This window comes from Perca flavescens, chromosome 20, assembly GCF_004354835.1.
Source record: "Perca flavescens isolate YP-PL-M2 chromosome 20, PFLA_1.0, whole genome shotgun sequence".
Taxonomy (NCBI): domain Eukaryota; kingdom Metazoa; phylum Chordata; class Actinopteri; order Perciformes; family Percidae; genus Perca; species Perca flavescens.
This window is the reverse complement of record NC_041350.1, coordinates 24,127,933-24,407,413: the sequence shown is the minus strand read 5'-3', so window position 1 is coordinate 24,407,413 and position 279,481 is coordinate 24,127,933. Positions and strand designations below refer to the sequence as shown.

General features: G+C 39.5%; 24 protein-coding genes and 1 non-coding gene across 52 annotated transcripts in view; 12 read left to right on the top strand and 13 right to left on the bottom strand.

Moving 5' to 3' along the window:
• The first annotated feature begins 5,416 nt into the window (after positions 1 to 5,416).
• Positions 5,417 to 35,405, top strand: frmd6 (FERM domain containing 6). 2 transcript variants are annotated; one of them, XM_028566697.1, is made up of 14 exons: positions 5,417 to 5,584; positions 17,563 to 17,876; positions 18,722 to 18,812; positions 20,690 to 20,769; positions 21,806 to 21,882; positions 22,028 to 22,214; positions 23,609 to 23,764; positions 24,054 to 24,119; positions 24,784 to 24,852; positions 28,324 to 28,498; positions 29,384 to 29,692; positions 30,696 to 30,827; positions 31,089 to 31,180; positions 32,241 to 35,405. In XM_028566697.1, exons 2-14 carry the CDS (start codon positions 17,778 to 17,780, stop codon positions 32,541 to 32,543), a joined length of 1,836 nt encoding a protein of 611 aa, XP_028422498.1. In that variant the 5' UTR covers positions 5,417 to 5,584; positions 17,563 to 17,777; the 3' UTR covers positions 32,544 to 35,405. The 2 variants fall into 2 exon arrangements, with proteins under 2 accessions (XP_028422498.1, XP_028422499.1); XM_028566698.1 differs by lacking the exon at positions 5,417 to 5,584 and having other exon boundaries at positions 17,826 to 17,876; positions 18,722 to 18,754.
• Positions 35,406 to 36,191: 786 nt separating this feature from the next.
• Positions 36,192 to 61,993, top strand: gng2 (guanine nucleotide binding protein (G protein), gamma 2). 2 transcript variants are annotated; one of them, XM_028565630.1, is made up of 6 exons: positions 36,192 to 36,519; positions 37,362 to 37,456; positions 41,952 to 42,034; positions 56,376 to 56,456; positions 59,984 to 60,105; positions 60,944 to 61,993. In XM_028565630.1, exons 5-6 carry the CDS (start codon positions 60,019 to 60,021, stop codon positions 61,070 to 61,072), a joined length of 216 nt encoding a protein of 71 aa, XP_028421431.1. In that variant the 5' UTR covers positions 36,192 to 36,519; positions 37,362 to 37,456; positions 41,952 to 42,034; positions 56,376 to 56,456; positions 59,984 to 60,018; the 3' UTR covers positions 61,073 to 61,993. The 2 variants fall into 2 exon arrangements, with proteins under 2 accessions (XP_028421431.1, XP_028421430.1); XM_028565629.1 differs by lacking the exons at positions 36,192 to 36,519; positions 37,362 to 37,456 and having other exon boundaries at positions 41,874 to 42,034.
• Positions 61,994 to 64,220: 2,227 nt separating this feature from the next.
• Positions 64,221 to 69,471, top strand: dusp23b (dual specificity phosphatase 23b). Of its 4 annotated transcripts, XM_028565526.1 has the most exons (4): positions 64,273 to 64,352; positions 65,636 to 65,715; positions 66,806 to 67,085; positions 68,620 to 69,471. In XM_028565526.1, exons 3-4 carry the CDS (start codon positions 66,816 to 66,818, stop codon positions 68,803 to 68,805), a joined length of 456 nt encoding a protein of 151 aa, XP_028421327.1. In that variant the 5' UTR covers positions 64,273 to 64,352; positions 65,636 to 65,715; positions 66,806 to 66,815; the 3' UTR covers positions 68,806 to 69,471. The 4 variants fall into 4 exon arrangements, with proteins under 4 accessions (XP_028421324.1, XP_028421327.1, XP_028421325.1 ...); XM_028565523.1 differs by lacking the exon at positions 65,636 to 65,715 and having other exon boundaries at positions 64,221 to 64,352; XM_028565524.1 differs by lacking the exons at positions 64,273 to 64,352; positions 65,636 to 65,715 and adding an exon at positions 65,722 to 65,892.
• Positions 65,361 to 65,443, bottom strand: trnal-cag (transfer RNA leucine (anticodon CAG)). Its single transcript has one exon. It is a non-coding gene; the product is annotated as a tRNA-Leu (tRNA).
• On the bottom strand, positions 68,724 to 82,892 carry afdnb (afadin, adherens junction formation factor b). The gene is made up of 23 exons (XM_028566398.1): positions 82,797 to 82,892; positions 81,110 to 81,302; positions 80,613 to 80,719; positions 80,385 to 80,512; positions 80,175 to 80,278; positions 79,591 to 79,796; positions 78,637 to 78,782; positions 77,593 to 77,687; positions 77,220 to 77,491; positions 76,816 to 76,959; positions 74,404 to 74,602; positions 74,210 to 74,301; positions 74,017 to 74,103; positions 73,851 to 73,916; positions 73,659 to 73,732; positions 72,936 to 73,054; positions 72,690 to 72,848; positions 72,499 to 72,563; positions 72,197 to 72,337; positions 70,852 to 71,721; positions 70,345 to 70,444; positions 70,200 to 70,251; positions 68,724 to 69,304 (listed from the first exon to the last, which is right to left on the bottom strand). The coding sequence occupies exons 1-23, from the start codon at positions 82,890 to 82,892 to the stop codon at positions 69,211 to 69,213; spliced, it is 3,609 nt and encodes a 1,202-aa protein (XP_028422199.1). The 3' UTR covers positions 68,724 to 69,210.
• On the top strand, positions 75,547 to 123,075 carry LOC114546609 (putative deoxyribonuclease TATDN3). 7 transcript variants are annotated; one of them, XM_028565517.1, is made up of 18 exons: positions 75,547 to 75,808; positions 85,440 to 85,563; positions 85,694 to 85,803; positions 100,574 to 100,694; positions 108,937 to 109,002; positions 114,329 to 114,502; positions 116,601 to 116,750; positions 117,315 to 117,433; positions 118,041 to 119,237; positions 119,325 to 119,357; positions 119,432 to 119,505; positions 119,594 to 119,678; positions 120,483 to 120,545; positions 120,646 to 120,755; positions 121,046 to 121,101; positions 122,123 to 122,235; positions 122,534 to 122,614; positions 122,804 to 123,075. In XM_028565517.1, exons 9-18 carry the CDS (start codon positions 119,184 to 119,186, stop codon positions 122,945 to 122,947), a joined length of 813 nt encoding a protein of 270 aa, XP_028421318.1. In that variant the 5' UTR covers positions 75,547 to 75,808; positions 85,440 to 85,563; positions 85,694 to 85,803; positions 100,574 to 100,694; positions 108,937 to 109,002; positions 114,329 to 114,502; positions 116,601 to 116,750; positions 117,315 to 117,433; positions 118,041 to 119,183; the 3' UTR covers positions 122,948 to 123,075. The 7 variants fall into 7 exon arrangements, with proteins under 7 accessions (XP_028421318.1, XP_028421319.1, XP_028421317.1 ...); XM_028565518.1 differs by having other exon boundaries at positions 114,401 to 114,502; positions 117,315 to 119,237; XM_028565516.1 differs by having other exon boundaries at positions 117,315 to 119,237.
• txlnbb (taxilin beta b) lies at positions 88,156 to 95,060 on the bottom strand. Its single transcript, XM_028565513.1, has 10 exons — positions 94,853 to 95,060; positions 91,604 to 91,841; positions 91,146 to 91,237; positions 90,877 to 91,047; positions 89,959 to 90,153; positions 89,562 to 89,681; positions 89,375 to 89,449; positions 89,187 to 89,279; positions 88,865 to 88,960; positions 88,156 to 88,732 (listed from the first exon to the last, which is right to left on the bottom strand). The coding sequence occupies exons 2-10, from the start codon at positions 91,824 to 91,826 to the stop codon at positions 88,220 to 88,222; spliced, it is 1,578 nt and encodes a 525-aa protein (XP_028421314.1). The 5' UTR covers positions 91,827 to 91,841; positions 94,853 to 95,060; the 3' UTR covers positions 88,156 to 88,219.
• On the bottom strand, positions 95,723 to 113,006 carry hivep2b (HIVEP zinc finger 2b). 2 transcript variants are annotated; one of them, XM_028565512.1, is made up of 7 exons: positions 112,923 to 113,006; positions 101,372 to 105,343; positions 100,454 to 100,611; positions 100,111 to 100,286; positions 99,556 to 99,654; positions 98,689 to 99,467; positions 95,723 to 98,360 (listed from the first exon to the last, which is right to left on the bottom strand). In XM_028565512.1, exons 2-7 carry the CDS (start codon positions 105,242 to 105,244, stop codon positions 97,938 to 97,940), a joined length of 5,508 nt encoding a protein of 1,835 aa, XP_028421313.1. In that variant the 5' UTR covers positions 105,245 to 105,343; positions 112,923 to 113,006; the 3' UTR covers positions 95,723 to 97,937. The 2 variants fall into 2 exon arrangements, with proteins under 2 accessions (XP_028421313.1, XP_028421312.1); XM_028565511.1 differs by lacking the exon at positions 112,923 to 113,006 and adding an exon at positions 107,742 to 107,935.
• On the bottom strand, positions 113,569 to 119,041 carry fuca2 (alpha-L-fucosidase 2). Its single transcript, XM_028565514.1, has 7 exons — positions 118,653 to 119,041; positions 118,019 to 118,206; positions 117,511 to 117,850; positions 117,207 to 117,417; positions 116,547 to 116,737; positions 115,915 to 116,023; positions 113,569 to 114,844 (listed from the first exon to the last, which is right to left on the bottom strand). Exons 1-7 carry the CDS (start codon positions 118,838 to 118,840, stop codon positions 114,707 to 114,709), a joined length of 1,365 nt encoding a protein of 454 aa, XP_028421315.1. The 5' UTR covers positions 118,841 to 119,041; the 3' UTR covers positions 113,569 to 114,706.
• Positions 123,076 to 124,233: 1,158 nt separating the features above from the next.
• On the top strand, positions 124,234 to 141,013 carry coq8ab (coenzyme Q8A, genome duplicate b). 2 transcript variants are annotated; one of them, XM_028565712.1, is made up of 15 exons: positions 124,234 to 124,578; positions 124,972 to 125,123; positions 126,462 to 126,764; positions 126,900 to 126,966; positions 129,287 to 129,358; positions 130,279 to 130,404; positions 132,320 to 132,405; positions 132,489 to 132,629; positions 133,219 to 133,300; positions 133,452 to 133,545; positions 134,759 to 134,900; positions 135,152 to 135,259; positions 135,361 to 135,426; positions 135,853 to 135,939; positions 140,351 to 141,013. In XM_028565712.1, exons 2-15 carry the CDS (start codon positions 124,989 to 124,991, stop codon positions 140,642 to 140,644), a joined length of 1,803 nt encoding a protein of 600 aa, XP_028421513.1. In that variant the 5' UTR covers positions 124,234 to 124,578; positions 124,972 to 124,988; the 3' UTR covers positions 140,645 to 141,013. The 2 variants fall into 2 exon arrangements, with proteins under 2 accessions (XP_028421513.1, XP_028421512.1); XM_028565711.1 differs by having other exon boundaries at positions 124,924 to 125,123.
• A 285-nt stretch (positions 141,014 to 141,298) lies between these two features.
• On the bottom strand, positions 141,299 to 146,953 carry LOC114546717 (zinc transporter 2). Of its 3 annotated transcripts, none has more exons than XM_028565713.1 (7): positions 146,916 to 146,953; positions 145,450 to 145,596; positions 144,343 to 144,496; positions 143,705 to 143,891; positions 142,905 to 143,010; positions 142,675 to 142,809; positions 141,299 to 141,750 (listed from the first exon to the last, which is right to left on the bottom strand). In XM_028565713.1, exons 2-7 carry the CDS (start codon positions 145,565 to 145,567, stop codon positions 141,653 to 141,655), a joined length of 798 nt encoding a protein of 265 aa, XP_028421514.1. In that variant the 5' UTR covers positions 145,568 to 145,596; positions 146,916 to 146,953; the 3' UTR covers positions 141,299 to 141,652. The 3 variants fall into 3 exon arrangements, with proteins under 3 accessions (XP_028421514.1, XP_028421515.1, XP_028421516.1); XM_028565714.1 differs by lacking the exon at positions 146,916 to 146,953 and adding an exon at positions 145,788 to 145,874; XM_028565715.1 differs by lacking the exon at positions 141,299 to 141,750 and adding an exon at positions 142,290 to 142,402.
• Positions 146,954 to 151,788: 4,835 nt separating this feature from the next.
• Positions 151,789 to 156,604, bottom strand: dnajc5gb (DnaJ (Hsp40) homolog, subfamily C, member 5 gamma b). Of its 3 annotated transcripts, none has more exons than XM_028566664.1 (6): positions 156,401 to 156,604; positions 155,933 to 156,062; positions 155,107 to 155,320; positions 154,764 to 154,917; positions 153,743 to 153,808; positions 151,789 to 152,447 (listed from the first exon to the last, which is right to left on the bottom strand). In XM_028566664.1, exons 2-6 carry the CDS (start codon positions 156,043 to 156,045, stop codon positions 152,374 to 152,376), a joined length of 621 nt encoding a protein of 206 aa, XP_028422465.1. In that variant the 5' UTR covers positions 156,046 to 156,062; positions 156,401 to 156,604; the 3' UTR covers positions 151,789 to 152,373. The 3 variants fall into 3 exon arrangements, with proteins under 3 accessions (XP_028422465.1, XP_028422466.1, XP_028422467.1); XM_028566665.1 differs by having other exon boundaries at positions 153,743 to 153,805; XM_028566666.1 differs by lacking the exon at positions 153,743 to 153,808.
• A 746-nt stretch (positions 156,605 to 157,350) lies between these two features.
• tp53i3 (tumor protein p53 inducible protein 3) lies at positions 157,351 to 162,398 on the bottom strand. The gene is made up of 7 exons (XM_028565978.1): positions 162,013 to 162,398; positions 160,892 to 160,966; positions 160,569 to 160,742; positions 160,139 to 160,406; positions 159,067 to 159,279; positions 157,892 to 158,088; positions 157,351 to 157,801 (listed from the first exon to the last, which is right to left on the bottom strand). The coding sequence occupies exons 2-7, from the start codon at positions 160,943 to 160,945 to the stop codon at positions 157,604 to 157,606; spliced, it is 1,104 nt and encodes a 367-aa protein (XP_028421779.1). The 5' UTR covers positions 160,946 to 160,966; positions 162,013 to 162,398; the 3' UTR covers positions 157,351 to 157,603.
• Positions 162,399 to 168,793: 6,395 nt separating this feature from the next.
• LOC114546713 (factor of DNA methylation 3-like) lies at positions 168,794 to 170,369 on the top strand. The gene is made up of 2 exons (XM_028565707.1): positions 168,794 to 169,219; positions 169,300 to 170,369. Exon 2 carries the CDS (start codon positions 169,314 to 169,316, stop codon positions 169,911 to 169,913), a length of 600 nt encoding a protein of 199 aa, XP_028421508.1. The 5' UTR covers positions 168,794 to 169,219; positions 169,300 to 169,313; the 3' UTR covers positions 169,914 to 170,369.
• cenpo (centromere protein O) lies at positions 169,989 to 173,051 on the bottom strand. The gene is made up of 6 exons (XM_028565706.1): positions 172,893 to 173,051; positions 172,544 to 172,695; positions 172,180 to 172,336; positions 171,752 to 172,023; positions 170,616 to 170,775; positions 169,989 to 170,195 (listed from the first exon to the last, which is right to left on the bottom strand). Exons 1-6 carry the CDS (start codon positions 172,912 to 172,914, stop codon positions 170,086 to 170,088), a joined length of 873 nt encoding a protein of 290 aa, XP_028421507.1. The 5' UTR covers positions 172,915 to 173,051; the 3' UTR covers positions 169,989 to 170,085.
• slc5a6b (solute carrier family 5 member 6) lies at positions 172,953 to 187,382 on the top strand. Of its 5 annotated transcripts, XM_028565702.1 has the most exons (19): positions 172,953 to 173,098; positions 173,251 to 173,297; positions 174,212 to 174,263; positions 174,458 to 174,797; positions 174,880 to 174,904; positions 175,000 to 175,065; positions 178,147 to 178,198; positions 178,287 to 178,354; positions 178,696 to 178,850; positions 179,721 to 179,861; positions 180,263 to 180,392; positions 180,682 to 180,770; positions 181,636 to 181,748; positions 181,836 to 181,906; positions 181,989 to 182,075; positions 183,644 to 183,813; positions 183,889 to 183,995; positions 184,096 to 184,217; positions 185,558 to 187,382. In XM_028565702.1, exons 2-19 carry the CDS (start codon positions 173,259 to 173,261, stop codon positions 185,699 to 185,701), a joined length of 1,971 nt encoding a protein of 656 aa, XP_028421503.1. In that variant the 5' UTR covers positions 172,953 to 173,098; positions 173,251 to 173,258; the 3' UTR covers positions 185,702 to 187,382. The 5 variants fall into 5 exon arrangements, with proteins under 5 accessions (XP_028421503.1, XP_028421502.1, XP_028421504.1 ...); XM_028565701.1 differs by having other exon boundaries at positions 172,953 to 173,297; XM_028565705.1 differs by having other exon boundaries at positions 172,955 to 173,297; positions 174,212 to 174,259; positions 174,458 to 174,904.
• Positions 187,383 to 188,542: 1,160 nt separating this feature from the next.
• On the top strand, positions 188,543 to 196,579 carry LOC114547160 (uncharacterized). The gene is made up of 13 exons (XM_028566397.1): positions 188,543 to 188,614; positions 190,985 to 191,049; positions 193,297 to 193,351; positions 193,444 to 193,456; positions 193,582 to 193,707; positions 193,815 to 193,964; positions 194,077 to 194,183; positions 194,308 to 194,366; positions 194,454 to 194,499; positions 194,952 to 195,096; positions 195,761 to 195,912; positions 196,089 to 196,123; positions 196,522 to 196,579. The coding sequence occupies exons 1-13, from the start codon at positions 188,543 to 188,545 to the stop codon at positions 196,577 to 196,579; spliced, it is 1,083 nt and encodes a 360-aa protein (XP_028422198.1).
• A 2,911-nt stretch (positions 196,580 to 199,490) lies between these two features.
• Positions 199,491 to 201,832, top strand: adgrf3a (adhesion G protein-coupled receptor F3a). The gene is made up of 4 exons (XM_028566650.1): positions 199,491 to 200,552; positions 200,637 to 200,678; positions 201,443 to 201,478; positions 201,567 to 201,832. Exons 1-4 carry the CDS (start codon positions 199,551 to 199,553, stop codon positions 201,621 to 201,623), a joined length of 1,137 nt encoding a protein of 378 aa, XP_028422451.1. The 5' UTR covers positions 199,491 to 199,550; the 3' UTR covers positions 201,624 to 201,832.
• An 825-nt stretch (positions 201,833 to 202,657) lies between these two features.
• On the bottom strand, positions 202,658 to 206,816 carry ankrd66 (ankyrin repeat domain 66). The gene is made up of 3 exons (XM_028566571.1): positions 206,665 to 206,816; positions 203,085 to 203,313; positions 202,658 to 202,896 (listed from the first exon to the last, which is right to left on the bottom strand). Exons 1-3 carry the CDS (start codon positions 206,801 to 206,803, stop codon positions 202,761 to 202,763), a joined length of 504 nt encoding a protein of 167 aa, XP_028422372.1. The 5' UTR covers positions 206,804 to 206,816; the 3' UTR covers positions 202,658 to 202,760.
• A 784-nt stretch (positions 206,817 to 207,600) lies between these two features.
• Positions 207,601 to 215,938, bottom strand: tdrd6b (tudor domain containing 6b). The gene is made up of 3 exons (XM_028566705.1): positions 215,733 to 215,938; positions 208,069 to 212,754; positions 207,601 to 207,776 (listed from the first exon to the last, which is right to left on the bottom strand). The coding sequence occupies exons 2-3, from the start codon at positions 212,726 to 212,728 to the stop codon at positions 207,733 to 207,735; spliced, it is 4,704 nt and encodes a 1,567-aa protein (XP_028422506.1). The 5' UTR covers positions 212,729 to 212,754; positions 215,733 to 215,938; the 3' UTR covers positions 207,601 to 207,732.
• A 156-nt stretch (positions 215,939 to 216,094) lies between these two features.
• On the top strand, positions 216,095 to 234,448 carry smc6 (structural maintenance of chromosomes 6). 3 transcript variants are annotated; one of them, XM_028565944.1, is made up of 27 exons: positions 216,095 to 216,182; positions 219,958 to 220,116; positions 220,214 to 220,325; positions 221,404 to 221,509; positions 221,637 to 221,773; positions 223,317 to 223,378; positions 223,727 to 223,807; positions 223,929 to 224,030; positions 225,510 to 225,629; positions 225,804 to 225,899; positions 226,652 to 226,798; positions 226,882 to 226,970; positions 227,062 to 227,232; positions 227,344 to 227,522; positions 228,680 to 228,881; positions 228,982 to 229,096; positions 229,189 to 229,349; positions 229,575 to 229,710; positions 230,305 to 230,385; positions 230,475 to 230,645; positions 230,876 to 231,013; positions 231,232 to 231,377; positions 232,489 to 232,614; positions 232,722 to 232,827; positions 233,333 to 233,485; positions 233,589 to 233,686; positions 234,301 to 234,448. In XM_028565944.1, exons 2-27 carry the CDS (start codon positions 219,976 to 219,978, stop codon positions 234,386 to 234,388), a joined length of 3,264 nt encoding a protein of 1,087 aa, XP_028421745.1. In that variant the 5' UTR covers positions 216,095 to 216,182; positions 219,958 to 219,975; the 3' UTR covers positions 234,389 to 234,448. The 3 variants fall into 3 exon arrangements, 2 of the variants coding, with proteins under 2 accessions (XP_028421745.1, XP_028421746.1); XR_003691087.1 differs by lacking the exons at positions 233,589 to 233,686; positions 234,301 to 234,448 and having other exon boundaries at positions 232,489 to 232,610; positions 233,333 to 233,419; XM_028565945.1 differs by lacking the exons at positions 216,095 to 216,182; positions 219,958 to 220,116; positions 220,214 to 220,325; ... (1 more) ...; positions 221,637 to 221,773; positions 223,317 to 223,378 and having other exon boundaries at positions 223,729 to 223,763.
• A 3,564-nt stretch (positions 234,449 to 238,012) lies between these two features.
• Positions 238,013 to 242,053, bottom strand: vsnl1b (visinin-like 1b). 3 transcript variants are annotated; one of them, XM_028565946.1, is made up of 4 exons: positions 241,755 to 242,053; positions 239,431 to 239,597; positions 239,093 to 239,308; positions 238,013 to 238,210 (listed from the first exon to the last, which is right to left on the bottom strand). In XM_028565946.1, the coding sequence occupies exons 2-4, from the start codon at positions 239,590 to 239,592 to the stop codon at positions 238,013 to 238,015; spliced, it is 576 nt and encodes a 191-aa protein (XP_028421747.1). In that variant the 5' UTR covers positions 239,593 to 239,597; positions 241,755 to 242,053. The 3 variants fall into 3 exon arrangements, with proteins under 3 accessions (XP_028421747.1, XP_028421748.1, XP_028421750.1); XM_028565947.1 differs by lacking the exon at positions 241,755 to 242,053 and adding an exon at positions 241,402 to 241,540; XM_028565949.1 differs by lacking the exon at positions 241,755 to 242,053 and adding an exon at positions 240,585 to 240,641.
• A 3,577-nt stretch (positions 242,054 to 245,630) lies between these two features.
• Positions 245,631 to 248,477, bottom strand: LOC114547266 (sex comb on midleg-like protein 4). Of its 2 annotated transcripts, XM_028566534.1 has the most exons (8): positions 248,313 to 248,477; positions 247,717 to 247,953; positions 247,170 to 247,299; positions 246,805 to 247,005; positions 246,474 to 246,635; positions 246,163 to 246,387; positions 245,916 to 246,064; positions 245,631 to 245,778 (listed from the first exon to the last, which is right to left on the bottom strand). In XM_028566534.1, the coding sequence occupies exons 2-8, from the start codon at positions 247,945 to 247,947 to the stop codon at positions 245,653 to 245,655; spliced, it is 1,224 nt and encodes a 407-aa protein (XP_028422335.1). In that variant the 5' UTR covers positions 247,948 to 247,953; positions 248,313 to 248,477; the 3' UTR covers positions 245,631 to 245,652. The 2 variants fall into 2 exon arrangements, with proteins under 2 accessions (XP_028422335.1, XP_028422336.1); XM_028566535.1 differs by lacking the exon at positions 248,313 to 248,477 and having other exon boundaries at positions 247,717 to 248,156.
• Positions 248,478 to 251,000: 2,523 nt separating this feature from the next.
• On the top strand, positions 251,001 to 270,091 carry afg1la (AFG1 like ATPase a). Its single transcript, XM_028565558.1, has 14 exons — positions 251,001 to 251,138; positions 251,701 to 251,906; positions 253,069 to 253,120; positions 253,227 to 253,328; positions 254,796 to 254,926; positions 255,034 to 255,133; positions 255,659 to 255,717; positions 255,888 to 255,970; positions 256,066 to 256,136; positions 256,237 to 256,337; positions 257,314 to 257,454; positions 257,553 to 257,663; positions 258,576 to 258,707; positions 267,953 to 270,091. The coding sequence occupies exons 1-14, from the start codon at positions 251,012 to 251,014 to the stop codon at positions 269,261 to 269,263; spliced, it is 2,727 nt and encodes a 908-aa protein (XP_028421359.1). The 5' UTR covers positions 251,001 to 251,011; the 3' UTR covers positions 269,264 to 270,091.
• A 3,548-nt stretch (positions 270,092 to 273,639) lies between these two features.
• si:ch73-242m19.1 (uncharacterized) overlaps positions 273,640 to 279,481 on the top strand; it is a 36,596-nt gene continuing 30,754 nt past the window's right edge. Inside the window, exons 1-7 of one of the 2 annotated variants that reach the window (XM_028566252.1) lie at positions 273,640 to 273,743; positions 273,901 to 274,011; positions 274,128 to 274,241; positions 276,853 to 277,047; positions 277,133 to 277,226; positions 277,800 to 277,951; positions 278,878 to 279,030. In XM_028566252.1, the coding sequence (XP_028422053.1) occupies positions 273,940 to 274,011; positions 274,128 to 274,241; positions 276,853 to 277,047; positions 277,133 to 277,226; positions 277,800 to 277,951; positions 278,878 to 279,030 (780 nt within the window). In that variant the 5' untranslated portion in view covers positions 273,640 to 273,743; positions 273,901 to 273,939. Of the gene's footprint in view, positions 273,744 to 273,900; positions 274,012 to 274,127; positions 274,242 to 274,911; positions 274,936 to 276,852; positions 277,048 to 277,132; positions 277,227 to 277,799; positions 277,952 to 278,877; positions 279,031 to 279,481 lie in introns of those variants that run through there. The other variant, XM_028566253.1, reaches the window with a different exon arrangement.

The following is a 279,481-nucleotide window of genomic DNA, read 5'->3' as shown; positions in this document are numbered from 1 at the left end:
ATTCATACGTTAGACCTCAAGGACACACACAATTGTCTCTGGGAAATGTGGTGTAAGAACACCACTGCAATTAGTACTTGTCAGTAAAGATATCTCCAGAATTGATTATGGTTTTCTCTAATTGAAAAGCAGGTATAACACTGGTAGTGATCTTCTGGACCTGGCTATTTATGATGAATGCAGTGTCCACAGCAGAGCTGACAAAGTGCCATGTGGCTGTGTGAATGCACAGGGACAAGGCCAGGTATGACAGCTGGCGCTTCGATCTGGCCCGTATTGACTCACAGCTCCTAGCATGACCCCGTGTTGCTACATTAGCCATGTGGATGCCATATCAAAACAAAACAACACGCTTCTGCACTCAGAACACACACATAAAACATACTGTATACTGTAACCTGCTCATATTTCTTCAGGGTACAACGCACATATTGAGATGAAACATCCAGATGATTCTCAGTGATGACAGTCTGCAAAATAGAAGAGTAACATATGACGCTATGAGTACGAGGCATGAAAGAGTACTTCAAAATGACACTGTGTTTCCGTGGGTTGGACGCTAACAAACTAATGGTTGTTTTATCCTGATGTGTTAAGATTTGAGATGATGCCCTTTGAGCTCAGAATATGGACAGAAAACCTCAGTATCATGTTTCAGCATTTTATAAAGAACAATGAAAGAACCCATTAAGAAAATACTCACTGTGTTGCAGATGCTAATGGGACCGTTCTGCCCAATACCAGTTATGATGCACTTTTTTTTTTTTTTTTTTTTCAGCCAACAAATATTTATGGAAATGGGTGACACAAATGGCAAACTCAAGAAGGTTTCTTACTGTATGTGATTACTTATGTGATTATGTGACTGTTTAATTTATTAGTAGAAGGGCACTAGAAAGACTTCCTTTAAGGCATGCCCTTTCTCACAATGTTGATGCAGTGTGAAATTTCTCACTCGGAACTTATTTTTCCGATTATTCCGACACCACGTGAATGCAACACAATCTCGCAATGTTAACGAAAGTGAAAAATAATTTGTGTATCCTCCCTGGGATTTGGATCTGCTCCAAAATGAAATGGGTTCTTCTTTTGCTCATGCTACACCCTTCCACCAAGTTTCATGAAAATCGGACCAGTAGTTTGTCCATAATCATACTGACAGACAAATGGACAAACAAACAGAAAAACTGAACTAATGTAACTATGTAACTAATGTACAGGTAACTCTGATATGGTAAGTCTTTGTTAAAAACAGGTGCAAAACACTTGGACTAGAGACCTGCCTAGCTAAAGATAACTCAAGAATAATTCTTTTTGGATATTTATTGGATAAGATTTTTTTTTATGTTTAGCCATTGAGTTTCTTGCCCCAACAGACTTTATTTTAGCGTTGTTTTAACAGATCTTACTGTGGCGAGTGAAATACTATCATGATGACAAATAGAAATGGTGGCATAAGCAACAAACGCAAATTGTAATAAACTAAAACTATCCTTTTCATTTTTGACCTCCCAAATTGACCTCCAATACTGAAGGTAAAAACTGTACCTGTGTATCTATGAATAAAATACTGTATATTTTGTATGTAACAATATTAAAGGGATGTTTTTTCAGATGACGTCCCAAGCCTATGATGCAAACGTAATGCTACATTCTGCATCTGAGCTGCATATATATTGCGGTAGGCTTACATAAGCACTGTGAATGAAGCCAGTGTAGTGTTACTATTGTGTATTCTTTTCACTGTACCATCTGGTGACTTGCAGTCCCCCCCCCCGCCCCGTCCATTACTTTCTCACTTTGTGCCTTTGTTTATATATTTTCCTCTCTCTCTCTCTCTCTCTCTCTCTCGCTGCCTGTGCATTGAGAAACGAGCTAGTGACTGTGCAGATGTGAGTATGACTTGAATGTTTTAGCGGCAAATGCTTGGCTCTTTTGTGTCAGCAAATACAGCAGCAATTGTTTCGGCTAAACAATGGGAAAAAAAACCACAAGTGTTGTTGGTGAATCACATTTTATCAACAACGAGCACAAACAATGTTAAAATGGGGGAAATTCTTTGGCCATTACTGGCATTTGCAATCAAAAGCTGCACCACAAGTTTTGTGTGTTTAATAGTTAGACAATATAACAAGCTGTCCAATCTCTGCTGCAGTATTCCATTAACGGTGCCACAACTAATGGATTCTCAGACAGAATCTGAAGAGGGCTGTGGTACAATAATTTAGATCAATGCCCTCATCTATCTGCTTGCCTGCTGGGATCTTCTGCAGTACTGTTCTAGAGCTAACTTTATAGCGCATCAGGGCTTCAGAATTACAGCTGCACTTTCCTTAGAATATTGCCAGATGACGAAGTTCCTTCTCAAAACTTTTAAGTGCTCTGTTTCAATATTGCTCTCCAATAGAATTACTGCACTCGGGAGTACACCTTGTAGCCTTCCTTTCACCATAACACTTTGTAATTTATCTTCCAAGTAGATACCCCTCCCCTATTTCCCTGATATTTCCCTGAGGGGTGAGAATATTAAATCAAGGATATCATGCAACTGACCAGCCATCTGCCTTATTGCCTCAGAATGGATCTACATTCAAACTAAAATAAACATGACCGGGAATCATACAGATACTGTAGTACTGTTTGATCTGGCACACAAATGCATTACTTCTAACAACACCACAACACCTTCTAAATGCAATAACTGTGACTACACTACAATTAAGTTTGAACTAAAGAGATGGCAGCGTAACTGTTTCAACAACAACACTCCTGTGGCTGAATAAGAGCAGCAGTAACGTTCCAAAATCATGTGGAAAAATTAAAACCAGAACGGTGGAGGCTGTTGTAGCCTTTGGATTTGCAATGAAATGTTCAAAAACATGGGTGTAATGATTGGGTGTCCACATACTTTTGGCCATATAGTTTTAGTATTAGTCACCTGGTCCAGGTGACTAAAACTATATACACTGGATGAACCCTTATGTGCTTGATCATCTAAGTTTCTTTGAATAATACGTACAACATTCTTGCTGTTGTGTACCATAACATTTTCTCTCTGGTTGTTTCAGTTTCTGTTAATGGTTAAAAATGGTTTCTGTGATTTAGGTTAAGTGTTACAGTGCAGCAAAACAGAAAAAAGGTTATTTTTTTTTACATTCCTTTGGGAGTTGGAGTAGCTGCATGTGTCACATTAAGTCAAGGACAAGGGCTGATGGCAAGGACTCTCCATGATGACTGAAGTCTGGTGAGGGGAGGGGGCTACTCATCTTCCCCTGGGGAGACAGAAACACAAGAGGGAGTTGTTTCAATTAGTCAGATACTGCCGCCACCAAAAGCCCAACCTGCTCCCCGCTGCACCTCCACCACCTGCCAGAGACAGCTAATCAAATCAAGACACGGGCCATGCAGACAAAGACTGGAAGCACTCTGCAGTTTTAGAGGAAGGAAGAGGGTAGGATATAAACCATAAAACATGTCAGATATGTCATATTTGGAGTGGCAGTGGTTTTGGATTGCATTTCAATAACTTTTTTTGTTTGTGTTTAAGAAGACAAAGGATCTTTATATGAGCAGTCCACAAGGAACTGATGGATAGAGTGAGAGAAAGCAGAGAAAACTGCTCGGGGAACCCTAATTATGAATTAAAGTGTTTTGAATGTTGCATAATTGAAGAGGTACTGCCAGCGATAACAGGTATCACATGATCCTGTATGCCACTCCTAATCATACACCAAATGACAATAAGATTTACATTTTGACTCTTTTCACAGCTTCAAACATGACAGTAACCTGATCAGTTTGGTGTCTAAACCAGGGATTGCGGATTTGTGGCCTGCAGTTTTATTTTTTTTGAAGATAATGGTCTCTGGGTATAGCTTTGTTGCTCACAGGTCCCTTTCTGATGTCACTTCAAAGCTGTGTGCAATCTGGGCTAGAGGGGGTTTAGCCTGGCTTGACCAGGCACACTTCCGCACCCCTTTTTATGTTTGGCACTCCATTTCTCTCACTGACAAGCCGTTTTTGAGCAGAGTCTGGGCCTCCGTGCACTAATTACAGGTCACCATGTCAACTAAGAGGGTCGCTCCCCACTTTCAAACCAGTGGCTGACATTATGAAGGGGGAGGACAGGGCTTTAGGAGAAACATAAGGGTCCAGTATACAAGGAATTTATCTTAATAAACATGGAGATTTATTATCATGGCACAGCTGGTGTCCACTCAGAGCCTTTCATTTTTCCTACTTATGTAAGGTTGGCGGCGCTTTAATGTCATAGCATCCTCTTGGCTTCCCACATTCCTAGTTCCCCTGGCTTAAGTTAGAAAGCATCATAACACAACAGTGCAAAAGAAATCTTCTTTAATGCTTGTTTATTCTAGGCCATCAATGATTCAATAGCCTTGATGTTGTAATATGCTACATAACTGTGAACTTTTGCACATTCCAGTCTTTTTTCAAATACTGCACAACTCTTATCATTTTAGAAACAAATATATTTTACATATCTTTGATGTGTTTTTGTAAATTTTTCAGTTTCCTATTCATGATTTTTGACTTGTATAGTATTTGCTTGATATGCACCAAGATACAAAGGCAAATTCCTTGTATATGAAAGCCTACTTGGCAATGAACCTGATTGTGAAATAAGCCAATCAAGAATAGTAAAGATGGAGTGCATATTAATTGATACTGATTAATATCAGGCTATTTCATTTTAATGACTTTTGATTTAAAGTTAATTTGACCCTGTTACAATATTTATATACGGCATAGGCAGTTAAAAATGGACTTCTCATTTAGTTCAAAATTCATCTTATGATGCATTATGATAATTGTATGTCGTATGATATCATATAATTGGGTATTTTATAATGGGGTATCCTTTTGAAAATATTTATTACAGGGGTTAGGCTACTACATTTTTCATAATGGTCCTGATCAGATGGGCATATAAAAAAAACTGCATTGTTGGTGATCCGGACGTAAAAATAAACCGCCCTAAATCACAAAACTTTTTTGAGCGCGCTTTTAATACATACGGGCGACGCCGTTACTATTCTCCCCGCCGACTTCCAAAATGAATGCGGCAGAGTTCCAGTCCAGCACACACAGTCGACAGGGAGGAATGGAATGAGAGGCAGCCGTGGGCGATACCAAATGTGGATTCCATTAGGGTGGTGCAAGGCAATTCTCGAGATTAAAGGGCATAAACACACACACATTAATAAGGTTAAGTATATTACTGCGTCCATTTTGTATGAAATAAAATTACCCATTTTCCGGTGACAATTTGTCTGTGCGTCGTTGATCCAAAATCTTAATTTTAATTTTATCTCGCCCCCCCCCTTTCCCGCTTCCACCAACCGCACATGTATTCCTATCTGCTTGTTAGAGCTCCAGCAGGGACAGAAAATGTGGCTCCAGACGAAAGCGGCAAGAATTACGACTCCTCTCCGAAACTTATTCAAGTCTTTACAAACTGTGGATTTCTTTTCCTTCTATTTTTTCTTTTTTTTGTAAGAACGCCAAACTAACCCGTTCGGATTAACACTTTTTAAAAGGAATAACTTGTTTTCTCATTAAAAAGGTGAGTCTTGCTTTACTATCGAGATGCTTTTATCCCGTTTTTAAATCCTCCACACTGGGAATCTTAACGAGTTTTGCTAGCTAGCAGTAATTGTGACTTTTCAGCAATTCCAAAAAATGAAGTCGCTTTATGTCATTTTGTTTATGTATCATTTTGTAGCAGTATTTTTAAGTCTTTAAAGCCGTCACCGAGCAAAGTTGGGACAGAAGTTGCTTCACCAATGGTGATGCTGCCAGGATATTTTACAGGGAATGTTGCCGTGAAATATGAGAAACGTTAACGTTAACTAAGTTGAGTTGTTACTGTTAGTTGAGACATTCTGCCTTTACTTGATTTGACACAAACACATTCAAATGGTAAAGTAGGATAGTTGATTAATGGGGATTTATAACTTTTTTGTTTGCCCAGTTTTTTAAAAATAATATTATATTATTACTACTATATTACATTGCACATATATACACTACCGGTAAGGTGTGCAATGTAATAGTAGTAATAATATAATATACTGTCTTACTACATCTATAACGTTACTATATTATATTTCTGGTGTAGCCTACGTTGTTTACATAACTCATTCTAGGCTCGCTGCTATAAATCATATCATACCATGTCACTTTACCTCGTAACTGTCACTCTAACTTGTCTTCAGTTGCTCTTGTATAGTTCATTTACTCTTACTCTTTTAGTAGTTGTAACTAGGCCTTTATATTATAATTATTATATTTCATTTTGTACTTATCTATCTACTCATTGCTTTCTTGTGCTGCTGTAACACCTGAATTTCCCCTCAGGGGACCAACAAAAACAGGTTATCTTATCTTATATTATCTTATATTACCGTATAACGTTAACGTTACTTCCTCACGTAACGTTACCCTTCTCGTAGGCTACTGACTTCGCCCGAAAACCAACCAGGTGCCCTTATGGAAGAGCGAAGATGTCGTGTAAAGATAGCATCATGTTAATAGTAAAGTAACGAATTCTTTGGGGAACATAGTACAAATTCCTCCCTTGTTATTGTTGTGGCATTACCATGCCAGCAATGCCCCCACACATCCGCACTTCACCTTTAACAGTACTGCAAAGTAGATATCTTAAATGGCACAAAATGACTGTGTAACCCATGCTAACCAATCCTGTCTGGAGTTGCAAATTCCCCTTTTTCTTTTTTTTTTTCAGAACAAACTGCAAAGTTGTTTTCTTAGTACTCAGGAATGTCAACAATTTCCCCTCTGTTTAATATTAGACCAGAGAGCAATCAGGAAAAAAGAAATGGAAATCCTCACGTTTTCCTACACACCTTTAACTTAAAAACGTTTCTATAGGTTGGGTGACCCATGCTGTGCATTATCATAATAATTTCACTCTGTTTCCAGAGATGTTAGAGGTCAGCTGTTCGGCACTCCCTGGAGCTATTAGGGACCTAATAAAGGCACTATAGCAAAGAGGATGCTTTGCTATGTTTAGTTGTGTCCTGTGGGTGCTTGTTTTAACTAACTTGTAACTCATACGCCCTTAGCCATGTCTTAAAGAGGTTGTTAGTGTAATATAAAACACGTTGCACAATGATGTTTGTAGGCAATTTACAAATGAAATCAAAAGTAATGGCCAACACAGTCCATCAGGGTATCCCCTGTAAGGATTGCTAACACTTGAAACTCATCCAGTACACATGGTAGCCTAATCATCTACCTTGTGTGGCCCATTCCCCAGCATACATTGTGTGTGAAAGACCAGCCAAGTCCCTGCTCTAGCTGTGGGAGGAAACTGAAGAAAAACAACTCATGTTTTTGTGATCGCGATGCTGTCCTGGCTCGGTATTGAAACAAAGTGAATGGGAGAGAGAGGGTGCAGGTGTTGTCTGGGCAGGAAGAGCGCTGCCTAAGTAGGGAACAAAAAGGAAACGTGTTAACAAAGATGGTTGGTGTGTGTGTGTGTGTCAGTGACTCATTCAGAGGAATCTGTTGGAATGTGTGATGGGATGGGATAGCCCATAATTGCACAAGGCAATTCCCCCCCCCTCCCACTTATAACTTTATATGAGTAACGGATATGTTGTGCTATCTCGTTCTGGAGCTTTTAACCTTCATTTTAGTGTAGTTTTACTAATAAAACAACATATGACATTACTTGTTACATACACGCTTCAGTAAGTGTTTTTGTGAATTTATCCTCCGTATTAAACTCAACATCAAAAGCTCAACTAAATCCTTAGCCCCGGGGCTCGCTTTCTCTGATGCTAAAACTATGCATTGAATACAAAAAAACTGTAAGACACAGTACCAGAGCTGAAGAAGAAGGCATCTGTGGTGCAATACGTAGGTTATTGGAGAGAACCTGTACGCTTTTACATCATACAATCGTCTCCTCACTATGTAAATTATTCCAGGAAACCCTGATTCACGCTAGGAGGGGATTTTTATACAGTTTTCAGAGGCTTGTTTATAAAATGCTCTCTCCTGAGTTTATCGCTCAATCTGCCTTTGGCTTTGTTGCTAGAAGATAAGGTGTAAGAGGAACCATATTTTGAAACGGAACAACGTAACCTAGGAATGGGGGTGGACAAAATTACTGTTATTGCCATAAAGAAGATGAAGAAACTCTATCTCCACTGTGTCTAAGTTATACAGGTGCCCTGGGCTCTCCATTTATATCACTCTACACTATCTAGTCCATGGAGCTGCTTTTGGATGCAAACCTTGATTTTCAGGAAAGTCATCTTTTAAAGAGTTGACAAAAACAGACCGGAGAAGTGGCCATGTGTTTTTAAAGTTTTAGCTAGCATTTTGTTTAAGATAACTTTTTAGGCCTTTATTTCCACAGGACAGATGAAGACATGAAAGGGGAGAGAGAGAGAGGGGGGGAATGACATGCAGCAAAGGGCCGCAGGTCAGAGTCGAACCCACGGCCGCTGCGTAGAGGAGTAAACCTCTATGTATATGTGCGCCTGCTCTACCAACTGAGCTAACCCGGCCACTTACTTAGCTTTTTTTTAACGTGTGAAATTATATCCGTTTGAGTCCTGAAATTGCTCTACAGAAAACCCCTAACATCAGTGTTGCATGCCTTTTCTGCAACTGCAGGGATGTTGCATGACTCCTCAAATCCATGTCTCAAGTGCACCAAAGGGGACAGAAGAAAGAAAATGGGTCAGTTCTTCTTCCTGCATTTGTCTCCCTTTCTCCCCTTTCCTAGGATTGTGTTTTATTTTCCTTTGCTTACTTGGCCTTCTTAGTGAAGCTTGAGTCCTTTCAAGGAAGTGGACCAGAGAGATTTAACCTGCCAGCCCGCCCCCCACCCCCCCGAGGATATTATCTGCTTATCTCACATGCTTCTTACTTCAGCTCCGTGTTTCCTGTAGGATATTTTGTTGATTTTGGTAGGATTGGGTGTAGATATTGTGTTACTGAGACCCAGGTTCAGTCATGGGTCAGTAACAACAGATACTAGAGTTTAGGAATAGCTCCTTGCAGCATATTTATACTTCAGTATCACAGTTGTAATTCGAAAATTCTTGTTTAGGTTTTGGCGTCGGGTGAACAATCAGGCCAAATTATGGATTACATGATCTTTACTTTGTCTTTCCATTGAGGTCATTTTTTAGGCTGTGGCTAAAGGAAATGGTGGCACAATACCACACTTGGTATTGTGGGAGAGGTTAATTCATGTAGCTGTGTGTTGTTGACCAAACAGTGGCAAGTTTAAAATATATCCTATATCATGAAATGCTGCTGTTAACTTCCTGCACAGTTGAGACATTTTCCTGTTTGAGTCTCTCAGTCTTTGGATTCTCCTCAGGTGTGACACTGCAAACAATAGCAGACAATCCTGTTTCAAAAGCTGCACACAGGAAACAGATCAGCAGATCACCTGCAACATCCCTTTTATTCTGACAAAACAACAGGGTTTGGTTGGGGTTTGATATAATTGCAGCTCATTGTTTAACCCTCTCCTTTAAGGCTGCCCGCTCTATTTCGAGCATACGTAATGGTCGGGTTGATGTCTCAGCGGTGTGTTGCACTGCGATTGCTAGTTTGTGGGGTTAGTCATGCTCGGTCCAAGCCTGAATGATGGGCGGGGAGGGAAGGGATCGACTGCTGACTCTGTTCTGACATGTCTGGCAGTGGCAGTGATTTAAGATGTGTGCGTGTGTGTGCGTGCGTGCGTGCGTGCGTGTGTGCGCGTGTAAGCTTAAGTTGTTCACTGTGTTCGGGTTTTGCTGTTTGAGCTCTCTGTTACTTTTTAAAAACATATTTCCCCCGATCATTCCTTACATATTAAAGGATGGGTCACTTAAAAAAAGGGGTGAGGAAAAGGTTGATTTACATAAAAATCTGGATTCTTATCTTTTGCGATTCTTTATTGACAAAAAATGATTTTTGTTAATATTTTTATCTTGACAGAGTAAAAAAAACACAATAGTCATTCAGTGGTTCTTCTTCAACAACAAGCCATGCGTTTGGAAACAATTTGGATTAATAACCTAATAATATTTAATTTGTGAAGTATTTTTTAGAATGCTTCATGCAGACAATAGTGGTGATCAGTATTGACTGTAACTGGCTTCCAAATGATTGCAGCTAACTTTATTTTTGTAAAAAATAAAAATACTCCTGCTATTTTTCATTTTATTCTGTTTTTAAGACAGTGATCTCATCAATACCAGTTATCATAACTGCCTTGTTATGTTTCAAATTGCACTTCATCGGAGTTATTGGTTTTGCACTGGAGTAAAAGCAGAAAAATAGTGCACCCTTTTTTACTTATTTTTACTTATGGAGTTGATTTATTTGTCCAGAATCCATTATGAATTGAATCTTGTCACCAAGAATCCGAATCGGATTGTGAGATTCCAAGGATTCCCACCCCTAATCTTTACCTTTATCTGTCTAGGCCTTTGCCAAGAATGAGCCGTGATATGTCCTTCCCTATCACATCTCTTTGCACTGAACGCTGGTGCCACGAGTCTTAAAGGTCTTATGACATGCTGCTTTTGGGATGCTTTTATACAGGCCTTAGTGGTCCCCTAATACTGTATCTGAAGTCTCAGCCTTGGTGCAGAATTACAGCCATTAGAGCCAGTCCCACAATGAGCTTTACTTAGGATGTGCCATTTCTGTGTATGTAGCTTTAAATGCTATTGAGGAGGAGAGAGGGGGGTTAAGGTGGAGAGTGGGGGTGTGGCCTTGACCAGCTTGCGGCCACGGTTGTAGCTCTATTTCCTCATGGGTGGGCCAAATTCTCTGGGCAGCTGTGGGCGGTGGGCAAAGCAGAGAAAGGGGAGGTAACCTTTCCCCTTATGATGTCATAACGGGAAGATTCCAGATCGGCCCATCTGAGCTTTTCTCAAATTTCTCAAAGGCAGTGCAGGATATCCATTGCTCGGTTTACACCTATCTGCATTTCTAGCCACTGGGGGACCATAGGCAGGCTGGGGGAACTCATATTAATGTTAAAAAAAATATATAAAGTGACATTTTCATGCCATGGGAGCTTTAACCAAACTGCTCAACTAGAACAGTTGGCTGAGAAGCTGCTGGTGTTTGTCGGCATTTCGAAGCTTGTTACTGAAGGCAGCTGTTGAGTAAGAATTTTGCTGTCACTTTTTATAACTATATCTCCATTAAGAAGGAGAATGACTCATTAAGCAGGAAGGCGTTCCAGCTTCTTAATCCGGAGTAATTCCTGGACAAAGCATGATTGAAAGTCAAAAGCTAAATGATCTGAAAAGTCTTTAAAATCCCTTTCCAGTGAGGTAACCCCTTCTGTGAATTCAGATAATGTGTAAGTTGTGTTTTAGCCTGAGGCCACCCACCATCCAATTCCTCGACTTTTCTTTGTGAATTATATAACAGCATTACAGTGCCATGCTGTGTACAGGCCTGACCTTCAACGGTTAATGAGCGAGGCATTTGATGGAGGAGGAGATGCAGGCAGTTACAACTTAGATATTGGATTTGTATGAGCAAACATATAGATTATACTCAACGTGAAATAAATATTACATTTACTGGGTCTGTGTTGTGGGTAATTACCATTCAGATCCTACACTTCATCAACTTGAGATAAGTTGTTAAAATTTGCTTTAGGTTATCAGACTTTTAGTTTAACTATGAGCCAGAAATGTATTGTTTATCCTCCCTGCTAGCTCAGTGTAAATAGACAAATATCTGTCTTATGGGAATCAAGGTCTTAAATAGTGCAGCGTGTTTTCCCTCTGCCTCTCAGATTAAAGGCTAAAACACACACACACACACACACACACACACAGCATCCAGGTATTTATGGGGGAGCAGCTAAACATGCCTCCAGGCTCTATTTATATCAGCAAGTGTCACAGTTATTTGTTTATACCGTCTGTAGTCTGTTGACAGCAGGGGAAGTCAAATACAAGACAACATTATTGGAGTCAGAACAGCTTTATTTTCCAAGTATAATACACATATAAGCATGTTTCCTGTACATAACGGCAGCCACTTCCTGACATCATGACAAGCCAGCCAGAATCCAAAATAGATGTTTAGACGATCCAGAATATATTGGTTTTGGTGGTCGAGCATGTCGCCTTACTAGCGTGCCTTTTCCTGTTTATTTTTGAACACTTAGCTCCTCCTTTTAGTGTATCAGTAGGTTAAGCAGAGAAGAGGAGGGAAGTCTCCCTGTGAAGGCTAATGCCATCTTGTGACCAATGTGATTTAGAGCCACTTGTCAGCTCAGCAACATTTCTCATCAGCTGAATAAACAGATCTCTTGGCAGCGAATTGAGGGAGAAAAAAAATTCCCTTTCAGATCCAGTCATTGGCACTATTTATAAAAGTTGTGCCCTTTGAAAGGAAGCCCTTTAAATATTTCAGCAGGGCAGTTTATGTCAGCATCTGCAGCCCATGAACCAGGCTTCCTGGCCACCATATGGTTGGTTGCATAAAATTAGGATTTGCTTTGTCTTTTTGCTGCATACACCCAGCCCATTGTAAAGTCTGTTTTTGGCTCCTGCATGAGCATTCATTCTGTAATTAAAGAACCATAACTTGGTTTTATTTTGTGGTATTCTTTACGTCTGAAGATGGAAGTTTTAAATGCTGGTGTTGTTTAGTTGGCATTAGGTATCTCTGCAGAGACAAACCGTTTTTGCAGTTACCTATACTGTATTTGATTGATCGGTTAGTTTTTTTTGTTAACTCAACGATATTTTTTCTTCTTCAATTAATTATTGATTAATCAATTCATCGATTTGTCTGAAAATGTCAAAAAGCACAATTTCCCAGTGCCAAAGTGACAAATTCAAAACCCAAAGTTATTCAGGTTACTGTCACATGGGATCAAAAAGCAGCAAATCCTCCCACTTGAGAAGCTGGAACCAGTTTGCCATTTTTACTTGATAAACTGATTAATTAAAGATTCATTTTCTGTTGATGAACTAATTGTTTACAACTAATTGTAAACAAGTGATCGAAAGTGCTTTACAGTGAAGAGAGAAATAGAACTAAAGAATGAGCCATTTGGTCTATAAAATGTGATAGTAAAAAGTGCCCCTTACAATTTCTTTAAGATCCAATATGACGCCTTCAGATGTCTTGTTTTTTCTGACTAACAGTCCGGTACCCAAAGATATTCAGTTTACTGTCACATAAGACGAAGACTCACTATAGAGAAGCTTGGAATTTTTGCTTGCAAAATGGCTTAAACAACTATTCACTGTCTATCTATCTACACTATCTGAATGGTCCGTGTAGTTCTCAAAGCAGGTGAAGCCAAACAAAACAAACACTGCTCAGGGGATAACAGATAATGTGTGCTGTTCCATATTTTAGGATGCTGTTAGAGGATGCAGTTTGTGGGCACATGGAGACGGTGGCGGTGCTGCTTGTTGTGTACATCAGGAATCAAAGGCCGCCATTGTTGGAATGAGAAGCAGATGTTAGTGAGGAATTCTCCTGACTGCAGCATTTTTTTCTTTTTTCATGCCTAAGCTTCGAGCGCTGCCTCTCTCCATCTCCCTCCCTCCTGCTCTCTCTCTCTGCTGTATATATCCACCCTGTACTCTCTTCTTTTTCTCTCTTAGCTTTGACACATGCTGTACTTGAGGCTATTCTTAAATCAGCGTGGTGACAGTCTCCCTAAGTTCCTTCGTCTTCAAGCTGAGGAAGTTTTTTCTTTGGCTCCACCATCCAACAGTTGGACATAGAGACTCTCCACCCTTCTGATGTCAATGGAGGAGGGAAAGAATGAGAAAGAGAGAGGTGTAGTTGTGACAAGAGGCCCTTTCTCTGTATCCCAGTGTGGGATTTGGTGACTCTGAGGTTTGCCACGTTGACAGAACCACTGTTTGAGGACTGAAAGGCAGGAGGAAGCTCCGTTGGCTGCGCTTTGTGCGTGTGCTGCTTTAGATGGACTTTAGTGTTGCATCACACTTTGCACGTCAGCGAAAGGGGGGATGGAAAGCAGCAGTAATTTCATTATCCAGCACTCTCTTCCCTTGCACAGTGTGTAAGAGAATCCACCCTTTAATTTCCTAGTGGACATTCCCTGATGTCTCATGTTTAGACCAGACATGACACAATAGACCTTTAAACCCATCAGTAATGACTATACTCAGTTATGTCTGACTTACCCCTGTCTCTACAAGAGACCAACATGGGCATCAGCTTTCACCATTAGCATTCAACAATGTAATAAACAAGACTTAAGTAGGACATGTTTGTGGAAGTCCGGAATCATATTTCTGGCTGAAAATGCAATATGATATGACTTCAAGGGCCATTAACTTTTCTTCAGGGCGAATTAACTGGATGTGTGAATATGTCCACCTTGTTTACACACAGATTTCAAATCCTTGCAAAAAAAATCTTAAAATGCTAAGAAAACGACTAAATCTATCTCAAACAACAAAATTGTGTAGCATAGCCATCATCTGGTAAAAAGTAAGACTCAGTTTTGTTAGTTTGCTGAGTCGCAGTTGGTTAAACTTCTGTTATTGCTGCTCTCTATCATCACCCACACAGGCATTAATATAGAAGAAAACATGAAGCAAGTTTAAAGGAATAGTTTAAAGGGAAATACACCTATTCGCTTTCTTGTCAAGAGTTAGATGAGAAGATTGATACCAGTCTTATGTCTGTACGGTAACTATGAAGCCAGATCTAGCAGCTTTGCACAAACACTGGAAACTTGAGGAAGCAGACAGCCTGGCTCTGTCCAAAGTATAAAAAAAAAAAAGTACAGATGTCTAGTGTTGCAGTGGGGTTATCGGCAGGTGAAATCTAACGCTGATCTAAACTATGCTCTAAATAAAAACGTAAGGCCATTTTACAGTTGTGCGGAGGCTCCACGCAGAGCTCTCGCCGTAGCCTACGTAAGCGGCCTGATGTTTATACTTTTGCGCTGGTGTGTGCGTCGAGCCGGCATGTGTTTGTGTGGGAGGACTGTGTTGTAGAGCGAGGGAGAAGTGAGAAAGTGACGACGATTAGCTTTGGAGCAAGTACCGACTCTAGAGTCATAGTGAGAGAAACAAAGTGTCTCCCCTGTGTTTTCTGACCGCGGTGGGAAATCTTTAGCAGGAAAAGTTCACGTTGTTTACAGAGAAGGAGAACAAGGAAATGAGCCGGGGGGGAATGCAACGATACCACGCCACGGCCGAGCGGCGTGCGTCGCTGCGACGTGTAGTTACATCTTTCGAGAGGTGCGCGTCAGGCTACGGCGTAGGGTCCTGCGTAGACGCAGAGGGGTCTGTGGGGTTACGCCGTCGATTTTACGCACGACTATAAAATGGCCTTTACACCTTGAGCATCTACGGTAGGATTGCAGTTAACCTCTTGCATCAAGTCCAAATTCAGCTTTAGTTGGACATGGTCTAATTTTTCTCATATTTTTCACAGTTTTTCTGTGTCTGACACCATCAAAACAATTCTAAACTAGATGTATTCTGCAAATATTATATCCCTCCTCGCTTACTGGCATCACTCTCAATCTCTGGGAGGGAAGCGAGTGATGGAGGGAAGTGATCCAATTAGGTGGATCTCACTTCTAATTAACCCTGCTGCCATTACGCAGCTGTTCTGTAGTAGCACCTGACATATGGTCGTGGCAAGAGATTGGGAACATATCCATTGTGTGTGTGTGTGTGTGTGTGTGTGTGTGTGTGTGTGTGTGTGTGTGCGTGCGTGCACATCTGATGTACATGTGTCTCTATTTTTGTCTACATATGTGTCCATGTTTGTATGCGTGTGCAGTAGTGATGTGTTTTTAAGGTCAGCAGCAGCGCCTGCAGCCGTCCCAGTCTTGGCTCATCAGCAGACTTTGCTGAGTGGCTGGTTGCCCGCCACACTGCACATCCAATGGCCAGTGTTAATGAGAACTGATGCTGTATGTCAACATGTGTATTTATGTCTGCTCTGCCCACAATGCTGCCTGCCTGTCAGTGTTATATGTGGACAACAGCCGTATTGAATAGGTACTTAGTCCAAAAAGCATTTTCTGACTTTGCAGCAGAGGTCCCAGCCTTCAGTTAAAGCTGTTGTTTATTGGCATCAGTCAGGTAAATACGTTTGGTGTTGTTTCCGCCGCTGCTTGCTTTGTAAAAGTAACAATTTACTGGTTTGAATGCAGGTTTTTCACTTTTCTGTTCATTGTCCCAGTTTATAAAGGCAGAACAAACTGTGTGTGATTTAAGTCTACACTTTGAATAGCTAGAGGAAGCCTGAGACTGCAATGAAACTGCAAATGATGGTTTGCAAAAGCTGACTTGAACTCCTCAACTTTTCTGTGCTGTGAATAAGCCTTCAATTCTCTGATTGCATCTTTTTTAAATGGTAATTGTTTTTCACTCTGTAATGTGATCTGTTTTTAATGACAACATGGCTTCAAGGTGAGTGACTTTTAACAGGAAGAAGAGATAATCTGGATTGATTGTTCTTTTACATTCTTTTGTCTGGTCTGAGACTTTTCACACCCTCTGAAGGGTTCACACATCCTGAGGCTCAGTTCATGCTGTGAGCCTCTTGCTGCTCAATGCTTACAGGACAACTGTTAATGTTGGAGCTGTGTGTGTACTCTCTACTGTGTGCTGTGTGTGTGTGTGTGTGAGAGAGAGAGAGAGAGAGAGAGAGAGAGAGGTAAATAGTTGGTAGGACAATGGAACACATTGCTGTCAAAAAATAGAAGTAGAGGTGTGGATATTTAACCTGGCCTGGGCTCAGGTGCAGGATAAAGTCAATTCCCAAACACATTGTCAAAATATTTCACACAACTTTCACATTCTGTAACACTTTGTCATTGCCCTTTGATAATAAGTAAGCATTTCTTTCAAAACAATACCACTGGAATTTGTTTAGGGACATTTTATATACTTGTATTTCCCAAAGACAAAGCTGCTGTGTGACTCTTGCCAGCAGACAGTGAAGAATTCAAGTCAAACAGCCAAGAGCATGTTAGCAGTACTGAATGAGTTGACAAAAACGATGCCAGGAGGAAAATGTGGAGCTGTTTGGCCTCCAGAGCCCAGAAAGTTAAACAGAGTTGATATCTTAACTCCTGTGCAGTAGTATATTAGTGTCAAGCATACATTGCTATTTTGTTTTTTTGCAGTGTTGTATTTCTGGTTTGTTGAAGTGGCCTAAAGTTAACGTTCAGAACTGCTTTTGATGTGAAAAAGTGCTAGAAATCAGTTCCATTGTTACATTTCATCAGTTCCTCTCCAGACAGATGTTCACATGTTCCTCTGGAGTCACTGACATTCCCCTGTTATGATGTCACATATTAATGGACATAAACAGGATTTTTTTTGTCTGTCTGTCTTGTATTTATCCTATCTTGTCAGATTCTTTTAGTGGGAACATATTCCTCAGCAGATTTGCAATTTCTTAATGCTAATTTAGATCCTCAAACACATTTTCATGTCAACCACACAGCCATTGCCTTTGTCTCATTCTGCAGAGCACATCTACATACTCTTTGTCTTCTCTGATGTGTCTCCACAGTGGCCGACTGCAGCTCGGGTCCCCATGTTCTGCCTTGTGAGTGCTGCTTGGCCTGCTGAGCCCATAGGTGCTGGTGTGTCTGTACTGGGCTGCAGCTGAAGCAGGGATACTGACTGGTGGTGGTGTGGGTGCCTGCGGTGGTGGAGGCGGGTCGTCCGAGGGCCCAGAGCCCCGGTAGCAGGCGGAGTGGCCTGTCCTGTCCGAGCCACACGAAGATGAACAAACTGAACTTCCACAACAACAAAGCCATGCAGGACCGCCGATGTGTCTGTGTCTTTTTGCCCAATGATGACACGCTCAATGTCATAGTCAATGTGAGTACAAATGTAAACAATATTTTTCTAGTTAAACTTTATTCCCAGATATGAAAAAAGAAGCACCTTTCCTTAGATTGAATAGTTACAGGAATAGTTGGGACATTGACTTATTTGCTTTTGTGCTGAGAGTTAGAGCAGTCCTGTTTCCAGTCTTTATGCTATGCTAACTAACTAACTAACTGGCTGCTAGCTGTAGCTTCATATGTAGCATACACATTGTGGTCTGTTTGTGGTGCAGTAACCTCAGGAATTGATTTAATCTCTGTCAATTAACAGCTGTTTGATTTATTTCCATTCTGTAACAATCGATTAGTAGTGAACTTAAATTAAATTAATTAATCGTCAACTATTTTGTAATCAGTTAATTGGTTTAAGAAAAAAGTCAACGTTCTCTGATTCCAGCTTCTTACATGTGAATATTTTTTAGTTTCTTCTCTCCTCTGTGACAGTAAACTGAATATCTTTTAATTGTGGACAAAACGAGACATTTGAGGCTTTGGGAAACACTGATCACTGATCACCATTTTCTGACATTGTATAGACCAAACAACTAATCAATTAATCGAGAAAATGTTCGACAGACTTTGAAAATAATCGTTAGTTGCAGCCCTAATAACAACTATTCTATATAGAATTTTTCATCGTTGGTGGCCAAAAACGAGGATCCTACTTGAATTGAAATACATTTGGTGGTTTGTTACATCATGAGCTATAGATACCAGACGTTAGCGGTGGGGTATCTTATGGTATATGTGAGTATTTATGTTTGTGTTATTAGTATAATGGCAGTCGATCTTACAAATCTAAAAGTGAGCCTCTCCCTCCTCTTCTCTTCTCGTCAGGTGAAGACCTTGTGCCAGGAACTGTTGATCCAGGTGTGTGACCTCCTCAGGCTGAAGGACTGTCACCTGTTTGGGCTCAGTGTTATTCAGAGTAAGACTTCTCATTTCAGGGATTCATTTGGGGGAAACAAACAAATCCTTTTGTTTGTGCCTTTCCGTTTGTTGTTTGTGGTATGCTGTACACAGTTCTCAATCAATCTATTTTATGACTTATTGAATCATCGGCTGAACACAACAGCCTTTGTTTTCTTCCACTTCTCATCTCCATTTTGAAACTAGTGGAGACTGACCATTCAGTTGTGTGGACAAAGCCTCAACTTTAGTTTAAAGTATTTAAATTGCATGGTTACATCATGCAAATTGTGAAGTGAATGCAGTCACAAAGAGTGCGAGCCTCATAAAAACCGTGTATCCAGGCGGTTACTTTCCATAGCCTAATAACTTGGCTGAGAAACAGGAATCTGCCTTAAACGTAGCATCTCTCACCTACATGTCATGGCGGTCTCCCAGGAACCAGAGCCTCCTCGTCCTGACTGGCTCCCATTGTGGAGCGACGCTAAAGTTTTTTTTATGGTGAGGGTCTTACATGTGGAATGAGTCACTGTGTCTGCACTATGGCGAGGCAGACAGCGGGTGACAGTTGTAGACAACTGCAAAGGGAGAGTAAGTTGCAAAGGCAGTGTTTTCAGACAGCTGGCCTCCAGATGAGCCAATGACAGCCCCGCAGGTCAGTTGAGCAGGAGCCAGTGGGTCTGATTGTGGGACATTCCTAAAGTGCTTGTCTGAACAGCGTGAAATCCCCAAGGCAAACATCGGCCACCCACTCACTGTGTGTCACCCGCTGTCCCCCAGACCAGAGTGTCCACAGCCGGGCTGACACACCAAACATGGGTCCAAATATGTCTTTCTTTGCTTGTTGTTTGGAGGATTTACCTTACAATATATTGATGAATGCAAAAAAGTGTGAAGTGTATTTTTCTGTGACAGTTTAAGTGGCTTAAAAGATAATCAATTAGTCAGTCGACAGAAAATAAATGTAAAAATGTTTTGAAAAACAATTAATCGTTAAAGTCATTTTTTAGTCAAATCTGCAACATTTCACTGGTTCCAGCTACTCAAATGTTACAATTTCAAGGAAGTTGAAGGTAAAGTTCAAGGATCGGTCTACTTACTTTTTTGGTAAAGCACAATCACACAGTTCTCAATGAAAACTTTTCACAGTGAGGTCTGTAAAAAAGCCTGAGCAGCCGGATATTGTTTCTGGAAACAGACATTGCTGTTGAGTTTCTCAAATGTAATATTTGGATTCTTTAAGCACCACAAAAAAAAATATCATTGACCTCAATTGTGTCGGGATGGCGGCAGAAGTCTCTGCGGTGGAGATCTCAAATCGTCCCCCGAAAAATTAGAAAAACCACCTTCATGGGAAGAAATGAACACGTCGAAAACAAGGCTTTAGCATGGATCAGAATATTCAGGAGATCATAGTCACATTCATAATCTAAATTTAAGCTTGAGTCATAATTCTCATCCTCTAGTCTTTATGTCAGCTACAAATTTGTTAAGAAATAAGCATTCTGGCAGAGAGGCTCTGCTCCTGCTCAACATTTTCTTTGCCTTTTCAACTTGTCAGAGTTGTCACATCAGCAGACCTGCAGCTCATGAAAGGCGTCACTTCAGGAGCAGATTAACGCTTGACAGAGTGAGGTGAAGACTAAAAAAAGAGAAGCAACACCAAGAGTACAAAGCAAAGTGCAGAGGCTGTCTGATGTGATGGCTCTGAGGCTCGAGTCTTTGAACAGGGCGCATTTAGGGGGGATTTCTCTGTGCATATACACCTAGACATCCACATGCACACACACACACACACACACACACACACACACACACACGCACGCACACACACAAACAAACAAACAAACAGAGTTTCAGTGCTAAACCTCTGCCTCTTCTCTTCTTCTCTGACAGATAATGAACACATCTATATGGAGCTGGATCAGAAGCTATCCAAGTACTGCCCCAAAGAATGGAAGAGAGAAGCCAGCAAGGTGAGAAATGATGTGCTGGAAAAGTTTAACAGTGAGCAGAGGATGTTAACTCTCCATTTTAAAGCTGCACTAGGCAAGATTGAGTATGTAAAATTTCACATAACTTAGCAGCCCAAGTTACGAATCTGGATTTAATAGATCCCCCTAAACTGTTCTCTACTTTGACCATCAATTGCAGGTGTTTTTATGTAGCTGCAGAATATGATTTATTTTTTTTTTGTTAAGAAAAAAGAAAAGAAGAAATAGTTATTACACTTATTCACAAGAGATGCAACAGTTTATAGATCTCAATTTATAGCTGTTGTTCACAAATAAATAGTTATGGTCCGTTGTTGTACATTTTTGTTTGTATATGGGTTCAGTCAGCTTAAAGGTGCTGTGAGGCATATTTCTGAGAGGTTTACGAGCTATTTTCTAAACTGGCCAAACTAGCTGTTTCCATCTTCTTCCAGTCTTTATGCTAAGCTAGGCTAATTGCCTCATGGGCTCCAGCTCCATATTTAACGCATAGACATTAAATTTGTATCAATCTTCTTTTCCAACTCAAGCATAATATGTTTTACCATTAACCCATTATAGAAATTATTGGCCTGTTTTATTGTGTTTATAAACATTACTGATGTAAACAAACCTTAAACAGCAACAGAAAACACAAAGATAGATGTTAACATAGATGTTGTCTTGTATTATTCCGAGTAGCGAAAGAGAAGTCATTTGTGTTTATGTGGTGATACTGCCTTCTTGTTTGCATTTTGATCACAGATTGTTACCTTTAACAGCTGAAGAAAGTCAAAGAAACTGAACACACCAACTTGAGATATTTTTTGCTTCTTTTAACTTTGGTATCCTTGGATATAAATGGATGCCAAGTGTGTTGTGTTTGCTTATATCACAATACGTTATATCTGAGAAATTAAACTGTTTGCTCTTTCCAGCTTGAGACACAGCCATACAAAGTGTCCTAGCTGCTGATATACATGTTAAAATCAGCTTGTTTTAAAGAAAAAACAAAGATTTTGACTTGTTTCTTTTCCAGGGCATCGACCAGTTTGGGCCTCCCATGATCATTCACTTCAGAGCTCAGTATTATGTTGAGAACGGGAGATTGATCAGGCAAGTAAAGCCCCTCAGCTGACAGTGTACAATTTATAGTCACAAGTGACATTAAATACCTGTACAACCGGCTCTAACGTTACTCAGTTTATCAGCATTTGAGCTATAATCTGGTTAATTTTTATTCATTTTTTCTGCCCTGAAGTGACCGGGCAGCCAGATACTACTACTACTGGCACTTGAGGAAACAGGTGCTGCTCTCACAGTGTATCCAAAGGGAGGAGGCCTACTTCCTCCTGGCAGCCTTCGCGCTGCAGGCTGACCTGGGCAACTTCAAACGTAACAAGCACTTTGGGAAGTACTTTGACCCTGAAGCCTACTTTCCCCCATGGGTGAGTATGTCCAACAAGTGCCGTATGAGCCTTCAAATGTCAAATTTATCAGAGAAGAAGAGATGATTTATGATGATTGACCATCACCCTGCAACCTTTACCTTTCTGTTCACATCAAACCACATCCGGCTCTTCCCTGTCCTTCTGCACCTGCACTTGATCACATCTTGTATTAATATCACAAACAAAACTTGACAGAGGATGCAACTAACAATTATTCTTTAATTCATCTATAGATTATTTCTTAATGAATTACTGTTAGATAATAAGGAAATTGTGCGTCGCAGTTCCCCAGAGTCCAAGTCTTTAAATATCTTGTTTTGTCACACCAACAGTCCAAAACAAAAGGTATTTAATTTATAATGTTATGCAACAAAGCAAACACAGCTAATCCTCACTTCAGAGAAGCTGGACCAAGATAACTTGGCATTTTTGGCAGGAAACCAAAGAGAGGGATGTGAAATGCAACAAAGGTCCTCGTTTATGTGGCTGTTGTACTATATTTTAATTGCTTTCTGGTAGCGCATACACAATATGCTTTATGTTAGGTGTGAGTAATAAAGTAAACACGTTGCTTTAATAGACTGGTAACTCCTTCTGTGGTAAGTCTGTCTGATATTCCAGTCAGCCACAGTCAGTGTCCTTGTAAAACATTAGTGGCTTAAATAGGTCTCAGCTGAAAAAAATCTAAAATAAACTGCTGTATCACTGACTGAGAAGCTGAAATATACAATTAAGGTGTGTTTTAGGAAGTTGGGCTGTGTTACGTGCCCCGGCCTGCAGTGTGTACAGTATGTGGGTCTGTAGCCATCTTCTATTAATCACGCTGACCAAACCCTTAGCGACAGCTCCACATCTGAGCATGAGGGATAATGAAAACTGGGACACTAAGTTTATTTTTGTCCCTGGAAGTGGCACACACACTGTTGTTTAGTTTTTTTGTAATCTTGAGAAATGCTCCTGCTGACGTGGCTATTCTGGCCACACTGGTACCCTCCCCCCACCACCCCCACCAATACCATCCTCCACCTCCCTGGCTATGACTGCCACACCCATCTGATTGCCCTTCACTTCCTGTAATTAGCCTCCTGCCTCCTTATCGCCACTTAAAACCAGCGGTGACAGGAAATTGTTTGATGATGAGCGCTACCCAACAGTTAATCTCCCACAGATTTAGGTACTTAAAAAGCTTTCTTACCAAATTCTTCAAAAGCCACATGCAAAGCTTAGCGAGTGTGTTTCCGGTTGGTGCCTCTGGCTCTCGCTCGGTCTCCAGGTTGACATCTGTTTGCGATGCAGCAGGAAGTGTCTTCAGCCTTATTGGCAACGTGTGCTGCCAATCTGCTGTACCGAGTCTGCAAGCTTGATGCCTCCCTCTTCCTCTCCCCGCTCAGGTGATAGCCAAGCGCGGCCGTGAGTACATCCTGAGGCATATCCCCAACATGCACAAAGACCAGTTTGCCCTCACGGCTTCAGAGGCGCACCTCAAATACATTAAGGAGTGTGCCCAGCTTGACGACGTCACTGTCCACTACTACAGACTCTACAAGGTAAGAGATTGAGTACAGGATCAGATGTAAATTAGCTACAGTGGCTATCTCCTGTGTTGTCTTTTCCAACACAATGACATTATTGTGTCTATCCAAGACGATTAATCTTGACATGCAGATATCAATACTGCCTCACAGATTGTGTTGCTTTGCTAGTTTTATATTTAGCTAAGGGAGCATTTAATGCATTTACATCTCATTAGATTTCAGGTTATTCTAATATATCAGATTTGACTTCATCTTCGCCTTATATATATATATATATATATTTGATTTGATCTCTCAACAGGACAAGAAGGAAGTAGAGGCATCTCTTACATTGGGACTGACTTTACGTGGTATCCAAATATTTCAGGTATTTCATGTTTCTTTACAATCAAGCTTGTGTGTAATGTGGTTTTTAAGATTTTTTTGATTCCTGAGAGATTACTGATACCGTTTCCTGCTTTATGCATTCCTGCTTTCTGAAATAGCATCACTGTAAACATCTTCTATCTTATCAAGTCATTTTTATCCATTGCATTGAGTGCTTAAAGTTGTATTTTCTTGAAATCTGCCATTGTACTCGGATTATTTCAACCCTTTTTAAAGAATTTTCTAGAAGTATCTACCTGTTTTTGTCCATTTTATATTGTAAACATTCTTAATAAACATTACACTGAATATCTTCATGTATCTAAAATTAGCATTTTGAGGATGTCTACATCACTCTGGGCTATTTTGCACTATTTTCTAACATATTACAGCCTAAACCATGATTTAGCAAAAGCTCTATCGTTAATTACAGCCAGAAGAAAGAATAAGACCTATTGCTACACTCTTTCTTCATTCTTTACTTGTTTTATACAACAAAACAAGACTTTCAGAGCTGAATAACAGACAAATGTTAATCTAAAGAGGGAGATTTTTGCAGTGTGATGCAGTAGTGTTATTGCATCTTATTTGAATTTTTAATCAGCTGAAAAGTATGACCGCACCTCTAATTATTGACTTCATGTATCTGTTCGTTTGCGTTGCAGAACGTCGGGTCTGTGAGGCAACTGTTGTACGACTTCCCCTGGACCAACGTGGGAAAACTGGTATTTGTGGTGAGTCAGATGCACCATCACAACCATTTCCAACACAGTTTTCTTAGGTAAAGTCTTTTTTAGTCATTCCAGCAATGACGAAATCCAAGCATCCCCCTGGCTCATGGCGATTAAAAAAAATAAATAAAAAAGCCTAGATCCTGCTCAGGGTCGTGGAAATTTTTACGCAAGGCTTCTTTTCTCCACACTGCTGTTTTATCTTAGCCCTGCAAGACCTCTGGAACTAATCAGGGATTTAGGAAGACTTTCCTTGCATGTGCGCACACACACACACACACACACACACACACACACATATACATATTTTTATGCAGCAGTATTTTCTCCCATATGATATACGTGTCTCTTGATTTATTCACTTTATCAATTATCACTGGTGTCTCTGTGCCCTTTAAAGGAAATCTGTTAAATCTTCTCATCTGTGCTCTGACTCAGCCTGTTGTTAAGCTGAGTATGCACAGCAGTCGGTTAATTTGCTTCCATAGGGTTTCTGTTATCACAGTAAGGCAGAACGGCTTACTATATATCTGTTTCACTTTTACTGCCAGTCGGCTATTCATCACAACCCAGAGTGGTCATTATTGCTTATCACTGCTGTTGAACAAAAGCGAGCCCTTGTGACTCTAATTTTGGCTACTTGTTTATTTTCATACAATTGAACTTTGGACTTTATAAGCGGGTTTCATGACTGTACGGCCCCCGGGAAACATGCTTTGTTGTCCCAGAAGGTTTTGTGGTTAGTTTTGCTTCGGACTAATTTTGGTGCAAACAACCGTCGCATCTGCCACACAGTTCACCGGTAAAGACATCCTGTTTTTTTCCTCACCCTTGTTTTTTGGGTGGTTTCCTTGCGTCTTCTGTCTGCAGCGTCGTGAGAGTGAACCGCTGTGGTTTCGCTGTGGACGTGAAGGGCCTCTCGTGGCCCTGTCCCACCCTTCTCCTGAATAACAGGCTTTCTCCTCCACCCCACCCACGAGTCACGTCATCCAACACCGCTGCCACCGCGGCTGCAGCTACGGCCGAACGAGCCAGAGCGCGGAGCAGGGCGGAGGGACGTGTGGGTCAATAAACACCAGATGTTGCAATGGTTTCAGGGGGGATTTTTTTTAATTCAGGATATTTGGCCGCAATGACTTTAGCTCGTTTTTGTATTAAGGTTTAAATCAAGGAGGGGTTAGAAAAGGTGTGTCAGTGTTTTTGATGCAATAAAAGAAAACAAAGTTGCATATATGCTTCTCTTGAGCCTGTGATAGTGTGATCTACTCCCGCCTGAAAGCTGAAATGAAGTAATACCCTCGTGAGTTGTGATTTTGGATCTAAAACTTTGCCTCAACCTTGCTAGTGGCCTCTCTGGTTGATGCTGGGCTTGTTGAGGGATTGTTGGATGAAAACGGGCGCGTGGGTGATGCGAGGAGTCTTCGCTGTGTGTGGCCTGTTAGGGAGCTCGTGTTGGAAGGAGGAGAAGGTTGTCCAGCTGTCCTAAGCAGAGATTTTAGATGGAATGACCATGTGTACTGCATGAAACAAGAAACTTTTCTAAGTGGCGTCTGAATACCTTTTAATAACCTGCCACTTGACACCAGTCTGTTGCTGAGTGTATTTGACCTGGAATAGAGTTACCACCAGTAGGGAAGCCATTAATACAGTGTGTGTGGATTTTGAATTATCTTTAACTATTTTAACCCCAAGAGCCTGATAAATGCAGTTTGCATTAAAAAATCCAAAATCAGTCAATCCAGAACGCACAAACATCCAACAGATTCATAGTTACAGTGCAAACAGGGACTTCTAGTAGCTAGCACCTTATGACTTTCCATGGTGCAGATTTGGCAAAAAAGAAGAAGAGAGATTTAGGTGTCTGTCCGATTCATGACTCGTGGGATGGATAGGAAAGATTCCCATGTTTACAACCCTAGAACATTTACATCATCAGACAACTTAAGACAGTTGTATGAGGTGTGAGGGTTACAATTACTGTGCTTTGACAAAATAGCACTTTATCTATACAATTTGAGTTTAATTCCCTTTCATTATGGAATGAGGCTGATTTTCAGGTTTCCAGGCAGGTCCATATCGTTTGATACACTATTACAGAGCTTTCAGTTTCTTTGTGATAATTATGACTTGGATGTTATGATTTACAAGACAGAAACTGATGATCACAGTAATTGTGATATGACATGAAGGCAGCAGAAAGCCACAGTTAACTGACTGACTTTCTCAAAGCCTGATGGGAAGATTTGATCCCATATAGGAATAAGAAAAAGTGGTATTAATATCCTCATTTTAAATTTACACCATCAATCACCATATATCTCGGATATATATAGATGTAATGTGTCCAAAACAGTCGAAACAATTTAAAAATGCGTCTCCTAAAACATGTGGCGTGCCACTCACAGGCAATTGTGGCATTTCTGAGAAGTGTTAACTTATCCTGAAAATAACAGCAACATTTACAGCAGGCGTGGCTAAGACATGTAGTAAGTAAAAGGAGTAAAAACCAAGCAAAACCAGCCGATTGTACTAAGAGTTAAAATGACCTGGGAGAATAGAGTTTTAATGCCGCCGTAACCTGCTTTGTCTTACTCAGTTTGCCTCATTCACACTTAGTTGCTGCCCAGTATGATTTCAGTGTGTTACTGGTGACCACTAGGAGCTGCAGAGGGGCAGTTTGAGGTTAAAGACAAATACTCGACTTCATTTTCCCAACCAGAGTTTTCCTGCAGCTCCGGGGATTTGAACAGGAAGTCTTTCAGCCTCAAGGATACCTCTGCCCAGAGAAAATGTTCTTTTTATAGGAAAGCCGCTGTCAATGAGCAAATGTTAGACAGGTTTTTATAAACTCATTTTCCGATCCAAATCTGAACACCTATAATGTGCTTCCCTACCTATGCACAGGCTTTAAACATACTTGGATTAAGCAGTTTTTTTTGTTTTTAAACGCTTGGCTGAAAAAGTGAAAGCTTGTGGTCAGAAATGTGCAGCTCTTTGCATTTTCCAGGGCTTTAAACCCAGCCTCTGCCTTTTGAAAGTCCAAACCCTCGCAGAAATGTTTATAGGCCTGTATTGAAAACAACCCCGCTGACACCAAAGACAGCTGTTATTGGATCAAGCCTTTGCCAAAAAGCGCGGGAGAAAGCACAAAACCGCCATTTTAGTTTTTCCGTGTATTCAGCCAACATGTCGTCTCCCTGGAAAATCATCAAAACTGCTCAACAATGCTCACTTTCACTGTCTGATGGAAGAAATGAAGAACAGATACGTGGGCTGATGGTTGCAGTGTGTTTGGCTACAGAATAGTTTTCAAGAACCGACTTTGGTTCTCCTCTGAGGTCTGCCCTCGGGCCTTTCTGGCACTCAATCTTAATTTGAAATCCACATTCCTATTTCAGAATCTTTTATTATTAACTGCTATAAATCACAGACTCCTGTAATCAACATGCTTTTTTTCTCCTCTCACTCTCTCAGGGGAAGAAGTTTGAAATCCTTCCTGACGGTCTGCCCTCGGCTCGTAAACTCATCTACTACACAGGTTGTCCCTTGCGCTCTCGCCACCTCCTGCAGCTGCTCAGCAACAGCCACCGGCTCTACATGAACCTGCAGCCTGTTCTCAAACAAGTCCGCCGGTTGGAGGAAAACGAAGGTATTTATTTATTTTTTTTACTGCAAGTTTATCTTATCATGTCTTACATTGTGTGTCAAGACACAATTACATAGTTAAATGTTATAAACTTCCAGATTTTAGTTTAATACAACATCTCCTAAAGCAGCTACTTTGTCAGAAATACAACAGAGGAGGGACCCGTAACTTCTTGGAGTCTCTGTTGGTCACCTGGTAGCTCATTCCCAAGAAATAGTCCGGCAAATAACCATGTAAAATCAAATTTTCGTCTTTACACGTTTGTTTTTGTACAGATTAAACAAAAGAGACATAATGTGTGAATTAGTGAGTTTTAGTGGTGCTGGTAGGTGGATTCTGTTACACTCTGATAGAGCCAGGCTAGCTGTTTCTCCTTGCTTCTAGTCTTTATGCTAAACTAAGCTCCAGGCTATACCTTTATATTTCATAGACCGATATATGAGAGTGGTATCGATCTTCTCGTCTAACTATCTGCCAAAAAACAAGTAATCTGCGGGCAGTGGTGGCACAGACCGACAGGATAAAATCTGGGTGGGGAAAGTGAAAGAGCAGCGCTTGTCCCTCCCTTATTACCACCACCGAGGTGCCTATGAGCAAGGCCCTTAACCCCAACCGCTCAGTGGCCAGCAGATCAGACTGTGGTTGTACTGGGGAGCTTCCAGGTATGAATGTGGAACTGTGTGAATGTAACGTCGTTGTAAGTGAGAAATTGTTCTCAATCGACTTACCTGGATAAATAAAGGTTAAAAAATCTCCCAAAATGTTGAACTCTTGCTTTAGGGGTTATAATTAAAGACAGTATTTCCCACGTTTTTGTACATGGACGTTTTTGAACTATATCCACTCTGTTATAAATACTAAAATGTGTCTATGTTTGGCTGATTTCAGAGAAGAAGCAGTACAGGGAGTCGTACATCAGCGATGCTCTGGAACTGGACATGGACCATCTGGACAAACGTTCCCGGGCCAGCGGCAGCAGTGCAGGGAGCATGTCTCATCACAAACGCCTGTCCCGCCACTCCACGACCAGCCACGGCAGCTCACACACCTCGGGCATCGAGACGGACAGCTTCAGGGCCCCGAGTCAGGCCCCGCACAGGCCCCTACGAACCTGCAGCTCGTCCACAACCAGCCACGGGAGCTCCCACACCTCCGGCATCGAGAGCAGCGGCAAGGAGCGCATACTCGATGATGATGGTACGAGTGGGGAGTCGATGTTGAGTTAGTCTCGCATTGCCAGACCTTCCTCCACAGCGCCGCGGAGGAAGGTCTGGCTAGTCCACACAGCATTCAGGGATGGGAGAAAAACGTGTTCTGGTTTATTGGCATTTCTATAAACCAATTACAATCGTCTTGGGTGGAGCTAAGCCACGGACGGAGCAATAGTACCTCTGCAAAATAGCCTCGGGCCTTTTGGTGGAACGTGTGTACGTTCAGAAGTTGTTTTAGTCGTGCAACAGAAAACTCAGATTGGACAGATAGCCTAGCTAGGTGTCTGGATTTACCCTGCAGAGATCTGAGGAGCAGTTAACCATAGTCCTCACAAATCCACCAGAGTTTAGAACGCCAACACAAAGAAAGAGGAAGATGACAGACAACTGGCGGAACCTCCAGCGGCGCCTGACCAATCCTGGAAATGAAACGTTGTCGATAGTCTAAACGTAGACTAATGTTGAGTTAATCTTTCGTCCCGAAATTATATACATACACAGTGAGAAAAAAAGTTTAACATATAACCGCATCAGTGTTTTAACTGATTGGCATTTCTCATGAGTTGAAGTGTAGTTATGGTGGTAATCTCATGTTCTCAATGCGTTGTTTTTAGTGTTGAAGTAACTAAATTTTCCACAACAACAATGATACAAGCTTGCTTCTGTTTCATGGAATATTTGCTTTTCTAAAGAAGAATTCACATAAAGTGAAGTATTTGACATTTGTGTCAGCAGCTTTAGCAGTTTGCTCAAAATTAACACAATGTGAACTGGATGATTAGCATCTGTAACAATAACCACTATAGCTAATCAAAGAAAAGTATACCTATAGAAACTAAAAAGGTCCTCACTGGACACACTGATGGCTGGCCAACTCATCCACAATGAATACCTTGCACTAACAGTGCTGCAAAAAGGAGGACAAGACAATAGAAACATGCAGATTACCGGTTGAAAGTAGTAATTCAGAGGGGTTTTTGTTCCTTCAGAGATTGAGATGCTTGTGGATGACCCCAAAGACTACGAGGAGCTTCATGAGATGGCCCTGGACCAAGAGCTGTGTATCCACATCACTGAGGACATGTTGACCATGTCTCCTGATCAGACCAACGGATACTCAGGTACAGATGCAGTCTCGCACGCTTTCTGCTCTACTTTTACCAATTTACATTTGGAACTTTGAGTTAAGACTCCTTCAGGGTGAGCTGTAGCGTGCGCAAAAGGTAATTTGTGTTAAAACTTTCCAGCATTATGAGCGAAAAGTATTTGGTAGTAATTATTTTTAATGGCAGCCGTCCAAGCAAATCCATACACTGAGCCACGGAAGGCTGATGAAGAGTTGTGTCATTCTGTAGCTGAATGTTCTCATCTGTTCTCCCCAGGACTGATAGTAAAAGACGTCAGCTCCTCCACCTCCAGCTCCTCTGAGACCGTCGTCAAGATGAGAGGACAGAGCATTGAGTCTCTGCCGCAGGTAATTCACATTTAAGTGCATTAACGGCTTAGTTTTCTTAGTCATATTTGATAGCTGGTCAAACAGTAAATGACAGAATGTCACATAAGGATATTTAGCTGTTTGATCAGCTATTTCTATTTGTGTCTTCAGATTTAAAGAATCAAATTGCTAGTGATGTTCAACAATCATACAGGGAGCTGCTTCTCAGGAGATATGGACTATGAATGGCTTTTTTTTTTTAATTAACACTCGAAATGAAAAAGGCACTTATAATAATACAAAATGTATTAAACTGTATAAAATGTTTTGGAGGAAGATATTGGGTAGATAATAAAGAGAATAAATATCAAACTATATTCCAATCATACTCCAAACACTCCTCTAAACTAAACTAAAAATAAATCAAACCGTATTATTAAGCTTGTTTACTAGATATTTAGTCAATGCTGATCTATACACAAAATCATGAAGTGCGTGTTATATCTTTTACATTGAGTCAAAACTGGAAGTTCAAGAAAAACCTTCCACCCTGTCGTTACTGCTTTGCGTTAACAAAAGAACCGTTGTAGGAGTCACAAAGGAAAACAGGATTCATACTTGACACGAGGGGGGGTTAAGGTGACTCCCGCTACAAATATCTACCGCGTAGGTTTTTAAGTTATTGTTCAGCATCGTATCGACATCCCCACCACAACACTGTGTGATCCAGCTACACCACCTTGTAGTTTATATTCTCCACAGTAGCTGGGTCTATATTCTTTCATTCACTTTGCGATGTGATCAATATGTGGGACGGTCCGGCTTGTTTCATGACTGAATAGGAGACTATGTTGTTCAGTTGCGGTATTACATTGTAGCTGTCATAGTCACGACGTGTTGTTACATTTTGAATGGGACATACAGCTGCTATGCTGTAACCCCTTAATGCAGAACTATAAATCCAGCTTAAAGCAGAAGGTACAAAAGAGGAGGGAAAAGTTATTACAGTATGACTGCAAAGTAAAAAGTGTAAATGTTTTTTCATGGCTGACTTTTCCTTGAAGTCATTTATATTTAATTTGTTGTTTTCCGCCTGCAGACACCTGTGTGCAGGAAGCCTCAGTCGTCGACCGACCGACACAGCCAGTCTCTTGACGACGTGCGGCTCTACCAGAAGGACTGCCTGCAGTGGGCGGAGCTCTGCCAGGACACCGCCCACAGCTACACATTCGGCTGCGCCCAGGAGCTGAGCGACGGCGGCGGCGGCGGCGGCAGTGGCTATCAGGGCCTCGCCGATCAGCGCGCCGGCATGCTGGAGCAGCACCCGTTTCCCATCAAGAGAACCAACAAGTACTTCTCCCTGGACCTGACCAGCGACGAGGTCCCCGAGTTCGTGGTGTGACGGAGGCGGAAACAAGGCGACCCCTTAGGGTGAGCTCTTTGCTCCGATGTGGAGGTGTTTCAGCCCTCAGGGAACGAGACAAGAGAGAGAGTGTTGGGAGAGGTGGTTTCTCAGATGAGTAAACTGGCAAGTTGGCTGTCCCTTCACTCACCACTTCAAAAGAACAACACATAATAAACGAACAAACGTGGAGGACTCTGAAAAGGGAACTTAAAGAACAGACATTTGGTTCAAGAGAAACCTACATCTTTAAAACGTAACCTGAGCTGCTCCCCTGTGTGAAAGGAAACAAAAGGGATCATGTCATCTTAAGAAAAAACATTTTTATTCAAATCTGTCTACTCCAAACTGGTTTTCAAGAACACCACGTCGTGTTTGCCTGCTTTCTACTTAAACAGAGTGTATGTGTGCGTGCACATAGGCTTACAGCAGACACAGACTCGTGCACCGACATGAAGAGCATAGCAAAGATTTTCCCTGGAGGACACAAAGGACAAAATCACCCTGAGCTACGAACCAAAGACAAGAAATGGAAATAAACTGAAAATGTGCAACCATGATAAAAACAACAAAAAAAACATGTCAGTGTCGTGGTGGGAGGGAAGATGAACCCATAACCCTTTGAGAGGCAATAGCATTGGTGGTTTCTTCTTCTACGCCAATTCATTTGATCGGAACAGGAAGTGCAGTGTGCCAACTCTGAATCATGTGAACACCCACACCCACCCCCCAATGTGCCTTCATCACACTATGCAGGTGTCAAACCATGGCCTTGACAATCACACACACTCACCTTAGTCATTTCTAAAGATCAGAGCCATCAGAATTCTAAGCTCGACATTATTTTTTCAATGTCATACACACACATGCTTCAAGCCAGTTCTTCAGCATCTTAAATGTCAAAAAGACTTGATTTCAAACTGTTTCATGTCCTGTAAACTCTGACAGAGTTTCCCGGGAGGAATGAGGTTGAGTAAGTTCCTACGTGTCCTGACTTGTGTTGACTTAGCGGCCACAAAAGCTTCCCTGTAACATTGACTCAAAATGGAGTCTGGTTGGCTGTCGGCCAAATCAAACCGTACATTTTGATGCATACGTACATGTACGTCTTACTCTCTGCTCTGTTGTCTTTCACTCTTGTTGTCTTCCGTTTTGTTTCATTCATCATTTAAACTGGAATTTGTTACATTTTATTTTTTATTTTCCATCCTGTCGTTTTACCTGAAATCTCTTGACATGTTGTATTTTTGTATGAACTGTCCAGACTTGTGTACGTTGAACAGTTATTCTGCGTGCGGTTGATGTCATTCAGTATTACAGGCAAATGTATTTGACAGTATTAAGGACATGTGATGTTTGTGGCTCTGAACAAGACAGACTGGTTTTTTATCATTTTTAATGTCACAGTAATTCAAAAGAACTGGAGCCTGTTGTACAACTTGTTTGAATTAAGGACAGGAAGTTGTTGCAGGTTCAAAAACAAAGGTGTTTTTTTTTCACTCATAAATCATGCAGCTCAGATTCAAAGTGCCACTGTAACAGCTTTGTCTAATTTAAATCAATAATATTGTTCTTTTTTTAGATAGATACCACCATATTTTTAGCTTCTTCTCTTGTTTGAATTAGGAGGAAAATACTGCACCGTAACTTTGATCATGACCACAGAATTACTTGATACCACTCTCATGTCAGTACAGTAAATACATGGCTACAGCCACGAAGATAAAGCCGGAAGACAATTAGCTTAGCATAAAGACTGGAAACAGCTAGCCCAGCTTTATCCCAAGGTAACAAAATCTGAATCAATAGCTAAGCCGAGCGTATGTTGTGAAACTCGTACAAGAATTTACATTTTAGATCACTGTTGTTGTTTTTTCTGAGTCGTCCCAGTTCAGCTTTAAGTTACCCCATGTCTATTCAAACCCACAGTTTTCACAGACCCAATACAGCAGTAGTAGTTTCAAACTCAGTTTCACTAAGGGCCACATTGGAAAATAAGAATCATATCAAGGGCCAGACATTTAGAGTTTATTGACATGCTTTAATTTTGAAAAAGTCAAACATCTTTGACTATATTATTGCATGTCTTATAAAGTCTTCTCCCTTACAGTTTGTTCGACATAAAGCCCTAAAAAAGTCCGCAAAAACGTTCCTTAGCCATCATAGAAAAAAGGCAGAAAAAAGCAACAAAAACAACTTAAAAAACGGGGGAAGAGTGCCAAAAGCATCAGCAAAAGTGACAAAAACTAGGTGGGCCGAAATTTATTGTGAACCTAAATTGATATGCGGGCCGGATCAAAATTTCCGAGGGGCCGGATTTGGCACACGGGCCTTGAGTTTGACACATGTGCAATACAGCATCTGAACAAGGGTTTAAACATTTACATACATTTATCTAACACTAACAAATACATGCATTTGATACTGCTATGTAATTAAAAACAACATCTATATTTCTTACAGGGTTTTTTTTTCTTTCACTATTTAAACTTATAATTATTTCTATTCATTAATGGAAAATGTCAAGTCACATTTTGATGGACAATGATGTTTCTTATATTAAAACAATATGTGTTAAGGTACATAGCCATACAGTCATAACCCATGTCCTTAAAGTCTTCATAATTTCTTCTTAACTTCCTTTTCTGACTTCAATATATGGTCATACTTACACTAAGTAAGAGTCTGTATGTCTGTGTTCATAATCCTTTCTGTGAAAGGAGCATCCTTCAGGAAAAAAATGAAAAAAAAATGTTGTCACCCTGTAGTTGAAGAAATGATTTGTAATTATGAAGTCTGGTCTGTGCCTTCTTGGTACTAATGCCCTCAATATCCAATAAAAAGGTACATTTATTTGCCATAGTTCTGTACTGTTGTGGTGATTTTTAAAGTGGTACTAAGTTTTAATTTATTTATTTCTGCAAAGGTAATATGACAATGGAAACATATAGAGAAAAAAAAAAAAAAAAAAAAAAAAAGAAATACATTGATTTTATCATACATTCAGTTTTGTTGTGGCCTTTAATCTACCCAGGAAACATGTTTATCTCCAATAACAAATATACAATTCATATTCTGTATGTTCTGCCATGAAAATATAATAAATGTGGTTATCAGATGAGAATGTTATATAGTTTGGTCCCTAGTGGAGGTACTGTAACACAGCCCCAAAATGTTTAATTAGTGTGTGCTGCCCTCTGGTGTTAACCATAGACAGTATAAAACAGGTATTAACACACGTTCATGTAAGTATCAGTTTGGCCTGAAGGTGGCGGTATTGTCTGGCACATGAGACACCAGCAGTGCTGTTCCTGCCACCTGTCCACTTGGATGCAGCAGCTCAAACACACGCCTTGGTTCCCCCTCCTTTCTCGTCTGTTAAATGTAGCCTACCTCATATATCTAGGTGACACTATTGACCTGGCATTGACTCTAGAACAGCATGTGAAGCGTTCTATTTCCTGTTAGGTACCTGAGGGACAGTGTCAAACTCAGGCCCAATCTGTCTGAGATGGATCATGACTTGTGCTTTTATTTCATCCAGTTTTTTTTTTTTAGCTGCCATAGTCAGCTCATCAACAAGGGGACCTGGGACCCCCACTGACAGTCTCTGTCAGACTCTTAATCCCCACCCTCAGTCACTACACGTTACATTAGCGCACATCCTGGATCTGATCCAATATTTGTGCACACCCTCCACTTAACCGTACAGCCTTCCTTCTTTCCCTTTCTAAAACTAAAACAGTTATTGTACATCCTGTGTTTGTTGTCTTTTTACACACTTTTTATTGATAAATAGGCTATGTATTCTGTATGTTCTTGACTGTAGCAGCCTTTTTATGTATGTACCAAACCACACCAAAGCAAATGGAAAACTTAGCTAGCTACTTTGGTAAGGTAGCTAATAATTCTGATTCTGTTGGCGACTCCCTGCGAATCAAACCTTCAGCTAGCTACTTATGTCTGGAAGAAAATGGTAAGCAAACCTTTTGTTAATATTTACCTTTTTTTTAACCAAAAGAACGTATAATTATGGGTGCAATAACTAGCTATATATAAAAAAACAAAACGCTGTAACGTCAACTGCACTCTGACAGAGACAGTTAACTAACGTTACAGCTAAAACAAGAGCTAACGTTAGCTATGAGAGCTAAGATAAAACAAAATGTAGTTTTTGTTTTGCCCCTTGCAGTTATATGTCATTGAACAGTATCTATTTTGATAAACCAATTTGTCAGCTTGTTATTCAACATAAATAAATGAGGCAGTAGCAAAGTCCGATAGAGGGAAAACAGCTAACTTTAGCTAGCTAGCTAGCATAAAAAAAGTTTTAAAGCTAACTAGCTAGCTTAATGCTAGCAGACTAGCCCCGTCCATGAAAAGCACTAATTGCCATCTCAGCTTCTGACTGACTCAAGTGGAATTCATATGATTTGTGGTAAAGATACCTTTACATTTAATCAAAAAACATTAATCTGCAATTTAATACATTTCTTGTAGATTAATTGGTTATTAATTCCAGTATTAAAATGAACAGTAGATTGACAGAGACACACAGCTGTGCTGTAGCTAAATAATACAAACAAAATCTCTCACAAACAAACTAGTTTAAATTGACAAAATGCTATTGTTGGGAGATACAACATTTCTTCTCATATTCTGTGAAGATTATCCAAAAGGCTGAGTTTCTGCATTTTTTTAGGTATTGTGTTTGGTCTTCCAGCCTAAAAGTTATGAAATAAAGCCATTACAACCTTTGTATCTGTTACACAATTTGCTGGTCAGCCTAAAAACCTGCTAACTTCAGTGTTTCTGTAGGTTCTTTCTGCCTTTGAACTTCCCACTGCATTATTGAGTTACTCTATCTGCTGAGGAAGGCCATTTGATGTGGCTGAAAGCATTGCAAACCCCAAGTAAGTAGACCTTATGTTTTTATTGTTTTACTGTACTTTAAATACAGTAACATCTGGCCAGCTGTGGTGGAAGAAATATTCAGATAATTTACATAAGTAAAAGTAGAAATAGCATAGTCTAAACATACTTCATTACATGTAAAAGTCCTGCATTCAAAATGTTACTTGAGTAAAAGTACAAAAGTATTATCAGCAAAATGTACATACTAAAAGTATCAAAAGTGAAACTTTTATTATGCAGAAACATGCCTTCCTTTGTTAGTGTTATTATAGTTAATATTGAATATTATTACTTCATATTTTAATTTGTCAATATGTAACCAATTCTAGGTACCTAATTAACTAGTGGTCAGTTTAATAGTAAAGAACTGCTTCATATTTTATAAGCTACTTTTTTGCATTTAAAAAAATAATTTGAAAAGTTATTATGAGGGGCACTTTTAGATAAATGTAGTGGAGTAAAAAGAACAATAATTATCTCTGAAATGTAGTGGAGTAGAAGTATTAAGTGGCATAAAATGAACATACTCCTCAAAAGTACTTTAAAATTGTACTTAAGTACAGTACTTAAGGAAATTACTTTCCACCATTGCTTCTGGCTGCAGATTGTGTGGGCTTCTGACCTTCAAAGAAAACTCTAAATCAGTCAAAAAAACATCCAGGCAGAAAACACGAATAACCAGAGATAGACTGATGTACGGTTTAAGAGGAAACATGGATGCTTTCCTCAGTGAGCTCCACCTCCTTCCTCCGACACAGATAACGTGTGTGTCTCTCTCTCTCTCTCTCTCTCTCTCTCTCTCTCTCTCCCCTCCGAGCTCCACAGCTGTACAGGAAATCAGTCATCCACCATCTACTGCTGTCGCCATGGCAACACAGAGGGGGGAAATCCATTCTCTTTCTCTATCACCTCCCCCTTTCTCCCTTCTCTTTTCTTTTGTCTTGTTGAATTAGGTGTTCAGACCATGTTAATGTGTTGTTTTTAAATTTAAAGCAAGTGTGCTGATCTTAATGATGCCTCTAACAGCGATTTGACGATTTCTTTCTAGAGCTTTCTCTCATTAGCATCCTTCCTGATACATCAATACATCTTATCTCCTCTATGAGTGTGTGTGTGTGTGTGTGGGGGGGGTCGGTCTACAGCAGCAGTGGTGACCTCTCTGTAAATCCCATGGGGTATTGGGGCGGCTCTGCTCAGGCCAGCAGCTGCCTGGAGGAGCCAGATGGTTGCAAATCAGAAATGAAATCCAGCCCACACACCCCCCCCCCTGCACCGCCAGTCGTGATAACCCCACCCCTCGTGCACACAACACACACACATACACGCTGATATAAACACTGCTCATACAGGATCATTCGAGCATCCTTCATCCTCCTCTTCCTCACCAAAAATAAGCATTGTTGTGTGAAAACCTTGTCAAACGTGGTCATATTTTAACCTAAACTGAATGGTTGGACTCTGCCTTTTAGGTTAATATTAATAAAACAAAAATATCAAAACGTGGTCAATCTTAATCAAAAGCAGTCTCTCCTAATTCCTGAAACGCTAACATGTATTTAAGCTCCACCCTTATATACAAAACAGCACTATTTATCGCAGTGGAAATTTTCGTTGTATCAAGTCTGCAAGTCACCACATCTGCCCGTGTCCTCTTAGAGGTGGATTAACAGCACTTGATAAACCAGCCTATTAACCAAAACAGCTGCACTGACACCACACGGTTCAGAGATGATCCCCAGAGCTCATAATAAAACATAGTAATCAGATTTCAACTTAACAAATCTCTGGATTTATCTCTTCTCCAGTGATGGAGGGAGGGAGGGATCTCACTGTTACTTCCTATGCTTATGCTCAATGAGGCCATAACATAGTCTATGTAGCTCCCACTCAGGGGTAATTCTTCAGGTTATTTCTGCAGCTGCCAGGAGGTCTGTGAATAGGATAAACAGGTAGCTCAAATTAATGAATAAACAGTTAGCTAAAATTAATTAATAGACCCTTAAGATAGCTAAAAGTAATGGATAAATTGTTGAAATTGAATAGAAATTGTAGGCTAATGCATAAACAATTGAAACAGTTAGCTCAAAGTAGGCTAATGTATTAATGATTGAAAGGTTGAAGTAGTTATCTAAAAGTAATAGATAAACAGTGTAAGTAGTTAGCTTAATGTAGGCTAATAGATAAACAGTTGCAACAGTTAGGCTAATGGATAAAGGGTTGAAAGAGCTTATCGTAAGCTAATAGATAAATTGCTAAAATAGTTAGCTTAAAGTAATGAATAAACAGTTGAAATATTAAAAGTAATGGATACATGGTTGAAATATTACAACATCCAGCTTCTGCCACTGCAAGTAGTAAGAATGCCAACTTAAGCCAAAACAACCTAAACATTGATGATTCAATGTTTAGGTATGTTTCATTCACTGCGTATGTTAACCTATTTGCAAAAATAGCCACTTTTAAATAATGAATAGTGTTAAATAACATCCAATTTATAATTAATTCATAAGAACAAATTTGGAACGTGACAGATGTCAAGAGGTTGGAAACCACTGGCTTAGGGGACCCAGGAAGGGCTATCAGATCACTGTGATAGAGGCTTCCTGTGTTCGCCTTCACAGGAACCATGACTCACTAATTCTCCACATCCCTCCTCCTCTCTCCATCTTTCCTTGGATGTGTACTGTTACTGTAAGTTTCACAGAGAATAACATCTGCATGAATGAAGCTGAGGAAAATGTGATTCACAGAAAACGTGTTGTTCAGTTCAAACAGTAGGGCGATGATGAGTAACAGTAGCTGAGTTTACCTGCAGGCAAAGCTAGCACATGCATGAAAGCAGATGTACAGTATGCTCTTACAAAGATGAATATGTCATTTTATTTTATTTTTTTTCTGTGATAGCCCTGTCCCAGTGTCAGCCATAACTATAACAGATAACTTCTAAAATAAAATGTAATTTAAATACAATAAGGCCTATATATAGCAATTCCCTGCTACCTTTTACCTGGCTGGATACAAAAACAGAAGCTTGTCCGGAGTTACAAAGAAATCCGTGACCTCTCAGAATGTGTTACTGTAGAGCCGTTCTACCTGCCGTAAATCATTTTGTGACTTTGCGAGAAAAATAGTACCCGGGCAAAGGCATTAATAAATAAGCGTTCTTTTCGCTGTTAGTCTCGTTTGCCGTTACAGGTCATTTATGATCATTAGATGAAAAATTACACAGTTTCAGAAAAATTAAAAGTTATATAAAGTAACTTCAGTGTTCCAAATTTGGTGAAGATTGGATGAAATTTGGAGGATAATTAAAAGTCTACACTAGCGGCTCTGTGAACTTGTACTTAGGCATAGCAGGGGTTTGAGCTAAACACTAACTTTGGTATGCTAACATAGTCATGATAACAATGCTAACATGCTGATGAGAATGTCATTAGTATCTTGTCATAAACCAAACTATTGCCTTGGACAAATTAAAATGTTGACCTGATGGCGCTAGATGAAAGGTTAGAGTATAACCAAAGTTGCTACGATTCATCCTGAGGGGAACATGCATGTCTATACCAAATTTTCCTGACAATCCACCTAGTAGTTTTTGAGAAATTTCACCAAGAACAAGACCGATAAACATATACAAACATATGGGACCAAAAACATAACCTTCTTAGTAAAGGTAATATACACTATATACACACCAGCTGCATGTATACACTCACACACTTGATTTTGCTGATCTCGACTTAATTGAGTGTATCCTGAACGTGCAGAAAATCCAGTACGTAAACACACGTGAACGAGCTGTGCTGTTTGTTTATGCGTCTTGGTGCACAGTTGCACTCTTTTTTTAGTTTTAATCTTTGATGGTTTCACTGTAATATACAAGTGGTTTAAAGATTAAAAGCCTCAACTCTGGCAGGGCACATATCGTGTATGCAATGCAGGATGTTGTTGTTGTTGTTGAGGGTTGAATGATTTTTTTTTCTCACGCAATGCCTGTAAACATACACTGTATGTACTGTACTGCCTTCATTTGGTAGGCAAAACACTTATACGTGAGTTACAGTAATAGGAGGGGAAATGAGCAGCTGAAACATATGCAGTGACCGGTATGAATATTTATCAAGACGGAAATCCAGCTAGTCCAGATTGTCAGCTGTCCTGGTATGCATTTGTTTACTGTAGGTGCTTAGAGAGACAGTCAAGGCTTTTCCTGTGGACCTTTGGGAGCTGGAGGGAGTGTGTCCTGATAGCAGAAAAGAGAAGGAGGGAGGAGGAGGAAGAGCAGAAGGAGGAGGGTAATTTCTTGGCTGAAGGGTGGAGACTTAGCAGCAGCGAGGAGGGAGGCAGGGAGGATCTCAGCTGGAGCAGAGAGAGAGAGAGAGAGAGAGCGGCATACAGAGAGAGGAGTGTGTGTGGATGTACTCGCCTGCCGCGCTGACTGACTGACTGTGTGTGTGTCTGTGTGTGTGTGTGTGTGTGTGTTGTATGTGACAGAAATAGGGGAGGACGCGTGGATACTACTCCACAGGACTGAATGTGTTTGGTGTCACGGAGAGACCGTACATACATCAAAAAAGGTAGGATTTAAAACATTTTGTGGGGTGGGTATTGCTTATTTTTTCTGTTTTGGTGGCATCTGGGTTAATCACATCTAAAACAGGGTGTGTTCCAGGGGAGGAGGTTTTTTTCACTGACGTTTTGTCAGCACTCGAGAGGGCAAGATTGATGCCGCTGGCTGGTTTACATCATGGAATCCCCTCCTCCCTCTAAAATCTCTAAAAACCTCCTTACTGTCAGGTGAGCTGCTGCTTTTATTTCCCCTCATCTTGCACCTCATTTCATACATGTGTACATTTGAGGTGGAATAAGAGAATGGAATCCCTTCTCTTCTTCCTCCGTTCCTTCTTCTTCCCTCAGAATTGGAAAGATCTTATAATGTGGAGCCAGAGGAATTAAGGGCATCTGTTTCTGGGGAATATTAGAGGGAGAGAGAGCAGAGAGGATGAAAAAGAGACCGAAAGGGGAGGATGAAAAAGGGGAGATGTGGAAAAGGGGATGCGAAAGACAGAGGCAGCAGAGAAGCAGAGAGGAATCCCACAAGCCTCCTGTGAGGTTTTCCGTCCATTCTCAACTCTCTCGTCCTCCATACAGTGAGGAGAAAGCATTCGACCAAACACAAGCTCCATGTAGTGGTTGTATCAGGCAGATGGTCGGGAGAGGAGGAGGTGGAGGAAGAGGCGGAGGTGGAGGAGGATGAGGAGGGGGGGTTGGTGTTTTTATGTTGCTCATACAGATATAGTTGCCGACAGCGGCATGCGTTCACAGGAAAACCGAGAAAACAAACACAGGCGTGCTGTTTTTACCACTCTTAGCTCGTCACACAAAGGCATCGGCATGTACAACTCACATTAAATCATCCAATCATGTGTGTTACATATCCAGCCCTGTTACAAACGCACACAGTGAGCCAGAATTACGCAATAGCTCAACGTCCGGGCGTCTCATGTACTGTATCTCGAGTGCAGGCTGCTCCAAGGCCACAGATTGTTTCACACACAGCAATGTTGAGACTAGACGGTCAGCACACAAAATATCCAGCGATAAACAAGAAGCATCAAAAACCTTGAGAGCACAATGGAAAACGTTAAGTGTTACAGTTAGAAAGCAAAGAGGGAGTAAGGGAGGAATGATGGAAGAATGAGCAGCCTTCCACACCTTGTTGACCACTTTGACCTCTCCACTCCCATCACTGCGTTAAAAATCCAACCAACATTGGGCTGAGCCTCCTTAAAGCATCATTCTTGCTGAAGTTATCTATCTACAACTTGTTTCTCAGAGATGTACACGGCTTCGGAGGGAAGGCAACATGAAGTGGGAAGGATATTGTTGCACTGAAGGCTTCAACCTTTGTACCCGTTGCACTTGTTTGCTTCTCATAGTGTTGATTTTGGGTTTCAAGCTTATTCAACCGTGCTTCGGTCTGTCTGGAAAGAAGCATCCAGAGCTGTTTTTTGAGTCTTTTGGGGAAAGCCCAAGTCAAGTCTCAAATCTTATTCAGCCAAGTCTCAACTAAGGTCTCCAGTCCTTGAAGGCGAAGTCTTTAGGGAGTCAAGTCTCATGGCTGGCATATCAAAATTAAGTTCCAAGTCGAAATTTTTGTGTGATTGGAGTCCAAGGCTCCCGAGCAGTTTTTGATTCTTTTGAGGCAGGTCCAAGTCAAGTCTCAAATATTGCCCAATGAAGTCTTAAGTCAGGTATCAAGTCCCAGATGGGAAAACTGGATTTTTGAAAAAGAACAAGACTCAAGTAAGTTAAATCTTAAGTCTTAAGTCCAGTCTTACGACCTAATTTTTGTGACTTAGCTTTGACTCGAGCCTCAAGCCTACCAGAGCTGTTTTCAATTTTTTTAAGGCAAGTGCAAGTCAACCCTCAGGTCTTGCCCAACCACGTCTCAACTAAATTATCTAGTCTCTAAAGGCAAAACGAGACTTTTCAGATTCAAACCCCACAGCTGCCAGGTCATGAAGCTCAAAAGTCCTCAAAAACTCCTTTTTGTGTGATTTAAATGTGTCTTAAGTCCAAGTCTCCAGAGCTGTTTTCAGTTATTTTGAAGCATGTCTGAGACAAGTCTCAAGACTTGTCCAACCAAGAGCTAATATAAAAAAAATATCTTAAGGTTTGATGGCATACTATAGCTTACAGAAAAAAAGAAACCAGTGTAGGTAGTCAACAAGTGGGTAAGACAACTTTTCATTTTACACATAGCAGTGGTGAGGCTGACTGCAGCGCAATACTGCGTTGCTTCAGTATTACTACTAGATGAACTGTCTTCATCAGTCTGACACTGTGGGTGGATCTAGAAAGAGGAATATATCTTATAAGTCCTGACATCGTATGCTGTTTGTAAATTAATACAGCCATTATATAAATAAAAGAGGGGATAGGCTTGTTTTGGCCCAGAATCTTATTGGTAAGCAACTTACCTGTTTTAATTGAAAGAGCACGTTTGTTGTTGTCGAGTGGTAGGACATGAGCTGTTGACACAACTTGCATCTTACTTTTTTTGGATCATCTTTTACTATTTCAAAGTGCACCACACTTTTCTTTTCCCAGTCATTGTCAGTTAAAGATTTTAATCTCTGCCGCCAAGATGCTCCTCCATAGTTCACGGATCATGGAAAGTGAAAGTTAAATCTGTCATGGGGCGGTTGGATTTATTCACGCACTTTAAAAAGATTTATTAAAACCTCTTTCTTTCTATTTACAGCATTGTATGTTGAAATTTATATCACAATAGCGACTCTGACGTCACTCTAGAGCGACCATCGTCACAATTCGGAATTGAGCGTTAAGGCGTGCAATCTGAACGTAGCCTGCGACGTATGTCTGACTCGAGTCCAAGTCTTAAGTCTTCACCTCTGGAAGCATCAGCTACAAATGTTTCTGATAGTTTGGATGAAATCTATCACAAGCAGAATGCTCCCCAAAGCAGATACACTGTCATTACTATTCAGCCAAATGTACAGTTGGAGAAATGGTCTAAGCAGCAAACTCAAACTCAGCAGAATCTAAACAAGCCCGGATGTTTGTAATATTGTTAACAGCCCAGGAGTCTGGCCATGTTATTCTTGGCATGCTGATTGATTCCAGAGGAAAAGTATGTTTATGCCTCCTAACTCAAGGCAAATGCTAAGATCCTGCTGATTCCTCACTCTTGAAGGAGAAGAGAGTTTTAATGAACAAAAGTGGTTGGTAAAACTATTATTTTGACACATGACACAGGAATTAAACCTTTTAAATGTGGTGGCCTCTTCTAAATATGATTTCCAAGCAGCTCCACATGATCGACTGTTTCTTGCAAAGGGGCCAGGGGAATGAAAAACGGCCCTCTTACTCAGCCAAAATTCACCAGCATTATACGGCAGGTGACTGGTGTTAATTTTGTTAATGTTAGTTTTTTTGTATACTTCTAAGTCTGCGGCTGTTCCTGTGACATCAGTGTCAGGCATTGTTTCTACCCCACTAACCGCTCTGCTGTTACATAACACACATATCAAAGGTTTTAGATGCAAGTCTTTAAACGTTTAAGGAAAAGAAAACCACTTGGTCACTGCTTTAATCTAACAAAGAAGAAACATGCCGGGCCTTGATCGTTTAATTTAATAAACATAATAGACCACATTGTGCTCCCTGGAGGAATAAGCCTCCTCCATGCTGCCTCCCAGGGGATGCATCATTTCCTGGGCCACTGCCTTCACCCCTCCCCCTTCTGGGACCTAGATTAACCCCCCCAACATACACACACACACACACACACACACACACACAAATATATATATATATATATATATGCACACACACTACAATCTTTAAGATGGCAGGATGGGTAGGGCATGCTGGGGGTGGCACAGATGTCCGGGCTAATCGAATATTCACGGGTGGTGGTGGTCTGACCGAGAGGCAGGCACGAGGAAGGAGAGAGAAAGAGAGTTAGGGTTAATGTACGATTTAATAGAGACTAATAGATCGAGAATTAAACATTTCATGTCAAATGTCGAATCTACTTTAGGAAACAAAAAAGAAACAAACATATGAATGTGATATTAGCAACATGGTCCTACACAAACCAACTATTATATCAAAAAAGGATCAAACCATGCCAAACATAGAAAGATACTTTGTGATTCACATGAGAGATTTATGTATTTATGTTTTTTCCATGTTTTCCCCCATTCTCTTACTGGTTTAAAGTGGGCGGGCTCTGTCGGAAAAAGCAGCCTGAGAGTTGGACTGAATCGCCATTTCATTTCACGTCATTTATTCAGCCTGACATGTTCACGTCAGCCTATTTTTTGTTGGCAGACGGGGCTGTTTTGGTTTATTTTGTCCTGTGCAGTCAGTAGCGAGTGACAAATCGGTCTCTTAGAGCAGTTAAACGCTTTTCATGACAATCAAAGAAAATGCCGATTTGAAAGTTGTAATTTTTGTGAGTTGATTTAAAACAACATCCACACTTGATAACGTTTTTTTCGCAATTCTTTCAACACTTTTTTCCATGAGTAGGTCAATAAGTTTCCATGCTAGGTAGCCATGCAGCAAGATAATGGTCCAATTTCTCCTACCTGTGAAAAACATTGACGAGCACAACGCCAGATCTATTTGTGACGCTGCACCAAACTAGAAAAAAAAACATTGTACTTTATAACCAAAGATGTGTTTTTTTCTAATTTAAACTTTTATTGTTGCATATTAAGTATGCAATATTATAGATATAGACTTTGAGAATTTTATAGTGGCCACTGACTTCAATAACAGTATACAGTACATAGTGTTAGCATTTAAAAGAAAATCATGAATTAAACTAAACCACAAGCCTCCCTGTCACATACAGTATGGATCCAAACCACTGAGGTGCTATTATAGTAAAAAAAAAAAACTACTCCCAAGGTGGTAGATGAATCATAATTAGATAAGCATGCTGTAAATACAATATGCAAGGTGACGATAAGATTTCCTTTTGATACATACATACACACTGGTCAGTCAAGTTTACAAGTTTAGGTTTTCCATGGATAAGATGCTAAGGGATTTATCTTAAGAAAAAATACAAATTATTATAGTAGCAATTCAGTTTGACGAGAATTTTTGACATAGTAGAATACTGAGTTTAACACAGCATAAATTACAATAAATACATTCAATTAATTGTGGACAGACTTTAAGAACAGGCAAAAAGAGACGAAAGAAGTAAGAAGATGATGAAGAAACACATACTAGCATACTATTATTAATATACATTGTTTGTCACTTTCCAGTATGTTGTCCTGCATAAAACAAAAAAAAAACACAGATATCTGCTCTAGTGGTAGTTGTCGTAGAAGCAGCATTTTTTGTATTACTAAATACAGTGAAAAGTATACTTACAAATGCAAATATGTACATAGGGGTTTATTTTCATACTGTTTTAACTTAGTATCTAGTTTTTTAATGTGCTTATAGTGTTATTGTTCATATTTCACAATACGGTAAACCTTGGGACGAAACTGTTCGATATTCCTGTATAATGAGAGTCTGTTGTGATAAGAGCCTGAAGGTCGGCTCCAGGTCTCACACAGAAATAGTGATGGAGAAGGACGCTCAGCTGTCACACTCAGAGTCATCTCCCCAGACAATCATTGCCTGACAGCTCTGCTCTCTGTGTCCCATCTCTTTATGTCTGTGTGCAGAGGGAGGGGTGTCCTTTCTCCTATTCAAAGTCAGGGATCTGTGCTTTATTACATTCAATAGTCAATATCCATCTTGATCGTGTTCATTAATAACTCCAGTGGTCAGTTTTATGTTACTCCTCCTTTGCTGCAGTCTGGAAGAAGATACCGTCGCATCTCGGCCTCTTTTAGCTTCCTGATAAACTTTATTCCAATTTATTTATACTCACTCTGTGCAACCTTTCCTATCATTTCACGATTCTGTTTGCTGAATGTGCCCTTCACTGCGTCACACTTGTTTCCCGCTGACATCGCAGCCTGTACCTCATTGTCCTATGACACACTCACAATGGCACACTCAAGTCACACTGTGATGACTGAACTTTCTGCATGCGTGTGAGTGCTTTTGCATGCACATACATCACTGCTGTCTTGTTTTTTAAGAAATAATAAAAAACAGACTTTGCATTTTTGAAAATCCGCAGTGGGGTTTAGGTTTTGTAGTAAAACACACACATAAAGGAAATGACTCAGTCAGCACAGAAATGTATCGTGTCAGCTTTTACAGTAACACAACTGGAGTCAGGAGGTTTTTTCGTGTAATAAACAAAGTAGCATCCCAGTTTTTCCTTCAGCGGGGCAGGCATTTGTCTTATTTAAAGGGCCAGTTCACCCAAATAACAAGAAACTATCTTGTATCAGATGGTTTCTAGCCAGGCACTTTATTAGAAGAACTGCAATAAAGCCAAGGCTCTCAGTTCAAACTGCCTCCAATAATTGATTGTCAAAACATAATTCATTGTCCGCTAACCCCTCCCCCAAAACGGTAATTGTTCAATCATAGCCTAGCAACCGTAACTAGCTACAGCAGGTCTGTTAAGCTTTGCATTTTTCCACATGTTGACAAGGGGGTATGCTTCGCTTCAGAACTCTAACCTCCTATGGCGCCATTTTGATGCTACAAAGAGATTACCTCCCGTTAGCATTCCACTGACTAGCATTCATTTTGACGTCACTTTGACAGCGAATAACTTTACATCTGAAGCGTTTAAAGACTATTTGTCCATTGTTTATTTCTAAAGAAACACAACAATGTATAAAAAGCAGACGTTTTTGTAAAAATAGGCTAACGATTGTGTCATAACCAAGTGACTTACTGTCGCATAGTAGAGGAATTACCGTATAGTACAGGAGAAGCTTGCAGGCAGTTTCAACGTACGTTAGCTGTTTAGGTTTAATTACTAATGTTAACTAGCATGTTAGTGATCAAGCCTGTGCCCATGTTATCTCCTTACATATACCTACACTCTCCATCTCTGCAAGATTGGGAATGATTGAGATTTCTCTTGGCACAGCTACCAGAAGACTTACAACTTTCAGACAGGTTGCTCACGTCACATTTACATTTCTTTCTCAGTTGGAGGCTGGGCAGTAAAGCTAGTGATCCCCGGAAAAGTGCTTCTAATAGCCTTCACTGGTCTCCGTCCAGAGCAACGGGCTCTGTTGGTCCATTTTATATATGTCAATGCATGTTGAAGTGTGAATGAGGCTGTAGTGAGAGTGATACAATGCAATTGCAATTACAATGCAGATTAAACAGTGTGTTTATCTGTGTTAACGTAAGCTACGATTGTTAGTTGGATGGCTAAATAGCTTGCTACCTAGTGACAGAGTGTACATTTGTTTGTGGAATTAAAGGTTAAGTTAAAAAAAAAAGCCTTGTTTAAGGACTAGCACATTCACTGTGAAGTATTTCCTCACTGTGTGGTAGCCAGTCCTGGATGCTATCAGAGTTTAGGCTGAACGTTAGCTGCTCTTTATTGGATTTATTCTTCAACGACTCCAGCCAACATTACCAGAGATGACGTCACATCTACACACTGGTGCCTCATCCAAAAAGCATTTTCTCTTCTAACATTAAAATTAAAAACACATTGTTCACAAGTATGTGAACTAAACAGCCAACTAAAGTTATGTAGAATGAAATCCTCCATTTTTTTCTTATCTTACTTACAATACTAAGATTAAGAGGATGCTAACTTTTAAACAGGGACATGCAGCTTTAGCCTCAATCTTTTAGCATGAGATGTAGGCCTATGTAGTGTTTTTTTATTTGCTTTTGTTTTACAAAATTGTATTTTAGCTGTAAACATTAAAAAGCATTACCATTAAAAACAACCAACTCATGGAGCTAACGTTAGCTTAATTAGCTTGCTAACTACAGCTGATAAAAAAACTACTACCTAGTTTTGTCATTTCAGGGGTTGCGGGCTAGAAATGAGAGGCTTATGTTAACATCTGTCTGAAGTCAAGGATTCAGGATTGTTTCAAAATTACTATGATCAAATCTGCCACAGTTGTCATTGAAACTTGACATGTATAGCAACAGAAACTTAACGGGGGCGGTGCTAAGCTGCCCTCAAAACTTAGCCTGCGTTATCTCCGAGCAGGGGTCTCGTCCTGCCTCCTCGCCTCCCTGCAGACCCTTGCAGGTTAATCACTGGCTCTCCAGGGTCCAGATGGCTGAGCTGGGGACAGATTTTTAATTACCACGCTCTGATTTCACACCCTGGGCGTCACGGAGGACAGAACACTCCCTGCCTGGCCACCTTAATTTATCTTTTTGGATGGGGTAAAAAAAATTATTATAATAACGTGATAAGGTGTACACTACAGAAAGAGAAAAAGGGAGGGAGAACCGAGCTAAGAGTCAGCATGTGTGGGAGTGCGAGAGATCATCACTCTCGACAGGCCACGAATTATATTTTCCTCACCAGGATGTTTCCTGCTGCGCTTAATCACCCTTTAAGTCAGCGACACCTGGAGTTGAGCATCAGCTATAATCACATCTGTGGAGGGCCTCGTCAGGAACACAGACCCCCCGAAAACCCGGAGGAAAGGGGTTCAAAACAGCTCCAAATGCCAGGGGAAGGATGGCGGAGGGGGTCAGATTGATTTGGTGGTGTTAGCAGCAGGACGGAGCCTGCTGGAGGTGTTTTAGTCCCATCACTGAACACCTGTCTTCCACAGAGGGAGGGATGGGAAGCAGAAGGCTGGAACACAGGAGAGAAATGGATCACCAGTCGCGTCCCATAATGCACCTTTCTGTCTTTTTCACCTACAGTGCAGTTCAGTACTTCTAGATGCTTGACTGGCATAAAAAGATATTGCCAAAGCGTTAAGATACATTTTAACACTCTCTGTCTCGCTGCTGCTCTGTAACATAAATATGATGACCCAAAGGAAAATCAAATTCAGCAACGTTTATTTTTTTTTTTTGAGAACAGTCGCCTTTCTTGCCCTTTTTTTTTTTCAGCGTACAGTAAACTGATCTAAGAATGGAGAAAAAAAGTAGACCGTAAAAGATGTTAAGAGTGCAGTCAGGACTTTGAATTTGATATAACACTGACACTTTCACAACTTCAAAAAAATATCGCAATACTATTTTTTGAAGCTTCATCTCGGATCTACTGCAATAATCAAAAGAAAAGATATAACATAATGTACTACGAGTGACACCTTTCACATACATGTAGTCATTTGATGTATTGTTATATAAAAAACATTGGTTATAGCACTTAAAGTGATGGTTCGGAGTAATTTCACCCTAGGGTCCTTTGCACCATGACCTCGAGCCAAACACCCCCCCAGAAGCTTTTTTCACCTGGGTCGAACATTGGGAGAGTTAGCGTAGAATAGCGTTATCAGCTGATTAGCTTAGCGCAGGGGCTAATGGACCCACGCTTGTATCTCGTAAATGACCCCACTAATAATGCCTGAAATAATACCAAACGTCTACAGTAGTATTAGCACGATCTTAAATTATGTAATCCATCACAGTGAAGATTTTTGTCAATTTTCCAATTATTGTGTGGTGATGCAGGTGCACAGGTTGATTTTAAAAAGTCTGTACTTAACGGGTATTGTAACTTTGACAAAAATGAAGCAGACTTGCCGTCCGAAGTGCTAGATAACACAATTCAAATAGGTTTCAACGGTGAATTCATAGATTTGTATATTGTATGGAAATGATTAGAAAGCAGTAGTTGCCTGGAATGGTAGACAGAATAGATTCACGTTTCTAAAACAGCCGCATGGTTTGCAAAATTGTTAGCTTTAATGTAGAATGATTTATAGTAAATAGTTAAAACACACAAAACCATTGTGCTTTTAACATTCAGTACAACTGCAGCATACAATCTTGGCAAACACAAATGCTCCAATATTATAAAAACTTTAGCTTTTACTTTCATACCCAGCAGCACACGAACAGCAGATGATTGTATAGTTTTCCTGGAAACAAGGAGTGACAAGCTGGATGTCTCTGAGCAAATAACACTCATCATTACTCGGTCACAAGTTACAGCTCATGTGACTCTGAATGTTTGTCGTCAGCAGGAAAGCTAATGTCAATAATGGTGAATAGTTGTTCATACTGCGTTTGACATTAACATCTATAAGACTCCTGAAACGCCTCCAGTGTCTTTCTGGTAAAACAAGTCATGCAGGAATATGTGCGTTGCCTTCAAACCATATGTGCAGATGCTTTCTTTTCCATTTGGCACATGAAACTTTATATATTGAGTACTCAAAACATGATTGATGAAGGACTTCTCTAGTTTCTCTGGCAAACGTCAACATTTCAGCCTGAGACCGAATGCAGGGTATGAAGCCTCAAACGCTGAAAAAAAAACATCTGGTCAGAATCATAATCTTCTTTACAATTTTTTTTGGTGAAATAGTTTCCAATTTAATCATAATTTTTATTTCAATGTATTTGATGCATGTTTTGTAAAATAAAAAAGTACAAAGTAGGAAAAAAATATTGTTTGATGTTGCTACCAAAACTGAATTTAATTTCCCTATCCAGGATTTGATAACTTTTGTCCAGTCCTGCTGCACACTGAAGCACCCCAGCTAAAAGTTTAAGAATAACTTTTTAAACTCTAAGCAGTTTCAATGAACTGGCTGCTGTTGGCAAGGTTTTTGTTAGTGAATGCCTTACTTTAACGCTGCTATAGCGTTGCATGCTGCCATGATTAACGATTGGTGGAATTCCCTTCCTCTGCAGATCTGCTCATGCAGTGTAATTGGCCCATTTATCAGAAGCAGCAGAAAACCCTCAGAGCTGCAGAGTCACAGATGCATTAAGAATGAATCTGTTGGACCTGAGGAAGAGGGGCAGAGAGTGAGGATGAGGAGGAGAGGGTAATGGGTCAGCACCAAAAGAAGCTCAACTTAAAGGAATAGGTTTGACATTTTGAGAAATACACTCTCAATGCTTGAGCTACACCACTCTCATGTTGTCTCTTCAATATGAAGATGGAGCCAACAGCTTGTTAGCTTAGCCTAAAAACAGGAAACAAGGATATGGATAGCCTGGCTCTATTTAAAAATCACTAATTGGCAAGTTGTGGTTTTATTTTTATATATAAATACTATTTCTCAACTGGAAGCACTGACTTCCTAAAATAGTCCAGTACATAACTTAGTCTTTATGCTAAGCTAAGCTAACCATCTCCCGGCTGTAGCCTCATATTTAACAGACAGAGTGGTATCGACCTTCTCATCTAACTCTCGGCAAGAAAGTGAATAAGTGGCAAATGTCCAACTATTCCTTTAAGAGCAGAACTGAGATAAAGTTTTTGGTTCTAAATGATCTTCAAGTTACTATTCCTGGCCAGGAAATATTCCTGCAGATAACCACCCTACAATACAGTCAGTTTTTGTACAGATTTAAAAAGAAAGGAGATATATGACTTGTTAATTAGTGAGCTTTAGAGGTGCTGGTGGGTGGATTTTGTTACCTAAGACAGAGCCAGGCTAGCTGTTTCCCCATGCTTCCTGTCTTTATGCTAAGCTAAGCTAACTGGCTGCTGCCTGTAGCTTCATACTACAGATCGTGATTCGTGCAGTGTCGTAAATCCTCGTAAAACAGGATTATCATCTTGGGCATGCGCATGATTGATCGTGCAGGCAGCTCTCCCTCCTCACCAGCATGAGTTCCACCAATCAGAGGCATCACTGTGGGATTGTTCAGGATTGTGGGTAATGGAGTACTTATCCAAGACATTGCGAATAATAGACATCTCAAAAAAAGGTTGCTGCCCCATGAACTTTTGGCATCTATATGAGCATATATAATCGCTTAGTCATGTCGTAGCTGGTTTTAAGTCTACCATCGATGGTTACGATTTTATGGCTTATACTCCAAGCTCTATTACGATCATTTGCATCTCCCTCTGTAGTTTGTTGTGGTGTCTCTCCTCAGTGGAGTTTGTAAGAGCAAGCTGTGACATTCTGACACACAGTGATTAGAGGGCACAAGGACTCAGCGTAATTTATCTGGACTGGAGGAATGAAAATGTGCCACGTTTCAGCCTCTGATTCTTACCTCTCTTGATTCAACCTCTCTTTATTGTGGAAATGCTGTTCTACAGTGATTCAAACTTTAAACTGTTCACAAAATATTCAGCTATCCGGCTACTGCTTTTTAGTTTGATATCTTTTACAGTTTTTGTAAAAAAGCTGTTTAAGTTTAGTGATCATTTTAGGATTTGTTTGTGTTTATAATGAGTGTATATTGCACGAGCTAGAGTGGATGATGTCATAGCCAGAGCACAGAGCCTTAAAAAAATTATCTTTGTCCCTTCTCTATAAATTGCTCTCACGCCCACAATATCTACTTGTCATACACAATTTATACATCAAAACGTAGGTATTTTTGTCTGGTTTCAGACATTGTGTTCAGTTTTTCAGTTTTGTGATATGCCTTTTACTTTTGGCCAAATGACAAGTTACAAATCTTCCTCCATTCCCTGCCATATAAAAAATCCTCCACATTTCCCAGAGAAAGGCACAGCAAACCACTTTTTTAAATCGCTGATATGCCCACATTTTTAAGTTTATCCACATAAATTTTATACCGATACGTTCATAAAGGCCTTGTGGTGCTCAGGATGACGTCATTTGACTGAGGCAGTTATCGTTTTGGCAGTCTGAGCCTTTATTTGAGAGCTTTCTCTCAGTGTCTCTGTAGCTGCATGTGACCCAGCTGACAGTTTCAGCAGGTGACACGCTCATTAACTTTATTACACTTCAAAGGATGTTTACAAACATATTCACTGGCCATTGGTTACCATGACAGCACTTTCACAGACACACAGATACTACAGGCAGTAATATGAACATTAGTCTATATCTTTGGCCTTCCACTTCTGTCTGTCTGTCTTCTCTATTCTATTCTCTTGTTCTGGTCTGTCTGTCTGTGTTCTCTGTTCCCTGTCCTATTTCCTCTGTTCTCTTTCTTTTTCTCTTTCTCTGTCCTCTGTCCTCTCTTCAACTTTTAAAATGTTCAGCTCTTTCAGCTAATGACAGGACTTCTCCAACTTTTTTCTACTATTTATACTTTTTTAAATATTAAGACATTTTCAGGTAATTCATTTCAACTTTCATCTTTGACATAGCGACTGCCGTGGGTGTGGCTTGGTAGCGTTGCATTTCCCCCGACTCATTTCGTAGTTCTCCTTCTCCATAAACAACATGAAATCAAGGAGAGGGTTAACTTTTACTGCTCCAGATGTCCCACCTCAGTCAGAAAGAACAGAGGAGACACTTTGTTTCTCTCATTATATGACTCTAGAGTCACTACTCGCTCTGAAGCTAATCGCCGTCACTCTCTCACTGATCCCTCGCTCTATCACCCACTCCCCACACACACACACACACACTCCCCACACACTCACTCCACACACACACACACACACACATATACACATACACACACATGCCAGCTCGTCGCACACACCAGCGGAGAAGTATAACATCATGCCACTTGTATGCTACGGAGAAAGCTCTGCGTGGAGCCTCCGCAGGACCAAGAAAAACTTTGTTTTAAAAGAAGCAGGAGGCAGCAAACAACCACAGCTGGCTAAACTATTTAAAAATGCTGGGTTGGTTCAGGACACCCCCGTCTGTCGCTAGCAACGATGACGCAGTGATCAGTGATGATTCTTTCCTACCCATCTGTAGTCTGCAGGTTTTTACGTCACCTTTTAGTATCGCCTCAGCTCGCTTGGAACCTCGACTGAGGTGGTACTAAAAACAGTACCTGTTAGCAGGTACTAGGGACTTTTTTTCATAATGGAAAACCAAAAAAGGCGAGTCGAGCCGGTACCATGTAATGGAAAAATGCCGTATGTCTGATAATAATACAAAGTATTTCTTCTTTCAGCCTTTTCAGGCAATTCATTTCAACTTTCATCTTTGACAGTATTACAGTTCAGCTTCCAGCTTGTCTAACAAGCTCTTCACTTATTTAGGTAATGCAGTAATGACAATTTTTCAGATTTTTCAGCAGTGCGGTGCAATGCATTTGGGTTTTAAGCTTTTTCATACAATTTGTTTCATATTTCTGCATATGTGAATCATTATCAGTTAGAAAATATACTCAGACCTCACAATGTTCTACATATTTTGTCATTTTTCAACTTTTAAAGCCAACAATTCAGTTTAGCATCAACTTTTAACTTTTTAATGAAATTCATACTTATTAAACCGATTTCCACTTTTTCAACTATTCTTACTACTTCAACTTCTGCTTACGGATTTAAGCTATTCAACCAGTTTAGCTTTAGCAATTCAGCTATTCAGCATTCCCACGCATTTTCTGCAGGAAATGCATTTTTTTGTTCTCTTTTTTGTCTATTTGCAGAGAAAGAGTTGGGCGGATAAAAAGTGCTGACTGAACTGCAGGCAGACTCCAGGGCTGAGTGTGGAGGAGTAAGCAGACAAGGTAAGTCAAGACAAGCAAGTAGAGGAGGCATTGGAGCATGTTAAGTTCCATAATATTACAGCACGAGTGGTATTACAGCTTTTTGCAAAGTTGTCGACAGCCGACACAGCTGTCTATGTCCATCTGGAAGGATACAAGGGAGGAAGGAAGGAAGGAAGGACAAGAGGTTTCATGATGTATGTATGACCAAAGGAGAAGCAAAAATATGTCCTAAAACAGAACATACTGACAAAACATGACTGGAGACATCTACTATCTTTATTGTTCATTAAACCTTTTCAGTTGCCTTAAAAGTAGCAGCAATTCCTCCTGGAGTTGATACGTGGCATGGGCATCCTCTACATGCCACCATCTCCACCTCACCCCTCCCTCTCTAGATACGAAAATGTCAAGGTGGCATTTTCGCATGATCCACCACCAATAAGCAAGAAAATAACTTTGTAGACACCGTGACAGCTTTGCTAAAAATCTTATAACATATGTTCTGCTTTTTTTTTACGTTCTTTTTTTACATATTTTGTACAGCCAAATGATAATGTAAGTGAAACTAAAACACAAAATGAATGTAGGTGTAATTTAGATGCAACAGAGTGTTTTATGTGTTTTATGTTCCCAAGTACGGTGCCAACTCTCCAAAGTCTTCCAGCCCCTTGAGACACATTTGCTTTCCTGTTATTTATTTAGAACATCACATTTCGCTGTCAATTCCACTCAAACTAGGCTATTGTGACACAGTGTCTGATTATTTTCTGTAAAGAACAGAGCCCTACTTTTCCAGACAGCCCAGAAACCTTAAACAGTGACATCTCTGCCTATCAATAGTCTGGTGATACACTGGCATGTTTTTCGACGTCTCTCCTGAGTTTTGAAACAATATTATGGCCTCAATGCAAAAAATGCCAAAGACTAATTTCTACTTGTCGATTTCACTTTTTTAGTAAGGGTCTGGCCTATTTTTATTTTGCAGAGAGACAAAAGTGTTCAAGATATTTGTACATCATTCTCACTTAAAGTCGCATTTATTATTAACCTGACATATACAGTAATTCTAAATATACTGGGCTTTTACAGGAAAGCTGACACATGGCTTCCACAGAGGGACACCAGATTTTAGTACCCCACAAAAATACCAATACGCTGATGATGCAAACAAAGTCTGGAGTCGCACAGAACTGGGACAGTTTCTTTATTACTTTCGTTCTACAATGTCTCAGATGTCTTTAAATATTAGTAAAGTGACCAGAGAATATTAGAAAAAAGGTACAAAAACATTCTGAAAAATATTAGCAGCATGTAAGAAAAACATTAATAAAATGTCTGAAAAATATTAGTAACCTGTTTGAAAAAAATGTCTGAAAATTAAAAAAACAAATTGTATGTAACAATTATTTTCATTATACGTTTTGGGCCTGCCACCTTCTTTTCAAGTCAAATTACATTAACGTATTAATTGACTGATACCAATAACAAGATAATGGGTTTAGTTTTTTGACTTCTGCCTGAGTTTGAATGAAAACGCTACGACCCTAAAAGGTGAAGCAGTCCCCAGAGTGAGAACATCCAGGATCCCTCAGCTCAGACATACTGTTTATGTTACACTGTTGATACTGTGCAGTCTGCTGCAGGTTGTGCTCGTCTATACTCTTCAGATTGTCGGTTGGTTTGCGCTAAAACCGGGTCGAGATTTTCCAGCCCAGGTCGGAGGAAACGTCTCAGTCCTAAAAATGTGTGAATTAAGTAAATACTGTAGAGTTTCCCTTAAACTTGTGTTTTAAAACTATTTCCAGTGACTCTTAAGATGACAGGACATAATATACAAGTCTATTGACTGTATGTAAAACCCCTCCACATCTATATTTCCTTAATAATATATTCCGTCGGACAAAACTCTTTTACGATACATCTAGTCAACCTTAACTGCTTTATTAAGTGCAACAGTCTGGAAATGTTTAGTTGATTAACCAATTGATTAGTTGTTTGACAGATTAAAAAAATTAACTGCTATTTTATGATTATTTTTTAAGATTAGATTAGATTTAACCTTTTTGTTATTGCACACAGTAAGTATACACATTACAGTTTAAGATCTTACTAGGTAGTGCAAACCGTAACAAAGTGCAAATGTAGTTAAATGACTAATGTACAACATGAACAATAAGACCAATGAGGTAGTGATAATAAGAAGGGATGTAACTGTGACACAAATAATGGGCCATTAAAGTCATTTTTAGCTTCTCAAAAGTGATGTTTCTCCCTTAAATCGAACATGTTGGGGTTAACACTGTTGGTTAGACTAGTTGGTATGGAGTACACAATAATTGATTCAAAAAAAAGTCATCAAATGACTAACTGCACGTGGAATTCCATATAAAAACATTTAATCTAGCTGCTATTCTGGTAGTAAAGAAAACAAGGGGAAAAGATGTTTAAAAACCAGGTATACTAACACATTTTGTCAGATTTAGCTGACACATTGGTTTACATACACTCTGGCAAGCAGTCAAACCCTAATAAATGTAATTATCACGTGAAACAGACCAACTGTAAGCGGTGACCCTGTGCAGGTTTTAATTGATCAGGTCATCAGGGTTCAGGTCGGTGTGACAGCAGCCGTTCACCTGCCAGATGAGCAGATGTGCCGCCGTGGAGCATCAATATTCACGCTGAGATCAGTCTTAACCCCACACTGAGTCGTACCACAGTGCAAACAGACGGATGGCGGAGGGGGAGATTGATCACACACAAAGGAGGACGCTGTTTTAGAGCGCCCACAGCTTGATCCATTTCATCAAAGAGGTTATAAAAGACACAGGAGCATCTGAGGACACAGTGTACCGATACAGACAGGTGATAAATTATGAAGGAAATACCTGAAAAAATTGGCAAAGAAATATATCAAATGCAGATGCTTCCATACAGGGCACGAGAAACTGCTGAACAGTTTAATAGAGAAGAAAACAATGATCCATATGGAATATGGAATTGCTCAAATAAAGTAAAAGTACCATAAAGTTGTACTTAAGCACAGTGCTTGACTAAATGTACTAAATGTTACTTTCCACCACTGTAAGTCTGAAATGCAAAACAGAACTGCAAAGAAAGCATGAGGCTTTGTAACATCTGCTGACTGCGAGGTGACCTGTCTTACCTCTGATCAAAGACAAACATATTGATTTATCGTCCTTCACGTGATGCAGAGGGAGGACACTGTGTCCCTGTGTGATACGGTGACTAAGAAGTATTGAAAAGTATGAGTAGGCTTTAAGAAAACCATTACTAGTGCAAAATTAGAGGTTTTTTTAACTTGTGAAACCAGTTATCTGTTTAAAGCACTGCCCCCTCACGCTCCTCCCCCTCACTGTCATGGCCTGCCTAGCAACTGACACCATAAATAATCAACAAAGTATCTGTTACTAGCACTCCTCTTTGCATGCCTGCTGTATATTACAGTGCTGGTCTCCATCAGTGGCACGCTGTGGGTGAACTACAATGTTCGGGATGTTTGAATGTCTTTCTCGTCCTTGCAGGCAGAGAACACGAGAAGACCTGACTGACAGCACCCATGGCGAGCAATAACACGGCCAGCATCGCACAAGCCAGGAAGCTGGTGGAGCAGCTGAAGATGGAGGCCAACATTGACAGGATAAAGGTGAGCAGACACGTGTCATCAATGAAAATGAATTTATTTATTCAGTTGCATGCGTTTCACACAATTTCTCACCGCCGTGGGTTCTGTTTAAGTCAGTGGCAACTTAGACTTAAGCCATAAATAACAGCGAACATTTCATCATTTTTAATTTAAATAATATGTATATTTTATCTGAAAACTGAAAGTAGGGGGAGTCCGCTAGCCTGGCTCCGTCCAAAGTTAAAAATACACCTACCAATACTGCTGAAGCTAATTATTTACCATGTTTTATCTTGTTTGTTTAGTATTTAAACAAACAGAAATGTCAAAGTGACAGTTTGTGGTTTTAGAAAGAGTTACAGTACACACTGTAATTGTTTCCTCCTGCTTCCAGTTGTTATGCTATGCTACTTGGAAAATATTCACTTGTGCATTTTCTTGCCGAGATTTAAATAAGAAGATTGATATCACTTTCATGTGTATCTGTTAAATGTGTGGCTGAAGCCAGCAGGTTAGCTTAGCTTAGCCTAGCTTAGTTTGCAGATTGGAAATGGGGGTAAACAGCTAGCCTGACTCTGTCTGATGGTAAAAACATCTGCCTACCAGCACCTCTAAAGCTCACTAAGTAACACGTTATATTTCCGTTGTTTAATCCGTAAGTGTAAAACCAACTATTAGCTGTGGTTTACTGGGGGGCTTTGTGGTTCTTTTTTCTAAGCTAAGCTAGAAAAAAGCTGTCTGTAGCTCCATATTTACGTACAGACATGAGAGTGGTATCAATCTTCTTATCCAACTCTCAGAAAGAAAGTGAATATTTCCCAAAGTGTCTAACCACTTCTATGTGTCTGTTTAATTCCAGGTGTCAAAAGCAGCGGCAGACTTAATGTCATACTGCGAAGCCCATGCCAAAGAGGACCCTCTGTTATCGCCAGTGCCAGCGTCAGAGAACCCATTCAGGGAGAAGAAGTTCTTCTGTGCCATCCTGTAAACTCGGCATGGCCCTTCAGCAGTCTGCTCAGTGTGGGACTTTGAACGTGGACGTTCAAAATACGTAAAATCTTCTAGTAGGAGGGCAGGAAGGTTATTGCCCCCTTGTTCTCGAACGGCACCTATAGAGTGCAAAAATTAAATCCCACAGAGTTTACATGTTACCATTAAAGGGGTTGTGATTGTGATTTTTTGAGCGGTGTTGCAGCATGTTGAAGGGGTCTGTGCTTTTAGAGGACACAAAAGGGATGATGGTGGTGGTGATGATGATGATGATGATGAGTGTGATGATAACCCTGTGAGGTACAACCAGTGAACCTACCAAGTCTTCAGGTTGTGAGGTGTACAAAACAAAAACAAAAAAATAGATAAAATGAGAATAAAAATATTTTGTGGTTCTTTTTGGGACTTCCAGATGTTCTGTTAAAAGGTTTGTTGGTGGGTAGAGCAAAATACGCCTACCACTAAGCCGCCACCTGATTATTATTGGAATGGTTTTTTTTGTTGTTGTTTATGTTTATTTCAACTTTACCTAACTATCACCTAGATATCTTTCAATAACTGTACGTGGTTACTAAAACAGCTCTTTTTTTTGTTTTTACACCAACAGATTAGTGAAAGCTTTTTATTGGGATGTTTGAAACATTCAGCTCTGTAATTCCTCTTTAGAAATACCTGTCTGAAAAATCAGTCTCTCTGTACCATAACTATCTGGCAAATGTGATGCAGTTTGTCTCCTTCAGATACAAAACCCTTCTTTCTACTGTTTGTATAAAATGACTAGCAAGTAAACTGTGCTGTGCTGTGAGTTCTGAATGTTTGTGTTTGTATCATTAAGTATTGCATGAACTGGACAGTCTTCTCTATTTCCTTTCATGTGGAGTGAATAGTGCCAAAACATATTAAAACAAGAATGATTTAATACGGACTCAACAAGGACATCTCTCGCATATAAATAATACTGGTGACAAGTTTAAGCATTGCATTGTAGGCTGAAAATAACTTGAAGATACTAATTAGATGATTAACTGCAGAAGGCATCAGGTGTTTGAACTTATTTGGGTTATACCCAAATAATATATATTATTGGTTAAGATATTTCAGATATATTTATTTACATGCAAAAAAAAACACTAACCTAAAAATCTTAAAATATTCGCTTAGATTTCTTTACATTTAGGGAAAAAAAACTTTTCTCCAAAATCTGTAACAGTATCACTTAAAATATTCTGTATCTGCATGTTCCAACTATTAATTGAAGCTGTATTATACTTAAACTAAGATAGATATACAAACCTAGGAGAACATGCTTCTATGGTTGCAACAATTCACCCTAACGTACAGTATTTGGCATCCTTGAAAACTTTGCACAGAATTAAAATAAAGTAGTCTGGCTTTGATTAGTGCTTGGTTGCGCAGTAAAACCCAGGGCTGGCAGTTGAGGAATTGAACCTCGTCCTCAACAAGCACCGTTTCACGTTTGTTGCCGTAGATCAGGGGTCACCAACCTTTTTGAAACTGAGAGCTACTTCATGGGTATTGAGTCATACGAAGGGCTACCAGTTTGATACACTCTTCTGAAATAACAAATGTGCTCAGTTTGCCTTTAGTTATATATGCTTATTAATGATTAATGAGGCTCATCAATGCGAAGACCCTGATTATGTTAATGATTTCTCACGATAATTATCAACAAAGACTTAACAAGGTGGGAAACAGATAATATCAATATTCAATTTCCATTTTTAGAACAGGCCTGAGGGCTACTCATGTGGTCCTTGGGGGCTACCAAGGTGCCCGCGGGCACTGTGTTGGTGACCCCTGCCGTAGATAATACGCCCTCTACAGGTATTTGGGTGAAACTGCATGGATAATACATGTTTACATAGCTGACATCATTGGTCATAAGTGTAACAGATAAGAAAAATAAATATTAAATACACAGCTACGAATTTGCAAAGTGAGAACCTTTCAAAGAAAACTTAACATCACTGAAAGCAAAATTGGTGTATTAGCTGATTGACATTTATTGATTCTACACACCATAAACACACAATTGCACAGTAAAAATCAAAAGCGTAATGATACAGTAGGATCATTAAATTCAGAACGTACAGACACAACATGTATGTACTGTAGTACAAAATAAAACTTTTTGTCAGAAGCCGGACTTGAACCATCTGTACTGTAGAAAACAAAGTTTCCTGTCAGAAGTCGGACTCGAACCCGCATCCAACCTGAACGCAGCCGCCGGCAACGTCTGTTGAAGAAGAAAGCTGGCCTATTTGCGGATTCAACATTCTGCGACCAATAACATTCGCGGATTCAACATTCTGCGACCAATAACATTCGCGGATTCAACATTCTGCGACCAATAACATTCGCGGATTCAACATTCTGCGACCAATAACATTCGCGGATTCAACATTCTGCGACCAATAATATTCGCGGATTCAACATTCTGCAACCAATCGTTTTTCGAGCTTCAACATTTGCGAAGCGGAGGAGCCATGACTAGTTTTTTCCAAGGGGGTAAGCTTCGCTTCAGAACGCGAACCTCCAATGGCGCCATTTTGTTGCTACGAAGCGATCACCTCTTGTTAGCATTACACTGACCGCCATTTTTTTTTTACGTCACTTGACTGCGAATAACTTTACATCTGAAGCGTTTAAAGACTCTATTTGTCCATTGTTTATTTATAAAGAAACACGACAATGTATAAAAGGCTCCATTACCTTGTACCTCACGTTATGGCTCCGTAGCAGACGTTTTTTTAAAAATAAGCTAACGATTGTGTCATAACCAAGTGACTTACTGTCGCACAGTAGAGGAATTACCGTATAGTACAGGAGAAGCTCGCAGGCAGTTTCGACTTACATTAGCTGTTTAGGTTTAATTACTAATGTTAACTAGCATGTTAGTTAGCAATAATTAGCCTGTGCTTATGTTATCTCCTTACATATACCTACACTCTCCGTCTCTGGAAGATTGGAAATGATTGAGATTTCTCTTGTCACAGCTACCAAAAGACTTACAACTTTCAGACACGTTGCTCACGTCACATTTACGTTGTCTCTGTCAGTTGGAGGCTGCGCAGTAAAGCAAGTGATCACCGGAAAAGTGCTTCTAATAGCCTTCACTGGTCTCCGTCCAGAGCAACGGGGTCTATTGGTCCATTGTATATATGTCAATGTTTTTTTCTGAAAGGTGCGTTCGTAATGGCGCCAGATGCTGTCAAAGCTAGCAAGTCCTTCGCATCTAAAGTTACTCAAGCGACATGGTGAGTATAAACCGTAAATCTTACACATTTACTACAGTAATGCAGTATGTCTGTAACTGTAGAAGTAATTTACCTGTTGTGTTGTTAAATTGGCATATACATTGATTTAGCTAGCTAGCTAAGCTATCTAATATTAACGTTAACGTTACCTTACAAACACTCTCGTCAGTCCTGAGTTTGCGTTTCGAGAAGAAAATGTTTTGACTATGAGGCAGAATATTTCTACCCAATCCTTTGATAATTGATGAATAAATGAATATGTATCCCTCACAATCACTTTTCACAACTGTAATACCTGATGTCTAACTCACACACCTTTCAGTTTTCGTAAACGTCACATAATCACTTGTGTATTAATAGTAGCTGTTGGCTATGCACATGTTTACAGCTGGTGGTATGGCTTTTAAATGTTCCAGCACTGTTGCTTTTATGCATTTACATTTTGTCCAATGCATTTATGTCACCAAAGGCAATGTTTTCAAGCACAGATAAGAAAAGTAAATATTAAATATAGAGCTACAAATTAGTGTGTTAGAGTCTTTCCATGAAGACTTAAGATCACTAAAAGCAGAATTGGCGCATTAGCTGATATACAGTACTGTTGCAAATGTTTGAGGCAGGTATGAAAAAATGCTGTATACTACGAATGCTTTCAAAAATGGAAGTGTTAATAGCTTATGTTCATCAATTAACAAAATGCAGTGAATGAACAGAAGAGAAATCTAAATCCAATCAATATTTGGTGTGACCACTCTTTGCCTTCAAAACAGCATCAAATCTTCTGTTCATTCTCTGCATTTCGTGAATTGATGAAAATAAACTGTTATTATTCTTTAAAGCATTCTTAATTTACAGCATTTTTTCACACCTGCCTCAAACTTTTGCACAGTACTGTACATTTACTGTTGACTCAGTAATAATCATGAGCATAATAATGTGATAGGATGGTGAAAATCACAACATACAAGCACAACAGTTATATACTGTAGAAAAAAAATAAAAGATTGTTGTCAGAAGTGGGATTCGAACCCACGCCTCCAGAGGAGACTGCGACCTGAACGCAGCGCCTTAGACCGCTCGGCCATCCTGACATATAGTAGCCAGAGGATCACTCGGATAATTTTGTAAAAGCCACAGTTGTTATAGTATAGTTTATATAGTTTTTATAACGCTAAAACAACGATTCCCCTTCTGAAGCTGCTGTCAGATACAAAGTAATGTTCCATAATTCTTATCAGTTAACTAAAGATCATCACCTTAAGTTAGTTCATTTTACTTTTCAGAGCTGGTTTGTATTGAGAGCTGGTTTCCACCCTGATGAAAGGAGTTAACTAAGGCACTGCCCCACGTAGCATTGCAACAGGTAGCGTTGGTTATACAGCTAATGTACTATGACCTATTTGTACTGTACGTAGTCAGTATGCTAAAGCAAACAGGGCGTTAGCAGTGAGAGTAGCAATTAGCCTAAAGGTTAGCTAGGTGGCACCGGGTGGCACCAGCTTGTGAAGTAGTGGGACGTCAAATCATCTGAAAATAAAACGTAAGTAATTATGCGGAAGTATGGCTGTGTTCAATAATAGACGGGCAACCACTTAAGCTAATTGCTAAGTTAGGATCGATGGCTCGCATTAGCAACGTTAACAAAACTGCGTGGTTAACGTTAGCTAGGTTGTGTGAATATGACAGTTTCCGCTACTTAGCGTCGTAGTTTCTTGACACATTATTTAACGTTAAACTAACGTTGGTTAGATGCTATGCATTCTTCTAATCGTTCTGTAAAACTAGGTGGAGTCTGGTGAGGCCTACAGTGTATTTTTTTTAACATCAGGCCTGTGGCTTATTATGTTGAAATATGTACTGTCAAACTAATCCCCCTCTTAGACACTGGTCTAGCCAGTGACATGACTGCAAAAATGGTTTCATTCCTTTAGTCAGTGTTCACGGTTCACGGTCTCTTAATCCACTTTACCTTTCAAATTGCTGTAAAGGTAAATATTCACTATGAAGCTACAATTTAATATAATTAATAATTGTTAATATGCTATTAATCACACTACTGTCGGTTTACTTTGTAACTTTCAAGTGTATTTTATTTATTCTGTACTTATTTTTTCTTTGTGCTGCTGCAAAACCAAATTCCCCCTCTGTGGATCAATAAAGGCTTATCTTATCATAACAAAATGCCAAAGCCAGGTTAAATGATTAGCAGCCTTACCTGGCTACAGCTGTATCAACTTTCTGTTGCTTACAGATACCCAAGCAATTTTTTACACATGCACTTAACCCTTGTTTTTATATCCATGTGTGATTTTTAGCCATAGAAAAGCAACGTTTTGTACAAATCTTCATGACATGCTTTTACTGTTTTTTATTAAGTGCAACGCGTATTAAGTAAAGTTGTAAATGTGTGTATGCAAAAACTTGATATGACTGTCTTTGTCCCCTCTATTTAGTTTGACAGACATGGCCTCTACACCTCCACACAATTTCTCCTGGGTCGATCCAGACAAACTGGCTGGACTGGCGCTACCCAGGATGACATCTGAATACCAGTATCTGCTGGACAACGGTATCAAACACCTGGTTTGCCTGTGTGAGAGAAAACCACCTTACTATGACTCGTGCCCAGAGTTACAGCTGCACCACATCAAAATAGCGGACTTCACTCCTCCTTTACCAAGTCAGATTGATAGATTCCTCTCTATCGTGGAAGAGGCCAACTCCAAGGGGGAGGTAAGAGCTCAGATACTTGATAGGCTGTGCTTGATGGATGGTTATGCTTATAAAGTACTTTCAGGACTCTCCAGGGTTGAGTATAGCATTGTAAGCAGGCTCACAAGCCCCGAAACCTAAAACATTTGGCATCAAGTTTACGTGACTTTGATGAAACCTCTGGAACCGTTGAAAGGAAAAACTGTCTTTCACAACTTTGCTGCTCCTCCAAAGTGCATGAATCAAAAAGCAAAAGGGAAACAAGCTTTAAAAGCTTTTGTCAGTGTTTGAATTGTATACTGTGCTTTCAAATTCTTACATTCTCACAAAGCTATCTGCACCAATGTTTTTACTGAAACTTGGGCTGTTTGGAGTATCTGATTTTCTTTTTCTAGTAGTCCGACAGGGTCAACATTCCTGGTTTTGTTCAGCGGTTCTTGCAAAGACAGTAACAACTATGATCAGTAGTTGTTACTGTTATCCATTAGTCTGCTGATTACTTTATCAATTAAAATGACACATCATTTGTTCTATAACATGTCTGAAAAAAAGTTTAAAATATTGTCATTTCCTAAAATCCAAGGCAATGTCTTCAAATCGTTTGCTTTGTTTAATTTAAAAGTCTAAAAGCCAAAGATTCTGTATAACATCACACAAGACAAACAAAGCAACACATTCTCACAATTGAAAAGCCGGAATCAATTAATGTTTAGTATGGACTAGGGTTGGGTACCAAAATGCGGTGCCAATAGGGAACCGGTGCCGACGTAAACGGTAGTAACAAGACCGAATAAGAATGAAAGTTTCAGTGCCTCATTTGACCTGACTTTACAATACACCTGACAGCAGGTAACGTTAGCCTACCTTTAGCTAGCAGCTGGATTAAATACAGTTAAAATGCTGACAGCTAACGTTAAACAGTGTAAAGTGTGACTGTATTTCACTGTGGAGGACTTCTACAGCGGGCTGTAACAGTCTGCTCTGCAGCGCAGCAGCTGCCGTTGTCGGAATTCATAGATCTATGTTTATATCTATGGTCGGAATTAAACAACACAGACGGTGCGTTCACTTGCAGCTGCCATTGTCAGAATTAAACAACACAGATGGTGCATTCACTTAAAACAGGTAGCCTCGTGGTGCATTCACAGTAATTGTAAAATACCCTTTTCCCATCTGGGGTTCAACAGCAATTTACTGGTGAAATAAGTTATTGTTATTGTTATAGTTATTACATTATTATTAAATCTTTAATTTGAACATGGCCTTAGCAATAAACAAGTCACTGACTGTTGTTTACTACCCTTTTTTTTTTTTTTTTTTTTTTTATTGAAAAGTACCGGTTTAGGCACCGGCACCGTTTTTAAAATTATCGATTTAGCACCCGTATCGGAAAAAAACCAAACGATACCCAACCCTAGTATGGACTTAGTGATAAATTGACCAACTACATCAGTTCTACTTGCAAGAACAAAATGCAAATTCCTGTCCAGTGCAGGATGTGCGTGCTGCGTTACAGGCGATTGAACAAAATAAATCTTGTATTGTTCCTGTACAGGGCGTGGGAGTTCACTGCATGCACGGTCATGGGAGAACGGGGACCATGCTGGCCTGCTACCTGGTGAAGACGAAGAAGATATCGGGGGTCGACGCCATCAATGAGATCCGCAATCTGCGGAAAGGCTCGATTGAAACTCACGAACAAGAGAAAGCCGTGGTGCAGTTTTATCAGCGCACAAAGTAGCTTTTACACAAGTAACATATGTGCTTCTGTTAGGAAGCAGAATAGCACTGGTTTTTACAGAGAATAAGCATACAATAAGTGGAAGAAGTGCCTCAATTATATTGCTAAAAGAACACTTTATCATCTAGGAATACGGAAAGACAAGAATGAATGCTTAAACAGGTAATACATTAAAAAAAAACAATGTCCTGGAAAAGACAATACTACACCCAGGGTTGTCATTACCCACACGATGTCCCTGGGACATTCAACTAAGACAAACATTTCTAAAGTAAATACATCCTCACACTGTCTGTTTAAATGGTACTGTATCTGTACTGTCATTTTTCGTAGCACATGGTTTCCTTTGTTTATATAGACATGTTCCTCCTCTGAGGTTTCAGTTTACAAGGCTTTAATCTTCATTTATGCACTGGACGCCAGAGAAAAGAGACGCTGACGCTCCTTGAATGTGAGCTTTTCAGGAGCCGGTGCTCTCTTGGTTTTCTCCTCCTGGCTTCTGTGGGAAAAAAAATCACAGATATTAGCAGAATTACTTGAATTTTATTAATAGGGAATCATTTATGTGGACACAAACAGTAGCCTGTGCTTTTCTTAAAGTGCTTATATTATGCTTTTTGCCTTTTTCCCTTTCTTTTATTGTGTTATATATCTTTTTTGTGCACATTATAGGTTTACAAAGTGAAAAAGCCCAAAGTCCACCCCAAAGGGACTTACCATCTCCAACAGAAAACACTGTTCACAAACTGCTCCAAACAGCTCTGTTGTAGTCCAGCCTTTACTTCAGAGACAAACGTGGTCACCTTGTAACACGTTATAATGCTCACCTAGCTGCTAGCGTGGCACGCCCTCATACTCTGATTCTGACTGGCTAGTAGTCCTTACCTAGCTACTGCGCATGTGCGACTCCCAACAAAGATGGAATAGAAGTGAGATGCCTCACTCTGTAGTTAAAACAGAGAGCTCAACACACAGGGTGAAAAGAGGAGCAGCAGCAATGTGCAGTACAACAAAAATATGGTGTTTTTTGAAAATTAAATCACATAAACCTATTCAGGTTCAACCTCTAAATACAATTATGAACCTGAAAATGAGCATAATATGAGCACTTTAAAATATATTTATAGTGTGTATTTTACTCAGGGATCTCTTTCAAACACTTTCAGTTATTTGCAAGAATTGAATTGCTATATTGTCTATTTAAAAAATTGACTTGGTGTGATAGTACACAACCACATTAACATTTCAGTGTCATTAAGTCATGAGTAGAAATGCTGCATATAGAAATAAAAAAAAATATATATATATATAAAACAAAAAGAAATGCTGCATATATAGCTGCTTGTTAGATTTGATTGAATGTAATGTTTAACAGCCAAACAGTTTAAACTCACTCTTTTGATGCCATGTTGTTAATATCTTGACTCAGTCCGCTTGGTCTTTGATCTGCCAAAAAAACCATGGAAATGTTGCAATGTACAATAAGATGAGATGCCTAAAGAGCACAGACTCTTTAAAATAAATCCAACTGACAAGTACCTGTCTTTGCCTTGTCTTCCTTTTGGGAGAGATAAGTTCCTGCCTGCTTTTCTAACTCTTTCAATTCAGTGTTGACGTTCTCAGCAGAGCTCTTCTTGTTCTTAATATGGAAGCAAAATAATAATTAGATATAGGTTATTTTGGTTGTTTAAATTTCAGCTTTATTATTCAAATGTATCGATCGTAAACACAGGAATTTCCGTTGTGGAACAAACGGAACATTTACATTTACTGGTAAAAACACTTTAGTACGCTACAATCATGGAGTAATAATTTATAACCCATATGAAGTCATTATAAACATGTTGTATCATGTGTTATAGGTAGGGGTCATATGTCCCATAATCAACAGTATTTTGAATCTGTTGTATATCAATATGTGATCATGTACCTTGTTTTCTGTACTCATTTTTTAGCCCACTAAATCTACTTTAGTTAATGATTTTGTAACATCAGAATTTCTTAAGGGTGGATCTTCCCTTTAACCATCATGGCACCTGGGTTCACCTGTGTTCTCTTCTCCAGCTGCTGTATCGTCACCATCATGTCCAAATCTTCCTCCTCCTCATCCTCATCCTCCTCTCCTCTCTGCTGAAGCTCCTGCAGCCTCTTCTGAAACTGCCACTCCAGGCTGAGCCTTCGGAGCCGCTCGTTCTCCTCCGCCGAGCGCCTCGCTCTACCCTGGAGCTCGTGCACCTCCTGCTCCAGGAGCTCCACCGCACGGAGCCTCTGCTGCTTCTCCCGCTTCTCCCGGGCCTCCCTCCGCCACGGGTCAGACTGCTCCTGAGGGTCCTTTGGCCTGGTAGGACCCGTGCCCTGCTTCTTCTGAGTGGGAGGTTCTTGGAAGGAGACGTGTTTGGTTGGAGTGATGCTTAGTTGGGGTTTTGCAGCTTGATCCCTGTGTGTGTTGGATCTGTGCTGCTGAGGTAGCTTCCTGGTTGCAGTAATGGGACATGCATAAATATGATTAGCTCTCTTTTCATTTCCATTTACTTTAAGGGTTTGGCTCATCCTCGCCGCCAGCAAAGATGAACTCTGGAAGGTGGTGAGCGGAGGATTTGGATTTGTGTTCCCTGCTCTGGTTACAGGGATGTCGATGCGTATTGGCTGGTTGGAAGGCGTCGGTGTTGGATGTTGTGAAAAAGGAGTTCTCCAGATACCGGCGCCACTTGTACGGCCGCTCTGCTGCTGTTTTGTAGAAGAACAATTATCTGAGAGGATGTCATGAGTAGAAACACTTGAGCGAATTGGGAAAGATGAGTAGTGGCTCATGGTTTGCTTTGCCCGCTCCTCCTTCTGCTCCCACAAGTTCTGCCTTTTGTCCAGCAGGGGGCCTCCACTGTCCATACACAAGTTCTCCTGTGACAGAGCTTGGCGCTAGAAGGATAAATATAGAGATTTTTGTGGCATTTACCTTCTTGTATTTATCATTTTGTTATCAACCAGTGGTGGAATACGTGCTCACAATTATTACTTAAGTAGAAAAGCAGTACAACAATATAAAAGTGCTTAAAATCTTACGGAAGTAAAAGTATACAAGTATTTAACGTTGTATTTTCTAATCTGAAAAAGCAATTATATCTTTCTGATAAATGTTACGGAGTCAAAAGTCCTGAAATATAGTGCAGTAGAAGTATAAAGTATAAGTAGCATAAAATGAAAATATGCAAGTGAAGTACATGTCCCTCTAAATTGTACTTAAGTACACCACTTGAATGAATGTTTCTAAGTTACTTTCCACCACTGTGAACAATATGTTGACTTTTCCTTTGCGTAGTTAATATGATGGTATGATAAAACATGGTGGTACCAGAAGGACATTAAGACTCCGTAGCATTTAAGAAAGGCTTACCATGAAGGTCCTCTTACTGGAGCTCTGTCCATCTAAAGGCCTCAAAGACACTTTGAATGTTTGCTGTGGTCGACTGGATTCAAATGAGTTTTTGTCCTGGGATTTAGGGGTTGGAAGTGTCAAGTATTCCCTGTGAAATGTCTGAATACAGACATAAAAGATCATTTTGTGACATGAATGCATTTAAAAACAATGCATTGTTGTTTAGGTATATAGCTGACGCTCTTCTTTATAGTAACCTAACGTTTTACAAATGTTACGAGGAATTATTTGGAGAAATCAAAAACATAAAAAAATCTCACATCAGCACAAAGGTTGCTAGTGGACACAGCAGCGGCAGGTTCATCTCCATCCTCGGGGGTGGAATCTGCTGAAATAAGGAGAAAAATTAAAACAAAGGTGTTGTTCTTATGACTCACCCACAAGCTTTAAACATATTTCACATTAAGGTATTTTCATAGCCTAGCAGGGATATGTGATTAAAATACACCACCGGTCATGTTGGGGTTGGAGCGATAAAGTTGTCTGTTTCTTTGCATCATCTGGTCTTTCTTCCTTTTGCTGCCTCCATGGAGCTGTTCTGAGGGACCTGGATCCACAACCCTGTGCAGCATGAGTGCTTCACCGTTTGGCTTGGCGGGGCTTTTATGTCCTTGTGAAACGAGAAAGGCTCTTAATCAAGTCATGACGAGCAGAAAGTTTAAAAAAAAAACAACAACGATGGTTATTGTGTATTAACCTGTAGTCCTTTCTGAGGTTGCTTCGCTCAGCAGAGCTCCGAGGCCGTGGTAGCTCGCTCCAAACTTTGCAACCTTTAAGGTCACAACGGGGCCGGTTTGCATCATGATAGCTGCAGCCCTAAATCAATATGAGAATGATATTATATTTCAGACTGCATAGCCTTTCATACTTTCTATTAGATTATCTGGGGTCTTGATCTGAGCGTAAAATGCATACAGTAACAATTTGAATGAGTTTTGAAAGTAAAGATTACGCTGCTATGTTGGCTATTGCAAAACTGTTCCACTGTTTGTATTGGTTCAGCATTTGGATATCTAGATTATATTGTCCAACGCACACACGGTTGTATAGGATATGTCATCACTTTGATTTCATTTTCTGGAACACAAACGCAGGTATTTGGTCATAAACCAAAGTGTGGCACAAACTAAAAAATGTTGACCAGATGATGGCGCTAAATGAAAAAGTTAAGGGATCACCAAAGTTATAACAATTCATCCTGAGGAGAACTTGAATGTCTGTACCTAATTTCATGGCAATCCAAAAGTTGTAGAGACATTTCACTCATGACCACTTGAGAAAACGTCATGAAAGTTGTGTTAGGGTATAAAAAATATTTCAGTCTGGACCAAAGTGCTGAAATGCACTTTTGACAATGCCATTGGCCATTTCTAGAGTCACGCTGCTCGCACAAAAACCTTTTCCAGCCAGTTGTAGCTACCTTTCTTGGCTGAGATCGACCAGACTTTGACCATCCACGCTCAGCAGCTGATCCCCAGCTGTTAACCTGCCATTCTGCACAAAGTAGAGATTTTGTCAATTATGTCAGTCTTTCCTTGTATAATCCCATTAAAATAATTCTGTACATTGCACATTTTAACTTAAGCTCAATCAAAATTGTGTTGGATCTGACCATTTCAGCTGGTCCTCCCTTGACAATAGATTTGATATAAATCCCAAGGTTTCCTCGACCCGCTCCCTGTGGCAAAATAATAGCGAGGGCATTCATTAGTTTAGACCTTCAGCAGATTTTGTTGTTTGAATAATTTATATTTGTTTGGCAGGATTGAGTCAGTCACCTTGGCAGCCACAATGCTGACCCCCATCCCACTGTTTAGAGGTTTGTTCAGTGTAATAGTCACCATCTCTGGCTCTCTGTGTGCTGCCTATTAAAGAAAACATAAATAAAATGACATGACTGCTCCATAAGTGCTTTATTTTATGTTAAAAAATGAAATTATATTTCAAAACATCACATGTGGTTTTGCCTACCAAGTATGTGCTCTCTGCAGAGGAAGTTGGTTCACTGAAGTACACGGTCCAGTCACCTTTGGAGTTCGGCTGGGATGTTAAAGAGCAGAGACCTGGAAGAGAAAGAACTCATTTTAGGTGTGTTTATCTTAGAAGCAATACATTTCTGGTGTTCTACAGCATTGTCACATTTTGCAAATATGACAAACCCAAACCTTTCCGGCAAATTGGCTCCAAAAATTCCCTAAACCCTGGAGGGATTCCTCTCACAGTGTCACAGGAGTATCCTCCCTCCGGCAGCAGGAAGGGCAGGTGCAGGTCAAGGCTCTCCTCCAGCTGGATGTCCCGTCCTTCGCTCTGAATCAGGTTATCTGCTGAGGCCTTCGCAGCCGCCACTACGGCATCGATCAAATCCTGCAGAGAGGATGACACGTGGATCAGACAGCGGAAATATTTCAGGAAAAGGTCGTATTAGTGTATAGATTGGCATTTGTCATTCTGTGACAAGACATCCAATCTGCCTGCTGTGCCCTGAGCAAGACACTGAAGGCCTTCCTGCAGATGACCTCCCTGGAGAGGTAGAAAAGTACAACATTAAAAAGTAATGTACTAATATTGTCCTGGCGATTGAGCTGCAGTGGCGGTAGTTCTAGTTGAAGTAGATGCCTCAGTAGAAACTATTATAACAGTAGTATCACTGGTGGAAAGTAAGCAAGGACTTCTACTAAAGGACTGTACTAGTACAGTTTGAAGTACTTTTACTGTATTTGACTATTTTTATTTTATGCTACCTTATACTCCTACTTCACTACATTTCAGAGGTAAATACTGTACTTTACAATCATTTATTTTATTAACTTTGCAGATTTAGATTTGCCATACAAAACCCACAATGATTTCATAGAACATAATGCTTTGTTATCAATGAAACTACCCAACAGTGTAATGCAGTTAAAAGCTCCACCACCAAACAATATTAAAGTCCAGTTTACACAGAATTGCATCTGCAATTAACCAATAATATATAATAATACTGAAATTCTGCTACACATCAGTACTTTTGCTTTTGGTACTTTAAGTAGAATTTGTTGATAATTCTTACATAGTTTTGGACTTGTTATTGAGTTTTTCTACTTCTCTCACTATTCTTATTGTTCGTATTGTTGTGGCAGTAAGTAGTAGTAGTAGTAGTAGTAGTAACGTTAATAGTGTGAAGTGGAGGTTCTAGTAGAAACAGTAGTAACGTTAATACTTGTAGTAGTAGATGGCAGTTCTAATAGAAGCACTAGCATTACCTGTAGCAGCTGTTTATCTATATGACTCCGTCCACCAGTTTTTTTTCTTATATAATTTTTTTTTTTTATTATTTATGCATTGTTATGAGATATTACAGGACAGGAAAGTAGGGAGAATAGGAATGACACGCAACAAAGGGCCGCGGGACGGATTCGAACCCGCACCGCTGCCAAGGACTCAGCTACAGCCTACGTGCCTAGCTACTCTTTTCCTTAGCCGTTAGCTCGCTAAGCTAATGTTACACCACCTGCCGCAAATGTTAACCGGTATTTCAACAACCTGTGACCGCGACTCTTGCTTTACTCCAGTGAGCTAGCTAGCTAAGTAAGTGCTGCTTGCTGCTTTCTTTCTTTTTTTTTACCCGAGTTGATGTTTATGCTATGTTTAGTTGGTGTTTGTGTGTTTGGCTAAATATGATCTAGAACTAAACCGTTTCTGCTTTGGCTAAACTTACATTTACATTTACGTAAACTAACGCTATCGAGGCTATCAACGGCTGCTAGCTAACACTATCCCGCTCTCTTGTAATTGATAATTTACTTTCTGTTGGACATTGCTGGCTGCTTTATGGTTTCATGCTACTAGCTACTTATTTACGCAGTAGTATTTGTTTGTTATATGTTTTGGTATTACCTGTTAATCAATATCTTGTTGTGGCTGAGCCAATTTCTGTTTGTTTTTTGACACTAGCCAAAAGTGTTTAGCATGAACTAGCTACATGCAAGTCACAGAGCATCTTGTGTCAGACTATCATTCAAAGGTGTCTTTAACCATGCAAACATACCATTGTTTTGAAGTTATCACCCAGATCCTCAGAGATTCTTCCAACTAACTGTTAACTGCATAAAAATAGTTTCCAGTTTTGATTGTATTTCTTTTATTTTTAACCAGTTTCCCAAGCAAAGTGTTTCCTAACCCAAATGAAGATGGGAGCTAGAAATGAAATCTCCTTTTGTCAAACAAAATAAGTAGTCCCACTAACCTCATATTCCGCAAAATATTAGAGAAATATTTCACCCAAAGGCAATTGTTTTATGTGACAACTTTCTTTACTATTCTTCATATATTATTCATTATCATATTCATCATTTTTAATTATTAATATTATTCAATCTTTACTGCTGGGCTCCTGTTCTGTGGTTGAAGCTGCTGCTAGTACATTGTGAAGCCGATATCTATGCTCTGATTAGCAGTCATACTTTCATTTTGACTATTGAAAATCTCTTGCAAGGATTTGTCCCAAAAATCAGCATCATAGTTGTAGTTTCAAACAGGGCAAAACAACAGAGGCGTGAGGGGAGTGGATGGAAGAACAGACAATAAGTACTCACAGGGGGGATGTGAGGCTCATTGGTTGCATAGAGGTAGCCGGATAGCAACGTCTGCAGTTGCATTGAGTTCAGTTTAAAACAGGTATTCTGGATGGCCTTCACATCTTGCATCGAGTACTTCTTCATGGTCAGGAGCATGGTTGCCTAGAAACAGCCAGGCAATGTTATTTAAACAGCTTGTATCAACTGAAATATGTCCTCTGACACAAAGACTGAGATAAAAGCTGCAAAGCACATATATTAAATGTAAAAAAGATTTGATTCAGTCATTGAGTTTTTGAGGTAGAATCTTCAAGCCTGGTACAAGACACTGTGGTTCGATATTTCATGAAAGCCCAGTTTAAAGCTTTATTTTTATTTATTTTTAATGAATATTCATAAATGTAGTGCAGGGAGGGACTGACCTGGATAATGTGTCCGAGGTGGCAGTCAGCAGCCAGCTCCAGGCCCTGCCTCTCCGCCCAGGCTTCGATGGCCGTAAGCCTCTGGCGGAGAGCAGCTCCCCAGTAGTGGGAGCGCAGGCCTGGAGTGTTAGCCTCTGAGCTCATCAGCTGGTTGAAGAGCCAGGCGCTGATGAAATGGAAGAGTTGGGAGAAGAGCTGGATGGTTAGGGCAGGGTTGACCCGGCAGCGGCGTGAAAGGGACATGGTGTTCATCAAGGTGTTCAGCACCATCTCTGCAACACACGAGACAAACATGGGTAGTATTTCAACAGGGAGGCAACATCAGCTCCTTCAAGAGTCTTAAATGAGTATTTATAAACAAACAAACATTCACCTATACCAGCTGGCAGTGCACCATGTTGCTCAGGATCAATCAAGAAAGTTGGCAAGGACTTCCTTAACTCATTCTGTAGACACTGTAGGAGGCAACTTGGGGAAATAAAATGCACACATAAAACCAAAAAACTTTACACTGTACATTATGTATAACTTTCTGTCTGGATGCCTTAAGCCAATAAGCTGCATCTTGCTATTCATTGTATTTTTACATAAACGCATAACAAGAATCCAAGAAATGTGCCTTAAACATGTTTGGTATTTCGGAACTGCAAGTTCTGTTCTGTTGTTGCAGATCTTCCGCCATATATACAGTGCTGATATGTCTGCAGTAAGTATGAATTATTGGACAATATTTGGCAGATAATTCATTGTTTACAGACAATATTATAAGTAGGAAGAAAAATTGCATGTTGAAGTTCTTGTGTTCACGGTTGGGATTTGGGGGCTCAGGGTTATTGCAGTGGAAAAGAAGAACCTTTGGCTATTTTTAAAGCCGTTTGTTTTGGTGGCTAGAGACTTGTAGCTTCTCTACGAGGCCAAAGGCTTGAATCTGTCGATAGCTGGGTGAGCAGGGTCACATAGGATTTTAGCTGCACTTTGATTAGGGCTGCTCGATTATGGAAAAATATATAATCATGATTATTTCAGTCAATATGGAAATAACGATAATTTAACACGATTACTCATTGACTTCTGGAAAGATGTTGCAATTATTGAACTTCAAAAAACAGTGGAAAAAGTTAAATAAATCAACAGTAAAAAAAACACACACAACTGTGAAATTTGCCTTAATACTTTTCCTATTTAAACTTTATTTTTTCATTCAGAACACAAAAGAAAATAAGAGTTTACTTGCAAAACGCAATGTGCTAAATAACAGTTTTTCTCGATTATTCTGTTTTTGTGATCATTGGGAGCCAAAATCATAATCGCGATTAAAGTTCGCTTAATTGCACAGCCCTAACTTTGATGACATGTTTTTAGTACAGTGAATCTATTTGGATTCAAAAACTCTACGGTCACGTCTTGTCGTCTGTACCTGTAAGCTTTGTGCACCAGGTGGGACAGATCCAGCTGACTCTGATGTGTGAGCGAACAGAGGTCTTTGTCATGCTTGAGGAAGTTCAGCAGCTCAGAGGAGTTGGCCATCCAGAAGGCGAGTGCACCGGCGATGGCCTGCTGCCTCTGCCAGGCAAATATAGTAGCAGTGTCATGTAAACTCACAGAACACCTGGCAGATGTGACTTGTAGGTGCTAGCAGTCCATTTATGTCCATTTTGGCAAGATGTTTGCTGATAAATTCTATTTAATGTGTGTGTGTGTGTGTGTGTGTGTGTGTGTGTGTGTGTGTGTGTGTGTGTGTGTGTGTGTGTGTGTGTGTGTGTAGGGCTGGGCGATATATCGATATTATATCGATATCGTGATATGAGACTAGATATCGTCTTAGATTTTGGATATCGTAATATCGTGATATGACCATAAGTGTCTTTTCCTGGTTTTAAAGGCTGCATTACAGTAAAGTGATGTTGTAACTGTTCTATTATTTGCCTTTACCCACTTAGTCATTATATCCAAATTACTGATGATTATTTATCAAAAATCTAAGTGTGAAGATATTTTGTATAGATATATATAACCTGTTTATTATTTATTCATTTGATTTTGCAACTGTTCACTGAAATAGTCTGTTTCTATGAAACTACTTGTGACATGTTATATTTGGCTTTGACTTTGACTGAACTGCTCTCAGTTTGTGGAAAAGAAATATCGGGATATATATCGTATATCGATATTCAGCCAAAATATATCGGGATATGACTTTTGGTCCATATCGCCCAGCCCTATGTGTGTGTGTGTGTGTGTGTGTGTGTGTGTGTGTGTGTGTGTGTGTGTGTGTGTGTGTGTGTGTGTGTGTGTGTGTGTGTGTGTGTGTGTGTGTGTGTGTGTGTGTGTGTGTGTGTGTGTGTGTGTGTGCGCGTTTTCTTGTACTTGCCTGGATGACCTTCCCTGTCATGGACACCATTTTGTTTGCGATCAAAGTTACACCGAGTGTCTGGCCTGAGGATGAAGAGCCTCGCCTGTAATGGCGTTGCAGAGCAAAGCGTCCCGCAGCATAGAGGGTGTATGCAGGTGAGAGCTTGAAATGAACTGTGGAGCTGTTGGTGTAATTTATGACGGCAGATAGAAAGGCCTCCTCAGCTGAAATGTGAAAGACACCAGCAGGGGGCAGGAGGACATTATGAGAGGGAAGGCAGTGAGCTTACAACTGACAACTATCAAAGTATCACTGCAGATGAAAACCTTTTTTTGTTTCATACTCACAGTTATCACAGAATTGAATTCCAATTGGTAATCCAGGTTGATCTGAAACATCTGGATAGAGATTTTCTGTGTGCTTTACTGCTGTATTTTAGCAAAGAGAAGTCATTAGCCGTCCTGTTTACATTATTAATATAGTCCTTATTGATTGGAAGTTAAATTTGCCTCTATTGAATGAATGGAAAGTACATGGTCTTATTCATGAGACTGCACTGTTCAGTCTGACTTCTATTTTTCTACAATGTTCAGATTACTTACCCGGGGCAGCCGGCCTCTGTTGCTTTTCCTTTTCTGTGCAGCTCCTTTTTGTCTCATGGTTAGACACAGAAATGCTGTTGTTATTTAGTAGCTTTTCAGTTGACCTGGATATTTGTATAAAAGGGTATATGTCATTCTGACAGTTAGGCAAGCCTGAAGCCAGCAGTCTGGAAAATCTGATGTGTGATTGTGAACAATGAAACATTTTACCCATTCTCATCCTCTGAAACCTTGTCGGTTCCTTTAGTTTTGTTCTTCTCTTTCTTCTTTTCTTTCCTTGACAGTGTCCTCTTAAAGCTTTGGATCACGCCTCCTTTTTCCTTCTCGTGACAGTTTTCCTTTATTGTTCAACACACATGAAAAAAGAATATACTGTAGGTGTGAGATTGTGTGAAGAGAGAGTGAAGCTGCAGACTGAATTATTGGTTTGAGTGGTACCTCCAAACTCTCCCTGTCTTTCTTGAGCACAAAACGTCCTTCTCTGTTGTCTGTGTTCCAGTTTAATTGTACAACCAAAGGTCTCTCGGCCAGATCCAGTTTACGCTCTTATTGCACGTACCAAAACACAGAAAAATGGTCAGAGCATGTTCTTAAATCAACTGATACAACACCAAATTAGAGATGTTCTTTTTGGTATCAATTCATCTTCAGAATATCAGAATACCTCAATCAATTCTTTGTTTTGTCTAGTACAAACTACCATAGTAAATCAGGACATCTTCATATTTGAGAGGCTAAAACCAGCAATTGTTTTGCATGAAAAATCTAGTAATGGATTTTCAAAAGATGAATGGATTTTCAAAAGATGAATGGATTTTCAAAATTATTGCGAATTTATTTTCTGTTCTGTTGAAGATATTATTGTTTCAGCTCTAAACAAATAACAATAATAACATGTCCTCGTCTACAATATACAGTACGAGTCGAGTGATTACCTTTATTGGCGTGGATCTCATACAGGGAATATCTAGTAGTCAGCATTTTCATATCAGGCCTGAACTTCTCTGACAGAGTTTCGATAACCTCGTGAGTAGAAGAGTTGCTGCAAACACGCAGGCACTTTGTGGCCACATTTCCTCCAACACGGTCCTCAAAGTAGAAGCGCATCACCCCATGAAACTCCAAGTTCTGCCAGAAAACCGATTTAGTTTTTAATTGTGTCCAGTCCAGTGTTTTCTATTCCTTTCATTATGTATGGTGAAACCATATATTGTTGAATAGGCTTAGAGAATAGAAAGGCCAATCTCCCCTTTTTGTAAAATGTTGCTTTGGATTTTAGGAATTTAAAAAGCTTTCAAGATGTCCCTGAAAAACCTTCCCATTGCACATGTGCTATCAGACTCTTACATGATACCAGCTAATATGAATTAGAATCAATTAAACCTTGCCGGCTGATGTCTGGCCTTTTTCTACTTGGCTTGCCATCCTTGTATTAAATCAAATAAAATAAAATCTGAACTTAAAATCAGGAATGCAGTTGATACCACGAGAGAACATTTGTGTTATGAGCTTTGCAGTGGGGGCTTAAAGGGAAACATATTACAACAAGATGAGCTGGATATCAGATCAGAGTGGTAGGGAAGATGTACATTTCACCATTGCATTACATTACACTGATCAACACTGTTATCTCCAACCTTACTAGTGTGAGTTGTAGTATTTCTAAGTTATTACGGTAGTATTTCTATTAGTACTCTCAGTTGCATAATGACTTATTACTCCATACTGTCCACACTGCTGAGAGTTGATTTCCGTAGGGCTGCAACTTACCATTATTTTGTAATCGACTAATTGCTGCAGCTTTAGATGTCTGTATTTCTATGTCAGTGTTGTGGTGGAGCTAGATAGTGAACGTGGAGTTGCCCTGTAATTCTGTAGTGTACCAGGTAACATCGTTACTTTACTCTGGCTGCCTGCCAGATGCTGTCAATCAAACGCAGACACTGGCACCCTATTTTTGACTGAAAAAAGGGATGACTAAAAACAGAGTTCAGTTGGACTTCAAGTTACTCTTTAAAAGTACACAACCAGCATACAATGCGCTCAAAATGTGTACTTTAGCAAATGGAATGTTTGCTTTCTATAGCAACTATTAGTTTTAAATTAACCGTAGTGCTTTCTTATGTGTTGGAGCAAAGTGACATAGTAACTTTGTGATCTATTTTATATTTATATATATATATATATGTATGTGTGTGTGTGTGTATATATGTATGCATCTGACAGGCACTTTTTTAAAATATAAAATATATAAGGTATTCGATTAGAAGTTAAAGTATAAAATCTCACAAAATAGAAAAGTAACATCCCATTACTTTAAACCTACTGCATACTAAAGTACAGTACATAAATACAGTGGGTTAATGTGCTTGGTTGTGTGTGTGTGTGTGTGTGTGTGTGTGTGTGTGTGTGTGTGTGTGTGTGTGTGTGTGTGTGTGCGTGTGCGTGTGTGTGTGCGTGTGCATGTGTGTGTGCGTGTGCATGTGTGTGTTTTAAAAATACAACGTTACATCCAAAACTGTGGCACTGACAGTTGTACAGAGAATAAAGGTGAATACAAAAACGTAAACCGAGAATGTATAATGGTGTATGAACCCTGCCGGATGTCTGCAGGCAACTTACCTTATCAGGTTGGCTTATTTCAAACAAGTCCAGTCTGTTGTTGTTCCACTGTCTGATGACTTTGGCTAATTCCTCTCGTTCTTCCTCCTCCGGCATTTTTCACCAATTAACCTCAAAGTTTCTATCTGACTGGCTACTGTAGAGACAGAGAGGAATATCCTGTGACAGAAAAGTTTGTATCTGTCCTGGGTATTGTATCTAGGACCCCACCCCTTCTTCAATCTATTCCTGTTAGCTATAAACACATTGAACTCTGCAGTGAGTTCTTTAAACATAATTGCTTACTTCATCCCGACATCCACATCCCCTCCCCAAGCCCCCACACCCCTCTGTCCTCATTTAACGGGTCAGTGGATCTTCGTTATGTGAGGCAAACAGTTCCCGAATTATAATCCGTCCCAAATGATTCCCATCCTTAAAGTCCACTACCAGATTTAATCTGTCATTTTCTTTTTAATCGTCATATCATTTCCAGGAGCAAGGGTTTTCACAAGGGTTTTCTCAAGGGTTTATACTGGTGCAACTTTTGACATGTATTAAACTATTAAAGTATATTTTAGCCATGCTGCAGAAGTCATCATGGGAAGCAGATAGGGTCACAGTCACCATGAGAGATTTCCATCCTCCTTTTTCGCAGCGACACGGATATTTACGCTTGAGGGAATCCCACTTCTCATGCATACCAGTGATTTTCAACACAATTTATGGTTACATGTCTTCCCATTCAGTTAGCACTATGAATGTAGGGCAGCTTTTGTTGACTGCTCTGAAGCTTTCTGGGTAAACCTACAATGGAACAAAGGCCTTAACAAAACCATAAAAAAAAAAAAAAAACTGAACAATCAAGGGTATGGTATTGTTGTCTGGATGTTGGAAAATGCAGAGAAGACGCCTCTCTGTATGAGGAACATATGATTGTTTCTGCCGTGATGATCCATTTGAGAAACAGGTACATGGCTACAGCCCGTTAGCACGTTTGTTTATTTTATTATTATTTATTTATTTTAAGTAGAAAGAACTCACAGAGTTAACCTCTGTCAAGGTTACATAATTTTTTAGAAAAGAAAAACAATTTTAGACATATTTAAACAGCATATGAATCTGACTGATGTGGCCATGATTTTTGAAGGATGAATAATCCTCTCTGGGACCACTGAGTTATGGCCATTTAAATGTAGCCTCATCTATAGTGGGAGTAGGATGATGGCCTTAAAAAAACTAGATGCTGCTAGCTGAATGTTTTGTACAATGCTCTATGCTAATGATACTGATCCTGAGGATCAGCTTGGGACATCTCTACTTGTTAGTAGGATTGATTCATTGTTGGTTTTGCTGGGTCATCATGTGTATTGTTAACATAGCACATGTAAAAAGTAATCCAATAATGTTCCAGGTTTCAAAGGCTTCAGTCATATACTAAAGCCCTCTGCATCCTTTTATCTGTCTTTCTCCCTGTCAGAAAGCACAAATACACAAGAAATAGGGCTGCACGATATGAGAAAAATATGCAATATGCGATAATGTTGTTGAATATCGCAATAACGATATTACTCACGATACATAAACAGATACTAAAATGCACTCAGTTCTGCATTTCTGCTGCTTTCAGTATTCTTCTACAATACAACAAACTGCTTGTTGAAATTTAATATAAAAGGCACCACTAAAAAAAACTGACAGTTACATTCAACTAACACAAAAAATCTGCTCTGTATCTATTGTGATATGTTGCAGCCTTCTGCAATGTGTATATTGCACCAGTTGAAATTGCAATGACAATCAAAAAACAATATATTGTGCAGCCCTAACAAGAAAGACTCTTTTATTTAAGGATTATAGCATCATGACTTGTCTGCTGCACCTGCCTAGGCTAATGGTAAATCTAGATTTACAAACATATTCTTTTCAGATTCACAGATTGATTGTCACCTTTTCTCGCACCTTTGCTGCCATCTTCCCCCCTCTTGACACCTTCTTCCTGTTGTGTCATAAAAGCTTTTCTGCTTTATCGTCTTTTTTCTATTAAAGGCCTACTCAAAAGATTTTGGATTTCTTGTTGTTGTTGGTTTGACACTGCTAAGTATTGGTTCCTTGTATCATTAGCAACCTGTTAATTGTGAGTCATTGTTGTTGGTGTTGCACTTATAATCTTCTCTGGGTATGGGCAAAGAATGTAAATAATTTGGTTAGAAGTTAAAAAGAAAATATACATACCTCAGAAACAATAGTCCTGTGGCTTTTACCAAACACTGTTACAAGGAAGAAATTCTCTGACAGGTCTGTAACTAGTTAGATAACCTTTCTGTCGTGATTTTCTGAGAAGGTGGGGGGGGGGAGTGCGGACCTGCCCCCACTGCTAAAAAAAAAAATCCTAAAGGAGACACTGTATAAAATGTCAGAAAATAGTGAAAAATGACCATCACAAACCTAAAGTCCATGGTGACATTGATGTCATTGTGCAACAGTGAACCTTGCTGTGCATTTAACTTTTAACTTCATTTAATAACTTCACTTTGTTGTGTGATTTCTCCAGCGTTGCTGCTTTACAGGATGCTGTGCAGGACTATCAGCAACTAGAAGTGAGTTACTGACATTCGCATCGTGGCATTTAATTTTTTTATGACTGTGGCCGATGTAACACAGGTGCAGTGGGATGCCTTTCTGCAGCGTTTGGATGATGAGTTACAACTGAGTGCTAAAATACTGGATGGGAACCATCAGTCAAAATATACTTCACCAGATACATCTCTCATTGATGCCAAAACAGGTTTTTACGCATTTATAAGTCATTAAACTAAACCCTGTGCTAATTAAAAATGACATTATCTGCCAAAACCTCTGTGTTGGTGTGGCCTATTTTGCACTTAAATATTTTACTGTTTCTGTGTGTCTTGCAGAACAGTGAGATTGGAGAAATATCTTGGGAAACAACACCCTGCTGGTGTTAATCTGTCAGTTCTCCTGTCTACTCGGCCGTCTCCACCTTAAAGATCTGGAGAAGAATCAGGTAAACACCAAACACTGGAGAGATAATGTCTATATTTTAAGAATTAAGTTAATAAATGCACAGCAAGGTTTACTGTTGCACAATCATGGGTCTCTCAGCAGATGTTTTCTACGTCAGGGTGTCAGTTACAGCCGGTTTGGTGACCTCAGTGAGTCAACATCCTCTCTAGTTCTTTTGGCATTGTGTTTTAGTTATAGCTCTTACTGATTGTTTTTTCTCCAGAGGTGCTCTGCATCCTTTTTTCTCTTTAAAGACAAACAAAACAAAAACAAAAAATAGAAGTAAACAACTCATCTCTGCCTGTCTAAAAGTGCAAAGCTGAAGTTGTGCTGCTATGAAGCTGCATTTACTTTTTTATTTTAATAGACATTGTATTTTATAGGTTGTTCAAATACTGTGTACAACCCATAGCCTTCTTTACAAATCTGCACCAGCTTCAATCAGACCCAGCAGTGACTGTTTTTGCTCTATGCGTATTTTCTGCCTGATGAATTCCTGGAGAAAGCCTGTGTGAGACAAAGCAAATGAAGTTAATGTCTGAAAGTCTGTTTGGGTTCCTTCTTTACGTCTAATGATTGACAGGCCTCCTGCTTACCCCCACTCATGGTACGACCATAAATCGCCTGCCAACTGCAGAACATGCTGTCTGCATGTCTATTTTTATGTGCACTTGTCTGGCCCCTCAAAATGCTGCCTACCTTCTCTGCTCTGCTTCTCGGTGAGGTCCAGCAGCGCTTTTCTATTTTCAACAAAAGGTGTGAGAGCTTTCACTGCAGTCGGGTCTGCTCTATCAGCCACTTTCTTTGTTTTGTAATAGTTTCATAAGATATGCAGCTTCTTATCAGTGCACCGGAGTGAACAATCTCTACCTTCTCTCGAAGTCCACTTTGGGGAAATGGGGAAACAAAAGATTTTCAGTTTGAGCCCATTTTAAAGGGACACTCCACTGATTCTACACATGAATATCAGTTTACTAGACATACAGTAAGTACTACTGCTTGTGAGAATGGTTGTATACTACAGTATCTTCTGTGGTTCTGGAAGGAGCTTTGTCAGGTCTGAGAAAATTACTCAGTTGACAACAGACACAATTTTTTTAGCTGAAGTTTGAAAGAACCAGATAGGGAGGGTCTAACAAGAAGAAGCTATTGGTTGTATTATGGGAAATGTAGGATCCAGTCTTTTTAGAGAAAAAACATCAGTTGCCTGTAAGTCTCCCAACTTTTTAGAAATGCAATACTAAATTGCTAGACGCCCCCAAATGTCTTCTAGCTTGTTTTAGTAAATTGTGAAAATGCAGTTTTCACTTATGTTGTGGGTAAAATAACTACAACTAAAAGCTTTAACCTCATCCAGAATTGCGAATAAAGGTGCAAAGTAGGAGGAGGAGCAGCTGGTTCTGTAAGTCTTCTGTATTCTTAAAATGCTATTCCCAATGTTATTATAATATATAACATAGAAACACAGTAGGAATCTTCTTTTGTCCATCAGCTTGTAATGGGGGATGGCTCTAAATACTACAATACCCATAAGCCTTGGCCGCTGTTTCTATGGAGAAGTCAGTCAGATGCACAAATTTTAAAATTCTTCGTTGTTGCAGTTGTGAACAAAACACAGCGTAGTGTCTGAATTATTCCAAAATTGAACATATTTATAAAGATATTTTTTTAGGGCTTTTTCTTTTATTTAGAACAGCTGAAGAGAGACAGGAAATGAGAGAGATAGAGGGGATGACATGCAGCAATTGACCTTGGGTCAGATTCAAATCCGGGTCGCTGGCAAGGACTGAGCCTCGTGGGGCGCGCGCTCTAGCAGGTGAGTTAGAGGCCGCACTTGAACAGATTTTTATGCTCTGATTGGATGTCTCTTGCTGAAATGCACCTTGGGAGTAGGCATGGGCCGATATACGATTCTTACGGTATGATAACCTTCAGCAAAAATATCACGGTATTGCGGTATCTCAATTACAGCTTTAAAATGTATTATTTTTGAAATGTCTGTGTAAAATTTGTTGTAGATTTTGAAACTGTGAGTTTTTCAAACCGCGGTATACCTTGAAACCGATAACCGGCCCATGCCTACTTGGGAGTCATAGTTAACTTATTATATTGTCTGTATGTACACAGTCTTGTACCTTTTTGACTTTTTTATCAAAGAAACAGATATTTAGAACACTGTTGGTAATCTTTTGTATTGATGATCAATCAGGACAAGCGTTTTCTAAGCAGTGTTAGAAAATGCACACTGCTGAGTTGTAGTTAGCCTGTTGCAGCTACTAACAGTATATATATACAGTATAATATACTAATATATATATATTGACATATCGGGATCAGATACTGAACACAAAGCCAGTCTTTTACTTTTTATTGCTATGAAGCTCACATGAGGCAGATTTTCCACATTAGTTTCAGCATTAATCAACTGACTCCATTTCCAAATCTTTCTGTTCTTGGCATCCATCCTTCTCAACTTCCTGGAGGTGTTTGCCATTGCTCTCCTCTATGTGGTTCTCTTCTGGCTCCTGGACACCCTCAGAGAGTCCTTGTGATTGGCTAACTACTTTTTCTGTGGATATAACATGAGAGATTGTGAAAGAGCTGGTAATCTCCTTCAGGCGGCTCTGCTCAGCCTTCAGCTTAGCCAGCTCCTTGGTCAGGGGAGTTTTGGCTGTCGGTGTCCCGGCAGCTGCAGCAGCGGCAGGAGCTGCAGTATTCTGTGCAGGGTCATCCTCTTTAGGGACTTTAGGGGTCTCCAGCTCCTCAGGGCACTTCTCTGTTGGTTTAGTAGGGTTGATGTCTGGTTGACTTCCAGCTTCCTGCGCCTTCTCGTAAAGACTCTTCCTCTCCTCTTGCAAAGCCCTGCACAGATTCTCAAGCTTCTGGTTCTTGGTCATGATGAGCTCAAACTCCTTTTCCTTGATTGCTTTCTGTAAAGGATTAAAATGCATGAATAGTATTTTTTTAAAGTGAGGGCACCTTTGTCTTTGTCTAGTAAAAATACACCAACAACCAAACCCTTGTATTGGGCTATAAATGACAGAGGAAAATATGTTTCTTACATCTGCCACCATGTCAAGGAGACTCTTGTTGCAGCCATCAAAGCGAGTCTTCCATGACTGGCACTCTTTATCCATCTTTTTCATTTTCTTGGCCATCTACATCACACAAAAAAATCACGTTACCCAGTACACAATCAAAGCCACATCTAAAAATAACTGTCACAATAGAGTGTAGGAATATACAGTCTGTCAGATTTAGTGTAAATCCCATGGGATTGTTTTCTCTTATTCCTGTTTTTAATCATATTTATTCCCAGATAAACAATGTAATCTAACCAATATCCTGAAACCGACTTCAAAGATTCTTTGCAAGCGATCTTACTTTGTCCATGTCCTGTTTGAAGCCAGTATAGACACTGTTACTCTGAGATACGGTGCCTTGGAATTCATCAAACTTTTTGGAGTACATATCAAGCTGAGGAGAAAAAGTGAGAAATACATTATACAGTATGTGCATCTAGAGAAGTAGAAAAACAAGTACATTTTGCTCATGGTGCCCTGTCACTGTACCTGGATCTTCATATCTTTTTCTTGCTCCTTCATGACCTTCACTTTTATTTTATACTCCGCCGCCTGTTTTAGCAGCTGTGAAATTTAATAAAATGGTCCATGAAAATGAGCATTAGGGGATTAGAATTGCAAAAGTGTGATTAAAAATGCTTGAAGCACTCGACAAATCTGATACACAAAAACGTACAAGCTCTTTTTCCAGCTTGTGCTTCTCCTCCGTCTCATTCAGTATCACGTTGGCCTGCTTGAGTTTGGTTTCCAGCAGCTTTTCTTTCAGGTCCCTGTGTTTGAAGACCTTTTCCAGGTTCTGGAAGACAGTTAGGTGAATTTATGAGAGAAAGCTGTTTCATTTCTTGCTCAGGGAGTCTTTGGCTGCATAAAACTGAAATACTGTAACTAATAAATGCAAGACCTGGGTGTAATGTGCAAATAATTGATGTGCTTGAAACTGGCACAGAGGCCCCGATGTGTGAGGTCTTAGATCAGTGCAGTTCAGGTGGTGTCAGGTAGGTTTGCATGTAGATCAAACTTTTTGTGCCTCTGTATTGAACCCAGGTGTGCTCAGTAAGTGGCAGGATCCATACCGCCTCTCGCTGGTCGTATTGTGTAATGAGCCCCTTGAGTTTCTCTGCCAGAGCGCTGTTCTCCTGGCACAGCTTGGTGTTGCGGCCGCTGTGTTCCTCGATTTGGGCCTGAATATCACTAAGCGTCCCCTGGAAATGGGTGGTGATCTCTTTCCTCTTCAGGTCGTCCTCTCTGCACCTCTGCAGGGTCTCTTCCTGCATTTCAGGCATGGATATTTAAGCTCAAAACAACCTTGTATGATACATTTGCAATTTTCACAGTGATACAGAGCTAGGCATCTTTAGCTTGTCCTCTGATTTTATTTCTGTGACGTCCTGTAACTCCCCAATGTACCACAAGTAGACTTTATATTTTACAACTACTGTTTTCTGTCAGATCGTTTATAGGTCTCAACATTTCCGACCGCACTTAAAGGCAGCTTCATTTCACGGAGAAAGAGAGAAAGAAAAGAGAACAGCGAGACTGATCGACTGTGCTTTGTTGTTAAGCAAATATTCAGCTGTTACACAAACTCCTGGGAAGTTCAGAGCTTGTGTTTCGTTTTTTAAAACTTTCTTGGGGCAGCTATTTAGGCAGTGATGTTTCCTGTTTCCTGTACGGGACTCTCACACCGCCTCAAAACACACTGACAAGTCTGATCGGCGGTTACATGATTGGCCACAGCAGCGTGACGTAGGGTTGCGTTTCTCCAAAAGTTGAGTTGGTCTCAACTTTTCGCCGCAGGCCCGCTGCGTTTTTGTGCATGTAAAAGCCCGCTGCTGTCTGAACACACTACCCCTATTCAAAATGAATGGAAAAACCTGCGTGAATGCCCACTAGCAATTTCAGCAGCTCAGATTTGATACCATGCTTGTAAGAGATTTGGTGTTTAGTTATTCTTACACAATACTTGAAAAGAATGACGGTAGCTGAAGTACCTTTAAGGTCTTGTTGTGCCTCTGCAGCTCTCGGCAGAGACCCTCCAGTTTACTGCGAGCCAGCACGGCCCGGCTATGCTCGCTCTGCAGCTGGTCCTTCTCCTTCATCACCTGGAGCAATTTCTTCTGCAGAACCTTAAGCTGCTTCTGGTCGCTCCGATGCTCCTCCAACTGCAGAAATACACCGAAACGTCCAGACGCATGCCCACAAGGGAAAATATACCACTTGTATATGTTCTCTTTACAGTTTTCTATATTCATCCTCTTACCAGCTCAGCATGTTTCTTGATGATGGCTTCCAGTTTCTGTTCTGGAGTGTTGAGTTTGTTCAAACTTTGCATCAGCAGCATGGCTTCCTTCCCTGAACAGCCACAGAGAATTTAACATCAGAAATTAAAAACCTCGTCAGTCACAAGCCAAGTTTAATTCATTTTGATTACCTCAGAGCATGAGGATTATAACACAATGATATGTACATCTAAAGTTATTCGTCAATAGAAATTATTTTGGTATAGGGATTATGAGAAATCTATCGCCAACTATAAAAAGCATGTGGATATACAACTTTATACCTGCTCATCTGTTGCAGATGGATGCACTTACACGCATTACAGCTCTGCTTACACACCTATCAGTTTCAGTGCAACTTGGACTTTTGCTGACTGAGCTGAATGAAACCCACCTCGGCTAAAAATCAATAAAACATTTTTGAGAAAAAACAAGACACCTAGGTTTTTGAGCATCTTCTTCTCCAGTTTCTGGTCCTTGCGGGTGTCGGCCTCTTTGACAGCTGTGACCTCCTCTGTGTCCTCTGGCTCAGCGGGAATCTGCTCAGCCTGGTAGGTGCTAATGATGTCCTCCAGCTGCTGGGCCAGGTCCTCTGTCAGGTCAATGTGCTGACCCTCGGCTGGCGACGCCTTGGGACCCATGGGTGCAGGACAAGCCTCCATTTTTCTGCGCAACAACTGAGAGGGAAACAGTTGGTTTCGGTAATGAACCTGAGGAAGAAGTGATATTAATCTCATCCTGACATTGTTATCCAAGTCTGACTTTTCTGAGTAACGTCACTTAGCTCCACCGGGAATCATCCTGCCTGATTTTTTTCGATTCATTTCATCGATTTATATGACCAAGTCCGACCAACCACTGTCAATCAAATGTCATTTTCATTCGTGCTTTTTGAAGGCTAATTTTGAATAATACTTAACTCAATCAACTTCTGTTTAACTGAAAGAAGATCTACTCATTTCAGGCTGTATGAAAAAGCTTTGCAATAGGCCTTTTTCACAGTGGACATTTTTGCCATGTTTACACTTGGTTTTAAAATGCGTCCATGGGCAATTGGATCACAAATGGACAGCGCTAAAATACAAAACGACCACAACAAGCATTGTGATCCTATCACTCAAACCACTTGCCCAGGTGGTCTGGGACACATTTGACTGCATTTCTTTTATAGTGTAACAGAAAAATACATCACTAACGCATGATGTGGTGGTTGTTTTGGTGTCAGTGCGCCAACACTCTATAACTTGCCCAATTTTACGATGAGTTTGACCATTGTTTTGCCCTATGGAAGGAGATGTGTTGGATTCTGCTGATAGCCATATTAGCAGCTGTACCGGTTAAACTGCTAATGTGCGATGTGTTTCTACTATCCACTTGTGTTTGGATCACCGAAACACATTTTAAAACCAAGCGTAAACAGGGTCTTTGATTTCTCATAGCAGCAAAAGCACCGGTGTTAGATGACTCTGTTCTATTTAAGTGGCCCAGTAAGCCATGCCAGTGAGCCAGCATGGACAATACCAGGGCCCTGAAACCCTGAATCATTCATTTTTATTATTTACACCTGTGCTTTTTCTAATGAAACCGTGAAGTAGACCTAAAAAGCTACTTTTTTGATGATGATAATTGTTTAATTTTTTTTTCAAGCAGTAATTTAAAGTATTTGCTGGTTCCAGCTTCTCAAATGTGAGGATTTACTAGGGGTGGGACGAGACACCCAGCTCACGAGACTAGACACGAGATTGGGTTCACGAGATCGAGACGAGATTTTAACACTATTTTACAGAAAAGACTGGAAAAATAGTCCTTTATTCAATCGAAAGTCACAAAATGAAAAACCAGCACTGAATGGTTTTGCCACAAACTCACTGACTTTTTCCTGTATAACTAACAGTTACACTGTTACTTATTCCATATGTACAGTGGCGAGAGAGTCTCTTCACTCAGCGTTTTTGTGGCAGTAGTTGAGACCAAATGTTTTGTACTTTAATTTGTCATTGTACAGTAGACAGAGAGAAAAAAAAGCTTATTTTACCATTGTTTCACATTGATTAAGTTCTAAAGCACAAATAAATTACCATCAAACACTCAACAGATAATTTTTGTGAAGACAGATCCCCTTTTTTCCTCCTCTGTATTTTATTAATTGCAGCAGTAAACAAGGAAGTTGCTTACTCTATTATCGATTCATGACTGTTATAGGGAGAACATTTCTCTTTGTTTAATACCATTAAAAGTAAAGTTAGGGTTTGCTGTCAGCTTCCCGACTCATTTTAACAGAGAAAGAGAGTGGTCTGCGCGAGATAGCGCCACAGTGAACTGCATGTTGCGGACGGAGTAGAGAGAGCAGCGGTACTCTCTAATGCTGGGTTTTACAAGTAGCTTTTTTCTTCTGTTAGCGGTCTGCAAAAGTAAACTCGGAGTCAACTTTGGAGAACGGGCGGGGGATTTTCTATGCTAATTTCGAGGCTGCTGCTCTGCACTTGTGTACTGATATCGCAAGACACTTTTTACCTCGACGAGAAAGCTTGTCACGTTTTAATCTCGCGAAAAATCCGTGAGGATTTTCTGCTTTTCTTTGTGATATGTGATAGTTAACTGAATATCTTTGGGTTTTGGATTATTGGCCAGACAAATTAGGGCATTTGAAGACATCACATTGGACTGTGGAGATTTATAATGGGTATATTGTTTAGACCAAATGATTAATCAACATAGTACTAATAGTGTTCCATAATGAAATCCATAATAATAATAAATGATTACTATCTCCCTCAGCAGGTACCACAATGGTGCCTTTTAGCAAGGCACAAAGAAACAGCTGTATATTATGTGCTGAATGAGCTCAGTGAGAAACGTTAGATGCTTGTTTTTTAAATAATTTCACCTACTACGAACATACAGTATTTTCTTTGTCTTGGCAGCATATGATCTTTAATATCAAAACAGGCAAAACAATGTTGTCTTTTTTTGGCTCTGCGAGTTTCAATTTCAGTCAATTAAAGAGATTGCAAAGCGTATTATTGTACCACAGTGATTGTGTCTGTCTTATGTTGTTAAGGCTCACAGCCAGAGCCTGTTTACGTGCATAAAATTAGTGCAGCCTTCACACTGCTTTCACAAGCAGAGCACATAGCACCTGTCCCAGACCCCACAGGCTATTTTTAGGGACTTCTTTATATGGGCAAGTTATTTATTTATTTCCAATCCACTCTTATTGATGTCAATGTCAGTGGCTGTGTGTACAAAAGCTGCCAATTTCCAACTCTGAAAAACATCGGTATTACATAAGTGACCTCATCTATAGTCAATATAGATATCTATAGGAGGCAGATATCCAAATGAAAATTCAGTGACTGTAATAAAGGGAACTATAGATTTTTTTTTCCCTGTCCAAAGAAACAATAGTCAGATAATTTAAACAAATATTAAGTAGAAATAATGTTTTGCTCAAACTAAATGAATCTCTTTCCATTCTGTTAAAAAATGACACAGGCAAGCCTCAACTGAGTCTTACTCCTTCTCAGTTTCAACAAAGCTTCATATAGCCATCAAATTCAAACAAATAGTTATTAGTACCTTTTAAGAATAGGAAGAGCACAGAAGCACAGAATGTAAGGTTATTTTGTATGCAGTGTAAGTGTAAATGTCCCTAAAGAAGCAGGGTAACGAGCAAACAGGGTCTTACCAGGACAGAGTGGGGAAAGGAAGAGTGTCGAGGGGCTTGGGACAGGCTGCCACCACAAATACAACAGCTGTGATAAGACCACCTCAAAATAAACCAGAGGAGCACATGCAGCTCACTCTGAGCACAGAGGGAGGACAGAGGTACTGTTTCTATCCAGGACACCTCATAGCGCTCCTCTGATTTAAATCTAAGCAAGAACCCACACACAGTAGCTGTGTGTATGTATGCAATCAAAATGCCTTTTCAGCAGCCATTTTATGCCTCTGCTGCTTTAAATCATTGCAGTACTGATTTTATTTTAAGCTAGGATGCTGTTAACAGCCACATAATTATTCTAACAAATGGGCCTGACAGCCATAGTCACTGAGCAGGAGAGAGAGAGAGAGAGAGAGAGAGAGAGAAAAAAAAAAAAAACAGTTTCACTGATTGGCTCGAAATAGTACAGACCTCCTCCCAAACCCAGAGAATAGATGGATTTAAGATCACAGTCATTTTCCTCACTTAATATATGCTTCACACATGCAGTATGGGCTTTGCTGAATTTGATGCAACCTGAAAGTGGTTGAATATTATCCACAAGGTGAGAACTATTTTTGGAAGCATTCATTTATTATTCTGGTTCCATGTTATGACTGCAGTAATCATCTTTCACCAGAGGATGTCACTGGTAGGAGTCTCTCCAATTTTTCACTCTGGAGAGACTTTTTTTTGTTCACACTCCGCCTCAAGATAAAATGTGAATGATTTCATCTGATTCCTTGTGCGCTCTAATTTACACAATCATGACTTATGCAGGAGGAAAGGTATGGAAGCCATTTTGAATAATAAGGTTTAAAAAAAATGAAATAAACTGCAACACACATCCTTGGGTTAGAAGTATATTCTTTTAAAACAATTTTGAATTTAATCTGAAAAAGTAGAGCACCAAACAATAAAGTCCCCATAGCATAAAAGAGGCACTCCGTCCTGACTAACCAGTTTTGATGCAAATAGCTAAACAACAGATTGGCTACTGAGGGTTTTTTTTCTTCCTCAAAAGATCTTAGCGAAGAGGTAAAATGATTTGTCCTCTGTGTTTTACAGGGAATTTCATAGACATGAGAGGCACAAAGCAGTTCAATTAATATGAATACACAATAAAAACACAATCTGAATACATACTGTATGCCAAAGCAAATAGAAGGCTTCACTTTCCCTTCACATTTTATGAGCATTCTGCACCGTTTATCACGACAAATAAAATTACATGAAATCAAAGCTACATACATCTTCAGAAACGGGAAACACAAAATTAAAGCAGTGCACCTTTTTTATGTAAACATGAGTGAACAAAGTGTTTTCTGATTTTGAAATCCATTCTCAAACTGGTAACATAACATACTGAAGATATGAATACACTTCTTTTTTTAAAAGATGAGACACACGGTGTTAGCGATCAACACTGTGCTATTTTCGCCCTCATTAAACATCTGTTACGTCAACTGCAGACTTTTTCCCTCTTAAAGAGATATAAACAATCCACATAAAAAGTTTTCAGAATTCAACACTGCAAAAATAGTTTAAATCATAGAAATGCACGCATGTATATATACAGAGAAGTAATGCATTTGTTGAATGATTACTTTTGAGCTGAAGCACAGCAATAGTCAACCAACTCACGCTGTTAACATCATTACTTTAGTATTACAGTAAAGTGATATTGATTTATCCAGTTACACTTGAAAGCAAGAAAACATACTATTGACTGATCATCATAGCCCCTTGAATTTGTGTGCAACATGTTTCACAAAATGAGAAACGTGAAAAAACGACTGGAATGTTTCAAAAACCACAAGAGAACATAACATGTTTTACTCCCTTATTTTCACTGACCACGTCAGTTAAACATCAAAGATGAAAGGATGAAAGTGCATTGTCAAAACTCATAAAGTTCTTATGGTCATCTGTATAAGAGAGAGAAATAACGCTGTTTAATCAAAGCAAATACATGAGATTGAAAGCAATGCCAGCGTGGCTCACTGCATAATTGCATCACTGCTGCATAAGTACAGATATACCATATAAATAGTAGTCAAATATTTACCAGTATCAATAAGTGCTCACGTTCTAATATATAAATACATCTTACAGTATTCATAATTACATATTAACTTCCTCTATTTTTGTGCAATAGCAAATCCCATGCATTTTTACCAAGATAAAAACCACAACATTTAGAAAAATGCAACATAAGAAACATTTTTTAAGATTGTTTCACATAAATCAAGCTGCATCCGTCTGTCAGCAGAACTGACGTAACAAGAAAGAAAAAGCTTTTCTTTGAGCGAACTCTCTGACAGCGCTGACACTTCTGAATAAAGAGTACCTCGACATTTTTCCTTATTCAACAACAACCTCCTCATAACAAAAATGATGAAAAGCAAAATAAAGGCACAGACCCTTGCCGCTTGATTAGAAGCACCAAACTGCACAAGAAGCGTCTACTTCAAATTTGGTCAGACTGTTTCATAATACACATACTTTTCCCCTTATAAATAGTCTTTATTTACTGCACTACTGCATCACACCTTGATATGGTTACATTAAACAACAGTCTATTTTCAAAGTACACATACAGTAAAATACACTGTTTGTATGCATCTAAGAAGGAGTATATGTTAAAGACATTTGTACAGAATCCATAAATATAATTTATGTGCAATTGTACGCAAACTACTATGTCAAACAAAGGCATATTAGCATAATATCTTTCCATATTGCACCTGCACCCAAGAATGATTCTCCACCTTGCAAGACTTCCCGCTGCTCGTCCAATCATTTTAAAAAAGTCTCTGGAGAGAAGAGCACATCAGACAGGGTGGGTTTCTTCTTCACTGTGAAGGTTTGAATCTCCACTCAGATTTAAAAGGAGCTGTCTAGAGTATGTGCAAGACCAGAGAAAGTGTTATTATATTGCCTCTAATAGGATAAAGATGAGGTTATGTGCCTAAAGGGCTGAGGACGACAAGGTTGCAGCTGTAGCAGGGGTGGGGGGTGGGGAGGGGTCTATTCCTGGATCAAATCAAGGAGACAGACAAAGGAGGTTTCAGTGAGGGTCCTCTGTGGTAATCTTCAACGACGCGATGGCTTTCAAGCAGGTCTGGACATTCTCCTCCTGTCTGCTGTCCGTGACGCCCCCGGGGTCAAGGCTTGTCTCCTGAGCGGCCTGATGGGACGACAGCTGGTTCTGGACTCTGATGTCCTCTCTTCCAGACTCAGGCCCGTGGACAGATCCCTCCCTGCTGCTGCAACGCTGGCCCTCGCTGCTCTGGGGGCTTGGAGCCGAGGAGAGGGTGACATCAGTGCTGGAGGAAGGCGGGGAGTGTAACATCTGGAGCCCTCCGACAGGAACGACGGGGAGCAAACTGTGCGCCTGCTGCTGGGAGTGAAGAGGGAGGTGGCTGAGGATGTTCTGGTGATGGGAACTGGCAGCACCGGGCAGACTGGAAGCCAAGCTGCTCCTTTGATCCTGAAACAACATATTGGCAGCGTTAGGAGCAGTTTAACATCGCCAAGATCATTTCTCACGTGAAAATATATTACAGTTAGCAAAAATGCAGATATATGAGAAATGGAGCGTTCAGACAGCACTTGGAGAACACATACGCTCACCACGACGAATAAGCGATAAGGCAATGAAAAGACCAAAACCGACGAGAAGGGCATTCGGAGAGCGCAGACCTCTGCCAAGGCCATGACCTATCTCGCAATGTTAACGAGTGAGACATAATTTGTGTATCCAACCCTATTTCGCAGAGGTGTAGTTGAACTGGGTGCAGACTGTTAATGATGCATACCATCTCCATATCAAAGACTCCTTGATGAGCCATCTCCATCTTTGCCTGGTGTCTGGTTTTATCACCACAGCCTTTGTGTTGGTGCGAGCCTCTCCGTGGTGAAACAGCCCTCAGCACGACTCTCTGCCGGCCTCTGACTGAGGATTCTCGCTTTCCAGACAGCTCTGTTCCAGGAGACACGGGTCGTTCGATTGAGCCCGGGGAGAGGTGCTGAATGGGTGTGAAGCCAGGCGAGCCAGGCCTCAGCGGGGAGGTATCCCATCTGGGAGAGGAGCGACCTCGCGGGGAGAGCTCTCGCCTCGGGGATGGGTAACGCAGACGTGAAGGGGAGGGCTCCCTGATGGGAGACTCCCAACCAGGAGAGAGCAGACAAGAAGAGTAGGGGTCAAATAGGAAGCTGGCCTGGTCTGGAGACAGCATAGTCAGAGAGTCTTCGTCCATGGACTTCTCTCTCTGGTCTGTTGCAAGGACGGGGCGATGGTCCGAGCCCGTCCGCCTGCCAGAGGACTGTTGGCGGACATCGGTGCCAGGCAGAGAGGTGAGGGAATAGCCGTGGGTAGCGGCAGTGGCTGTGACTGACAGAGAAGTAACTCCACACGGCTGAGGACTCGTGCTTCTCGAACGCAGCTTTGGAGTGGAGTCACCCTCGTATTCATCATCCTCATCATCGTCTTCGTCGATTTCGTCAACTTCTTCGTCCATGCCGTCGGAGTCGTCCGCGTCTGAGAACTGGTGTTTGGTTGTGACCACTACCTTGGACTCTTGTTGGCTGTCGTCCACTGTAAAAGACAAATGGATAAGTTTAGTTGGATTTATTTCGCTATAAGTCATGCATGTGCAAGAATATAATACATGTCAGTATCTTACCATGTTCCTGTATCTCCGTGTCATCCATTGATACTGACACTCCCAGTTCAAGACATTTCTTCATGTGTGCCTTTGACTTCATATGTTTAGTCAGGTTTCCTGTAAAAAAGAAAACATAGTAAGTTACCATTATTCAGTAAAAGAATAGCCGCATTTATTCTAAAAGGAGCATATTTGTTTGTTTTTTTACAGATTTTAACCCAAATTCTATGTCCCCACAAATTAGTTTTTTCCTACTACAAGTGGACAATTCTCCCAGAAATGAAAAAAAGTGATGACAGAAATGAATGCAATTGCTGAGTTTGCACAATAGTGGCTCTAAATAGCAGCAAGAACTAGAATGTTTACTGCTGCTGCTAATGTTTTCTTTAAAATCTGATATGCACACACATTTTTGTATTTTTTTGTTGCAGATTTTCTCACATTTTTAATAATCGAAATAAAGACTGATAGACTTCCATTTGTTTTAAACAAAAATCATAATAAATAGTGAGTCTTTTGTATCATCTATAAAGTCAATATTAATTTCATTATATAAGCTTAAAGAATGCTCACCTTTAGTTTTAAAAGCAAAGTTGCAGACCCTGCAGATGTACGGTCTCACATCTGTGTGGGTCCTGATGTGTTTTTTAAGCATGCTCGGTTTCTTACAGCGAATGCCACACTCCTCACAAATGTATTTCCCCCGGCCTCGACCTCTGACATACACATAGTCTTCATTGGACTTGTACCTGAAAGAAAGACACAGTCTTCTAAAGAATAAATACATTAAACAGTCCTGAAAAGGCAAAAAGACCATTGACGGACAGATAGTGTATGCATTAACATCCTAATATAGCTGCTGCATTTGCTGTCAGCAGAACTGGCAAGTGTTATGATAACTAATATCTTGACTGACCCTCCCTCAAAGATCTTAATGCGTGTTGGCACTGTTTGGGTGGTGGAAGCCTCCCTCTCTTTCCACTCCTCCTTGGCAGTTTTCACTCTGCAGCTGATGTCTTTCACCTTCTTCCCGTAGGTGATGTCCACCTCTTTGGGCTCCGGTTTCCTCTGCAGCTGAATCAGATGAACAAACATTTTGTTAACAGCCATTTCAAGTGGACACCGGATCGACAACATAATGTGATACTTCCAATATTGTATGTCACACATGGCGTTACACAGCATGTTTTGCAAACATAAATTATGGTGCTGCTGCTGCCCGGTACAGATAATTTAAATTTGGTTAATTTTCATGTTGTTGTTTTTTTTTGCTGAAAGCTATGCGTGGCATGATTTTTATGTCATAATATTATATCTGATCTTGATTTGCTGAACAATTTGATCTGCCTAAATCCAAGAGCATCCCTTTGCCAAGACACACGTTATTTTCTTAAATATAATATATTATTTCAGTGCTTGGTATTTTCACTGCCAAGACATCTTTTTTTGCAAAGGGTAAATGCAGAGCAAGTGATAAATTAAAGCTTATAACATCATAGCTGGCAGCAGGAAAATGATATCCAGAAACTTGCCAATAGTGACTGAACCTTCTGCCAAAAGATCTGAAGTGTGCAGTTAGCCAAATTCTGGGTAATAAGGTAATTTTAAACTTTCTACATTTCAAACACTTCTTTCTCTCTTGCGGAAATGATGGGCAACCAATGTAGAAAACTGCCAAGTGCTGCTTGATTATAGGTATTTACTTCAAGTAATAGTGATACTAGGCAAGACCATTTCAATATGTTATCAATGGGGGCTTTGCTCTTATGGTGCGTTTTATACATATGCATACTGTAAGCATAGAAAAGCTGCAGAGATGGGATCATTTTCTCACCTGTTCCATGGTCTGCCTCCACAGGATGAGGGATGACACCAATTTCCCTGTGCCAGGCTGACACATGGCGGCCACGGTGTATATTACCTTGTCTCCCCTCTGTTTGGACTGCAGTAGAGCCAGAGCAGTATTGGTACTCAGCTCAAGAGGGTTCGGGTTGTGGGAACTCACACACCAGGTGGCGTACACGGAGGAGAAAGGGGCGTCGCTGTGAGAGCAGCTCGGCTTGGTGTAGTTGAGATAACACCAGCTCACTCCTGTCGTCGTGCGAAGACTTGGAAACTGAGATAACAGTCTTGAATGCTCGGTGTCTGAGATCAGGGTGTATTTACTGGGAATCAGCTGTGCCACCATATCCATCTGCACTCGTTTCTCCATGCCAACTTCTTTCACTTCGCTCACTGATATCATAGAGTAGGGAGGTGAGCTGGTTTCCAGGGAGCTACTTTCCATTGCTGATTCAACTTCGTGGTCAGTGGCTTCTGTCACTTTTTGTTGAAGTGTGATGAATTTCCTCCTACGCGAGTCATCCTGAGCATGAGGTGTGGATGCACCCTGGATCTCTGACCTGTGCCCCTTCTCTTCGCTCAAATTACATTTTCCCAACTCCACAGCACCCAGCTCCTCTACAATCTGTCCAAACATTCTTTCCTCTTTCACACGTTTTTGCTGCTTGACCTCCATGAAAAGGTCCAGGCTGCTAGCAGGGGAAAGCATCCGTTTGTTAGTGCCACCACTGGAGGCGTTAGTGGTTGAGATAGTTCTGGAGGTCAGAGAGAGAGGGATGCCTGTCTTGAGCTTAGCTGATGACAAATCAAGGGCTTCAACATTGAGGGTGTGCTTCGAAGGTGGTCTGGTAAAAGCTAATGCATTATGAGAATCAAGATTTCCAGACAAACGTGAACTCTGATTCTGAGAAGTGGACGTAGTGGAGCTAACACTGTCATACTGATTGTCGAAAATCTGTGATACTGAAGTGTATGTGATACTGCCATAGGATGGCACATAAGTCTGTATTCTTACAGGAACTAAAAGGCTTGGATGTGACAGCTGGGGAAATGTATTCCCGGTGGAGAATATTGGCAGAGTCTGCGGCAGAACAGCAACTGCTGTGAATGGAGGGGAGGTGCTGCTGAGGTACTGCGGAAACACTTGTGATGGGACTTGTATTACCTCAGCGTCCATATTCAATGACTCCTGTCGCACCAAGTTTCCCCTCCTTCTCTCCCTCACAGCCGAGTGGCCAGAGCTGATGTCCACGTGTCTAACTTTGGATGTAGGAGAAAGGCTGCCATAGTCAAATGATATGCTGCGTACCTCTGGGAACCCCTTGTGCAAGTTACACGGCGCCTGCTCTGAGGAGGAGCGTCTCATTTCATGTTGTTGACGCTGGTTGAGCACAGAGAGGGAGTGCCCACTCCCTGGCACTGCTAAGAGCTCCAGTGGTTTGCCAAATTCATCCTGCCTGGCTGGAGAGACGGACTTCAAACTCTCCTCCCTGTCAAAGGAGAAGGTGGAGCTATAAGATAAGTTGCTGTCTTGGCTCGGGCTGCGGGAGAGACTGGTGCAGGCGGACTCAAAACTAGATTCACCAGAGGAGTGCTCGATATCCGCTAAGCGCAGCCTTTTCTTCTTTGGAGGGAGCTTTTCTGGAGGGAATTGTGCTAAAGTTTCACTCCTTTGAGGCCACTGAAACTCCTCCACATGCTTCTCTGGCTCCTTCACCTGCACCTCTGGAGCTTTTTCTGGACTGTCAGGCTCTACCGTGACCCTAATTTCTGGGACTTGTATGTTGGGCTGCCGTACAAGTTTGGGCCCCATTTGAAATGATAGCTTACTATCACTCCTTTCCAACTCATATGAATCACTTGCCTCTATAGCTTGAAATGAAGAATTACTATCCTGTCTCTGCCCTTGATACTTGTATGATTCTGACTGTTCAGAGTAAGGCCTGTTTATCGAGTTTGTGTGTTGGATAACAGAAATTACATTCCCTAAAGTTTTCCGACCAGACATTTCAGGGCTCACTGATATTTCCATGTCACACCTGTCCATCTGCATTAGCATACTTGAATGTCCTTTTCCTAATGCCATAATGCCCACTGCAGCTTGTTTTGAATCATAGTCCTTACTTGAATCAAGCATTTCTTCACACTGTTCATGAAGGCCTTCATATTGAACTGGCAAATCTTCCTCTTCCCTCTTCTCTTTCCGGCGCTTTCGTGTTGCCAGTTCCATTGCATGTCTGTGATGGCTCATACTAGTTGCCATTGAGTGGTAATTTTCCATTTCAAATCCTGAAGGTGAAATGCCACTCTCGCTAATCTTTCCGTGGCTGTCTGCGTCTGCGTGGCTATCATGTGCAGAGAGTTCGAAAGCAGCTTGCCGCCTGAGTCTCCTCATGCCCCCGGTGCTTGTTCTCTCATCAAAAGAGTGGCTGCCTCTAAGGGCTTGAGGCATAGTTAGACAAACTACTGAGGATGTTGGCATTGAGTTGCTTCTTATCAGAGTCCCCACATCAGAGCCGGCGTCTAACTGTGGTTCATTTACCTCTTCCCTCGTGAATGACTTTGTGTTTATTTTGATCGACTCAACGCTGTCTTTTTCTTGGGTGAAAACGCGGGAAACACCTTTCTCCGAGTGTCTCACGGTATATTCACTTGAATCTGTGCTACAAGCCATAAAAACTGCCGTCTGTTTAGGGCTTGGCCTGTAGCACTTCCCGAACATAATTTCTTGATAGGACTTTGCGTTAGTGTTCGGAGGACCAGTCTGGTGCTCGGTACTCTCGGAGCGCGAGAAGTAGCCGGAGTCCGTGCTGCCCTTGCTAGACTGACTTGGGAGGGACAGATTGTTGTCAGAGTCGCTGCTTCTTTTTTCAGACAGCCGAAGTGCAAGCCTCTGTTTGATTGTGCAAGATTGAATTGCACGGTTAGCCTCGTCAGTGGCAGGAGGTGCACTCATTTCTTGGGGCTGGGAGGAACCATCCTGAGCTGACATTGACGTGGCTCCCTTTTTCTGAGCAATGAGATTTAGTACTTTTACAGCAGTGTTATCTGATCCCTCCACTGGAGAGTCCAGCAGCAGCAGTGGGTCGTTAAGAGTGTCCTCGTCCGTGTCCGTGCTTTGCTCAGCATCAGAGAATAACTCGCCTTCCCCTTCAAAAGACCCCTGGTCAGTGTTGGCATTGTAAGACCCAAGTTCTGATAGTGGCACTGTTCCAGCTTTGACTGAGTGAGCATGGGACTTTCTGTGTTTGTATAAATTACTCTTGGTTTTGAAGGAGAATCCGCAGGGGACACACGGATAGGGCCGTTCCCCGGTGTGCGAGCGAATATGTTTCTTAAGCACGCTGGGTTTGGCACATGCCCTTCCACAGTAATCACAAACATACTTCCCAGGCTTTTGTGGTTTCTGCTCCACCTTACACATAGCCTCTGACAGCTGATCCATCCCTGAATGGGAACACTGTTGTTGGACTTCAGGTGAACTGGTGGACTTCCTGTGAGATGCAGGTCCCGGGGACTGTGAAGAAACTGAGTGACCTACAGCTTTCTGTCTGCCACGGGGAAACTGTTTTGTGGACTGTGGTGGATACGAAGACCTCTCATAGTCTTGATGGCTTGTGGACTGGGTTTGGGAATGCTGATCTTCTAATTGCAGTGATTTCCCTGAGTCAGACATTTCTTTGAAACCACATGTGTCTCTGCTCTGACCTTCTTTCAGTTGTTCGTGCCACCCCTTGCTTTCCAATTCGACTGATGGACTCCTCCTAGTCTGTGCTGCTTCCGAGGTGCATTTTTGCTGTGCAACATTTCTGTCCTGACCCTCAGTAGAGCTTTTCACCCCTGCAGTAGTTTCAAGTGACTCCATGAATCCAACTTTCTTTGGGATCGATTTTCAAGGACACTATCTGTTATGTGACTGTAGTGATATTGACATACATGTGAATTGATTGCAGGGAAGGGTCACCTGAAAGAAATCAGACAGAAATTACAATTAGACAAATGTATGACAATAACCTAAACTAGGACCATATAAAGATGTACAAGAGCTGAGGTTTATCAAGTTAGATAACTCAGTTAGAGTTCAAATCCCCTCCTTGAGAGTGAGAGCTATTCAAGGCTGTTTCCCAGAAATCCTAATAAAATATGAGAGTATACAATTTATAATGAGCTCCATCCCAGCAGGAATTGAAACACATTATTTTCTCTTTATCAGCTTCTAAAAAACCTAGGTACATCATGCCTGGCAGATGCCCCTGTGAACATGTGTGTAGGTATTTAAGGCACATGCTTTTACTGTACCATGTGTGTCATTATTGGTTGTATATGTTTACTTTGTGTGTGTGTGTGTGTGTGTGTGTGTGTGTGTGTGTGTGTGTGTGTGTGTGTGTGTGTGTGTGTGTGTGTGTGTGTGAGTGAGCTGAATAGAAATTCATGTGAAATTGTTTTTCATATATTTTGAAAAACTACAGGTATGAGAGATGTGAAATATCCATAATGTATTACCCAGATAATTTCTTCATCCTATGTCCCAGATTTGACTTTTAATTTTTTAATTTAACTTCTTGTGTTTTTGTCAACAATTGTAGGCTTTTGCAAAAAAAAAAACTTTGCGTAAGATGGGGGAGTGTCAGAAAAAAAAAGTATGAGCATGGTATGTGTTTCGATGCATTCCAGCACACACAGGTGACGCTGTTACTGTAGATCATGGTCAACGAAGCGTGATGATGAGTCTACCTGCACCCCTTTTGATCCAATATCTACATAAAACACCAAAATGTTGTGCATAACTCTTTTATCCAATGCCAGGATAACATTATAACATGTTCAGGCTCCTTGTCTCTCGTGGGATTCAAACCCTGTCACTAGTTCCATCGTCTCCACACTTAACTGCACGGGACCACTAACTGTCCTGTTCATAAACAAGCCGGACTCCAGCAAGAAACCTCATCATCCCCACCGGTTAAAGTGAATTGCTTTCACCGCTACACTTACATGTCATACCATGGGGATGGATGGGTCTCTGAGGGCACGTCATTTCATCTTCTCAGTATCAAGTGCTGTGTCCTCCCTAACGAGGTTATGTAAGATTATCTGGTTCAAACCCTCTGAGTTCCCCTTAATTAGGACATCCACCGACTCTCCTCTCTGTCTTTCTCTCTCACTCCCTCTCTTTCTTTGTTAGCGCACCACACACTCCTCAGGCATTAACCAGAGGATAGGAATCCAAGGTGACTCTCGAGATGCTAAGAGATGCTTGAAAACAGTTGTAAGGATAATAATCTCCACTTTGTGTGTGGTTTTTTTGTGTGCAAATGCCCCATTGCCTGTTGTGGCTGTTTATGGTTCAGTAGCTCTGCTTTCGGACAGAATTGAGGGCTTCTTCTATTCCAGAGCAGGATAGAGAAAAGATAATGAAGGCTGGCTAGGGCTGCCTCAGATTGTAACAATCTATGTTTCAGCAGGGAGGTTTAAAGAGGTAAACTAAGTGAGGTGCCTTGGGGTAACAATATTTAGAGGCCTGGGTAGGGAGCTCCCCTTCAAGGTCGGTCTGACCTCATTGCTTAGTTTTCCATCCTCGGTGAGCTCCGAGTGGAGGGAAGGGGAATATGGGTGCAGAGTGACAGCCAGATAAGACCCTCAGAAACAATGCATACCTTTGAACTAAGCACACCAGAGAGGGAACGAAGCCGATGTATTCAGAGTCTCATCGACAAGTCTCTCAACAGATTCCGACTTTTTATTTATTTATTTATAAAACCAGCAGTACAGTGGTACTGCTGGTACACTGTACCATTTCACTGCAAATTTCTCTTGCTCCCGGCAACAAGCACTAAACCTATACAAAAATATATGACACAGCAGCAATGACGTGCAACAACAGGAGGCAGGTGGGTGGCAGTAGGTGTGTTTCAGGACGATTGTGGGCTGACTGTGGTACAGTATGTCCGCATGGACAGAGAAATGACTTCACGGAGAGATTTGTATGAACAGCAGACATTCGTGGGGCACATCCCTTACTGCTTTCCACACACGAGAGAGGACAATGAGCAAACAAATGCTGGCTATGGAGAGCACCGTTATGCCACTGCATTACATCATTAGAGGCTAAGTTGGCCATTAAAGGGAACGGGCATGAAGCCTCACGCTGACAACAAATCCATAAATATCATAAGATGACCGGCTTCTGAGAAGCTGGATGGTAAAACCCTCTGTGGTACTCTTAACAGCAACATGGCATGCAGAATCAATCAACAGCTCTTACTGTGATCAGAATGACATGAAGCACACGGTCTGATGGGGGGAAAAGCCTCGGCTCATACAGCAGCTGACATTCAGATATCAAATATAATCCTCACACAAACCTGACATTTGAATAGTCCCCTGTCCCATATCGACAGTCACATGTGACATTCCTCATGCTGCATAGTCCTTTTCTCCATTCTCCTCATGTCTGGGTAACAATAATGAAATAAATTAGCAAGGTAAAGTCCCATCAGTCATGAAGCTGCTGGCTGACTGGGTGTACATTAGAAGATCTATTGATGCGAGCTAGTCACCAGAGAAAATACCCAACCGTGACGTGCGGACCCAGGCACAAAAATAGCAAAGGGGCCCTGGGAGGGATTACACAACAGCCCACGTTTAAGGACGCTTTTCCTCTCTCTCACTGTGTTTCAAAGCAGAGCGGCAGCTGCCTCACACTACACACAAAGTGGGGAGTCAGATATCTTGATGCAAAGAGCTAAACATCACCTTTCTTTGATAGCCGGAGTCCATTCATCCCCAGATTCAATCATTCATTTTAGCCTGATATTGTGTGATCTGAATGAAGACACAAATTCATTCAGGTACACACATTATGATCTATATAATTCAGTTGGACAGAGTGTGTGAATATAAGCAGAGCAGAGGAGAAATGCAAATGTGACAAGCGCTTTGAAAGACACTAATCACATAGTGCAGCCGCTCTGAATTTACATTTCCTACAGCTTGATTCTATTCAGTTTGTATATGGAGAGGAACTCAATGAAAAGACGGCATGTGGCTGACTGTGAGGATGCTGCAAAAATTAGACATGTTCTCCGAATCCTGAGACACCCACAGCCTGTTCGGAGCCAGTTCTCTCCCGTCACGACAGGATTTGCTTTGTGAATGGAGAGAGTCGTGATGAGGGTGTCATTAACACTGCAAAAAACTAGGACAATACTGCAGATTATGTGCAGCTGCAAACCTCATCCTGTGAATCAGATGTATGAGTTCAGTGTGACATGGTGCCATTACAGCCTCTACATTAACTTCTTCTCAGTAAATACTTCCTCGTTACATGACTACCAAAAATGTCACGCTGTAATGATTCTATTTTTATAAGCCCAAAGCCACACATTATTGAATCTATTATTATTTTATTGTTTAGTAATACTTTTATTTACAACTGAAAACCCTCAAGTAAATGCAGTTGTTTTATTTAAAAGTGAGACTAATTGACAGTTGTTTATTTTGTTTACTTTACTATATACTTTTTACATCTACTTATGTAATTTCTTCTTTTTTATACAGTATGAAGCCCCTGATGCTTTTGGATCAACAAGTTAATTCACACATTTCTGTGGACAGCGCTCCAAGGTAAAATGACCCGAGAGGCAACTAACAGATTTGGAAACAACTTAGTACATTTATGCAAATACTGTGATAAAGTACAGTTTTAAAAGGTATTTGTACTTTGTTTGAATCTTTTCATATTGTGTTACTTTGTACTCCACTACATTTCAGAGAGAAACATAATTTTTACTCCACTTTATTTTAAATCTTAACAGTTACTTTTCAGATATTTTTACACCGTACAAACTGTATCATTAGCGCACAAAATATGATACATTGTTAAAGATTGAACTACCTCAACAGTGTACCTTATAAAGTAGTTAAAAAAAGCTCCACTTTAGATTGCTGCTTATATATTGACGCAAGATGTAACTTTTGCTGAACACCAATATTTGGGTGGTAAATGCTAAAATGTAGCTTAACAGTTGTACAAGAAGTAGGAAAGCGTCATTAAAGTCAGCAAACTGGCTGAGTAATGCAGTTATACAACAATGTATGAGTATTTTTACTTAGGATATGAGGACTTTTACCACCACTGCTACTATAAGTACATTTACTTAAATACTGTTATTAGTACAATTTTGACATACTTGTATTTCCTTTTGTATTACCTTGTACGTTTAGCTCCACTCCACAACATTTCATAGGGAAATATTGTGGATATATGTATTTGACTGGTGTAGTTAATTTGCAGATTAAGATTTTTAATGTGAAACTTCATGTGATTTTAGATTGCACTGCTATAGACTGCTATGAATTAAAAGAGTCTGCCTGAGCAGCACCTGGAAAAGCCAGAGGTAGAACACATGACAAACCTCTGAGTTTGACTTGAATTTAAATTTTAAGTGATGGTTGGATACCTGCCAAAATCTATTTCTATCATAATTTGTTTAGAAGCTGCTCTGTAATAAAACAAACCGAGTATTTCCTCTGATTTGAATGAATTTAGGATTACTCTGCCTCAGGCATTTGTGTAAAATCTTTGGCCTTTCATCACAATATAATTTACACATCTATAAATACTTCACCCGCTTTGACCATCCTCCTCAGTTTCACTCTGTGCCATTGGGTGAGAACAACTGGGTGCCTCTATGAATAGAGTCCTTTGGCAAAGGCATATTTACCACAGGTCTTTCTCAACATAAAGCTTACACAGCAGAACAAAGGCTTTAAACTTATGGTACGACATACATGAACTTCACCTCTGAGTTCAAAAATCCTACCCAAATGGCAAGCCTCTATTTCCTGCAAGGCAAAAACTGTAATTTCACAGTGCATTTCCTTTAGAAAGCTGCAACTCGCTGTGTGCCAAAAAAGCAGTGAATGCAGAGAGACTGCGTATTGACAGAGTTCGTCCACAGTATGGAATTGCAGAGAGCTATTATTAGCTTCTAACAAACCAAAGATGAAGTTGAAGCTAACTAACTGCACTGCACTGCAGCTGAGATCCATTATGCTGTATTCAGTATCTAGAGGAGCGGCACTAAAATGGCTGATACTCAATGTGCAGTGAAGGTCAAGTCGCCCATCTCTATAAATATAATGGTCTGTCCCCCAGGATGTTCCACACTGCTCGCTATTTCCACTATCTAAAGCTACATCGCGCCTCTGCTGACCGCCTCAAATCTGCATGTGATTGAATGCCGCACAGGCACTTGACTACTAGCAGGCCTCTAATGATATTAGTGGTAAAACAGATGGGAGGAGGGGGGAGACAGAGGGGACAACACTGAGAGAGAGAGGGAGGGAATGTTTATGAATGGAAAGAATGAGGTTTTCCTCCCTGCTGGCTGTAGTGGCTGTCATATGGCTGACTGAGATATCTTTTACAGGGGACACTGAACACTGCAGGTTGAACAAACAGCTGATACAAACGCCAATAAATATGATATAAAACCTAAATCCTTTGAGTCTTCACTCCTCACTTGATGCATCATTAATTCATTCAGCCAAAACGTCTGTTCTTGATCAATTGACCGTGGTTTCATTTATCCATCAGCTCTCTCAAACCGGTGGCATACTTTATGCCATTATCACAGCAGTACCTGAAAATAATCTTGACATGATTGTGTGTTTCCATGGCAACCATGCCAACGTCTGTAGCAAGTTTTTTTCCCCGGTTCCTGTCTACATGTATAATTACCACCACAGATTACAGCACCAAGACTGCAGAAATGAGTGGAGAAAACGGGCTTCAGCCGCACACTGCGTCCATATGTGATTGTATGGTGTGACACCTTATACTTCTTGTGCTGATGGGAATTAAAATAGAGCTACATAAAGTATAAATTAGCATAAAATCAAATAATCTCTGGGTCTATGAAAAAATAAATGCTGCCCTTATTTAAGTGTAGCCTATGTACAGTATATATCAGAATATGATAAAAGTTTGCAAATTAAATTTGAAATTGATGTTGAATGCAATGCACTCTGTTTAACTCCTACAATAAGTATTATACTAGAACTAGAAAATACTACTGTATTTTGGGGTTTTGGACCAATCCAAACAATTAATCCTGAAAATAAAATATTTGATTAGCCTTCTATGATATTAAACTAAATATCTTTGGGTTTAAGACTCTTGGTCACACAAAACAAGCAATTTGAACATATCACCTTTTGACCTTTGGCTTTTGGAAATTCCTATTTTTTGATTTAATAGTGCAAAAGATAAATCAAGAAAATTCTCAACAGATTACATTAAAAGAAAATGTTTTAGTTTGTTAGTTTAATTAAAATTTCCTAAAAAGTATTAATTTGGGCAACATACAGTAACTAGGGCTGCAACTAACTATACTATAACTATTTTCATTGTTGATTGATTATTTTCTCTATTAATCGATTAGATGTTTGGTCTTGTTTTGTCCACAACTCAAAGATATTCAGATTACTGTCACAGAGGAGTGAAGAAACTAGAACATATTCACAGTTAAGAAGCTGGAATCAGAATTTTTTTTAAATAACTGTGGATTAATTTATTAATTAATTAACCTTCATAGGTCAAAGCTTCATGTGATATGATATTTTAGCTTTAAGCTTTAGCTGTCTGCTGATTTTCATTTTACAAACATGAACATGGAACACATTAGGGCTGCACAATATGAGGAAAATATCAAAATGCAATTCATTTGACTGATATTGCGATATAATTCACGACATTGGAGGGAATGATCCTTTTTGTATCATTAATATTTTCATTAAAAAATATTAATATAATATTATTATATAATAAAAAAAATGTAAATGATTATAGTGTGATTTATGCGAGGATCTGTACCAAACAACGATTTTTTTCTTTAGTCTGTAGGAGAGGATTTGTAGGCTGGGACGTCTCTGCCGCACCCACAATACTTCATTCAGAATGGTTTGAATATTTTGCCTCTAACAAATATTGCGCTGGATATTGGATATTGCACTAGTCCATATTGCAATTTTTATAAAATTGCGATTAATTGTGCAGTCCTAGAACACCGGTAAACTATATGTTAAGAATAGGGAATATCGCTAACTTTCCCTTAAATGTGGCAGCTCTACTGTATGTCCAATCCACTGTGCATTTGTCCTCACATGATTTGCATCCTCACACCTTTCGGTTGTTGTTATTATTTAGGGGGATCAGCTGTCATGTGCAGGTCCCAGGCTGGGGATAGCCTGCTGCGGAAGGGGGAAATGCACGGACGTGAGAACCCCTTGCAAACCCCCCATCTGCACGTCATGGAACATTTACAGAACAGGGACCTCCCATATTTAAGGCGTGCAACAGAAAGCATACACAACAGTGAGACCTGCCCTGCACCGGGCTCACCATCTTAGGTGACAAATAGGCTACACCGCCAGAGACGGACACCGCTTTTTAGTGTAGATCGGCGGACGAGGAAGCACATAATAACGGCTTTAAAACCCACCATGGCCGCGGTGTGAAGCAGCGGGGAACAGAGGCTTACCGGTCACTGTGCAACGGGCAGATCATGTCATTCCACCGACACTCTTCTGATGCACGACAGGGAATATTGTGTTCCTGGGTGGACTGTGTGCAGCACGGGTGTAGGGATCAGTTTTGCGCCGTCAGCGTGCATTAAAAATGTCCCACAAGGCCGCGCTGTTATTACAGATGTGAGCAGCAGGGGGCGCTAACAGCACACAATCACTGAGGTAATCGAGGAGTGCAAAAGTCAAGTTGAAAAAGTGATTTATTTCAGGAATATGCTCTTTTTTCACATGCAAATATTAATTATAAAAACATGGTGCTTGAAGACACTCCTTCACAAATATTCTCCCCCACAGTGATCTGACTGACTGCATGAAAATCATATACAAACATGTAGGCATTAAAAATAATCAATGCAAAACAAAATCACAAGTTGAAACACTTCATATGTTGATATATCACAATTTTGACAACAGAGGTCAGACGTTAATTAATGGTAATAGGCTATATGTCAACCTAGAAATGACTTTTATGCCCCAAAGTTAAGAAACTCTGAGCTAGATAGTGGTGGAAGTACTCAGAAATTAGTAATACCACAGTGTAAAAATACTCTGTTACAAGTAAAAGTCATGCATTTAAAGTAAATTACTGAAGTAAAAGTACAACAGTATTAGCATCAAATCGATCAAAATATATTTAATATACCAAAAGTAAAAGTATTCATTATGCAGAATGGCCATTTCAGAAGAATTTAAATTCTACTACTGGATTATAATTTGTGATGCATTAATGTGTTCATCACTTTAATGTTGCAGCTGGTAAAGGTGGAGCTGTATACTGCTGGGTAGCTTAACCTTTAAAAAAAACATAATATGAAGTAGTTGATTGATATTTTGTAATCTGAATCTGCAAAGTAACTAGTAACTAAAGTTATCAAATAAATGTAGTGGAGTAAAAAGTACAATACTGGCTTCAAAAATGTTGTGGAGTAGAAGTTAAAATTGGCATAAAATAGAAATACTGAAGTACCTCTCCGTAAAATTTTACTTAAATACAGTTCAGTGTGTGTGAGTGTCACCACTGAAACTAGAACATAAGACTTTAATGATAAAAGTTACCCACATCAAAACAATGATCATGTATTATTGTAAAGTATTTCAAAAATATTTTTTTATATGTGCAACCCACAGACAGTATAGTACATTTTATGGGTCGTGTTCAGTGATTTAAACATATGAAGCTCTGCAAAGTTCATTCAGAAAGACTTCTATGCTTCACATTCTCTCTCTCTCTCTCAACCTCATCAGCTGACTCTGGGCGTTCACTCTTTCAGTAACCAACCAGTTTTTGCCACAATCTCCGTGAGCTATCGCATTGTTAAATACAAAACTTTAAATCTGTTCTACTCTCTGTTGCTGTCAGTTGTCATTTCAGGAAAAATAGATGCGTCCCTCCTCCAACCCATTCACCTCCAGTTCTGATCATTCCCAGCAGCCAGGGGTTCCTCCATCATCAGAAGCCCTGCTTCATATAAACATCCATTCAGATCTTCAGGCTCTTCCTTAATCACCACCACCAGTGTCTAGACTCCATCAGGTGAATTTTCCTGTATATCCATGGCCTCTATACACCTTATAATTTAACATTGCAATGAAGTCTAACCACCAAAGACTCTAACATATCAGCCTGGTTGTGCACCATAATAATTCAACTTATTTGACTCTTAAATTAAGTCTCTCCTGATTGAAATGAAATAAAACGCTGGGTCCAGCTTCTTCTGTCTGTTCCTCTGGGTTCCCTCTAAGTGGCCCCAGCCAGCCTCAGTGTCCAGGCCCACTGGCATGGCATCTGGCTGAAGGAGAGCTGGGGCAGCAGAACCCGCAGCCCGCTGGGCTTCACAGGTTCCCACTGCACAGACCCGTGGCCAAGAAGCACCACCTTTTTTAAAAGCAACACATGAACAACGTTGACAGAAAGAGAGAAAAAAAGAGAGAACTGCTCTGTGAACAATGAGTTAACCCTCATATCCCAGGATGCAGTGCAGTTATTGGACATTCCAGCAGGGTTGGACCAGCTAGATCGATATATTGAGTCTTTAATTACATAGTGGCCAGTCATTTCTTTCTCTGCTAATATGATGGAGGTTCCTGTCTGACCACAGCTACACCACAGTCTGTCAAACCAGCAATACATTTGTTGTTGTTTTCTTTGCAGATTTTATTTATTCATGTATTCAGTTTATGATATTAGATCTGAAACAATTAGTCAATTATCTGATTAGTCAATTGTCAACTATTTTAAAAGTTATTTAAATATTTTTTAAGCAGTTACTCTGTGTCTCTGTCAAATACTGGCAGACCCTTTTCACTACTTTCTGACATTCACAACTATGAATCAATTAATTGAGAAAACAATTTATAGATAAATTGATAATAAAAATTACTAGATAAATTAATAATAAAATAATTGTTAGTTGTATCCCTATGCTCATGTAATTCTTTATTTAAACAGGTGGCATGCTTCTTAGTGCTAAATCGTACAGTGAGTGTTACTGACCTAGAAATATGTAATATATGGCATGAAAATTCTCTCATCTAACAGATATTGACTATCTGCAAACAAATATATGTTATTGGTGACTTCAGTTTACAGTAAAATCATAAGTAGCTACCTTCAAATATCCATTTAAATCAAAGGCTAATCTTAGCTGATACTCATTTTTTAAAATAAACATAGAACCTACAAGTATTTTTGGATTATAAGGATCCCTTAAACCTATTTTTTATTTATTTTAATTTTTTAGAATTTTGACCAAGTTACATACTGAGTGGGACATTTTTCAGTTGAAAAATAAACTTATTGGTGGACAAAGTATGAAATGGAGGTTTCTAGATTACCTCAAACATATCTTTCGGTCCTGCAGTTTCTTCTTACACAGCAGTCGTCATATATGCCGATTCTTATATTTTGGCAATAAGCTAATAGCTTGACTAAAGCGCTAGTCTTACCTGAGTCTGTCCTTGTGTAGCCACAGGTTCATTCAGAATCACAGATCCATTATTGGGCCACTCCAGTAAAATAGCAAAGATGCTCTTTTCCTTTGGTCTGAAAGTGTACCTGTCAAGATATACTAATTATTAATAAATATATTTCTGTATGAGCTTAAACAGTATCTGATCGTCTTTATTATTATTATTATTATTATTATTATTATCTTATTACACTTTAGTTTGATTGACATCATGTGAAGGAGGACATTAAATCACATACAGCTAAAAAGAATGTCAAAGATGACAAAATGTAAGTCTTATTTCTAATGTGCTTCTTAAAATGTAAAAGTTAGCGAAGATGCAGCAGCCAGGTTGCTCGGCAACATCGTACTACCAACAATCCCACACAATAAATACCTATATCAGCATCATCAATAGAATCAAACGCCACTTACTCACTCACTTGAGTAGCATACATTTTACCAGGCAATGTTTGGAAAAATTACATTCTGTACAAGGATTTGGGGATTTTTATGTAAAAAAAAAAAATAAATGTCATAATGCTATAAATTTCCTTAAAAAAGTATCTTTGATCTGATTTTGATACATTTAATCCAAACATATTATACAAACACACATGAGAAACCCACCAGATGTTGGGAGTGACGGTGTCGTTCTGAGCCCGCCATGCTGTTGTGTTGTAGATGGACTCCCCGTTGATCTTCAACCACTGACCCACCTGCCTCAGACGCTCCTCAAAGATGGGAGCGATCCTTCCATCGTGTGTCGGGCCGATGTTCATCAGCAGGTTTCCCCCACAGGACACAGTCTCCACCAATGTCTAAAAACAGCAGGTTGGATTTTATAGAAAATACTTTATTGCTGCACAAAGATTACTTCATAGTCAGGGCGCTGTTCCCTCAGAGCAAATAGGACTAAAAACCAATTTTCATTGTCAATGAAGCATTTAAGCCATTTTTAACCAAAAATGAACTGGTTACAGCTTCTACTATGTAAATATTTGCAGATTTTCTTTGTCTTTTAAAGTAAACTGAATATCTTTTGGCATTTGGACTGTTCACACAAAAAAACTAATTTAAATATGTGAACTTGAGCTCGGGAAGATTTTGATGTGCATTTTGTGCCATTTTCAGTCATGTCATTGATCATAATGAGCAATATCTTTAAGAGGAAAAATGAATTCAACATACTCCACTAAATCCTCAATATATATAAGCCATTAAATCATGCGTAATCATGTTTGTTCAACCTAATAAAAAATACAGGTAAATGATATATTGAATTCTCACTGCTACAAGCTGCTCTATGGTGAGGTAGTCCCGGAGAGGAGCGTTGCGTCTGTAACCCCAGGACTTTGTGTCGATGGTCATGCAGTTTTCCCACTTGTGTTTGAGCAGGTGTCCTGGCTGGTAGCGATCAGCACAGGTGTAATATCCACCGTGGGTGCAGATGGAGCCAGAGCCCCAGCGATCATTCGTCACCACTGTGTCTCGCACAGGACTGTGAAGAAATAGAGGTCAATATCACACTGGCTGCGTAAAGGATACAATTTATAAAACACACACTTACTGTATAAAGTCATTCAACAATTACCTGTCGTTATAGAGCCAGGCTAAGAAACCTGTGCTATTCCAGTACTTGTCAGGTGCGTCACCATCCCCATCAGACCAAAGTACCTCTGGTTTGTACTTGACAATGAGCTCATAAAGCTCGGGCAGAGTTTTACTGGTTGGAAAGTATTGTGTAGTGAAGACATTGGCAGCGTCCTGTTCAAAGAGCGGATTAAACCACTCAAAGAGAGAGTGATACAGCCCTAAACGCAGGTCACTGTTAGCACGGAGAGCACTCGCCACTTCATCTACCAGATCTCTCTTTGGTCCAACATCCACTGCATTCCAGTTCCAGGAGTTTTTTGAGCCCCATAGTGTGAAACCTAAAAAATTAAACAATACATTTTCTGCATGGCTGAAAGGATGCAGCATTGCATATGTGGAATGTGGAATTATGCCCTTGTTTTAGCACTTTGAAATGTTCTTTTTGTGACGATAAAGTATAAACAAGAATAAATACTGAGAGACAGGATGTGGATCATGTCCTGTACCTTCATGGTGTTTTGTGGTTAGGATGATGTACTTTGCACCTGATGAGACAAAGATGTCCGTCCACTCTTTGGCATCAAAGAACTCAGCAGTGAACTGTGATGCAAAGTCTTGATACTTGAAGTCTGGAGGATAATTCCTCTGCATGAAGTCAACATACGGCTTTAGTTTTTGCTTCTGCCAGTACCACCTGAAGCAGAAAACAAACACAAAACAGGCTGAAGGAAAATGAGCCACTCAATGAAGGTAAACAATACATTAATAACATGTTAAAATGAATTAACATATCATAAGCATGCTATAATACGCTGTATAATACCCTTGAGCCTTAAACATGGACATGCTATCATAAACCTACAATAACCCCTATTATTTAGGTTCAAAGTCCATTAGCTGTTCTGGAGCTTTTGAGCCTATTGCATGACCTTAATCAGCAGTGGTTTGCCCAGTGTTCATGCAATTGTATATTTCCACTTTTTCTGAGCACTTCAAGGTCTTATCGCCCTGTTAACTTAAAAGTTGAGTATCTCACTACAAGGACCATTTATAGTTGCTATTCTGGAGCTTTCTGACATACCACATGATTTTCATCAGTAGATGATCAGATTTGAACCTCAGATTTTAAGCAAAACTCACCAGAACCACTCACTGCCGAAGCTCGGAACAGAGAAAACTCCCCAGTGTATGAAGATGCCAAACTTGGCCTGATCGTACCACTCTGGCAGCGGTCTGGAGTCGATGGATTTCCAGTTAGGTTCGTATTTTGCTCTGCAGGTGCTGATCAACAGCATCGATAAAAGGAAAGAAACAGTTAAACCTCCCATTTTAGGTCAAAATCACCTAGTGTGGCGAAACGATCTGGAGGACGAGGTGACTATCGCAAGATATAGCATCACGTTGATGGTGAAATGATTAAGCGATAAAGTCATAACCAAAAAACAGGAACATTAAACCTCTAACGTAGAACACAGCTTCTTGAAAACATTTGGGGTGCTTAATCTGCTGACCGTTGGTGCACCGGTGATGTTAAACCAAACAGATTTAATGGAACCCCGCTTCCCCGGGCAACCCTGCGTTCTACATCTCGCGCTCCCACGAGTCTACGCATGCGCGGTCCGTCTCGCTTTGCGGAAGAAGTTGATGTTTTGATTTTGAACGCTACTCCACATGCATGGCTACGTTGACTGTCACTGTCATATCTCTGCGGGGGATTTTGACAAGGTATGCTCGCGTTTTAAAGGGTACAAGTGCATATTTTATCTCTGAAATAACTCATTAAGCGTTGACTTTCCCTCTTTTCTTTGTCAGGACATAGAGGAGGTGATTGAGAATTCAAAAACGGTGAGCCGTGTCCTCTAAGAAGCATTGTCCAGAATAGTTATGTGTGTTTAAACTTTTGCTTTATCATTTCCCAGGCTGGATTGTTAGCAGTATTAGCCGTGGCCGAGCATGCTGGGGAATTTGACAAGATTATTGAGTTGTCACAGAGGTAAGTAGCTATATAACTAGTATTAGAGTGACAACTTTTTAATTTAACGTGTTGTCTCTTTGTACTGACATTTATACTTTTCCTATAGGTTTCCAGGTTTTATTTTTCCCTGCCTTGGAGTCCACCCTGTTCAAGAAGTTTCCCCAGAGCAACAGAGGGGGGCTTCTCTCCAGGTAGCAAGACACATTTCCTAACTCACCTGTAGTAGTAGCTAGCCAGGCAGGTAGTTTTGGTTTGAGAAATTTCCCTGACGTCCTACCAGAGTGCTATCCTCTAATCCATTTTCTTCATATATGTGTGCACTTTATTTACATAAACATTTTGATTTCGTAATTTTACTATTGTTATTTTGGTCTAGGTTGTAGGCTATATATACTATTTATTACATGTTTTTTTATAAAATATTTTGCCTTTATTTAATAACGACAGTAGAAAGATGATAGGAAATGAGGGGAATAACAGGTGGGGAAACAAACAGGCCCCCAGGCTGATGTGAACCAGTTCTTTGTATGAATAGAGGGTAATGTGGAGGATGGTCTGGCAAAGTGAGACTAGGGTAATGCAAACTAATAGTTAAATTGACAGACTGTAAAGCCCTTGGAGGCAAATTTATGATTTTGGGCTTTATAAATAACATTTACTTGAATATAATTTTGTTGTGCTCACAGCTTTAAAATACAGCAACATCTCTTTCCATAAACAATGTCCTTATTACTCTGGATGATCAACAGAAGACACTGTCAATACTTTCTGTAGGAACTAAAGTAGCTCCAATGAAAACTGCTCCAGAGTAACAGGGACATTGATGGTGGAAAAACGTGTGGAAAGTGTTGCTGCTGATTTTTTATTTTTTTTAATGTAATTTTGTAATGCTATGAGTACCGCAAACAAATGTGGTAATGCGGCAAATAAATGCCTGCAGTTGTCATGTTATAGCGAAGGAATAAAGAATGTTTTTTTTTCTGACTTTTCTGCAGGATTTAGATGCTGCTCTACCCATAATAGAGAAATACAAAGACCACCTTGTGGCCATTGGGGAGGTAATAATTCAGTATCTCTGAAGTGACTAGTGAATTACCGTTTTCTCTCCTGGCTTTCTTTTGCATTCATGTTAACAGTTAACGTTTCCCATTACTTTAGGTTGGTTTGGATTTTACACCCAGATATGTCAGTGGTGAGAGTGACAAAGAGAGCCAAAGGCAGGTTCTCATTCGTCAGGCACAGATAGCCAAGGAACTGGATCTCCCTCTGTGAGTCGTACTGTAGTACTGTAGATGTACTCAATAGACCTTTTTTCGGGAGCATCTAATCAGTGTGCAGGCACCTTTTTTCCTGATAATATTTGAATTTATGAAATCCACGCACACACAATCATTGACATTTTAATAAACCGGTATTTGTGGCGTTCCCTGAATTTGATGATATATTGGGCTTTTTGTTTTTTAGCTTGAGCTTCGTATGTGCAAATAACATTGAAGACATATGCTGTACCTTAACCAGCAGATTTTTATAATATTTTTTATGTTTGTTTTATTTCTAGAAATGTTCATTCACGGTCTGCAGGAAGACCCACCATCCACCTTCTGAAGGAGCAAGGTAAACACTAAACAGCGAAGTTTAGATTTCCTTCTGTTTACTTGAGTATTTTAGAAGTAAACTAGACTGGGTAAACCCAGCCCGATCTGCCGGCGATTTGATTTTGCCCTGCAGCTCAGGCTGGAAACCTGTAAATGTTTCTATCCTGCCTCTGTTACAAATCTGCGGGGACCAATCACAAACTGGCTTATCCACCTGGCACACTATTGGCGGGTTTAACACGATGGCAATAGAGAAGCAACGGCAAGCAGCTTTTTGTTTACATTCAACATGGCGGCCACCAAAGCGCAGCAACCCGTTGATGAAAAGCAGTGGCAGCAAAAACTGTCCTGTCCTGTTAGTAGTGTCCTGTACACTGTCCTGTGACTCCCATGACTGTCCCAGGACAGTTATACACTGTACACTGTCCTGTACACTGTCCTGTGACTCCCAGACACTGTCCTGTGACTCCATGACTGTCCCGGGACAGAGACACTGTCCTGTGACTCCCATGACTGTCCCGGGACAGTCAGGTCATGGAGTGTCTGGGAGTCACAGGACAGTATACAGTATACAGGACAGTGTCTGGGAGTCACAGAACAGTATACAGGACAGTGTCTGACTGTCCCGGGACACTCTTCAGGACACTACTAACAGGACAGGACAGTTTTTGCTGCTGCCGTTGATGCCGCTGTCGCTGCTGTTTTAAAAGATTTCAAAGGCAAGTTTTCTCTGAAAACGGAACAGAAACTTGCCCTGGAACAATTCCCACAAAAGAAGGATGTGTTTGCCTTACTACCGACCGGCATTGGTAAAAGCCTAATTTACCAGCTAGGTGGCCAAAAGAATGGAGCTCAGCTGATTGGTTTAAGGACTATCCAATTGCGTACAGAGTCATTTGAACTATGCCCGTTGACCACGCCTCTTGTGCAGTAGAAAATACAGAGCAGACTCCCCAGACTAATGTTGAGTCTTAAGATTGAGCTTGGTCTGGTAATAGCCAGACTAGAAGTAAACCGCAATCCCTCTGAAATTTCACTAGGTGTTGAAAAAGCCCTTCTTCACGCTTTTGATGGGAAACCGTCTGTTGCCATGGAGGGAGTGAAGGCTGGATATTTCTTTTCTATCCCACCATCCATCATACGCAGTGAACAGGTACATCAGAGCACCTGATAATGTTACATTTACACTGTATTATAACAACCCAACCTTTTTAAAATGTTCCCCTTAGTAACACTAACACACTTACACATACATATCATCTCATTTGTCATTTATGTGTGTAAATAATAGGAACAATTTGATTTTATAGACACACACACTTTTTATATGTGAGCTTTTATAGTGTACACAACTAAATTACTGACACGATCTCTTTAGACAGACTAACATGTTTACTTGGTTGATTTTATCACATTGAATGTTAATGATTGATTGTGTATTTTCCACCAAGAAGCAGAAACTTGTGAAACAGTTGCCATTAGAGAACATCTGTCTAGAAACTGATTCACCTGCTCTCGGTCCAGAAAAGCAGGTAAAGTATTTATTTATTTTTATATTTCATATTTTTTAGGAGGATAATGCGATATCTCCTTGTTGTTTTTTTTTACATACTTATTGTGACACATACAACTAAAATCTGTTATTTCATATGCATTTATCATTAAAATACCTTAAGTTTTATTTACCTACTCATCCTTCTTGTTTTGTGTCCTGATTGCAGGTGAGAAATGAGCCCAAAAACATCTGTATCTCTGCCGAGTACATCAGTAAGATCAAAGGAGTGTCGCTGCAGGAGGTGATGGAGGTGACAACACAGAACGCTCTCCGACTCTTCCCAAAGCTAAAGTCTGCTATCAGACCCTGATAAAGTGTAAATCAATTTCAGAGCCACAAATTAAAAGCAAAAAAAAAACTATGTGTGGACTTGTGTGCTTAAAGTCATTTATTTATCGCCATTTGTTATTAAATAAAGGAAGATGAGATAACAATTTACCACACAAGTTGGATATTTTTCATGTGCATGATGCTTCTGAAACTTCCAACATTTTATGAACACCTTGTCATGCAACAGAAACAACAGTTGGCATGCATCATGGCCACTCATTTAAACATTCATGTTATTGTAAAGTGAATAATCATAATGTGCCACTCTGTTGTTTTTTGTATTTCCCATTAATAGATCTAAGCAGAGCAGTGATATCATTAAGTTAGTATTTTCACTGGTCACTTGTGCTATAATTAATTTCAATGTTGCTGCTCTTAATGAAATGGGGATTCATCATTCACTTAACATCAGCTGCTATAGCCAAACTCTAATGGCCCGGATCAGTGGCAGTTCACAGGTGCATGGGGTATTGCTGCCTTCCAGTGCTCCTCATAAAATCTTACTTTTTAGCACTAAGTTTCACCCTACTGTTTAGTACTTTAGATGTTTCACTGCAGCTAAAAAACTTTAAGTTGTTTTGATGGAAGGGTTTAGGGGCTTTTTCAATCTGCCAATAGTTAAATACTATGTGGAAACGCACACTCCTTGTCAATTCCCAACATCAAACACATTGACAGCCCCATCTATCAACTACTGGCAAGTGTTGTTTTAAATATATCTATCAGCTCTCAAAAAGCGCTGTGAAGTAACACAGGAGATGTAGAAACAGTAAGTCATGTTTTTTAAGTAATGGTGTACTTAACTATACTAGTGTATTCACTTTTTTTTGTTTACATTTTACATAGGTTTTACAAAGAACTGCACGTTTGTTCTTAATGGCATAAATGCAAGGTTACAGTAAATATTAAAGAAGGAATATAATCAGTCATACAATTAAACAGTTTAGTCCACATTTTTAAGTTGTTCTCTATATGACTCATCTGTACGTTTATTAATACTATTTTTTTTTACTTTTAAACTATTTTGTTTGTAAGAACATTTATATTTTTGTTACATGCATTTATTAACATAGGTTTTGTCTTAGTTTTAATTTTGCTATTTCATAACGCCTTGCCCAATACTTTAAATTTTGAACTTTGACTTTTACTTGAGTCATTGCGCTGCAAACTTTTTTTTTTTAACTTAAACGCGCATTATAATTTCAACTAAAGTAAACTGATCATTGCAAAAACTCTGGATTTTTCTGATTGCTCGTGAACGCAGCATGCGTGCAGGTCACGTACTGCCCTGAGCGTGCACGTCAGTCGTCACGTTCCATGGTCGGACTCTCGCTGAGGAGCGACTGACAGTTTGTCCGACCAGTGCGGAGATTTGTTGATACCCGGAGCTAGCAGCTGAACTTTGCCTCATTGGCCCGTGTTAGTTCAACTCCCCCCCCGGGTTCGCCTCGGGGGAACTGTGCGTGTCCTTCAGCGTGTCGCGCGCCATATGCTGTCTCGCTGGTCGGGGTTGAGGTGTTTGGAAGAAAGTGTGTCAAATCAAATCGAGGTGGCTCGCCCTGCAGTTCCCAGGCTAATTGCATGCCCACGGAGCTGAGAGGACTTCTGTTTGTGAGTAGAAGTGAAATTTCCACGTGTCACTTTTAATACATTTTCATTGAGAAAATCATTTAACTTGTTATGTATATATCACGTTTGCTTTAAAACTTTCAGTGTGTATGCTTTTGTCCTTCTGCTCTCTTATCACACAGCAAGCCAAGTTAATATTGCACTTTTAATCACTATGTGATTAAGTTGTTTTTACAGGCATTTTGTGGATATGGAGTCATGCTTCATTCCACAAACGTGGAGACATAAACCGATGATAAATTCTGAATAAATAAAAAATATAAAAAGAAAAGACATAAACCGATGATCAGACATTGACTGACTACATTCTTCCATCCCACCACACAGCCTAAAAGCAACCTGTTGCAGAGACCCTGTTATTCCTGGCTTCTCTAGGTCTGAACATCAACACCATGACAGGTGACACGGTGGTCTGGAGGGGTCTGACCTGGATGAAGCAGGCGGCCAGCAAAGCCCCACCAGGCGGCCTGCACTGCACCGGGAACCAGAGGCTGGTAAACTTCCATCACAGCGCTGGATCAGCAAGGGTGAGCAAGTCAGCCGTGATTTGGCCGTAGCAGAGCCAGATAGAGTTTCACAAACATGCAACCCAGATAGCTCCTGAGTTTGTTTCTGCCACCATCTTTATGAGGTCATCAACACCGACAAGGTCATCATCACCCAACAGTAATGAAGGTTGTGGGGCATAGTGCACAGTTGCTGATTGGGGTCGTTTATGGACATAAACATCTAAAAACAATGACCGTGTGTGTGTGCAGTGTTTCCAACAGCGCTGCTGGGAAGGAAAGCCTCTAAACCAACATATGGACCAGTGTTTTTCTACCTTCTAGGCTCGTGACCCTTAAAGGTGCCCTGCCATACAAACCGTTTTTACTTGCATTTTGTGAAATATGTTAGGTCCATATGTGTTTATGTTGTGAATGTGAAAATGAACTGCTACCTCCTCTGTCAGTTCTAGCCACTGAAAAGAAATAAGCGGTGAAATCAGGGCAATTACAAAAGCTGGTCAGTCTGACCTCATATTGCCTGAGCTCATTACTATTCGTTAGCTTGCCCAGTTGGGCTGGGTAAAGGATTCTGACAGCCAGGCTCTCTGGCTAGCTGTTAGCCAATCAGATTCAAACAGCTTAGCTTGTTGAATATTAATGAGAACTGGCAGAAATCGAGATGAGTCTTACTGTAGGCTTTCTATACCACGCTAGAATGGCAAAAAATGTTAGAGTCCATGTTAGAACTTCAGACAGGGCTTTTTTTGGGCAGCTCACACCTAATCAGGCTAATTGAAGACAGATGGTGTGTCAGCTGAATGTGAGCCCTACATATATCCCTTCATCAAATGTGTTCACTATTTGCCTGAAGAAGACCCAGTTGGGTCGAAACGTTGCATTTTTATATTAAATATGGGAGTTTAAAGCAGTGTTGCGGACATAACATTATTTTCGTTTTAAGAACTTCAGACATTACCACAAAGTAATGAAATACGTGTGGCAGGGCACCTTTTTTATATATATATATATATATGGATTCAAGTTTGTGTAGCTCAGCATTTTTTCTTTTCCCATTAAACATCTTGTGACAATTGGTGTTAAATTAAAATGCAACAAATAAAATCACCTAGCTTCATCTTTAGGCAAGTATCTTTTCCATGTTTTACTGATGGCTGCTCCTGAATCAAATCAGACCGACTCAGGCTAGCGGTTTCCCCTGGTGTCCAGTGTTTTCGCTAAGCTGAGCTAACCAGCTGCTGTAGCTTCATCTTTGAGTGGCATCAATAATCTCAGCCAACTGTCGGCAAGAAAGCCAATAAGCATATTTCCTAAAATGTTGGAACTACTTCTTCATGTGGAACATGTTTTGTCATCTAGGAGACGTTCAACAAACGGCAAGAGTTCTGCGTCCGCAGAGCCACAGCAGCACAGCTCCACAGGTATTCCACTATGGGAGCTTGTTTCAGTACCTGTTTCATTGGAAGTGTCAGCGGCGGACAGACAACCTGCATTGGGAGACCCAGCACTAAAGGTCTGAAGTACCACAGGGACTGGTCACACCAACTGTTCTCTGGACATACGAGGTTATTTAACCAGGACAACTCCACTGTGGGGCATCTGACATCAGAGGACGTTGATAAAAACCCCAAGAAAACAAACATCAAGCAACATAAGCAAGTGGTACCCACTCTTAACAATTTTTATTTATCAGTGTTTGAATAATTATTTCAATGTTGTGGTTATTGTTTCAACATTGCAGAGGATCGTTTTATGTGTCTTTTGCTCTTCAAGTTTAGCTCTCTTCTTGTATTTCAGCTCAGTGAGAGAGCCAGAGAGAGGAAGGTGCCTGTCACACGGATAGGAAGGCTGGTCAATTTTGGAGGTAGGTGTGTTTACTGGTACACTGGTCATGTTACGAAAGAAAAGTGGCATTAATATTACAGCAGTCCTTAGACCAGAAACGGTAGGAAATGGAAACATTTCAAACTTCTACCAATGTATGTACACTTCAGCAAGGCGTTTGACCCTCAGTTTCTCCAGCGGCAGGGCTCTGCTGCCAGTGTTAAAATACTGGGTGGCTGCCAGGTGCTGTAAAGGTGTGATCTCGGCTAAACATTTTAATATAACCACCGAAAAGTTGCTTTACAGGCAGGGGTATCAAAGTGTAGAATTTGTAACTGGTTACATTTTTATACAGTTTTTTTACTGACCCTCTTAAGTTGAGTTTTTAGAGCGCACTTTATTTTTAAAACTTTTTAATTTTTAAGGTGCCCTGTGGAATTTGTCCTTGTTAACAAACTAACATTTTGTTGACATTCAGTGCTTTTTACCAGAAACACATTGTGTGTATCCTTGAAGTTTAAAAAGTGTGTTGAAATGATTTCCTTCCTCAAAACATTTGCAAAGCAGATTTCTTTGGAACACTTTAAAACCAGTGTTATTAATGTCCATGTGTACGTCCTCTTCTCTGAGAGAGCTGAAGCGATTAATCAATTAGTTGATTGATTTGAAAATGAATCCTGGGGTGGCCTCTAGCTGACCAGTTAGAGCATTTAAGCAAAAAAAATGCCAAATATGAATTGATTTCAGATTCATAAATGTGATTATTTCTTTTTTCATTCATTTTATAGACTAAACGTTTAAATGAGCAAATAGGCAGCAGATCAATCAATAATAAAAATCATTAGTTGGAGCTCTTCTGTTTATGTTTCTGAACTAACTTAATGTCGCGCTCACTTGTTGTTTTTAGAACTAAACAAATGAAATGACCCGGAATTTAAATTTGCTGTATTTATTGACTCAGTATAATTTCAGTAATCATAATTCTTAGCTAACTTCCAACTATTTTTGACACGAGTTGTGCAAACAAGTTGTGCAAATGACATGGGCAACGCTGGCACTTCTTCAGAGCAGCAAGGTCTCATGGGAAACTTACAAGGCGCTTTGCAGGATGTCAACACAGCAGAGTTGTTGTGATTCAGTATGAAGTCAATGCTTCTGAAGACACAAACATATTCTTCTGTTTGAACATATATTTTGTTAAAAAAGCAATACAGCGGCTGCTGCAAAAAGAGAAAGAATTTGCGTGGGAGAAAATTGCTGCTAGAGTAAATGCCTATATTCCAATATAGTGTATTAATATCATATTTAATCATAAGTATAGCCTAAAATTACTGCTGAAATGGTATTGAACCTATAATCTATTTAATTTAAGGGCAATCCTGCGGGCGAGAAAGTCCTAGGCCTACTAATCCCATTCCTCATTGACAGAATTATAATCCATAATCTTTTATTTCAAAAGGTTACATTATTCACCTGCAATACTGTGGAACTCCTTTTTAATGGCTCTTACTGGTTTGTGTCCAGGGAACACTACAAAAACGTTTAAAACACGCTTCAGAGCGAGTCACATTCTTCTGACGGCGCTTTGCTATACAGTGGCTTTACTAACATGCTCCGCATCACCAATGTTGTAAAGAAAACTGCCGTTTCCAAAAAAAAAATAATGTGACACCAATAATCTGCTGGGATGTAGAGCATGTCCACAATGGGTGACGTTAGTGATATGAGGACGGATAAGGTTATGTAGGCTATATAACTGCATAGACTGGGAAGAAAAACAATACAGCTCATGTAGGAAGTTATCTGGAAATTAAAATGCGTCGGGGCCTCAATATCATCTCCCGACGTATGTTTAACACCTTGCAAAGTAATACAGCTTCTTAATCGACGGGATCGTCGACAATAGGACATGCAATGTTTTGAGGGAGAAAAAAAAAACGTTTTATAGTCTGCCTAACACAGTTAATAAACCAACCCTGTTTTTTTTATTCATGCCGATAACAAACTGCGTTAAAATGCGCCTGATACAGACTGAATGAATGAATGAGGAAATGAAAGGGCGCTATGTCAGGATCAGTTGTTTTTTCCGCTTCTTTCTTGGCCCTAAATTGCGCCTGAACTCTCAAAGACTCTGAGTGTTGCCCTGAGGAATCAGACTGGCCTCTGGTAACTGATCGCTGTTGTCACGTCCTTTTTAGTTGCTGCTGTTGTCGGATGTAGAGTAGGGCATTGGTAAAGGTAACTCTGTGGGCATCTATACAAAATAATTTCCTGATTTATAATGCAAACTTAACTTTTCTGTTATTGTCAATGTAAAGAAAGTTAGTGAATCATGTTTTATATTCATTTCTTGTCTGCAGGTCTGGCGGTTGGACTCGGCATTGGGGCGATCGCTGAAGTGGCCAAGAAGAGTTTAAAACCACAACAGCAAGGTGACGAGAGGTTTTTGGTTTTAATGATCATATCCTCACTATAAAGGTGAGCATTGTGACAGTTTACTGTATGTTAAGGCTGTAGTCGCTACTCTAAAGTTACCCGATTTTATCTTGCATGATATTTAAACGAAAGGACAGTTTAGCTTCAAATGTAAGATAATGAACATTTAATTAAATGTAAACAACTTTTCTCCATTTTTTTTATTTACTGTGAAGTTCACATTTATTTAAGATGTAGAAATCAGTTAATCAAACACATTATCCACAATATATAAACATTTATATTAAAATAGGCAATTTTCAGTAAGAAAAGTTTGTACCAGCAACAGTGTGATGACTGTCACCCACCGAGGGGTGGTGATATGAGTAAAATGCTTTCTCAACTTTTGAATTGAATAAATAAAACCAGTATGTCTGTTTTTAGGTTAATCCAGTAAATTAAATAAAAAGGTTTCTCATATAAAAATCCAATATTGCCATGGAGCTGCTCATTGATTGACAACATAGTCCACAATGGGCTTAATCCACCGAGATATATTAAAGGTATAGATAGCATGGGATAAGTGGTATGACAAATTGATGTTGTCTTATGTTGTATATAGTTTTACCACTCGACCCTACCAACAACTTGCATATCAAATGTTATAAATGTAAAAGGTAATGCCTTTTTAAATTTCCTATGTTTCACATACAGTAACAGATTGTATTTAGATAAGTATATTTAAATTAAAAACAAAATGTAGTTAGTAAAATAATTGATAAAAGTGCCTGTGCTATAGATAGTGGTGTACATTACCACACCACAGTACCAGTACTGCAATCGACAAATATCAAAAATATAACTAGTAACAATCTTATCTGTAGATGAAATGTATGTGATAATGTTTTTATTTTTTTTTATTTTTTTATTTTTTTAGGGGATAAAAAATCCATTCTGGACTCGAGTGCCTTCCTCACTGAAGCCAACGCTCAAAGAATCGTCCGGACACTTTGCAAAGTCCGAGGTGCTGCTCTAAAAATTGGACAGATGCTCAGTATTCAAGGTGAGTGTTATCAAAAATGTCACACACATGTATATAGAAATACACACACATTGCTAAATCATGTACATGTACACATAAAGGTTCAGCTTTCACCAGGGACCAGACACAGACAGTAAACTGGGGCTCCAGCTTCCCAACAAGACTTCATCATGTTTCTTATTCAGACTCGCTGGCTAACAAACTAGATCCCTTCACAAAGAGGGAAATGTCATCACCTAAAATAAACCTTGAGCCAGCCCAACACAGTAAGTGCCATTCTGGTCTAGCTGTTGTCGGCAGCCGAGGCTTAACTGACACTTTAAACAGCGCGCTTACATTACAGTGTTGTTATGCTCTTAGATGTCCACAGCCCCACCTCTCATGCGTTATCATTCCAGCTGAGTCACAGAGTTAAGTATTTATCTTTCTCAAAGATAAATCTGGCAATGTTTCGAAAAACCCACAAGGTTGTTCAAAAACACGTGAAAGTGGATTTTAAAGCCATTTATTAATTTGCCTCTTAATTCAAACAAAGACGGCAGCTGGATGTAACATACTTCATATCCATATCGCTTAGTTTGTACGATTCATTGACAAAATGACGTTTTATTATGATCGGGTATCTTTAGGTATGTAAATAGATAGAGTGACCCCAATCTGGGTGCCCTTGAGCAAGGCCCTGAACCCTAACTGCTCCAGTGGAGTTGCTCAGTGGCCAGCATATCAGACTGTGGTTGTACTGGGCAGCTTCCAGGTGTGAATGTGTAACTGTGTAAATGTGATCAGGGCGTTCCTGCAAATAAATAAAGGTAAACTAGGACTACAGTTGAAAATTAGCCGACTGGCTAACACTGGCGCATTTACAGAAGTGTTGATTAATGTGCATTGTCCTAATCAAATAAATAAATCTTAAAACAAAAATGTTGAGTTTCAAAGTTAATTCTTTACTTTGGAAACAGCAGATGACAGAACTGTCTCACCTCAGTCTTCATTTACAGAGCTATTCTGTTCTGGATCATATCACATAATCTTCATCAGCAATCTCCATGGTTTCAGCTGAAACACTTAGTCAATTAATGAATTAGCCTCTTTTGATCTGCAACGGTTATGTTTCAGGCAAAAAAGCCAAACATTTACTAGTTTGCTGTTATTAATTGTCCATTAAACACTGTATTGGTGTTGTATTTAAACAATGATTTACTTTATAGTGGGTGTGTGGTACTAATAGCATCCTAATGAGAAGTCTTGTTTTGATTATTTATTTCTTATTTTATACATAAAGGTTCTACTGTTGTCTAGTCATTTCATGTTTCTGCCACTTGTTTCATGTCTGTGTTGTTACTGTATGTGATGTCCTTAGTTTTCTGTTTTTGTTTGATGTGAGCTCAACAAAACCCATTCTTATCAACTTTACATGTGTAAAGGGAAAAGTATTGAATATCTTTGAGCTTTGGACAAAAGTCATTTGGTCTATAAAATGTCACAATTTCCTAAAGCCCAAGGTGACGTATTAATTAATTACTCTAGAAAGGAATTGGCAGATTAAATGTTACTTGTTACTGAAAAGTTTCAGTTCCAGATAATCAAAAAAAAAAAAAAAAAAAAAAAATATGAGCATGTTAAGAAAAAAAATACCAACATGGTTTAAACAAACATGGACAAGAAGTCTTGAGTGCTCAAAAACTCTTTATGCTGATGTGATACAACATCTACTAAATGGACCTTGAGGTGTGATTTTTCATTATACACACTAATGCTTTTATATTTTTACTTCCACTGTACAAAATGGGCAACAAGATTTGTCACTTGCACTGCAAAAACACATGCTGAACTCTGTTGAATGCAATGATAACACACAAGGTTTTAAACAATGCATGTAGTTAGTCAGTTACAGTTAGTTTTCACTCTGTTCGTCTCTTATTTTCCCTCCTCTCAGATGACGCCTTTATTAGCCCCCAGTTGGCCAAAATCTTCGAGCGTGTTCGACAGAGTGCCGACTTCATGCCCCCTAAACAGATGATGGTACAGTATGGAGAGCCCTACTAAACAAAACAAACTCATTAAACTCAAGTTCCTAGATGAGACCATTTTTCTTCTCTCTGCAGAAAGCTATCAGCAGTGACCTGGGGCCAAACTGGAGAGACCAGCTGGAGTACTTTGAGGAGAAGCCGTTTGCAGCGGCGTCTATTGGTCAGGTGCATCTAGCCAGACTGAGGAACGGCCGAGAAGTCGCCATGAAGATTCAGGTGAGAGGAGCGTTTTCACAGAGATAAAACTAGAGTTGCACGATTTATTTAATCGCAACGTACATACAAATCTAACCGCAAAATTGCCCGATTTAAGTAAACGAAAAGGTGTGCTGTGTGCACTGCAGTGTCTTCGCTCTAACACCCTTCACTTTAGCGACAGTATTACCAACAGAAGATGCCTCTGTGCCTTCAGAAGCTAGGTGTTTTTATTGTTAACTATTAACTCACTTTACATCTTTTTTTCCTCTCGCTTTTCTCTTACACAGCTCCGCTCCGACACCGCTTCTTTTTTTTTATTTAGTAAAATACTGTTATTTATAAAAAAAAAAAAGTATTGCACATTTTTTGTTTATGTATTTCTTCTTATGCTCATTCAACTTTGTGTTTTCAAGTTGAAAAATACACATTTCAAAATTGTAGCATATTATCTGCATTTCCCTAGATTATCAAATAAACTCAAGATGCCATTATATCGCAATCGCAAGATTACTTTTTTTCCCAAATTGTGCAGCCCTAGATAAAACACAGAAGCCAAACAATTACAAAATACAGCCAAAAAATGACACAATCAAATGTGCTTTTTTAGTACCCTGGAGTCGCCAAGAGTATCGACAGCGACGTGAATAATATCATGACAGCTCTGAGTTTAAGCAACGTGCTGCCTGAAGGTAACATTGTTGGAGAGCTTTTTATCATTTTTATGATAACAGCTGCTATTGTCTGATGTTAGTACCTCCACTGTTGTCAATATACTTTCCCACACGAGCAGCTTGAATGTCATGATTTTCAGCTTTTTAACATTTGCCCTCCCTTTTACAGGTCTGTTTCCTGAGCACCTTATTGAGGTCACAAGCCGTGAGCTTGCACTGGAGTGTGATTACATAAGAGAGGCCAAGTGTGCCAAAAAGTTCCAGTAAGTTTTTCACACTTGTTCTCATGACACAGACTGACTTTGGGACTAATTTCACAGTGTATTAGTCAGAGCCTGTACAGTCTTTTTATTGCTTTTAACCCTTTAAATATAAAGCAATACTTTCCTGAGACCACTTATTTGCTCTCTTGCAGGAAATTAAATGAGATGATTGACACCACTCTCTTGTCTGTATGTAAAATATTAACCTACAGCCAGCGGCCAGTTAGCTTAGCATAAAGACGGGAAATGGGGAAACCGCTACCCTTGCTCCGTGTTAAAGGTTAAAATAAAATAGTGCACCTGCCACCACGTCTAAAACTCACTAGTTTACACGTTCTATCTGGTTTGTTTTATCTGAATAAGCATATTTCCCCAAATATTCCTTTTAAGAGCAAATCTTATACTTAGAGCTGGGCAATATATCGATATTATATCGATATCGTGATTTCGTCTTAGATTTTGGATATCGTAATATGGCATAAGTGTTGTCTTTTCCTGGTTTGAAAGGATGCATTACAGTAAAGTGATGTCATTTTCTGAACTTGCCAGACTGTTGTAACTGTTCTATTATTTGCCTTTACCCACTTAGTCATTATATCCACATTACTGATGATGATTTATCAAAAATCGCATTGTGTAAATATTTTCTAAAAGCACCAATAGTCAACACTACAATATCGTTGCGGTATCAATATCAAAGTATTTGGTCACAAATATCGTGATATTTGATTTTGTCCATATCGCCCAGCCCTACGTATACTTTAGCCGTCAAGTTGGTAAGGGCTATGTTCTCCTGTGCACCACGTTGGTCATTTTTCTGTTGATATTTTTATTACAGCTTTGTGGGGTCTGGTTAAATTTTTTTCAGATTTAGAATTTTATTTATTGTCTGTCTGACAGAAAATCGTCTTAGACGTGGCCTCAACAAACAGTGCAAAAACAAACTCCGACAGTAAACATACCATAGCTTATAAGAATAATTTACACAGGATAAAAATTACAATATACTGTATGTGTGCAATGTGTCATAGTGTTATGGCAGTGGGTCATTGCTTTTTATTTAAGATGTGTATTTGCAGAGGGTCATTGCTTTTTATTTAAGACGTTTATGGCATTGGGTCATTACTTTTTATTTAAGATGTGTACGGCAGTGGGAATGAAGGAGTGTTTGTACGTGTTTTTTGTAACTTTGTTTTTGCCGTTTGTGTGGCAGAGAGCTGCTGAAGGATCACCCCTACTTCTATGTGCCTGATGTGATTGACGAGCTGTGCGGCCCGCATGTCCTCACCACAGCGCTGGTGCCCGGTTTCCCTCTGGACCAGGCCAAAGACCTCTCCCAGGAGCTCAGGAATGAGGTAGGAGCTCTGACACGGTGACTCTGCTCTGCTCACAGTACACATTCACATCTGTGCACTGCCAAGACGTCGACAGCTTTGGAAGGTGTTCTAGGTGATGTGACAAATGTAGAGACAATGCCACCTTTTAAAAACCCCGGAGGCATGTCAGCACAATATTGTCATGTCTGAACGCATAGTTCATTAGTTCATAATAATACAGTACTATAAACACAGATCACTGTTTTCTTTCTCCCCTTTGCGTCTGCTAGATTTGTGAGCAAATCTTGCGGTTGTGCTTGAGAGAGCTTTTTGAGTTCAGATACATGCAGACTGATCCGAACTGGTCCAACTTCTTCTTTGATCCACAAGCTCATAAGGTCAGTTTGTCTCGATCACTTCATTTAATATGCACACTGTTAGTGCATTTGATATTTCCCCTTTCTTCACTGAACTCTGTTTTTCGGTTTCATGTCTTCAGGTTGCTCTGTTGGATTTTGGAGCTACGCGGGGATTTGATAAGAGTTTCACTGACACCTACATTGAGGTGAGAAACTGTAGAAATGTATTTGTACAGTTTCTTGCCTAATTATGACTACATACATACTACATACCAAATTATTGTTATAAGAGCAAGCATTGTAGTCTACATTAGATAGAAAAAATCAGAATGACCGGTTAATAATTATTTCATGTTTGCATCCAACATAAACTCGAGAAGTTTCTTACAAAAACACAATCATTGTAGTAAAGAACATCTGGCATAATAACATGAAAAATATCTTGTTCTAACATGAAAAGGAAATTGGTCAAATTAAAAGAAAATCATGTTACTGTATGACAAGAAGCTTAACACGTACTGTATATATCTCTGTCATGGAGGCAGCAGTATGTTAGTAAAAATGCCTTTTTCATGCAGGCAAACATGTCATTAGATGATTGACTGATTTCTTTCTTTCATTTCCTTAATCAGATTATTAATGCAGCTGCAAATAGGAACAGTGAAGGGGTCCTGCAGAGATCCAGAGACATGAAGTTCCTCACAGGATACGAGTCAAAGGTAATAAACACAAACAACGGTGTGTAATCGCAGTGACTTTTGGTGAAAGAACGACTGTTAGGAGGCAGTTTACTGATTGATTGATTTTATTTGCCCATTTCATTATAAAATACGATACAACTATGAAACATACATTAAAAACAAAAAGTCAGGATAACACAATAAAGCCCTGAGGCTTATTTCCATTGTGGTCCCAAGGGGAAGGGGGAGGTGAGCAAGTGGCAGCAGGTCAAGCATCAATCATCACAAACCATACATACATTAAATAGATACATAAAACAATACAGTAATAAATCCTCATACTACGATTGGCATCTGAGCCATTTTTTCAGTGCCTGCTTAAAACCTCCTAAACTTCTGACCATCTTTAGATTTCCTGGCAACCTGTTCCACAGGCTTGTTGCTACATACAGAAAGGACTCTTTACCTAAATTACTCTTAAATCTAGGAGGTACAAAATCAGTAGAACTTCCCTTGGTGGAGTGGCTGTGAACATCTCTTACTCTGTTAAAATAATTGATTAAATATTTGGGGACAAACCCCATACACAGTCCTATGTACCATGCACAGGTGAATCTGAGAGACTCGATCTTCAACTTTTAACCACCCAATAGTCTCAAAATGAGAAGTATCAAGATGAGATCGCATGGGGAGGTTCAGAATAAGCCTCACAACCTTATTTTGGGCAGTCTGAAGCCTATGTTTCAGATGCTGTAAGACACCTTTATACCATGAGCAGCATGCATAGTCAAAATAAGGCTGAATTAGAGCACTTGCCAGAGTTAACATTGCGTTCTTGTCCAAAAATCTTGACATTCTTGCCAAGAAACGTACTCTTTGATTCACTTTGGCAAGTACCTTTTGCGCTTGGCCCACTCCAGTCAAGTGGCAGTCCAGCACACAACCTAGGTAAGTAACCGAGTCCTTTACATTAATCTCATTATCTCCAACTAAAACCTTAAAACCCGGGGATCTTTTCAGTTTTATCTTTGACCCAAACAGTATGGCTTCCGTTTTCCCTAAGTGAAGCAATAGCCTATTGTCAGACATCCACCTACTGACATTCAATAATTCTACACTAAGAGTTCTTTCGACTGTTTTTATCTTTATGAGAAACCAATAATGCAGAATCATCTGCATATAAAAAAAGTTCACATGAACATACAGACTTAAGGTCATTAATATATAGAAGGGGTAAAAGTGGACCCAAGACACTCCCTTGCGGGACCCCGCAGTCAATGCATAGTGGTTGAGACATTGTTCCCCCAATGTCCACCACCTGCTTCCTATCCTTGAAATAAGACCTCACCCATCTGACTGCTAAGTCATTAAAACCAATGGCTTTTAATTTGCGTACCAAAATGCCATGGTCAACGCTATCAAAGGCCTTCTGTAGGTCTAACATGACCATACCACAAAAATGCCCTTTATCTATCTATGTGACTTACGAAAGCCAGACTGGAACTCAAAAAGTAGATTGTGTAATACTAGATACTTGTCAATCTGTTCAAAAATAATCTTTTCCATTATCTTTGACAGACTACACAGAATAGAAACAGTTCTATAGTTTCCATGGTCTAATTTACTCCCTTTCTTATACAGTGGAATCACTCTGGCAAGCTTAAAATCATTGGGGAAATATCCTTGCTATATAGACATGTTAATGATATGAGTAATACATGGGGTGATAACCTCAGCAGCATCTCTTAAAAATCTAGAAGGAATATTGTCAAAGCCAGTGGCTTTCAAGCTATTTAAATTTTTAAGTTTCTTAAGTACAACTGCCTCTGACACCTTTTCAAAAGAAAAGCCATCTGCTTTAACCGCTTGCTGAGAATAAAAGTCAAGGATGTGACTTTCACCGTACTGCCCTGACTGCTCAGGTAGCTTTTCCACCAGTTTACTAGCAACTGATGAGAAGTAGTTGTTAAAACTATCTGCCACTGTCATCTTTTCTGCTGTAACTTTATTCCCCAGATCAAGAGTTATGCTACTGTTTTTTTTTTTTTCAACCTGTTGCTGTAGCCAAGCTGCTTGAGGGACTTCCATAATTTACGTGAATCATTTCTATATTCCACAATTTTCTCATTGAAATAGGCCTTTTTTTAGCATACACCACTAATCTACTAACTTCATTTCTCATCTTTTTGTACTCTGCCCAATTCTGATCACCCTTATTTCTCCTGAATGTGTCATACTACTTGTTTCTCATCCTAATTGCCTCAAGAATGTCATCATTTATCCAGGGTTCTGTCCTCTGTTTAATTCTTACTACTTTAAATGGAGCTAGTTTGTCTACAACTTCTAAAAACATACATTTAAAAGAGCACCATGCTTTATCAACATCCATACATTGCAACACAACAGACCAGTTTATTAGATTCAAGCAGTTATCAAGTGCTTCTTTGCTATACCTTTTCAGCGACCTGATTCTTATAGAGCTTATCTTTCGAGTACAGAAAACAATAGAATGATCACTCAATCCATAATTAATTACCCCACTTTCTGCTATTCTAGTCTTTTCTGACACTAGAACAAGGTCAATAATAGTTTGAGTAGAAGAACAGACACGTGTTGGTTCTTTAATCTGCTGATGTAAACTAAATGAGCGACAAAAATGTATTAATGCCTTATAGCCGGAAAGATCCGTCTTTCGAGTGTCAGTATTCAAATCTCCAATCATAATAACTTCCGATTTAACAAAGTCCATACACTTTGAACAGACTTCTTCCAGAAGTTCATAAAACATAGTCTGGTCAGGTGGCCTGTAGCATGCTCCAACTAAGATAGGCTTGCTCTTCGGCAACAGAATGTTTAACCTGCCCGCTTCTATTTGGTCATTATTCAAGTCCATTCTCCGATTAAAACCAATGTCCGCGCTCACATAAACACACACACCTCCACCTTTACGGTTTTGGTCTCTCCTGATTAAAAAATAGTTCTCTATTTCAATTTCGGCATCCTTAATGGAGTCATCCAGCCCATCTCAGTAAAACAAAAAAAGTCCCACCTTATTGCTGTTACTGAGGAGACGTATCTCGGTTATTTTTGGGAGAAGGCTTCTGATGTTAAGATGAAGCAGGTGAAGTCCCCTCGTAGAGAGGAATGAATCCAAATTTGGCTCAACCATGCCGGCATCCTCCAAATCCGCACAGGGCAACCGAACCGAACGGAGCTGCGAGTCCAATCCCCCGGGCCGCGCGCACCCAGCAAGGGACACCGCCGCGTCTCCGGAGAATGTTTTTAACCTCTCTAAACTCAGTGGTGGATTCAAATACTCCGATCATTTATTTAACTAAAAGTAACAATACCACAGTGTAAAAATACTGTTTAGTAAAAGTTCTACATTTAAAATTCTACTTAAGTAAAAGTCCATACGTATTGACAGCAAAGTTAAGTTTTAAAAGTAACCATTATGCAAAATGGCGAGTGTTAGATTATGGAGCCTTCAAGGACACAAAGATGCTAGTTTTTTATTTATTTTTTAATCTTATGCACACAAGATAATATTTTTTACAGACAGGTTTTTATCGTGTGCAACGAGATTCCAAAAAAAAAACATTCAGGGACTCTTCTGTTAGTTTTGTTGCGGGGGGATTTTCAACTTTATCATTCTTATAAGTACATGATGACCTCACGTTGACTCCGCAACATGACTGAAAACACCTGTGAGGCCTTTTAAACTATAACAGCGAGTCATATTTAATAAGTTGATCATGTGTTTAGTACGTAAAATCAAAAGGACTCTTGCAATTTAAAAAAAAAAAGAGTAAAAAGTGCAATATATCACCTCACACATGTATGTGGAGTAGAAGCATAAAGTAGCATTAATTGGATATACTTAATTAAAAGTAGTGCTGTGCTGTAATCTGTTTGAATGAAAAACCTGCAGTCACCACCCCCACCAAAAATGAAATGACATTTATTTGGAAATGTATTCCCATTTACAGACTTTTAAATCAAAGATTAACCAACAATGTGTTCAATCACTTCGAAACATGAATCAACATTTAGTAATGTCTGTTCAAGTGGCATTAAGTCTTTCTCGCCCTCTACTGGTGACCAGGACAAACTGCAACAACAGTAGAACAACCAGACCTTCAAGTCCATAAAGAAACACAGTAGAAATGTTTAGTGGAGGGGGGAATTTATCATCATGCTAAATTATGCTTTGTTGTAGTATGTCATAGTCATTAAAAAAATGTCATAAAGGCATACTATATAGTGTCATTTAAAAAAAAAAAAAAAAAAAAAAAAATCATAGTATAAGATGTTTCGAGTCTTTTTGCTAAGCTAACCGGCTGCCCATATTTAACTCTTCACTAGAAAATGAATACGTATTTCCCTAAATGTAGAACTTTTACTTTAAAGCTTTGAAGCCTGTTGACTAACAGCTGTCTCCCGTAACAAGGCGATGGAGAAGGCCCACGTGGATGCAGTGATGATCCTCGGGGAGGCCTTCTCCTCCGAGGAGCCCTTTGACTTTGGGAGTCAGAGCACCACCAAGCGCATCCACAGCCTCATCCCTGTGATGCTGAGGGAGCGCCTCACACCGCCTCCCGAGGAGACGTACTCCCTCCACCGCAAGATGGGCGGCTCCTTCCTCATCTGCTCCAAACTCCAAGCTAAGATCTCCTGCAAGAACATGTTCCAGGAGGCCTACCACAACTACTGGAGAGACGGACGGCCCGAGTCCACAAACTAGCTGGAGACTGGCCTGTGATAAGCAGGACTTTGTAGCCTTGTTTGTGGTATGTTGAACAATTTAACTCCCACATTCTGAAGATGTTTTTGTGCAACCTGGGCCAGATAATATCCAGATGTAGTTTTGTGTTTTTAGGTAAGCTGATGAGTATATAAAAGAACATGAATCAGGATAATGTCTGCCTGTTAGGAACAATTTAATGCATGCTTTATATTCCATTGCTCATTTATGACCAAGGCTAAGGTAATGTGTGAAGATTGAACAATTATGTGTCTGTATGGTTTGAGAAACCGTAAATCATCTGTCGGTTGAAATATATGCATTCTGATGAAAACAAACCAGCATTAAAGATTTGTACATTTCTGAGAATGCAGATTATTATTTTAAAACCAATGACAGTGAACCTGAACCGACTGAAAGGCTGCTTTTGTGAAAGCTTAATATGCGTCATTAATAATCTGAATTCGTGAGAAATAAGCACCAATAATTTGAACACATATTATCAACCTGCTTCACAAATAGTAAATGTGTCTCGTCATATGTACATGAAAACATTTGTTACTGACTGCATTTACACACAGGCATTAAGAACTGATGTAATAGTGACATAAATAGTCCCATAAATCATCAAATCAAAACCCGACATTCTGCTGCTTCATAAATAAAAAAATCATTTATTATGCCAATGTAATGACTGCCAGGAGCCAACTCTGGGAGTTTAATTCAAAGCTCAAACATGACCGTAGTAACATCATGAATAAATATTTTATCAAAGACTCACAGCTCTTTACAGGAATCCCCTGTGAATACATTTTTTAGAAGCTGGAAAACCTGAGTGAGGATTAATAAACAGCAAGACAGTAATGATCTGCTCCTTGCATTAAAACAGTTGCAGACAAACTCCTGAAATTTAAAGTTGGACCAGAGGCTGTTAAGCAGTAAACCAGCGCCCGAGTGGTCCGTCTCCACAGTCCTCCTCCAGTCCCGCTGCTGTCAGCAGTCGTCCTTTTAACGCTCCACTTGGATTGTGACGCTGGAGAAACCAAACTCGGAGCGCAGGAGCTTTGTTGCCTTCCTGAGAACGATCTGTGAGTCGGCATCTTCTTCTGAGGACACAAATACACGCAACATTGTCTCACAATTATCTTAAACATGCATCATAACGCTAAGATGTATCTTATTCTCAGTCACAGCTGGATGCTGACTCGACTTTTCTTGATGTAAAAACAGGGTGGTTTTTTTATTTATTTTATTTTTGGCTTTCTTCATTTAATCCATAGCACTAATGACAGTTTATTTATTTTCTATTTTGGTCCACTGGTTTTTAGTTTTTACTTGGATTTAGTTCTAATTCATGCTTAACTGGACCTGATTTCAATGAAGATAAGGCTGTGTTCAATGTAACCCAGAGGAAATAAGTACATTTATAACACCATGAAAAGTTGCAGATAAAAAAAAAAAAAGAGAGGCAACAAATATAACCATACTAAAAACAGTTAATACAGAAATAAGTAGGAAGAAAAAGAATACAAATAGAAGCGCTCCTTGTTTCTCTTACAACTCCTTGTCGTCTTAGAGGGGAAAAGTTATGAAGCAGACTGTGCCGATACATGGTGTATTTTTATTACATACTGTACTTGCACATATTAGGTTTTTTATTTTTAACCCCCCACTTGAGTGGCTAGAAGTGGATTTCTTTTATGCCACACCGCATCCATGGAGGAAGACATATATTGGTCCTCTTTAAAATGAAGTAAGCTAAGACAAAAACAAAGTAACAAAGGAGTCAATTACCATATAGCTTACATACTGTTACCATATAACAGTATTGAATTCTGCCAGAGATATCAATTATCAAAATTCAAATTCCTTTTGAACAAAATATGAAGTACTTTTCCCCCATTCCTTTCTTTTGTTATAATAGAAGTCGACAAAAGGTATTAAACTTCAGGAGCTTAATTTGCTGCTGTGCACCATGTCCCCTACACCCAGACTGTGTGTAAAGTCGAGATTAGCAGTATTGGTTTCACCTGTGGCCACGTGGACAGAAAGTAAAGAGTGAGTCATGTTGAGGCTCCACATGTGCAGACTGTGAACACCCACGACTCCTCTCACAGACAGCAGCAGCTCTCTCACAGTGCTGAAGGGGACGCCCTGAGGAACTCCTGCAGAAAACAAACCTGACCCGTGTAAGATGATACATCATACACATGATGTGTAACGTGATACATTGTACACAGACGTGGGAAAGTGTGTTTACCCTCCATCAGGATTCTGAAAACATCCTTTGTGACTGGAAGTGTTGTTCCAAGAACAAGAACCGAGAACAGGAATGTGCAAATCGGATCTGCGGCTTTATATTCAGGCTGTGAGGTATACACAAATCGGATTAAGAACAAATAATAAACCACAGAACAGAGCTTGAATGTTTAAGGTTGCTTTTTTCCTTTCTTCTTTTCAACAAATGCCATAAAAAGATCAAAGCCACCAATGTGCTAGTCTGTCTCTCAATACTTTCTGACCTTATCATTTTTTAAAGGCTAAAACAGCTGGGCACAATAATCAAACAGAACTAAACAATTTGACTATTTTCAGCTGCGGATTTATACACATTCGGTGCTCTGAGTATTGACAGCAGCAGGAAAGTGAATGTGGGATTGACTCAAAATAAACTAGAGTGCACTTTAATCCAGAGATATCATAACTACCAGATGGATTTCCATGAAATCTGGTACAGACATTCATGTTCCCCAGAGGATGAATCGTAATAACCTTGGTGATCTCTAAACTTGTCCTCTAGCGCCTCCATCTGGTCAAAATGTCCTTATGTCCAATACTTTGGTTTGTGAACAAATACCTGCAAAACTAACAACATTCCCATCAGCCCCAGCTGTACTTTGTGTTCAGTGCCAATTAGCAGTTGCTAACATGCTAAATTAAGATGGTGAACATGGTAAACATTAAACTAGCTTAGCATCAGTATATACAAAATGTATCAGATGAAGACATGTTAGCATTTTGCTGCAGAAATGTTAGTTTAGTGTTTTGGCTGACACTGACCCAGAAGTGGATGATGGTGGCAGCCAGCAGGACCCCGACACTTTGCACCAGATCTCCCACCACGTGGATGAAAGCCGCCTTCACGCTGCCGTTGCCGTGATTGCGGCCGTGGCCCTGGCGCTGGCTGCTGGGAAAGCTGTGGCTGTGGCCGTGTGAGGCTCCAGACTGATGGAGGATCAGGACCATCCTAAAAAACAAACAAAGTCAGTATTCAGATTCTTTACTTAAGTACTTTTGGAAAGTGTACTTATAGTAAAATGTACTTATAGTATTAAAAGTAAAAGTACTCAATGCAGAAAAATCCTCACATTTTAGAAACTGGAAATGATCCAAACAGTTCTGTCAATCAACTAAGTGTTTAATCAGCTCATCATTTCAGCTGGACTTGTAGGCCGTTATATTGTTGGGTAGTTTAATGCAATACATCTTAATTTGTAAAGTAACTAAAGCTGTCAGACTAATGTAGTGGAGTGAAAAGTACAATATCTCTGAAATGTAGCAGAGTAGAAGTAGAAAGTGGCAAGAAAAGACAAGTAAAGTACAAATACCTCAATATTTGTACTTAAGTTCATGTACTTACATTCCCCCACTGCTATTATCTGCACCAAACAAAAAGCAAACAAGCCCCTGATACTCACAGGACGTTGGCCCCCACTGCACAGCCGGAGGTTAGGAGCATGATCTGACTGTCGATGTCGTAGTCTCCATCAGTGATCCTCTGAATGGCTGTTATGACCAGCGCCGCGGTCACCGCCCAGATAGACCCAACTGACAGCAACATGCCCAGAATCTCTGCTCAACACCACATCTCAGTCAGGAAAAAATGAGTCAATTATATAAGGCTACAAATACTGATAAGCTATATTATTTATGATACAATTCTCTAAAAGCAGACTTTGATAAATGACACATTCAAAGAAAAGCAGGGCAAAATAATCACATGCAAATACATACATCCATAATCAGTATTTTATTGTTATTAAATGTAATAATTATATTTAGGAAGCAGTTTATAAACTATGACAGAATATGCAAAGTCACCTCAATATTAAACTGAGTTTAACTGAGGGACAGTCTGAAGAAGTGTGGTATGAAAAGAGCTTTATTTAGCACCAAAACTTAAATCATCTAAAGAAAATCCTAAAATATACAGCACTTATTAAACCAGTAGCTTGAACATTAAAACCCTGAGATCATGAATCCAAGTGCACCCAAATTCTGACACCAAAGACAAAGACACCAAAAATAAGTCTTTTTTTTTTTTTTTTTTTTTTTTTTTTTTCATTTTACAAGTTTGTAGTATTTTCAATATTTCATCTATCAATTTTTATATTTTACTATAGAAACTTTGTCAGCTCAAAGATGTTTCAATCCCTTCTCCACACTGCCACAAATATTCTGAGATTGGGAAATACTGACTACTATATATATATATATATATATATATATATATATATATATAGGCCTTATAAGTCAAATTTATTCAAATATGCTGAATCTAAAAATACTTGACTGAGCATATACGTTATCCTGTAGCTGTAAAATGTAAACTCCCCGGGGTTGGGTCTAAAAAAAAGTGTCCCCAATGGTCGCTACAACGTCGTCGTTCTCGTACTTGATGTACAAATATAAGCTTGATGCTGATCTTCTCGTCTCATTCTCAGAAAGAAAGCAACTAAGTGAAATGTCAAACTATTCCTTTAGAAGGAATGTCTCGTCCAACCAACAGTTGTTATCGATCTCACCTGCTCGATGCCACCCAAATGTCATGGTGTGTGTGTGAGGCCTGGATGAGATCCACAGAGAGAAGATGCTGATCCCGATGCTGCCAACGTCAGTCAGAAGATGTGCTGCATCTGTCATGATGGCCAGACTGCGAGCAGCGTATCCACCTGCACAGAACAACAAGGTGTGTGTGTGTGTGTGTGTGTGTGTGTGTGTGTGTGTGTGTGTGTGTGTGTGTGTGTGTGTGTGTGTGTGTGTGTGTGTGTGAACTGAATTAAGGGGATGGTTGTGTACCAGGTAAAGACATGACATCTCTTATATTTTTTTTTATTTGTGGTATTGTAACCAAAATACATACTGAAGGTGACATTTTACAGTGTAAAAATAAACTTGTCAGTGCTCTCTGGTTGATAAACTATGTCATCGTGACTGTTAGGGTGAGCAGTTCCCACTGGGGATCGATAAAAAGTAGTCTTCAGTAGCCTACTTCCTCCTTTTGTTTTGGCTGGCTGGTAGTGGGCGGGGCTTATCAATTAACCGCAGGTGCTCAGAGTTAATAAGATGATTGAGTCTCGGCGGGCCCATGGGCTTGCCGGGCTGAGGAGAGACTCTTGTCGCGATATCACCGATGTTGTGTGTGGCTCGCGACACATGAAGAGACATTAGATTTTTGAGCACTTTTGACTGTGGCATTGAAGCCCTAACGCCTTTTATTACCAGCTTTGTTTTCTTTACCGACCAACGACTGTAACAAAAACTTGAGCCGAATACGGGGCTGGTCGCTTGTGTGGAGCTGCTGACGGAATTGGTTGAGGTCGCGGTTCCAGGTTTTCCAGGTTCCAGGTTTTCCAGGTTCCAGGTTTTCCAGGTAAGCCCCACTCAAACCACTGTCAGCCATCCTTCCCTTTGCTAGCACACTTGGAATGAATTGTTAGCCTAGACATCTTAAGAGCCTTTTTGAGTCGTAGGCTACCTAACAGTGACACTGTTTCTAAAAAGCTTGAATAAAAAATAAAATAAAAATTATATATATATATATATATATATATATATATATATATATATATATATATATATATTTTTTTTTTTTTTATATATATAAAAACGGTGCAGATGTTCTCTTAATACATCCATGGTGCAGATAGATCTGCAATAAGCACAACGTTCCACCTCCGGGATTGCTCCAGTGCTGCTGGAAATTCCGCCGGATGTCCCTCTTTTGGGCCAGATTAATGAGGACTATGGCTAACTGCTCCTCAGATCTCTGCAGGGTAAATCCAAGGGGGTAAGCAAGCCTCCGCAAAGCGTAGCTCCTACGGAGACATTTTTATGCTAATAAGGCATCACCTGCCGTAAGCATCCCATTGACTGCCATTCATTTTGGCATCACTTTGACAGCGAATAACTTTACATCTGAAACGTTTAAAGACTTAATTTGTCGATTGTTTATTTCTGAAGAAACCCGATGTATAAAAGGCTCCATTACCTTGTACCTCACGTTATGGCTCCGTAGCAGACGTTTCTGTAAAAATAGGCTAACGATTGTGTCATAACCACGCGACTTACTGTCGCACAGTAGAGGAATTACCGTATAGTACAGGAGAATTGCAGGCAGTTTCGACTTACATGAGCTGTTTAAGTTTTATTTACTAATGTTAACTAGCATTTTAGTTAGCAATAATTAGCCTGTGCCTGTGTTATCTCCTTACATATACCTACACTCTCCGTCTGCAAGATTGGGAATGATTGAGATTTCTCTTGGCACAGCTACCAGAAGACTTCCAACTTTCAGACACGTTGCTCACATCACATCTACCTCGTCAAACTCAGTTGGAGGCTGCGCAGTAACGCTCAGCGCTCACTGGAAAAAAGTGCTTCTAATATCCTTCACTGGTCTCCGTGGGAAGTCTACGGCGTCGCTTTGTCCATTTAATTTTACTGTCTATGGGTAAATCCAGACAGCTACCTAGACCATCTGTCCTAAGTTTTCTGTTGCGCGACTAAAACATCTTTTGAACGTACACATGTTCCACCAAAACAAGTTCCTTCCCGAGGCTATTTTGCATCGGCACCACGGCCCCGTCCGGCACTTAGCGCAGCCTAGATGGTGATTGGCGTTTTTCTCTCCTCCCGGAATGTTGTGTGTACTAGCCAGACCAGAGATGGTTTAGAAGATCTCATTTATAGAGGATCTTTGGCCAGACCCTGCTTGGAAGGTCTGGAAATGTGAGACTAGCAATTAGGTGAAATTGGCTTATATATATATATATATATATATATATATATATATATATATATATATATATATATATATATTTTTATATTGTTCCTTTTGGTAGTCTCCTCTACACAAGTGATCATATCTTTTAAGTTTACTTTTCTTAGATCTAATGATTGTAGTTTGTCCGCAGTGGACTTCTTTAGCAAGTTCTGTCTTTAAAGCTACATTGTGTAATTTTTTTAGTTGATTCTTAGCAAAAAAAAACTTTGTTCTTTCACAAAGATGTGCTCATTCATGTGTAATTACTTCCAACTAATCAAAAGTATTCTCGTAAGAGTAGAATGTGACATTCTGAATCATTCAGAATACATAGGAGCGACTCGCTCAAATGACGGCAGCCATGTAGCGCCTCAATCTTTAAAATACATTAGCCAAAGAGGGACATACCTCCGCATTTCGCATTTCGCCCTCTCAGAATTAAAACGACAACGCGACAGGCAAAGCAACAAGACCAAAGTTAATATTGGAGTGGCTAGAACAGCTGCGTGTAAACGATGGAGAGAGCTAATTTCGGGTTCGGCCACCGTAGGAGGAAGGGCTAGAAAGTAATACTCAGTTAGTTGTCCTATACAATTTCACCGCTAGATGGGAGAAATTCTTACACAATGTAGCTTTAAGCTTAACCCTAAAACCCTCTGCCTAATATCTGCACCTAAGTCTTCTACAAACCTAGGGAAAGCACTGTAAATGTAGTAGTGTAGATATATTAAAGGAGCAGAAAATAGTAGTACTGTCAAAGTACCTCAAATTAAGCACAGTACTTGTGACTTTGTCCTGAAGCTATTTACAAATCAACCAGGATCCCTTTTTATTTCCCAGCTGCTCAAATAATCACACTTACAATTATTGACAGAATTAAGGGTAATTCGGGATACATTCAGTCACAAAGTTTCTGATACAATAGTGGGAGGTTGAAATCAATAAGTTATGACGATTCTTTTATTTTATTTTTTTCATCTTACCAATCACCTCTCCGGTCATAAAGACGAGGCTGACGGCGCAGGCCATGAAAAGCTTCCTTCTGGCCAACCGTCTGTGGTCACTTTCAGCCGCCGACATCGAGTCGGTCTCCTGGCAGAGCCGGTCGGGCTGCCACAGGCCGTCCATGCTGGAGCCATCTTCACTGGACTCAGACAGAGAGTCTGAACGTCTGTCCTCTGGAGGACTCGTCCTGAGTAGAGAGAACTAAACCTTAAAGGTACACTGGGTAGGAATTTCTCCCATCTAGCGGTGAAATTGTATTTTGCATTCGAACGACTAGTGCTCTCTAGCGCCTCGCTTTTTCAAATGTGTGTTGCAACTGTGGTAGCGGTTACGTACCAAGAAGCCATGACAACATGTCTTCCAATTTTCGCTTTTTTGGCGACGAGGATTCCTTCTCCCGTGGCTTGGCAATATGCCGGGGCAGCGACAAGCGCCTCTCACTGATCTCCTTCTCGGTTTCAGCTGGTTTCAGTCACGTGACGCTGGCTCTGAACGAAAACGCGTTGTGGATTAGCTAGACAGGTCGGCTAGTGCTTTATGTCCCTCTCAGCGATTTATAGTTTTTCAAAATAGCAGAACGACATGGAAGCCTCCTTGGACTTGCCCGTCCAACGTAAACGCAGATAAGAAATTCTTCGCTTACGGGGATAAGCCAGATCATTGGCAGCGGGAATTTTACACCAATGAGGACATATTTATGAATGAAGACATTGATTTTCGCTAATAAAATACTACACAGTGTACCTTTTTAAGATAGTTTGAGGGATTTAAATAAATTAAATCTGTGCTTAGCTTATATGATTGGATAAAAAGAATGAAAACATACCATCTAAGAGCCTCCAAATGAGTCTCCATCAGATGTTTCTCTGAATCCGTTGAAAACTCCATACCTTCAGAGGCTCGTTTTAAGGTAAACTAATGTTAAGGTGAAGCTTGACAACTGGCCACCTGCTCCGACATGTGTTTTCTCTCAGAGGTGGAGCACAACAGGAGCCAATGGCAGGTGACTGAGCTCAGACGTGCTGGTCACTGACAGCAAACTGTTCAAATTACAAGACAACTTTCAGACATCCAGTCTCAGCAGTTTATTTGATCCATAAACAATACAATTTACAGAAACAACCATGGAAAAGTTGAAAGAATGGGGAAAATACCTAAACGATGTTGAGATGATAAAATATACAATTTTTCTTTTTATCGTTTAATCAAAATCATTCAGACCTGAAGAAAAAAAATAAAACACAATCCAACTAAAATGTTTTCAGTCACTTTTGTTCAGTTTTTGTCAAGTATACAAAACTGACTTTTACATACATTTCTGGGATTGTTTCGTCAAAATTCTAAAAACATATGCACACATACTATTTAGGTTTGTACCAAATGCACAAACCCAACATTCCTACACCCAGCAGAGCTAAAAAATATAATACAAACATGAAAGATGACATCATTTATGGCGTTATATTAATATACACTCAGTTTGTCATAAAACTTCCAATCAAAAATATACCTCTGAATTTACACAGAAAACATGATTCCCGTATTTCACGGCACACACCGGCAATAAATCATCTCACACACTCCAGAGATTATTGTCTTTGACACATCTGAGAAATTTCATCTGCAATAAATCGAATCATTAAGTCATCTCGATGTCGAGTGAAGTTGGGTTAAGCGTCAAGTGTAGGGAGAGTGTTTTTCAGAAAATACCTGACAATTTGTGGGAGCTTTATCAGTACCTTAACAAGTATTCACCCCCTTGTTTGTTTTTCTTGAGGTCACCTTCTGTGCAAGTACAGCGAACTAACCAACAGTACTACTAATACCTAGCAGTACTAGTAGGGGTGCAAGATACATCGACTCAATATCACGTTGCACAATATAACGAAAGTGTCGCAATAAGTACACAATTTTCTTTTTTGTGGAGAACTACGTCCCGTCTGTGTGGCTTAGTTGGTCGATTTAGAGCCCGCTTGAAACGCTATAATGCTCATGTTTCATTGGCCAGTTACCGTGCCACTTGTACATGTTAGTGCACGTCAGCGACACAGGTCCACTACCTGACCAACCCTATGGAGCGTACCACGTGTGTGCATATTTCGACAGTAAGTGAAGAAATAGACAACAAAACGGAACGAATCAGAAGCAAAAGAAAAGTTGTGTCCTGTTCGCTTTATATATTTTATATTGTCCAACCAGTAAAACATGTCCTGTTCTGTAGACATGGTCCTTATTTATTTATTCATGTTGTACCAGTCCAATATGACAGTACTATTAAGAACTAATTAAATATATTGGGAAATACGCTTATTCGCTTTCTTTACGAGCATTGGATGAGAAGATGGCACCACTCTGATGTCTGTGTGTTAGGTTAATATGGAGCTGGAGCCAGGAGACAATTACTTTAGACTATAAAGACTGGAAACTGGGAGGAACAGCTAGCTTTCGAAAGGTAACAAACTCTGCCTATGAAAACCTCAAAACAAACAACATACGTGTTAATTAGTGACATTTTCTGGTGCGCTAGAGCACCAGAAAATTAGTGGTTCGAAAAAGGAAGTTATGTGCTGGAACTATTTAACAAATAATGTATCTATCTACCCAGTACTTTTGTAGTGCGCCTGCAACTACAACAAGTTGAAAAACATTTCAGTGACAACAGAAAGTTAGCATCAAAGCTTTTTTTTTTTTTTTTTTTTTTTTTTTTTTAAAACCAGGCTAGCTTTTTCTGCTTCCAGTCTTTATGCTAATCTAGGTTAATCACCTCCTGGCTCCAGCTTCATATTTAATGCCAGGTTCATGTCCTATCAGTTATTCAAAACTACCCATTTCAGCCTTGTAAATGCTGTTCAAGTCAAACCTAGTCATTTATACAAAATGAACACCAGATTTATATCTAATTTGGCATCTAACTACATGGAAGTGTCTAAAAATCAAGCAAAATCAACAAAGCCTTTTGTTCAAACCCAACTTTATGAATCGGGGTGCTATATTGTCAACTGTCAAGAACTTCAAGTTGTCAAATGTGAAAATCTCATCTAATTGCCGGATAGTGACTAAGCGTTTCTCACAAAATGTTGAATAATTCCTGTATTGCCTGTCAGCATCACTTTATTTATTCTAATTGTGCTATTTACAAGCTGTTGAATACACAAGTGGACATCCAAACATTTTAAATACACGGTTTGGTTTAATCACAATATAATGTACATCATTTCAATAAGCCCTTTATTTTATTTCTACAATATGTGCAGTATGACTCAACGCTTAAATCTCCGAGTGGTTGGCTTTTAATAATCGGGAACCTTGCTATTAAGTTGCATTTTAAAAATATCTCAGACAGTCGTGGCAGCCTTAGGATTTTAAACTGACGTTAAAAGTGCACATGAAGAAAAAAATATTCCAGAGCTTTGATTTGCATGGCTTGTCAGGTCACTGAAATGCAGTCCCAATACCACCTTTTAAAAAAAAAAAAAAGTTTAAAAAATAAATAGATTGGATCAAAGACAAACCCACTGGCACTAGAGCGAATATGGCACTATCGAATCGCTGCTTAGTTAATTTTAAACAAACGCCTTGGAGATGAATGTTTTCTGCATGTCAGCCACATTCAAACCCAACATGTATACTCATCATCTTTCAAAAAGATCATTGCAGCGCTGATGGCGATGTGGATTTCTCAGGACTCCTCTCCCTTGGTTCCCAAGGCGCCGTTGGTTGCATGAGGCTGAATCACAATGGGTGCATTTTCACCTACAGGTGTGGAAAAAAAAAAGTGAAGTTTTAACGTTCTTATACTTGTAATTATTCCTCAGCATAAACCGCAAAACAGAGTAGTTTGTTTCAAATGGAAGAAAATGTATGTTAAGACATAGCAAACCACGACCACATTTAAAATGCTGCTTACATGTTGATGAATCAGTAATATTAATCCCATAATGTAATATTACACCAACATTTTGCAGTCTAATAAGTACATCTTGCTCCTAATACTTCTATACAAATGAATGCAGAACTTTTACTTGAGTATGACTACTAATATATTGTTAGTCAGTGATTTCAATAGGTCTCCCAGCACTGGCCTGTGGTATAGGATTTATAATGGTGAACAAACTCTTCCAACGAAAAAAGTAACTAAAGAACCATGTTCTACTATGACAAGTACAGAGACATATTCTCAATAACCTTACATTAGTTAATATATTATACAGCATTGAGGAGCAGGAGAGCAGAGCAAATGTTAAAACAAACTAGCTTAAGAGAAAGGGGGGGAAAAACTGCACAAAAAGCCTTAAATCCATAAAATTGTTTTTAGTGCAGTCACTTAAATCAGTAGTTCTGATAAGACATCTTTTTGGCTTATAACCCTTGTGTTGTCCTTCGGGTCCAGGTGACCCGAAAAACTAAACAAGGGCTATGTACTTCCGTTTACTTTGTTGAGAGTAAGTAAGTAAGTCTCTTGTTAAGTAAGTAAAGTTCATTTCTAGAACACATTTAAATACAGTTTAAGCTGACCAAAATGCTGTTCAAACGAACACTAAGGTGCTGTATTAACCCTTGTTTTGTCCTTCGGGTCAACGGGACCCGAAGGACAACACACAAGGGATAAACATTTCCACAGTTAACAGAAGACCGGTTGATTAGTTTAATAATTAACAATTTATAACTGTGTGGCTCCTTTGAAATGATCTAACTTCAAGATTGACAACCACTGCTCTTGATAATTAGGGTTAGCATTTTAGTACACTGTTTTACCCTCTGTGCTCATTGATAATATTATCCAGTCATCCAAGTGTAAGCAAGCACAGTTATTAATAAGCCACAGGGGACACGGGTCATAAACAAATAATGGCTTAATAACAGCAATCCTGCAGAACTTGAAGGAATGTTAGTATGTAATTTGGCAAACGCACATTCCACGCCTGGAGCTAGAGGTGTTAGAAGGTGCCAAAACATGAATCCCTCCACGAGGACATGCTGCTTCATTTTCTGCCATATTAGTGAATTAGCTCAGAACAGCAGTCAGCTGAAGGACAGGTGAACTTTACCTGATGGGGTGACACCATTATCTGAAGTGCCAGGGCTCGGCTGAATAACTATTACATGGTCTCCTGCTGTGAAACAAAGTGTAAATGTCAAACTATTCCTTTAAATCTCTACCAGGCTTAATTTCACTATAAAAAGCGCTCTAACCAAACACCAAGTCTGAAAAATAGGTTTTTGTTCAAAATCTAGGAACTTCAAATTGTTCCTAAAATTACAGAGTTACATAGCCATCTTTATTCACTCTCCAGCAATGTATTATTTCCATGACTGAATTAATTACAATAGACCATTCAGTTAAAACACACAACAAAAAAGCTTTTGTGAAAACGGCATTAAGTACTTCCTAATTTAGACACTGGATGCATCCAATTTATCAAAATGGCATTTTCCTGTCATGTGACGACTCATCCTTCCACAGAAAGTAAGTGATCGAAATGTATTAATGAAATACAAACCGATGAAGCTTTTATCCTTTTGACAAGCTTTGCTGTAAAATAATTACAAACTGCTCAGGAAACATGATAGTGCTGTGTGCAGTTAGCTGATGTGTGGTGAGCGTTCTGGCGTCGTAAGGCGTTGTATGGCTGCCGTGCATCACCCAGGTGGGTGCTACACATTAGTGGTGTTAGAGCAGTCCCCACCCCCCCCCCCAAATGCGCTTTGAGTGTCTATGATAAAGCGCTATATAAATGTAATAAATAATGATAGTGCTGTGTGCAGTTAACTGACTGTCTCATTAAAGGATTTTCAGTTATTTGGGGCCACTGATGTTGAATGCTGCCTTTTGCAGTGCAAATACTGCATTTGAATGTATATTTCAACAAAGCAAGTATCCACGATAAACCCCATTAGAAAATGATTTTGAAATACTAAGTGAAAAAACTGCTTTTAGTTTTAGTGTAACTTTTACATGCACTCTGATGTAACAGGCACCATCTAGACAACATGTGATGGCCCTTATGTGAGCAGCTGGAAGATATCCTTTACGAGCTGAAGTAAATCCAAAAGAACAAAGTTCCTCACCTGGATTCTGTTCTTTGATCTCTGCCTCGAGGTCCTCTGGGTCCATATAGGTAAAGTCTTCCCCGTCTGCTGGCTTTTTACACTTCCCACAGCAGAAACAGCAGCAGCAGCAACAGCAGCAGCCGGTGAAAAAGCAGCAGCACACCACAAGGGTCTGAACACAAAGGAAAGGGAATCAATGTCAGTATGTATGTCATAGTTGTATGCAGACATTTACTACATCTCAACAATACAAAATAAAATTAACTAAATGAAGGCAGTTAAAATATAGAAAAAGCTAGATTACATTTTCAGTCAGACGTTCACTCAATTTTCAGACTTTCGAAACCACATTGGCCCTCACCTTGAACCAGCACTTGGACATGAGGAAGTAGTATTTGACACTCTCATCCCCAAACTGCTCAGCCACATAGAGGCCCATGGATCCATACTCGTCGTAGATCTTCCGTTTGTTCTCATCACTGAGGATGGAGTTGGCATTGTTGATCTCTTTGAATGTGTCAGCAGCTTCTGGGTTGTCCGGGTTCTTATCGGGGTGATGCCTTAACGCCAGTTTCCTGAAAACAAGTGAGAATACCACTCTTAGTCAGACTATGCAACTGTCCTTGATGCCACTCCAGTGGATGTTAAAAGGATTGTCGTCATTCACAACAACCAGATAATACAAACCAGTCTAACCACAAGAGTTGTACATAGGGGACTCACATTCCTTTTAAAGTACAAAAACTAACAGTAAACGTATATGGTTACAATCAGTAAACATGCTCTAACATCTTATTAGAATAAGTCATTTGTATGCCTGTATATTGTTAAAAAATATATATATGGTACGAGAAGGTGTTCTGGAAAAAAAAGTTACAACCTTTTTTTAAAGCAAAATAGATGTTCAACTCAAATCGAACAACATATTTAGACTAATGAGATTGGTCAATAAAATGTCTAAATTCCATATATACAGCACAAATCCAGTACAAGTTAATAGTTAACAAGTACTGCATGAACTCCAAAGCTCTGAAAATTGCAGCCTTGTGTAACCAATATGCAGTGCAAATTTGATTTCTTTTTTGCACCCATTTATAGAATAGAACAAAACAACGCACATACAGCCATGAATTCCAAGGGTTTACTCAATGCTAAATGAACTGATGAATTTATCTTTATGAACATACCTGTATGCCTTCTTTATTTCTTCTGGAGATGCTCCTTTCTCCAGCCCCAGGAGTTTGTACAAGCTGTCTCCTGCTGTTGACATTTTACGCTGAGGTCTGTTTGGGTCCTGCATGTTTCAGGATTTGGCGGCTGGGACATAAAAAACAAACAAATGGAGTAAGACCTTTTAATGGCTAATAAGCTCGGCGAGGAAGTAAATAAACCACAACAAACGAGAAGTAAAGCATGCTGGGAGTCCACCACCGCCCATAATATTAATTTTATAACTAGAGTTACTTAGCTACAGGACTTAACTCCAATATTCAATTACGTTTAACGTTACTTCACTTAATGTTAAACCCTGCGGGGTAACGTTTAAGCAGAGACGGTTTAGAATAAAGGAGCTTTTGGTTTTAGTCACGACAAAAAGCTAACTGATTTAGCTAACTTTAGCATGAGGAGGAAGTTATACGTTAAATCTTACGTACTGGACGTATAAATATCGTTGTTTTTGCCCGAATCATAGAGTCCGAAAAGTGTTCGTGGATTGTCCTAAAGTTTGTTCCATGTAGTGAAGCTGATAGTACTCAGTTTCCTCTATACAAACGTCTCTCCTCATGGAGGAAAACTTCAACAGCGAAGAGCTAAGCAGGAAGCTTTAAAGAGCTAAGCAGGAAGCTTAAGACAGGAAGCAAGCCTTTCACGTCATCGTTCAGTTTGCTGCGTGCGCGGCTGCGTTTAAAATACGCAGAATTTGAATGTATTTAATAAATAACGAAATAAGGGTTTACTTTATAAGTATTAATATAATTTATATTAAGTGTTTTGTGCACTACTGAATGTGTGTAATTACTTTGCTAATACCAGTGGTGGAATGTAACTTTGCTCAAGTACCGTAACGTACAATTTTGAGGTACTTGAGTATTTCTATTTTATGCAACTTTATACTTCTACTTCTTCAAGCCAATGTTGTACTTTTGACTCCACTTAATTTACCTTAAGTTACTTTGCAGATGTAGATTCATACAAAAATATAAATAAACTAATACATTATGGTGAATTAGTATGAATATTCAGCAGTTTATACAGTAGTTGAAATTTGTCCCACCTTTAAAATCCAAAGATTCAAAGTCCAAAATGTAAAGGGTTCCTCCTCTGAGGAGGAGCATTTTAGTAACCACCACACTTTTATAAAGAAGGTAAAATATGATTTATGGGAAATTTGGAATTGTAAGCATACTACTGGTTAAAATTGTTATGCATTGTTTGCAAAAAAATTGTTGTAGACATAATACAACTGCACATGCTACAGTGTGCCATTTGATTATGTTTGACAGGAGAATAGCTATGCTTTTACCGCAGGTTTCTTTTAATGGTTTTCTGGTGTGGTTCTGTAATATTTAGTAAAATATGTTATAGTATTTGTATGATATCAGTGAAGAGGAGTCAGTGTTGGTCTCTTTAATCCAGCAAAAACACAATATGGATAATAAACAGTAGTGGTTATGGTTAATCATGACACTACAGAAGAGACAGCAATGTAAAATTAAAAATCATCTTTGGACTATTGGTGGTTAAGGCATATTTGAAATCACTATCAATATTTGTGTTAGACAAATAGTTTTCAAATGACATAGATCAAATGTACTTCAGAGCAATTACATTTCTGTTAATATTACTGCAGCTGTGCATCACTGAGTATCCTGATTCTGAGGAATCACATTAATGACAATCTTCCCCGTGTTCTTGTTGGCCTCCATGTGCCTGTGAGCTTCTGCGATGTCCTCCAGGTTGAACGTGCTGTCAATCACTGGCTTCAAGGATGCGGGCTGTTCTGAGAAACACGGTAACACTCGGTGTGAGAAAGCCTTCACCAGGTCTGCTTTGTACTGTGAAAAGAAAAATGCAAAGCAAGTTACAGACATGTAAATACAAGAGATGTTTCAGCACTGTCGACATGAGTCAGCATGAATTCTCACCTGAAGGCTGCGAGAGCGGAGGAGGCTGCAGAGCAAGTGGCCTCGCTTAGAGAGCAGTTTGCCCAGCAGATCTCCTTCGACCGCCCTGCCTCCCATGGTGCCGTACAGCACCCACCTGCCGTCGGTGGCTAAAGAGCTCACATTTTGCTCCCAGTTACACCCACCAATGCAGTCAAGGATGACGTTTGCTCCCTTGCCTGTGAAAAAAACCCAGTAATTAGTGACACAACTGAGTTGTGCAGAATATTTAATCTGCATTTGACTCTTAACTCTGACTCTTAATTTGGTTTTATTTTAATTCTCATCAGTGATATACCCATATGTTACATTAATTATTTGAAACATAATCAAGAGTTCTGTATACCTTTTATGTCTGGTGGTAATTTGTATTTTCCTTACTGTCAGACTATTGAAAAGAACAAAACCAACAATGAATTGATCTTTAACAGTAAGTAGTATCTGTGTAGTCAAAGTCTGATATATTTTATTCCTCTTTACCCTAGTGCTCCATTGTTGTTCAAGAACTACTGAATACACATAAATGAGCCACATAATGATGTATATTGGACGAAATGTTCCTTCATTATGAACTCTGGTGCTGTTTATTTTGACTCATTCCCAAATACAGTCCTTCTGCAGGTAATACTCAAGCACCAAATGTGTATTAATCCACAGCTGAAAATAGTCCACAACAAATTCACAATTTCTTCCTGTTTGCCCAGCTGTTTTAGGGAACTACTTAGCTTTTAAAAAAAATAAATTAAACTATATATTTGTGACTTTGGCACAGTGGCAGTAGGGAAGTTACAAGTATTTAGAGATAAACTAACACATTGTTGGTTTTAGGCGTTTCATGGGATTTGTTGACAGTAAGAAAAATATATAATAATCACTTAAAGCTTAGACATGTAGCCATCTCTATTCTATTTTTTTATTCCAACTTTTTAAACATGTCTTTGTTCACCAAATATTCTCTGGTGTACATTTCCATAACAAAAATAAGAACTATTAGTTACAGCTGCACAGAAAATCCAATGAAAAGTGTATAACACTGACATATTGTGTGGGATCACTGCAATAAGAACAATAAAAAAAATATTACAATTAATGCTTAGCAGAAGATTAGCCCTGTCTTCTGCAGCATAGTGAACCGTCTACACAGCTACACAATTCACCTCCTGTAAAGTCATGCACTCCCTGTGCAAAGCTCTCTTCTTTGTAATTAAACCCAGCTGCTGCTCCCAGAGCCTCAGCCATCTTGAGTTTTTCTGGGCTCCCTGCAGTAACGACGGGCACGGCACCAAACAGACGAACCAGCTGAACAGCAGCTGTTCCCACTCCGCTGGCTCCAGCATGAGCCAGAACTACTTCACCCTCCTTCACCTGAGCTGTGGCAGAGAAGACAGGTGGCAACAAGAATTTAATATATTTAATATTTCCCCCCTTGTTAATTATAGAGAGGGAACAGGCAGGGAAAAGGTTGTATAAAGTGAAGTGGTAACTAATAGAAAATAATACTTTACCATCTTTAATTGTTTGGATAAACTTGTAGTTTCAGATAATGTATTGCATTAGTTTTAAGTTAACCAGATGAGTACGTTTACATGCACACCAATATTCCACTATTATTTTGAATATGACAATATTCTGAATTTGATACAGGTCATCTAAACAGCATATTCCGGTTGGATATTCCGAATAAGGCCTTTTTCAGAATATAGCATTTTCAGATTAAGATGTGTTATTCGGGTTTTAGAGGCATTCTTTGGACATGCATACAGCGCATTTGGAATATGCGTCTCAATCGGGGTTTACGGCCTCTTGCCTGTTTACGGCTTATGGTCAGCTCTGTGTGTTGCTATGGTTGCTGTACACAAATCAACCAGCCAACGGTTTGCAAGGCTGCAGACCCAAAAAGGAGAAACACAGCTACTTTTAAATATTATCAAAGACTTGGATATCAACAGTTTTTGGATATGTGCACACATAGATACGTTGACCTTTTCGAGAAGCTGGTTGAAGGAGTGAAAGAGGGACGCTGTGTTCGCACGGTCCAACAAGTCTGCCACCGTTGGTAAACTTTGAAAACGATCGTATTTTGCACGGCTACATGTAAATGGGAATATTAGTGGAATATTCACTCTCATTAGCCATGTAAACAGCTTCATCGTCTTTTTCGGAATAAGGTCAAAAAATAGAATATTATGTGCATGTAAACATAGTCAGTGAGATGGCATATTTTTGTACCTATGAAAACCAGTAGCTGAAAAGCAGTGAGCCAGGCCTCTGGGATCGCAGCAGCCTGGCAGAGAGTGAGATTAGGGGGAACGGGCATGAGAAGCTCCTCGGGCACAGAAACATATTCTGCATATCCTCCTCCAGAGAGCAAGGCCATGACCCTGTCATCTGGCCTCCAACCTCCTTTCACCCCTGGGCCCAGAGTATCCACAGTGCCAGCCACCTCCAGGCCTATAATGTCACTCTCACCTGGAGGAGGAGGGTACAGTCCTCGCCTCTGTGGAAACAGAAAAATAGGATTGCACTTGACTTAATTGTAATTGTTTCAAAATATAAAAATGTCGTCACATGAAGTTAAATAACCACATTTAGCAGGACAATAGATATGTTAAGCACAGAGACTGTAGTAATCTTATGCTTTGTAAGAATTGCATTATACCTGCAGTAAGTCCGCCCTGTTGAGGGCAGTTGCATGAACTTTAATCAGGACTTCTCCACCTTTGGGCTGAGGTCTCGAGACAGTTCGCAGCAGCAAATTCTCTGGTCCTCCTGGTACGTCAACACACACTGCACGCATCATCTTGGCAAAGCTAGAGCAACACTTGTGCCAGGCCTGTAAAGGGAAAATAGAAAAATATGTTTAAATACTAAAATTAAACAAATGCTTGCCTTGTTAGCTTAAAGCTGGTTGACAACTGAAGCAATATAACCTATAGTCATTTTATACAAGCAATTTTTATTTTGGCTGTTTCAAACACTCACTGTCTGGTAGGTGTTTCTGAGTAAAACTCTTCCAGTGTGCAGGATATGATGCATTTATAGCGGCAGCAGTGGCAACTGTAATTTAAGAAAAGCAAACGTAGGCAGGAATTATCAACAGCAACCATACTTGAACAGATCAAGAGCATCTGTTCTTACAGAAAATAAGTTATATCCTTATTTATAACTAAGTGATCCCTGGGAAATGGAGGGATTGACTGAAAAATGCACATCTGTTTATAGATCCCATCCCAAAAAGATCTTTCTGCACCTTTTCTTTCATCTTAAAAACCACAAGAACACAAATGTCACAAAAACATGTGTCATTGCCATGCCGATAGCTTGACATATCTGTCTCTGCCATTTCTGGAGAAAAGCTAATATTTTTGAGAGAAAAAATCTCTTGTGTTACCGACAAGAATATATGCAATTATAAAAAAAATATTTTGTGTGTAGTAGTGTAGTTCCTCTTTAAGTGAAATCTCATCAAATCTGCATGGGCACACATAGACAAAACGTTCTGCAAAGCTAAATGAGGTCATACAAAATGTGTTGTTTTTGTTGGTATTATTCTATAATATATATTATTTCATAATTTAGCTAGGTAAAAACACCTTTTAAAGAATGGACATGAAAAAAAAAATTTGGGCCATTTTGCTTTCCATACAGGTACAAATCATAAACATGTAGCTATAGCTACCAGCTTCACTGCGTAGGGAACATGGGTGCAAATAATAACAAAACTATTAAGGAGAAGAAGCAGAGGGAAAACGGAAGAATAGAGAAGAGGAAACAGTTGTAATAGTAAAGTAGTTCAGTATTGATATGACGGAGGGTCAATGAACTTCCATCATTACGTTATACAGGAATGAGCATAGGGATGAGCCGATACGTAACGCGCCTGCGCTGTGATGTCAAAACTTTTCAGCCCTTAAGACTAAAGAATCTTCGATTAAAGTGTCTAAAGTGGTAGATAGACTACAACAGCTTGATTAAGTTACATTAAGCCATCAGTAGAAGAAGAAAATGCAGCAGTTTATAGTTTACGGTAGCTGCTTATTTGACAGTGAATCGATCTGCTACCTAGCCGAAATTGTGATAAAACATTAATAACGTGAACTTACCAGACAGCGATGTCAACAGTTGATCAACTCTGAGATGACTGTGTGAGGTTTTGGGAAGTGTAGTTGTGGTGCCATCATCCAGACTCTGCTCCGGTTTGGCGCGGGAGGGATCAAACCAGCAAAGGGGCCGGCTGTCTGTCTTCCACATGACGAGGCATTTTAAAGGAATAGGTCTACTGGACAATAAAAGCTGGTTTTCTTAGGTTGCTAAGGCCATTGTACTTAAATGTGACTGTTTTCTGGCAAAACAAGTAAAAGGGAAATTATGGGATTCATCCTCTGTCAGATCCTGGCAGTGTGGAGAACGGGGCTGCCACCACCCAGCAAACATTGGTCCGACGGCAACGTTGTGTCCCTGGCCAAAAATAGTCGCGTAGGACGGCATAAATCGGTAAAAAGATGTTACACAGAACATTTCCTAAAAATGCATTCAGATACATTTGAACATGTCAACAGTTCTGTGAGGTTGCATGTATAATTGTTATTTTTTTCTTTTAGCTACGTGTACTTCAACATATACCATGTTGTGAAAAGTGGACGTCCACTAAGTGACGTCCTTTACACGTGCATTTATAGTCCATCATGCCCCTCTATGAAATCAATTGTGATAAAGCTGCGCTAAACCCTTGCATGGTTAATACTGCAATAATTAATTTAATTCGCCAAGTTTTTAAAAGGTTGTGAAGACGTCCACTGACGTCCTTTACACGTCTATAGTCAAGGCTGTGGATAGTCGTCCACTGACGTCTTTTACACGTCTAGTCAAGCAAAAGAGAAAAAGAAACACGATTTGTATACAAAGTACATTTACTTTATGTTGTTTAAATAAATTATAATTACACAGTGCCCAGTGTGGTTAAGTGATTGCAAAGCCACTGCATTTTAGTCATTATTTCAACCTGTTGTACCTGATGTATTCTTTGTTTTTTGTTTTTAAATGAATGTATGCATACATGTAAAACATAAATATATCCGGTCACCATTTATGTCGGAGTTGGATGTAATCATTGACATATATAACATGTAATTGCCATTGACATGGAAACTGCTGCCAAGATGTAGTAACAAAATCCCGCGATAGGATAGATTATCTCGCGAGATGTTAACGCGTTCTCCCCATAGACTCCGGAGCCAGTAACTTGAACGTTGAACAACCACGAAGAGAGGAGGAATTGAGTTGTATCGATAATATTATTAAAAATCTACTGTTGGGTAAGTACATTTTGTAAAATTAGATTAACGTGCTTGAGTTTTACTTGTTTGACATGAATGAACCGAAAGAAATGATGCCCACATTGTCAACTGAAATGTACTGAGTTTGGCTAAAATTAGCTAGCTAGCAAACGTTAGTAGGCTAAAAGTTAATTTGAACTTATACAACGGTATACCATAGTATTAAGTATGTTTAATGTTACAGTCAAAGGTGTGAAAGTGTATGTTTTAACATTGCATGCAATTGCTACGCTGCACTGTACTGTTAATCGTGATTTTTTTTTTTACCTTATTTGGTTATTTTTTCTAAGGTGAAGTAATCCTACATTTTTTTTCATAGAATGGGTTAGGGATATATATATTGATTTTAGCTTTTTCTAACTCAGTTTCATTCATGAAACTGGTGCAAAATCTTGTTTCATTTTTTTTTTTTTATTTAGTTATAGGACCATAAAAACATTTCGACAATAATTCAATGTAATTTTTTTCCTACTATTTGTTTTGTTTATTATTGTAATATTCTCTTCCCTCAGATGCTGTGAAGAGGTGGAGCCCAAATTCAACTGAATCAGAAATTGATGCGGCTATGGTGGAACACTTGAAACATGCTCCAGGAAGAGTGTGGGGTTATAACAAATAACTTTCCTGGTGGAAATGATGTTGCAAAAAGTTGCTACACAAAGGGAGATATTTGTGACTGTTGTGAGTGTTATTGAACTGAACTAAATTAACGGAATTGAGCTAAAACTGAATTTGTTTTGTAATGAACACGTTTTTCCTGTTTCCCGGGTGAATCTGTATTGTATAAACCGTAAAATAAATAAATGTGATTTGGAATTTTGTGGCTTTGTAGTTCATCCCGTTATCTTTATGATCATTTGTAATGAACTACTAAAATGAAAATAAGAACAGTTTATTTTACAGTGTCCTTGTTACATGTAGTTACTGTAATAACTATAAATTATGCATAATTACATGCAACAAACCTTAACCCTATATTCAGATGCAATTAATTATATTAAGAACTTAAATGTATAAGTAAAGTGTTGTTTGATCTACACGTGATTATAACGTGTTATAGACGTTCAGGTATGACTCGACCGATTTTGGACCTTTTTATAACCTTTGTCAAGTTTAGATGTGTAAACGTCAAGATCGCCGTTCACGATTTAACACAATGGGTGTATGATTGTTTAATATGCAGGCTTATAGCTTACACTTATGCAGAAACACACCTTATAAACATCCAGAAGAAGACTAATTCTGGAGTCCAGGGACGGGCAGAAAAGACGTGGAATTCACGGCCAGAAAAGACGTGGAATTCACGGCCAAGTGACGTCAAAGACGTCGGTTCAACTTTCATTTTGGAACTATTTTTCAACCATGACGGGACGTCTCGGACGGACGTCTTTTCAACGGTGATTAAACGTCCAAATGTTTGCTGGGCAGTGGCAATAGAGGGCGCTGGGGAGCCGCCCCCATCAAAATTCCATAAATATAAATGTATACAAAAATGATATAAAAGTGAAATAAAAAATGAAAAATAAAATAGTTTACTCATAACTGGTAGTAAGAGCCTCAGCATTTAATACAAACTGGCTTTAATCGGTTAACTATTTCTACGTTTCAATATGTTTCCTCCGGTTTCTTGGCTGCAGCATAGGGCTGCAGGGACGCCGGCCAAATGGATGTGTATGTGAGTCCTTAAAGGTGCAATATGTAATATTGTATGTAATACTGGCAGCTAGCAGTTAAAATAGTTACTGCACTACCAATTCAAAATACTGGAGAGTCGTTTCCCCCGCCCCCTCCTGCCCAGACTCGAAGTTCACGGGGGTTGCCAGGCTGAGACCGCAGCATTCACAACAATGTTGCTAGACGATTTTCTCACATAGCCAAACATTACTCCACAGCACAGCGGAGTAGCTAACGGTAGATGCTAGTCTCACATAGCCAGACATTACTCCACAGCACAGCGGAGTAGCTAACGGTAGATGCTAGTCTCACATAGCCAGACATTACTCCACAGCACAGCGGAGTAGCTAACGTTAGATGCTAGTCTCACATAGCCAGACATTACTCCACAGCACAGCGGAGTAGCTAACGTTAGATGCTGGCTAAATTGACAGTCATAAAAGCCCGTGCTCACGCGGAGCTCTGTAACCAACTGACAGACACACTTTTTTGGCTTAAAATGACAGTATGAACCGCTAAAAACACAACAACCTCACTGTCCTCTCCACACGCCAGTCAGGCACACTTCCTCGGCTTAGAATTACAATACGAAACGCTAAAAATACCACTACCTTGCCGACGGAACACACTTCATTGGCTTAGAATCGCTAAACGCACTGCAAACTCACAGTCCTCTCTTTCCGATTTACAGCCCCCCTCTCGTGGCTTAAAATAACTCACCGTTGTCGGCTCCAGCTGCTGAAGAGGCTACACACTGTAAACCGCCATGGGTTGCTTGCCTGGTCCTCCCGGTAACGTTAACAGTTAGCAGGGTTAGCATGGCGGCGTTAGCCAGGACCAGTCGGGATCACTTTACTGGTTGTCCCAATTGTTTTTGCGAGTAACCAACTCGGGTACTCTAGCTATATAATTCAATGTGAGTACACAAATGTTGAAATGACAAAAAATGCCCATCCCTAGTAGCTGTGATAAATTAGCCTGAAGCTAATGCTTACCTGTTCAGGAGAAAATAAGCCAACTCTGCATCCTTTTGGGATCTAAGCTGTCTCCATCTTTCAAATACATCTCCAATATTTACCAGGGGGTTGTTACGTCTCTGGTCACACAACTGTTAGAAACATGTGGTTTTCTTTTTTTATGTCATGTAGAAATCTATCTCCGTTGATCCTGTTCGTTTGTTTGCTGCTTTTATGGCTGTACTACCGTTACAGCTGTAGCGTGCTGGGTTTACGTTTTTACAGGTATATCTGGCAACCCGGCCTGCCTCTCAAACTGGGCCGTTGATAACAACACACAGATCAAAACATAAACATAAATTCCGTCACGGAATGTAAATTTAAAAAAAAATACTGACATTAGTTGTCAGAAAAGATAGTATTTCAGTTTAACATGTTTCCTTAATATCTGATGAGGCATTGGTGTCATTTTTGGATTTATTACAGTACAAATATTACATATTGGACCTTTAAACTTTCGGCCAGCATGTGACCTGAAGCTGGTCTCTAATTGGTTTCTTAGAAATTCTACTCCGGACGCACCTCGCTGCGTCCCTGGCGAATCAGAATTGGAGACATGTTATTTTATCCAATCTGATTGGTTCTCAACACCTGTCATTCAACTCTTCCCCCGGCCGCTACTGGAGAGAGAAGGTGGACACAATAGTAGCGCCAGCAGGTACCTCTTGTGTTGCTGAAATTGTCTTACCACTTTGATTAAAGTAGGAAACTAGCAACAATAAACAAGGAGAGATTCGTGAAAGAGAAGTTATACAACGTCGTGGAGCTGCCGACCCCGTCCAAACGGCGTGTGAATTGAATATTCCGGTGAGTCATCTTAGCTGCTAGCTAGCTAACAGCAAATTACTAGTATCGGTGTTGATAACCTTGAGAATTGTTGCTTGATTTGTGTTTTAAAGACAGTCGAAATTAGCTACTAACCTGATGAACCTGATAAAAGGGTATGGTTAATATTGAAATTGTTGTTGTAAATTTTAAGTTAGCTGTTGGTTAATTCAGCTAGACACGTGTGTTTTCCGTCCTTTAGTTGTGACTGCTATGTTTTCTATAAGCTAGTCAATTAAGATGGACAAATAACATTGAGTTTAAGCTAAAATGTTTAAGTGAAATGTGGTTAAAATGTGTAGTATGTAAGAATATGTTGTATCTTGAGGAGAAACACAAGTGAACTGTTACGATGGACAACTGAGTGATTATTCTTAACGTTTTGTGCAGGCTGTTTTTTTGGTGAGACAGAACTGTGCTGCTCAAGTCACCGCCGTCATACTGCATCCTGGGTTTCATCTTCATCACCACCATCTTCTTACCGCTCACTAGACCTTCGACATCATCATCTCCACTACTCACAGGATTTTCACGTCGTTTCCCTACTCTATTCTCTGAGGAGCCAGGATGGACAGTTTTACCTGCTAAGGGTGGTGGTAGGAACTTGAGTGCACTCAAACTAATGAAATAGGGTTGAAAACAGACTGATTTAGTATTCCCCTGGTTATCTCTATGAAATAAGAGATCTCAGTTTTTGGTTAATTTGGTTTTAAATTTTTATTTTCTTTGTCAGGTTTTTGATATTTAAGTTGTGGTTTGAGTACATTGGGTTTGAACCTAATTGGCCTATCTACCAAACTGATTTTGATTACCATACTGAATCATTTAGTTTAGCCATGCTAGACTTCTGGTAAAAGATTATTTTGCATAATCTCAAGTTTTAAAGTAGAGATGTTCCGATACCAGTACCGGTATCGGCTCCGATACTGCCTAAAAACGCTGGTATCGGTATCGGGAAGTACTGGAGTTTATGCACCGATCCGATACCACGTAATAAAGCCCTAAAGAAAATCTACATTAAAGTAGTTTATTTATGTTCTTTTTCCGTTATAACTGACTGTCAAACTGGAGAATAAAAGAAAGTTCTGTGGCATTCATTGTTTGTGTTTGTTCATGTTTCACAAAGAGTTTAACCTGAGCCAGACCGACAACAAAGATAGAAATCACATCCATACAGGGATAGTAGTATACAGCTGTTAAAACATAATGAAATATATGACACTCTGGTATCGGATCGGTACTTGGTATCGGCCGATACGCAAGTTCAGGTATCGGAATCGGTATCGGGAAGCAAAAAAGTGGAATCGGGCCATCTCTATTTTAAAGTAGTACTGGTCGTGGGTGCAATTTGTTTCATACCCAAGCTACGAGTTAAATGAAGACAGGAACAAAAATAACCCTACAGTTGAGTCAAGTTACTCTGTTGTGAGTTAAAAAAACTCAGTGAGTCACTATCTTATGTTTGTAACTTGAATCTTGAAAGCTCTTTTTAAATACATAGTTGTTTAAATAAAGTTGTGTTGGTTGTTTTGCCCAGTTTCAAAGTACTGCTTTGTATTTATTTGCCCCCACCCACCACCAAAAATAAGTGCCCCCCCAAAAATAATTATCACCAGCTGCCACTATATTAAAAAAAATATCAAAAATGAAAGATATAACATGTTATATCTTTCATTTTTTTATATTTTTTTTCCATTTATCCTTTGATTCCATTCAACATCAGCTAACAGTACAAAATGCCTATTAGTTCCCAGAGCTCACATCAACTTCTTCAAATATCTAATTTTGTTCAACCAGCAGTCCAAAAGAGTTTCATTATTATCACAGAAGACAAAGAAAACAAGGAGATTCACATTTAAGAAGCTGGAACCAGACTTTTTTGGTTGTTCAAAAACAGCTTGAATGATTAGTTATCAAAATAGTTGCAGATGAACAAGTAATCAATTGTGAATTGTTCTTTCAGCAGAGAATAGACACCATGTAGGAAGATCAAATTAAACAAGTACAACTGAACAGTTCAATTAATTAAAAATAACAAGAAAAACATTGTAAATTTGAAGATTTTGTGTCTAAGTTAACATTTTGTGACCTCAGTATTGCCAAAATCCTTGAAATATGATTAAAAATATTCCAGCACCATCTAAAATATAACTTCAGTGAAAAATCATGTGAGAAAGTCCTAGCATTATTCCCCAAAGTACTAGCTGCATAAAATTAGACAAAACATGATCCCGAAGTACCTTGCACAAAGGGAGTCATTGTTCTTGTGCAGGAAGCCTCGTGACTGCACTCGTAAGGGACATCTTGAAATGTAATCTCTTTAAACAATGTGACTGTACACGTCCAACTATCCCATTCACTTTACTTCAAATATAATAGGCTATTATATTACATACGCTGAGACAGCCATAGCAGCAAACACACCTTTACAACACAGCACTCTGCGGAACAGAAATCAGGTAAGAAAACATCCTTGATTTTAACAGAATAAGTGAATTAGGGAAATCACTGGTTAAAAAAACACTATTTCTCTCTCTAGCCCTCTTGTATATAATGGATCAAAGCTTCAGAAGAGCTAGTGTGCTGCAGAGAGATCTCAAAGTGTTGAACCAAAAGGAGGACAGGGATCTCCAGCATAAACTGAACATGTTGGACAAACAGTACCGGTACACTCGCAAGTTGCTTCAACAAAGAAGAGAGTTGCTGATAAATAAACAGAGAAGGGTAGTGATGGTAAAAGTGGTTGAGCCTAAAGCGACAGTCAGCATCGCTATGAAAGAAATCGAAGAACACAAATTTCAAACATCTGATGGCAGACGATCGTACTCCAGCACATCCCAGTATCCCAACAAAGGACGTGAACCGGAGGAGCAGAGTCGCTCGACATCAGTGCCGCCTCAGTCAGTCAAACCCACGAGCCCAGTGAGACGCAGGGGATACATCCAGAGCAGCGTGTCTCTCATGCAGATGAAAAACATCGCAACTATTGACTCAATATCCGAAAAGGAGCTGGCCAGGCAACAGCAGAAAGCCCAAGAGGAAATGGAGAGGCTGAGACAGTTTCAGAAGGAAACTTTACACAAGAGGGTGGCGGCGTTTATAGAAATGCTCAAGGACAAAGGCAACATGGAAATACATGTGAAACCTCCGTAGAGGAACTCAGAATTTGAGTCTATTTACAGTTTCATACCTCTACATTTGCAACATCAAGAAGAGAAAAAAAAGGTATAACTACTGTAGCAGCGTTTTATTATAAACAATGAGAATGTACATACTTTGTTTAATAAAAATGTAGAAAAGTTTAATTATATATTTTGGAAATAAATTACACAATATCCCCCATCTTCTTCATTGTTATCAAAGCTTTATGCACAGGAGTCTCCATGAGAAGGCTGCTGTTTTTCTTCCACTCTGGAGAATCAGGAAGCCCCTTGTCTGCAGAAAAACAAACAAAACGCAAATATAACAAGGAAATGTAAGTTCATAAAACGGACGAGCACATTTGTTAGAAGTATCTACCTTTTGAATATGTAGTTTGATTATTCCTGTACCGACACATTTTAATGTATTTTATACATGCCTTCCGTCCGGCTCAGCAAATCAATTTATCATTTTATTATTGTGAACTACCTTATTAAACTAAATAGGTTTCTTTAATTCATCCTCTTACTCTCTTAAATGCTGATTGTTTTTTTTTTTTTTTCAAATATTAATGGACTAATTGACTAATTGTGTGAGCTCTAGTGTGATGTTAAAAAGAATGCCAGCAACCAGTGGTAGGCTCACATGAAGCATTCATTGTGTCTACAGTGAACAGGCATATATATATATTGTATTATATCTATCTCTCCCTACCTTCACATTCAAAGTGGACTCGTGTGGGAAGACATCTGGTGTGGTCCGTGTACTCCAGTGAGCAGAGCACAGCGGTCTTCTCTCTCGGCACCGTGAACATCAGCACCAGTAACGAACACAAAGCGTTACTCTCCATCACTTGCACAGACTTATGGAGTTCCTTTTAAACAAGCAGGACGACAGGGTCATTGTGTTATTTTACCAGAAAAAATGGAAAAAAAAAAAAACCTACCATTATTATAGTTCCTCTTCCTATAAGAAGTATTCTAAGTATTAGAAAGTGAAATATTTAATTTCTGGCTCTTGATTGATCTACATTTGTGCAGATGTGTGCAAAAATCACTGCAGGTTTTATGAGGTTGATATATTTGTGGGTCAATTATATTATACATCTTGATATACATATTTGCTTCATAACCAGTATGTTGTCAGAACTGCAAAGAGAAACTGTATGACAAAGGCTTTAGAGGCTGCAAATGTACAAAATGCCCAAAGATATTACGTTTACTATTATAGATTACTATGAAAGCCATCAAATACTAACATTGGAAACATAGAACCAAGGAAGTTGGGGTATTTTTGCTTTAAACTGCTTAATCAATTAGTTTATTATTAACCCTTGTGTCAGTGGGACCCGAAGGACAACACAAGGATTATGTACTTCGGTTTACTTTGTTGAGAATTGCTCTCTAAACCCGGTTTCTTGTAAAGTAAGTAAAGTTTATTTTTATAGCACATTTAAACACAGTTTAAGATGACCAAAATGCTGTACAAACAGCACTAAGGTGCTGTATTAACCCTTTTTTTTTTTTGACAACACAAGGGTTGAAACTGTTGCCAATTATTTCTGTGGATTAAATTTATCAATTAATTGTTCTACCTCATACAATAGCTATTGTATAAAATAAATAAAACATTTACAGTTACTCTCTGCTTTAATAATAAATTCTACTGTTCAGTCATATTATATGTCCTGCCTCTGTGCATTATCTTTGTCACTACTAAGACTAATCTGAGTGAACTTGGCCAAAAATGTATATTTTATTATTAGAAAATGTATCATCTGACATATTGGTATCTGGTGGGTTTTTTGAAACTCTTAATATTGATAACGCTATTAAAACACACACACACACCTTAACAAGCTTCAACTGCTGCTTGCGAGCAGCGAAGGCATTGAGATGTTGGCTGAGGGGGTCTAGAAGAGTTCTTATGTCAGTCTGCATGTTGCTCTGCTCAGCCAGGCTCTTCAATGGAATGAACGGGGGAATGTTATCACGACTGATCCTCAGAGTGGGCTTCAGGTCCATCTCCAGGTTGTAGTTTTCTAAGTAGACGCCGTTATAGGCTGTTGTCAAAGACACGCACAATCCTTTACCTTTACGGGTCTTTATGACGTTGTACCCACCTGAATGACATCAATAGGGACAATTAAGACTTATTGATAAATATTCCGAGATATAGACAGTAAGGGACATACACATTTTTATAAACATAATTGGATGCCATTTATTTAAACATCTCACTACCAAATATATAATAAATGGGTGAATGACATGAGTACCAATGATGTCATGTGCATGCAGGAGGTCTTTCAGTTGTGTATGTCTGGCCATCAGCCGCAGTAGTTGGGAGTTCTCAGAGTCTATAGCCATTTCCTCCTCCTCTTCTTCTTCATGTGTGCACTGTTTGTCCATAGATGCCCTCAGTTTCTGAAGACTCTGTGGCAGCACGGTGTAACCAGCACCAACAAGAAAACACAAGTGCAGCATTATAAATACAGTTGAGTGATACACAGTGTGACTTTTTTGTTTTGTTTAGGTCCTTCAAATCTTAAGTGATCCAAGAAGTATTCAGATGCTTTGAGTAAGTAAAAGTATTAATGCCACACTGTGAAAATACTGTGACTTCTGTGAGCAATGTGTCACCTTGTGTGTCTCTATCTCTGCCTTGAGCTGGTCTCTCTGGGTCATCAGCGCTTCAGCTTTAGCCTTCAGCTCCTTCACACGACTCGGCTGCTGAGGTGGAGTTTTACGGCTTCTTGCCTGAACTTCTAGCAGACTCAGATGACTCAAAACACCTGCGAAAAAGGGAAACACTTCTAGTGGATGAACTCTCAAACGACAAAGGTGAACGTTGTTAGTAGGCTAATAAACTCTGGTGGCTATGTTTGCTAATAGCTAGCATTAAGCTAACGGATCATCAAAACAAACTATTCCCAGTCATCGGTTTCAGCCATACAACACCGACAAACTAGCGTTACACGATCCAGGTTACCTTTCGTAGACGCTCCAGCCATGATTCGCAAGTCTTTTTCTTTATTTTGTGTTGCTTCACAGGTGAAAATATTCAGTACAAGTGGCGGATTTTTCTTTTTGACTTTGGCGGCGGCTGCGTCATCATTAGCCACGCCCCCAGTTTCAACCCCCGGAAGAGATTTCAAAACAACCACATGTAGCATGGGCAGAGAGATTATCCATGTGGTAGGTTAATTTAACGCTTTGAGAACACAACAAAAGAGATAAAAACATGACAGTTAATCGTATGGAGAATGAGCATATTATATTGTCTGCAGTTCTTGTTTTTAACCGTAAAGAAGTTGTTTTAACTAACGTAGTGCTCTTGAATGTCTCAGTAAACAGCATGGTTAGTCTAACCCGGATTACAACAGGGTGTGTTAAGGTGAGTCTGTCTCATGTTATTTCATTTTGTTCGTATCTTTCTCACTACATTTTCTAAGATGAGATATTAATTTCCGCATTTCTTCATATGCAGTCCAGTAAAGCAGCTTTACATTTTAAATTTATTTTCCTACGCAGCCCACTATGAATCGGCACCATTATCTCTTCAAGTCAAGCAAAATCACTTGAATTAATATTCCTTCCTGTAGTACCTACTACCAGTTTATTTATCAGGTCCAAGGTTATTTATTTGTCATGTGCACAACCGTTACAGAAGTATTCGTTGCAAATACAAAATCACGCAATTAAAAGCAAAATCCGATGATTTTATTAAGTAGCTGATTCCAGATTCTCAAATGAGAGGATTTTCTGGTTGCATATCACTATTAGCTGAGTATATTGGGGGTTTGGGCTGTTGATCAGACAAAACAAGACATTTGTCAAATTAGGCTCTGGGAAATTGCAAAGGCTATTTTTCACTATTGATTAAATATTTACTTATTTATATGGGCAAACACAAATCACAATAACGGCATCATTTGAATTCAAATGAATTTAAAATCAATTGTCCTGTCTGTATAGTGGACATTTTTCAAATGTACCCCTATTTGTTGTGCTTGACCTTCAAACTCCTCAAAGATTGCTTGCTGCTGCTGCTGCTAGTCTTTGTGGTGCAGTATCATGCAGTATACACTAAAAGGCAGCAGATGGCAGAGTAGCAGGGCACCTCCCCCCCTGAACTTCCCATTTCCAAACCAGTATTTTTGGATCAGCACAAGCAGGGGAAAGTTGACACAAAGGTTGTGTGACCTCGGTTTGTTTACAGACTGGACGTTGTCTCGTGTAATGCTTTTCAGCTTCAGTTCAGGTTAGGTGACTGCAGTGGTTTCACCTTCTCTCGATTTCTTTTGGAAGGAACAAAAACGGCTCAGGGGAATCCAGGACATGAGGAGAGTACGTGGGGTGTGTAGGTATACGTTTATTTCTTTAGCAATCAAGTGAAGTGATTTGTTTATGATAAAAATGGTTGGATAGAGTTATACAGCAGGCTACAAAATGCCACGAAAAGCTAATATACACACACACACACACACACACACACACACACACACACACACACACACACACACACACATTTAATCAGTGTTTTCTTTCTTCAAGGCTCCTGGACTCTCCTGACTGACGAGTGTGGACATCTGACTGAATGTGCGTCTGCAGGAGAACTTCTCCGACTGCAGCCCAGACTTAAAGACAATCGACATGGACCCGTCCTACCAGAAGCACTTTGCGGTTGCGGACTATGTGATATTTGCAGTCCTGCTTGCTGCCTCTATGGGCATCGGGCTATACCATGCTCTTTCAGGCGGACGTCAGCGCACCACCCAGGAGTTCTTGATGGCAGACAGGAGCATGAGGTGTCTCCCTGTTTCCCTGTCGCTCATCGCCACATTCCAGTCTGCTGTGGCGATCATAGGCGTACCAGCAGAAATCTACACTCACGGTACTCAGTACTGGTTTATCGGCTGTGCCTATATTCTGGGCCTTTTCATTCCTGCTCATGTTTTCATTCCTGTGTTGTACAGACTGCGGCTTTCCAGCACTTACCAGGTATGCTGTAGCAGTTTTTGGTTTTTGATTTAAGAGTTCATAACATGGTGTGTATCCTTCATGACCTACAGTTCCCATGTTGTTTTGTTTCACAGTATCTTGAAATGCGCTTCAGCAAAGCGGTGCGCATCTGTGGGACTTTGACCTTCATCTTTCAGACAGTGAGTGCAACATTTCACATAACAAAGTGAGGGTGCACCAATCCCACTTTTTCTCTCCCAATAACAACTCCAATACTTCAACTCAGGCTATCTGCAAGTTCTGAGTACCTATCTGATACCAGTTCTGTTCCTCTCCCAAATTAAACATCTGCATATCTCACTTCATAAAACTAAATGGAATAATTTTTATGTAAGAAGAGGCAAGGAATTGCCACACTGTTAAAAGCTTAAAGGAGACCGCTCACGTTTTCAGTGCTTGTGCATATACATTTGGGTATCTGGAATGCCTGCTAACCAACAAATTGGGAAATAAGACAACCCGGTCAGTTTTTTTGTGGGCTGCCTCGATCAGAAAAAATGGGATTCAACAAGCCATTCAGATTTGGCTCCCCTTCCTGTGTCACATGTTGGCTCATTAGATTATACCGCCCCCCCATCTGACACTCCACCCACGGTTTAAGAACTACCTTTCCAAAGGTGCGCCATATTTTGCAAACAAGCCAATCAGAGCAGACTAGGCTTTTTCATGAGGGGGGCTTAAAGAGACAGGCGCATAAACAGTGTTTCAGACAGAGAGTTTATACAGGTATATTCAGACAGACCGTATGAGAATAATGTTTTCTGAACATTAAAGCATGTAAACATCTTCTAGTAGAAACCAAAATACAAGTATGAACCTGAGAATGAGCATAACATGTCTCCTTTGTATTGGCTGCCAGCTGTGACTAAAATTCAATTTTATTTATAGTATCAAATCATAACAAGAGTTATCTCGATACACTTTACAGATAGAGTAGGTCTAGACCACACTCTATAATTTACAAAGCCCCAACAATTGCAGTAATTCCCTCAAGAGCAAGCAGTGCGACAGTGGCGAGGAAAAACTCCCTCTTGGGAAGAAACCTCGGACAGACCCAGGCTCTTGGTAGGCGGTGTCTGACGGGCCGGTTGGGGATATGATGAACAGTGGCGATAATAGTCAAATTATTAATAATGGAACAGTTACTTCAAATGGTAGTCGTAGTAGTTCATGTCATATCAGGGCGCTGCAGGGCGTTACAGGATGTAGCGTAGCCCAGCCGAGCATGGATGGACGTAGCAGGAAGCAGCAGGGTTCAGCAGGAAGCAGCATGACATCGCAGGGCACCGCTGAGCTCAGCAGGGAGTGCAGCAGGACCACGGCGACAGCTGGAACCAGGATCTTGGTGCCAACGTTCTCCAAGGAAATACGCTGGGGGAAAAAACATAAGGACTCCGGGGAGTAAACTCCCCAGAAGCTAGGATTAGTAACAAGCATTTCTGGGACAGGATGCACACAAATGGTAATAGAAAGGGAGAGGAGAGAGCAGCTCACTGTGTCAAAGGAAGGAAGGATGTCCCCCGGCAGTTTAGAACTATAACAGAGCAACTAAGAGAGACAGGACATAAGGAGAGGTAGCCTGTTCAGGCTTTGAACTCTCCCCTGCCGGATCGGGCTGTGCTGGCCTGCCTCCCTCTACTTTTGTTATATATTATTAATCTAACAATTATGAAGAGAAGCAGGTGGGCCAGTTAGGTGGACACTGCAACTCCTCACTCCCTAACTATAAGATTTATCAAATAGGAGAGTTTTAAGTTCATTCTTAAATGCGGTGACAGTTTCTGCCCCCCGAACCCAGATCGGGAGCTGGTTCCATAGGAGAGGAGACTGATAACTGAAGGCTCTTGCTCCCATTCTACTTTTAGAGACTCTAGGTACCACCAGTACCTCTCTCTCTCTGCATTCTGGGAGCGCAGTGCTCTAGTGGGACAATAAGGTATTATGAGCTCTTCTAGAAATGATGGTGCTTGACCATTTAGAGCTTTGTAGGTCAGGAGAAGGATTTTAAAATCAGTCCTGTATTTTACAGGAAGCCAATGCAGAGAAGCTAATATGGGAGAAATATGATCTTTTCTTAGTTCTTGTGAGAACACGCACTGCGGCATTCTGGATCAGCTGGAGAGTCTTAAGGGACTTATTTGAGCAACCTAACAATAGGGAATTACAATAGTCCAGCCTGGAAGTAACAAATGCATGGACTAGTTTTTCAGCATTGTTTTGAGACAGGATATTCCTAATTTTGGCAATGTTACGAAGATGAAAAAAGGCTGTTCTTGAGGTTTGTTTTAGATGGGCGTTAAAGGATATATCCTGATAAAAAATAACCCCTAGATTTCTGACAGTAGTGCTGGAGGCCAGGGCAATACCATCCTGAATAGCTATGTCTTTAGATAATGAGGTTCGTAGGTGTTTAGGGCCCAGCACAAAAACTTCAGTTTTGTTAGAGTTTAACATCAGAAAATTATAGGTCATCTAGGATTTTATATCTTTAATGCACGATATGCAACTGATAGAGCCACAGAATTTAGACATGACAAGGAAACTGTATTTAACTGTGGTTCAGTCAAGTCTAACCAATACCCACTCAGCGTAAAGGAGTAGTTTGACATTTTGACGAAATCTTTGCTTACTTTACAAGAGTTGGATGAGAAAATTTAAACTCTTACATACATACTCTTACAGATTCATATCTGGCAGACAGACACGAGTGATATCACTCTTTTCATCTCACTCTCGACAAGAAAGCAAATAAACCTATTTCCAAAAATGTCCAACCATTTTCCAAACATGGTAATTATTGCCACGTTACCAATCCAGTGGATAAGATTGGTGCATCACCATAATAAAAGCCTTGTAAGAGCCATTTTGTTTTATGTTTTCTGTTTGGTTTGGTTTCAACCTCCAGCCAGTTGGGGCAGTAGTGCACTGTCAATTAGACAAGGTATTTTAATCAAGAGGTAACTGCACCAAACAGTCTATCAACTCCACTCAGGTGTTGTATTGACTGGAGAAACAGTTTTTTGTGTGGTACATGCCGTATGTTAGGTTTTTTGTTTATGAGTGGAAAGTAGTATAATAGGAGCTAAATATAAGAAAAGTTGTTACTGGAAACACTGGACATTTTGGTCATTTACTCCTCGGATCTAGAACAAATGAAAAATGCAACTGTGGTGGCGTTCTTTTGAAAAGCACATTTTTCTGATTTGTCTCTTACTTGCCAGGTTATCTATATGGGACTTTGTGTGTACACCCCTGCCTTTGCACTAAATGCAGGTAAGAAAAGTTGATGTATTTTACTCTCACCTAGTGACTTTGAATTGATGAGATCTGTGGTTCAATGTGTTGCTGTGTTTTCTTTCAGTTACTGGGTTTGAATTATGGGGAGCAGTGCTGGCCACTGGCCTAGTGTGCACATTGTACACAACAATGGTGAGTTAGTTTGGTTAGTCATTTCCATGCAGCTTAATTTGACAGTCAAACATTTAAATATAAAATGAACTCTTCTTTTTGTGTTTTTGGTATCTTAACAGGCCTAGTATGAGGTGATATGTCTCTCTTGACAGCTCAGGAGTGACTTTATATTCCTCTAAAAAAAAATACCTCCCAAAATTCTATAAAATTATAGTTTTCTTTGTCAAAAATGAAATGCTGAATATTTTATCTGAGAAAAGTGTCAAAATGGCTCTGCATGAATGCATTACTATAAAAGAAAAATCTACAAGAATATATTGGCATGTATTAGATTCATTTCCCATGTCTGCTCCTGACAGGGTGGTTTGAAGGCTGTCATCTGGACAGACGTCTTCCAGACCGTTGTGATGTTTGCAGGGCAGCTGGCCGTCATCGTGGTGGGAGTGCAGCAGACTGGAGGAGTGTCTGAAGTCTGGAGGAAAGTCCGGGAAGGAAACCGCATCTCCGCTCTTGAGTGAGTCCATACTGTAGCTTTTGTGGGAGAATGACCAGGAGCAGGAATGGATGAAGAAATCTGTACACAGATGCATCATGGGCATCAGTTCTGTAAATGCCAATAACAATCCTTGACCGAATTCACAGAAATGCTGATTTTCCTTTTGGTTTCATGTAGATTATAGCCCTTGGTGGTGTATGGAAACCTCTATTTTCTATACCTTAATATATTGCACCGGACAGAAAGTATCATTTTATTTTAATTATCATTCCACCACCTGTATTTATTTTATTTTATATCCTATACATACAGTATTATATATTTAAAATCTTTATATATTAATAAACAGTACAATAAACATCTGGTCAGCACATAAAATTACTAAATAACACAAATGCATGTAACCAATTATAAAGAACTGTAAGATCATTTTAATTATGCTCAACAAGATTTTTTTGAGTTCAAGGACATACAGTTTTAGCCCTAGCCATTACAAGTACATCAGCAACCAAGTGGCAGCAGGTTTTTATTGGAAAACCCAAGACGCAACAAAAGTAAATTTCTCTGGTTTGACTAATTTTGATAAATAAATAAATTATCTATATTATATTATTTATTATTATTATTATGTATTTAGTAGTGAGTCCACTTTTTTTTTTTTTTTTTTTTTGCATCAACGTGGAGATAAATTCCTATACACGCATGATATTTATTACACCTTAGATTACAGTGACTGTAAATCTGCGACCACGGAAGGCTTGTATCATGTGGATGTGCATTACTACAGAATTCCTCATGGGGGAGATAGAAACTACGCACTATGGCTTAAAGAGTACCGATTTGTATTAAAGCGTTGTCTTTATATTGTGTTTTCTCTCTCGTGTTCAGCCTTAACCCAGATCCTACAGAGAGACACACCTTCTGGACTCTGGGAGTTGGGGGAATATTTCTCATGCTGTCTCTGTACGGAGTGAACCAGGCTCAGGTCCAAAGATATCTCAGCGCGCGCACAGAGAAAGAGGCTGTCAGGTACGCAGACTGTTGATTTTCACTGTGATGCTAAAGAATGGTCCATTCTGCCTCCCTGCATGCTGGCTGTTACAACACGGTAGAGTTTCCACCAGTACATTTGCTGTGCAAAATATCTAATGTCAGGTAGGTATATTTCTTGTACAAAATCTTTTGCTGCACAAGTAGTGTGCCCACAAAAACGCAAACTTTAGCAACAGAAACTCGGGGGAAAAATACATTACCGTACTGGCTAGAGCTCATTTTTATTCCATATCTTGGTCACAGTTTTTGTGTAAAAAAAAAAAAAAAAAAAAACGTATTTAAATATGAATTAAAAACCATCTCTAAAAAGTTCAATGCAAACCATATATATATTTTACTTTTAAAACCACTTTTACTACGTTTTTCTCTTACTGCAGGTCTTGCTACATGGTGTTTCCCTCCCTGCAGTTGGCTCTGGCTCTAAGTTGTGTCATGGGACTGGTCATGTTTGCACGTTACTGTGGAGAGGATCCCTCTGACAAGCTGGGCACCTCTTCAAAGGATGCCGTGAGTTTTAGTTTTATTTCCCCTTTTTAATGTTGTTATCAACCAAATCTGCTTCTTGTTTCGAGAAACGGGGATTCTTCATGCAGAGTTATGTAAAAACTCTCCAGGGCACAAAGGTTTAACAGTAAAATTACAGCAGCATGAGTATTTGCATATTTTATAGCAAGTCCTTCCAACACATTAGGCTCATTATGTAAATCTGCTGTCACCAAGACATTATCAGGTTTGTATTCTTTTCGGTGGCTAATAAAGTTATACAACGCAAACTAAAGGTTTGTGTTTTCCACAGATGGTGATATACTTTGTGATGGACATGCTGCAAGGTCTGCCTGGACTACCTGGACTGTTTATCGCGTGTTTGTTCAGTGCAGCTCTCAGGTACAGGCCTTTCCTTTTTTCTTTTTTTTTGTGAGCATCAAAGTTTGGTTGTGTCCCTTTCACCATAACTGGGGAAGAGTCGGTAAAGAATCCAATAACACAGGCAACTATTAGTGGTTCAGTGAACTTTTCACATTTCAATGAGACCCAGATGAAGTTATAGGGGTCAGTGACGTGGTTTGACTTGAGTTAAAGTTAACTTCAATACATTTTTGTTGTTGCACTTTATTATTCAGCTATGGTATTTTATTAGTTATGATGAGACTGTTTTGAGCCCATAGTTTCTGTCAGTTAAACCAAACAACACAGATTTAACTAGTTATTGTTCTGTAATGACGCCTTCGGGAATTATAAATAAAATGCATTTTATCATAGACTTTTAATCTTAATTCTACTTGCGTATACACCCAGCTAAAACGAATGCAGTCTCATACAACAGCTGCACAGCCATAGCCTCCAAAATGACCATACGGTTGAATCACAACATAACATTATAACACTCATAAAGGTCTGATTTATTGCATGACTGTTTTGATTATATTATAATCAATTATACATCTTGAATGCAGTTATTCACATCAAATCCATCAATTCATCAAACAGTCCTGGTTATCCTGAAAAAGAAAATGTGCAATGCATTCATGTTTGAAGCTTATGAGAAAGCTTTTATTCAAATCTGCCTGTTCTCTTCCTGCTCGTTTGCAACTACGGGTGTAAAAGAGTTTTTCTTTTTTTTTTTTTTTTATTGGTAGTAAGAATGAGTTCAGAAGCTGAATAATGAATTCACATTTTATTGTTACTTCATGTATTTTGAAGATGGCAGTAATAGTAAGTACAGTATATTTATTTTGCTTTTCCTGTGCAGCACCATCTCTTCTGCTTTCAACTCTTTGGCCACTGTGACAATGGAAGACCTCATCAAACCACATTTCCCCACCATGACCGAGGCAAGAGCAACCCTGCTGTCCAAAGCCTTAGGTTAGCTCTCCGAAGCTCGCCAATGCACGATACAGAGCTGCAAAATAATAATTATTCTAAAGTTTCAACTTGTGTCTCCTCTATAAGCTATGTCATACGGGCTGCTGTGTCTGGCCATGGCCTATATCACTCACCTCATGGGAGATTCAGTTCTACAGGTAAGCTCATAGGTGGTCAATGGTCAAATAATAACAGACATTTCTTATTAAATATGCACTGACTGTTATGTTTGATCTCCAGGTGGCTTTGAAGATCTTTGGGATGGTTGGTGGTCCCATTCTTGGTCTGTTTTGTCTCGGGATGTTTTTCCCGTGGGCCAACTCCACTGTAAGTCAAATCAAGTCTTTATTTATATAGCACATTTTTGGTCAAAACGATCATGGATTAAAACACAGACGTAATGAAGTTGTTGGAATCTTATAGTAGATATGAGCTATTCGTTCAACTAATGTCACTTTTCCTTTTCAACTATTTTGTTCTAGTTGTTTAGAAACTTGAGCAGTTTAAAGTGTTCAATATTCAAAACAACAAAAAACAAATCAAAGAAAAATGTGTATATTTTGCCCCTCGTTCCCACAGGGATTTAAATGTAGAAAAAGCCTCCTCTTGAGTCTGTAGTTCATGTTTCACAGTGAGGACATCATTTACATACTCAGAATCCGCTGTTATTTTGTGACGTTGCCTCTAGCGTGACAAATGGCCCTCCGCCTTATGATGGATTTACCCTGCAAACTTGGTTTTTGAAACCTAATACAACAATGACTTAGGTCCCTGCGGTCTCTGTATTCACACTCAGCCTAGTCCCTGTGCCAGAGTTGTGTGGGTGGGGATGACAACAGAGACTGTTGGTTGTGCATCAGAGGATATTTGCATAAAGCTTAACCCTTTCTCAGCTCATCATTGCATTGTGCCTTCTTCATCTGCAGTGGTTTACAGTCACTGTAGGGGATAATTAGCTCCACCAATTTATCTCGATGTGGCCAACTAATATTTCCAGTAGTAAAACAGTAGTGGATGAAAACACACGTGCGTTTTCTGGAAATGAGTTAAAATGTGCGCTTAATCTGGATAGAAACTCGACTGACTGGCATCCAGTTTTGTCTTTAAGATTGTATGTGCGAACAAGGGGGTTATTCCTGTAATCATTTTGTGACCGTTTGGATAGTTTGTTACGCCCCAGTCTAGGGGTGCCTAGGACGCAACATGGAAAGGCCCCATCTTCCCCGTCTCCCAAGTAGCCACAAACCGTTACGTGGTTAGATCAACAAATTAATTTATTTTACATAGAAAAAGATATATATACAACAGATGTATATTGCTTCAGGGTGGCCTACCATAAAAGTAACAAACAAAACTACCTAACTGAGAGTTTAGAAACTAACCTAACAAACAAATGGGCAAAACAAAAGACTTACCTCCCTAAACTAACAAAAACATGAGAAAACAAGATCTACACACCTGGAGGTCCACCCTTATTTAACAAACGAAAAAACAATATCCAATCTAAACCAAAGACTACAAAAAGAGTGGCCGGTTGGGAGATTAGGGGGATGAGGAAATGCCTGCTGCCCGCTGACGGCTGCCATCTTGGCTCCTTATATGAGGGTAGTATCCTCAGCTGCAGCCAATCACTGGGACAGGCCTGAACTTCTCCACCAATAACCTCCGGGCAATGGCACACACCTATTTGCATACGAAATGGAAAGACAAGAAAAAACACAGGGCACACACCCAGGGCACACACACACACAGCAGACCAACAAAATATGACCACAGTCATAACACAGTTATTGTGACAGTATAAACCTTTTGGCAACTTAATTTAGTTAGATAGTTAAATCAATTATCATCCCACCACCTGCATCTGTGTTAAGTTTTAGTTTTCCTGTTACCAGGGAGCGTTGGCAGGTCTGGGGGCCGGTCTGGCTTTGGCTTTCTGGGTTGGCGTCGGGAGCATCGTCACTCGTAGCTCCAGCACAAGACCGTTGCCGCCCTGCAGAGCCGTCCTGCTGTCAGACAACACAACTACTGCCATACACACAGCACTCCTTAATGTCACTCTGAGGTACGCAGGCAGCACGGTGCTTAGTTTTGACTGTGGTCATTTCGCAAGTAAATCATCTCTGTCTCTGTTCTTTAGCCAACCCTCTGGACTGAAGAGATTTTACTCCTTGTCCTACATGTGGTACAGTGCATTCAACTGCTTCACAGTCATTCTAATAGGCCTGATCATCAGCTTCCTCACAGGTGGGCAAGTTCTTACATGTACACATGCTTTTTATGATTTACCATCAATTTTAGTGTTAACTTTCAAATGTAAACAAAAAAAAATATGTTTTCTGTTTAGGCCCTATGAAAGAAGAAGATTTAACACCAGGCACAGTCTATCCCTTGTTAGGGAAACTGCTTTGCTTTCTGCCTGAACACCTCAAAAAGAAGCTCTGCTGCGTGACTCCTCTGGGACACACGGTCAGTAAAACAGTGAAGTTTAATTACAGGATGAGCAACACATTTGAAACCTCCTCAGATATAACGATTCCTGCCATGAAATTACTAAACCCAAGATTGACTTCCTGTCAGTAGTAATGTCAGTCAAAAGTTAGGGGCAATCGTCCACTATTGCAACAAAACATAAGTAAATGTTTAACATAAGAGTGTAACTGGTAACACACTATCATTTAAAGCCAGATTATAAGATCTGTTTTGAGTTGAGAGTTTGCAGTGGTCTTCACAAAAGGATATCGCCACAAAGACCTTATATCAAACATGTCTTAACTGTTTCAAGTGAAAACTTGCCAAATCTGAACATAATCTTGTAGTTTTAGGTGTTTAATGACTGAACACTGTGCTACAGCTGGACTTTTCACAGCGAGTTAGGATTTTAAGAGTTTTAGTTAGCAGCGTGGCAATATGGAATTTTGTACAGATAATCATGGTCTCCAGACCATGTTTGCTAATAACCCTGGTGATCTCCTGACATTTCTTCTTGCACCATCATGAGGCTGACATGTTGAAATATCTTTCAGTCAGGAACACTCTCGTCATAGGTTTAACCATTTGTTGCAACACATGGAAATACAGTCATGCTTGGCACTGATGGCTCCGGTCTGAGGATGCTCCCTGGAATAGCCAAGCAGCATGCTAAGCCAAAGCAGGGAGTGCAATGCAGAAAACCACCAATATAGTAGACAAGCGTGGGCTCAAAGCACGCCATTAAATCATGGCAACATTGGTGAAGCAGGGATCAGTAAAAGGGAGTCATATTTAAATGGGCCGGGGCTGCCTTGTTGTGTGAGAATGGGCCGTGATTGCTGTGCGACTGGATAGAATCGATGGTTACAGCTGGGGCAAATGACTTCCGTGTCCTGCTGATGACTTGCCGTCAAATTTGCGACCGATATTCAAAGTCCCTAAAGAATGGTTTGTAATAAGTTTTATATCCCTGGTCTTTGCCTTTATCTCCATCATCAGGTCAAAATTTCATTTGCACAAATATTTTGATGACATTCCCATCAGCCTCAGCTGTACTTCATGTTTAGCGCTAATTAGCAAAAGCTAGAATCCTTAACTATGGTCAACATGATGAACACCATACCTGCTAAACATCAGCATGTTAGCATGAAGCTCTAAGTACTGAATCACAGAAGTGCTAGCATGGCTGTAATAGCATCTTTACAGCTCGTAGTTATCACATGCTTCTTCCGTTTTTAAAGTTCAGAGACTTGTAGTATTTAAATCTAGTTATGAGTAGTTGTTAACATCACTTAATTCTTTCACTTTTTTAATGATCTTTTTAATTATTCTTTAAGCTCTCAGCACAACAAAGGCCATCACAAAACAAAGAAAGCAATGGGCTGGTCTTCCCACGAGAGGACAGGACATCACAGGAAGAGACGGACACATTTTTTCCTGAGGCTCACACACCTCTTGTGGAGCATGAAACAACTGTGTGATATCACAGCTGTGTCATGTCTGGCTGGAGAACGTTTAAAAAGTCTTTACGCTTAGCACTTGGACTCAACCAATATGTATTTTTATTTCTCTTTTTTGTTGCCTTGGCTTTGTGATGAACGATGTCATTTAAATTTGCACTGTCAAATGCTGCAACGAGGTCAAAGCTGAATAATGTCCAGTCAACACAGGGTTGTTTAAAGAAAATGCTTTAGTGTGGCTAAGCCTGTTTTAATTTGACAGAAACAAGTTTAATTTATGCAGTATTTGTCAACTTAAGGTGTATGATTATTCAGTGCGTTACATGCAGTTTAAAAAAACGGTTATTTGGGTTAAGGCAATACCCCAGTTTCACAAATGCCATGTAAACACCTTACCCGACCTTAGAATCAGAGTTCTCGTAACACAGTAAACAGACCTAGATAACCCCTTCAGTAACTGGGGTATTCGTGCATGTATACAACTGAACCGGGGTAAGATCGGGTTACACGTCTGCGCATGCTCCGTAGGTTACAACGGCCCTTAAAATGGCGAGTTTTAAAGAAAATTAGAACAAGGCAGGCCTGCTTAGTTATTTTTCAGGAATGATTGTAGAGTTTTACAAAGAATGTTCTCGGCATTTACACTCTAACTGGGACGTGTTGGCCTACGATTGCTGTGGACAAACATTTGGCTTGCTAATTACACCCAACACTGGTTACAGAAAATGAGCTGAACAAAGGTGTCCGTCATCTGGCCAGAGCACTGTGCTTCCCTACGCTGTGACAAGTGTGTGAATGAAACATTACGTTTTTAATTTTACTAATTTAGTGGCCAGTCAGTGTAATCAAAAAGAGCGCCACCGACTGTACCGGAGGTAGAGTTACTCCTGTCATTCATCCCAGCTCATGTACACGGGGAGAACTGGCACAGCCCCATTTTTCACTTAGTTACATTGTGTAAGAATTTCTCCCATCTAGCGGTGAAACTGTATATGACAACTAACTGAATATTACTTTCTTGGCGACTCCGTTACATGTCCTAGAAAATAGGTGTGATACTCCATTTTAAACAGGCTTTCAAATCTGCTGGCAGTTGCAAGTAATCTTCTCCCCCTCCCTCCCTGGCATTCGTCACGGTGCCACTGAGTGTAAAAGCGCGAAAGGCGGAGGTATGTCCCTCTTTGGCTAATGTATTTTAAAGATTGAGGAGCAGTGTTTCTCACAGAGAATAATTTGTGGTGGTGCGCCGCACAATCAACACTGGCCGCCACATATTGCGTTTTTTGTTTTTTTTGTTTACGCTATTTAAAACCGTGTATTCGTTCAGCTGCATTTCCTTTTCCTGCTCTCCTCCGTGTCTCTGTCACTTGCGTCTCGCTCTCTCACACATACACACACACACACACACACACACACACACACACACACACACAGCCCCTCCCCTCCGTGCACACAGCATCTGTCTCCATCAAAACGAGAGAAGACGGCTGGCGAAATTCACAAGTTCACGAAAGGTTGGTATCTCGTGAACACCTTTACACAATCACACATTAAAAAGTCCAATAAAAATATTTTGTATTCTGAATACAATGTTGTCGGTATGTTAATGTTGGAGTGCCGAGCCGACTCTTGTGCCTGCTTTAGAAAGTTAACTAGTCGCAAGTTTGCGGTAAAATGCAGTTGGGTTGTCGAGGTCAAAACACTATATAGCAGCTGTGAGCCAAATAAACTTATTATTAATAATGTTATGTCATTTCTTTTACTCTTACACTGAATGTTTGCTGCTTCAATTGAAAAGTATTTTCCGCGACTGAAGAAGGCACGTGATGAGGACCAGCCTGAACCAGAGTTATAAGTCTGAAATAGTCCGACCAGTGTAATTAGTTATGTTATTAATTTGTTCACAATATTTTCAGGCTTCAAGCAGAAAGACACACTGGGAGAGAAAGAGATAGATTTGTTAGGCATTGAAGAACGAGTAGGAGAGGAGGACAGCATCCAACAGCGTGTCCTCCTCAGTTTCTGATACTTGATTGTATGAAAATGAGTATCTCTTCGCTGCAGTATTGGGGCGATGGTGTGGTTTAAAACAAATTGACATTTACAATATTAAAAGGCTAAAATAAGGTTAAAACATAGCTTAAAAAGTGCCCAGGACTCTACTAAAAGGCTTAGCCGAGTTAAACACAATCCGAGGTTAAAAGTTCACAGGAAATGTATTTCAAATAAATAAGAAATACAAAACTCAGCCCAGAGTCACGGAAACATTCCTCAGTTCCGACGTCCCTCCGACTTGCCAATGGCTGCGGCTTTAACTGGAAGGGGATTGGAAGACTAGGGGGGCGTCGCTTCAGTAATAAATCATAGTAAATGGACAGTATTTATATAGCGCTTTTCTGGTCTTAACGACTACTCCAAGCGCTTTTACAGTACAGGCACCATTCACACACACACACACATTAATACACTGGTGGCCGAGGCTGCCATACAAGGTGCAACCTGCTCATCAGATACACATTCGCTCACATTCACACACTGAATTGTATTTTTACATTTTTAAACTGTAGGCTATGTCTAATGTACTTGATATCCTAGCCCTGCTTCCTCTGAGTGGCTTTGTCGCTTGTCAGGCCACCGTTGGAAATAAGAACTTGTTCTTAATGACCATCCATCCATCCATCCATCCATCTTCGTCCGCTTATCCGGTGTCGGGTCGCGGGGGGAGCAGCTCCAGCAGTTCTTAATGACTTGCCTGTAAAATAAAAATTGGAAACACATGCCCATTTACCACTCCTCTCCATCATCATCATCATCCTCCTCTCTCACACCCCTCCAACCTCCCTATAATCCTTCAGAGCTGCCATGTACTCTCTGGGCTCAGAACTCTCCCTCCTCCATACCCCCACCTCACCCACGTCCCAGGGAACAGTGAACGTAGCGCACAGCAGATCAAACTTGTGGCCGAGCCGAGCCCAGGCCTCAGCAATAGCAGTTAGGGGTGGGGGGAGAAAAAAACGTTAGCGTATGATTCGTAATTATTTTTGTGGTGATTTTAAAAATGTATTCTTTTCTCCAGAATCAATATTTATTTATATATATATTTTTTTTTTAGCCATCCTAAATATTTTCTGTTTTCAGTACCACTTCGGCTACTACATCATATCCGTTTCCAGCAAAACGGAGCAAAAGCAGAAAATGCATGTTGTGTGCTTCTTTACAAATGAAATAAATGTCTGACTGACTGACATGTGATGTGCATTCTTTTTAGAAAACAATTTTATTTTATTTTTTTTTAAAGGAATGTCTCATGACATATTGTCTCTAGAAATGTGTTATTCAACTTTTTTGTTAAAGAAGGAATAGATAGCAATTCGCAATAATACTATGTCGAATCAATACTTCCAGAATCGCAATAGATTAAAATTGAGTCGATGCCAACTAGAAATGTTTTATACCGATATTGATTCTATTCTTGACTATTGTTTAACACTGCTTCAGCTGTATGAGATGACCTGTGTGAGATGATAGTGCCTCACTTTTTAAGAATGTGTAAGTGAATTTAGGCTGTATTGCAGCATTTCTAAAGGATTAAAGAGTATCTACAACTGTTTTTACTTGTTTTGTCCTCTTATTCAAATTTTCTGCAACTGAAAAAGAATTTTAATCAAAGAAATAAGTAAATGCCCTATCTTAAAGGGGCACTCATCTGATTTTACACATGAAAGTAGTGTGAGTCATGGTAAGTACTATTGTACTCTATGAAATGTATAACAAAGCCTGTGTTACAAAGTTGAAGTTTAAAAGATTTTGGCATTGCAGGAAGTTAAGTACATTTACACAAGCACTGTACTATAGTACAATTCCTAAGTCTTTGCTACTTCTTATGCTATTTGAAATTTCTGCACAACTACATTTTAGATGGAAATATTGTACTTTTGACTGAATTTATTTGGCAACTAGTCATGTTTCAGATAAAGAAATTAAAAACCTATGAGCAAATAAAATACAATGCATTGTTTGCAGTAATTTAAACCAACCAACGGTATACAACATGGTTGTATAATAATGTAACACTGATAGAGCTCATTTTACCTCCATATTGAGTGCTTTAACACGTTTGATGATAATTCTTTAAGTAGAATTTTGAATGCAGTACTTCAATGAGTATTCAAGAGTATTTTATATTGTGGTAATTTTACTAAAGTATAGCACCTTTCACCACTGAGTGTTTTTAGAACATGAACCATTCTTGGGGTTAATATCTTGGCCTCTGCACCTTTTAGATTTTGACTTTTCAGTCTCCCAACTTTATGAACGTTTACAAGTTAAATGCTTTAGGATATTTTTTTTTATTTTTTAGAAATGCTTTGCATGTGACCGTTTACTATTTCAATCATGGGATAATGTTTATATATTTATAACTAGGAATTCTCCTAGGATACATGATCTCTTTACACGAGTGGCCAAAATGGCAGTGCAGGTTGTTAACACAGAGTCACATTAAGGAACAACATTTACATATTCCACAATAACATAACTCACATTATAGAGATAAAGCTGCGATTAGTTAGCAACCTCCTTCGGACAGCAGTTGATAATATGGTCACACCCAGGTTGTGCATATGTAATAAAATTTACTTATGGGAGTACAATGTTACGTTCAATATGTTACACATTTTGATAATACTGTACTTCCAGTGTTTGGATTTGATTGGGTCAAAAAGTCTAGTATACAAATGTGAGTTTTTGACCCAATGCTTCACTGAACCTGATTTTTTTTTTTTTTTTTTTTTTTTTAGCATCATTAATTAACATTTGATGAGCATCATCTAATATAGTGAATAATATATATTGAATAAATAGATCTGTGCCTCATAAATGCAATTTGACTGACACATCTGAGATATTTCCTGTGAGCTCAGATATCCAAATGGGATGAGAACAAGGAGTCTTGCTTCACTAAGCTTCTCTATATACTGTACACTGCTTACATCAAAGCCCCAAACAAAAATGTTGTAAAATAATACTAGCTAGGCTGTGAATGATAGAACATAGAACATCTTTGTGCACTTTTCTTGCCTCAGGTTTTGCATGTGCTATAAGTTTCTGTGAAATGTCAACTGTCCCACTGCACTTACACAAGCAACACTTCGTCTCCATTTTTGAAAGTCAAATTAGATTCCCATAACAGCCTTTTTTGACTTTGCATGTCTGCATGCAATTCTTTTCTGTTTATTTTATTTCCATTTTAAGCTGCTGCAGCAAACAGCTACTTCAGTGTGCTGCTGTCGTGTGTTGTTACAGACTGGGTCTTCTAACTTTGTGAGGCGCTGCTGTGATGGTTCACTGATGCAAACCAAGAAAAACAGGTGAGCTGATCTTTCTCTACTGATTATCTTTCATTAATGTACATGTCAAATCTTTCTACGAAACACATATTTTGTGTCATACAAGCTGTTACAATGAAACATGCAATGCAGATACTTAGGAGTTAGGTGTTTTTCTAACTTTTGGTAATGTACTGTGAAATTAAATGATATTACTCTGAATGCAATATTCCTTCTTTTCTTTTTTTCCATCTCAGAAATTCAGTGCAATCAAATCACTATTATCTACAGTAATAGGCCATTTAGTCTGATAGGATCAGAATATGTGTTTAGGGGACAGGAGGTAACCACATCAATTTGCTCATTATAAACTGGTGAATCCTCTTTAAGAAATTCATGATAAAACTATTTAGCTGTTTAAGTGAACTTTTGTTGTTAATTGGTAAATTCTAAAATACAGTAACCATAATTATTGTCAAGGTGCCTACATTTGTGCAGACATGCTCACAGTCAAAATCAATGGAAAAAAAAGATGACGCAATTTCAAACAAAAGAAGTTTTTCTTTATCTAGGTCGAGATTCTACAGACAGAGGGTGTCATATGCTTTCCCGACTGTACAGTCCTTTAAGGCCAATTTGTGATTTTGGGCTACACACATAATACAACTTTTTATTTTTTATTATCCCTCTGTAGAGAATTGGCAACCAAAATGAATGCTGACAATGAGAACATATATCACACCAGCTAAATAAAATAAATATAATAGTAATATTCCAGATCTTTGTATGTTTTGTATGATGGAAAAGGAGACTCTATTTCACTTGCACTGTGTGTGGCAGTGCACTAAGGTCAAAGCTTTTTGAGAGGAAATAAAAAAAAAAAACAATAAGAAAAAGATTATCTCAAAAGATCTTTTGATGAACCCAGCTCTTTTTATTTTAAGACTCCACCCTAAAAATTACAATTACACCAAAAGTGAACAAATAATGATAGATAAGATATCTGTCTCTTGCACACTAAAAAAATAAATTGCAATATTTTAGAAAAAGACCAGCAGACCAAGTGTCACATATTTGGTTCGGCAAATGTTAAGATTTTTACTCAGAAAAAATAAATATACAGTATGTACAAAGAGGGAAGCAATACTTTTTGAAGAAGGTTTGGGGAGCATTTCATTTGTTTGTGAAGGGTATGGAGCTTGCAGATGAAGAGGAGGAATGAGTACTTACTTATGTAAACCTCATAATGTGGCTAATGTAAGTTCATACTATAAAACAATAAATTACATTAAATTAAATCGGTTAGGCAGTCATTTGTTACATGATTTCCGGAATGAACGTATGAAATGTCTTTGTCTGAGACTTTCCTTCTTTTGACTAATTTTGGTGTTCCTGTTTGTCTGTTTGAGTTTTTGTTTCCATCACCTGTACCTCAGTACACTGCGTACGTACGTGTTTCATTGTGTAAAAAGGTATTGTTAAAACAAAATTAACACTGAGATAAAGAGTCTCCATATGCCTTTAATGTTTTTTCTATTTGGAAAATAATCTTTAACGGACTTTAGAGAATTAGCCCAAAAATTGTGTTATGTCATGTATGTGCTTTCAATGTGGCCTCTGAGACTTTTCTCCTTTCTCTTATCTCCTTCGTATTGTATTAACTGCATGGACTGCTTTAATGCCATTGCCATTATCTGTGCTTGTTTGTTTGTGTGCCACTACTTTGTATGTTTTAACCCTTTTTGCTTAGGCCTGCTGTTATTATAGATGTTATGTAACTCATTTTAATATGTTAACCATTGTATTTTAGGATGCCTATTGCCAGCTGTTCGGGGACTACAGCTGGAAATTAGCTGTTGAGGCTAAAGCTGCTGGTTTTACTGTATAGTTAATTAAAGGGGACTAAAAAATGTATAAGATGAAATGGTAACTATGAAGGCCACAGTTTGATCTTCTCTCTCCATTTGACAGAAATATACGTGTGTAGCTGTGTAGCTTTGACAATTGTAACTGTTTGCAGACACACAAGGCCTCGTTAAGAGGCACAAAAACAAAGGAATAGGGGATAGAGATTTAAAATGAATTTTTCATTGCCTAGTCTTCATGTAAAAAAAAAAAAAAATAAAAAAAAACAAGGAAAGATGCCTGGGGTTGTAGTGTTAAACTGTTTAAAAAGCATATACAGTACAGCAGGCCTACGTTATATTTTATATATTTATATTTATTATATATTACTTTGTTGACCAGAGGCCAATATGAATGACTTCTTATGTTATTGATTATATGCAGAAACAGGATGTGGGCCTTTATAATCCCTTATATCCTGGGACTCAACGTCTATCAGGTACGCCAGCATCATACCACATTAGATCTTACAGTTCAAAATTGTAACATTCAATTGCATTGAATTGAATGATTTTCTTCTTATTTTTTCAGGCTAGTGGAGAAGGTAAAATGATTTTTATTTTGAGATTCAAAATGAGCATTACATTGTTCTGAAACAGATAAGGTGTATGTGGTATTTTGAAACCTATTGCATTGGGGTGGATGTCTGTTTGTTTTGCATTGTTTCAGACAACTCAACACAAATGTATTATGTCAAACTGACCATAGAGGAAAGTGCAATCGCAAACATAACTCAGATTCTGAATCCTTTTGTGGCTGGCAACACCCAGATTAACGACCTGAAAAAGACAACAGGTAAATATTTTTCTAATATTTACAATATTGCGTGTTCTAATTGATTTTAATTAAAGAAAAAACTGAATCCCTGAGTTAAACTATTTTGCTTTTTTTTTTTAAATCAGAATGTCGGAACGTCTTGGCTGGCCAAGAGTGTAGCTGCATGCCATACTTCAGATGGAGCAATGAAGTTTGTCAATCTAGTCAAAAATGTTGCGACCAGAATTGCACCTTCACCAACATCCCAGCTCCCATGTGTGTTTCGAACAATACAGGTATTTATTTGTTTTTTTTTACTGATTTGCATGTGTGTGTGTGTGTGTGTGTGTGTGTGTGTGTGTGTGTGTGTGTGTGTGTGTATTAATCATGGATCTTTTTTCTTCACAGTTGCTGTCAGTGGATCAATTGTTTTAACAGGAGTGCAGTATCACAATTGTCTGAAAGAAAAACAATCAGTGGAATTCCAGAAGTGTAATAACGATTTGTTAAAAGAGGTAAAGACTAACATTTATGAATAAACATAAAAATTTGATCAGAGCTGCCATAATCATGCAATTAATTTAGGTACTGTCATGTGCTAATAGTATACCGATGTGTAAATGAGTTGTTGCCTTGCAGATGAAAACAGTGTTCAGCACTTTGAGGGGATTTGACATCTTAACAATAACGACATACAAGTACTTTCTTTTTTTTTACCTAATAAAATAATGTTATTTTTTGGTTTTCAATATGTAACTGGAATCTGTACTTTGTCTTCACTGAAGGGTTGGAAGCATCGTTGCAGAGTTTAAAATGACCATTGCTTACAGGGTCGAACAAAAAAGATCTGATGCAAACATTAAAAAACCTTAGCAGAAATCTGAACGGAACTCTTAAATTGCAGATTACAGGTAATTATATCTAACCGAGTGTGGGATGCACCTGTTAGGATTCATTTTAAATCTGGATTGAATGAACATGACAACTTGACTTAACAACAACACTCTTAAGTGACACCCAGAAGGCAACTGCCAATGAAAAGAACGGGAATAATATTCAGTTTCAAAGTAGGAGCCCATGTCAAAGATGAAGTGAAGTTATAGACTCTAAACCGAAAAGTACACTTGCTCACAGATACTGTACACCATCCTTTGTGGATGTATAGCTTATCCTTGGATTCTACACTGATGTAACTCTTATTTTCCGCAGGTTCAATCAGTTTAAGCATAACGCCTCCCTCTGTATGCTACAAGAATCACCCCATCCTCACATGCACATTACAGGAGGTCCTGGACGGCCCACCGCTGTGGCAGCTGAAAAGAACGGACGGAGTATTTCAGATATTCAATGGCACAGAGTCAATGGTGACATCAGAACCAATGAGTACCAGCGTCAGACTTAACGCACAGATATCAGATCGTTGGGAAGGTATATTTGACTATCCACTGTATTTACATTTTACACTATTTAGCCTGCCACTGACCTGCAGTGAGTGTGCAAATGAGTTAATCTACTTAAGCACAATCTTTGAGGTATTTGTACTTTATTTATTTCCATTTTTTAGTATTTCCATTTTATGCTACTTTACACTTCAACTTGACCACATTTTGGAAGGAAATGTATTTTTTACTGCATTCCTTCATTTACTAGTTACCTCAAGTGATGTCTGTTAGGGCTGAAGACTTTTTTTTGGGGGGGGATGTAGAGTTAGAAACACAGGAGGTTACCAAACCTCTGCAGGCTTATTTTTAGTATTTTTACATTGTGGTATTACTATTTTTCTTCTCACTGCTCTTTCCAGTTCTGTTATGAGCAAAAAGCTCTAAAAGGTTAGCGACCAGCCGGTGAACATAGCAGAACACTTAGCAGCCAAAGAGCCAGATATTTCCCTTGGAAGTTGGTGGAGAAAACAGAGCTAAAAAGGGGATTTTTGGATTTACAGTACATTCATCAGGTGGACAGAAACACGATGCTAATATTGCTCTGTATCTGATGGATATGTAAAATAATTAGCTAGCAAGTTTGCCACATCAATTTAAAAAGGTGATAAGGTTGTGTTCTCATAGATTGTCTTATCCATTTGTTTTCTTAGGAGAGTACTCATGTACCTATACTCAACAGATAAACTCAAACACCATAACTCACATAGCCAGTGCTGTAATGGACATAGCCCTCCTGCCAAACATTGACAGCACCACATCACCAGCATTTCCACACTGCAAACCAGATTCAGATTTTGTGAACGTAAGAGTTAACTGTGACATAGGGACCAACAGCCAGGAAAATTATACTGTGACGTGGACAGGCAACGGACTGTTTACAGGCATAACAGCTTCTGGTAAGTAAATTGTATGCCTATTCATTTCAATAAATCCTTGGTCAAACTGAAAAAACCTGACATGCATATGTGATCCTTGCAGGTCCTTCTGGAGGTGTTTATACAGGTGCTACCATTGTAAGCTGCACGCCACCCCCGAATGGGACCAAACTACAAGTAACATGCACTTTTAATAACACGTGCGGTGAAACGAGAAACGCTACAACTGATGTCAACATCATATATGGTTTGTTTTAATGGTAGTTAAACATTGTCAGAAAACAATGGCTTTGTCCGACAATATATCCATATTTGCTGGTAATACATTACATTTTTGCCATTTAAATTTTGTGTCAAAAATGTGAATGGTGTACACTGTACCGACAATGGAATGAAAAATAGGAGACCCGGAAGGGTCACGGTGAGATTTTTTTCAGGACGCTACTTTTTTGCGTTCCCTCGCAATATGATCTGCGTTACCTCGCAAAACTTTTCTTCTTCCATTCCTTCTGAGCCATGTGTCTATTTCCACTCAGCTGCCAGCGCAATCAGCTCGTTGCATTCTACTTTGAGCTGGGAATTGTGCTGATATAGACTTACTGCTCAGTGGGCACATTCATATCTCATATAGGGTATAATCAATAGCCTATTTCTTAAATGTATAAAATGAGAATGTGCAATGTCAGAGGCTCGCATGATGTGGCGATGAACAAGCACTGAATTCGCAGAGAATCTGCAGCTCCCTAGTAGTGTTACAAAGAGAAAGCGTTAGTTCAGGGAAAAAAAACGTGAAAATACAGACTGCATTGTGGTTACAATCAACTATGGCTACAATCCTTTCACTCGCCTATATGTTCATTTTCTAGCTGTAATAATCTATATTCTGGTACTGTGTGGTACAAATCCGTTTAATCACATCAGATTTACATTAACAATTAGGCTACATCACGGTCTGGTGTCTGCATGGGCTGTAAGGGACGTGTGAAGTGGCGACCAGATGTGACCTGATGTGATTGGCAGTTTTCTTCTAATGAGCCACAAATGACATACAAAAATGTATTGTCCTCTGAGCTCTCATGGTTTTGTCTGACTAAAGGCTATGCCTGATATGGCATTGCATTCTTTTAATAACAGCCTGCTGTCTAATTAAGCTATGTCCAGGTTGGTAAAAGTGGTGTCTACAATTTGGTAGCATGGCATCTACTGTAACACATTTGGGATCTAATAGCATTGTATTTGATTTCAGATTAGATAAAATGGTGTCTTATAATAATTTACAGTTTATAGTGTCTAATAGTCTACATTTAGACAGAAATAGGTATTGATTATAAAACCGATATCAATGTGCCCATTGAGCAGTATATCAGCATTCCCAGCATTCAACGAGCTGATCCATATTGTGGCGTTGCACTGGACAGCTGAGTGGAAATAGACCCATGTCTCGGGAATGGAAGAAGAAAAGTATTGTGAGGTAACGCAAAACATATTGCAAGGGAACGCAAAATATTGCGATGTAACGCAAAACTTTTAGTGCGAGGTAACGCAAAAGTAGTCCCCTGAAAAAATCTCGCCGTGGCCCTTCTGGGGCTCCGTACAATTTACTGCCCACTCTAGAGTAGACTATTTTATTATGTAGAGCAGTGGTTTCCTGGGTTGTTAGTGACCCTTCAATGCAAAGCAATGATTATTGGCAACCATTTGTCACATGTTGCAAATGTCTTGAGTTGGGAGCACTTCAACCCAAAAAGTGATCTATGATGAAAATATTCTAAAATCAAGATTTCACTTTACAGCTTTTTGCAGAACTTTCTACCGTATTCCAAAGTTTTTTTTTCTCAGTGAATTGAACTTGCATAGTTGTATGAAATGTTAGTGATAAGAAGAGGTCATATCTGTGGCCAGTGAAGAAAGCCGTGGGATATGGCCAAAAGTTCTGGAAAAATCACAAGATAAGACTTAATTGATTCCCATGGAGAATAGTATCTAGGTAAAGGCATGATTACATACATGATACATAAAATAAGGAATATATTTTATATATCTATCATGAAAATACAATGCTATGAAATTCAGTATTTCAGATAAACTTGTTCTACTGAAGTTGACTTTGTAAAAATTTGTTGTTTTTAACGGTTCTTCCAAACAGCGTCTGATCCATTCTGTGCAGCTGACAGGGATTGGGGAGACACCAAAGTTGGCTACACTGCATACTTAAAATGCCCTAACGCGGCTGGACAAAGACAAAGGAAATGCGTAGACAAGGGGAAGTGGGGCGTAGAGTTAGCAGCATGTGTGAACCTGAATGTGAACCTTGTGCTGCAGAAAGCATTGGTAAGACAATGACTTTCATAACTGAAGGTTATAAAACAAGATCTCCATCATTTAATAGAAAAGTGACTCATACGAAACATTAGTTGAATTTGAAGCAACAAAATTATAAAACGTATGCTATTCAAAAGCTATAATCTACTGAAACGCATGTTACAAAATGATAGTTTTTACAGAAAGCATTGATGCATGCATTAGTTAGCCTCAGCTCTTTGGAGATTAATATCTTTGGTGGTAGCTGATGTTTGCATTTTGACACAAATATTCACCACACATAATTCATCACTGTTACAGATCGTCGACGTCGGACTTGGCTCACCAAATGAAAATGCTGCAGACGTATTTTCCCTCCTTGGGAACATCACTAATAACTCACAGGCTATCAACACTTATGCCAACATGAACGCATCAGTTCAAGTACTCTTCAGTTTGAGTGAAAAACCTATCAGCATAGATAAGGAACCAGCCACAAATGTAAGTATTACAGAATATTTGATTATCTTTATGGAGCGCTATTATTGGGTTTCAACCAAAATGTAGGCAAAGAGAAAATTACCAATTAATTTGTATTGGTTTTGTTGTTCTGTTATTCTTGTGTTGTATGTTTGACAAAGTAGCTGCTCAACGAGTATTTGTTGTAGTATTAAACCTCACTTGCTGTTACATCAAGCCATGTGAAATCAAGCAGGACTAAAATCTTTAGGATTACCACTTTAAGATGCCAATAATGAGTATGTTGTGCCAATATTCAGTGTAAATACAATCAAATAGACATATTTTCCATGTCATTTCCTTTTTCATAATTAATACAACCAGTATAAGTCATTCTAACTTTGAGCATACATGTTATATTTGAATAAACTGCAATTAAAACAAGCTTCTTTGTTTTCAGAACTTTCTGGAGTCATCCAGCAATTTGCTGGAAAAGTCTCTTAAGGAATCATGGCTCTCGAACCCTGACAAAAATAATGGGACACTGGCTGAGAAATATCTGATTTCTGTTGAGCACTTGATTCAGAAGACGAACATAACATATGACAACAACAAAAAAAATATAGAAGTAGCGGCATCCAATTGCACAGAGGGGTCAGAGTGTAGCAACCAGGTGTTCAATGTCACTGTCGAGCTTGATAGCCAACACCCTGGCAGTGTAAAAACAGCTGGGTTTAAAGAACTGCAGAACTATTTGCCCAGTTTACAGGACTTTGATCCTAACAGCATCGTTGTGTCAACAACAATGACAACTAATGAAAGAAAGCCATTGGAATCAGTTAAAGTTAAAATCTACTTTCAATTGCAAAACCCTAGGCCTCGGAATGTTAAAATAAAGTGTGTCTCATGGGACAACACCACAAGACAATGGTCAGAAGAGGGCTGTGAATGGCAGGGTGCTTCTGCAGAAGGAGTTTGTGCTTGCATACATTTGTCCTCATTTGCCATTCTAATGTCAAGGAATCCTGAACACATTAATGGGCTAGATGAGCTGACCTATGTCGGACTGTCTATATCAGTCGTGTCACTCATTATCAGCCTGGTGATAGAACTAACTGTCTGGAGCGCTGTAGTTAAGACCATTAGTTCATATTTACGCCATACTGCCCACATACACATTTCTCTATGTTTGCTTATTGCCGATTGCTGTTTTTTAGCATCTTCTAATCCAGAAGATCTTCCAGAAATGTGGTGCAGGATCTTTGTGGTGTTGAAGCATTTCTGTTACCTGTCCATGTTCTTTTGGATGTTGTGTCTGAGCAGCATGCTTCTTCACAAAACCATTTTTCCGCTCCATCATATCAGCAAAAATGCCTACCTGAAATTCTTTCTATTCCTGGGCTATGTGTGTCCGTTGCTGATTGTTGTTATCACGTTTGTTTGCTATGATGGTGGTGCTAAAGACAAGTACTTTTCCGGCGATACCTGTTGGCTGCGTTATGTTGGACTTATGAAAGGGTCCATCCATACATTTGTCATACCGGTCGGTATAATTGTCTTCTTCAATGTGTTCTCCATGCTGGTGGTAATTGTGAAGCTTTTGGATCACCCTATAAATACAGACAAATCCAATGAAAATGAAAATGAAAAAAAGGCTGCCAAAACTGCCATGAGGTCAGTTATTCTTCTGACTCCAATCTTTGGTGTGACTTGGATTTTCGGGTTTGCTGTCATGCTAATTGACCTTACAGCTGGAACCGTGGCCTTTGCAGTCAATTATATCTTCACCCTGCTGAATGCATTCCAGGTACGGTCAATATGATCTTCAAGTAAACATCTGGTCCAGTAAAAGTATTTTTTGCTCAGTAATGTCTTCTCATTTCATTTGCAGGGTTTGTTCATTTTGTTAACCACGTGCCTGGGGGACAAACTGGTAAGTTAGTTTTACTTCTTAAAAGAAAATGCAAACCTAAGTCATAATGTCTTTCATTTCTTGGATCAATTATGTTTTTTGGTAAGGTGTTACTTCAGCAGAAGATATTTGTAATATTTAAAGCATCAAGAATCAAAGAGGAATGGCTTTTTCTTGAATCACCATGCTGTAATTATATCAACCGAACTTCAGTAGCCTCAATAGACCAGAATTCAATGCAGCCACTGCCTCTGTGTGTGTGTGTGTGTGTGTGTGTGTGTGTGTGTGTGTGTGTGTGTGTGTGTCTGCAGTGTGTAACTACCTCTATATGTGTGTCTTTTCGCTATATATAGTGAAAAAAATATATAAGACAACATCTACATTGTTTTAGCTGTTCTTCAGTCATTTGACCTATTTAAAACTGTAATGAGTAAATTTAGCCTAGTAAAGCATTCACAATGCCGGTAATCAAATAAATGTGGTTTATTGTCCAGTCCGAGCATGCACAACATCACTGATGGTCTTTATGCTAAGCTAAGCTAAATGGCAGCTTCATATTTAACAAAACATATATGAGAGTGGTATCGGTCTTCTCATCTAACTCATCGTGAAAAAGTCAAACTATTCCTTTAGACACGTGCATTAACTCCATTATTTTGTCATTGAGTGCAAAAAGCTAAATTTGTTTAGACTTTATTAAGAAGTTTAATGTGTAATAGAACTGTTAGTAACCACAAACAAGGTAGTAAAGCATCACTAAAAATGTTTTAATCCAATTTTGACAGATCCGCAATGCACTGCTGAAACGTCTCAGGAAAAATGTAAGTGTGCTCTGACTGGGTTTACTCATATGTAAAATGCCACACTGACTATTGATACATTTACACATCCTTCTCCTCTGCTCACCAGGATCCAGCATCGACTACTGACAGCTCCACGAAGTTAGACTCCACTTGGAAGCAGTGAAAATCATCATACCAAACATGTGCACTCTGACATCAAAACAAACTACATCTTGCACATAAAACCACAGATAATACCTTGAACGGGAACACCATCTAAATTAAGAATTCCAATATGCTATTTCCATGACATAGGAAGGTTCAATCAATATTTGTGAACATGATCGACTCTCCCAAAAAGTCAGAAAACCAGAGAAGTAAAGCTTGATTTATGACCCCGCGGAGGCTCCACGCAGAGCAGTTGCCGTAGCTTATGCAAGTGGCCTGAAGTTTATACTTGTGCGTTTGTGTGTGCGTTGATCTCAGCAGGGCCGGCATGTGTGTGTGTGTTGTGGGGGAGGGGTGTGTGGTAGAGTGAGTGATAGAGTGACGGCGATTAGCTTCGGAGCTAAACCGACTCTAGAGTCATAGTGAGAGAAACAAAGTGTCTCCCCTGTTCTTTCTTACCACGGTGGGAAATCTGGAGCAGGAAAAGTTAACCCTCTCCTTGATATCATGTTGTTTATGGAGAAGGAGAACCAGGAAATGAGTCGGGGGGGGGGGGGTGGAGGAATGCAATGCATGCCACGGCCGAACGACGTGTTGTTACATTTTTCGAGAGGTGTGCGTCAGGCTCCGGCGTAGGGTCCAAGTAGTTTTGTGTCTCCACGTACCTATGTACGTAGCCACGGCGTAGATTTTACGCATAAGTATAAATTAAAGTTTAAGTCTCAAACTTGTGATGTCATCAAGTATGACAACATTCCCCTTTGTGCTCTCAGTGTCATCTATAACATCTTTCCCAATTCATTGTCAATAGAAATGTTCCAGACTTTATACTTGATGACATCACAAATTTCAGTTTTAGCACACTAGTTTTTGGATTTGGGAGAGAGTTGTTCATCTTTACTAATAGTTTTGGACTGTTGATAGGAATAAGATGATTAATTTTATTTTTTTTAAAGTGCGTGGTTCTCCTTTATTAACTCTACTGATGTGACTACTTTTTTTTGTTTATTTTGGTTTATTACTTGTGATTGAAATTACAGTCCACTTAACAACAATGGAATGTTTGTTTATTAGATACGTTTTTGAGTGCTAAAGCACTGAAACACTATGTACAACTCTTGTACATACTTTGTTGTATAAAGGGGAGTTAAGCCTACGTCTGAATGTTGCTAGAGATCCTGTTTTCTTCATTTTCCTTGCCTTGTTCTGCCCATTCCTCGTCTGTATCATCCATTGAAATCCCTTTCTGGGCTGCCATCTTGCGGTAGGCCTGGCACTCAATTTCTGCTCTGCAACATACAAAAAACAGGGCTATTTACTTATTTAACCGATAGTGTCATCGTATAAGGTTATTGGACTGTGTATTTAAAATAAAGCTTTAATTAAAGTGACCCAAGTGTGAAAATCAAGGAGGATATTCAGAGAATCAAATAACATCAGTGGTGGAAGAATTGGAAAACTGGGCTTCATTGTATACTTTTTTAGGAATCGAACACAGTCATGGTGTCCATATATTTCGGCTATCCGCACTGGTTTGTCTCCACAGCAGTCCTCCTTGTCTATAGGTGCATGGAGGGAGTGCAGCAGCCGCAGCACAGCCAGCCGGCCAGACTCTGCAGCACTGTGGGCAGGAGTCCATCCATGCTCTGTTCTCAGACACGGCCTGGCTCCATGCTCAATAAGGATCCTGACCGTTTCTGTGTGCCCTGTGGAAAAGGCATCAGTGTGATCTGACATTAAGAACCTGATGATTTTTTTTAAATATAGGTGGTTAAAGACAAATTCTTACTATGACAATAAGATGAAAGAAATAGAAGCAGCAGAAAAAAACAATAAGTTCAGTAATGCATCAAAAAAGGGCACTCCATTAAAGGCACAATCCATTACCCAAATGTAAGAGGGTTTAGGGGTGACTTATTAGGAGAAACAATTATTCAATGTATCAATAAGGTGATCGGCAGAAAATATTCCCTGTTTCCAGTTTCTCCAATGTGACAAATTGCTGCTTTAATTTGTTTTATGTCATTGCAAAAATACTACTGTTTACTACGGCTTAAGGCCCAAAATATTTTTCTATCTACTGCTACATTATGAACTATCCATGGGACAGGTCTGCTTTTGATCCCCAGAGTCAAAACAAAACATGGAGAAGCAGCGTTCAGTTTCTATGCACCATACACCACCCCCAGATAACTGCAAGTCCACTGCAACTCAGCCTTTTTAAATCAAGACTGATGAAGGTTTGCTGTTGCCTTTTATTGAATCAAATTATTAATTTCTCTCACTGCACTGTAACTTTTATTTTATACCTGTCTTATTTTATATGAACTTGTTTTTATTCCTTTGACTTTTTAATGACTGTTTTGAATTGTATTTAAATGTCCTTTTAATGTTTTATGTAAAGCACTTTGGAATTGCCTTGTTGAAATGTACTATATAAATAAACTTGCCTTGCCTAAATATCTTTGGGTTTTGCTCTGTTGGTCAGACAAAACAAGACATCTGAGGACGACATGTTGGACTCTGACTTTAACATTTTAAAACTGAATTACACTGAACACTGAATTAATGGTTAACATGTATTAATTCAAAACACAAATCCCTCCCACGTTGACTGACAAGTCTTTTAATGAACATACTTTTTAAGGCTACTAAATCTAAGATATTGATGTTTTCTGATCAGGGTTCAAAATTAATTTTCTCCAGCAGCTAGTGAATGTTCAAATTCTACCAGCCGCTCAGTATGTTATCATTGTTATTTTGGCAGGTGAGTAAAGCAAATCTACCAGCCACCTGCACATTTTACCAGCATTTGGCTAGTAGATGGTGCTAATTCTGAACTCTGTTTCTGATACTGTATTGTAGTATCAGAAACTGTATTGTAGGAACAAAAAAAAAGGTTTAAACCTCAGACAAACACAGGAGTAAAAAAAAAAACAGACCAATATGTTTAAAGGGATGGTTCGGAGTAATTTCACCCTAGGGTCCTTTGCACTATGACCTCGAGCCAAACACCCCCCCAGAAGCTTTTTTCAGCTGGGTCGAACATTGGGCGAGTTAGCGTAGAGTAGCGTTATCAGCTGAATAGCTTAGCGCACGGGCTAATGGACCCAGGTTTGTATCTCGTAAATGACCCCACTAATAATTGCCGAAATTATACCAAACTTCTACACTAGTACAAATAGGTTATGGGTTCATAAAACGATGGATTGGAAAGTTTGTAAGTACACCAGAAGTTTATGTAAATAACACTTGCCTGCTGGCTTCTTCTCTCTGCTGTTGTTGTTGCTGCTGCTGCCGGGTGTTCTGAACATCATACCCATCAGAATGGGATACCTTTGGTTAATGCGCATGCGCAGCAGTGAAATTTGTGGAATTGCGCATGCGTTAAATTTAAACCATCAGTTCAGCATACCCAAGATTACAAGCGGTAAGTGTTGGTGTATTATATCGCATATTATATACACATTACCTAATTGCATGCCTTGTACAATCACAAGAAATGTTGACAGACGTTTTCAATATATTATTTTTAGCAAGTGGAGTCGTAAAGTCGCGTAATGTCGAGTTAAAACGTTAAATCTGGTGTTAACTCGAGGTTCTAGCGTTTGCCGCCATCTGACCGAGATTAAACACATCAACTAATGTTTTGCTTTTAAATGATTAATGCTTCTTTTTCTGCTAACTGTAGTTTAACCATGGAAAATAAGTGGTAGAAACTGTATTTTTATTAAATCAGGGGCTATCAAAACAGCATACCCCTGTAGAAACTGTATTTTTATTAAACAAGGGGCTATCAAAACAGCATACCCCTGTAGAAACTGTATTTTTATTAAACAAGGGGCTATCAAAACAGCATACCCCTGTAGAAACTGTATTTTTTATTAAACAAAGGGCTATCAAAACAGCATACCCCTGTAGAAACTGTATTTTTTATTAAACAAAGGGCTATCAAAACAGCATACCCCTGTAGAAACTGTATTTTTATTAAACCAGGGGCTATCAAAACAGCATACCCTTCACAAACACTGGTATGCTGTTTTGACAAAGTAGGCTAAATTGACAGACCCCACTATAAAACTCAACTTCCGGTATGCTATTCTGACAAAGTATGCACTGGCAGTAAGAGGAGTGCTTAGGGACGTCTACAAATTACAACACTGAAAAGAGATACAACAAAAATATTTATTAATTTAACTTTTTTTTTTAAAGTAAGTGATGTAATATAACTAGCAGGAGACAAGTTATAATTGAGGTAAGTTTGGAGACATTACCTTATTTAATCATTAAATTAATAAATATTTTAGTTGTATCTCTTTTCGGTGTTGTAATTTGTAGATGGCCCCAAGCACTCAGTAGCAACAGCAACAGCAACAGCAGCAGCAGCAGAGATGAGAAGCCAACAGGCAAGTGTTATTTACATAAACTTCTGGTGTACTTACAAACTTTTCAATCCATCGTTTTATGAATGCATAACCTATTTGTACTAGTGTAGATGTTTGGTATCATTTCGGGCATTATTAGTGGGGTCATTTACGAGATACGTGGGTCCATTAGCCCCTGCCTTAAGCTATTCAGCTGATAACGCTATTCTACGCTAACTCTCCTAATGTTCGACCCAGCTGAAAAAAGCTTCTGGGGGGGTGTTTGGCTCGAGGTCATAGTTGCAAAGGACCGTAAGGTGAAATTACTCCGAACCATCACTTTAATTCTGAACTTTTGAGAAGCACATCTTTCTACCTCAACATACAATTGTGGATGTGTATAATTTGCCTTTGAAGAAGAAGCAACTGGGCTTTTAAATTTGGCGACATTGTTGCTTACAGCACAAATAGGCTATATCATTTGACGGAGAAAAAGCTAACGTTACAGTAGGCTAAAAGAAAATAGTGAAATATATAAATAACTAACCACCTTCAGAGCATTTTGGACACCCACTCCCGGCCGTGACCGTTATAGCAGCATTGAATGGCGACAGTTGTAAAACTAATGCTATTTAAGACCTGCAGGTGTATCAGGAGATACGGATGGTACATTTCCACTGATCCACGATCTACCTTTAGCTGCTGCCCAGTGAAGAGGTGTCTTGTAGCTCCAGTCGATATCTCTCTGATTGGGATTACATTCATTTTGCCTCAGAATCTCCTCAACTTGATCAAAATCCCCCGCTGCAGCTGCTTGGTGCAACTCTGTCATTTTCGTTACTATGGTTGCCTAGCAACAAGTGTAAACGGTAAATGCTGCCACCTGCTGTAGGTAGTGGGTGAAGTTCTCTTAATACATCCATGGGGTGAAGCCGGAAAACTACCTGTTTTTATTTGCCTTGACCCACATAGTTATTATATTCATATTGCTGATGATTATTTCTCTGAACTCTCATTGTGAAAGTTTTTTGTGAAAGCCCCAAGTCAATCCTACAACATCACCGCAATATCGACATCAATGTATTCGGTCGAAAATATCGTATATATATTTGATTTTTTTCCATATCGCCCAGCTCTATCGTGGAGAAAAAATGAGGGGGATTTTAAGTTTGTGAGTGAAGCTATGCAACTTTAAAATTAGCCCAACATTTTTCGGATTGCAATTTGTGGAACACTGCTAGGTATGACGGAGAGGGAATTTGCAAGGATTGGTTGTTTATTGGGGAAATTTAACTGCCAAGTTGGGTAGGCTATGTTTTTTTTTTTTTAAACCAATTCAGGCACTGTGTCTTAAAGAAGAAAATGTTTCTATGAATAACCTTATGTGTCCTTCTTTGTAGTGTAGGAAAGGTTCTGGAAGTTTTTTTTTGATGAAAACACCAGAACTGCAGATTTAAGTATCATAACGAATATCCAAATTTGATCACTTTATTAAACATCAACTTAAATAAACGGACTGTAAAACTCAACACAGTTAATGCTGAAGAACAAGATGTTTTGCATATAGTAACAGCCTGCAACACAGCCAGTTCAAAGGTTATCAATTTAAAAACTTCAGCCTCTTACTCATTCATGCAAGTACTTTACGTTTATTGGCACAAGTTATGCACATATCACACTATTTCATTTAGTCAGTAAACTACATTTAGTAACATTTCTAACAAAATCTGTACATTTTCAGTTAACAAAAGCCTTGCTCTGTCACAACTGGGTTGGACAACATGGGCATTCATCTGGGTCCAGATCTGAAACCAATAAACACAAATGTTAGATTACATATTGAAAACTAACTTTAAAAGGGATTTCATGTCTAAATATCAATAATTCCCTGCTAGTTGTTTTTACCACATTTTTATTATTCAAAAATCCCAGTAAACTCACTACAAAAAAACTAGAGTACACCACTGTCATCTGGTCCACTAAAGATGAGAGATCATACGGCATTAAATAAGTTTGTGAATATGACATTCATTAAATACCTAATTAATCTCAAGTAGCTACTGTTTTAAGGTTTCAAAAATCAAGTAGTCTACTAACCTGATCCCAAACCTTCTGCCAAGGCATGGTCTGTGGCCCGTCTTCTCCAGTATTTCTCCATCAGTGTATTCACAACCACTCCCTCGTGCTCAATTTCCACTGCATACTGAGGAACTGCAATATCTGGATGATCCTCTGTGTTGAACACGGTCACTCTCAGTTCTTTATCGACCAGGAGATTGTAGAAGTCATCGTAACCTTCATCATCCCAGGAGCCCTTGGACTCATCAAATCCATTCAAAGAGCACAGAAAGGCCTGAGGAAACTTCTCCAGCAGACTATGAGGAAGTGGTCTCACATTCTTGATGTCAACGTCACATTCATTTCCAAAGTCGATAAACAGGACATTGAATTCATCGTCAACTCTGCGAATGACTTGAGCTCGATACCACCGTTTGTCACTGGAAAACAGAGCAAGGCATGGACTTCCAGGACCAAGAGTCCCCGGGAACATCATGTCCTGTTGTGTGTGTGCCGCTTCCTGAGCAAGCCTTGACACTTCGCTAAGCTCCTCCGTGTTGGCGTACTGACACCAGAAGAAATTGGGTTCCCCAATACAAGAGGCATATACCTCCTCCTTTTTGTTTTTGGAGATGCATGGCTTCTTGTACATGCAAGTATTCACATTTCCTTTGGAAACACTGAGGTGTGTCATGTTGGACTCAGTTTGACGATCTTGGAGCAGAGGTTCTGTTTGAGGGTGTTCTATCGAAACACATTCTTTGGCAACTGGTTTCCAGTATTTCTCCATCAGTGTATTCACAAGCACTCCCTCACACTCAAGTTCCACTGCATACTGAGGAACTGCAATATCTGGATGATCCTCTGTGTTAAACACCGTCACTCTCAGTTCTTTATCAACCACGAGATTGTAGAAGTCATCGTAACCTTCATCATCCCAGGAGCCCTTGGACTCATCAAATCCATTCAAAGAGCACAGAAAGGCCTGAGGAGCCTTCTCCAGCAAACTCTGAGGCAGTGATCTCACATTCTTGATGTCAACATCACACTCATTTCCATAGTCGATAAACACAACATTGAATGCATTGTCAACTCTGCGAATTACTTGAGCTCTATACCACTGTTTATCACTGGAAAACAGAGCAAGGCATGGACTGCCAGGAGCAAGAGTCTTGGGGAACGTCATGTCCTGTTGTGTGTGCGCCATTTCCTGAGCAAGCCTTGACACTTTGCTGAGCTCCTCGGTGTTGGTGTACTGACACCAGAACAAATTGGGTTCCCCAATAGAAGAAGCATATACCTCCACCTTTTTGTTTTTGGAGATGCATGGCTTCTTGTACGTGCAAGTATTCACATTTCCTTTGGAAACACTGAGGTGTGTCATGTTGGACTCAGTTTGACCATCTTTGAGGAAAGTTTCTGTTTGAGGGTGCTCTATCCCAACACGTTCTTTGGCAACTGGTTTCCAGTATTTCTGCATTGCTACATTTACAACCATTCCCTCACACTCAATTTCTACTGCATACTGAGGAACTGCAATCTCTGGATGATCCTCTGTGTTGAACACTGCCACTCTCAGCGGTTTATCGATCACAAGATTATAGAAGTCATCGTAACCTTCATCATCCCAGGAGCCCTTAGATTCATCAAATCCATTCAAAGAGCACAGAAAGGCCTGAGGAGCCTTCTCCAGCAGACTCTGAGGCAGTGATCTTACATTCTTGATGTCAACGTCACATTCATTTCCATAGTCAATAAACACACATTTGAATTCATCGTCAACTCTGCTAATTACTTGAGCTCGATACCACAGTTTGTCACTGGAAAACCGAGCAAGACATGGACTTCCATGACCAAGAGTCTCTGGGAACTTTAAGTCCTGTTGTGTGTGTGCTGCTTCCTGAGCAAGCCTAGACACTTCGCTAAGCTCCTCCGTGTTGGCATACTGACACCAGAAGAAATTGGGTTCCCCAATACAAGAGGCATATACCTCCTCCTTTTTGTTTTTGGAGATGCATGGCTTCTTGTACATGCAAGTATTCACATTTCCTTTGGAAACACTGAGGTGTGTCCTGTTGGACTCAGTTTGACCATCTTGGAGGAGAGTTTCTGTTTGAGGGTGTTGTATCGAAACACATTCTTTGGCAACTGGTTTCCAGTATTTCTCCATCAGTGTATTCACAAGCACTCCCTCACACTCAAGTTCCACTGCATACTGAGGAACTGCAATATCCGGATGATCCTCTGTGTTAAACACCGTCACTCTCAGTTCTTTATCAACCACAAGATTGTAGAACTCATCATAACCTTCATCATCCCAGGAGCCCTTGGACTTATGAAATCCATTCAAATAGCTCAGAAAGGCCTGAGGAGCCTTCTCCAGCAGACTCTGAGGCAGTGATCTCACATTCTTGATGTCAACGTTACACTCGTTTCCATAGTCAATAAACACAACATTGAATGCATCCTCCTCTCTGCTAATTACTTGAGCTCGATACCACTGTTTATCACTGGAAAAAAGAGCAAGACATGGACTGCCAGGACCAAGAGTCTCGGGGAACATCATGTCCTGTTGGGCCTGTCCTGCTTCCTGAGCAAGTCTTGACGCTGCGTTCAGATCTTCAATGTTTGTGTACTGACACCAGAAGTAATGTGGTCCAACAATGCAGGATGCGTATACCGCTCTGGTCTTGTTTTGAGAAATGTTTGGCCACATGCAGATGTTAACATTTCCCTTGGGGCAAGAAGGAAGGGAAGGTTGTGTAATTTCTATGTCAATTTGGCCACTTTTTATTTCTTTGTCAAGAATGACATCCAAATTTGTTTTTCTTCCTTCATCCAAATTATTTTTAAGTTCAATCTCTGGTGCAGGGACATTAATTATGGATTGTGACTTTAGCTCATCTCTTGCACATGTCACATTTCTGCTGTGGACTTGTTTTTGTTTGGTTGTCTGTGTTACTACTGATCCATTCATGAGCTTTTGTATTAAACCATCCTCATTTGGCACACTTGCATGTTCTGAGCAGTTGGAGATCTGGTGAGCAGTCTGAACGAGACTAGTCATCTCTTGTGTCACACTATTACATCCAAGTGGGTGATCTGTGCAATATGGATGGCCATTTAGTTGATAACCATTTTCCATCCCTTTGTCACCAGAAGCATTTTGCACCTCAGAGGGGAAACTTGTTAAAGGATTCCCATTGCTCTGTATTAGAGGGCTTGGATGTTCTGAGCTTCTTTTGCTAAGAGTATCGCCAGCTCCAGAAGTGGGTCCATCATCTGTTCTGCCATTGACCGCTCGGTTCTTGGTCCATGGCAAAGTTTCCTCCAGTAAACCATCAACATTTACAATGACTTTGTTATGCAATTCCATGCCACGTTCGTCTCCAAGTGGACTGAGAAATGATGAGAGAAGGGGTACATTTTGGACATAGGAATTTTGTTCAGTCTTGGATGGTGAAATGGGTCCTGCAATCTCTATGAAACAACTGTTGATGCATGCACCATTATCTGCATAAAGGATGACATTATAGACATCTTGATGTATATTGTTGTGGTAAAATTTCGCCACAAATGTCCGGTTCAGGAGCAGTGATTTCAAGTAATCAGTCTGGTCTGTAGTCCACCCTGTGCGGTTATCTTTTACACCTTCAAGAGAACAGGGATACGTGACAACTGGCATTTTCAGAAATTTTACATGCAGAGGTCGGATGTTTCCAATTGGGACCAATTCACTTTTGCCTTCATCCACATGCAAGACTTCTACAGCACCATCGCTAGTCATTGTTTGCTTTAGTATCGAGCGATGCCATTTTCCGGTTATGCCTCTAGCGGCACATGGATCCCCACAGGTCAAAGGCTGTGTCTCTCCTGAATCTGAGCTATCTTCATAGTGCTGCTGGATCTGTTCTGATAACATCTTCACTGACTTGGAAAAAATTAGGAGAATGCAAAAAATACGATATGGATTAGCTACCGCAGTCACATTAACAGTTTCAAAAGTATCAGTTAACAGTTCTGGGTAAAAGTATTGCTCAGGCTTCTTAAGTTGGCAGCTAACATTCAGATTCTGTTGCTGCGTTACGTGGTCGGCCTCAAGACATTTCTGTACGAGACATTTAAACTCGTCGACTGGCATTTTCTTTGCAACTCCAACCTTACACATGTGTTTGGAAATTGTTGGTATGTCAAGGAGAATGGTCCTGTCTGGCATCAGCACATGTTGAACCAGTCCCTTAAAGGTCTTGCCAGGCAGGGACTCCAAAAATGTTGTGGCTTTTTCAGGCCAGTTATTCCCAAGGGAGAGGACATTTGCGAGTATGCATGATTCAGTTTCAGGAGGAAGGAGAAAACTGTCCTTCTTGCCCCATGCTAAAGCTTCATTTGTGGTGATATGAGGCTGTCCCTGGTCAATCAGAAAAACGTTGCAAGCTTCAGTTTGAATCGATACAATCCGAGCTCTGTGCCAGGTTTCACTGATGCAAACCAGACAGTGATCCCCTGGGTTTCCTTCTGGTCCATAAAACTTCCTTTTAGGAGTCTGAATTTCATCTCTCATCTGCTCATACATGTGCTTCTTCCCATTATCCATGTTGGCCCACAATTCCACAAGACCACAAGTGGAGTTTAGGTTTACCCTCGTAATAAGAACTGGTACTTTTGATCCTGGTGTTGGAAGGCCAGGAATTGAACACATTGTGAAACTCAGGAGGTCAAACACACCTGCAAAAAAGAAAAAAAGAAATGTTGAAGAAATACAGGCTTTTTAACCATTATGACACCAACGTCACTAACCTTTAGAATTTCCGGGACAGTTCAGTAACCATCTGTGCACTTCATCTGCTTAAATTGTCATTTAACTGCATCACGTGTAGCCTACCTAATAAACTGGCAACTGAGTGTAAATCAGCACTAAAAAAAAAATAATTCTACTACCTCTCTAGAAATTAAAAACCTAGAAGTTGTGGTTGCTGAAGAAAAGATGGAAGGCAATGAAAATAATTTTATTTGAACTACATTTTAGTGTTGTCTTTTTCATCAACGATACATAATGATATCGCCACAGTCAGCATCTAATGACAGCAGTGCTGTCCCATCATTATTATTATTATTATTATTAACAACAAATGTAACGCTTCAGCAGAGGTGTTCATTTCCAAACAGGCTTAGCGGCTTGACAATTAACATCAAGGTGGATTTGATTCACAAAGGGTATTTTGTTGACGGTAATTTTATTAGTGTTATAAGTTAGCAGCACACTTAAACAAGCAGTCCCAGGGTGAGACATAGGAAGACAGCTCTCTTTGCCTGTCAGCTCCGAGGTGACATTATGTTCTGCCGTCTGTTCAGAAGTGGTGAATTTACAGCTCACATCAAGTTAATATGATATAGTTTCTGGCTTTTGTTTGATATCTAGTGTCGGCAAAAAGGTTGTTTTATTGTGATTCTTTTGAGTGATTTTAAGCTGGGCTTTCATTGTGAAAGGTAGACAAGGAAGAGCTGACGTTATGGCAAGGTTTTTTTTCCTTTGTGACATTGTGCTGCTGTTAAGTTTGATTTATAGTTTAATATCCCTTGTCGTGTGGAGTTCCTCAAGGGTCTGTCCTTGGGCCACTACTTTTTTCATTGTATCTTTTGCCTCTTGGGTCAATTCTTAGAAATCACAATGTTTCGTTTAATTTTTATGCTGACGACTGCCAAATTTATGTACCAATAGGACAGTCAAAAGCTCTCTTGGAGTGTCTGACCGAAGTGAAAGCTTGGATGTCAATGAATTTTTTGTATTTTAATGAGAGAAAGACTGAGCTTGTGTTATTTGCTCCTAGTGACTCAGCAGCTATGACACCTGTTGACTTGGGTTGGTTAACTACAGATATTAGCCCTGTGGTTACAAACCTGGGTGTCAAATTGGATGGTCGCTTAAAACTCGATGCTCAGATTGGTGCAGTGGTGAAGACCAGCTTTTTCCAGCTTAGGCAACTGGCTAAAGTGAAACCGGTTCTATCGTGACATGATTTTGAAATTTTAATTCATGCCTTTATTACTACTTGTTTAGATTATTGCAATGCACTCTACACTGGCATTAGCAAATCTAATATGGCACGATTACAATTGGTTCAAAATGCAGCTGCTCGTCTTTTAACTGGAACCCGAAAATTTGATCATATCACACCTATCCTCCAATCTCTCCACTGGCTTCCTGTGCATTTTCGCACAGATTTTAAAATTCTTTTATTTGTTTTTAAATGTCTGCATGATTTGGCCCCCAAGTATTTGTCCGATTTGATTGTACCCTATACTCCCTCTCGTTTGCTCCGGTCAGCGGACCAGGCACTACTGGTCATCCCTAAGACCAAACGTAAATCCAGGGGTGATCGTGCGTTTGCGGTGGCAGCTCCGAGACTCTGGAATGAACTGCCTTTGCACATCAGATTGACAGAGTCTCTTCCCGTTTTTAAATCTCGTCTTAAAACTCATTTATTTTCTTTGGCTTTTAACTCAGTTTGAGGGATGATTTTTGAGGCTGTTTTTCTTTTTAGAATTCTTTTGTATTGCTATTTTATTGTTCTATTGTGTCACTACTATACGTTATTGCTTATTTTAGATTGTGTTCAGCACTTTGGTCAACTATGTTGTTTTTAAAGTGCTTTATAAATAAAGGTGGATTGGATTGGATCCAATGCTGTCCAAACTGCTTCAAATCCAAACGGCAACTTCATAGAGTATCCAGGAAACCAAGTGTGAAGTAGATCGGATGAACGGTTAATGAGATGACAACATCTTATTAACCGAATCTCTGTATTTGTGTGTGTGCGCGTGTGCAGACGCGCGCACACACATACAGATATTCCGCAATTTATAGTTCGATTTAGAAGCAAGATGCCTTATATGCCTTGTGTGGGTGAACAATCTCAGCATCAAGTTACATCCAAGTGACAGTCACCTCTTACAGTATTACAGATTCAAAGGTTAGTTTACATATCCCCATTTTTATTAAGAGTTGTATGCTGCATCCTTTCAAAAAGGAATTGCAGTATTTACAATTCAAGACACAAAACCTTTAGATATATCAATCAATTGAAATTCCGGGTCATCTATATGAATTAAAATAACATTTTGTAAAAAATGGTGGTCACCAAGGTAATAATGATAAAATTAGGGAAAATGCCTGCTGGTTGATTCAGGCTTAGAAAGCCTTATTGTGCTAATATGAAGTGGCTGTGTTCTGGTGAGTGAGCAAGTGATTTAGGTTTTCTGTTTTTTTCTTTTTTTATCTTGAATGTATAAATGTGAGATTTAAGCCAGTTTTTCACACAATCAAACTGTTGTGAAAATTAAAATAGCCTACTTTAATTAAGAACACACATTGTCTGTGTTAAAAATGCGTTTTTATTCTAAGAATCTAAAAGTTATTTTACACCACAATTCACTTTGATAATCCTAAAAATATACAGCATGTCTAGGCCTACATGTGATTCTAAACTGGCTCCAACCATTCATTGCAGTTGCAAATCCAGCTCCCCCTGCAAAAATGCCCATAATAAATACAACTTAATATCCCACTATCTAAGCACACGCCTTACGTTGCTTTTCAGTGTGTGTGTGTGTGTGTGTGTTAAACATAATACACTCAACTCTGATTGCCCCACATTTACGCATACCAACTTGTTACATAATTAAACATAGATCGATTGTCTCACCGTCGTGTTTGTTGCAGGCGACTCTTCACCATTGGGATTTATTGTCAGGAGGTGGGGGCGGGCACCGCTCACGTGGGTTTTTAAAGGCCTCACATTTCTGGGTGATTAAAAATGTCTCGAAGAATAAATTCACGATATTAAGCTGACCCTTTTTAATAGTTTAGATGTGTTCATATGGGTTAAACTCCGAACTCTGCCGAATTAAACGTTTACATAGTGAACCTTTTATTCAAAAGAAGTTTTAAACGCTCGACACAGACACAGGTACGCACAGCCAATCACGTAACACGCTTTCAGTTCCGTGTTTGAAGGTGCAACACCCTTCTTTCACTGTCTATCTATGGCAACACCCACAACTGCAGTTCAGTTAGCAACACTCTGACCAGGAAGTCTTTAGAAGCGCTGTGCTGTCCCCCCATGTTATTTTTGCAGGCTGCACACCGAACAAGGGTAGGCAAAGTCTATAATAAGTCATAGTGTCATATTTGTTTGTGCTCCAAAAAAGCTAAAGTTTACCTGAAGTTTGAAGTGTTTTGTATTCTTTTGTTGCTTTTTAGTGGCTGTACTTTGGTCTTAAATCATGTAAAAACGTCGTCACAGACTCCAATGTTTCTTAAATGTTGCTGAGTCGTGGGAAAACACAGCATGTCAACTTATCTAGATATATCATAACTTAGTTGACTGATAGTGATTCAGAACTATATTATATATCTATATCAACACAAAAAAAACTTTTGAAATAGGTTAAATAAGGCCTTAATCGAATCCGTTAGAAAACAGTTGTAAACACAAACCCCGCAATAAATTAGTATCTGCAGCTGTCAATAACACCTGCTACAGTTGAGCCTGCTGGTTTCAGGACGTTGCTTCCTGGCTTAAAATAAAAAAGCTCACGTCTCTTTTTATGTCACACGCTCACTTGTTGAAGCCAGTTTTTGTAATTGCGTCGTTTATAAGCTATTCAGTAGCTATCTTTAAACGTTGCCCTGCAGTAGGTCTGACGTCACATTTTTACACTTCAGTAAGTCACTTCAGTATCACTCAGTTTCACGAAAGGAAGAACTTGAATAACTTCTTTAGGGCTTTAATGGACATAATTAATGGCTCATAATATTGTATGACCAATTTGTCAAAAATAAATCAAGAATCAGTGGGTATTTAAAGTCAGCATCTTCCTCAGGATGGACATTGGCAGACATGAAAACCTCAGATTTTATTTTTTTTGTAATTTTCCTCAGTTTAACACTAAAACACATAAGAAACGGCAAACTTGCAACCATAAGCTGGTATTTGTTTAAATGAACAAAACATTTTTATTTTTAGTAACTTTGGAACTTTACAAACTCCAACAACAACATGTGGCTTTAATGTGCCCCTAATTTATACATTCTGCGCTGTCCCTGCCAAATAAATTAATATAAGACTTATCCTTCATCCATCCTGTCGTTTGGGAAAGGTGAACTCTGGATTGGTATGATATGGATCTCTACTGACTAATTCAGTCCTCCCCGTGTCAAACAGGGTTGGCCAGTCAGCAGGATCAATAGGTTCTCCCCTGACGGACTCATGGATATCAGAACTTGTTGTGGAGGATAGGGTGTCTGTAGGCTGTAGTGTAGAAACAGGGCCGGTTGTGTCTGTTGCTCCTTCACCTGAAGGCAAATACATAAAATTGATGTTAATCTTTTAATACAGATACATTATGGCAATACACTGACAGATTTTCTCTCTTGTTCATATGTTGAGATTAATCACTGATCTTGTGAGTCATATACAACAGGCAGTAAATACATCTAAATCATAATTTTTTTTTAACAAGATCAGTGGTGTTAATGGAGTGAACAATTATTAAAACATTTGAAATTGGCATTAGGTGTAAATAAATCATCGTTTTGTAAGCTTTTAAGTGTACAGTCAAATAAAGATTATTAAATAGACTTGCTGCAGGCTCTGTGTCTCAAGCACAGAGTTTAACCAGATCAGTGGAGTTCAATCCAATTAATGAAACGGTCGAGAATGAGGTTGAAAGTTGTAGTTTCACAATGAATGGAAGTGTGAGGTCATATTTTGAGTGTATTTACATAATCTTGAACTATAACAGATGATTATAGCTTTATTAATATGCATTTATAGCCCACTACTACTTCTACTAAATAAAATATATACTAATAAAACTAATACTATTCCTACCACCAGTAACTATAATAAATAAATAATAAATAAATAAACAAACTTACAAGGTTCAGAGAGAGGTGAACCTGGGGGATCAGCTGAGCTTTCTTCAGGAGGTGAGGGTCTCTGAAAAAATTTCTGGAGTGCATCTGGACATTTTAAAATATAAAATAATGTTAGCATAACATAACACCACTCATCACCAACACCATTACATTTACTACGTGTATTCACATGTATCTACTACATGACCGTAAATACAATCCAGGCAATGTATATGTGGAATGCATTCGTAGCAGATTCTACATTAAGATAGAATAGAATTTGTCAGCAAAATCTTTCAATAGCCTGACATCTCTCAAGCATGCCAAACGTAGTGATGGTGCTATCAGGTGGAAAGCTTTCCACCTGATAGCACCATCACTACGTTTTCTCTGATTACTTTGAAAGTTTACCTAGCTGGAAGGCTAGACAAATGTTAAATGAGAAGAGAGAAGAAAACACTAGCTAGGCTACTCCTTAAAGCAGTTTGGCTAACAAGGCTAACAGTATTTCTTTGTTTCCTTTTTTAAAAACGATTTTGTTGCTTGTAAAGACAGCTTGTGGATTAAGCTATGTAAATGATAGCCCACAACCAAAGTGTTTATCCAAAGAATCCTATGTGTGACATAGTTAAAATGAACTTAAAGCTATGTGTCAACTTGTGTCAGTCTGTTCATCTTATTCTGTATGTTTCTATCACTAGTGATACTGCTTGGAGAAATGGCGAACGTGTTTCCAAATATTGGTCATCTGTCAAACATTCTTGAATAAGTTTTGATCAGGCTAACTAGATCCATTTACCAAGCAAGTTTACTAGGAATAGAATAGAATGCTATTCTAGCTAGTGCTAGCGGAGCATGCTGTGATAGCTAGCTTCTACCAGCAATGAAACATCAACCATTAACAGTCGCACAGAACATTTTGATTAAACTTTAGAACTAATGTCTGAGATGAAAATACATACCTCTATACTGGGCTTTCTTCTCCTCCTCCTCTTCATTTTTGTCCCTGTGCACCAGTTTGGACCTTTTCATTTTGAGAATCGATATTCTAATCAAGACATGAATCGAGTGTGCCCATTGCCTTGCAACGCAACCATAACATCGGCATTTAATTTTTTTTTTTATTTCACCAGGGTTTTATTTCATTTTATTTCGTTAATCAGTGTTGTTAAGAGAAAGATGTATGCTTAAGGGCACCACTAGAGGGTGCCCCCCACCAATTTGGCGAACTAGGCAATCGCAGTCACCGGCCCTGCATCAGACAGCCCTGTAGATGGGGGACCTTTTTAATGGAATTCCATTGCTAGGCAACAGCCGGCCCTTTGTTAACTTTCTGTCAGTTGATGTCATTCACACACAGGAAATCAACTTGGGGGCCATTTAGAATGTTTATGTTTACCCCTGTGAAATTGTCTAATGTATGCTCTCTTTAAAGCCACCAGACTTCTTTGACAAAAACAGTGATTTTACCTTGCAGGACACAGGAGTTGCTGTTCCGCTGCCTCGATCCGTTAGTTTGTGTATAGTATTGTGTGTAAAATGGTTAGGAACAAAGAAACAAAGTAACTGAGGCGGTAAGGTTAAGTGATGAAAATATTCTAAATAGATTGTATACTTTTTTTTTTTTAGGTGGCTAACATATGTTTAGCTGCTGCTGCTGTTTAGCTTCTATGTTGGGACAAGTGTCTGCTTCTCCAAACTGCAGTAATGCGCTAATAATACTCTACTTTAGGTAATACACTGACCATGAATAAGTAGGCCTACCTCATACAATCCCATTTCAAATCTTACTTTCCACCACTGCTTACAACACCACACAACTCAAACAGGGGAAAAATCTGTAATACATTGCAACCCTACAAACTGAACAATGAACTGTAAAAAAAATATATATACATTTACATACACACCCTGACTTTAAACGTATAGTGTAGCCTAAAGAGTCTCAGTGTGTCTTTATAGTAAAGAAATAACTGAAATTAGTGTCTTTCTGTTAAATCTATTTCTAGTGATGTTAATGTTTCAAAATGAGTAAGAGGAAACTGAAAGTGATCAGTGGTGCGACAGCTGTCAAGAGCCGCAGAGTGACAGCTGTAGGTGTGGAAGATGCACCAGATGATAGGAAGCATCAGAGACCTTCCTCCAGCAGCCTCACTCCCTCTGCCACAGTGAGTCATTCCCCTCCCATCAAGCACCAATTCTTTGTCTTTACTAATCTCTCCAGCTCATTAACAGTTGAATATTGTTTGCTACATGTATTTTTAGGGAGATATCGGCGTCATTGAGAGCATCACTCTCAAGAATTTCATGTGTCACCATTTGCTCGGTCCGTTCCAGTTTGGGTCCAATGTGAATTTTATCGTCGGCAACAATGGAAGTAAGAACCGGGTTTCTAAATATCGTGTGATCTTCTATTGTCTTTGGCTTGTGTGTCACAGTATGTACTCCTTCAAAAACAAGGCAACTTGATAATCTGTTTTTCCTTGGTGAAATCAATAAGACTGTATTTGATTTTAACAAAGAGGAGTCTACTGTAACTGTAACTGTTGTGTATTAGTAGAGACTTAATTACAGAGTGTATCAACCATGCAACTAACAAATATTTTCGTTATCAGTTATTCTGCAGATTATTCTACCATTTACTCTTAATAGTTTGGTTTGTAAAATGTCAAAATTCACCTTTCCCTCGTTTCCTGTCATGTCTCTACTATGGCTATCTTATAAAGGCATAAAAATGCCCCCCAAAAATAATATTTATATAAATCTTCACAAGTGAAAAGCTGGATCTGGGGAATATTTGGCTTTTTGCTTGAAAAATTACAATGATTAACCGATTATCATTATTTAAGGAAATATTTTTGTCAGTCCACTAACCAATAAATCAACTAATTGTTTCAGCTCTAATTGCCCCTAATTAGGGTTGTCCCCTAGTAGTTCATTAGAATAATTAGTGTCTGAATAAAATGTTGTTTGTTTGTTGTTTTTAGGGGGATGTATTCGTTGCATCATAGTAATATTACACACAGATCGGCCGGCCTTATTTTTTTATTTGTTTTTTATTTAAATTTTTATTGGGATCACAGTTGGTTTCCATAATACAGCACAACACGTGTACATCATTTTTTGTTTTTATATAGAAAAATATAATAAAAATAATAAAAAATACAATAAACTAATAGATAAATAAGTTATTTAAATAAGTATATATTGAACGTGAATAAGGAATAAAAAAAAAAAGATTATAGTGCCTTGTTTTTGATTGGGCATTACATATTTAAAGATTCTTTTGCATAAATGAATGCATCTGCGGAGAGAAAATAACACACAGGTGATTCTATCTATGTATTTATTTACATAAAATGTTTAGTTTTGCCTTTGAGCCAGTACAGTCTGTGGTTTGCTTTCCATGCAGTGATTGAATCCTTTTTCTTTGTTGTTTCTAATTTGATTCCCAGGTGGGAAAAGTGCAATCCTGACTGCTTTGATTGTAGGCCTCGGTGGAAAAGCCACAGTCACAAACAGAGGAGCGTCTCTGAAGGATTTTGTGAAGACCAATGAGAAGTAAGTCACAATGTTACACCCAGTGAGAAAGATTCCTTAAAGACAAATAAATCAGTATCCTTATAATGCTGCTGGAAACGCTGTAATTTGGTCCTACCATATTATAACAGTATTAACTGCTCTCTAGTGCTGCAGATATAACAATAAAGCTGAAAAACAGAGGAACAGATGCTTATAAAAGGGACGTCTATGGCGACTGTATCTCCATCGAGCACCGGATCTTTAGTGATGGATCTCGAAACTGCAGACTGAAGAGCAAATCAGGTTAGTTTTCCTGAGTTACAGATGATGTCCAGGTCTTATATAACCTTCCCAAAATGTCAGATACACCGCACACTCTTAGGAGAGAAGACAAAACACTTCAATCAGATCTTCATCCCTCCAATCTGTAAAAATTCTTTACTCAGTTGGGAACATTCCTCTATAAACTTGCATGCATGCATTTTATATGCATGACACTGTTGATGTGAGACGTATTTAAATTCACACTTGGACTGATGTTTTTTACAAGTTGTAAATGTCACTGAGTTATTTTGTAAGTAAGGGGTATGTGCGTGGCTAATGACTCACCTCAGACTCTGCATAGTTTGCGTTTGGACGTTCCATTTCCGGGATTGCTCCGCTTCCGTTGGAAATTCCGCCGGATGTCCCTCTTTTCGGCCGTACACGTTCCACCAAAACAAGTTCCTTCCCGAGGCTACTTTGCATATGACTATGCGTCGCCCAAGACTATTATGATTGGTTTAAAAAAATTGGCAATAAACCAGATCACGTTTTTCTCCCATCCCAGAATGCTGTGTGGACTTGCCAGACCCTCCTTCTCATCACTGTGGAGGAAGGTCTTCATTAATTGGCTCCATTCTGTTGGGTCCTTTGCACCATGACCTCGAGCCAAACACCCCCCAGAAGCTTTTTTTTACCTGGGTTGAACATTGGGAGAGTTAGCGTTATCAGCTGAATAGCTTAGTGCAGGCGCTAATGGATCCAACTGTGTATTTCATAGATTACCCCACTAATAATGCCCAAAATGATACCAAACGTCTACAGTAGTACACATAGGTTATGTACTGCTACCGGCAGTAAGACGAGTGCTTAGGGATGTCTACAATTACAACACCGAAAAGAGATACAACAAAAATATTTATTATTTTAATGATTAAATAAGGTAGTGTCTCCAAACTTACCTCAATTATAACTTGTCTCCTGCTAGTTGTACTACAGCACTTTAAAAAAAAATAAGTTAAATTAATAAATATTTTTGTTGTATCTCTTTTCGGTGTTGTAATTTGTAGACGTCCCTAAGCACTCGTCTTACTGCCGGTAGCAGTAGCAGCAGAGAGCAGAAGCAAACAGGCAAGTGTTATTTAAATAAACTTCTGGTGTACTTACAAACTTTCCAATCCATCGTTTTATGAGTACATAACCTATTTGTACTAGTGTAGAAGTTTGGTATAATTTCGGGCATTATTAGTGGGGTAATGTACAAGATACACTCTTTGATCCATTAGCGCCTGCACTAAGCTATTCAGCTGATAACGCTAACTCTCCCAATATTCGACCCAGGTAAAAAAAGCTTCTGGTTGTTTGGCTTGAGGTCGTGGTGCAAAGGATCCTAGGGTGAAATTACTCCGAACCATCACTTTAACTGTCGACTCATGACGATCACCTTTTGCATCTGCCTCTGAAATGACCGGCATCTCAGGGTGACCACGGTGACAATAGCAATGTTGTGCCACTGAGTTTCATACAACTTACATTCTCATCTCAGGTTTGAACCACATTAATTGTCTTCTATCTTGTATTTCAGGACAACTTATCTCCAACAAGAAGGAGGAGCTGACCGGCATTTTGGACCACTTTAATATCCAGGTACTAACACTGTACAGCTCTTTTAAGTTTAAAACGGATATATTTTACATATTACTTATCGCAAATTTCTATTTTATATTTATTATTCTTGACTCTTGCAGAACTTGTTTTTCTTCTCTCTTACTGCGTTTATTGCTAACTGTTTTAAAGCAAAATTCCTTATTTGTGAAAAGCTACTTGGGAATAAACCTGTTTCTGATTCTGGAAAAATAATCAAATTTCTTTTGTTCTGCAACTTTTTAACTTCCAGTGAATGTACTCATTTCATTTTCTGACATTTTAAATGTAGTAACTGCAACATAAATATACCTGAAAGCCTCAGCAGAACATTTGCTTTGTGTATTCCAGTTGGATAACCCGGTGTCCATTCTCAACCAAGAAATGAGTAAGCAGTTCCTGCATTCAAAAAGTGAATCAGACAAGTATAAGGTGCACCACCGCCATTTTTATTCATGAACTTCAAATCTTAAAATAACATCTGTATTGAGAGAAGTTACCTTGATCATATTGAAACGAATGTTTGTGGCCTCTTTTCTGCACTTGTTTGTAGTTCTTCATGAAAGCAACTCTGCTGGAACAGATGAGGAGAGATTACGTCCACATCAAGCTCACTAAAACAGTAACACGACAGCAGGTTGAGAGACAAGAGGAGGTACTGTATTTATGATTTATCACATCAGCTCTTTCAGCATCAATTCAGTGATTTACAGAACTACATTCTTGATGTTGCCAATCAAGACATTTTATTGAGATTGGAAAATGTCTATATTTACTTCTGGTATTAGGTTAGGTTAGGTTAGGTTACTTTATTGGTACCCATAGGTAAACTAGTTTTACAGTCTAAGAGGCAGGACATCCTTAAAACTTTGTAGACCACAACATAACGTACAACACACAAAACATTAAAACATATAAAACAGGTAATGAAACGTAAAAGAAGATAAAAGAGGAATAGAAAACAGTACATGACATGACCAAAGTGCTTGTGCGTTTTGTAAAAATAATTTTACCGTTTGTTTAACAGAGTGATTGCTGCTGGTACAAAACTGTAGGGCTGCACAATATGAGAAAAATATTTAATTATTTTGACTGATATTGCAATTGATATATTATTCATGATATTGGAGGGAATGATCATTTTTGTATCATTATTCTCCTTTTCTTTAAAAAATATTAAAAGTAAAAAAAATTTAAATGATTATAGTTTGATTTATGCGAGGATCTGTGCCAAACAAAGATATTTTCTTTAGTCTGTAGGATATGATTTGTAGGCTGGGACATCTCTTCAGCACCCACAATACTTAATTCAGAATGGTTTGACACATATTGCGCTTAATTAATTAGCGATTAATTGTGCAGCCCTAGGAGGTATGGTGCAGAGAAGGCTCGATAAAATTTTTTGCTTCCCGATTCCGATACCTGAACTTGCGTATCGGCCGATACCAGTGTGTCATATATTTTATTATGTGTTAACAACACTACTGTATACTACTCTCCCTGTATGGATGGGGTATTATTTCTATCTTTGTTGTCGGTCTGGCTCAGGTTAAACTCTTTGTAAAACATGAACAAAAGCAAACAATGAATGCCACAGAACTTTCTTTTATTATCCAGTTTGACAGTCAGTTATAACGGAAAAAGAACATAAATAAACTACTTTAACGTAGATTTTCTTTAGGGCTTTATTACGTGGTATCGGATCGGTGCATAAACTCCAGTACTTCCTGATACTGATACCAGCGTTTTAGGCAGTATCGGAGACAATAAACACCATACTAAAGATGTTCCGATACCAGTATCTTAACGTCTCTAGTATGGTGTTTATTTTTACTTTATCTTAAGTTTAAGTGCTTCATGTGCTACAGATCTTCTCTGAGTACTGATCTCAAAACAAGTGTTTTCTTTGGCTTCCTCCTGTGTCTCATTCCATTTATTGCGTTGGTTGTACAATGGATCCTGCTTGTTCAATCAATTCTCTTGTTCTTCTTCCCATAAAGCACTTTGTAACTTCTATTTTGAAAGGTGTTTATATAAATAAAGTTACTCTTTTGGTTGCATGCTGATTAGTTTGTGCATTAATAATTTAACACGTACGGTATGTTGTTTTTGTCTCGCACATCTTTGTCTTCAGTCTCTCAAGGACCTGAAAGAAGAGTTTCTGCAGAAGAAAGAGAGGTATGAAAAGTTGCCGTCCTTCAGTGAGATAAAGGTGGTTTTGGAGAATCTGAAGAAAGCAATGGCCTGGTGTTTGGTAAGAGTTCATCACTGTTTCTTTCAAAACAGAGCAAAACATGTATTTATTATAAATTCTAAAGAGTGTGTAGGAAGTATATGACAAGAAAGAAGAAACTAAATTAAATAATCCATTGATCATTCATGAGATGAATGTGATCTTTTTAAAGAAATTTTTTTTTATCACTCTCAGGTCAAAGAGAAGGAGCAGTTGGTACAGCAGTTAAAGGAGGACGTTGAAAACGAAGCCAATAATTACAAACATCAGGAGAACCTTCAGCTCTGTCAGGTGCGTCATAAGTGCTCCTGTTCTGTTGTTGCCCTTCTTCAAACCTTCCAACCTTCGCAACCATATGAACCAGCTGCCTTTAAAGCTGTAGTGCACAATTGCTGAACTGACATGACAAGACAATTGTGATTATTTTGACTAATATTGTGATATGATTCTTGATATTGGAGGAAATGATCATTTTTGTATCATTATTCTTATTTTCATTGAAAAATACTAAAATAAAAAAAATGATTATAGTGTGATTTTTGTGAGCATCTGTACCAAGATTTTTTTCTTTAGTCTGTAGGACTAAGTCCATATTGGTATTTCGATAATATTGCAATAAATTGTGCAGCCCTAATACAAAGCTAATTAAACCCATCAGCTCCATAAAACTCTCTCTGTATTTCTCAGTATGGCTATATTTACAAAATGGTGTAGTCCGGCGACTTTCGCGCATCAGCTCGAGTGATGCGTTTAACAAAAAGGACATAAACATTACAAGATAAATACCTCTTCTGAAGAGTCCATTGTGTTTTTTTTTTTAATCCTCTGTGTCCTCCTTGGTTACAAGCAACTGGGGGGGGGGTACGCGATCACAGAAGGCTTGCGTCATGTGGGTGCTTCAACTGTTGTTGTCATTACTTAGAATTCCTCATGGGGAGCGACAGAAACTACGCACTGTAGCTTTAAAAAAACAACTTGGACATAATTGATTTTCAGACGTCGTCTTTAAAGATTAATTTGCTCTTTTTCTTATCTTTACGCAGACTAAGGTCACACAAGTAGAAAAGAAGCTTCAGTGCATCAAAAGCAGAGTTACCAGCATGAAAAAGGAACAAGAGTCACTATCAGAGGACAATCTGAATTTGAAAGAGCAAGTGAAGGCAATCAGCAAAGCTCACAAGGAACAGGAGGTAATGATTGGGGAATATGATAACCTAATATACCAAGTGTACATAATTTACATTGGTTAAAGTGGCATGATCTTTTCCCATAGCTCGTTTATTTTCGGGCTCTGAACAAACTCAAACAGTCAGAGCAGGAGCAAAACCTTCTTGAGGAGAAAATTAAAAAGGCAAAAACAAGGTAGGGGAGTAGAAAGGTTTAATGACATCTTTACCTTCATACAAATACATACATTCAGTTGAAATGTGATTCTTTCCTCACTGTGTTTTAGTGCAAGCCTGAACAACGAGGAAGATACGGAATATAGCGCACAGCAGAAGAAAATATCCAGTCTGAAAGAGCAGCTTGCAGAGCTTGAGAAAAATTGCTCACAGCTGAATGAAGAGATCAAAAACAAACATCAGGCACTTTACAAAGGAAAGGAGGAACGGGACAAGCTGAGGTACAAGAAATTATATTTGCTTTCACATCAATTGAATCAAACTTGAGTGAGAGCCCAGTTTATCTGCAGTGCAGTGAAATTTCCCCACCAAGCTCTGTTCCTGTTGACTAGATTGGAGGAAAGAAATATCCAGGTTTTGTACGAGTCCAAACTGAGGAGGAAGAATCAGGTCCTCGCCAGTCGATCAAACAAACTGAAGCGGTTTGGAGATCATGTACCCGACCTGCTGGGTGCAATTACTCAGGCGTACGCCACAGGACGCTTTATCAAGAGACCCGTTGGTCCGATAGGTGACTTTCTTTTTTAGTGTTTTGCTGGCTTGACTTCCTATCTGCATTACTTAGTGCTTGAATAAACATTTTGGAACATATGCTTATTTGCCTCCTTGCTGAGAGTTAGATGAAAAGATCAGTATCACTCTCATGTCTTTCTGTTCAATATGAAGCAAAAGCCAGCAGACTGTTAGCTTAGCTTAGCATAAAGACTGGAAATTGGGGAAAACAGCTAGCCTGACTATGTCAAAGCACATCTAAAGCTTGCTAATTAGCACTTCATATCTTCTTTGTTTAATCCATACAAAAATTGATATAAAAGTGACATGTTGTAGTAGTACGGGGGACTTTGAGCTGGATTATTTATTGGCCGGGAGCAGTATCTTCCTCAGTAACTTCTTAGCTGCTTCCCAAGTCACTTATTTGATATCTCCTGGCTCCTTGCTTGAACCGGAAGTCGCTCTGGCCCTACTTCAGGAAGGCCGTCTCGAAGCTCTTATTCCTGCCCCGAGAAGCGAGGATCGAGGATTGAGGAGGGATCTCTGAGTAGCTATGAGCAAGGATGCACGAGAGTAGCCTTCCCGGAAGCCGTGCAGCTGAAAGCTGTTGCTAACTCCACCCATACAGCGGATGAATTCTAGGACGCTTCAGAGGAAAAGACGTCTCATCCCCTTTAACAACACATTTCCTTGATTCCTCTCTGCTTGCATTATTTCCTCGAATGTGCTCCAATGCATCCCCGGTGGGACGGAATAAGACACGAGGATGGGAAGCAAGTGAAGGAAACGTGGATGCAATTTAAGGACCTGGGACGTACCCGTCAGTCTGGTTGCCTTGGAGAGAGCCATGCTAGCTGTTTCCCCCATTTCCAGTCTTTATGCTCGGCTACGCTAACTGGCTGCTGGCTCTTGCCTCATATTGGTTTGAGAGTCAAACTTGTCATCTAAATACTGTCCAGAAAGTTAATGAAAGTGTTTTTCCAAAATATCAAACTTAAAACTTAATTATTTGTTCTTTCATCTGTAAAAGTATAATTTAAACAGATTTAAATGACCCACTATCCTTTAAAAACTCCCATATAGATTATTGATAGTTACTCTTAGTTCATACATTTGCAGTGAAAAATTCAGTTCAATTGTACATATTGTTGTTACACAGAGTGTGTTTGCTCTCAGGGGCGTGCATCAGTTTGAAGGATCCCATGTTGGCTGTAGCCGTGGAGTGCTGTCTGCGGAGCTTCATGAAGGCTTTCTGCTGTGACAACTACAAAGACGAGGCAGTCCTGCAGGAGATGATGTCTCAATATTACCCAAGGGGCAACAGGCCACAGATCATCGTCAGCCCTTTCTCTGAAAAAGTTTACAACATTCACGGACGGTCAGCAGCAGCAGCATTTCAGATTTCTTGATTATTTTTTTTTTTATTCTGACACATTTTAAAGCTACATTTTGTTTTTCTTCTCTATTGTTTTTGTTAGGAAAGCACATAATCAAGAATATCCGTCCGTACTGGACATAATCACAGCGTCAAGCCCTGTCATCATCAACTGCCTGATTGATATGAGGGGGATAGAATCCATTCTCATAATCAAAGTAAGTGTGTGCACTAATGCCTGTTGCTGCAGATTATCGCATGTAGAGTTGTTTTAAGATTGATGAAGTATCTGACCTGTGTTTTATCATAGGAAAAAGAAAAAGCGAGGAGAGTCATGCAGCAAGGCCGGCCTCCTAAAAACTGTCGTGAAGCCTTCACTGTGGAAGGAGATCAGGTGTACCCAAACCGTTATTACACCTCAGACATCAGCATGGCCAAATATCTTGGCGGGGATCTCGAGTCTGAAATAAGGTAACAACGCTATTTTTTATGTCAGTTGATATGCAAAAAACATAATCTGTGAAAAAAGGAGAAGAGAAAAAATTCCACGTACACATATTTAATTGTTTATTGTTTATTTTCAGAAGAGGTGTATTGTGACTCTTGTTTTCTCAAATGTGGTAAACGTATGACTATGTGGAGTTGTGATTTGAGATAAAAAAAAAAAAAAAAAAAAATCAATGCTTCCTGTCCCAGTATGCTGGAGTCTGACCTGGAGAATCACCAGGCTCAGCTGTCCAGGTTTCAGCTCCACGTCACCTCTGTGACGGAGGACATCGTAAGAATGGAGAGTGAGCTGAACAGCACCATCATGACCCTGAAGAAGACTCTGGTCAGTGAACCACACTCTCGCATGATGTGCACCAGCAGCTGGTTTCCCTCAACAGAAATGCTGTTAGCTTCACATTTCAGTCTTCTCTTCTGACTTCTGTGCATTTTCATTTTATCCCTCCTGTTGTTGCTTTCTCTCTGCTTCTTTTTCTGCTTTTTGTGAGGGAAAGATTGATTATAATGATTAGAGATGCACGATATGAGGAAAACATGCGATAACGTTGTTAACCATATTACTTGCGATAAATAGAAAATAGTTGTTAAAGAGTACTCAGGTCTGCATTTCTGCTGCTTTCAGTATTCTGCTAAAATACAACAAATTGCCTGTTGAATTTGAAAAAAATGAAAGGAAATAATTTCCAACATTCTTTAATTAAACAAATTGAACCATTAAACAAAACCAGTTACATTTTAAAGCACAGTTTTCTACTGATATTGTACACAAAAAAATCCTGAGTGTCTTGCCTGTCGCGATGTGTTTATTGCAACAGTTGATGACGATTAAAAAAACGATATATTGTGCAGCCCTAATATCGATGCCGTGCATGATTATTTGAAACAACAAATTCAATTCTCTTTCATGTTGTCAATGCAGGTCTCTGTGAATCAAGTCAAGGCGACAATAACCGAGCTGGAGAATGCTGGCGAGGAGCACATCGATGACGTCAGCTCCTTGGTGATCATTTTGTTTTTAGTTGTGCCCCATTTCCAAACAGACATAAATCTTACCACATGTTGTGTAAAGTCTTAACATACTTCTTGCAGGAAGAAGTTGCCCAAGAGAACCGACAGAAGATCGAGGCAGAAAATCAGACCGTACATGAGGCAAAGACGGAGCTCGACAATCATCAGAAAACGGCCGAGGACATCGAGTCCAAGTACTCTTCTGTTAGACATCGGATTGATCAGCTTTCTGACGACACGGAGCCGTTAATGGTGCAGTAGCATTGTTCTATCATTGTTTAGAGGTTAAAAATAGTTTCAGAAATTTAAAAGATGCTGCTGTTGCAGGTGCGTTTTGGTAGTTTTGATGTTAACTGAATGTTTAAAGTGTGGATTGTTTGAACGTAAAGGCTTTTTCAATTTGACAACACTGTTATTCTTTTGGAGGATGTCAGCTGTAGTGATAGTGAGATTGATTTATTATTGTTTGATGAACCCAAAAGGATGAGCAGCTGAAGCTGGAGGCTGAGTGTGCCAAACACAAACGAACCCTTAAGATTTTAGAAAACAAGCTGAAGGCTCATGAAGACAACATCCAAGCTATGAGAAGTGACCTCGCCCAAAGAGAAGAAGAGTTACAGGTAACAAGAGCTGCTCCTGATTTGTTCCACGGATTACCATCAGCTGTTTTTGTTCACCTCAGGCATATATATTTGAGGCTTTTTTTTAGCCGTATAGGTTCTATAGATTATTAGCTATACTAAGCTGTACAGATCAGCTAGCAGTTATTAAACTCAACCACAGAGATGATTTTACAGTTTACTGTCAGATTGTCATCAAAGCTCACATGTGATGGCAGGAATATGAGGCCAAAGCCACGGAGATCAGTCCGGAGCGGCAGCAGGTGACCCGCAGCCCCAAGAGCATCGACACAGAGATCACTCGGCTGCAGAAGAAACTCAAGGTGTACGAGAGCAACCACGGCGAGCACGAGCAGGTGGTCAGGTGAGAAATCGCATGCTTTCTATTAACACAGGTGTTGCGTCAGAGTGAAAACAGAATAATTTTAGCTGTATTTAGTACAAAACCGAAACATTATGAAAGCCAGTGTTGTAGTCGCGTCGCCAACTGTTGAGTCCGAGTCAAGTCTCGGGTCCCCAGTGCTCGGGTCCAAGTCTGAGTCACCAAAGAAGAGTCCAGGTCAAGTCCCCATTACCGGAGTTTTGGTGCGAGTTGAGTCTCGAGTCCAGGACTTGAGTACTCCATCACTGCCTAGTGCACATAAAAGTAGTCAGAAACTTCATCCAACTACCAAGTCCGATCTCATAAATGCTCAAGTCTGATTTCATAAATCCATATTATATAAGCAAGTCCAAGTCCAAGTCATCAGTGGGCACTTCCAAGTCGAGTCACGAGTCCGGAGAATAGCGACTCGAGTACAAGTCCAGGACTCGAGTACTCCATCACTGGTGAGAGCTGTAATCACAAGTTACTTTACAAATAAAGGTGAGCTCAAAATGTGATGTGTTATTATTGATTACTAACTACCCAACAGTGTATAAAATGAAGGAGCTCTATCTCACCCGACTATACAATAATGAAATGCTGCTTACACATTACTGCACCAGTAATATATACTACATATAAATAAAATTGAATTTAATGACTTTTTATACTTTTTGTACACTTTTTGCTGATGTGTATTAAGTAACATTTTTAATGCATAACCTTTACTTGTAATGCAGTATTTTTACAGTGTGGAATTTTTACTTTTACTTAAGTAAAGGATCTAAATATTACCTGATATAAATAATTTCTCGGCGTACGTGATCTTTGCAGGCCAGCTAAGCTAATTAGCTATCTTAGATCCTTTAGTGTTTGTAGCAAGACTTTTTAGTTTGTCTTAGTTAGAAGAAGAGTCAGAGGAGCCTTCTAGCTTACTTCTGTCTTATTTTAAAGAGATTTCTTCTGCCACTGACCGTTTTTCCTACTTTATACTTCAATCCGATCTGCCCGTTGGGCATCACCAAATCATCTTCTGGCCTCGTTTTACACCTGCACACTGAAGGCTGGATATCAGACAAATGTAGGCTATGTCATTTTCTGCCCTCATTAGGGAGTACGCTGAGGCCCTCACTCTCTTCAAAGAGAAAACCAACCAAGTGAGAGATCTGCGGAGGTTCATCGATCGACTCGACAGCATCATGTCAGACAGGCAGAGCAGATACAAAACAATGCGTAGGTAAATGCCGGTCTACTAAGTTTGAAAAACAATCCACAAATACATTGTATTGTAGTGTTTAGCTGGCAGTGTAAAGTCCAACTTTTGTCTTCTTATTCTTCCTAAAGGTCCCTCTCGGTCAGATGCAAGTTATACTTCAATAACTTTCTGATAAAGATGAACTGCTGTGGCTCTATGATTTTTGATCACAACAATGAGACACTCTCAATCTCGGTAAGTCTATTTTTTATCTGTTTTTTTACAGATAAGTTACTTCGAAAATTTGTTCTGTTTGTTTTACAGCATTTATTGTGTAGCACATTTGTTGTGTGTTTTATTTAATAATGGAAATAGAATCAATGAGTATTTTGAAATGCAAATTACAGTTATACCAAATCACATTATATTGAAGCTAAAAGACGGTGTTTAGGGACCTAAACAAAGTTACATTTTAAAGTAAGATGGGATATCCTGGTGACCATGTAAGTGCAACATACTCGGTTCAAGTGCACATATCACACCTCCTCTATCTCCCATCATTTCCTGTCTCTACTCATAAATGCCCCAAAAATGCTAGTTAGACAGAGTGCGGGACTTTCTTTGCAACTTTTGACCTACACGTCCCTTTCCGACGCACCTGTCTTAAGTTATAGATGTGCAAAGTATTTTTCTGTTCTGATTTATGAAAAAATAAATAAAAATACAAGTAATACACAAACCTGTTGTGGCACACGTGAAGGTGACACCTCCGGGCAGGGAGGATAATGGTGCGAGTGACATGAGGTCACTGTCTGGTGGTGAACGCTCCTTCTCCACCGTTTGCTTCATGCTCTCCCTGTGGGAGATCACTGAATCACCCTTCAGATGCCTCGATGAGTTTGACGTCTACATGGTGAGCGTGCAGAAATACCAGAAATGCACACAATTTGTGTAAAAAGATGAATGAAAGTTTGGCTCTCACTCACTTTGATCAACCTTCTTTTTCTTGTATGTAGGATATGCACAATCGCAGAATCTCTCTGGATCTCCTCCTGGAGTTGTCAGAGCGGCAGCACCTTCGACAGTTTATCTTCGTTACTCCCCTCACCACCAGGTGGCGCTCTTCTTGATGTTTGACTCTCTGGACATGCTCTCCTTAACATGCTGAACCATTACATTTTATATAACTTTCCCTATTACAATTTTTACAATACAGTTTCCAGTATGGAGGCTAAAGCATGCCATAGGATCAGTTATAGATTTTTAAATTGTGTGTCTAATTGTGACTAATTGCAATGAAACAAATTTAAGTAAATCTAATTCTAATTCTTCCAATTAAATTTTCTGTCTTTAAATTGTGTATTTTTTATGCATTTTTAACTGATTTGTGAATCGTTTTTAAAAAGAGTTTTAGAATTTTTATTTGTTACTTACCAATAGCTCTTTCTATCATTATACATTATTATTTCAATTATATAAAATATATAATTTAATAATTTATTATTAGTCCTTTATCAATACTTTTTTTTTAATCATTTAAATACTAATTTAATAAAAAAATAATTTGAATAATGTTTTAATTATCACGGTGCCACGCTGCAGCTGGCATATTCTTCTGCATACTTTGTTATTTCCTCTTGTCCCTCTTTGCCTTTACAAAGACTTTATTCACTGTGTCAGTAATGTTTGATGACTGATCAAATGTTATCCGTGGTTTGTGTCTTTCAGCCATTTGCCCAAAACCAACCTCATTAAAATCCACCAGCTTCAGGATCCAGAAGGAGATCGTAGTGAAGCGATGGATGACGATGTTTGAACTGAGCTCCAGTGACAAAAACATTAAAAGTGACAAGACATAAATATGAATGTTCATGTGCGTGCGCGCTGTATAATTCAGTATTGCTGTATGTGTTGTAAATGTTATTTCACATTTGTTTGTTTTAGAGTAATGTAGCAAATATTTGACATGATTATATGGTAATTATTATATATTATAATAATGATAAGATGAGTTCATCGCTAACTAACTTTTTATAACTAACAGAATTTTTTAAAAAAATGTTACACTGGAAATGTTTTAATACAGTTTGATATTTTTGTTTAGCCTAGAAATCTAGATGCACCCTAGTGGCAGCAAATTTAATTTGCAGCTAGGGGGGTCTAGGCACTCTCCGTTGGCTTGCGAGCTGGAAAAACCAAACTCTGGACAGGCCAATCACATCGTGTATAGAGTCGGTGGGCGGGCTTATGGCTGCTGCTGCTGGGAACAGCGGTCTTCTGGAAGACTTGGAGTTATGCTTTTCTTTGAGAAAAGAACAAAGAACGGCACTGAAGTCAATGACGACGTTTACAAGCGGCCAATAACCCGTTCAAACCCGGAATATTAGCATTAACCCGGTCGCACACGGCCATGTAAATACCGGCAAAAACACGAATATGCTCATATTCCTGTTTTTAAAAACCCGAAAATGATCCCTGGGTTACCCCTTTTCTAACCCGAAATTTTGGTCATGTAAACGCGTATTGGCATAGCCCCATTAAAAGGAACATTGATTTGTGTTCTGCGCATGTTCTATTCGCAAGGAATCTTGGTCTTTTGAGTAGAGGAACTTCTTGTATGCGCCAGAAAACCTGCGCGCAGTATACCGGAAGTAAACAAGAAGTAGAGGTAAACATGGCGAGACGCAGCACAGCACCACACTTTTGGAGTGAGGAGGAAACCAATTTCTTTATTAGTGCGGTGAAAACCATGAATATAATGTCTTTTGTTGACGGCAGAAAGTACAGAGATAGTGAGATTTATAAGAAGGTGACCGAAAAGTTATGCGAAGCAGGGTTTGTCCGTACGTCCAGACGCTAACCGTGCGTTGCCGTTTACATCGGGATATTGCCAATTGATTACAAATTCCATGTATACAGGAGTAACTCTCTCTGCTCACGCATGTAAACGGGTTATTCCGAATGTTTCAGAAACCCAAATAGTGACCTTAACCCGACCATAACCCGAAAATTGACAGCTTGTAAACGTAGTTAAAAAAGGAAGATGTGTTCGGAGTTTTGCCGACCGGATACGGCAAAAGTTTAATCTATCAACTGGCTTTGCTACCTTCTTCGTTGCTCTGCCTGGTTGTAACGCTATCCTATTACGGGCAGAGGGAATTTGAAAGACAACCGTTTATCCCGCCCCTCGGATCGACCTCCGTCAATGGTGAGTTCCCAGACCCAACATCTTGATGTGGGTCTGGCTTGTCAGGCTAATTTTTGTTATACCTCAGAGAAGACTTTTACTGGACCAGGACTCTACTCAACCTGTCAGGGTTAATATTCCACAACAGTTTGTGAAGTTGTTTAAAGTTGATCATATTTGGCTCCTGTGACATAACCATGTAAACTAGTGCTCTCCAGTTCTCTCCCTTGTTATAAACGCTCATTTATAGCATTAGTTAACTGTTACTGCTGTGAAGAATCATAACTATTGTTACAATACATTCGGGATAATCTAAACACTTTTGTATTGGTCATACTTTCCATACATAGTACTTTTTTACAGATGCACAAAATAATACTACTACAAAAAAAACTTTTCATAGTGACCCTTATTTGATTCCATACCATGCCCTCAATTCGTTAATCCACATCAACATTTATATTTAACACAGTCTGAAAGTCTTAATTTTCCCATTAATTACACCTACTACACCATGTCTTTTGAAAAAGCCTGTTGATGGTTTATTCATTTTAATCACTACAGAATTAATTTTGGGTGCAACACATGCCACATGTATAAAAGAATACAGTCACTTGTATTATGATTTTTCCATATTTGATATAAACATTTACGAGACAAAGAATCTGACAGTGACCGGACTGAAATGTATAAATAATATAGACTTTAAAAATGTGAGGGTTGGTTTTTCAGTTATGTTATAGACTGGACAGTGAAAAGCTTTTGCAACCTCCACTACTTAAGTGGACTACAAGCAGACACTCAGTCCATGCTTGCATAGCCTAGGAATGGGGAAGCAAAACTGTTGAAAGAGAATTTCCGCAATAACTTTAACCTAAATCGTCATCCAGTTGCCGTCTCACACTGAAACGCTCTTTCAAAAGATTTACCAAGCGCCTCGCTTGAGAGTCCTGCATCTTTAATGATTGTTGCAAACGGAATACATTAGTAGATGAGACCTTTCAATAAAAAGTTTCTCCTTACAAAAAAGTTTTATAAGTAGGAATGCAGTGTGTCCAGTAAACATAGAAGAGGCTATTTTTCCTCCCTTATTTTTTTTTTTTCCTGCTGCATTGGAATTGGAGCCCCTCTCCCCTCACAAGGTCCCTGGGACCAGAGAGTGAGCTCCCAGCAATAAGGTCAAAAGCCAAGACTGTACTCATTTTTGCAGTGTTCTTTTCTGTAAACATTTTGATATGTACTGAGTTAAGTTATTTAAGTCTAAGTCAAATAAGCAGCTTAAAAAAGAAGCCAATTTTGGATCATTGTGGGGGAATAATGCATGAGCACTGTGCCTACTGGCAGCTGTAATTTTGGCCTTTCCTTTAAGTGGCAGCAGTACATTAAAATCATAAAGGAAAGCTGCTCCATCAATAGATTTCTGCTCATCCCAGAAGTCACTGAAACATTTATGTGAAAGCTCTTCCTCTGAGATAAGCCCACAACTGCAATCCAAATCTCCTTCAAAAAGTGTCACACATACACGTGTATCAAATGGAGGGAAGCATGCTCCCACATTACTGGAGGTGAACTAATGGTCTGATGAGTCACATACTGTACATCCCATGCAACAATATGAAATGAATTCAATAGGGTTTCTCTTTTATAACCACCTGAAGATGCAAAAGGTAAGAGATTATATATTTTTTTTAACACATAATATATGCATGCAAAGAACCTACTCTTCTTGGTTCCATCGTGTGAAACCATCTGGAACAGACAGGAGCCTCTCTATTCTCCAAGAGCTCAACAAGTCTGGATAGTAGAGACAGTTACAATTATCATAGGAATTATTGTTTTGTTACTATTATGTAAAGCGTACAGTAGTAGCAGCAGTGAACACTGGGGATCTTAAATACTGCAGGAACATAATTGAATGCAGTGCTCCACTGATATACAAGCTAAGGTTGAATGAAAATGTGTAGGGTTACTGTGCACAAATCACATTGGCATGTTTTGAAATAGAAATGTATGATATCTTATAGACTATCTTATAGCTATGTTCAAAATTATTCAGCATTTTACATTCTCATGCATACAACCACAAGAAGCGAGTCCATTGAAAAATTGTCCAGGCATTGTTTTGTTTTTTTTCCCTGTGGAATGGCAGAGAATCTAATGAGACATTAAAACATGTGCTGCTGTCCAGAGTGTGTGAATTACAGGGGGGAGAGGAGCGAGCAGAGTGGGGGGTTGGGGGGGGTGGGGGGGGGCTCACTTCTGCATATCACACTGCAGCAGGAGCACGATGGACGGGTCGCTCTTCGCCGCCTCTTTGAACTCGTCCAACGAGATCTGGTCGTCGTTGTTCTTATCCATTTTGCCGAAGATCTTGTCCACCCTCTGCTGTGGTGTCAAACCGTCCTCGTTCATCTTCATCATGATCACAGTGCCCACCATTTTGTAGATGGCCTGCGGGTGAGGTGCAGTGAGAAATTAGCAGAGGATTGGTTCTTATGTAATCCAGTCAAGCCTACATGTGTTCATTTTGTTCATAATGATGTAGATCAGTGATCCCCCAACCAGGGGTACTTGTACTATGGCAGGTATTTTTTTTGCAGTTGCCAAGAAGTACGTAGAAAGCTCAACTTATTAACTAAACAAAATTGTGATTAAAAAGTATATGTATGTATATATATTTCACATATTTGTGTTAAGAAAAATAGGATTACAAATTGGTGGGATGCTTATCGTAAATTTACAATGACGTAAGCTGCCCATCAACATGTTGTAACATAGCAACACCGCTTCTTGCAATGAAGAGTGCATGAAAAGTAGTTAGCGAGCAGAGAAGTTGAAACGGTGAGCTAAAAGTAACGAAAATGCAGTCTACCTAGGTAAAAGTAAAGGATAAACGGTTGACACGTCCAGCTTTTGCCACTCAAAGTGGTAGAAGTATGAATGTGAACATGACCAATGTAACCTAAACATGGATAATGCAATTGTATGAAAACAAAAAGTAACAGTAACCACTTTTATATAATTAATGGTGTTAAATAAGGCCAGACAAAAAAAGGTCCAGAAACACGATGTAGATGCACACACACCACATTTATCTCTACAGGAATTGTTAATATTCTCCAATATCACTGAGACATATCACATTCACTATACTGATTGTGCCTCCACAAACGGCACAGTGCAATTCAATAGAACTCCATTAGTGTCGTTATCAGACTGCTTCTGTACTCAAGGCATTGCAGGTGTGCAGGAGATTGATAACAGCAACAACAAAAACAAAAACAGAGCCAGTCCCCTGCTGAGCGAGGGCTTAATGACTCAATAATCCCTTACCTCGATTATCTCCAGCATCTCCACTCTGGTGATTTTTCCGTCACCATCCAGGTCATACATGTTGAAGGCCCAGTTGAGTTTTTGCTCAAAGCTGCCACGGGATGTGATGGACAGAGCGCAGATGAACTCTCGGAAATCAATGGTCCCGTCTCCGTTTTTATCAAAGGTTCTGAAGGCGTGTTGTGCAAATTTGGATGCATCGCCATAAGGGAAGAACTGCAAATGTGGGAGAGATGTGTTCAATAATTCAACCAGGGCTTTTAAAAAGCACCAGTTTGATGATAGGAAAATTGCCATGGCGTGATTAAATGGAGAGACCGATAAAGAAAGAGAGGCACCTTGACATAAAGCTGCTGGAACTCATCCAGATTCAGCCTGCCAGTGGGGCAGTCTTTCAGGAAGCCTTTGTACCACTGCTTCAGCTCATGTTCATTAAACTCTGTGTTCTTCACCAGATCCTCCATCACCTCGGGAGTCAGCTTGCTGTTCTGCTTTCCCATGGTTCCTGTGGTGCAAGAACACGTGAATAATGCATTTATTTATGCCTGAGCGATGGCAGTATGAAAACATGAAAATGAAGCACACAGCATAGAAAACTACCTTTCTTAGTTCCACTTCAAACATGAGTACAGAGAGTAAATGTGTGGGGGTTTTTTTGGGGGGGGGTGGAGTAGCAGCAAATATATTCCCTGGTGCTCTTGTTCTATTTCTGTCCCCCCTCGACCCGCTTGTGCCAGTCTGCCAGGCCCGCGTAGCACTGACCTGGATCATTACTGTCAGAGCAGATGCAGTTCATTAAATGTTCGATCGCTGCTATCAAGTTTCCACTGCGAACCCTGTCCTATAATCTCACAACAACAATAAAGCCTGTGCTTGGCTGTAGAGGGGCACTAGCTGCAGTAAATCCAGAGATCTGAGTGAGGACGGCATGCAGGAGCTCACAGTATTCCTGGCTGTAATCTGGATCAGTGGCAAATATGGTTTATAATCAAATGGTCTGTATATAATATAGTATTTAAGCCAGTTGTGGGCAATCCACAGACCAATCAGCCTGGATTATCCACACTGAAGGGCCTCCAGTCCGTAACAATCAGGACAACTTGAGCAACCACACCAGAGCAGCCTGACAAAAGCCCCAGATCCATTAATTATTGACTCATGATGTAGCAAATGACATAAAGTGGCCAAGAATGCGTCAGTTCTCAATACATAATTCAACAAATTAAAACATCAGATTATATTTGCTTGTCAGAGCACAGGCCGTCCGGCCGTTGTGTTGACACTGTACTTTATTTATGTTCACAATGCACTACAATGGCATTTGTACAATGCATTGTTTCAGCAACATAACCTTTGTCACCTAATCTTCCTTTTTAACCTAACCTCACTTCTACTTAACGTTTTTATTTCTTGCACTGTAGCTCTATGTTACTTTATGTTAGCCTACTGTATACACTCATTGACTCGCTCTTTTCTTACTCTTATTTTTTACCTTAAATTTGACTGTGAGCAACTGAACAATTTCCCTCAGGGGATCAATGGAGTAATCTGATTCTGATTGGGAACCTCCATCACTTGAGACCAACATTTGGTCCACGTCTCTGCAGCAGCAGCAGCAGCAGCATCATGACAGCAGCAGGCTGCATGGACAGCTCCTCCACAGACAGCACTGCATTGGCTCGGGCCTTCCACAACAAACAACAGAAATGTGGTGCTGCAGCCAAAATCAGTGCAAACCCCAGCCTTTAATGTGCACCCTGCTGCGTGTCCTATAACCAAATCCTGTCATATAACAGATCCTCTTTATGACAGGCACGATTGGTAATATAGGAAGGGATCTTGGGTCGAATCTGTAAACTAGGCTGCAGTGAATGACCTTGACATTTTTTACAGGGAAGATGACAAAACCGAATTGTTTCGCGGAGCGTTAAGATGAGAAAACGGCTCGCCATCACGGAACTGCGGCGTTTTAAACAAACATCGGCCACATATATATATATATATATATAGCACAGGCCACAGGTATGAAGGGCTTGTTCTGCCCAAACAGAGGCCAACATATATGCTGTTTTATTTCACGCTTTGGCCAATGACATCTGAGTTAATGCTATTCCTACAGCTAACCGCCTCCTGCGAGACGCTGCTGCATTCCGATGGAAACGACGCAGTGAGAGGATTTCCACATTAGATCCCACCATCCTGCTCCTATAAAGACATCTTCCCATGTGCATCGGGGCGAAAAACATGTCAAATTTCATAACCAAATAGACTTATTTAAAAAAAAAACAAAAAAACACACACACACTCACACACAAGACAGCTCCCTCGGTGCCACCGCAGAGTCACACATTAGAGGCGTATAAAAACCAATTAATTGCACCAATCTGGATGACATTTTCTTAATTCGTCAAATAATCCCTCCCTGTTTTTAGGCTATTTCTGTTTTTGTTGTTGTTTCCAGGCAAACCGCAATGGCTTTATTTTAAGGGATGCGCAGGTGCCCGTGTGCCAGCCCTCTCGTCTCGATCCCACATTCGGTCAAACAGAAAGGAAAATGTGAAAAATAATGCGTGACACATTGACACAAAGCATTCGCTCGCTGCATCTATAATCTGGAAAATCTAACACATGACATGTCCATCTGTAAGCAATCACTTCTTACCTTATTACAGCCTATATTTGGTGATTCTCTATCGGAACAAATCTGCTCTGGCTTCTGCAAAGTACAGAAAACCCCCCTTCCGATGCAAACGTTTGCCCAAATGGGATTAATTTCAACACCGCTCGCTTCCTTAAAAAAAAAACACCCGCTAATGAAAATTCTGGATTTTCCCGACGTTATTCCAGATGAGGCGCAGCAGGGACCGATCCCACGCCAGTCTGTGGTTATGCGACTACAAGAGCGCGGCGTCACTCGTGTGCATCACAGCCTCATCATAAGTTGAGTGTTGTTCTGCTGCTCGGTTGGGTTCAGCTGGATCCTGTCAAGTTATAACCGGATCCTTCATCGTGATGAGGATGATCAGCCTGAAATTTCATCATCAGGAAACAAACATTTTGGGTTTTGGCCCCTGATCAAATAGGTTAATCCACTGTAACTAATCAGGAATTAGATTAATTAAACCCGAGGGTGAAATAGTGTAGTCCTATTGTCATTAAACGTGGCTTTTAGGAAGAATAATGGAATTGAATTACTCAAATCAAGACTGGACAACCAACCAGGGGCGCATAGAAGCCTCATGTTCAGTGTGTGCAGGTAGTCATGAGTCCAAGTTATAGCCACCGCCCACCCCTGAGAAGATTTTGACCACACACCAAAAGTAGGCCTACAATTTGTTATTAGAAAAAAATTGTTTTTCACATTGTAGGCTATAGGCTACTAGTTAATGATACAATTATCTGTAGCCTACGTTTGATTTGCCAGCGTGAAGGCCTTAAGGTTTATTCTATAAACTCTCTTATTCTATAACTCTTTATTAGGCCTACTTAGCCTACTCAAGGAGCTTTCAAACAAACTGACTCTGGGTGGAGGCAGTTACCAGGCAACCAGCGGAAACTAACTGCTCAAGGACAAGAAATAGTCCGGCCCATACTCCCCCATAAAACCACACCTGTTGTTTTTACACTTTGGCTATGTGGAGATTAAACAAAGAAAATATAACATGTTAATGAGTGAGCTTTAGTGGTGCTGAGGAGGATTTTCTTACCTTTGGACAGAGCCAGGCTAGCAGTTCCCCCTTTTAGTCTTTATGCTAAGCTAAGTTAACCTGCTGCAGACTTTAGCTTCATATTTACCTCACAGACATGAGAACGGTATCAAACTTCTCATCTAACTTGTCAAGAAAGCAATGATCCCCAAAATGTCAAACTATTCCTTTAACACCTTGATTGTTTCTGCTGATATTGTGCTTAGCTATGTGTTACATATTCCTAAAGTAATTTATGTATAACAGCAAATCTGGGGTCAGGACATGTTCTAGGGGGAAAAAAAGTACACAGTGCACAGAGATGTAGCTCCCAAGCATATTGATTCAGACAATAATACCATATTCGTACCATACATTTCACTTGATTATTATGATACATGCCACAAGCCCAAACTATTTTCACAAGGGCTTCTACATAGATCTGCATTGGTTCACAGCTCTCTAAATGTTTCTTTTTAGGTGTAAATATATCCAGAATTAAATTATATAATGTGAGCTGACTAGTGAAACTTGTGATGCTAATCTACAGCAGGTAAAACAGTAAAGAAGTTAATCTGTTCCAGGTTTATGAGGAGCCCCGATAAGGAACTCTGCAGGAGCCACAGATATAGGTCACCTTTGTTAAATCATGTTTGTTGAAGCACGGAAGAGGCTCCCAACCAAAATAATTCTTAGACGTGTGGACCCACATCCAAATCTTGATACATTTTTACATTTTTAAAAGCAAGAGATAACTTCCATCACACTGTACTGTATAGACACTAAAATGGAGAAATACACACAAATCTTACTTGATTTCTTAATTTAATGCTCACATACAGTACAATATACACATGATTTCCTTTACATCTCACAAACACAAAAGCAAGTAGTTAAATACATAGATAACTTTTAGCACCAGCATAGAGTACTGATCCACTCAGCGTTCTCTAAAACTCTTATTCATAGTGATTTTCAAAATAAAACACCTTAGCTTGATCTCACTAGGCATGGCTTACATGTAATATCTTTACAGCAGCATTCACTTACAAAGGTTAATTGATTAAAAAAAGGATGCATACTGTACACCAAAAGTGGTATACAAAAGCAATACTATATTATATACCCATTTACATGGCCATTTAGGTTTTCTCAGTGTAACATTTAGTGTGTTTTGACAGGTTCCGTATCAACACTGATGCTTGATAAAAACATAAACACATTAATTAAAAAAAAAAAAAAAAAAAGTTCTCATGAGTATACATGAAGAGCCTATAGAGATAACTGGCATGTAACAATCTTGCATATTGAAACAAATAAATATATCACGTTCACAATGCTCTCATTTTTCTTTATAAATACTAACAAGAGAGCTACTGTCTTTCTATGTAGGCTATGTTTTGTTTAGGTTATAGTGTTTTTTTATATTAAAATTATAATAAAAAAGAATGACAAATCCAATGGGAACATTACTTTTTTGTGACACAGTAATGTGAAAAAATAGTATCAAAATGATTTTCTAAATCTCTCAATCAAAAAGCAATGTAGTACTTAATGCACCATTTCTCAGTTATAGATAAGATTTCAGCTTGGTAAACATGAGATCCTATAGTGAGGTTTGACAAAGTGAGAGTTTCTTAAGGTATGAAGTGTTTTCTGTTATATGTTTCTTGTCAGATGATGAATATATATATATATATATATATATATATATATATAAAGAAATCTGCATGCAGCAGACAGATGTGCTGCTCATGAAGGTTTGTGAGACAGAACGTTTATCTTACATTGGCCTTAAACAGATGTGTATGAAGGATGCATTCCACAATCTGACAGTTTAGTAAGAGAGGGGTGAATTTGTGATTATCACTACATGACATCATGGAAATCTTCAGCAAAATGTACCAAGAGGGTCCAACTGTGGACCTCACGTCTGGGTACCCCATGTCTGAGAACCAATGGGAAAAGAGTAGGGCTTCAGGTATGAGATTTGTCACTTCCTTTAGCTGTTCCTTCAGCACCAAACAGCAGACAGACACAGTTAGAGACTAGCTGGTGAACACAGTGGGGCATTTAGGGGCTAAAGAGACAGATATTTCCCTCAGGAGTTGGTGGAGACCAAAACAGAGCTAAAAGAGAGTTGATATTCGATTTACATTCAGGTGAGGTGGCCAAAAAACATGATTCCAAATCAGTGATAGTGTTGCTGCTTACCTGTTGGATGTGTAAATTAGCAACTATTGTTTAACAAGTTCGCCATATCAATATAAAAGGTGATATGTCAATGTTGTGTTCAAAACTTGTTTTCTGCTTCTCCCAAATGGCCAAAAAACTCAGTTATTGGTGATAAGGTAGGTAATATATTTTATAATGTGTTAGCTGGGACAGAAATACTATGATATATCATCTAAAAATACAACCTGTTTGAAGTTACATAAAGTGCAGGTTGGAGAAGTTAACATTTATGTTAACCCTATAATGTCAGCATTAAGTTGGACCTCACTCTGCTCCTACTTTTCTCACCTTGCTAATTTTTAAATGCGTATGTTGGTTACAAATGTCTTCGAATATAACTGAAGATAAAGTTATATCTGCGCAGTAATACTTAAACATGTCACTCTTTGTGTGGCATTTTTTGGGATTATTAGTTCACTTATAGTATATTTTAGAAGTCACCATTACCATCTCTTTCTGAGCTTAAAGTAGTTAAATTAACGTGGCAGCCCGTTTGCTTTTATACTTTTACGACAGAAAAGGAAGTGATGCACCTCATGCCTTGAGGCCCTACTCTCTTCCCATTGGCTCACAGACCTGGAGTCCCTTCTCAAATGTATTGTTGGATTCAAGGAGGTGGAAATATATCGTAGAAGGTTTTCAGAACTTAGTCTGCTTTAGTTTGTCGATGTGGTAGCAAAGCTTCAAGGCCGGCCCCAGCTTCAGTCCAAGGTACTTCATGATCATGTCGCTCTTTAGGAGTAACAAAGCGTTTCCATCAATCTCCTGAAAGAAGAAGACAGAAGTTAGTGTCAAATCAGCAAGAAGTAGGCGACCAGAAAAGGTGATTTCCACTGGATGTTTGTTAAATCAGCAATAGAAAGAAGTCAGTCTGTCAAGAACACAAAGGAAAACAAACATACATGTTTCCTAAAGACGTCTGCATGAGGGCCGAGAGCGTGGGGGTCTGCATCCCTGATGAACCAGACAACATCTTCCACAGACCAGGTGGATGGGTCTTTATTGGGTGGAGCCTTGGACTCCTGGGACTCTGGAGATGCATTATAACCTCCTGGAAGAACAACGAAAAGAAAAGGAGCTTTTACTTTCTCACCTTTCGAGAAATAAACAACAAAGTAATCTCTGTTTTGTCTTTCCATGTCTTCTAACCTGTCCTGTTGCTCTCTGGGAACGTGTTCGGGCTGGTAGACGACTGCCTGCACATGCTCATGGAGGCCGAGCCGTTGGAGAACTGCTGCGACGAACGGAAGCCGTAGGAGGTCTTTGGCGAGTAGGACGAGCTTATGGAGCTGAAAGCAGAATCGCCGGGGTCCACGGAGTAGCGTTTGCCATCGGACTGGTCTAAATGGTAGTCGTCGGCCATAGATGTTTCAGCTGAAGACGAGAAGAGAATCAGAATTAGCTCAAAGAACGTATCTATATCAGCATCACAGCTTCTATGAGACAGATTTAAGTAGTACCATCTGACTGGTAGGAGCCACCACTGTGCTGGGTAATGGGCTGATCACTGAAGAGGTTTTCACAGTGCAAGCTGCGGCAGAGCTTCTTCAGAAAACGGAGCACATAGTCGATGCTGTTCACTACGGGGAGGCTGAGAAGGTGCTGCTTCCCATCGAATGTGGCTGGAAGAGCGAAAACAGGACCACTTGAGTCGTCATCACAGTTTTAGACGTACAAATGAGGTCGTTAAACCTTTACTAATGCATGTTTTCTACTCAGTGCCACCTCAAGTGAAAAAAAAGATATTGAACAAATAGATAGCAGCACCTGAGGGAGGTCTTTGTACAACACCTGATATTTTTTCTCCCCCGTAGCCTTGTGTGAGGAGCGTGAACACTGTTTTCTGCAGGAAGGCGCTGTCGATGCAGCCTTGGACGGCCTGCTGCAGCACCACAGAGGGCCTGTCGGGTCCGAAGTGATCAGGGAGCTGCTGGATCTTCTTCCTGTCCAGGTTGGGGCCTGTGTTGGCCTGCTTGTTGATGTAGATACAGACTGATGCAGGGAAAACACAGGTGGAGACAGTTGTGGGTGAAGAAGTGATGGAGAAGAGATACCTTGGTTATCTTTACGTGTCTTTAAAGCAGATCGGGACTGGATTAAGACAAAAACGGCATTAATGCTTCTTACGTTGGGGTTTAGAGTGTTTTATGTCCTACCTGTAAGCACCTGGGGCGTGGCAGAGTGGGGGATGGTGGCGGCATCCTGAGGAATGGAGCTCATATCGGGCTCAGGGGTGCTGCTGGGTGGAGAGATTGCCAATGGTGTCATCACCATTCTGGGTTTGAGCTGCAGAAGAAAAAAAGTTTGTGCATTTCTTTGTTTATTTCAGGCATATTATTAATTAACTAAATCGTGCAGGGAGGGGGGGGATGGTGGAGTAATCAGGCGACCAAATCTGTCTGAACTGCAGTTTTTATGCTGCAGATGATGAATTCTGCCCGTTTTTATGGGTTAAAAAAAAACACATTTTTACAATAATGACTTCCCCTTTGGACATAAACAGACTTCCATGGCATTAGACTACAGCAGATGTTTAGTCTCTCTCTGTTACACTTGGGTCCCACAAAATGTGAAGGGCATGGAGCCGGTGTGTCTGTGTCTTTCTGTGTACATATGCATTTTTAAACACACTGCATCCACACACACACACACACACACACACACCACAGCTTTTCCCCCCAGTTTCCCCCTCATGTGGCTGACCTTGAAGCCCGGCTTTCTCCCCCTCTTCTTTGGCACTTTGAGTGGAGGGAGCGACTCGGGGTAGCGGTTTGGAAAATCCATCTTGGCGACATTGCGGAGCGGGGGTCTCCCTCTCTTCCTGCCCGGTATCTTCCCCGACTGGCTGGGGATGAAGGAGGGAGCTACTGCAGCTGATTGCATTTCACTGTTGTTGCCGTCTGATTTCTGAGCCGTCGCTGCAGGTACACTCATTTGGAGCTGGAGACAAAGGAAACAACCATTGAGCTCAAGCTATAGAAATGCACAGAAACATGCACTTTACCTGCACATGAATCCTTCTAACTCAGCAACTACATATTAGAGGGCATCATTAGCATCTTTGTAGAGCAGACACAGGGGAAGCACAATGGCTTGGCAGAGGTGAACATCAGCAACATCCAAATACTACGAGACTGCAGAATACTCAGCTGAGCAATGCGGTGAGAGGAGCAGCATTTAGCAGAGCACCATAATAAGCAAACCACACAAAGAGCAGCCATGCATGAGCTGTGGAGGAAACAGCACCGATAACATACTAATATAACCCGAGAGAGGGAGAGAGAGGGGGTATATATTACCTGCTGTCTTCTATTGTGAAAGCCCAAGAGCCAAGCCCTTTTGTCTTATATCCCAGAAGCCTAAAGGTGATTATAAAGCTAAATCCCTAACAATGAAGGGAAAGCCATCTTGCTCTTGCTTTTTCCTTGTCCTCTTTTTGGTTAATACACTACTGCTGCTGCTCGGCACACAGGCTGCAGACATCTCATTAGACTAATGCATTCAGCAGTGGCAGAGGGAGGGGGAAATTGACTTCGCCATGGCTACCCAGCTATGAATTACCATTACGATGACAGCTTCCACCCTAATCTTTAAAAAAAGAAAAGAAAGAAGCAGCAAGAAAATAAGCATGGCACATCTCCCATGCAGCAAGAATGGACCAACTGCATGGAATACCTACAAAATGTCTTTTTTTTTTTTTTTGAGCAGATTTGTCAAAGGATACAGTATGTAAACAAACAATAACCGGTCAGCAGGCAGGCACTCACCATCCAGAACAGATGTGGAGTGTATCCCTATGCTCCTTGCTGTGTTTCCTATATTTTTCCTGAGCACGGATCTCAAAGCAAGGCAGATTCCACTGTAATACTGTATACATGAATGTGTGTGTGTGTGTGTGTGTGTGTGTGTGTGTGTGTGTGTGTGTGTGTGTGTGTGTGTGTATCAGAGTGAGTGTACAACAGAGACAGAGAGAGAGAGAGAGAGGTGTGTGTGTGTGTGTGTGTGTGTGTGTATCAGAGTGAGTGTACAACAGAGACAGAGAGAGAGAGAGAGAGATGGTGTGTGTGTGTGTGTGTGTGTGTGTGTGTGTGTGTGTGTGTGTGTGTGTGTGTGTGTGTGTGCCCTAAAGAGAGAGAGAGAGAGAGAGAGAGACAGGCTCCTCTGTTGTCATGGCAACAAGCCTGTAAGCCCCTGTAACACCCTGACGTTGTCTGCCATGTTTTTGGTCTGCTCAGTGCTGTGGAGGAATAATAAGACTGAGAAACTGAGAGTTTCTGCTATTTTCATTTGAATGAGAATATTCTTCAAAAAGTATGGATGAATTAATTTTCGTAGAAATATTTTTTGTCTAGGCTCTCAATCAAAAGAAAAGATATATTTTTTTATGTAATTTGTAATGTAATTTTAGTCATTTCTTTAAGTAAAAATACAAAACTTTGGCTGCTTAAAGCTTTTATAATGATGTTGTGGACCAAATAGGTTTAAAGTTATAGGGCCCTTAAAAAAGGTCAACAAAGCACAACTCTACTGAAAAATAAGTCTAACAAAATCAAAATGTTAACTCTCGAATGAAAGGGACACTTATATAGCCTACAAACTGACCAAACCAACAAACACACATTAATGTGAACTTAAATAACTGAACATGTGGTGATGTTGAAGTGTGTAACTTAAACGTTCAATTGTGTGGCTGTGACCACACAAATGAGCTGATTTGATGCTTTTCTTTGTCATACATGATAGTGAACTGAACATATTTGGGTTGTGGAGTGTTGGTAAACCAAAACAAGACATTTAAAGACATGAATCTTGAACCGATGTATCACTAATTTTTTTATTTATATTCAAAGCTATTAATAGAAGAAAAATAATTGGCAGGTTAATCGATAATGAAAATGATTGTTAGTTGCAGATATATTATTCAAAATGCAGTTATCTGATATTAAAGCAGATAACAATATTAGAGCTGAAACAATTAGTCGATTCATTTATTATTTGAGTTGACGTAACATTCATTAGCAACATTGTTTAAGTTTTTTTTCTAGCAAACACTGCCAACTATATTCCCTGGTTCCAGCCTCTGTTATAGTGTGCTTGACAGTCAGGTTTATAATAATCTTTGGTTGCATCTCTGAATAATATAACACACTAACAATAATCATTTTTGCTTATCTATTAATGGATATACAGCATGCCCTGTCACTGCCTTTTTAATATGACTTTTAATATTCTTTTGTTAGTGAGTGGGAGGGCTCAGCAGTAAGCATTGTGTTTTCATTTCAGTGATTTGCATATTTGCAGTTTCTCTGCAGTCCTTATTTCTGCCTCGTGAAACAAAAAAGGGTCATTTTAGGTAATTCAAGACTTGGACTCAGGTGTATATATTCTAAATTTAACTTAACACCTTTGGACATTAATCATCCTCTTGATGGATATTTCAGTATTTGATACTACACTATTGGGTACAGTCACACATCTATATTATACCAAATCAGGTGTAGTGTGTGTATTGTGCAAGTTTGGGATTAAGACTGCTTCTAATGATTTGTTTTTTTTTATCAATTATTGTATCAATTATTTTTTTTGTTCCGTATAAGGAAATAGTAAAAAAAAATGCCTGTAACAGTTCCTAAAGTTTAAAATCTTTGAATGATTTGTTTAGTCTAAAACCCAAAAAATATTCAGAAACTAATAATTAATAATAATTACAAAATTAAACCTACCAAAATGATAGCTTTGTTGTTGACAGTGTTGCTTTGAATTTATCAGCACAATTGCAACCCATTTCATAATCATACAATCATAAAATATAAATGAATATATACATATTTATAAAATAGCAGCATAATATTGTATGATGATCATTCTTATTATAAGAAATAGCATTTTAACCCAGGACGACTGAACGAAACTTCGCCCCTGTTGGCCGACTACGATACACGCTTCTGTTGGTTATGTGTTTGCTAATAAAGTTACGTTGACAACATTTGAAATCAAGATGGCGGTGTGCATACCGCTGTCTGTAAAAATGTCACCCTCAGCTTTACTGGGCTTTAGGTGTCTTTTGACTAAACAGTATTCCTCCAGAAAGCTGCTAAAGTCTTTGACCGAGGTCTGCAGACGAGGTGAGACGAGTTTTTGGTGAGTCTTGTTGATGGTGTTAAAAGAGTTTGACCGGTGGTATAAAGCTAATGTCGACAACTCGACCTATAGCTCTTCTTTTAATAACACTTTGCTGTAGTTTACATTCTCTTAAAGTTAACCAGATATTACTAGACATATCGGTAACACTTTACTTGAAGGTATCTACATAAGAGTGACATGACACTGTCATGAACACATGACACTGTCATGACCCAGTCATGACACATATGAACCTTAACCCTAACCATAACTTGTCATGACAAAAACCGAATGACACTTACTAAAAGAAGCGTTATGTCATATACGTTTAGGACTTGTTTATAATCTTTATGACACGTACATGTAAGTAAAGTGTAACCGAAATATCTAACCTTCTGTACAAACTTACCTTGTGGTTGTCACTGGTTCTATCAGATGTCAAACTATCCCTTGCTAACCTTTGGTGCATAGCAGCAACGTATTATCGCAAGGTCTAAAAAATATACACAAATATATAAAATAGCCAGTTAGCTCATCATGTGTTGTTTTAAAATGTGATTGAAGGTTGCTCGGTGAGAGCCCAGCAGGCGGTGGAGGAGAGCGGGGCAAGCACCGCCGGGTTTCGCAGCCCTCTGGATCACTACAACGGGCTGATCAGAGACGGCTCGCTGCGGGAGGATGAGCACCAGAAAGCGGTGCTGCAGACACTGGACCAGCTCCACAAAACACTCCGAGGATACAGCAACACACCGAGATCTTTCTTCTCCAAGGTAGAGAGAGAGAGAGAACACCCCAATGATTGCTGATGTTTTCATCGTTTTAATTATTAACTTATTAATTAACTTTTTTTTATTTTTTAAACAACATACAATTCGCAACATGAACATACCCCCCCTCGTCATCACCACCCACCCAGACAAAAACACTAACTACAATATTCAAGACAACAAAATTGACAATAAACCAAATAAACATATGTGTTTATACATATGTATATGTTTATGTTTATTCTCAATTTGTCATTTATAAATGACAACACCATAAACCCATCATACACGTCTCTCCCCAGCACAAAGCTTCTTACACCCCTTCATTCCTCCATCCTCTTTAAAATAATGTGTCTGGCTATCATTAAACCAGTCTGGACCCAGCTTCTTATGTGATACTTAACTTGTCTATTAATGCTAATATAAATAATAATAAAAAAATATATTTGTCTATTAATGCTAATATAAATAATAATATAAAAATAATATTAGCCTTAGTTTACTGCTACACGTCAAAACCTTGGTAGGCAAAATTAGTTACCATTTTTTGATGAACATGTTTTCCACCACCATCATTAAAACACTAAATGAGATTGAATAGTAGAGTGGAGCACTGAAGCTAAACAAACACCAAACACCTTACTAAGACACGTTATATTGTTTTCCCTTTATTTACCTGTATACTGCCTCTATATTTGGAAAAGGGGTCTTTGGAAGTTCTGCTCAAGTTTAGGTTCTTATTGTTCTCTTGGGACTTATACTACGTTTCCATATTATTTCACTTTTACTTAATGTCACTACCTGTTTTTGTCTCTGTAATCTGTGTATAAATATATTTTACTCCCTGATAACAGGCCAACAACCATGTTTATGTCTTAGATTCTCATTTTGCTTGAGTATATGCGTTTTTCTTTCTGTTGGAGGGAGCCTGAGAACAAAGGATTCTATTGCTGACTGCAACAACTGCTTCTCTTTGTTGCTTGAAAGCTTGAAACTTGTTGGTTTACTGAACTCACATACTTTGGTGTGAGTCCTGCACCTGTTTAAGTAATTTACTTTATTAATTCAAGATGGTAAGTGTTGTAATTCAATTCTACTGCAGACGTTTATTTACTCTGGGATCATTTTGTAACACCAGAACCTGTTTGCTGATTTTGTCTTTCAGTTATTCACCAAACCGACTGCTCCAAAAGGTTACTACATCTACGGTGATGTTGGTAAGAGATATAAAGTTACAGAGTTACAAATATAAATTATATTTCTCTGACATTTTGTGTTAATGTTTTTTCCTCAACTCACTTGCATGCGTGCTCTTATTTTCAGGCACAGGAAAAACTATGGTGATGGATATGTTTTATTCATACGTTGAGACTGAAAAGAAAAAGAGGGTTCATTTCCACGGCTTCATGTTGGATGTGCATAAAAGTGAGTATGCTTCGTGTTTGTTTCAAAGATGTACATCTTCAGAGATGAGAAGCACCATTTACAGTTCATCTGAGAGGGAGGGGGCAGGTATTTAATGTTCATAGTTGACTTTCTTTGCTTCTAACAGCCACTAGGGGGCAAATACGTATCTAAGCTTTGAGCAAATGAATGAATGTATGAATGAATTGAGTTCAAGGTGGATGAGGTGTTCTGCATCCAAAAAATGGATGGTGTCCTCCCAGCTGCAAAAGGGCTGTTTGGTGCAATGAGAAACTACATGAGCGGAAACATTTTTATTGTTGTTGATGAAATCACACCAGGATATACATTTCATCATCCAAATTGTCAATACACCAGTTTTGCATAAACTTTGTCTCGTATTTTTGTAAGCTTGTGGTAATAATGGCTTTTCCACCCACGCCCTGTTGCATTTCTTCATTCTTGTCACTGTTGAGCAGCTTTTCAAAAATAACATTTAGTCATAGTAAATAGTAAAAGTTTATTCAAATCCAGCTGACATCCTGCCTCTATTACACAGCCTAGCCTGAGATATAGTAATGTTGTTGTCTACAAAATAATGCCACCAAAGGGCGACCTCTGGCCTACTCGTTTTCATTTATCATTAATTTAATTCATTTAATCACATGTCAGTGGTTACAGACAACCCACTGAATCAGCAGCTCTGAGCCCGCTGATTTGCATCTCTGACACTGTGTATCTTTGTTAATATATTTGTGCCAAACGGTGAGAATTATTTTGTAATTCCAGCTGGCCTGGTGTATTTAACCATATGAACCATCTTTAGGTATATTCACATATAATCTGTCTTAAAATGAAAAAGGAAAAAAGCAAGCCTTCATACTGCCCTATGCACTGTCAGCATTTTATTCTAAGACGATCTAAATGTGTTGTTTCAGTTGGGGTAAAACGTGTTGTATTGCATTTTATTGTTCAGTGGCATGTTTTCATTTCAATACTGGTGTGAAATGAACACTTCCCATCATGCTTGATTCAAGTCTGTAGAACAATGCAGCGCTGTGGTTGCTCAACTGAGCTTATATTTCCTGTTTTAGCCACCACATTTGGGTTTTGTTACATTTAAAGCACTGTATACGTGTTGAGATATATATATATATATATATATATATATATATATATATATATATATATGCATGCATGCATGCATGCTGCTGACAAAGCACTTTAAATGGGTCCAGTAAAAGTCTTGAGTTAGACTAAACTATAAAATATAAATAGCCAATAGCTCCCACTCTATATTAATAGTGTATTGAAAAGATATACATTCATGAGACAACTTTTACTTGCTCATGCAGCAAAGGGCTGCAGGTCGGAGTCAAACCCGCGGCCACTGCGTCGTGGAGTAAACCTCTACATATGTGCGCCTGCTCTACCAACTGAGCTAACCCAGCCACATTACTTGCTCTTTTTGTTATTGTTGGTCTTTAGGGATCCATCGGCTGAAACAGAGGATGCCAAAGAGAGAAGCAGGAAGAATGGCCAAATCCTACGACCCCATTGCTCCAGTTGCTGAGGAGATCAGTGAGGAGGCTTGTCTTCTGTGCTTTGATGAGTTCCAGGTAATTATGTTTTCTGCATACCACATATACCATGTATAAGCTCTAACCTAAACCGTGTTGTTCCCATGCTTTACCAAAAGTTAATTTACCTGTAACACACATTTTAGGTCACTGATATTGCTGATGCCATGATTCTCAAGCAGCTCTTTGAGAATCTCTTTCTGAAGGGTGTTGTTGTTGTGGCCACTTCCAATCGTCCCCCTGAAGGTCAGTAACAACACATCCTGAACATTTCTTTTGTCTGCCTAAATGCCATCAGAAACTTTTCTCGCTGCTTGACTTGAACACAACTGATGTCGACGTTTTATGTCTTTGATCTACAACCTGTAACTCACGGTGTCAAAGTAGGATTTTGGTCATAGTTTTACCAATTAAGAATTGAGAATCAAATTTTTTTTAAAGTCAGTATGTCAAAACCACTTTTCTGTGGTGCCTCAGACTACAAGTGTGCATCCAGATTCCTTTTGATGTAAACACAACTTTGATTGAATTCAGTTAAACCTTTATGATTTAAATATAACATACCGTACAGTGGGCCTTCCTACACACCATTGCATCAAAGCTTGTGTTTTAATAACCTAGCAACAACATACAAAATCCCCTTACGGGACATTCCAGATTGATGGCAGCATCAATACAACATTAGGCAAAATGACTTTAAAAGTCCCTGTACTTTTTAAGTGTAAATAGGAACATTGTAAAAACAACTAATGGCCCACTCTTTCCCCTCAGACTTATATAAAAACGGGCTGCAGAGAGTAAACTTCGTGCCGTTTATTGCTGTGTTGCAGGTAAGAAAGGAGATGTGTGTGTGTGTGTGTGTATATATATATATATATATATATATATATATATATATATATATATATATATATATATATATATATATATATATATATATACGATTTCTTCTTTTTATTTTAAAAGCACCTGTTGTCAATCGTTTGTCTCTCACATGCAGAAATATTGCCAAACTCTTCGCCTGGATTCTGGGATAGATTACCGCAGAAGGAACAGACCCTCTGCAGGAAAACTATACTTCCTGTAAGAAATCCAGAAAGTGAAACAATCAGTCATTGCAAGCCATATTTTGATCTGTTTTATGCATGTGTTGTGTATTAATGTTGCATTTACTGCAGCTCCAGTGAGCCTGATGTAGAAGTGACACTAGACCAGATGTTTGATGAGCTGGCTTTTAAGCAAAATGACAGTAAGTGGACATCTGACTTAATTCTGCAGCTGAAATGTAATGTGGTTTTCAGCAGTCTTTCATATCACATGGTGTCCTTACATACTGTTTTCCCCCACAGTAACACGGCCAAGAGTTTTGAATGTTAACAACAGGAAAGTCCGTCTGAACAAAGCTTGTGGGACCATTGCGGACTGTACGTTTGAGGAGCTGTGTGATAGAGTAAGTCTCTCCGACTTTTAAGATACATGTTGTGTGATAGGATGACATAACTGTGCCAAACTCCTGTGCATCTGTCTTGACTTTTGGCGTCTTAAGGTGCAGATACACTCAAAAAACACGTTGGTTTGTCACATTATTTTGCATTCTTTATCACACAAATCCGGTTTTTGCTCACAATGTTGGTGAACAATGGTACTCAGTTGTCTGCATGTTATTGTTGTATTGAATGTTCAGCAAAAACTACATTGCCCTCCAACATATGAGGATATCTAAGCGGTGTTCATAAGGGACAAACCATTTGCAGCAGTCTGGCCTTTCTTTGTTTTCCCAGGAATTTCAGATTGATGGTGGAAATTTACAAATGTGCAAGAAAATAGATTTGCATTATAACTGGATTTCTACATACGGTTGACACAGTTCTGCTATAATGTCCTTATAAAGTCATAAAATCTGATGTTGCCTTGAAAAATCTTTGTACTGTACCCTTCAGAGTCAAAAGCCCACACAGTATGACACTATCACATACTCTATACTGAAGCTCTATCATGATAATGTTGATTGAAATATTAAAACAGCAAATAGAAAAATCAAGATTTATTGTCTCACTTTATACATTACACCCTTCCCTGTATTTCTTTCAGCCTGAGACTATTTGGTTCGTTCTGAAACGCTGGGAACTCTACCAGAATTTACAATCAAGTTCAACCGGTTTGAACCGTTATTGGTTGTGTTACGTGTTTTTAAATGATTGACTCACAAGTGGCCCTGTAGCAATCTAAAGAAATGGGGAAAAAAACAAAGTCATAAAGTCACAGGTTTCTAGTAAACAAGCATTTTCAGACAAAGTGTGGTTTTATTAAAACGCAGGAAATAGAAATTGTACAGCAACTTAAACCGGCGTGCTGGCCAATAATTAGGCTTATTAGATACAAGCCATATTATTGTGATGCCCAGTGTTTGAATGTAAATGTTTCAGCCTTTAGGGGCCAGTGACTACCTGGAGTTATCCCGGCTGTTTGACACCGTCTTCATTCGACACATTCCTCTGCTGACGCTGAACAAGAAAACTCAAGCCAGGCGACTCATCACGCTCGTGGACTCCTTCTACGACCACAAGGTACACTGCTTCTATTTGCATGCCCACTTGACCTTCACTAAAACACCAAATCTTAGCTATTTGTTTGGGATTTTTATAATGCTTTTGTCTTGTTTCAGGTGCGGGTGGTGATTCTTGCAGATCATCCACTGGATGATATGTTTGTACACAACGGTGATCACGGTCACGATGAGAGCCACATTCTGATGGACGACCTGGGGCTGAAAAGGGTGAGAGGAGCTCTGACTGTGTTTTCACAGCTAAACCACGTTTTAATGTTTGGTGTGTACTTTCAGTCGTTAAGTAGATGATTAAACTGGCTCAGGCTGTCGGCTGTCAGTGAATGGATCTCAAAACACACCGCTGAACGTTAGTCGGTCCTCTTTGTTGCATGCACTGCAAAATCATCTTTACCACCTTTGTAACTTTTTTTCTTTTTTTCAATCAACTAAGTGCTTTCCCTTTGCCAAGAATGTCTAACCCTCCTAAGTGCGTTACTTTAATAATAGAAACCGATATCTGTAATTTTTAAATTGCATATAAATTTGGATTGGCATAATATACATATTGATAAATCCAGGGATACGTGGATCAGATTTTTTAAAGTTAGTACCTAAAAAAAATAAATAAAAAAGAGAAATGTTCCAAAATGCCTTGTCTCTCAATGTTAAAAAAAAATTGCATGGTTCCACAGATTTTCCTTACCACCAAATGTCATTGAAATCTCTTAACAAGTTTTTGGGGATATCTTATCTATATCTATAAAAAGAGATGTTGTTTTCTCAGGATCAGAATATAAAGTAACTAAACATCAGATAAAACGTATAAAATGTATGTGTGCATCAAAACCTGAGTGCAATAAAGGGATCATTTGTGTAGACTAAAAGACTAAAGGTTTAAAGATATTAAGAGATCATCTGAGATCTCTTTAGTACACTCTAAAGATTTAAAATGTAATGAATAAAGATTTGTGTCATGACTGCAGCACACGGTGATTTTTCTGTTGTATTTGAGCAAATGTGAAGCCATTTGTTTGTTGCCCGTATTTTTACGTTTTTAAGTGCACATCACATTACCATTAGGACTTAGCATCCCGAGTTTCCATAACCGATTACATTTTTGATTTGATGTGATTTTAACAGGATGAAGCCAGCAGTCTTTCCATCTTCAGTGGAGAGGAGGAAATGTTTGCCTTCCAGAGGACAGTGTCTCGCCTCACAGAGATGCAGACAGAAGAATATTGGTTGGAAGGTGACAGAAGCACTAAATCACAGGTGTAACATTTTTAAAAGTGGACAATATCACACAAACTCCATATACTTCACAAACTGTACTCTTCTCTGCCAAAAAACAGCCCAGACTGAACACTACTCCTACTCATCTTATCCGACACAAACCCAGTTGGACTGCTCAACAGTTTGTGTGCAAATGCTGTACAGGGAATATTTATTGAAATCTTAAAGCCTTTTATGACTTTCTTGTGACATTGCACTTTACACATCATTTTTAAGATTAACTTTAGGGTGTCATATTGCTCTTAACTCCATATCCTATAGTGGTCCAACTGTATTTACTTTTATTAATCTGTGGGAAAGAGCTGGACAGCTTTTGGAAATGGATTCCCAAAGGACTTTTATGAAGATTTAGGGGCCTTTCAATCGTGTCTCTTTTGAAAATATAATGCATCTCAATGAGTTGTTTATGATTCTAATGCAAGCCTTAATACAGTGGCAGCAGAATGATTCAGAGATTTAAAGCTGTGTTTATTTCTGATTTATGTAGATGGTGCTTGTGAAATGTTTGTCTCAAAACATTTCACAGATGCACTGAACAATAATATTTGTCTACATTTAACAGAATCTTCATTTGGCGGATAAAAAGGAAACATGTATCACAGGACGTTTTTGTGGTTTACATATTACTTCCAGTGCACTATATTATATAATATATGTATCCATATATCTTCATAAAGGAAGCAAACAATAGTTCAAGTGTTGGAGATGGTTAAGGTTGAACTGTTTGCCTTTTACACTCCGTTATACACACTGCCTTAAAAAACAAAGGGGCAGTGTGGGAAGCATAAGTGAGAACGAGCTTCAAAGTTTATCTCAAGTACAAAAAAAAAAAGTGTTATTAGGACAGTTGGTGGTATTTAAACTGTTATTTTGTGCAGAAACTAAATCTTAAGACCTTTTGTAAAGCTGTTTCATAAATTCATTAACTGCCTTCAACTGTGAATTACATTCATTTAAATTATGTTTTTTAACTTGCAATTCTGTGTCAGTGAGGTTAACAGCTACATTACATCTGTTTGGTCAAGTCAATTTTAATGATTCAGAATCAGAAAGGAGATTATTGCCACAGTAGTTACCCTTCGTGGAATTTGCTTTGGTGATTGGTGCATACATACATACACAAACATTAAATATGAATAAGAATTGACAATAAATACAGAAACGGAGACTAATATATACAAAATAGCTGTTTAAGTAGTTTAAGCACTGTGTGGAATTGGCAGATGTATAGTCCAGGATGGCCCAAATAGTTTTTTTTAAATTTGACATATTTTTAGGGAAAAAACATTCAAATCTTTTGTTTAAAAAAAACCTCATGAATCCACCTTCACATTTGTGATACGTATGTAATTGTAGAATGTAAACTCCTCTTCAGGTCTTTAAGACATGTAAGAAAATGAAATGTATAGTTTGCAGTTTACAACTTTTGACCATTTTTATTTTACATTATTTTAAAAGGTACAGTATCTACAATTATTTTTTGTTGCAACCAGGGTAGTAGCTACCATGAATGAATGAATGGTTCATTTGGGTTCTACATTATAAGGAACAAAGCATAACAATTTGTACGAATTAGCAACTGACAAAACCATTTTCATTACCACTGAGTGCACTGAAGTCATGTTATGTGTATTTTTTTCTGCGAATTTGTGGTTTTAGCAGCCTGGTTGGAGTATACGGTATACACCCCATCATTTAAAAAAAAAAAGTATCACAAGGCGGGTCATTTGAAGTAGGATTTAAGTATGTTTAGACGCAAGTATTCTAAAGATTTGACTACTTTGACAACAAACGAATAAATACATATATAAGATTCAGTATTTATCCACTGTAATTTTACTCCTAGCAATGTGGGAAGCACTTTAGTGGGAGACAAATGTGATAGAAAAATACTTGAAAATGTTTTAGAGATTTTATTATGAAAATTGAATGTCCTCAGTATTTCTAACATCCTAGTTGTGGTCTTGGTTTCAACTTGAATCTTGCAGCAGTATTCATTTTCCAGACTTGAAACTAATGTTGCAAAAATCTTGTTCTAAGTGGTTTTCAACAAAGAGGTAAGTGATTATTGTTAGGGCTACTTCTACTTCAATAAGTCGAATTACAGTAGACTGCTTTAGCTTCAGTAGTATTTTGGAGTATACTCTCTTCTTAAAATCCTAAGGTGGTCATATAAAAAGGTGCACGCAGTGATGTCACTGGCCTGCGGACATCTCCATATACTGTCACTTTAATTTCAGTGCAAGTCCAGGGGGCAGGATCGTGAGGTTTTCCTTCCCTTGGACTCGGAGGGTTTGCAGCAACCACGGCAGCAGCAGATTAAATGAAGTGTGTCTGCAGGCTGCTGGCCACACGGAGGACACCGTGCTGGCTTGTTCAAGATGCCAGAGATGTACAGCCAGAATGCATCTTTATGGGTTTTTTTTTTAGCTCTTGAGAGGGCGGATTTAAGCCTTACCACATTTCTCTAGTAGCTCCCTTTTTGTAAAGAAAGCTGCAGGGCCTTGAGAAAGCAATCCGCCTTGGTGGTATCTGGACAGCAGCGCGCTGCACAGGCGAATGGCAGCTCTCTGCACGGGTGATAAAGAACTTGGGGGAAAGGAAATGGTCAAGATGGCAGCTGTGTATGGACTGATACAGCTGATGTGGTGGCGTTAGGTGTAGTCATTTACATTTTTCTTTGGCATGCACGTCGCTGGATCGCGGCGCAGGACGCGGCCGCTTGTAAAGGAACGCCGTTTGGATTTCCTCTAAAGACTTCGCCGACTCTTCCTATCGTTAACCCCACATTTCGCCAAATTACAATGTTGCATGTTGGCCAGGGTGTGGGCTGTGCACGAGAAAAGGCAATGTTTTGTTAATGCTGGTCAGTCCGATCAGCTTTGTGTGCTGCGGATAGACGCCTTGCGGGACAGACAGACACGTGCTGGGACTGGGCTGCAGGCTGGACATTTGCATACCGTGCATTAGTAAATAAACTGTCTCTGAAGCCTGCACACAAACATTGATGGAATGCGAGCTGAGTGATTTTATAACCCTTTGTGCAGCGACCGAGATATTGCGATTAACATGGCTGAAGCGCCGCGCAACGGCAACGAGTCTCCCTTAAACGTTGAGATAGATCCGGATTTCGAGCCCCAGAAGCGGCCACGGTCCTGCACTTGGCCACTGCCCCGTCCGGAGTCTGGTGCGGACAAGCCCGGAACAAATGACACTGACGTAATCCCTGAAGAAGATGATGAGGGTGGCAGCAGCGCGGAGAGCGGCGATGCTCAGAAAGCCAGCGTCGGTGTTTTCAAATCCCGTGTGCCGAGCAGCAGCTCCGTCTCCGAGCCTGTGGAGGTCCAGCGCGGCCCCTGCAAGGAGGAGGCCGCCGATGGCTCGCCTTCCTCGGCGCAGACCCCCACCGCGGCTCTGGGCGGCTCTGCCTCCCAGCAGCTGAGGAAGTCCTCCGCCCGCAGGAACGCCTGGGGCAACTACTCCTATGCCGACCTCATTACCCAAGCCATCGAGAGCTCCCCCGAGAAAAGGCTCACCTTGTCCCAAATTTATGACTGGATGGTGAGGTCTGTGCCATATTTCAAGGACAAAGGCGACAGCAATAGCTCTGCTGGCTGGAAGGTGAGCGGTGACATGTTGGTGCTTCCTGTCATGATAAAGTTCTCCATACTGTGGTCGTATAAGGCACACAGCTATCCTTAATGAGGATAGCATCCTAGATAGAATTAGAGATGGAGGAGGAAAAAAGAGGAGTCTGCAAACACAGGTTATTTTCAGAAACCAGCATATAGCCTTTAGGGTGGCTTTAGGTTTATTATAAGGCATATTTGGGTGTCAGAGTAAATAATCAGCAGGGAGTTGGGACATCTGTGGCTGCCTGACAAGCACATGGTGTAAAATAACCCAATGTGCTGCCAGTATAGGGTACAGTTGTAATGGTGTGTGCATCAAAATACACACAATTAGTTCTGCACCTAAAACCAAATCAGAACACACTAATCCAGTAAACAAGGTAGTGAGTTATGAAAGTCGAGATTTAAAACGGGGAATGCAAAGTCAATTTCACTTTCAGACAAACTGCTCACACTGCAGCACACACAGGGGCTTCTTACAAGCTCCTGCGGGGCCCTGACTCTGTTTGATTTTAAGGATTAGTTCGGCCTGGAAAACCAATTCATCTGTCATGGAATCAAGTCTGATGAAAGCTTTGAGCTTTGCAGGATTTAGATGGTGGTAGAGGAGGGGGCGTGTTAGAAAAACTCTGGAAATAGGTTTGTAATCCAACCTAACTGTGGGATTTGGGATGCAGTCTGATTTCCAGGGAGTTTCTTAATGGAGGAAATACAGTAACGGTCAAGATTGTTCTTTAAAGCTCATCATCATCATCATGACGTGACATGTTGATGGGAATTAATAGGAGTATAACATCTGAGCAGTGTGTTGATGCTAATAACTAATAAAGGATTTATCTGCACAGAATCAGCTGGTAGTTAATACATAAGATTAGTGGCGGGCTGTTTTCATTCATGTTTTAGATGCTTGTTTGCGTTCAGGGGCCTGCAGGCAGATATTTACCTCGCAGAGGAATGCTAGGGTTTCAGAAGTGCTGACATCTGCATTTCATGGAAAATGCTTTTGTATCAGTGTGACATTCAGCAATCAGTTTAAGGTTGGTCATCTGTATGTGCAAAGCATGTTGAGGGTGGGACTGAGGGGTTGTAAATCCAGACCTGTCACACTCCTCTACACCAGACTCAATGACAGCCTTTGTGTGCAGCTCCAACATGAGGTTAAATTCCCTAACGAAGCCAAACAAAATACTCCACTCCTATACAGATGAGCAGCCAGAGGCTCGACCCCCGCTGTGTGCCACACTGTCTTTTTCACGTGGCCCGGGGAACAAGAATCAATCAGCTGACTATAAATTATGTAGGTCAATGTGTAGCAGTGTGAGAGAAGCTCAGTGTTTCTCTCTCTGGATCTGGCTCTGGCTAAACTGGCATAGCTCCAGTCCCCCGCTCAGAACAAGGCTTTGCTCACTGGGTGCTGCAGAGCTGCTCTGACTGCATGGGGGAGGGGCAGGCAGGAGTTGTTCCTTGTGATTTTTATTTTAAACGCTGTATGGCTTTTACCGTATCTACCTGTGCAGCATTGAGAAAATGTATCTCATCTCTGGAGCTTTAAAGATACAATAACATCCATTAGATATTTCATTTTAAGAAGCAGGCCTGATGGCTTTAGCTGCTACATGTCACCCAGACACAGGCTGTTTTACTATGCAGAATACAGTGTTTTCCCTAGGTTTGTGGAAGACTAAGGTGCATGTAATTGGCGCGGGGTATTAGGGGTCCTTCCTCAAGAAAATGTTGCATTATGAAATAAAAAATGCAATTTTACATCATTTTGGGCCATTATTATTACCATATGTTTCTAAAACAGTGGAAAAGCTAGAGCAGAGAACGCTCAAAAAGCTTAAAGACAAAACTTTCTAAAGAAGTCCACTGGGTCCAACTACAATCATTGGATCTGAGAAAAGTAATTTAGTTACTTTTATTTGGCTTAGGTGGTATCCAAAACGGCTTGTGTGCTGCGCATAACCCTTATAATGGTACGGGAAATCCTGCAGAATATAACGGGAATGTTGTCTTTTACACACACAGTCCAGGATTACGGTTTATCTTATATCACAGCAAACCTGAACTACTTATATACAAGAGGTAGACGCAACACAAGCATCACCTGTATAGCATAACTTTCAAATTTAACAGCTTTGTAATAAATAACTGCCTTTGTGTAGCAATAACATTTAGTTGCATCAAAGTATAGAATTGAGGTCCTTGGACATGTTTTGAGGTTGTGGATTATGTTTTATTGTACTGTTATGTTGCAAAGTGTAGCTGCTATTTTATCCACCTGCTATGGTACAATTAAGGCCTCATAAATGACCACAGAGTTCAATCAAAATCTCGCTGACAGGCTCAACCAGAATCAAAGTGTCACAAAGGTTTGTTTATATAATGCAGGGCTTGGCTTGCATTAGACCGAACAGGACAGGTGTTGCTTTTATTATGTCCACTCTAGTCCATTTACAGACTAACGCTGTTAAGGCTCAGTTGACAACTGTGATATTAGATATGTGTGGCAGTTCTTTAGAAAAAAAACATCTAAACGATAATCATACTCTTTTTCACTTTAATTAGTTAGAACTTATTACTTATTATCATTACTCCTGCTGAAAATAAGGATGCATCTCTCCAGTCTGCTGGATCAGTTACTTTCATTATCAATCAATCACACAATTATTGTCTTGTTATCCTGTTTAGTCTATTAAATGGCGAAACCTTGTGAAAAATGTTAATTTCGGTAATTAATTAATTGGCCCTTATTTTCTTGTCGAATGACTAAATTGATTAATCATCTAATCGTTTTGGCTCTTAATTGACCGACACCCTGAGTTTAGCTATTTTTAGGGATCTGTATTGAGAAGGAAAACATGAGAGATCTGTGCATCCCTAACTGAAAAAAAAGATATTCTCATGGTTTCAGTTCATATGTTATCTGACAAAGCACATTTATACAATAGAGGAATTGAGAGTCAAAGTATTGGAGCATAAAAAGGCAAAAGCATGCGTGGGTCTTTTATTCTAATGGTCACCTGAGCAAACCCTAACACAGGTGACATAGTTAACACAGGTTTTTCTACTTTGTTTTTGTATGGATTAAAGACATGAGATACAACACATTGTTAAGTGAGCTTTTGAGGTGCTGGACAACGCCAGGATAGCGGTTTCAAACTTTGAACTTTGTGCTGGCCAGCATAATAAGCTAACTGGCTGCTGGCCGCAGTTTTATATCTACCATACAGACATGAGAGGTATTAATCTTCTCATCAAACTCTATTATTTATAATACTCTAGTATTTTCCAAAATATCAAAGTATTTCTTTAAAGATTTACGTTTTCAGTAGGAACGAATGTTCTTGGGGCTGAGTGCCACAGCGTAGGGAAGTCGGAAAGTATTGAGATAGGTCTTTTCTTTTTTGTTCATAGGAAGAAAAGCCGAGAAACCCATCAGCGTTATTCTTTTAAATCAGCACTTTAACCTAATTAGGAGATCTTTGGTAATTCTCAGTGATCAGCAAAAGTCGCCAACCTTTCCAGCAAACTTATGGTGGGTGGAAATGAAAAAGAAAAGAGCGAAGAGGTACCTGAAGTTTAGTTTCTGAGAGTCACATGAGCTTTGTTGTTGTAAGTAATGAAAGTGTTTGCCAGTTGACCTCATCTTTAATTGGCTTGAAGCAAGGGCTTTGCTGGAAGTTTGATGTCAGTGGGTCACTGGCTCAATGCATTCAGAGGAGAACTGTGGCCAACGCTCGTTTGGGATCTCTGTCATCACCAAAGCTGGAGAGCAACTTCCCTCACAGCTGCCTTTTTCATAGAATCCATATGGTAAAGGTCATGGCTAGGGTTGTGCAGCTGTAGTTTGTAAGCGTTGAGCTTCTTTAGTGTTTTGATTAGTTTAATCTTCTGAGAGATGGATTTAAATAGGACCTTGGTTTACTCAAGTGAATTTGAGCTTAAGAGAATTATGCTGGACCCTCTCCCAGTTACCGTGGCCCTAGGCTACAGCTGTTTAATTTTGTACATGTTAGGGAACATCTCCAGGGAAATCCTGTAGACATTTATGTGCAGCCAGAAATGGGTCACAGTGTGAGGTGTTTCGGCAGTATTGTTCACAGTACTTTGCTGTAAATATTTAGTTAGTTTAGTGTCAAAAACCTTGACCTTTCTTTTTATAGGAAGCCTACAGTATTGGATGTTCCATGGTGAAAGTCTTAATTTTCTACCTCCTAGTGCAGTGGTTGTCAACTGTTTTTGCTTTGTGACCCCTTAAAATAAAGTACTGCCTACATGACGGTTGTGAGCAGTTCAACCAAAGAGTGGTTTTCCTTTGCTGACTGTTTCATTTGAGTGGTTTAAAGAGGCCTGAAGATTTTAAAATATCCAGTTTTGCACATGAAGAAAGATATAAATTTAGAGAAATCTCCAAAAATACTTGATTTTGTGTCTCTGTGCCTCCAATTTTTGGCAATGCCCAAATCTTTCTTGAGACCTCCAAAATATATTCCACTTACTATATAGACCTACTGACCTACGGCTCCACAGAAACGCCAGTAATATCTTGAAGGAAATTTCCTTTTATAATTATAATTCCCTTTAACATTTTTAATTTTTTTGTAGTTTTCTTCATCCTTTTCTATTTTAATAATGATGTTGTACTCTCCAAGTTATTTTTTTAAATTCTGGTTGGGGTTTTTAAACAAACTCCCAAGATAGGTATTTTTTTCAGAGAAAACCAAAGTGAGTAGGTACAATTAGTGCTCACACTGTCTAAACACCAGAAGGCTCTGATTGTTCAGCTTTTTTTTTTAAAGGAACACTCCGACTTATTGGGAATTAAGCTTATTCACCGTAACCCCCAGAGTAAGACAAGTCCATACATACCCTTCTCATCTCCGTGCGTGCTGTAACGCTGTCTGACGGTTCCAGCATTAGCTTAGCCTAGCACAGATCCTGCAGGTAACTGGTTCCAACTAGCCTACTGCTCCCAATTGTGACAAAAGTGACAAAATAACGCCAACATGTTCCTATTTACATGTTGTTATTTGTAGAGTCACAGCGTGTACAAAAAACAACGTAACATGAGACACAGCCATCTTCTAACAGTAAACAAACCGGGAACTATATTCTCAGACAGGCTTGCTGTGAGCATATCACTCCGCCCAAGTACTATATTCTTCCGCCTGAGAATATAGTTCCCGGTTTGTTTACAGTTAGAAGACAGCTGTTTCTCATGTTACGTTGTTTTTTGTACACACTGTGACTCTATAAATCACAACATGTAAATAGGAACATGTTGGCGTTATTTTGTCACTTATTCGGAGCAGTAGGATTACTGGAACCATTCACCTGCATGTTCTGTGCTGGCCTGATGCCGCTGGAGCCGTCAGACAGCATTACAGCACGCACGGAGATGAGAAGGGTATGTATCGACTTGTCTAACTCTGGGGGTTACGGTGAATAAGCTAAATTCCCAATAAGTCGGAATGTTCCTTTAAGCAATGTATTATTACATCAAAATTAGCTTTATTTTGAAGTATGTTTAGGCACAGAAGGAATTTGACTCATTAAACATTTAATTGTTTTCATTTGTTTCTATTTTAGAATTCCATCCGACACAATCTGTCCCTCCATAGTCGTTTTGTGAAAGTCCAGAATGAAGGAACGGGGAAAAGCTCCTGGTGGATGGTCAACCCAGAAGGAGGGAAAGGAGGCAAAGCTCCCAGACGCCGGGCCGTATCGATGGATAACAGCAAGTACATCAAAGGAGCCCGAGGACGTGCCACCAAGAAGAAAGCCTCGCTGCAGGCAGCCCAAGATGGCAGCTCTGAGAGCTCCTCCAGCCTCTCCAAATGGACAGGAAGTCCCACCTCCCGCAGCAGCGACGAGTTGGACGCCTGGACAGACTTTCGCTCTCGGACCAATTCCAACGCCAGCACGCTCAGCGGTCGTCTGTCCCCGATCCTGGCCAACCTGGAGCTGGACGAGGTGCCCGATGATGACTTGCCGCTCTCCCCCATGCTGTACTCCAGCCCCAGCAGCATGTCCCCATCCACGGGGCCCACGGGGCTCTCTGACCTGGCAGGTACCATGAACCTCAACGACGGGCTCTCTGACAACCTGATGGACGACCTTTTAGACAATATCAGCCTGACGGCATCCCAGCAGCCTCCTCCTGGAGAGGAAGACAACGGAGCTAATGGTCAGGGGAGCTCAGTGTTTACCTTCAGCTGCTCAGGAAGCAGTCTGGGTAGCCCCTCTGGCAGCTACGGGCCTAACCCTCTTTTTAGCCCGCCGTCCATCACAAGCCTGCGCCAGTCGCCCATGCAGACCATCCAGGAGAACAAGCAGACCACCTTCTCCTGCATCTCGCACTTCGACGACCACCAGACCCTGCAGGATCTGCTCAGCCTGGACTCCCACAGCCCCAGCAACGTCATGCTCACCCAGTCCGACCCGCTGATGTCGCAGGCCAGCACCGCCATTGCCCTGCAGAACTCCCGCCGAAACGCCATGCTGCTGCGCAAAGACCCCATGTTGGTGAACCACACCAGCGTGGGTGAGGCCCAAAGCTCTTCAGTGCCTGGTTGGCAAGCTGGCTTGTCAACCTCTGACAAAGACGCGGGCCACCCCGACGCAAAGCAGCCCCACCTGAGGTCTCCCAGCAAGAACGCCTCCATGCAGCTCGGCTCTGGTTTGTCCGTCCAGGACCGCTTTTCTGCTGATCTGGATCTGGATATGTTCAACAGCAGTCTTGAGTCTGACATCGACTCCATCCGCAATGAACTGATGGAAGCAGACTGCCTGGACCTGAGCTTCGACTCTCGCCTCACCTCCGCCCAGAACGGCAACAGGAATTCAGGAAGCTTCTCCAGCTCGAAACAGACCTCCCCTCACAGCTGGGTCCCAAGCTGAGAGGCTTTGTCAGAGCTCAGCATTGGTGGAAAAAAAAATTAGTGGGGGAAATGTAAATTGGGGTTCATTGTCCTGCGTTGTGCAACTATAGGGAAGAAACTACGTAAACGTGTATTCATGTAGTATGTTTTTTCTCCATTATTTTCAATGTGAGGCATTAAGTTTGGTACTGTATTTTAAGTGTCTGAGACACACAATGGTGTCTTCACAGAGGAGAAAAACAATTCTTTAAAAAGATCAATGCCTGGGCGGTGGGAACAACAACATTGACTGGAATGGAAGTACAGGACATTTTGTTAGAAAAAGCATCAACTCGTGTTAGTCTCAGGGAATCACCCATGCAGTATCACAAAGTGGTACATGAAACTGAAGATGAATTATGTTTTCGCCCTGCTTTCTCTCCTCTTTCACACCCTTTCATACCAACATTTTTGCCAAACCAGCTGTCAGCCTGTTGTGAGTGACAGCCTGTTTACAGAAAAAGCTGCAGAGAATGTTACATTATTATGTTCCAGTGGAGGTTACTTGACAAACTTTTTTTTTCTCCCTTTTAAGTTTCTTAGAGACGTAGCTTAAATGGACTAAAAGATTTAAAAACAAATATATATAAAAGTTTTTTTTTTTTTTTTTTTTCCCCAATGATTCACAGAGTCACGCACCAAATATCAATCTGTAGAGGTTAATATGTTATCAAGATGTGAACTGATCTACATTGTGTGGTTTTTGTATGATGTCTTATTTTTATTTAGCAAATTTTACCCTGTGATTTTAGTGACATTACTGTGAAATCTGTTCCTTCTAAAAAAAGGTGCATTACTGAAGTCTTGATAGTATGGTGTTTCTGCTGCAAATTCCTTTTCACCATCTTTCCCTCCTCTTCCACCTACTGCAATATTGGAAGTACTGCTAAGTACACACAGTTTAGGACAGAGTTAAGGACCGTGTTTAGCAAGAAACATGATTTTAGCTCTGGTTGACACCATTTACATTAGCAAAAACGTAGGACTATTTGAATTAAAATAACCACACTGAGAGCCTCCACAGCACTCAACTACAATATTCTGGTGTTTGTTAATTTGAAGGAGTTCTTGGTGCTATAAATGAGAAGATAGCAGGGAGTGGCTGCAGTTGGAGAGGCATTAGTAGCCTCCCCTTTGTTATCAGCACTATAGCAGGTGCTGGCTCAAATAGTGTTTCCAACCCTGTGAGACGAGTTAGTGTAGTATCTTAGAGACATTTTTGCCATTTGAGAAATAAACGACCACAGTATTTTAAATATTGCCAAAATATTTCTGCATTTAATTAAGTGGAAATAGGAGGATATACAGTGTATACATGTTAAGAACCAGTGACATAAGGGCAACAAAAAAACATCGATATCAGCACAGTTTTTGTAGGAACAGCCGGATGAACATTTTTATCAGCTGGAAACTGTCAACTTTCACTTGTCTTCTTGTTAATTGAAATTGTATTTATTTTATTTTCCACATGTGCTTATTTTGTGCTTTTCCATAAGATGTGTGGTAGAGATGTGTAAAAGCACTTTTGTTTTAATGGTTTGTTCAACATTTTGACCACCTCAATCGGGTATTGTTTGAGGACTTACAACAAATGGCAAATGATGCCTGAAATGGTGTCCTCCTTTTAGAGTCATAGAAAACATCTAAATGTTGCACCCTTTTGAATTTAACTGACATTAATTTCACCAAAATGTGAAATCCCATTTGCTTAGTTTTATTTGGATTCACAAAAAATAAATCCTGCACAGCTGTGCTTCCAAATATAATTTTCATAGCCCCAAATGGATGATTTCATACTGACTTGAAGCTTCATTTTTTATTTCTACAGTTATCTTGAGGATCTCTCACTGCCAATATTTCAACTCCATTTCTTTCTATTGCTCCTACAAAAAAAGAAGACACCAAGTTGACATTGCCAGTTGTAATTCCAATTCCTATCTTGGCTGTATCAAAGATGGTGCATGTAAATAAAGCTTAAAGAACCACTGAAAATCTGGAGTTTGTTTGATCTACCTTTGTTTTATTTCTGTCTCTAAAAGGAATTTCACAGCTGCAGATTCTGCAGGCACCAAGGAGGCGATTTGCTATTGGATAATCACATCATGAGCTACGTACCAATCACATACTGTATCCAAGAAGAATGGACCCGCTGAGATTAAGTCAAGGTTTTTGAATGCATGAGTGCTCAGGTAGGTGCTGCTCAACAACTGATGCATAATTATATATTTACATACTGTACTGTATATTACAAATTACAGTAATATTGGGAAGTATCTTAAATGCCCAACATTGACATCATAATCTAACAAAAGGACTCCAGTGTAACGTTAGAGCCCTCTACAGATGAAATGCAGACAGTGTGAGTCCAGATGAACAGGAAATGGGAGAGGAAGCCCGGCTGCATGGATGTTTGTCTCCATGGATACACCACAACAAGTCAGCGTGTGGAGGCAGAGATTTGGCAGGACTTAAGGTTTGAAATGTTTGGATTTCCCAGTTCCTAAAGGTGTTGATCCTGAGCCATGTGTGACGTATACAGGGTTTCCTCCTCCGTTAAAGTGGAGCAGATGGAGGCAGATCTGTCACATCTACTCTCAGCCCTCAGGGCGGAAATTGAGGGGACTGGATTTCCTCAAGGAGCAGTGACTTCCAGATGTTACAGGTGTGGAAGCTTGGATGATGGTTGTGATTACTTTGTGTGTCAGATAGCAGTTGCAATTGATTAAGTGTTTGCTTTGAACTGTCTAGATTGCCAGGCAGGTGGAACTTAAAGCTCCCCTCCACTCAATGTTGTATGTTTGAGCGTCACTGTGCAGAATGATGTGTGTGTGCTTGCAGAGTTTGACACTAAAAGGCTGTTTTTACATTCATCTGCTGAAGGGAGAAAGTTTCTTGGCACTGAACACACCCTGTTTGTACAAGATTATTTTGTGACTACTAATTTAAAGGCCAGTTTGGTTATTGATTAGTCCAATCCGTGTTCCATACAATATGCAATTTTTTACAAGTGTAACATTCTTAATCTACATTTTATTTGCCGGTGTAAATCAAGGTGACTAATTAAAAACATTGAATTCAATAAAATTAAGGTGGACATGGTGGAAGCTATGTTGGGGCATGCTAATCTAAATGCATGTGTTTTAAGTTGTGATTTGAAATGATCAAGAGTCCAGTTGATGGATGTAAGGTGTTTTTGTGGAAAACCCATCAGACAAATTATTATTCTAAGCAAATATTTTTTTATATGTCTGGAAACACGTCTGGACGTGAGCTTTACCATCTGTTTTAAACTTTCTAAATTGCCAGGTAAGTGGAACTTACATTTTGATTTATTCTCAGTGAAAACTTGATTTACAAAATATCTGTGAAGATTCTCAGTTATCCAGGGAAGGGTTAACAAGGGCAACTGGACATTGTTAAAGGTGCTCCGGAGAAGGGTGTCTTCAAGACCATAACGACTGTTGTTACAACAGCCAGGAGCACCAAGTCCAGTTGCCCTTGGGTTCAACCTTTCCCTGGATGATTTACAAACAATAATTACAATTAAATGTGGATAATTTGAATAATTTTGAAATTGTTTAGGCATAAGTTATTAGTGTTATCTGGCAAATCCTCATTCACAACACATTTTTTGCCATGTAGTAGTGACTCTCTAGGGATGCCAATGTTGGTCAGTTGGTCCACTATATTTTTAAGACCAATCATTGGGTTGCCATCAAATCAGACATTTATGGTCCCCAGACGATGAATTCTAATGATTTTGGTGATTCACTAACCCTCTGTAGTGACATTTGTAGCCTTGACTGAAATATCTGGACAAATATTTGATGGATCGCCATGAACTCTGCTACACATATTCACCAGAGGGTGAATTGTAACATCTTTGTTGGTTTCTTAACTTTTCATCTAGCTCTAATCAGTTAAACATTTTGATTTGTGTAATATTTGTTTAAGGACCAAATACCTAAATAATTATAACATTCACCTCAGCTGTGCTTTTTTGTTTAGTACTAATTAGCAAATGCTAGCATGCTAACCCGCTCAAAATAGTGCCGTTTTGAGCTGTCAGCACTGTTGTAGAGGTTTTGTTAAAGTATTTTTTAAAGCGAGAACATTTTTGAACAAAGGCCACTGTGGCCACGATGAGGATAATGCTAAGACATTATCACTAGTAGACTAAAAGCAGCGCGGTCACATAGTCAGTCGCTAACATTAGCTACCAGACCGAAGGCTGTAGTAGCAAAAACCCCAGGTGTGTTGAAATGAGCAATGGTGCATTTCGTTGCTAATTAATTCAACTTCTAAATTGTCTGACGAGTCAATGCTTTAAATTATGTTTGGCCAAGAGATTTTTTGTTTCTTTAATTCATTTCTAGCTTTGTTTCAGTTCTGTTCCACCTCCAAAAGATATTTCTTTTTTCCGCCTGGAGAGGGAACATGCACTGAGGAGAGGGCTTCAGGTGAGACTGAAAATTCACTCTTTTATCTCTATCAAGGACAGTCTGAGGACTACAGAATGAATTAGCCTATTTCTAGGTCATTCAAACCTGTAGAGCAGCCTCTTATATTTAATGGTAACTTATTAGCTTTTCCTGGGCTTCACTGGCCTGGTTGCAGGTTGCTGAAGCTTTGCCGGTTCAGTCTCAGGCTGACATCATGCAGAGAGAGCTGGATAGTTGCTTGGGTTTCGAGTACACTCCTGGCAGTCTGCCTCCACTACTGCACCAGGTGAGGACAGTCCTGTTATAAAAACAAAAGAGTTAATCTGCAGTAGAATAGAAAATGTGGGGTTGGGGGGGGGGGGGGAGGAGAGCAATTTTCCTATTTTGTATATTTCTCCACAGTTCTACACCGACAGATCCTATCATTTGGCTCAGATCAAATATCTGCTCATGCTGAGATGGAGGAGATTCTGTCGCCACACCAGCGTCATTGAGAAGCTGTATCCTCATTACAAGGTGACAACCTAAAGTCTCATTTTGCCAGCGCTATGACAGCAGGATTTCTTCTGGTTGCTCACCCCTCAGGGGCGGAGTTAGATTCTATAAACATTAGTGGGCTCAGCCCAGACCAGAATCAGACATGAAAATCAACTTTCGGCGAAATTCGCCGTTTTGAAACCAAAATAGGTGACCTACGTGAATCGTTTAGATTCGATGAGAAAATGTTTAAGGGGGGGAGGAGAGGGAGGAGGGGGTGTAAGTACTCGGGCCTGGTGCCCGATTTCTGGCGTATGACTATTTTAGAAAAATAAATAAATTAAAAAGTCCACATGGGATTTGTTTTGATGCGTTGGATTTAACCATACTGTCTATGGATTTAACAAATCCTCGAACTTCCACCAACCAAGAAACGAGTTCTAGCCAATCAGATGCAAAGTAGGGCGGGTCTTTGCCGAAATGTCAGTGCGGTGCCGGTGTGGTCTCCGTGGTAACGTGGCTAAAAAAAAATGGAGGCAAAGTTTATCAAACTTGGAGCATGTAGCTAGATACAGGCAGCTTTAGTTAAGAAAGGAGTTAAAACAAATGGCGCTGGTCATGAATAGAGGACAAGAAGAAAAGGGTGGAGACGGGAAGCCGTTTAGCACTTGGTGTCTCAAACTGAGGGAGCCGGGTGCTGCTTCTGCAGCGCATGTTTTGGACGGCAGCAGCGGTAAGACAGTGCTTGCTAGTCATTAGATGCTAGTAACAAAGCTTTGGTCCGTGCACTATGTCATACGAGTACGTTACCGGCAACGACCGCTACCGTTAAGACTGCGACTGTTCCTTTACTGACCGACCGTGATACAGACAATACGTGTGTGCACGTTCATAGTGGAACACAATTTGTAAAAGCTATCTGAAGCTCAAACTGCCTTGACAAAGCTGTCTGTTTGGAGTCAGCATGGCAGGTATATAAACATAACGGCCTTGTCCCAGAGTTTAGACGTCTAGCTATATGAAAAGATAAACAATGCGACGTTTTTAATAAATGTAAATAAAGCAGCTAATATCAACATGGACAAAATCTTGAATGTACTAATTCTCTTATGTGATGATGACCTGGCCAAAGTAGTACATTTTAGTTTTCACAATGATTCATTGTAGGATTATGATATTATTGCAATATGTAGCCTAAATCCACATTGACTCTTTATTTAACATATGGTTGGAAGAAGTAAAAATTGATCCAAAACTTTTTAGTCTTTAAAAATTATGACTTTTATTATTGTGTAATGTCAGAAGGACTTTAACTGTAATGAGTGCATATTGAAATATTACACTAAAATGCATCTGAAAATGCATCAGATTGATGCTTTAAAATATGGAATATTTAAAATTTTCTTCCGGGGAAGCTTGCCCCCGGACCCCCCTAGAGGGGTAATATCCTTCTCATCTTTTTCACCCCTGACCTGTTTTCATGCCTGCTGAATATTCCAGAGAGATTTTTTTCCCCTATTTATGGCAGCTATATGCACTATTTTTCAAAACATTTGATAATAGAATGCCTACAAAGCTGTATATCATTTGGATAAAATATGTTGGTTGCTGAAGACAAACTGCATTAAGATGTGATGAATGGCAGTGCGCAAATCTCACTCAATATTGGTGATTTAGGTAAAAATATGTTTCTGTAATAATTGAATTAAATTGGAATAGTAAGGTTGCAAGTCAGCATTATTTTTATTTCTCATTCATCTGCAGATTATTCTCACAATTGCTTGGTCTGTACAATGTCTGAACAGTTTCCTAAAGCCCAAGGTGTTGTCTCCAAATAATCTTTTTTTTTTGTTGGACCAAGTGTCCAAAACCCATAACATACTGTATATAGTTTACTAGCACATAAGACAAAAAAAATCAGAAATATTTACAAGTGAAAAGCTGGTATTAGGGAATTTGTTTTACATTTTTGCCAGAAAAAGATGACTATTTGATTATCAAATTATTGGTTAATTGTTTCAGTTCTACAAAATAGATGAAGTGTACGACTCTTTTTGGTTTATTTACTCTGCACAGAGACTATACAAAGAGACCATACTGTACTTAGTATATGTACAGATATACAAAAACAGCAGCAATGAACATTTTTGACACTACGAATATTTAAGGAAGGCCTTAATAATCTTACCACTGCAAGACAATCTAATTCTAATGTCTTGACGAAGAACACAAAGTGAGGTTTTTCTTTTGTGTTCTTGCTTTTATGAATATGACATTTTGACAGAATAACGGTAAGATTAACTGCTGAAAAATATGATGAACAAAACCATTTTTGAACAACGGAAATCACTGCTACGTACAGTATTTTTAACGTTTTCATAGCTCTTCTAAAAATATGTCAACAGACCAAAATACATGAGAAAACAAAACATTTAAAAGTAATTGTTTGTTGGAGAATCTCTTCTTGAACTCTTGTCTTGAAAAGAATGAGTGAAAGAAAAAATACAATCGCAATCAAATAAAGGAACACCGATGGCTTTGTGATGGAATGTTAAGGAGTTTGAAAAATGTATAATCTTTTTATTGTCTGCGCACGATTTTCCGGCTGATTCGTCTTCACCATATCACAGACTAACTTGTTCTCCCTCAGGATCAGGTGTCATGTTTGACGAGTGAGTACGAGGATGCCGTTCAGAGAGCTCGCAGACTGTCAGCATGCAGAGAGAAGATCCTCACCGGGCGAGGAAACCCCGCCTCCCTGCTCACTCAGGACGATGTGGTCATTTACCTGCGCTGGCTGGTCTGCCATCTGCACTCGGTTCAGATCATTCACAACTTCCTCAGGGTAACATCCAGTTCTAATTCATGTGTTTCTGTTGGCTTTGGATGTTCTGTTTCACGATGTTGATTTCTTTGTTTGGATTAAACAGGTGCTGCACTACATACCAGCTTGTGAAAGAGAGGATAAAGAACCACCAACAAAGGTTCCTGAGGAAACTTCACATAAGACTCAACATGTTGATGGTAAGAGTCAAAACAGCAGTATCCTTAAAATGTACCTTTTTTAGAGATTTTTTTCAAATACAAATTCTCCATTAATTCTCCATTTATAACACTATTTAGCAGTCAGAACATACTGAATATTTTGGTATTCTGTCCTTCCTTCTTTATGTTGTTTTTAGTATCTGGATGTAAAATGTAAAAGTTGCCTTGTGGGTGACAATAGAGGAGTCATTATTAAAATAAAATGGTTTACAAGAGGAAAACCTCACACAGCATGACAATCTGAATCTACAATTTCATTGACAACTGGACAAACCCAATCTGCTGATAAAGATCATGTGGTATGATCAAAAGCATCAGAACAGCTACTAAATGGACCTTGTGATGAAATTATTTTGTCAACCCCTGAATGAACAAGATCAAAATTCATGGCATTCTGGCCAGTAGTTTGATGGATCAGCCAAGCAGCATTTCCATTCTGCTTTTCCATTCCCTATTTTAGCAGCAAAAAAAAAAAAATCTAAGTGTGCACAACTTTGAGAGGAGCTTTTCATACAGTTTCAACAGTTTATCAATGAATCCATTCAACTACAGGTATTTCAGGACTGCCTGAGACTGTCCCCCTGCACACTATTCACCTGGAGGAGTTCCTACCTGAGCTGCAGTCTTTGATCGCTCATTTCCACCTGTCCTACGATGCTCGTAAACTCCGGACCACCGCAGATGAGATGGAGTTATTCAGCACGGTAATGTTTTCCAATGGACGTGGAATGTAACCAAGTACATTTACTTAAGTACTGTACTTAAGTACAAATTAGAGGTACTTCTACTTGAAAATTACCATTTTATGCAACTTTATACGTCTACTCCACTACATCTCAGAGACAAATATTGTACTTTGTACTTCACTACAGTTATCTCACAGCTTTAGTTACTTTTTAGATTAAAATTTTGCCTCCAAATTTGATGATTTTGAATGTGAATATTTCTGATAAACTGTAGGCTGAGGGAATTCTCCTACTTCTGCTCTTTAATGTTTTATGTAAAGCACTTTGAATTGCCTTGTTGCTGAAATGTGCTATATAAATAAAGCTGCCTTGCCTTCTTAAGCTAAATAAACTGTTTAAGAACCCTCTTGGATCAGCTGGGAAAAGCATCGTCACAAAGCTGAAAACAGGACGGTGTTTTTCAACTCATGAAAAGTTGACTTTTCAGAGATACCTGATTCTAACAGGACAGCGACGCTACAAACATATGATGATCTTATGTAATATATGATGCGTTTCTGTGGATTTAACTACCAAACAGTATATAAAGAATTTAAAATTAGTTTAATTATCATCTACAGCAGTAACATGCAACATACACCGTAATGCAGCAGCAATATTGACACTGACCGGGAACATTTTACTGCACAATGAGTACTTTTACTTTTGATTCTTTTAGTAAATGTTGCTGATAATACTTACATACTTTTCTTAAGTAAGGTTTTGAATGCAGGACTTTTACTTGTGGAGTATTTTGAAAGTTTGGTATTAGTACTGAATACTTCTTCCACCGCTGCCAGTGGAAAACTAATACAATATATAAACAAAAGGCCTTGCAATATTTATGAAATGGCATCAGTCAAGTTGGTCATCAGCAATATGTCAGTCTGAATATGTCTCAGCAGGTGTGGAGGGAGTTCAGAACAATTTTCAGACAACAAGAGCAGATGAAAAGGTTTCCTCAGTACGATGGCATGGAGGTAAAAGAGAGCCAGTGGGGAAGGAAGAGTGCGAGCCTGGCTCTGAGGAAGGAGGCCAACTGGATCCCTTTCATTCAGGTGAGAGTAAATGGTAAAAAAGAATTGACAAAAAATAATTTTTCTGGGCGTTTGGGGTTTGCCAGGAAGTGTCAATAACAATTATTACTGCAGTCAGTACTTTCTGATGTACTGTTCAATTATTTGAAACAACTTTTTATACCTCTTCTTTCTCTCGCATCGCTTTTTAATCCAAACCATTTTCAAGTACTTTCTCTGGCACTCTTTCTTGTGTGTCTTTTTAGGCATTTAAGGGATTTTTTTGTGTGATGTGATTGATGTGCACTAGGTACTGACTAGAGCTGGGTTTAAATAATCGATTCTCCAATTAAAATCAATCTTAGTTTAATTGATCTGATATCAATTAATAAAATCCAGAACTCAAACTTTTACTATATGCCTTTTCACCATTGATGTATAGGTAACAAGTACTTCAAAAATGGCTCAATTCTTAATGTAAACATTAACTTGG

What these genes read in the sequence shown, in the direction of transcription:
- LOC114547266 (XM_028566534.1), bottom strand. Translation starts at nt 247,947, where the DNA reads ATGAGTGTACCTGCAGCGACGGCTCAGAAATCAGACGGCAACAACAGT. An exon ending in CACGCCCCAGGTGCTTACAG is followed by an intron (nt 247,006 to 247,169) that starts GTAGGACATAAA and finishes TCCCTGCATCAG; the next exon opens with TCTGTATCTACATCAACAAG. An exon ending in CGGGGGAGAAAAAATATCAG is followed by an intron (nt 246,636 to 246,804) that starts GTGTTGTACAAA and finishes TCGCTCTTCCAG; the next exon opens with CCACATTCGATGGGAAGCAG.
- hivep2b (XM_028565512.1), bottom strand. Translation starts at nt 105,244, where the DNA reads ATGGAGTCACTTGAAACTACTGCAGGGGTGAAAAGCTCTACTGAGGGT. An exon ending in CTTTGCTTTTAAAACTAAAG is followed by an intron (nt 99,655 to 100,110) that starts GTGAGCATTCTT and finishes TCTTTTTTACAG; the next exon opens with GAAACCTGACTAAACATATG. An exon ending in GAGTCTTTGATATGGAGATG is followed by an intron (nt 98,361 to 98,688) that starts GTATGCATCATT and finishes ATGTTGTTTCAG; the next exon opens with GATCAAAGGAGCAGCTTGGC.
- adgrf3a (XM_028566650.1), top strand. Translation starts at nt 199,551, where the DNA reads ATGACAACTAATGAAAGAAAGCCATTGGAATCAGTTAAAGTTAAAATC. An exon ending in CCCTGCTGAATGCATTCCAG is followed by an intron (nt 200,553 to 200,636) that starts GTACGGTCAATA and finishes TTTCATTTGCAG; the next exon opens with GGTTTGTTCATTTTGTTAAC. An exon ending in TGAAACGTCTCAGGAAAAAT is followed by an intron (nt 201,479 to 201,566) that starts GTAAGTGTGCTC and finishes TCTGCTCACCAG; the next exon opens with GATCCAGCATCGACTACTGA.
- LOC114546717 (XM_028565713.1), bottom strand. Translation starts at nt 145,567, where the DNA reads ATGACAGATGCAGCACATCTTCTGACTGACGTTGGCAGCATCGGGATC. An exon ending in GCAGTGGGGGCCAACGTCCT is followed by an intron (nt 143,892 to 144,342) that starts GTGAGTATCAGG and finishes TTTGTTTTTTAG; the next exon opens with GATGGTCCTGATCCTCCATC. An exon ending in TTTCAGAATCCTGATGGAGG is followed by an intron (nt 142,810 to 142,904) that starts GTAAACACACTT and finishes TGTTTTCTGCAG; the next exon opens with GAGTTCCTCAGGGCGTCCCC.
- fuca2 (XM_028565514.1), bottom strand. Translation starts at nt 118,840, where the DNA reads ATGGGAGGTTTAACTGTTTCTTTCCTTTTATCGATGCTGTTGATCAGC. An exon ending in CCATAGAGCAGCTTGTAGCA is followed by an intron (nt 116,738 to 117,206) that starts GTGAGAATTCAA and finishes TGCTGTTTTTAG; the next exon opens with ACATTGGTGGAGACTGTGTC. An exon ending in CTACACAAGGACAGACTCAG is followed by an intron (nt 114,845 to 115,914) that starts GTAAGACTAGCG and finishes CTTTTAAAAAAG; the next exon opens with GTGGTGCTTCTTGGCCACGG.
- LOC114546609 (XM_028565521.1), top strand. Translation starts at nt 119,184, where the DNA reads ATGCATGGCTACGTTGACTGTCACTGTCATATCTCTGCGGGGGATTTT. An exon ending in ATTATTGAGTTGTCACAGAG is followed by an intron (nt 119,506 to 119,593) that starts GTAAGTAGCTAT and finishes CTTTTCCTATAG; the next exon opens with GTTTCCAGGTTTTATTTTTC. An exon ending in CCATCATACGCAGTGAACAG is followed by an intron (nt 122,236 to 122,533) that starts GTACATCAGAGC and finishes TTTTCCACCAAG; the next exon opens with AAGCAGAAACTTGTGAAACA.
- frmd6 (XM_028566697.1), top strand. Translation starts at nt 17,778, where the DNA reads ATGAACAAACTGAACTTCCACAACAACAAAGCCATGCAGGACCGCCGA. An exon ending in TGGGCTCAGTGTTATTCAGA is followed by an intron (nt 18,813 to 20,689) that starts GTAAGACTTCTC and finishes CTTCTCTGACAG; the next exon opens with ATAATGAACACATCTATATG. An exon ending in TGGGAAAACTGGTATTTGTG is followed by an intron (nt 24,853 to 28,323) that starts GTGAGTCAGATG and finishes TCACTCTCTCAG; the next exon opens with GGGAAGAAGTTTGAAATCCT.
- gng2 (XM_028565630.1), top strand. Translation starts at nt 60,019, where the DNA reads ATGGCGAGCAATAACACGGCCAGCATCGCACAAGCCAGGAAGCTGGTG. An exon ending in CCAACATTGACAGGATAAAG is followed by an intron (nt 60,106 to 60,943) that starts GTGAGCAGACAC and finishes GTTTAATTCCAG; the next exon opens with GTGTCAAAAGCAGCGGCAGA.
- coq8ab (XM_028565712.1), top strand. Translation starts at nt 124,989, where the DNA reads ATGACAGGTGACACGGTGGTCTGGAGGGGTCTGACCTGGATGAAGCAG. An exon ending in TCAAGCAACATAAGCAAGTG is followed by an intron (nt 126,765 to 126,899) that starts GTACCCACTCTT and finishes CTTGTATTTCAG; the next exon opens with CTCAGTGAGAGAGCCAGAGA. An exon ending in AAGTGTGCCAAAAAGTTCCA is followed by an intron (nt 133,546 to 134,758) that starts GTAAGTTTTTCA and finishes TTTGTGTGGCAG; the next exon opens with AGAGCTGCTGAAGGATCACC.
- LOC114546713 (XM_028565707.1), top strand. Translation starts at nt 169,314, where the DNA reads ATGGATCAAAGCTTCAGAAGAGCTAGTGTGCTGCAGAGAGATCTCAAA.
- LOC114547160 (XM_028566397.1), top strand. Translation starts at nt 188,543, where the DNA reads ATGTACTCTCTGGGCTCAGAACTCTCCCTCCTCCATACCCCCACCTCA. An exon ending in CGTCCCAGGGAACAGTGAAC is followed by an intron (nt 188,615 to 190,984) that starts GTAGCGCACAGC and finishes GTGTTGTTACAG; the next exon opens with ACTGGGTCTTCTAACTTTGT. An exon ending in ATAACGATTTGTTAAAAGAG is followed by an intron (nt 194,184 to 194,307) that starts GTAAAGACTAAC and finishes GTTGCCTTGCAG; the next exon opens with ATGAAAACAGTGTTCAGCAC.
- slc5a6b (XM_028565701.1), top strand. Translation starts at nt 173,145, where the DNA reads ATGACAGTTAATCGTATGGAGAATGAGCATATTATATTGTCTGCAGTT. An exon ending in AGCAGAAATCTACACTCACG is followed by an intron (nt 174,798 to 174,879) that starts GTACTCAGTACT and finishes TGTGTTGTACAG; the next exon opens with ACTGCGGCTTTCCAGCACTT. An exon ending in TCCCGTGGGCCAACTCCACT is followed by an intron (nt 182,076 to 183,643) that starts GTAAGTCAAATC and finishes TCCTGTTACCAG; the next exon opens with GGAGCGTTGGCAGGTCTGGG.
- tdrd6b (XM_028566705.1), bottom strand. Translation starts at nt 212,728, where the DNA reads ATGTGTTCAATTCCTGGCCTTCCAACACCAGGATCAAAAGTACCAGTT. An exon ending in GGCAGAAGGTTTGGGATCAG is followed by an intron (nt 207,777 to 208,068) that starts GTTAGTAGACTA and finishes TATTGGTTTCAG; the next exon opens with ATCTGGACCCAGATGAATGC.
- dnajc5gb (XM_028566664.1), bottom strand. Translation starts at nt 156,045, where the DNA reads ATGCAGGACCCAAACAGACCTCAGCGTAAAATGTCAACAGCAGGAGAC. An exon ending in GAAATAAAGAAGGCATACAG is followed by an intron (nt 155,321 to 155,932) that starts GTATGTTCATAA and finishes ACTTGTTTTCAG; the next exon opens with GAAACTGGCGTTAAGGCATC. An exon ending in TGTCCAAGTGCTGGTTCAAG is followed by an intron (nt 154,918 to 155,106) that starts GTGAGGGCCAAT and finishes CTTTGTGTTCAG; the next exon opens with ACCCTTGTGGTGTGCTGCTG.
- ankrd66 (XM_028566571.1), bottom strand. Translation starts at nt 206,803, where the DNA reads ATGACAGAGTTGCACCAAGCAGCTGCAGCGGGGGATTTTGATCAAGTT. An exon ending in TCACTGGGCAGCAGCTAAAG is followed by an intron (nt 203,314 to 206,664) that starts GTAGATCGTGGA and finishes CCTTTTCCACAG; the next exon opens with GGCACACAGAAACGGTCAGG. An exon ending in TGTGTTCGATTCCTAAAAAA is followed by an intron (nt 202,897 to 203,084) that starts GTATACAATGAA and finishes TGTATGTTGCAG; the next exon opens with AGCAGAAATTGAGTGCCAGG.
- dusp23b (XM_028565523.1), top strand. Translation starts at nt 64,291, where the DNA reads ATGGCGCCAGATGCTGTCAAAGCTAGCAAGTCCTTCGCATCTAAAGTT. An exon ending in AAAGTTACTCAAGCGACATG is followed by an intron (nt 64,353 to 66,805) that starts GTGAGTATAAAC and finishes CCCTCTATTTAG; the next exon opens with TTTGACAGACATGGCCTCTA. An exon ending in AGGCCAACTCCAAGGGGGAG is followed by an intron (nt 67,086 to 68,619) that starts GTAAGAGCTCAG and finishes GTTCCTGTACAG; the next exon opens with GGCGTGGGAGTTCACTGCAT.
- smc6 (XM_028565944.1), top strand. Translation starts at nt 219,976, where the DNA reads ATGAGTAAGAGGAAACTGAAAGTGATCAGTGGTGCGACAGCTGTCAAG. An exon ending in GAGACCCGTTGGTCCGATAG is followed by an intron (nt 227,523 to 228,679) that starts GTGACTTTCTTT and finishes GTTTGCTCTCAG; the next exon opens with GGGCGTGCATCAGTTTGAAG. An exon ending in ATGAGACACTCTCAATCTCG is followed by an intron (nt 232,828 to 233,332) that starts GTAAGTCTATTT and finishes GCACACGTGAAG; the next exon opens with GTGACACCTCCGGGCAGGGA.
- afg1la (XM_028565558.1), top strand. Translation starts at nt 251,012, where the DNA reads ATGGCGGTGTGCATACCGCTGTCTGTAAAAATGTCACCCTCAGCTTTA. An exon ending in TTCCAATCGTCCCCCTGAAG is followed by an intron (nt 255,134 to 255,658) that starts GTCAGTAACAAC and finishes CTTTCCCCTCAG; the next exon opens with ACTTATATAAAAACGGGCTG. An exon ending in TTGAGGAGCTGTGTGATAGA is followed by an intron (nt 256,338 to 257,313) that starts GTAAGTCTCTCC and finishes TAAATGTTTCAG; the next exon opens with CCTTTAGGGGCCAGTGACTA.
- vsnl1b (XM_028565946.1), bottom strand. Translation starts at nt 239,592, where the DNA reads ATGGGAAAGCAGAACAGCAAGCTGACTCCCGAGGTGATGGAGGATCTG. An exon ending in TCCAGCAGCTTTATGTCAAG is followed by an intron (nt 239,309 to 239,430) that starts GTGCCTCTCTTT and finishes CCACATTTGCAG; the next exon opens with TTCTTCCCTTATGGCGATGC. An exon ending in AGATGCTGGAGATAATCGAG is followed by an intron (nt 238,211 to 239,092) that starts GTAAGGGATTAT and finishes CCTCACCCGCAG; the next exon opens with GCCATCTACAAAATGGTGGG.
- cenpo (XM_028565706.1), bottom strand. Translation starts at nt 172,914, where the DNA reads ATGGCTGGAGCGTCTACGAAAG. An exon ending in CAGAGATAGAGACACACAAG is followed by an intron (nt 172,337 to 172,543) that starts GTGACACATTGC and finishes GTGCTGCCACAG; the next exon opens with AGTCTTCAGAAACTGAGGGC. An exon ending in AGCAGTTGAAGCTTGTTAAG is followed by an intron (nt 170,776 to 171,751) that starts GTGTGTGTGTGT and finishes CTTGTTTAAAAG; the next exon opens with GAACTCCATAAGTCTGTGCA.
- afdnb (XM_028566398.1), bottom strand. Translation starts at nt 82,892, where the DNA reads ATGCCGGAGGAGGAAGAACGAGAGGAATTAGCCAAAGTCATCAGACAG. An exon ending in TGACAGGGAAGGTCATCCAG is followed by an intron (nt 78,783 to 79,590) that starts GCAAGTACAAGA and finishes TTTGCCTGGCAG; the next exon opens with AGGCAGCAGGCCATCGCCGG. An exon ending in CTGGTGCACAAAGCTTACAG is followed by an intron (nt 77,688 to 78,636) that starts GTACAGACGACA and finishes TATTTCCCCAAG; the next exon opens with TTGCCTCCTACAGTGTCTAC.
- txlnbb (XM_028565513.1), bottom strand. Translation starts at nt 91,826, where the DNA reads ATGGAGGCTTGTCCTGCACCCATGGGTCCCAAGGCGTCGCCAGCCGAG. An exon ending in AATACGACCAGCGAGAGGCG is followed by an intron (nt 89,682 to 89,958) that starts GTATGGATCCTG and finishes ACTGTCTTCCAG; the next exon opens with AACCTGGAAAAGGTCTTCAA. An exon ending in ACAAGCTGGAAAAAGAGCTT is followed by an intron (nt 89,450 to 89,561) that starts GTACGTTTTTGT and finishes TAAATTTCACAG; the next exon opens with CTGCTAAAACAGGCGGCGGA.
- tp53i3 (XM_028565978.1), bottom strand. Translation starts at nt 160,945, where the DNA reads ATGCATCATATCCTGCACACTGGAAGAGTTTTACTCAGAAACACCTAC. An exon ending in TCAGCTACTGGTTTTCATAG is followed by an intron (nt 159,280 to 160,138) that starts GTACAAAAATAT and finishes TCTCTGCCACAG; the next exon opens with CTCAGGTGAAGGAGGGTGAA. An exon ending in TCCGCTCTCGCAGCCTTCAG is followed by an intron (nt 157,802 to 157,891) that starts GTGAGAATTCAT and finishes TTCTTTTCACAG; the next exon opens with TACAAAGCAGACCTGGTGAA.